The following is a 286518-nucleotide window of genomic DNA, read 5'->3' as shown; positions in this document are numbered from 1 at the left end:
GTATCAGATTAACAGTACAAGTTTCCCCACTCTAAGCCACTATCAATGTGATTCAGCCCTGGGCCTGGAGGGACGCTCCCGCCCCCAATAGGGGATAGAAGTTAATTCAGTCTCCATGGCCTCTTCCTTTTTAGCCTCCCTGCCAAAATAACCCACTCGAGTGCAGGGCCGTCCTTAGGATTTCTGGTGCCCTAGGCAAGATTATTAAACTGGTGCCCCTGTGCCTGATCTGCTCTTAGCAACACAAATATAAGCATACAGTATTGGAAAACTTGCCACATTCACGTTATTAAAACCAGTTTAACTTAATTAAGCACACTGTAATGCTGATGCACTAGCACTAAAGAAGTATCCCTATAGAAAAAAATCTGATTTGACAGAATGATGCAAATAATATAATTTTTTTAATTTGTCAAAATTTTATTGGAAATTTATATGAAGAGGTATTGAAACAAAGATTTGTTTTTAATTAAAAGCAATCTTTCTGGCTTTTTTGGCTGCAAAATCAGTTTAACAAGCTGGGTTTCCAAACCGTGGGAAAGTATAACCCTAGTTTTACTGCTAGGTAAAGCACAAAGTGACCAAAATGAAGTCAGCACAGAATCATCTCATCTAGATTAAGGTAGCACAGAAATGTTACAGAAGTCCTATTGTGCCTTATTTTTGTTTGGAAAGACATTGGCAATAGCAGCACATTCACATGATAAAATACATGATCAATCACTGTCTCTAAAGTTCCATCAAAAACTGACATTTTCACAGCTCTAGCATGATCTGCTGTACAGAGTCTTCACAAGGAAGTGTCTCTGGCCTTTTTAACTCATATTAACTATGTATTTACTTTATGAAAGTTGGAGAAAACATTGTGAAAATGTAAAACATTGGCTGCCCAACTTCTGGGCTGGCAAAAGCTATACTGACTCACAGGAAAAAAAAAAAAGCAGAAGAATCTTAGTACAACATATGGTCAGTCTATACCAGGGGTCGGCAACCTTTCAGAAGTGGTGTGCCAAGTTCACTGTAATTTAAAAGGTTTCTCGTGCCAGTAATACATTTTAATGTTTGTAGAAGGTCTCTCTCTATGTCTATATTATATAAATAAACTATTATTATCTGAGGTCCTGCTCAGGCCACTGCCAGCTGAGTAAATGAAACCCCAGACTGGCAGCAGGCTGAGCGGGACTGGTGACTGGAACCCTAGACAAGGATCCCAGGCCCTGCTCAGCCCGCTGCTGGTCTGGGGTTCTGACCACCAACTCCTGCCACCCAGGATCCTGGCTGCCAACCCCCCTCAGCCTGCTACCAGCCTGGGATTCCGCTCACCCAGGCTGGCAGGAGGCAGAGTGGGGCCAGCGGCTGGGCTCCTGACTGGCAAGGGGCCGGCAGCCAGAACCCCGGAGTAGCAGTAGGCTGAGTGCTGCCGGCACCCCAGACTGGCAGCAGACTGAGCCACTCAACCCCCCAGCCCGCTGCCGGCTGAATGAATGGAACCCCAGGCTGACAGCAGGTTGAGTGGTTCAGCTGGCCTGCTCAGCCCTCTGCCAGTCTGGGGTTCCTTGGGGGTCCCCAGGCCAGCAGCAGGTGCTGAGTGGGGCCGGCGGCTGGTATCCCAGCTGCCAATAGGGCAGCAGCCGGAACCCCAGAGCAGTGATGGGCTGAGCTGCTCAGCCTGCCACTGCGTACCATCAAAAATCAGCTCACCTGCCACCTTTGGCACGTGTGCCGTAGGGTGCCGACCCCTGCTTTATACACTAGTAAGGAGATGAGCATATTACAGTTGTTGGAGGGCTCTTATCAGGAGTAACAGGCTATAGGAAAGTCAGTCAACATTTTTTGTTTCTCTGATTAAAACTGGCCCACTCCCTGCCTCAAACCAAACCTGTCACTAATAATTGTCAACAACTTAATTTTCTGTTTTTGGCTAAGATATTAATTTTAAAAAATATTGAAATTGGATTCAGGATTGTTAGCAAGAATTTTTGGCAAACAAAGTTGTTAAATGACAATCTAAATGGCAACACAGTACTGCTTTCATGCTTGGCTCACCCCCCAGCCTGCTGGTCCAACAGCTGCAGTAGACCCCAAAATCCACCTCTTGGGGTGCAAAGTGGCAACAGCAGCAGCAAACCCTCAGGTCCAATCACATGCCAATGGGCACCACCACCAGCCTTACGGACCATGGTGAAGTTAGCACAGCATCTGATCTCAGGGACAGGTCACCCATGGAGCCACAGCAGCTCATCCTGCCCAGTGCAGCTCCCCCCGGATGAGATGGATTGCTGGCAGCTGCCAGCCCGGGGGAAAGGCGCTCCCCAGCTAGGGTGACCAGATCCAGATGTCCTGATTTTATAGGGCCAGTCCCGATATTTGGGGCTTTGTCTTATATAGGCACCAATTACCCCCACCTAGAGTGACCAGACAGCAAGTGTGAAAAATCAGGACAGGGGGTGGGGGTGGGGGGTAAAAGGAGCCTATATAAGAAAAAGCCCCCAAAATTGGGACTGGCCCTATAAAATAGGGATATCTGCTCACCCTACCCCAACCCCCTGTCCTGATTTTTCACACATCTGGCTAACCCCAGCCCAGCCCTGTGTGACATTCCAATCCTGGCCGAGGAAGTGAGTTACTTTCACTTTCATTCCTCAGCAGGCAGGCAGCCAGCCTCCTCCCCCCACCTACCCCCCAGCACCTCACCCAACCCAGCCCTGACGGAGGGGAGGGAGGAGAGAGAGAGGGATGCTCCTGGGGAGGAGGGAGAAAGGAGGGGGTGCTCCATGGGGCAGCGGGGGAGAAGAATGGATGTTATGGGGGACAAGGATACTGGTTCCAGAGCCGCAGAGCCTGCCTCACCTCACCTCAGCCAGGGGGAAAGAGTCACACTCACAGGTGAGCTCCTTCCCCAACTCCAACCCCCTCCCCTTCCCAGAGACCCCAGCAGCCAATCCCCTCCCTCAGACTGTGCTGCGTTCGGCTCTCTCTAGGACCCAGCAGCCTGCTCTTACATGCTCCACTGCTTCCTGTCTGTCCCGGCTCCTGGCAGAGTGGTGCCCCCAGACCTAGTGGTGCCCTAGGCGGCTGCCTATTCTGCCTATGCCTAAGGATGGCCCTGCACGAGTGCTATTTAGAGTCAGTTGTGGTGGGCTGGTGGTTTTACTAGAGCTTTGCAATTCTGCAGCACAGCCCCTCCAAGGTTCTGAAAGCACCGTCCAGGCATGAACTAGGTCTCAGAGCACCGAGGCTGCTATTATCGCCATGTGGAAACTGAGGTACGAAAAGGCAAAGTGTCGTGTGGAAGTTCACACAGTGACAGAGCTGAAAATAGAATCCGGTTCTGCCCTCTTCTAATCTTGAGATAAAACTGCCTCACACACATTGACATGAAACCTGATGTGTAAGGAGCTTGACTGAGTCTACCAACTCATTTCTCACAGCCCAGTCATCACATGGCAAAACACTTTGGTCACCTCTCACAGGGGCAGGATTTGAACTGTTCACCTGGAGATGAAAGGCTCTGTAGCCCATTACCAGTCCCCTGTTGCTCTCCTAGGGCAGGTCTACACTAAGGGCGGGGGTCGAACTAGGGTACGCAAGTTCAGCTATGTGAATAGCCTAGCTGAACTCGAAGTACCCTAGTTCGAACTACTTACCCGTCCAGACGCCGCGGGATCGAAGTCCGCGGCTCCAAGGTCGACTCCACCATCGCCGTTTGCAGTGGTGGAGTACCGGAGTCGACTGGAGCGCGCGGGGAGTTCGAACTATCGCGTCCAGATTAGACGCGATAGTTCGAACTCCGAGAAGTCGAACTCACCGCGTCGACCCGGCAGGTAAGTGTAGACTAGCCCCTAGACAGAACTCCTAAATCTGAAACACTTGTAATTGCATATGGCATTTTGTATTTATTCATGCGTATTTATATCCTGCTCTGTTAACAGTTCACTTCTTTCCCCGTAGGAGGCTGCACAGGACAAAGCATCCACTTACACGCACAAAACACACATCCGAGAACCGATGGCTGTTGAAAGTGTGACGTCTACGGGGGATCGGTAATTCCACAGGAAATGGAGGAGAATCCACAGTTACATTTGAAAATGTAAAAGTCTAGAAAGAAAGTCACCGTCTCAAGATGCAGGTAGGAGATATTCAGTTGGGTAAGGCAGAAGAGATTGTGAGAGTAGACATGGTTTTGTGTCACCAAATGGGCCAAGAACATGTCACAATTCCCACTGAAGTCCATGGTGCATGACTAAAAGTGGCTGCATCAGTCCCCTAAATAGTAAAATATAACCCCACTCTTGGAGCCCAAAGCCTCCCAGCCGCTCTGTTGTTATGACAATGTGTGAACTATGGCTCAACTTGCCATATCAGTGAAGTTATTGATGATGAAGTTGTACACAACTCTGCTTTTGTTATTTATTTCTAGCACAGTAGCCCCCGAGCCCCCGAAAACGCAGATTGGCTTGCCTTGTGCTAGGCATTGTACAAACACACACTCCAAAAACAGTCCCTGCCCCAAAGAGCTCCTAGTCTAGGATTCTGACAATAATACAACAGCCAAATGGTGGGGAGATGGACGGACAAGGGAACAATAGAGATGGGGTTTTGTATAAGCAGCCTAACCAAACACCAGGAGGAGTGATTTGTAAGTGTTTGTGCAAGGGCAGGTTTCCATTGTTCCCAACTCCACTACTAACTATCCGGTTTCTTCCTTCCAGCTCCAGATGGAGGATATGGATCTCCAGAGGGCCATAGCCAATGCTCAGCCACAGCTGGTGGAGTCCCTGAGTCATGCCCCTGAGTGGCTGCTTATGAAAGCCAAATGTTTCCTTCCTCACATGGACCTGAGTCACGTGGATGGGATCACTGACTGCAAAGAAAAGGTCTTGTGGCTCCTTGACACTCTTGAGAATGCAGGACCGATCATTTGGAAGCAGTTTATCCAGTGCGTCTGCATGGAATGCAGCCTGCCCATGGACCTGGAGATACAACTCATGAGTGCCTCAGGAGAAGGTAAAGGAGAAAGAGCTGGGGGGTTGATCAGCAGCAATTCACACTGAAACCGTCCCCACCGGCTTCTTCCCAAACAAGAAGCCAGAACCTTGATCCCTAGCATCTCCACTCTTAGGTCTAGGCTTCGACAGAGCAATGGCAGGAGTGAATTTTGCAGGATGGGAGTGGATGTTTTAGGATGGAAATACAGTAAATGGATCAGTTTGGACTGCGTCCACTTTGCTCATTCTGATCCTGCAAGATACTGAGCGCTCTCAGTTCCTGTTGACCTAACTGGGAGTTGAGGTGTGCAATACCTTCCAGGATCGGGGCCTGTCTCTGCATGATCAGAACATCCAGTTCCCAAATTAGCAATGTCCTCAGAGGCAAAATCTCTTTGGAAGGACTCAGGGCATTGACTAGTCCAAACTGGCCCTGTGGTATGACGATGTATTCTGCCCCATCAGGATCCTGAGAGCTTTGATGAGAGGACAGAGAGTGATAATGATACAGTGTATACATCTGTCATTTTATTTAACATGCATAATTATATTAATATTGTTGTTTAAATCATTATAATTGAACGTCCCACCCACTGGAACAATTTATCCCACAGACTTTACGACTTTATAGCCCTTCAAAAGTTATGAGGTGGTTTCCTCCCTTTGAAAACATCAAAAGAAATTTCTTCCCAGTCTGATCCATACAGGAGAATATGGGAGATGCTCCGCGTAAGCTGTCGTCATTGACAAGGAATAACGCCACACAGAGCGTTATAGACACCAAACTCTTATTTAATAGTTCCTGACACATTTGGTGAAATCTTGAGCCCCATTGACTTCAGTAGATCTAGGATTTCACCGAGGGGATCTTCTCTATTTAGCTGTTGGATATCCTCAGCCCTCAGCTTCCTGCTTAGCAGGAGGTTATGCAAATAACTGACAGCTCATCTAAGCAGACAGATCATGCAAGCAGTCTTGTTATTGCACATTAACCATGTTTGCCTCCATGAATAGCCAAGTGCTCCAGGAGCAACCCATCCAGAAAAAGAAAGGGGAACAAGGTTAAATCTAGCTACAAGCTAAAAATAAGAATTGACTTGTACTTCCTTCCAGAGTTCAAGCTACAACAAGTTTTAGCCTGAGAGTTCAGTGTTGTTGTTTTTTTAAAGTTTCCTAGATTGTAAAATCTCTAGATCAGGAGTTGTGGCTTTATGTGTTTATTTCACATAGGGTGGCCAGCGGTCCTGATTTTAAAGGGACAGTCCCGATATTCAGGAGTCTGTCTTATATAGGTACCTATTACCTGCCATCCCCTGTCCCGATTTTTCACACTTGCTGTCTGGTCACCCTAATTTCACAGTGCCTAATACAATTATCTTGATGGGCGCCTCTGAGCACTACTGTAATACAAATATTAAGTAATCATTTAAAATAGTCATTGTTCATGGTTTTTGGTACCAGACAAGTACAACGGAGAGACCTTCTACATGCATCTCCCTGCTTCCTGCTTTCAGCTGGGCCCTGGAAATGGAAATACCAAAATACTGTACTGATCTGATTGTACTTCCAGCTCGAGCAGAATAGCAAATGCTGGAAATGAGTCTGTTCTTGGGAGTCTAATGCTTTTTAGACCAAAGATTCTCTGATAAATGCTGAGCTTTATCCAGACCAAAGCTCCAAACCTTTGGAGATTCATTCATCACTAGTGATACAGTGATCACCATTTACCCTGAACTGGGTCTGTGATTCTGCAGAAGTTTCCCCAGCTCCTCTCCTTGCCACAGAACTTTGCTCCAACGTCTTTTTCATTTCAAAAGAAAAATGTTCTGGTTGTGAAGAGAAACTTCCGAACGGAAGCCACGTACAAACCAGTGTAGTGATGTCTGTCTGAATCTGCAGGCAGGCAGCCTAAAGCAACAGCTGTGAAATAAAACACCTGTTTATTTCTTTGGGGTGTTTACTCTGGCACCTAAGAAGTTCCATATTGTTAACTATTTAGCTGCTGATAGCTTAGCACTTGTGCTTATCTCACAAGCCAAAAACATTTCCCACACATTCCTGGATAACAAAAATCTGAACTATTCTCCTGAAACCTCTGCCCTTTCCTTGACAACTATGATGCATGAATGTATCATCAATACAAAAATCCATGGCAAACTGAAACTTTAGCATCAGCCCGGCATCTCCAGGCTGCCCCACTGGAGTGGTGCTGAAACCGGGTGATTCATGAGTAACCAGGTTACCTGACGGATGAGCGTGTGGGTCAAATTTAGGCTGAGGCAGGTCTAGCACTGCAAATGTTGTGAGTCCCATCATGAGGCAGAGCAAACTGCATGGTGTAAAAGTTGAAGCTTCACACCTCTCTGGGGACAAAAGATTAACTGAGAGTCAGGACACATCTGAGGTAGGACACGGTGCCCCCGTGCCTGTTTGCAATACAGCAGATTGTCAGACGCTGGACCGGGGTTTCCTTTGCAGCACGGTGTGTGTGTGTTTGCATGTCGCATACCTTTGGTTTTGTCAGGCTGGTAATGCCGCAGACAGGTGAGCCTAACTCATTTGGAGCACGTTAGAGGGAGGCACTGGCAAGATCCTAATTTTATTTTAAATTAATAATTGTAGGTAATTTAAACCAGAAACAAGAAGCCTTTGCAGAAGCAAGTACTCAGTCTCCTTCTCCACCTACAGGTAAGCCCAGTGCCTATGGCACGAATGCAAGGGGATAACAATCTAGGAGCTTCCCGGCCCTCTGACAGGTAGCCGTCTTGGGGGCAGGGTTGCCAATTGTGGCAGGATGTATTCCTGGAGGTTTCATCACATGACATAATCTTTAATTCCTGGAGAGTCCAGGACAACCCCGGAGGGTTGGCAACCCTACTTGGGGCTGGAGCCAAAGACCAGGACATTGCAATAATCGGAACCACCATAGAGTAGGCCACAAACTGAGCCCAGACGGAAACGTCCCATGAGGGAACCCGCTTGTACTGTGTTCTCTTATTCTCTACACGCCTCAGGTATTTGCCAAGGTTTTGATTTCCCTCTGCATGTTTCAGAAAAGCCCAATAAGCCCTAAATTCGCCAACGCTCTACTGATTTGTTCTTCCAGTCTAGAGGAGCTCCTAGCCCCAGGGCATTATAACATGACCCCCTCTGGCTAATTCGCTGCGTTTGAATGACTGGCCTCACGGCGGGTTAGTTTGAGGAAACGCATTTGGTTTTATGTTGACTTAGTGATGCTTAGTGCCTGGTTTCCTGGCTATGGATTGTGGTCCAAAGGTCAGTCCAAGGCCTTTCATCCAACATACCAGGAAAGGCTCAGACTCCTCCATGCACCCCGGTTGCACATGACCCCACCATGGGGTTTGTGGAAGTCGTTTAATGGCCAGCAGTGTGCCAAGCTTTGTGTTACTATTGGATGGGTGTTATGAAGAAACTCAGTCTCTCATTCGAACGGTGTCTGGTTTCTAAAATCAAAACACCGGCACATCTCCCCACCCACCCGCATGAAGAGAATTGCAGCAGGTAGAGAGAGGCTGTGGTGAGTATTGCTGCAGCACTATCACTTCCTGAGCTGAGAGGCAATTGTTCCACAGGCCGGCATCAGTAGAAGAAGCCTGCTGGATGTGGGTTAGCTTTCATCTAGAAAGCTCGAACCTTACTGCTGCATCCGTCCCAAAGGTGCACACAAGTAGAAATAAAAACGCTGAAACGAAGCCTTTGTATTCTGTGCTCTGCATCTTGAAGAAATCTGCAGACGTAGAGCTGAATTTTTGAAACCTAGGGTGCTGATGAGTGTCTGAGAACAGTGCAAGCTGATCGCTGTGCAGGGCTCTGCACTTGGCCAGGGGCGGGCAGGCTAAGTCAGTGGCCAAGTGTGATTTTCATGTGTGATTTTGCGTGGTAGAGAAATAATTGATCAGAAGTCCACCGCGCTCTGCATTTTGCCTAGGAAGTTCCCATTAGTGTTGTTAAGTGCTGAGGAGAGTTGTTAGGGCTGCTAACTTGTTACGGCTACTCAGTGCTGCTGTTCTCGGCGCTGTGATGCCAGCTGCACTAGCAGTTAATGCTGCTTACCCCTTCAGGAGACCTCGGTGTTATTTGGAAAGAAAGACCACAGGCTTTAGTGGCGGAGGCACTTGGCCAGGTTTATTGTCGACAAAGCGCAGTCCTAGTGCCCTGGCTCCATGGTTACGTGTGCACACACACACGTATGCCCACGACAATGGTACGAGGCAAATCAGCACACCAGGATGCTGTCTCCTAGGCTCCTTTTATACATGGATACAAACAAGTTACAAATTACACTCCAGATCAGGGGTCGGCAACCTTTCGGAAGCGGTGTGCCAAGCCTTCATTTATTCACTCTAATGTAAGGTTTTGTGTGCCATGTTATACCAATATAATAAAAACCAGCAGGATCTTATTAAGAGGGATAAGGCAAAGATGCCACGTTTATTGTAAATACCATAACAAAACAAAAGACAATGTTTTCCTACTTATTTCTATTACTACTTATTCCTTACACACACACACACACACACACACACACACACACATTCATCCACACAATCATTCATTCAGGTTCTGTATAGATGTTATAGTTACCAGCCTAGATGTTGCTCATGCCAAGTTACTGGCCAGGTATCTTGGTCATGAGGATGGAGCCGAGTCTGTGTCAGATGCATCTGATGCTCCTGGAGGCTGGCAGCAGAACCATAGACTCAAAGTCCTCAGTCTTTAGAGTCCAGTTTTATAGGAATTTATTCCTATGTCAGTTTATGAGAGTTGCTTCATTTTGCTGTTGCTAAATCAATCAGCAGGTGGCTGGCTCCATGTTATTAGATGTTTTGTTTTTCCTTCCTTTGAGGTGTGGTGGGTGGATTCCAGTTTGCCCTCCGGGGGTCATCTGGTTGATCCCACTTGACACCTTCTTCAGCCGACACTGAATTCTTCAGGCTGGTGACTCCCTAACCATTCAGTCACATCCATTCTCTATCTTAATCACATCTATTTCACTGTCTCTTTACTTTTTGGGGTGTTAACAATTTATGTGAGACTCCCTGTCTTTTAACAATCAAAGATAAAGTGAGATGAAAACTTACAGAGGGTGGGGGTCTCTATCTATACACTATAACAACTACTGTTTTGGCTTACTTAAGAATTAATTAATGTTTAGCAAGTTTTATACAAAGTATTTCTTTGAGCTTAACAAGTTTTATACCAAGTATCTCTTTGAGCAGGCTTCACACAGACACAGCTGGTGGCTTGCAGGTTAGAGGCTAAATGTTGGGAATCACAAATTTACTTCTAACATAAACCTTAAGTTATAAAGTATCAATTAACAATAAATCAATAAATCATTTCTCATATAAACCATGTTTAATATAAACCTTCTTTAATATCCCTACAGCCAGTCATACATTTAAAGGTTTTTAGAAGGTCTCTTTCTATAAGTCTATAATATATAACTAAACTATTCTTGTATGTAAAGTAAATAAGGTTTTTAAAATGTTTACGAAGCTTCATTTACAATTAAATTAAAATGCAGAGCCCTCTGGACCCAGGCAGTGTGAGTGCCAATGAAAATCAGCGTGTGTGCTGCCTTTGGCACGTGTGCCATAGATTGCCTACCCCTGCTCCAGATGTTAGTTACCACCCTTGTACCTGCTAGTTAGAACATCCTCATCCGTTATCCTTTCATCCCCTCCTTATCTTACGATATGTTCTTGTACCATCCCTTAAGAATGTGTTTACACAGTTACTTGAGAGATCTGTGTGCTTTTGTACAGTCCTGGCCAGTCAGGAATGTGCTTACTTGGTTCGCTGACACCTGGCGCTTTGCTGTTCTGCCAAAGCCAGGCCTACTGCGGTTCAGAGCCTTTGGTTCAGACAGTGATTTATGCTTAGGGTGCCAGCCAGGTGTACGTGGGTCTGTGACTTTAGAGACAAGCTAAGGTTTGGTCTATACTTAAAAGTTAGGTTGACACAGCTACACTGGACATGCGTGTGAAAAACCCACACCGTTGAGCAGCACAGTTTTGCCGATCTGTTCCCCAGTATACTGCTACGTTGGGGAAGAGGTGTTCCTACACTGATGGGAAAAACCCTTCCATCAACATAGGCTGCATCTGCACTCTGGACTACACTACATTACCCAGCTATGTGGGTAGAGTCGCTGTAGTGTAGACATACCCTAAGAACTGGAAAATTAGGTCAACCCAGCTATGTAGCTCAGGGGTGTGAACAATTCACACGGAAGAAGTTTTCTGTCCACTTAGCTACCACCTCTCGGAGAGGTGGGTTTACTCCAGCGACGGACGAGCTCCTGCACCTGTGCCGTTGCAGTGTTTCTAGTGTAGACAGAGCCTGAGATTCAAATTCATAGGAACACATAGCTCCTGCAGGGTGCCAGGCAGAATGTGGCTCTGAGTCACTGTTGCCAGTGGCCCTGATATCCTGTAATTTGTGCATGCGCAACACATCCCCATGTTTTGCACTTGAGGGTTTACGCACACAACTACATAGCCATGCAATGTTTGTATCCCCAGAACTGTGCATGCATGTGGAGTTGGCACTTGCATAAAGTCGGCCCGCATTTGTGTGTGTACAAACATGACTGCAAATCGGGACCGATATGCCTAAATTACAGTGTGGTTATGGAAATGTTAAGGACACTGTGGGCTGTTTTCTGTGGTGCAATGTGCAGCTGTAATCTGTGGCAGCTTTTGGATCTGTTATCTCCGTCTTGAATCTGCAAGAATCGCTCTCTTTACGTATTCAAAACCACATCCTACCCAACCCACCTCTCACTACTTCCTTATATAATGTACAGTTGAGAGGATTTTTACCAGACTACCCTCCCTATATCTCTGCATCCACTTCTTTCTCTTCTCTGTATACCCACAAAACCTCAATATGGCAAAGTCCTGGCCCTTTAAAATTTCATCTTCCCAGCTCAGCTCTGTTTAGACTGTAAGCTCTGGGGGGCAGGGACTGCCTCTTAGTATATATGTGTGCACCACCTTGCACTATGGGGGGCCTGATCCCAATTGGGGCTCCTAGAATATAAATAACTAATAGCAATGAGCGATATCCTTTATCAGTAATGTTAGGAGCGAGGTGAAACCTTGTTATGGAGTGAGTTAAAACCTCACTGAGCTCGATAGGTGTGAACACAGCTTTCAGTTAACATAACTGTAAGGATAAACCCCAAGCTAAACCATCAGAAGTATGTGAACTCACCCCGGAGCTTTCGCTGAGTATTGTTTTGAGTAGGTGTGTGCAGGGAGGGAAGGCAGAACACAGAGAAACTGAAAACAGACAAAAATTGTAAGAGAGAGATGGACAGCTGGAAGGAGCAGCTGAAAGTGCAGCGTCTGACCTCGGAAGAAATCTAAGGAAAGGCTTTTGGGTCAGGGTGCAGATTGAGAGAGCTGTAACCATGTTCCATTGTAACAGGCCAGATTCCATAACCTCCGCTACCCAGTTCTGTCAGGGGCTGGGGAATTGCGCACACACATCACAAGAGGCTAGGCGACATCCCCAGGTTGGGGGGGGGTGGGTGGAGGGAGACTCATTCTGCCTGATTTCAAACACCCATGAATGTCATTGGTTGGGAAGTTTGGCTCAGTCTTCATTAGGTTTCTGTCCTGCTTAGGAAAAAGGGTTTTAAACAAAGAGCCGGAGGGAGGAAAATTCAGATGCAAAATTGAATCCGGCCCCTGCTGTGCCTGGACGTACTATGGTGATGGACACTTGAAAACGCTACTGTAACTAGACAGCTCATAAGGGGGACTCCTCTCTCCCTGATCCAGAGCAAGGCTGCCTTGTTAAAGGTGAATGGCCTTTGTGGGGAGGCTGGAATATGCACTTAGATTGCACGAAAAAAATTAACACCTCTAATGAGCCCAAGAAAGAGCTTAGGAGGCTTGCAAGACCTCCCAGTGCATGAGGCTCCCGCATTCCCAATTCCAAGCCACAGCGTCCTTGGAACTCTGGTGGGTTACCGCTTCCTGGCTCAGTGTTACCTGTGCAGTGAGTTCTCTTCCCTCATCCAACGCCCCAGTACTCAGGTAGAAATCCATTCGCATGCCTCTGTGTGCGGCAAACTGCCTCTGCCGCTCTGCTCCGATCGGGACCAGTGTAAGATGATCAATCCCCAATTAGCCGGGCAGCCCTCCAGAGAATCAGACCAAACATGTTGCCTTTTTAACCTGGATATAAATTACAATTAGGACTTTTGAGGCACTTTAACCAAGCAAACTGGTTTGTTAGGCAGCTGGTGCACTGTGGGCACTACTTATGATGCTGACTGGTATTGGCTTCACTCTAGCTGGCAATGATATAACGAGATCCAATGGCTGGAAATTGAAGCTAGATAAATTCAGACAATCAATAAGGAGCAATGAGCACTACTAACCATCTCAACAATTGGATTCTCAATCACTGGCAATTTTGAAATCAAGACTGGATGTTTTTCTAAAACACTTGTTGTAGTGCAAACGGGAATTAATTCAGGGAAGTTCCTGCTTCCTACTGTACAGGGGCCAGACTAGATGATCACAATGGATCCTTCTGGCCTTGGAATCTAGGAATGTGTATTGGTAGACTCAGTGCACTTTGCAACAGTCCCTCAGAGAATGGTCTGGTTAATGCGTTGGTGAGCAATATGTCTTAGCACCAGGCTGCTTAACAAATGGTGAAAGGATCCATTGAAAACATCTGACAACCATTTTCTAATTCCGAACGCTTTTTTTTTTATAAATACCCATTTTAATTTAAAGTGTTGCCAATGAAGATATTCAAAGCCATGAACAGCCTCTAATGTTACACTGACATTTTTATGCATCCAGTCAACTATGGGCTCAAAGTGACAGAATTTACACCCTCTCCCTGATACATGAAGCACAAATGAGTGTTACCCCCACAAATCAGGTGATGCTGACATTCTGTTATCCATCCCCATATACGACTGCACTGCACGCATGCTTTTCCCCAGCAGTTGCAGGGTTTTGATTGGTAGTAGTTGGCGGGATGCTATACCATGTGATCTCAAGCTCACAATGCTACATTAATATGTTTGCTGCTTTTCAACTTTCAGGACCTGGAAGACGTCGTCATGGAAGCAATTCTCATCCCGATGGTAAAAAGTCTAAACAGCAACGATTAGGTATGTGGATTTCTCAAACGATGCATGAGCATGTTCATCTGTGGGGAAATGCCAAGTTATTGACTTTGTATGTGTCATACACAGTATCGACCCAAGTGCCCGTTATTTTTCTTGCATGCTAGTAAATAAATCAAAAGCACCAAGAAATCATCTTGCCTCATTATGGGAAGCCTGTATTGAGACGCTGCATTATCTCATGTGCAACTGATCTTAAAAACCACAAAGACAATGGGTGTTTGCAAAAAACTGGCTCAGAGGTGCAATAAAAACCCTTCTGGAAAAAGATGGATTAAAATAATCTAAAATAAAAACCCTTTGAAGGAATTACATGACCAGAAGGTCTCTCACAGTTTGTTATTCATGACAGATTTTTATTTTTATTTTTTTTTGGATGGGGAACCAGTTCAGGAAACATGCAAGTTTATTACAAAACTCCAGTAAGCCTCCAGAGCTAGTGTTGCACATTTGAAAATGCACTTGTATGATTTCAAAACCCAGAGGAATTGAGGAAGAATTTAATTTCCACAAACTGGAGGTGAGACAGAATAACAGCAACATTGGCCATATGGCCCAAGCCAACACCCACAAAATATGAATGGCCAAATTATAGATGACTTACATCTATAGGAATACACAATAGGAAGCAACGGAGGGGCTGGAGAGAGCAGGGTTGTTGGGAGCTAGCTAGCATTCCCAGTAGGTACTAGTGTGTTCTCAGAGGGGGCATGTCTCAGGAGGTCAGGAACAAGGCCTTGGTCCCATCACATTGTGAACTCGGAGAGTTGTTTGGAAACCGAAATGAGTGCAAAGCAAAATGGTGGATTTAGACAACTCTCAGCTTGGAGAGGGCTGGACTCTGATCCCAGCTCAGGATCTAAATTCATGGCTATAATGAAAGACTGTATCATAATGCACATGCACAAGGTGGGTATGAGTTAAGGTTGCACAGGCAACCCTAATTCTGGCATTGCCTAACTTTTGGGTGCTTGACTTTGCATCCTTCACATTCTTTTAACTTGGTTATTTTTAAATATAATTTCTAGGGTTTTTAAAAAACATAATAATCGAAAAAAATAAAACCCAGCAAAATTCTATCACGTGGAACCATATTGATTCTCTATTTGGGTCAGCAGCCTGGCTGGGATTTTTAGATCCACAGCACAGTCCTCTACCACTCAAACTAATGGAGTAGCTGGTAGCAGAAGAAGGCTGTTATCTTTTATGTGGCCCTGCCCCTAGAAGGGGGTGGGGACACACATTTTACCTGTATGTTTCACAACTATTTGCTAGACAGCAAGGCAATGTTGAGACTCAGGACTCATGGATTCAATTCCAGGTTCTGGAGGCAAGTAAGCTCTAGTTATGGACTCTTCTGCCCCCCCCCCCGCCCCATTTCTCCCTGTCTCCTTCTGCTCCCTCTCCAGCCCCTCCCGCTCCCACCACCTGGTTATTAACACCCCAGCTCCTGCCCCCAACTCCTTCCTCTGCTCCCCTGCTCCTGCACCTGTTTTGTCCCACCCCTGCAGCTATCCTGACCCCTCCACAGCTCCGACTCCTACCTCATCTTCTGCCCCTCTCTACTCCTGCCTCTTTCCTCCCCTTCTGGCTCTAGCTCGTATCCTTCCCCCACCTCTCTGCATTTGAGCCAGGTTGTGTCTTCCTTCTCCTCCATGCTACCTGGGCACGAGCAAGGGTAGCTCTGAGAACACAGGAGAGGCAGAGTCTCCCTGCTCTCAATTCCAGTGCCTGGCACTACATCAGCTGCCAGGGAAGTCCCAGCTCATCCCTTGCAGCCTTGGCTGGAGCGTGCTCGGTTGCTCTGAGGGAATGGCGCACGTGCAGGCTGGTCACAGACAGGAGCTGTGAGGGGACGGAGCATCCTCAGTGCAGATGTAACCTCCAGAGAATTTAGCTGCCAAACGCTAACAAAGTCCTACTAAGCATGTGGGAACTGAGATTTTTTCAGAGGCTAATAACTTGGACAAATTTTCACAGGCACAGCAAAAAGCCACCTAAAAATCAAATGTCAAGTCCCCCTGCTCCAAAGCATGGCTATATTACAGCTTCTCAGTGATGCGGTTGTAAGAATTTTTTTTTTAAACAGACATGGTTGAGCCATTTTAGCTGAATTTTTTTCAAAAAATTCAGCCTGAGGCAGATACCCAGCATGGGAAATTTTGGCCTGAATTCCAGTGCCTGGCACTACATATGCTGCCAGGAGGAGCAATGTCAAGGGAAGTCCCAGTTGGCAAAGTTAAAAGCAACTGAAAACAGGGTCTTATAATGGGAAGTGTCAGGCAACCTTAGCTATAGGCATCAATACCTACATTATCTATAATAAAAAAGAGAAATACATCCAGATGCCGTCTGTAAGGGACTCTGCCCTCCTGAGGGAGGGAACGCCCGTTAGGTTCCAGTCATTGCCCTTTATCTGTCCCTCTGTCTCCTGCATTCTTGGCAGCCTAACAAAACACCCTAGGATCTTGTTTGGAAAAAAAAGTAGTCCACAGTCTCTGGGAGGGAGCTCAACAGTGAACACTTTTCCTCAGAGTTAATCACTGTGTTACTGGGCTGAGCGCAATGCAGAAAATGGATGAGATTACTCAGAAGACGACAGGGATATTTTGTGTATTTCTGAACCAGCCACTGGGGTCCTAATGGGGACCTTTTCTAACCCTTGGCTAATTTCCATAGATTTTAAGGCCAGACAGAACCTTTATGATCATCTAGTCTGACCTCCCGCACAACACAGGGCAGACAGCCACGCCCAGTAATTTCTGCATGAAGCCCGTAACGTCTGTTTGAGCTATGAGCTTGTCTTAGGGCTGGTCTACACTACGGGGGGGAATTGATCTAAGATACGCAACTTTAGCTACGTGAATAACGTAGCTGAAGTCGAAGTATCTTAAATCGAATTACCTACCATCCTCACTGCGCGGGATCAATGTCCGTGGCTCCCCATGTTGACTCCGCTACTGCCATTCGGGTTGGTGGAGTTCCGGAGTCGACAGGAGCTCATTCGGGGATCGATATATCGCGTCTAGATGAGACGCGATATATCGATCCCCACGAAATCGATTGCTACCCGCTGATACAGCGGGTAGTGAAGACATACCCTTACTCCCTATATTGTGTGAGGGAGAAGTATGAATCCACAAAACCAGGTCCATGAGGCAGAAGATGGAAGATACGCTACTTGGGCAAATAACACTATGTAATTGTGTATGCACGTGGCTTGTTATTGCAAGGTCGTACAAGAGTGCTGCTTTGTTTACTAATTACTTGGTGTAGGGTTGCTGGGCTGGGTATACTGCTCTGCAATTGTAGGGCTGTGGTATTGAGTTATTGTTTTAAATGCATGTTTTGAAGCATAGATTTTTTTTTTTAAAATGACAAAGGTAAAGAATCACATGGACTTTGTAAATAGATCGGGGCCGGGGTGGGGCGGGGGGAAGTACTTTAGACCATGAACCTCCCAATACAATCAGGGTTTATTTCAGTGGTTAAGCAACAGGCCAGATCCTATATGAACTGGCACAGTACCGTGGTCTCACTGTGTTTATTATGGTGAAGATCACTTTTCATGAAGTTGATCTAGCTGTTTCCCATTACCACTCTCACACACACACTCTCTCTCTCTCTCATTCTCTGTCTCTCAGACTCAGCTGAAAGGTACCGGCATCTCATCATTGCTTCAGTGTCCCAAAGATATGGAAATGAGAGAGCAGCAGGAGCAGCTGTTCTGGGACAAGCACAGCCACCAGCTTTCAGCCAAGCCTTCGTCAACCTAGTCATCCGGCAGAGTAAAGCTTCCAGACTAAAGGAGAGAGCAGATAAACCCAGAGAGGACTCGGCAGGCATGCAGGAAGCAGAGGAATGTGTGGACACGGCTGTGAAAGTCTCAGACCTGTTTGAAAGTGTCATTAGCTCGGGTACCACCAGGGTTATCCTTTTGTTTGGCAAACCGGGGATGGGAAAGACCATGCTGATGCATCGGCTTTGCCAGAAGTGGGCAGAAGGAGCTTTGCCTCAATTTCTGTTTACTTTTCTCTTTGAGTTTAGGCAGCTGAATCTGATCAGCAGAAAGCTGACGTTAAAGGAGCTTTTGTTTGATTTGGTCCTTCAGCCAGAAGATAGCCCTGATGCAGTATTTCAGCACCTCCTGGAGAATGCCCAGCGCATGTTGTTCATCTTTGATGGGCTGGATGAATTTGTGGGGAACATAGACCAGCCATCCTCGCCTTATGTAAGCCCTGCCCTCCACAGGCCTATGTCCATATCTGAGCTGTTTGCCAATTTCTGCTTTGGAAGACTTCTCCCTGGGTGCACGGTGCTGGTCACCAGTCGGCCTAAGAAATTACCTGACTTTCTGTTAAGCAGAGCAGATCTGCTGGCAGAAATTTGGGGATTTGACCATGAGAAAGTTGAAGAGTATGCCAGCCACTATTTCCACCAACATTCCTTCAAAGAGCAGGCCATCGCTCACCTGAAAAACAACAGCAAGCTTCTGAGCATGTGCTTGATCCCTGCCTTGTGCTGCATTGTCTGCGTCTGTTTGGAATATTTGCTGAGGAAGCGTTTGTCAAAGGTGGAGCTTCCTCAGACCATGACCCAATTTTATATCAAAATGCTCCTCATCTTTATAAGTAAACAGCAGACAGAGGGCACTGTGAGTGAAGACACGCAGCTGAATCACCACAGGACAGCCATTTTGGGCCTGTGTGACCTTGCATTGAAAGGCCTGGAAGAGAAGAAGCTAGTGTTTTACGTTAATGATATCCCAGAGCATGTGAAAGAGTTCGCTTCCCTACACGGGTTGCTGACTGTCTTTGAGGTGAAGAGGAGTGACAGCCTCCCAGAGGCCGGCCACGCCTTTGTGCACCTGAGTCTTCAGGAGTTCTTTGCTGCGCTGAACTTGATGATAAATAATGCAGTCAACGGAAACGACCTGAAGAAAAAGTTCTCTTTGAAGTCAAAGTGGACTTTAAAAAATGAAGCCAAGACCGAATTCATGGAGAATTTTCACATCTTTCTCTCAGGCCTCTCGTCAAAGGAGTGTAGGACGTTCCTCACCCAGCTAGCTGAACGAAATCAGGTGTGGGTGCGGGACAAGCAAGCCGCCATTTTGCAGTCATTGAAGAAGCTGGCAGCTACTAATCTAACGGGGCCCAAGATAATTGAGCTGTGCCATTGTACTTACGAAACACAAGACCTTGAATTAGCCCAGCATGTCGGAAGCCAGTTAAATTTCAAGTATGAATTTAGAAACTTTAGATTGACACCTCTAGATGTTTCAGCTTTGGTTTTCATCATTAACTGTGGCCGGGATTTGACTCACTTGGATTTTGCAGGCTGTCCCATGGAATTAGATTGTTTGGAGGTTCTAGCGAGCTGTAAAAATATAGAGCATCTGAGGTAAGAAATGCATGAAAGACGTGCATTTGGATTGAGATTTTGATGGGATTTCTATGCCCATTTACCATTAAAATGAATGGGAAATGGGATCTAAATTACCTGTCATTGGAGGGCTCAGATATCTAGCCGTGAAGTCCCAAGCATTTCACCTCTGGGTTGCTGGTTCACAGCCAGCCAGCACTGATAGCGACTGAAATTGCTGTGGGCAGGTTCAGCAGAGAGATCAGAGACGGAGAGTGAACTACCATCTCATCGCTAAAGCTGGTACTCGACAGCCTCCATTTCGGGGGTTGGGGGAGGGGGGCAAAATAGGCATTTCAATCTCCAGAGCTGTCAATTTGATACTTTTTATGAGTGCTAAATTCACTTTAAAGATTGCGTGCATTCCAGGGCACCGTGTGCTACTAATTTACCATAGTGTAAATGGTATATTTCTCCAATAACAGTTTTAAAGCATTCGGACAAAATTCATGCCTGGTATAACTCCATTGACTTCAGTAGTTTACATGCAGGAACCATTAGGCCTTTCCAGTTCATAAGAGTTTTCCTCTGGTCACCGATATAACGTGAGTAGAAAATGTCCTTAAGTAAGGAATTACTTATCTTTATCATAGCGCTAGCAGAATGCTCCGTCATACTGTCTCCACCGTTTAGCAACAGCTACTGCATGAAGTGTCTTAGTAACCAAGCCAATAAAGGCTTTCCCCCTTTGTGCATTTGATTATGTTGAAATGGTATTTAAAGAACTAATATGTTTAGAAATAAAAATGATGCAATAAGGTGGCTGGATCATAGATAATGTTAGAAAAAATAAAGAGTTCTGTTTTGTTCTATCGTGTTTTAGCCCACTTTTTTATTGTTTTAGCTTTAGGAGCAGGAAATATGGTGACGAATTTGCAGCTGCTCTTTCCAAAAGCTTACCGAAGATCAAGAGTCTGAAGAAACTAGAGTAAGCATTTAATATTAGGGTCAACCCATCTTACTTTGCTCTAGTGCTGAATAGGAATAGGGAATGGGTTCCCCTTTGGATTTTGTACCACCATCTTATGTCATATGTATTTTAAATCTTTTGCTCTGGGTGATGTTGTCTAAAATATAATCTGTTGCGTTGTTTAGTGCAACACAAAAATACATGAAAAATGTGATTGTATATGGTACCTTTTGTGCGTTGCTACCAAATGCCAGGAGATAGCTGCAAAAGATTTGCATCACCTTATACTGCTGTAAAGAGCCTTTATATGTATTAGAGCGGATTGAAACACTTTTTTTCTTTCACTTTTTGGACAAAAGCTTTTTGGTTTTCAGGCTTTCAAAAATCTTTTTTTTTTTTTGAGGAAAACAGAGACACTTTCTGCAAAAAATTGAGTTAAGTTGAAAATCCAATTATTTCGCCAAAAAAAAAAAAAAAGCTTCTATGGAAATTTTTTGACCAACCCTAATATCTGTACAGCATAGGAAGAATGGTCTATAGAGGTAGGTTTGGTGATCTGTGGATTATTTGTCTAGGGTTATCTGTAGGGTTCCGTTGTTGAAGCTGATTGTGGTGTCCAGGAGTTTGATGCTAGTGTGGGAGTGTTCCCCAGAGAGAGTTTAATGGGTGGGTAGTAGTTGGAGTTGTGGTGGAAATCTATAAGAGAGTTTAAGCCGTCTGCCCAGAGGATGAAAATATTATCCATATATCTCAGATGTATCACTGATTTCATGGTGCATTTGTCTCCATGGACCTGTAGTAGTCAAATCCTTGTTACCTATTTCTCAATGAGTTATTTTAGCCCCAAGATCTGCCTAGCACTCCTAACTACCTAAAATAAACCCCTACATTTTTGATAGACCAAGTCCAATACAAGAAGTTTGCACACTTAGACCTGATCTACACCTAAAACTTAGGTTGACCTAGCAACATCACTCAGAAGTGTGAAAAATTCACACCCCTGAGAGATATAGTCAAGCTAACCTTAGCCCCAGTGTAGACTCTGCTAGATTGACAGAAGAATTCTTCCATCAATCTAGCTACCTCCTCTAGAGAGGGCAGATTTATTATGTGATGGAAAAACCCCTTCCATCATCACAGCAAGAGTCTATGCTACAGAGGTCAACCCTGGCCTCATTTTATGTCTGTATACACCTAGAACTCCAAAGGCAGTCTACCATTAACTGTGGTAGACATGTGCAGTTCTGCAGTCTTCGTTAATAACAGTAACTTGTTCAGTTTAAAAGCTACTTTACAACAATCTTGGTTGGAACCTGTTCCAAAACAAAGACACATGCTGTAATTCTGTGACAACACCCACAAGCATGTATACTTCCATACTAATTAGGTACTCAGTTTCAGGAAGCGACCAATTGACTGATTTGGGTTGTCTTGCATAACAGGCCGGGACTGACCACCATGGTGCCTCCTGCTGGTCATTCTGGGAATTAGCTCTGTCTTTTCGCAGGGCGCCCTCCTCCGGTGGTGTCTCGCCTGCGTAATTTCTGCACCGGACCCGCGTCACCTCAAGGACCGGCGGCGTCCTCTTCAGGACACGGGCCTCCAGCCCCACATGCACCATTCTGTTCTCCTTCCCTTCCGGGGGAACAGCAGTCCTCTGTCCAGCCACTCACCTCTGTGGCCAACTGCAGCCCAAGGTTCTAGCCAATTACCTCAGTGGCAAACTGCAGCCCTTCACTGGCCACTCCCCTCAGTGGCAAGTGGGGGCGAGGGAGACCTGGGCCTGCCCACTACTCCAGGTTCTGACCCAGGGACCCTCTAGGCGGCAGCCACACGCATCTCCTTCAACCCCTGCCCTCTGTTTCCCTGGGCCACTTCCCCGTTGCCCTAGCACCTTCTCTGCCCCGTATCAAGGCATTAGTCTTTCAGCCTGTCAGGCTGGAGCTCCCTCTGCTCCCCGACCTGGCTCAGCACTGCTCTGTCCAGGGTGCTGGCAGTTTCCTCAGCCCTTCAGGGACCCAGTCCTTTCTCCCTGGGCTCCAAAGAGAGAACTGCCCCACTGCCGTGTATCTCTCTTTATATGGGGCCTGCTCTGCCCTGATTGGCTGCTCATTGCAGCCCCTCTCTGATTGGCTGTCTGCTGCGCAGCCTCCCCAGGGCTGCTTTTAACCCTTTCTCCACCAGTGTGGGGCAGACACCCCATCACATCTCCCAAAGAAAGTCTCTGTGTTACTTATCACTAGGTCTTTGCTCAGACATCACCTTTCAGCTCAGTAATTGTCCACAGCAGGACTTGACACATGAACACAGATTGAGTGAAGGATGGATACAACTATAGTCTTTTCTCGGTGTGCTAACAGGCAACCTGAACTGCTGGAAAATAGAAAGAGACATTATCTGTCTGAGATAGTTATTTGGTGCCACCAGGAGGACTCCGAGATTGCTGGCCCAGGAACTCAGTCTTCTCTCTTCCAGGTGCCTTCGGCTTTTGAGAAGTGATGTGCTGAAGGACACCAGTAATTTTATCCTATTTCTGCTGGCTGGTCCAACTTGGTTCCTCTTTTTGGAGGTTCTGGTATGTCGACTCATACTTCTTCTGAAGATTCAAAATGTCCAACCAAAAGGAGAGTCATCCTTTCTAAACATCCCATCAGGGAACAAGGCATCAGCTTTTGAGTTCTTGCAAATGAGACTAGGATTTTCCTGACTCACTGTGGAATACATCTTGTCACACCAGCTAGTGTAAGACAAGTTAGACCATAACTGTTGTACAACCATCTTTGGACACATCTTGAACACTGTCTGGTCCGGTCAGCAGCTTACCTCTGCAAGTCCCTTTCTGTGGACCCCTTTGTGGTGCATCCCGTGGCCAATTTTGCAGTTATTGCTTGTTCAATTTGCATTTTCTCCATCAACATCCTGCTAGCTGCTGAACTGGTCAATTTAAAGTTCATAGAATTTATATAAAGTCTCTTTGTAATCTTTGGTGCTCTTTAAACTTGTTTTAACAGTCATTATACCATGCAAAGTCCCTTCAAGAACTGTTGTTCTCCAGACGGCCAGAACAGCTGTATAAATAGTCCACGCCCGTTCTTCTTGTTTCAACAACCACGGTAGGACCTTGGTATGCATGACTGAGCTGAACGGTTACATTTGTGATTATTCCACTCTGGCCAAGTGTCCTTATACACACACACACTATGTGGTTTCAATGCATTTGGTTTACTGCCTCTTCAGCACTAACTTGATAGCATAAGCCTGCGTGATTGTAAACATTCGCCTTACTCCTTCTCTTGATCACGTAAACTAAAATAAATCAGTATGAATGCCCTGTCGTTCTTTCCTGACAGGATTGCACCGCAGGCAAACCCTGGCACTAAAGGTTACAATAAGTAATACAGTTGACTTCCCTTTTACACAGTTTAATTATAACATTAGATTCCATCAAGTTCCCCATTTTTTATGACTGGGCTCTCAGCAACATCTCCCCAGTCACTTTCTTCAGGATCCCTTTTAGTAGCTCTGTCATTCTTTCCCTTACCTCCCTGAGCTGAGGTCTGGGCTACCATCCGAATCTGAGGGGAGAAACTACATGCCAGGCAGATTTTATTTCAAGTTTATTTAGACTTAATGAAGTAGAACCCCAGCAAGGGAATTTGGTTTTTACCTTTTGGACTGTGTTTAGTTTTTAAGGGGCCCTGTGAGAAGGGAAACCGAGGCAGGGCGCTGCAGAGCCATGCTTTGCCTGCAAGGGGCATTGGGGTAGCACCTGGATCAGGACCCCATTGTGCTAGAGTTTTAGCTGAGTGGACGGAGAGGAAGGATGGGATCTTAGAAATGTTATGCAGGAAGAAGTGGTGAGATTTAGGCTGTGTCTACACTACCACTTATGTCGGCAAAACTTATGTTGCTCAGGGGTGTGAATATTCCACCCCCCTGAGGGACTTAAGTTACACTGGCATAAGCGTAGTGTGCATAGTGCTGTGTTGGCGGGAGAAGTTCTGCCGCTCCCGGGGCTGGTTTTTCTAAGTCGACAGAGCTTTCTCCAATTGGCATAGAACGTCTTCACACGTGCTGCAGCGGTGCAATGGTACCGGCATTGGCGGTGCGTGACTCCTCCATGTGGGGAGGCTGTGAGCACCCAGACAGTGACCCTGCATTGAGACCCGCCCATGCTCAGACTCCTCTCCTGGAAGCTCTGCCCATGCTCCAACTCCAGCCCCCCGAGTCCCCCTCCACGAGCCCCCCTCACCATTTGCCTCTTCGCCTCATCCACGAGCCCCCCCACCCGCCTGCTGCTCACTCCTCTTTTCTCCTGCCCCTGGCCCTCCTGCCTGCCGCTTGTGCTGCTTTGCTGCCTCCCTCAGGTCCCCCCTCCCGCCTGCCGGTCGGACACTCACATGCATGCGCCTCTTCGCACCCTCCCCCGGCCCCACTCACCCGTCAGCCAGCCAGCTGCTCGCGCATGACTCTTCGCCTCCTGCCATGAGGCTCCCATGCGGGCGGAGCGGGGACAGGAAGAGGACGAGTGGGACCAGGGCCTCGGGGCAGAATGTGTGGGGGCCACAGCCAGGGTGCCCACCCTTTTGGCGGCAGCACGCTCCGAAGGTGGCAGGCAGGCTGTTTGGGGCGGCTTAGCCTCCCCTGGCCTCTTATAGCCACCGCCTGTGTGTACCTGTACATCCGTACCCGCTGTACGTGTAGACAGGCCTTTCGGGGTGGCTGGGTGTGAGGACCGAGGGAGAGGGCCAAGTCGAAGACCATGCGTAGGTTATGGGTAAGGCGGCGATTCTCTCACAGATTCTGTGGCTTTCCACAACCTCCGTCACTTCCGAAGTGGCTGGTGTGGCTGACTGCAGCACTGCCCGAGCAGCCAACCCTGAGGCCAGCTGCTCGGGCGGCCCCTAGGGCAGCTGGCTCTGGGGACCGCGCAAGTAGCAGCCAGTGCGGCTGGCTCCAGGGAGTGCCCAAGCAGCAGTCCTGTGGGCACCCTTCGAACCGCCCAAGCAACAATGGTCCCAAGGTGGCTGGAGCAGCATCCCCAGAGGCTGTCTGGAGAGCGGTCCCCAGGGAGCAGCATCCGGGGGCAGTCAACCCCCAGCACTGAAGCGGGCCCCCCGAAGCAGCAGGGCCCCCGAAATCAAGATTTAGTCAGGGGTATTTTTAGTAAAAGTCATGAATAGGTCACGGGCCATGAATTTTTATTTATTGCCGGTGACCTGTCCATGACTTTTACCAAAAATGCCTGTGAGTAAATCTTAGCCTTAGTTATGGGGCTGAGTGACGCTGAGGTGCTGTCCATGGTGATGGAGAAAGAAGGGAGTGGGCAGGGCTTCGGGTGCGAAAGATGAAGAGCTCCATTTTGGCTGTGTTGAGCTTTTGTTTGGAAGCAGTTTGGGGAGTATTTTCCTCTCTACTTCCTGCAGCTTTCCCCTGCATATTAAGAGACTGAAACGAGGGGAAATGGAATGTCAGGAACTCAAATTCCTGCAAGCTGCGATGGATGGTTTGAGCATGGGCCTGCTAAACCCAGGGTTGTGAGTTCAGTCCTTGAGGGGGCCACTTAGAGATCTGGGGCAAAATCAGTACTTGGTCCTGCTAGTGAAGGCAGGGGGCTGGACTCAGTGACCCTTCGGGGTCCCTTCCAGTTCTAGGAGATAGGATACACAGCAAAGTGATGGAGCTGGAGCCCAGTTCTGCCCTTTGTCCCCAGGGGCATAACTTCCATTGACTGAGAGCAGAATCAGGTCACACGCCTCTGCATCTTCCTCCTGGTCACATGCTGGACGTGGAACCCAGGGATGTCCCAGACACTGTTTCTGCCACGAGTCTGGTGGATTTGTACTGATGCAACATTTTCGATTTGCTTTGTGTTTTTCAGGTTAACTGGTGGCAGTATCACTGCCCTGGGGCTAACTGGCCTGGCACAAGTCTTTCCAAACTGCCTTCAACTTGAAGAAATAAAGTAAGTGACCCGCGTTATTGGGGGCGAGCGATGCTTTTAAAATCAGCTGAGAATTATTTGTGGGGGAATATTAACCAGGCAAACTGATTTGCAGCTTGCAGGACAATCGACTGAGGGATCAAGACATGGGGAAAGTGATTGAAATGCTTTCAAGAGTGGAAAAGTTAAAGATGATTGAGTAAGTAAGAGATTTAATGACTTAAGCCCATTTAAAATATCAGCTCTGAAGATCAAATCATCCCATCAAAGGGTCTAGTAGTTTAGGGTCAACATCAGGTCAGGGAGCAATGCCGGCAGTCCCTGGGGTCAGTCAGGCGCACAAATTTTTCACAGTGAGGTGGGCAGTCCAACTTGCAGCTCTTGGGCTGGATCTGGCCTGTGGAATGATTTTGTTCAGCCCCCAAAGGTATCTGCCCCCATCCCTAGCAGACCTGCTCCACAAAATGGTGTCCTCTGCACAGTGGGACTTTACCATTACAATACGTGCGAGGTCATGCCGCACGGAGGACGCCATTTTGTAGAGCACATATTCCTGGGTATAGCCTGCGGAGGTGCCCCAAAACTAGCATCTGGCCCACAGCCCTGAAAAGCTTGGACCACAGATCATCAAATTCCACCCAAATACCCTTACATCATGGAGCCTAATGACTTCAGTTAAACCAAAGCCTTTTAGTCCTCAGGAGACTAAACTGTTGTGTGCAACTGGGGAACAGGAAAGGCCGAGATGCAGTCAATGCCTGAGGCCCCTTCCATTAATTATTAGAACAAACTACCAAAGGAAACAGTGAATTCTTCACCTCTTGAGGTCTCTAGATCAAAACTGGTTATCTTCCTAGATCTGCTTTAGCCAAACACAAACACAAGCTACTGGGCTCAAAATGGAAGTATGAATGGAGGATGAAACTTGATGGGAATAATAGTCCCTCCTGGTTTTAATCTCTAGGAGGTTATGTACAATTAGATTTCATTAAAAAAGAAAATAATCCCCAGCCTCAAGGTTTTACTAAGCCTAATGTGAATAGAAATGTTTTCTTGGGATGTGCTTGTGTATGCAAATATAGGGGGGAAAGAAGGATTGGAGTCAAACATGCCTCTGGCAGGCTGGAAAGTGGAAACCCTAACACAGCAGCATTGGTCTCATAATGCACAGGAGCCTTCAGCGAAACAGGTTTGCAACTGAAAAAAGAAGAGAGTGAAATTTACCAAATACACCAATCTAATTTTAGGGGCTGTTCCTTCAAACTCTTACACCTGTGCATAACTTTACTCATGAGCAATTCCATTGATGTCAGGTGGAGTCAATTTATGCCCATGCAGAAGTGTTTGCAGGATCAGGCTGAGTGAAGTCCAAAACTTAAATAAACAGAAATTATATTTTTTAAAAACCCTTTGATTTTTACTAGTAACAGGTTAGATTTTTTTTAAGCATAAGATTTTTATCTTGACTGTATTCCTTTAAAGTGCTGTACTTTACATCTGTTATTTTGCTGCAGCAAACTATGAAAAATGTATCAAATATTTTATCATAAATCCCTGTGCTATTGCAGTTGTATCACCTATGTTATTAATAAGTGTTTTGTTCAGCAGAAAAAGGTGAAGAACCATTTTACTATCCAATAGCTCTATCAAGTGTCCCTGATTCTGAACTCAGGGGCAGCAGTTGCATTTGAAAGAGTCCATAAAATAGAATTGAATTGTGAACAGACAGAAATGTCTGTTGGCTGAAAACAAACAGGTATAGTTTTAAATAGTCAACAAATCCATTAGGTAGGGGTGTTTGTGTGTGTGTGTGTGTTGAGAAGCAGTGGTTGTGTATTAAATAAAAGAGACTTACTATCAAATACAAGCAGCTGATATTGTGATGCTCTGACTGTTATCCACAGTTTAAGCCATAATGATATTTCGGTGAAGTCTGTTCTTACTTTGGCGAAGGGAGCCACGACTTGTCCAAATGTTACTGAACTACATATAAGGTACTGGTAATACATGCTATGGAAATATATACTGTATTTCTCTAACTGTTGACTGTAAAAATTGCCTTCTCTTTTCAGTAGAATTGTTCCGTAATAAAGATTGGTGCAAATTGAGTTCAATTCTCTCCTCTTATTGACAAGTTGAAACATGGAGTTTGATTCAGTTACATTATGCAGTATGGAATTATTAAGGCATTGATTCATTTCACACATTGATTTTTCAATGTAAAATGTCTATGTAACATAATTTAAACTCTGTTTTTAAAACATGCACTGTCTACCCGGTGAGATTCCTTGTTAGTGCAAATGAGTTATAAACCAGCGAAAATTACTGGAAAAGCAACATTTTGCGTTGCTGTGCACTTGCTTTGTCTTTGAACAATGGTTTTGATATTATCATATGTCCAAGATATTGGGTAAAGTGGAGACTTAAATTACAGCTCTTACAACTAGTTTATTCCATGGGTAAACTCCAGGAGCCAGATTAATCCCTAGTATAGCTCTAATGAAGCCCTGTTGGACACAATTTGCTTTTTTCCAAGTTTCTCCACGCAATACACACGTGATACTGGAATCACTGCTGACCCTTCTTACAACTTATCTTGCAGAAGAGCATTTTTACTGAACAGTGTTATTTTGCTCCATGCCACAGCTAGAGCAAAGGGCCAAATCGCTGCAGTAAATTGTAGCATTTTGGATCAATCAGTGGAATGAGCTCCTGGTTTCAGGAGAGTTGTATCTAGAGAAGGGGAACCCCAAGAAGCAGTTTGCTCAAGCTTCTGGCCAGCCTTGCTGAGACCAATGATTCTTTTCACTAACATCCACTGCAATATTCCCTTTTGCTTCATAAGCTTAAGAGCAGCACATTTCTAAGGCTTGATTCAGCCCCACTGAAGTCAGTGGGAGCTTTGCTGTCCATTTTAAGGAGAGCAGGATCAGGCCCCTATTGAGCATTTCTGCATAAGAAGTTTAATCCTTTAGGATTTAAGCTAATAGTGTGTTGTATTTTGCTTGCAGGAAGGACACCGTCATGATATATTTTTCTGGCCAGCCCAGAAGAGTCCTCAGGTGAGAAATTGATCTTGGAGTTGTGAGTATTTAAGGGAATTCTGATTCAAACAATAGTCATTTCTACCATGGACACCCAATGACAGAGGGGTGCCCGCCCCCAAAATGCAGGACAAATATTTGACAACCTGCCCTGGCCGGCGGAGCAGCAGGGTTCAGGCAGGCAAGCTTCCTGCATGCCGTGGTCAGTGGCTCCACACCGCTCCCGGAAGTGGCCGGCTGCTAGCATGTCTCTGCATGCCCCTGGTTAGAGAGGTGGCTCTGTGTGCTGCCTTCCGGGCAGTGCATGGAGACCTGCTGTCCCCCCAAGGGACGCGCAGAGACGTGCCAGCAGCAGGGCTAAGGCAGCTCCCTGCCCGCTCTGCCTCCCTCCTTCCCTCTATGCTGCTCCCGGAAGTGGCTGGCATGTCCCTGTGGCCCCTGGGGGGGTGTCTCCGTGCGCTTCCCCCACGCTGAGCGCCAATTCTGCAGCTCCCATTGGCCAGAAACTGCGCTGTGGGAGCTGCACTGCCCGAGGTAAGCGCTGCCCCCTGCCCCAGCCCAGAGCCCACACCCAGCACCCAAACTCCCTCCCAGAGCCTGCACCCCACACCCTCTTCTGCATCCCAACCTCCTGCCCCAATCAAGGTACCTCACTTTATTGTCATTTAATTCCCGTTACTTATAATATAGGAGGAGGATGAGAAAAAAAGAATGAAAAACGGGGGGAGATAAGAGAGAATGTTCTTTTTCTTGGCTGGGGGGACCTGGAAATGAAGCTGTGCAGAGAACCCCACAAACTCTAAATCTGCCACTGAGAAATGTGACATAATTCCCCTGCACCCCTTGCAGTCATTTACACCTGTTAAAAGGGAATGTAAAACTATTAATCCAGAATGGGAGCATTTTGCATGGGAGTAAATGACAGTAGAGGTTGCAAGGCAATTCTGAATCATGGCCATGTCGATTTTTTCTTTAGGAGGTGGGGCATAAATTGGGTACAACACTTCTTGCACCTCTTTTGGTTGCCTCTGTTCATGCCTCTGCATATGTGTGGGGACAGTATGGATTTAGCCCTAGGTAAGTAAATACCAAGCGAAATAGGGGTCCTTGTTTTTCTCTTAGAGGATCAGTCTGAAAATGCCCCAGCCGGAAAGCACCTTTCATCACATGCTGTGCTACGTAGTTGAATGTTTTCATTTGCAATGAGCAGTCCTTAGCCTCCTGACTCCCACTCAGCTGCACTAGGGCAATGAAGAGGCGGCTCCAGGCATCAGCGCACCAAGTGCATGCCTGGGGCGGCAAGCCACGGGGAGCAGCCTGCCGATCACCGGGAGGGCGGCAGTCAGGCTGCCTTCGGCAGAATGCCTGCGGGAGGTCCGCCGGTCCCGTGGTTTCGGTGGCAATTCGGCGGTGGGGACACCAAAGGCGCAGGACTGGTGGACCTCCCGCAGGCATGCCGCCGAGTCCGCGTTACCGGCGGGCCTCCGGCAGGCATGCCGCCGAGTCCGCGTTACCGGCGGGCCTCCGGCAGGCATGCCGCCGAGTCCGCGTTACCGGCGGGCCTCCGGCAGGCATGCCGCCGAGTCCGCGTTACCGGCGGGCCTCCGCGCGGGCCTCCGCAGGCATGCCGCCGAGTCCGCGTTACCGGCGGGCCTCCGGCAGGCATGCCGCCGAGTCCGCGTTACCGGCGGGCCTCCCGCAGGCATGCCGCCGAGTCCGCGTTACCGGCGGACCTCCCGCAGGCATGCCGCCGAGTCCGCGTTACCGGCGGACCTCCCGCAGGCATGCCGCCGAATCCGCGTTACCGGCGGACCTCCGGCAGGCATGCCGCCGAATCCGCGTTACCGGCGGACCTCCGGCAGGCATGCCGCCGAATCCGCGTTACCGGCGGACCTCCGGCAGGCATGCCGCCGAATCCGCGTTACCGGCGGACCTCCGGCAGGCATGCCGCCGAATCCGCGTTACCGGCGGACCTCCGGCAGGCATGCCATGGAAAGCAGCCTGACTGCCGTGCTTGGGGCAGCAAACTACATAGAGCCGTCCCTGCGGCAATGCTGGGCCAGAGAACTGAATCCTGGAAAGAGACTCAAGCTACATCTGTACTGCAGCTGGGGTAGACATGCCTGCACTAGCTTTGATCCTGCTAGCATGCTAAAAATAGCAACGTAGCCATGATGGGGTGGGCGGTGAGAAGCGTGGGCTAAGTATAAGGCTATCTGAGACCCTAGGTGTGCACTCAGAGCGGCTAGCCCGTCCCACCGCCCATGTCACTGCAGCCACACTGCTGTTTGCGCACTAGCTTGATCAAAGCTAGCACAAGTTCGCCTCCCCAAGCTGGGAATTACACCCCCTGCTGCTGTGCTAAATGTACCCCCAGTGACTTCTTCCAACAAAGCTTTATTCCTTCCCTGTGCATACTGTATCCCACAATGGAGCTGGAAAATATTCAACAGCGCAAATGTCTCATGATGGAGTTTCAAAGGCCAGTAAATATTTCGTTTCTTTGCAGATCATCGAGTTTGAGAAGGGAACATAAAAAGGAAAATGCTGCTCAAATAAGAAATTTGAAGTTACGGTAAAAGAAATATACTTAAATTTCTATGGGTGAATAGAGATCTTCACATGACAGGTTCCACAGATGGGCAGAGTAACGTCCGCCTTAGCCATTAAAGGCAGATGATATTACTATTTAAGAATTGTTAGAAACAGAGCTGGATAAATGGTTAGAAATTGAAAGTATCCCAGCCTGTCCAAGTGAGGGCGCCAAGTTACGGTGAGTTGGGCTCAGCAGACATGGTTTGACAACATTCAGTTGTGACATCACATGTTGTCATGGGGAAGTCTGCATCACTATCAGGGACAGGGTACCACAGCAGGGGGACCAAGGGTCTGACCTGCCATGGTCATTCCTATTAAATCCAGCACGTTTCACCAGCACTAAGTTCAGGGGACAGCGGTGTTACAAAACCACACTGATTGGCCAGCTGATGGCAAGCTCGTACTGGATCAGGGAGCCAAAACTGGAGTATGTGGCGGTAAGAGACAGCACTTTATTCCAAGCGTCTCTGCTGGTTCCCTAGCACAGTTGTGTCACAGCGCCACCAACTAGCAAGTTAGACGGCAGGAAGTGAGCATATGTGTGAATCTGGGCTCCTGGGTTCTATCCCCTGCTCTGCAGTTGACTCCCTGAGTGACTTTGGCAAAATCATTTACCTCCCTGTGCCTCTTTTTCCTCATTTGTAACATGGGGATGATCATTCTTAGTAACATCATAGCGGTGGGGGTGCGACTGAACGATAGAATAACATTTTGCTCTCCCATAGCACTTTGCCTTCAAAGATTCCCAAGTACTTTACAGAAGGATTATGACCATTTTATAGGGAGAAAAACAACTGATCTCCTTTCTCCCACTCCTGTACCCCATCCATGAAGCCCCTCTGCCTGTCTACACTATTCCTGATGTGAATTCCCCCTGGATCTAATTCCTAGAAGGGCCCATTGGGAGCTGAAATCAGTTCCCTGTTCTGTTTGTCTTTCTGGTCGTTTAATCCAACCTTTCTGTTCTTAGAAATGTATTTAAATGTCTATGGGTTGATTGAGGCCCTCAGCTGAGAGATTTCACTCATGGGCAAAGTAATAGTCATATGAATGATGATGAGACTGACCTCCTTTGAGATCTATGGATGAAAAGTGCTTGGTATTCTAATTGTTATTAAACATTACCTGCAGGTGGGTTTATTGTTTTATTCTTCTTTAGGGACTGTTGGAGATAGAGCTGGGTAAATGGTTAAAATACAAAAATCCCGGCCTGCCTAAACCAGTGACCCGAAGTTACTGTGAGCTGGGCTGAGCAGACATGGTTTTACAGTGTTCTGTTGTGATGTCATGTTGTCGTGGGGAAGTTTGTATCGTGATGTCATCGTGCTATGACACTAGCTCAGCAGAGCCTGCCCTTGCGGCAGGAGAGGGCTAGGCGCGCATTGGGAAACAGCCAGCCGCTTCCCCTCACCTCCATATGGCGACATGAGATGGACTCAGAGAGCAGTAGGGTGATTGTGGCTGGTGGTGGATGATAAAGGTACACAGAATAATGGACGGGATAGAGAACATAGATCAGGCACTTAAGTTCACCCTCTCATATTCCAAGGACAAGGGGATATTGAGTGAAGTTGAAAGAGAGAAAATTTAGAACTGCTGAAAGGAAATACTTTTTCTCACAACTTACACATAGCCTACTGTTCCGTGCCTCGGTTTCCCCATTTGTAAAACGGGAAGGGTAATGATTACCCACATCACGGGGGGAACTGTGTGACTTCGTTATATAATAGTAGTTTGAACTCACATAGCATTTTTCCTGTAAGGATCACAAAGATTTGTACAAAAGTATTCTCATTATGTAGAGAAACTGAGGCACAGAGAGGTCAAGTGACTTGCCCATGGTCAAATAGCTGTCGGTGGCAGAGCTAAGAATAAAACCCAACTCTCCTGATTCACAAGCCGGTAGCCAATTCCCTGGTCTCCTCTGCCTCTTTATATTAATTCAAAAGGGGGAATTCTCGATGGATCTAGAGAGGAATAGATGCTAGAAGTGCCTGTTGACAGTTGATATCAGCCTCTTGTTCTGTCTCTACTCAGCTCATTTAATCTCATCTTCCTGTTGCTAGAAATATGTCTAAGTTTCCATGGGTTAATTGAGATCTTCAGAGAACAGGTTCCACACAAAGGCAAAGCAGCCATCAGATTAATCATTCCATTCAGAGGGTTTGCTTGTTGTTTTATTATTCTTTAAGACCTACTAGAGATGGAGCTGGGTGAGTAGTTAAAATATAGTAGCTGTCGAAATCAGTGGCTCCCAGTTACTGTGAGCTGGGCTCAGCTGATGTGGTTGTACAACATTCCATTGTGCTGTCATGTTGTCACGGGGAAGTTTGCATCACAATGTTGTCGTGCCATGACACCAGCCCAGCGGAGCCTGCATTTATGGCAGGAGAGGGCTGTGCGCATTGGGAAGCAACTGACTTTCTTCCCCTCGCTTCCACGTGACGATGGGAGTCGGACTCTTAGAGCGCTGGGATCACCATGACTGGCATAAGATGATAAAGAGGATAATGGATGACATGTGTAGAGAAGGTAGCTTGGGGATTATTATCTGCCCCTTCTCACAATACAGGAACAAGGGGACGTTCCATGAAATTGAATGGCAGCAAATTTTAACCTGATGAAAAGAAAGACTCAGCATAGAGTTAGCCTGTGGAATTCCCTGCCACTATATACAACTGAGGGGACAAGAGCTTAGCAGGAGTAAAAATGGACTGGATATTTATAAGGATAATGAGAGCATCCAGATTTCCAACAGTAAGGATATTTTTAAACAAGCATTGTGGGAGAAAAACCCTCCTGCATTGGAGCAAAAGCCAGCCTCTAACTGCAGGGGTTATGAAGAAAATGTCCCTAGGAGTTGGCTATTGCATAATGACCGACTTCACAGTTTCTTGCCACTTTCTCTGTAGGAGCAGGTGCTGGCCACTCTCAGAGACAGGGTACCACAGTAGGTGGACCATGGGTCTGACCTGCTATGTTCATTCCTATTAAATCCAGCACGTTTCACCAGAAATATGTCTAAGTTTCCATGGGTTGATTGAGATCCTCAGAGAACAGGTTCCACACAAAGGCAAGCAGCCATCACATTAATCATTCCATTCAGATAGGGCAGGGGTCGGCAGCCTTTCAGAAGTGCTGTGCTGAGTCTTCATTTATTCACTCTAATTTAAGGTTTCGCGTTCCAGTCATACTTTTTAACGTTTTTAGAAGGTCTCTTTCTGTAAGTCTGTATTATATAACTAAACTATTGTTGTATGTAAAGTAAATATGGTTTTTAAAATGTTTAAAAAGCTTCATTTAAAATTAAATTAAAATGCAGAGCCCCCCGTACCAGTGGCCAGGACCCGGGCAGTGTGAGTGCCACTGAAAATCAGCTCGCGTGCCGCCTTCGGCACATGTGACATAGGTTGCCTACCCCTGAGATAGGGTGACCAGATGTCCTGATTTTATAGGGGCTTTTTCTTATAGAGGCACCTATCACCCCACACCCCCGTCCTAATTTTTCACACTTGCTATCTGGTCACCCTACATTCAGAGGGTTTGTTTGTTCTTTTATTATTGTTTAAGACCTATTAGAGATGGAGCTGGGTGAGTAGTTAAAATATAAAAATCCCAGGCTGTCCAAACCAGTGGTCCCCAGTTACTGTGAGCTGGGCTCAGCTGATGTGGTTTTATAACATTCCATTGTGCTGTCATGTTGTCACGGGGAAGTTTGTATCACAATGTTGTCGTGCCATGACACCAGCCCAGCAGAGCCTGCACTTGTGGCAGGCGAGGGCTGTGAGCACTGAGAAGCAGCCAGCCTGCTTCTTTCACCTCCAAGGGATGGTGGGCGTTGGAGTCCCAGAACCGTGGGGTCATTGGGCTGGTATCAGGTGATAAAGATACACAAAATAACAGTATAGAGAAGACTGATCGGGCACTTCCTCTATTCAATCCATCACTGCAATATCTGAGTGTTGCTAGCAGTCACTCTCTCTTATCATCAGTGTTGTTATAATTAAGTATTTATATTCTGGTAGCCCTCAAAACTCTAATTAGGATGAGGGCCCCATGTTCTGGGCACCATAAACCTCCCTAGAAGAGACAATCCCTGCCAAGAAGCAATCACACTCTAGAGACCTAAACTACTGCTGCTGTGTCTACTGGAAACAAAGATTATGTTCCAGAAAACATTTTGTTTTGATCAAAGAATCTAATCTGAGCTCTTTTAATGCTTCCTCCCTCTCAACGTGGCTTTTAAAGTAAACAGCTACCTACTCTTTCCAAGGCCTCCTCTGGGATTCAGAAAGAAAAGTCACTTTTCTCCTAATACAAGGACACAGGCATTTCGAATGAAGTTGAAATGAAGCAAATTTAAACCTGATAAAAGTGAAGACCTTTTCTCACAACCTACAATTACTGTCACTCTGTGCCTCACTTTCCCTGCTCATAAGATGGGAATGATAATGCTTACCTTCCTTGTAGGGAGGATGGTGAGGCTTTACTATGCAATAAAACTTTGCACTCTCATAGCACTTGTCAATGAAGGCTCTCAGAGCTCCTTATAAAGTATTATCCTCATTTTACAACTAGAGAAACTGAGGCACAAGAGGAGTGAAGTGGCTTGCCCAAGGTCACCCAGACCCATCACTGGAAGAGATGGGAACAGAATCCAGATCTGATGACTCCCAGTCTGCTGCCCCATCCACTGGCCCTCTCTGCATTTATCCCAGATGTGAATTCCCCCTAAATCCCCTTAGAACTGTTTGCACTCTGATATCAGCCTCCTGCTCGGTCTGTCTCTTCACCACTCATTTACTCTAATCTTCCTCTTCATAGGTTACAGGATTGCAGCCTCAATTCACAACATGCAGGGGAGATCGCTGCTCTTCTCAGGGGCTCCGCCCACTTCTCGGAAGTGGAGTAAGTACATCAGGAAAGATCCTGTTTCCTCTAAGGGTCCCTTCTAATGTTGATCTTGCTGCAGGTGGGATGGAAGAGGGAGAAATCATGTCAAATCACCGATTTAATGCGGGTTCCTCACCCCAGTGGGGGGAGGGGGGCCATGTTGTTCTAGATTAGGCACACTGGGATTTTTGAAGAGATTCAGTGGGAGTTGGGAGTCTAACCCCCAGCTTCTGGCACTACGGGAATGTAACCAGAGACACCTCTTTTCAAACAGCATTGTTGGCCACGCTGTGCCCCGGAGGCAAAGGCATGTGCCAGGGGCTCTGGGGAACAGCGCTGCTCTGGAAGGCATTTACAGAGTCAGATTATCAGACCAGAAGGATCCATTGTGGTGCTCTGGTCTGACCATCTGTCTAACACAGGCCGTAGGATTTCTCTGCATTAATTCCTGTTTGAACTAGAGCACGTCTGTTAGATCCTTGAGGAGACCATGTCCTGGGACTCTTGGCACAGAGGGCAGATGTGCCTGTTGCGCTGCCTGTATGCCCCTCCAAGGCCGTCCACCTCTGCTAGATGGTCTGGAGAGGCAGGGCCCCCCTTTGGGGGGACTAGCAGCTACTACACCCCCCGCTTTTTTTCTGCACAGCTAGTGCCAGGCAGGGTCTGGCTGTACAGATTTCATTGTAACCTACTTGCAAGAGGAAATTCAGGGAACTCTAATGTCTCTGGCAAGGTGATTCTCCAGCCCAGCTCAGCACCACAGATTAGAGGGCCAGCTCTCCCATTGACTGGCTGGGATTAGGGTTAGAGGGGCTTTCTTACCCTGTGTTTTCCCTCTCCCATCAGGACTGCAGCCACCCATTGACATAGTTCTGTGGCTCGCATTCCCTCCCCAAGTGCTTGAATGGCGGGTTCTTGTTGGGCCTGGGGCACACACACAAGCCAAGTGAAGCAGAGTGGACTCACTGAGGGGACTTCATGTAGGAAGTAGAGCAGGGTGAAAGTTTTTGTCCAAAGCTATTTTGAGGGGTGTAACAGGGTGATGCTCACCTCCACCTCACCTCCTGCTGGCCTCCCGGGGAATTAGCTCACCAGCCTCCAGAGCGCCCTCTGCCAGCCAGTGTCTCACCTTTCACTGGCCCCCATGTTCCTGCCAGACCCCAGTGCCCCTTCTCCTGGGGATTTCCCCCTGGCAGTAACCCCACAGTATCTGGGTCTCTCCACCCTGGGGAACCCCCACCACCCACTATCCCAACCTCACCTCAGTATCTGCAGACTGCAGTGTACAAGCCACTCATCACAGGCAAGGTGGGTATGGACCAGCTGGCTTGGCCTACCCCTGGGCTGCCCTCTGCAACCCCCAGTACCCTTCTGGGCCTTCAACAAGGCCTGCAGCCTGGGGGGTTTCCAGGCCAGAGCTTCCCAGCTCCTCTGGACTTCCCCCAGCCCTGCTCCACTCTAGGTACCTTGTGAGCTCCTAAGCAGCCAGGCCCTTCCCTCTCTATAGGCAGAGACCAACTCTGCTCCTGGCCCACTGCCCTCTTATAAGGGTCAGCTGGGCCCTGATTGGGGCATGGCCACAGCTGAGCCTGCTTCCCCAATCAGCCTGGGAACTGCTTGCTCCCAGCCACACCCTTCCCAGGGCCGTTTTAAGCCCTTTGCGGCTGGAGTGGGTGACCACCCTGCTACAGGGGGGAAAACCGGTGGGCCAGCCTGTACTCCACCCTGGTCCCGAGGTCCGCCGGGGATATCAGCTGGCGGCTCCTTCATGGGGCCGTGAGCACGGGCGTGTACTTGGCGCGGTTCACCCCTGTCCCGGACACCTGCCCCTTCTGCGGCGTGAGGGAGACCCTGGCGCATGTTTACCTAGAGTGCGCCAGGTTGCAGCCCCTATACCGGCTCCTCACCGACATTCTGTTACGTTTCTGGCTGCACTTTTCCCCTCACCTCCTTATCCATGCACTCCCTATCCATGGCCCCACAAAGTCGCGGGACCTCCTGGTCAACCTCCTCCTCGCCCTGGCTAAAAAGGCCATCCACGCGACCAGGGAGAGGAGGTTGGCCGACGGAGACTCCTGTGACTGTGGGGCTTGTTTTCGGTCCCTCGTCCACTCACGTCTCCGGGCGGAGTTCCTCTGGGTGGCGTCTGCTGGCTCCCTTGACGCCTTCGAGGAGCAGTGGGCGCTGTCCGGGGTTCTCTGCTCGGTGTCCCCGTCAGGATCCCTTCTTATGACCCTTTGACCACACTCCTGTCCCTGTTCTTTTATTAGTTGTCCCCCGCAATTAGTGGGTTTCTGAGGCTCTGTGGTACCTCCCCTTAGGCTGGGGGGGGGGTTCCGTTAGCATGGGGCGGGCTTTGCCCGCCCTGTTTCCCGGAAACCCAATAGATACAGGGGGGAAAACCGGTGGGCCAGCCTGTACTCCACCCTGGTCCCGAGGCCCGCCGGGGATATCAGCTGGCAGCTCCTTCATGGGGCCGTGAGCACGGGCGTGTACTTGGCGCGGTTTACCCCTGTCCCGGACACCTGCCCCTTCTGCGGCGTGAGGGAGACCCTGGCGCACATTTACTTAGAGTGCGCCAGGCTGCAGCCCCTATACCGGCTCCTCACCAACATCCTGTTGCGTTTCTGGCTGCACTTTTCCCCCCACCTGCTTCTCCACACATTCCCTATCCGTGGCCCCACGAAGTCGCGGGACCTTCTGGTCAACCTCCTCCTCGCCCTGGCCAAAATGGCCATCTACGCGACCAGGGAGAGGAGGTTGGCCAATGGAGACTCCTGTGATGCATCCGGGCAGAGTTCCTCTGGGCGGCGTCCACTGGCTCCCTTGACACCTTCGGGGAGCAGTGGGTGCTGTCTGGGGTTCTCTGCTCGGTGTCCCCATCAGGCTCCCTTCTTTTGACCCTCTGACTGCACTCCTGTCCCTGTTCTTTTATTAGTTGTCCCCCGAAGCCAGTTGGGTTTTCAGGTCCTGTAGATCCTCCCCTTAGGCCGGGGGTGGGGGGATCCTTAAGCCTGCCTACTTCCCGGAACCCAATAGGTACAGGGGGGAAAATGCAGGTTCGGCAACAGTGAAATATTTTGAGACTTCATGTTGTTTTTGCCAAATTGTTTTAGTTAAAAAAAGCCAAACCTACAATTTTTTTTTTAAATCAAAACATTTTGTTTCAAAGTTTTCAAAACAAAACATTTTGAGTTCTTGGTTTGAAATGACTTTTTGTTTCAAAATGTCCTTTAATTTTATTTTAAAAACCCAGTCAAACTGAAATGTTTCCTTGGACCCAATTTACTGAAAATTAAAAGGGAACAAAAAAGGTTTTGGTTCAATCTGAAACTACTTTGTTTTAGGGTTGTTTTTTTTCCAGCATTGCCAGTAAACTGAAAAATCACTTTGCATAGTTCTGCTGGGGCCAAGCAGGGGTGTGGAGGAGCATGGGAGTAGGAGGATGAGATTCTGTGTGATTTACACTGTTCAGAATGAACCACTTTAATGGGAAAATCCCTCAGTTTATCAGGTAACCAACTTAGTGATGAAGGCTGCAGACTGCTGGCGGAGAGTCTCCCTGAGGCACGTATTTCCAAGCAGTTGGAGTAAGTATTGCTGTGCACCCCCCGAATTATTCTGTGATGAAGATGGTGGCTGTTGTACATAGACGCTGACAGGGTTCCACCATGAAGGAAGCTGACACCCTTCCTAGCCCTCACAGAGGAGTAATTGGTGGAATATTGAGTCAGGAGGAAGCCAGTCAAGCCTCTTGGAGTGAGATGTACCCCCGTACAGGGGAGCAGCCGAAGGCCCAGGGACCTCTGAAATCTTAGGTGGCTCACATGCTTCTAACACTGTGTTCAGAAGCGGAGTCTCATCCTTTCAGAATATAGAAGTTTAGCATCAAATGCCTTGTCCCCAAGAATACTGGCTCCAGCTGTTTTCAGCCCGACCACTTAAAAAAATTAAATGTTAGAATGTGCATGGAGCAGTATTCATCATGTCCCTCTAATGACTTCCTTCGTGGTCTGTTATTGCACACCCACTTTTCAATAGGTAATCATTTGCTTGTCTGGTTGTTTTCTTTCTCAGTGTCAGTAACAACCAGATATCTGTGGATGGTGTTTGCTGTCTGTTGAATGCTGTGAACATCTGCTTGAATGTGGTGGAGTTTGAAGCCAGGTATGCAAAGTCAGATCAGGAAATTGTACTCAACTGATCTCTCTCATCTGTCTAATCTGTCATCTAAAGGCACTTGTATGGCCCCCTTTAGCCTATCTAATTTATCTATGGGTACTTATATGGCCCTTGTGAGCACAGTATCTGAGTACCTCACAATCTGTATTTATCCTTGCAAGCACTGAAAATATGTGGCAGGGAATATTCTTATATTGGCAGGACATAGGCTAAATGACCATCCACTTCTAATGTATGTAGTTCTGTGTATTCCTTCATAGCTAAAAGCGGAACAGTTTAGCAGGAATAACCCTGCAGAATCAACAGCGTTTTTCAGGGTAAACTCTCAAAATCCATTGCGGAGAATCATAAAACCCCTTTTTTGCCTCTCTCATGCTATTGGCACCAGGGGATTTTAGAGAGAAATTTTCACTGGTTCAGCTGAACTGGCAGCAGCACTGATGGGTTCCCTCCCCAAACCCTGACTAAAATTCCCGACTGTAGACAAGACTCCGTGTTGTTAAGTGTAATAACTTCAACAGGACCTTTTCCTTGATAGTGTTCCTGAGCTATTCAGTTGATATTGCATAATTAGACTCAAGTATAGTCATGTGAGAGAGCTGGTTGTCTTGGGTAATATATTAATTGATCTTGGAACTGCTGTCTAATGGTAATATTTTAATTGACCTTTGATGTGATGACTAAGTCATTTTGAGAAACCACACAATGTTATCAAGAGTAAATAAAATATAAATTAGTGATAGTCAGTGAACCAAATGTGACACTGTTTGTCATCTCTTTCTTCCACAGCCTTCATCATCAGACTGCAATCCTGAAGTTTATAGGAGATAGAGAATTTGCCTCTACCCGTTCCAGGTACATCACATGGAAACAGTTCCCTTGTTCTGTGTATCAGTCCGTGCTGATCACAAGTCAGAGCATAGCTGAAATGTTAATTTCCCCCCACCCCATCTGTTCCTTACATTTTCCTGTTATTTACATGTTGGAATGAATCCAGACATATGATTTAGTTGATCACTAGGGTGCACTGTGTACCCTGACAATGTTGCCCCTCTGCTGCTCAACTCACTCTAATCTTGATGCTTTCTCTTAGCATCCTACCCAGTTTAGCCACTCTCACTCTGTTTCCCCACACCCTGATTATAATGTCTTACATCTTGACAGCACATTTCATCCCACAGGACCCCAAGCATAGTAGACTATGCTAAAATAAAAGGTCATCAATGTAGCAATTAACACCACACAACCGTGCTACACAACAGGAGGGCAGGTCGAATAGTTACAAAATCTGATTCACAGATATGTTCACAAAGAATGACACCAAGTTCAGCTTACGGTAAATTCTGGGGTCATCATATCCATAACTCACAAGTCAAGCTGACCAGAAAATGAGGTTTATGTTCTCAGGAAGTTTGGGCAAAAAAAATTCAAAATATTTTGATTCTGAAGTGCTGCCATTTGCCTCATGAGAGCTGTAGTTCAGGCACCTTATTCTCCTGTTCTCTATAAATTGCGCTCCCTGGTTGGACTACATCTCCCATGATGCACCAGGGTCTCCCTTTCTTAGTGAGGAGTTGCATGCCCATGTTGCATCATGGAAGATGCAGTCCAAATGGGAAGCCCAGCTCCTAGAGAAAAATGGGAACAAGAAATACCTGAACTGCAACTCCCATGATGCACCACAGTGGCATTTTAGAATCAAAATATTTCAGTTTTAGGGTGTCCTGTTTTTGACCAAAAAATGGAAATTTCTCCATGCAAGACAGACATTTTTCACAAAAATCTTTGTTCTGTCAAAACCCGTATTTCTGCCCAAAACCAGTTTAGATGGAAAAATTTCAAACAGCCCTTTTCACAAGTATTTTGTTAACCACTGAAAGGAAGAATTGGCTACTGCTAGACAAGTGCAGGGAAATGAGCTGGTCAGAGACAAGCTCTTTGAGGTAGATCATAGTGGCAAATCCATGGTGGCGTTACAAACAAGGGAAAGCAATGTATATTTCCAATAATTTGTCCTGCTTTTTGCGCTGGCTTCTCGTGGAGGTGAGTGCTCCCTGTGGAGTGGTTACTTATGTATGTCTCCTTGAGTTCTTCTCTTCACCTTGTCTTTTCAGAGGACAGTTTATGTTCAGATCTGATCATGTGTATTGTTACAGGGATACATCTCGTAGTGGGGACCAGTCCGGTGGAGGTGAGAGCCAGAAGTCTGTGGTCTCAAGGAAAATAAGGTACGTTGATGCTTTTCATGGGCATTCAGAGATCTTTGGTGTTTGCAGCTGAGAAAACCATTTCTGACGCAAGTTCAAATGGCGAGTAGCATTGACGAGGCTGTTGAAAGGAAGAGTCACTTCTCATTGTTTATCGTTATTATCTTTGTGTGGGGTGGGGGTAAAGTCTAGGACGCACGGCACTGGCGACTCTGTGGTTAGTGCTCGTGCAGTCCTGCAGAAGCCCACTTTGATGTCTAGTTATGAGGTCTCATTCACCAAATCAGCCTGTGGTTAGTATTTCAACCAGCAGGTCAGAGGTGGGAACTTGATTTGCTGAGCTGGTCAGTTACTCTTGTTCTGGGACATGCATTGCAAGAAGATCCTGGACTCAAACCCAAGTCCAGATTTAATTGAGACTATATAAACCTGTATAGGTCAGTGTGTGTTTGTATATCTTGCAGGCTGTCAAGAGGAAGGATGGGCATCTGGATATAGCTCTCAAGTAGGACTCATGATAGCTGGGTTCAAATCCCTGCCCTGCCACAGACTCCCTGCGTGACCTTGGACAAGTCACTTAGTTTTTCTGTGCCTTGATTCCTCATCTGTAAGAGGAGGCTAATCATCCTTCATTTATCCCACCCTTAGTCTGTTTAAATGTAAAGCTCCTTGGGACACTGAGGATCTCTTACCATGTGTATGCACTGTTCTGAGAACAATGGGGTTCATGGGCAGTTTCAGTGGGGAACCTCCATGTGCTATTGTAATACAAATAAATAATGATAAAGAACAGCCAGCCTCATCTCTTAGCAAATGATAATGCTCCGTGTCCATATAGCACTTTTACCCATAATTTTCATATACGTATTATTCCCATTTTACAGATGGAGAAACTGAGGCACAAAACAGTGATGTGACTTGGTCAAGGTCACACACCTCAGAATAGCACATCAGTCACCTGGCCCCTGCCATATCCATTGGTCAGTGCTGGGCTGCTATGCAGGGTTGTATTCAGAGGGCTGAGTTGAAATTCAGTGTAGCTCTTGCTGTTTTACCGTAATATTTTTCCCAAGCAGAGCTCAGTTTAAATCTGATTTTGAAAGTCTCTTGTAGAACAACTCACTCTTTCAGTCAGATGCAGTTTAAACCGCTGGGTTACAGCAGCATTGCCAACTCTCATGATTTTATCATTAGTTTCATGGGTTTCTTAAAACCCCCAGCTCCTGGATGTATGAAAAAGTACGTTTCTAATCCTCATGTTTGTAGAGAAAAACTGGAAAATGTGACCTGAGTATAAACAAAAGGCTCAAACACCAGAAGGCAATGAAAAGAACTTAAACATTATTCTTTTTTTAAAATCTCATGATTTTTAAGCCTATCTCATAATTTGGGGTGGGGGGGTTGCTTTCTTTCTTAGGCTGACAGACAGTGGTTTTCCCACCCGAGATCTGGACAAGTTGTGCACTATGTTGAAGAAATGTAGCAGTGTATCAGAGCTCGAGTGAGTCTTCTTATTTTTTAGAGCTAAGTTGTATTTTTGCGATTTGTTGGGATATTGTTTATAATAAATAGTTTAAAATGTTGGGCCTTATTTATAGGCCCCAGTTAGTTGTTCCGAGATCCATAATTTTAAGGCCAGAAGGGTGGTTGTCTACTCTAACCTCCTGCATAACACAGGGCAGAGAACTTTGCCCAGTAAGTTCTGCATCAAGCCCATTCACGTGTATTTGAGCGGGAACGTATCTACTAGAAAGACATCCAGTCTTGACTGAAACACTTGGAGTGACGGAAAATCCACCACATGCCTAGAGCAAATTGTTCCATTGGTTCATTTGCATGCATGCAAAATGAGCCTCTCTTTTGCACATTCACAATAGGGTGTGATGCTCACGTATAGATCGTCAACACAGCTTACCTAGGATCTTCAGCACGAAAGCACAGATCTCTACCGTGTAAACAAAAGGAGTCATTCCATTTGCTAGCAGCAGGAGGTGGTTCTTGGTTTTGTGGTCATAGACTTGCACAGATGTAGGATTTCAGAGATTCCTAGATTTTACAGCCAGAAAGGACCATTATGATAATTTAACATGACCTCCTGTATAACACAGGTGAGAGATTTCACCCAGTGGTTCTTGCGTTAAACCCAGCAATGGGTGGTCAAACTGTCTTTTAGTGTCCACTTTCCATAAGCGTTCAAGCGATCAAGTTGCTTGGTCAAAAGCATGTACAAAGCCAATTTTAATCCTGCGTGCTTCCGTGCTGGTCTGGGAAGTGGAGCATTTTCTATGATATGGGGCAGTGCTTGATGCAGCTTTCCCCAGGCCTCTTGCCAGAGCCCCGAGGAAGAGACTTCACTGAGTCAAGTGAGCATTTGTATGAAGCCTGCATATTTCCAGGGAAATGGCTGCCTGTACCTCAGAGACTCCTTTAATTGTGTTGCCTGAGGGACAGTGCCTGCATCAGCGGCAGTGCATTGTAATGGACATTTCAATCCCCTCTGCTAGGCCAAATCCAGCATAGCAACTCATTTAAGTGGCTTTCCTGGTAGGAGAAGGGATGGGAACTGATGCTTTCCCTATTGTGAAATGAAATATATATTTATATGGATGACTGGAGACTGAAGTCTTCTGTGCACTCACAGATCAGGTCTAACTTTAGTGGCAGCAGTGCAACCTTCCCAGCTAGCTGCCCTGCCAATGTGCCTCCTGCCTGACCCAGGAAAGAGGCATGCGGGGAGTTTATTCTCAGTAGTATGGAAAAACTTTTTTTTCTGTCAGAAAAGTCATTTTGCCAACCCTGAAATGCTTTGTGGAAATGCATCTCTTTGGAGGGAGATTCAGGCCAGGATGGAGTTGTTTTCTGGTGTGGGGAGGGGGGGGGGAGAACAAGAGAGATCTAGACTAGACTGGTTAGGGCACTTGGCTGGGACATGGGAGAGCCAGATTTGCGAGCCTGTTCCAAACATGGGCCTTCCATACCCTTGGCAAGTGCCTTAACTGCCAAGCTGTTCTGGGATGAGTCTCGGATTCTCTTTAATTTTTGGTCAAAATTTCGAAAGGTCTCATTGTCCTTCAGCATCGGAACGAAACCTGATCTTGAAACCTCAACAAGTTTTGCAACACAGAAAAGTTGCATTGTCTGGGACTCATTCATGCCTGGGTTCCTCTGCTGAACCTGGAAACACGAGGGCCAATTTGAGATCCTTCTGATGGATGTGGCTGTCTGACCTCTGGGGATGAGAAGTACTAGCTCGTTCCAGAGGCTACTGAACAGGCATCAGACGATGAGGAAGTTCTGGGCACGGTTCTCCTCTCGTTCACTCTGGCGTAACTGTTGACTTCAGTGGACTTACTCCTGTCAGTGGGAGGAAACTCGACTGGATTCGCATCAGAGTTGCAATGCTCCGGATCCCGTCAGTGGCCTTGTGCCCTCCAGGTTTTAGTCCTGAGGCCTGGGCTATGTACAAAGAAGGGTTGACTTAAGCCACTGTGTGTCAACTTATTTGACCAAAAACGGCAAGGAGGAGACTGGATGAGCTACCTGCGGCTTTGATTTGCATCCGAGGATGCCAGTGCTCTGCCCTTTGAGGACTGACATTAAGGGAGCAGACCATGTATATCATAAAATCACAGAATTGCAGGACTGGAGGGGATCTCGAGAGGTCATCTAGCCCAGACCCCTGCACTCATGGCAGGACCTTAAGTATTATCTCTAGACCATATTTATCTTCTCAATGAAAAATAAATATCTTCCTTTAAATCCTAGTTTGTCAAATAACTCTTTGGGAGACCAGGGCGTCGGGAAGCTGGTTGGACTCCTTCCGGAGCTGAAGGCAGTGAGTTCCCTGAAGTAAGTGATCATTCGTCATTATGTAGCTTGTTTAAAACGTTTGGCCTAATTCCCACCCTTGACTTACCTTGTGGATAGTTGTTTAAACCTGTGCAAAATAGGTGTGAAATGCTGGAATTTCCCACTCACACACCAGGGGATGGGCGTGTTTGACATCTAATTTGTGTACCACTCGCTTGGACTGAGTTACGTTTGCATAGATGGAAATGAGGACAGGCAGTGCACAGCAGCAGCGCGTCAGGCCCTTAGGGTATGCCCACGCTGCAGCCGCGAGCGTGTTTTTTAGCTCGCCTAGACACACACACACTAGCTTGGCTGGAGCTAGTGTGCTAAAAATAGCAATGCAAACAGGGGTAGTGTGGGTGATGGCTTGTGGTAGCCGTGCGGGCATATAGCCTGTGGTCCAGGTGGGCTTGTACCCAAGCGGCTAGCCCGAGCTGCCTCCTGTGCTTTCCCTGGCTACACCGCAGTTTTTAGTGTGCTAGCTTGAGCAGAGCTAGCACGTGTCTGTCTTTGCAAGCTGAGAAGCACGCTCCCAGCTGCTGGGAGACTGTAAGTTCTTCAGCGCAAGGACCATTTCTGATACTGTATAAATCATTAATGATAATGAGGATGAGGATCTAATCCTTTGAAAATAATGGTTTTATTTCATCTCTTCCTCTAGGCTGAGTGGCAATCAGATATCGCTGAGTGCTGTGTTTGGCTTAGCTCAGTGTTTATCGGCCCTGGACCACATTAAATCAATAGACATCAGGTATGTTTGGGGCTCTTGTTGCTGTGTTTTCCCATCAGCGCTGAAGCTCGAGACACGTGACCTTGCCTTGCAGTCCATGAAACGTGAGCACCCCTCTCCTGACTGCGTGTTCATGGTGTTCTCTTTTGGTTACAGCCTGGGAAACGCTCAGTCGGTCCACTTAACCTTCTGGGAAAGTGTCAGGTAAAGACCCTGTCCAAGCATTTCCCTGTGTGCCATTCCCATAGTATCGAGATGGCCATGTTGCAATAGGGTGGTTTCCGCGGGGTGTCAAAATCAGGGGTCCTTTTGGCTCTGAACGCTGGCTGGGAATAGTGGAGGCAGGGAGCAGCTGGGTGGTGTGGATGGGGGTGGGCAGCCGGGAGCATGCGGGATGGAGTGGCAGGGTCAGCAGTGGGTGATGGGGATGGGAGTTGACTTCCTCCTGGGCAGCCACCGGACCAAAGGCGCTGGATGGATGTAAGGCACCCCTGGGGTTGGAGGGGTGGCATGAGTCTTCGCTCCTGTGAACAGTGTGTGCTTCATTTTGCGGGGCCCGGGGAGGCTGGTGTGTGAGGCCACTGCACTGAGGCATGGAGAGTCAGCTACCCATAGACAACACAGCGTTTCGCACTCGGTGCAATTGAAATGGTAACAAAAACTCTGTCCCCAGGAACAGCAGTACCAGATCTGCAGGAAAGTTCCCGGCTCATCCACAACATTTAGAGAATGACCATTGCTTTCGGTATGGCAACTTTCTGTTCTGGCTCCCGTTTTTTCATTTAGAAACGTCAGAAGAGCCAAGCGTGGGTCATGATCGCTTTGGGAGTCCTTCATCTCCAAGTATCAGGGGGGTAGCCGTGTTAGTCTGGATCTGTAAAAGCAGCAAAGAGTCCTGTGGCACCTTATAGACTAACAGAAGTTTTGGAGCATGAGCTTTCGTGGGTGAATCCCCACTTCGTCAGATGCAAGTATTCACCCACGAAAGCTCATGCTCCAAAACTTCTGTTAGTCTGTAAGGTGCCACAGGACTCTTTGCTGCTTTTACTTCATCTCCAAGTGTTTTTCCTCAGAGGGTCTCTCCATGCACTGCCTAGTTCTCATCCTAAAGAGAGAGAGGGTGCTAGATTCTGCTTCCCATTGGAACAGCTGCCCTCTACCCCTCTGGTTGGTCAGTCACAGCTCTCAGAGCATCGGCAGAGGTGGAGAGAAAGGGTGGGGGAAGTATCGGGCCCACAGCTGTTCCAAATCTAACAGCATTCTTGGGGAGCTCTTTCTAAATGATTTGCTTTTGGGACATCACCTTCCCAGCCCCTCCACCACTGGAATGAAAAGAGATCTGGGTGCCTGAAATACTTGTCTATAGAGGCACATCCTCAGCTGATATAAATTGACATGACTCCACTGAAGTCAATGACAATTAACATCAACTGAGGATCTGGCCCATAGGGTATTATGCTACTCCTCCCTTGTACACACACAGAGAATCATCATTCACATGAGCTAGTCTGCTAAGAAAACAGTATAGCGTGCTATATAGAACGTGTCTTGGCTTGGTTGGAGCTGTTTTCCCATATCTCAGTTGACTGAGATACACAGGGCCCAATTCCCCACTGCTTTGCTCTCACGGAGTAATTTATACCTGCCAAAGTGAGAATCAGAATTCTCTACTCACACTAGTGTTCTACCCGCACTTTGCACTCCCTTTGCACAAGTGTAAATGACAGTTGAGTGTGAGGCAGTGGGGGATCAGGCCAGCTAAGGAGAAGGCCTTGGAAAGGCCCATCTGTAGGGAAAAGCAGATGCCTTCTTACAACACCGTTCCCTCGTTATGTAACCCTAATGCTCATTAAGGGAGCCCCATGCAGCGAGAGAGCAATATGCCCGGCCCTATTTCGAGGGAACTGAGAAGGCGTGTGACATTGGGAAAACAAGTGCTGATTCCCAAAGGAATTTATATTGCCAAGGAGGCAGCTCCATTCAGTCTCTTCACAAAGTGGTATGATCACGTGGGGCCAGATGCTCAGCTGTTGTGAATCAGCAGAGCTCCACCAAAGTCAGTTGAGCGACCCACATTTATACCACCTGGGGATCTGGCCCAGAAGGTTTAGAACAGCAAAACCATCACCTGAAGGCACTTGTGACGCAAGCAGGGTGGTAGTAGAAGGGCTGGGATTGGCTTTGAACCCCCGGCTAGCAGCTCGGCCTGAAACATGAGGCTTTAGGTCTAGATGGAGTTTCCCATCCCTGCTGTAGAAGGTAAATCTGAGGATCCTGAGTACATGGTTTGCTTCAGTCTTAGGGAATGCACCGTGAGTCCCGAGGACATGGACAGGCTCTGCCAGATCCTTGGAAAATGCGCTGGACTAACAGAACTTGAGTAAGTGCCGAGTGTTGTGTAAGTGTGTCTATACGTCAGGCTGTCTTGTGTGAAAGTGAAATCCACCTGTATAAAACCAATGGTGGCCCGCAGTAACTAGGCTTTGTGCAGATGGAGTGCATGGGGTGATGAAATCCATCCTCCCAACCCAGGGTCACTGAGCAAGACTGTGGAATGCCCTCCTCCCACCAGAACTGCTCTTCCAGCCTATGGGCTGGATATTGCCTTCAGCCCCCGGTGCTAGTTGCATGGAGTGTTTGGGGCCTCTGTCTCCATGTAAATGCAAATCTTACGACTCACCCACATTGCAGCCTTCAGCACGGAATCCCCTCCTAAGGCAGAAAAGAATTGTCTGACTGCTCCATCTGTGGTTCTTCCCCCTGCCCTCACACACAGTGCAGTGTTATGTCTTCAACTGGCTCTTTGCACCATAGGTGAATTTAATTCAGATATTAATATACAAGTATCTTCCCTCCGATATCCTGGACATGACCTCAGGAGAGTTACTCTGCTTTTACCCCAGTATATCTGAGAACAGAATTTGGCTTCCTGGAACTCTATAATTTGTGTGTAATTTCCCCAGGACACATGCAGTGCTGGCACACCCTTCTGTTCCCCTACCTATCCTAGATTCAGAGGTGGTTATGGTCATGTAGGACTATTCTGATCCAGTTCTAGATAGTCTGGCCTCCTGTGTAGAGACCCTTACCCAGTGATCTCTGCATCCAGCCCATAGAGATGTTTGTAAAACAAATGATCTAGAAGCTAGTGGTCTCTCATAACTTATCCAGTTGTTTTCATTTCTAAACAGTTTCTTTTGCTGTTCTTTTTGAACTCCCATATTCCAGTAAATGAAACTTAAACATTGGAAGTCAAGGATTTCTGAGCCGAGTGTGTATTTTTCAACAGGAATATATTGTTTTAATATCCACTAACTGTGAAGCTTGCTAATCATTTCTATTCTTGCAATGTGTTTTCTCCCTTGCTTTGCAGATTATCTAGAAATGCGCTGAGTGATCAAAGCATCGAAAGGCTGCTAATATCCCTACCACTTTTGCACAGTCTGAAGCTACTGAGGTAAAATTTGGGGCCATTGTTTTGATGGATGTCATGAAATATTCATTTTGAAAGCTGTAATGCTGCGGCATGTCCTACCAGCATTAATAAATCATCGCGTCTTTCTTCATTAACATAGGGAAAGGCAAACCAAGTCCAGAAATACTCAGAAACGCACTCACCCCAATTCCGCTCCTATTTCCACACCCAAACACAAACTAAACCTCTTTTAAGATACTGAGATGATTGGATGCCACTCTTGGTTTCTAGCTGCCACCAGATCCCCAAATCCTGAAATGCTACAAGAAAGACGGTTCTCATGCATTTACATCAGGAAGCAAAAATGATGGAGGTTCCACACTTATTTTTTTCATGATTTCCAGCCCGATGATTGCGGACTCAGGCCAGGTTTACACTAAGCCTTGGCTGATATAGCTATGCTGGCAGAACCCCCTAGTGCAGGGGTTCTCAGACCAACTTTTTTGGTGGCCGAAGAGTGTGGCCACCAACCCTCGCTGGTGGCCGCTCTGAACATTTTTCCAACCCCGAGCCCCACCACTCCGGGCTGAAGCCCAGAGCCGGAGCCCAGGGCCTAGAGCCGAAAGCCTCTGAGGACACACACTGGTCCCATGTGTCTGCAGAGGTGCTGTCCAGAACCCGCCGGAGGCTGTGTGGTGCAGGCTGCTGATCCCCTGCTGGCAGTGCCAGCAAACACCGAGGCAGCCAGGAGCAACACCTGGGCGCTGCAGGGAGGGGGCGCTGCTCCCCCACCCCATCTCCACCCAGGAGGCTGTTGTGACTGCAGAAAAATCCCCTGGCATTTGAGAAACGCTGCCCAAGTGTAGACACAATGAAAGCTGTCAGAAGAAGTTCTTCCTCCAGCATAACTACACCACCTCCCCGAATGATATTAGCTGAGCTGACAGAAGCACTTTTCTGTCGGCAGACTTGTGTTGGGATTTTTGTCGGGATAGTAGTGACCGTTTTGGGGGTGCAGGGTTTTGGGTTTTTTTCCCCATGCTCCAGCAAAACTCTGTTGCATAGACTGGGCCTCATAAGTTTTGGCTTGATCCAAAGCCCATTCGTGTCACTGGGAGTCTTGCCATTGGCTTTGCATCAGGCTCCTGGGTGCTTATCCAAAAAGCACACAAACTTTGAACCTTTATGGGTTAGCCGACCACGAAATGGCTAAGAGAAGAATCAAGGTCTAGGAGGTCCTGAATTCTGACCCAAGCTTGGACATTGACTTGCCGTATAGCACTGGAGATCAGACACTTAGAAGTCACTTTCCAAGCGTGTAGGTGGGCATATCTGCAACTCGTTTGCACACAGAGCTGCTGCAGTTGTGTAGATATAAATGGCCACTTATCCATCTAATGGATCGCTTGCACGTGTAGCTACCTGATCTGCACACATGAAAATGGATTTGCGGGTGCAATAAAAAAAAATCACGCATGCAAACTAGCGGTATGTCTACACTACCTGCTGGATTGGCGGGCAGCAATCAATCCAGCGGGGATCGATTTTATCGTGTCTAGTCTAGACATGATAAATCGACCCCTGAGCCCTCTCCCATTGACTCCTGTACTCCAGCTCGGCAAGAGGCGCAGGCAGAGTCGACGGGTGAGCGGCAGCAGTTGACTCACCGTGGTGAAGACACCGCAGTGAGTAGATCTAAGTACGTCGACTTCAGCTACGTTATTCACGTAGCTAAGGTTGCGTAACTTAGATCGATCTCCCCCAGTGTAGACCAGGGCTAGGGAGCTGATTCACCACCGTGTTACTCCAGCTTTACATCAGTGAAGTTACAGCAGTATAATGGAGCTGATGCAGTGGAAAGTCTAGTTGTTCAAAGGCAAGCACAGTGTCGTACCTGCAGTTTTGGAAACCAGGCCCTCTCGTGTCTGTGTCTGTGTCTGAGTTTGTGGAAGTGACCGTCCAGTCCTACGTGAATGGAACCAACCTTCCTTGAAGATGAAGACTGATTCATTTTTTTTCCCTCCAGTATTAGGAATAACAAGTTTTCACCAAATTGCACTCTCTTATTGGCCAACTCTCTCAACCTGTGTGAGCGAATCAGAGAAGTAGAAGTCAGGTGAGGAACTGAGACCTCCTATTTCCCCAAAAACTCAGCCATCATTGAATTCCAACCAATGGAATTGAGTGCCTTGCCCTTTTCGAAGAATGTGGCTGTGGATGCAATGACTATTTTTGCTTGTGTTTGCTACAGGTCAAGTGAAAATGCTTTTTTGCATTTAGCGGGGAGGATAGAAAGCCAAGAAACATCCTGCAGGTCGGGCCTTACATTATTTATTTATGTTTGCTTCTAAAATGTTACCATTTGTTGAAATAATGTAATCCTTACTGATATTTTTAACGTCAGGAATAAGAATTATTCTCACTCCTTGCATGGGCAGCACCATGTATCTGTGCATGTCGTGCAAAAGTCCAGGATCCAGTCTCATGAGAAGAAAGGTGTATTTCTGGAACACCTTGTAATCTATCAGTTGGAGCAGGAGGCTAGTAGTCAGGACTCCTGGGTTCTATCTGCAGCTCTGCAAGTGACTCATGTGACCTTGGACAAGTCATTAGTAGCCAATTTTTCAAAAGTGGCCTCTCATTCTGGGTTCTCAGCTTGAAGAACCCTTGTGTGTGATGTTCAAAAGTGCCCTTAACTCCTGCTGAAATTAATTGGAGCAGGAGGTTCTTAGTACCTCTGAAAGTCAGGCTCAAGGTGTCTGAAAATGAGCACCCAAAAACCAGTGACCATCTTTGAAAATGTGGGTATTACGTCTCGGTAGCTGTTTCCCTGCCTGAAAGATGGGGATAATCATTACAGAGGTGTTGAGGCTTAATGAATATTTGCAAAGATCTTTAAAATCAATGGGAGGGCAACAGAGTCTCGTTCATTAATGCAGGCGTTGCCCTTAGACTGCTGTACAAGCAAGCGACTGGGAATCTGTAGCTTTCAGTGTGGAGGCTAAGGCAGTGCGAGGCAGTTTCTCGGGATCTATTTCAAATGCTGTTTCTATCTCCCTCGTCTGTCTTCAAACAGGCTAACTGACTGCAGCATCGGGCAGAACGAGGTTGAGGAACTCTGCCGAATCCTTGAACAATGTGGTCATCTTGCGGAACTGGAGTAAGTGGGCTTTGACTTTCCACTGTGGCCTTGAAAGGAAGGTGAACGGAGCCAGTGAGGGAAAGCTGGGTGGATAGAGATACGTGTCTTCATACACATGAGCTCTGTAGGCTCACTCTGTCTGTATATCCAGTATCTAACAGCATATAAACAAAGAGGGAAGTGAAAGGAACCCATGATACCTACTGAGGGGAGTTGATCTGTTAGAGAAGAGGTGCCTCCCCCGGTAAGAGTCCATTATGTAACAGAGTCACGGCGGGTCACAACCTAACTGCATGTGTGTGTGGCTGCCAGCAGAAGCTGGCCATTTGGGTTCTAGGTCTGTCGTTGGCGTTGCAGGAGGCGGGTAAGTGTAACGAGCTAGCAAACAGTCAGTAGCAAGTGTGGGATGCGATGTCCTCAAAAACGACACTTCGCGTGAGGATTTATTTTCCAAAGCGACTGCTGGAGTCTGCCGCGTGTGGAAACATCTGAGTGTGCGCATGAGTTTATTACTGGTGAAGGGTGCTGGGGCAGCCAGCCAGGAGACAGAACTCCTCAATATATTCTCAGAACAGGAATAGCACAGGCAGAAGCCGTGCGAGCTTTCCCTGCGCTGCCTCCTCTGTGGCCTAACCCAGACCCGGAGGGACCACTCACCTGGTCCCACCCATGCTCCCTCCATCTGTGGGGATCTGTGGAGCTCCCTGGTACACGGAGTCCCCAGGAGACAGCTTGATCCCACCAATTGGAACAAGGGGTTTCCACTCTGCTCTGGACTAATGTGCATCACTTAGAGCCTGACCCACTGCTCCTTGAAGTCACTGGGCGTCCTGCCATTGACTTCACTGGGCTTTGGATCCGGCCCTTACGGCCCAATCCTGTGAGGTGCTCAGCACCCTAAACATCTACCGCAATCAATGGGGCTGAGTTATTGGATCAGACCCCAATTGGTAAAAGGACTTGAATAGTTTTGTTATCCCGGGGCTCTCCCTGTGAGGTTTATGAGGTAGTTTTCTATGACAGCGTGTGTGTATAAAATCCCTTTGCTTTCCAATGCTCCAGTTGCCCAGGAGAACTGTAAACAAACTCAGCCTTTATTTGTTCAGCTGCATATGGCTAGCCAATGGCTACAGTTCTTGGCCCCTTCAATCGAGAATATACCATGAAATGCACCAAAGAAGGTGCAGCGTCGGACTTAGGATGGAGGCAGCTAGGCCTAGTGATTAGTGGGGGCTGGGGGAAAGGGCGGCAGGTCCCCACACTAGCCAGGGTTCAGAACCAGAAGGTCAGAAGCCAAGATCATGAACCACAAGTCAGACACCAGGAATCAGGCCGAATGAGGAAACCAGGTGGTCAGGATCAGGGGACACAAGCAGGTAGCACTGGATGAGGAGCCCAAAGCAGGATGGAGCCCAGTTGTAGGGACAACATCCAACCCTGTTCCTTCTTCTGCCTTAAATAGAGGAAGCAACCAATCAGGATCTCCGGTGTTGCCCCAGTCAGGCCCAGGGTGGAGTCTCCTATGTGAGCTGGGCCTCAAGGAGTCCCAGTCGCCAGTGGGTGGAGGGTTGGAGCAGGATGACCCCGAGCCACTCTGCGAGCCCGGGTTTAAAACCCACAGTTCATAACACATCTGGGTTCGGTTCCCTGCTCTGCCCCAGACTCCCTGTGTGACCTTGGGCCTCTCTGTGCTTCGGTTCCCCATCAGTACAATGGAGCTAACAGGACTGTCCTGCCTCACAGGGGTGCTGTGTGGAGAGAGATGTTAAAGATTGTGAAGTGCTTTGAGAACTATTGATATAAAGGGCTGTAGAACTAGGTAATATTATTGTTTGTAAATCGGCAGCTTGCTTTATGCATTGTAAGAAATACTTTCCACCATGTCAGCCTTTAGATTAATACACTGAACAAACTCCTCGAGCTTTTGTTGAAGACAATCTGTGCTGTGTAATGTGTCAAGAGGGTACCAGATTATTCTGCTCCATTAGCCAGAGACCTGGGTGACAGGACGGGAACTTCCTAGTAGATAATCCAAGTAATCGATTTTGTGGAACACTCACGTTCAAGTTTCCACCACGTGGTGCTGGGCAGGGCATTGGCCCGCGATGTTTGGCTGTGCAGTACCTGGGAACCTCGGCAAGGGAGGAGCGCTCTGGCTTGAATTTCACATGTGAATTTGGTTGGTTGTTTTTCACCTTGTTCTCTTCCCTTGCAGTCTCTCTGGGAATCAGCTCGGCAACGAAGGGCTGAGATGCCTCTTGGATCGCTTGCTCCAAGTGCACGTTTCCCGCTTGCTGAAGTAAGAAAGCGCCCTGGGAACCTGGGGACTCGCGCGGAGCACTGGTACCTGCTCTCGAGCTCGTCACCAAAAGCAGCAGAAGACAGGAGGGGCCTAGTGCGGAGGCATTCACCTCTTAAAAAATAGCAGCACGTGTGGGACTAGTGGCCACCCTTGTTGTCCTGGCTCATTGGAGAAGCCAAGGATTCAATGGGCTGTGGGTATTGGACTGCCCCCAGGGACTGTTCCTGGCGGTCCCTCCAGGTCAGGAGCGAGTCATGTGGACTCTGATCAAAAACCCAGTGAAATCAATGGGAGTCTCTCCACTGGCTTCAGTGGGAGTCGGATCAGGCCCTCGGTAGGGCTGTATTGTGAAGCTTTTATTATTAGTTATGGTAGTGCCTCGGGTCAGCCAAGTACGGGGGCCCCTTGTGCTAGATAGGCACTGTGCCGACGCAGAGCAGGAGACGGTCCTTGCCCCGAGGAGCTTAAATAGACAAGACAGACAAGGGGAAAGGTGGAACAGCAGCATGAGCAATGGGATGGCAGCAAATGTTAGTCAGCCATATCAGGGTAGATCCACAAGTCTGGGCGGGTTACTTAGAAGGGGATGTGTGAAGTGGACAGAAAAGGGAAGGGAATTGGGAGCGAGGGTGAGCGGAAGAAGGCAGGAGAAAAGAGGGTAAGAGGGACACGTGTGGAGTGAAAGTGATGGGAAGAGACACTGAGAGGAGGGAAGGGGAAGGGTTGGAGCAAACAGCCAATCTGCGCAGGGCAGAGAAAGTCCACAAAACAGGAGGAAGTTCTGTGAATGTCCAGAGATCGCAGTTTGACTGCAGCTGCCCCTGCGGGCTGGAGTCTCCGCCTGGCACCCGAGCTGTGCCCGTTCCGCAGATAAACAGAGAGCTCCAGTCTCCACCGGTTCATTCAGCAGATTTCTGCAGTGGGGCGAGTCTCTCGGCGAGAGCTGATATTTTAGTGACACTTCCCAGCAGGAAGTCCCATCTCCTAACATGGCTTGAGATGGTGGGGATGCTGCCCAACACGTGAATGCATGCGAAAGGCATGAGACTGTCACTGAAGTGCAGTTAGGCCAGTGCCGTGAAGGAGGGACTTTGCCATAATATCTTAGGCATAATCGGCGGTACACACAAGCATTGAAGGTGATACAGACCCTTTAGTCTCTCACAGATTTGAAAACTCTGAGTGTCTCTTTGCAAATATTCATTCTCCTCAAATGGCAGCACGAGACTCTTCAGCTGTGTCTACACAGCAAAGAAAAATCCCCGCCGGTCCATGCCAGTTGACTCGGGCTGCATAGACTTCCCGGCTTGGGCTAGAGGCTGAGATCTAGGACCCTGCCAGGTGGGAGGCTCCCAGAGCTTGGGCTCCAGCCCGAGCCTGGACGTCTACAGAGCAATGAAACAGCCCCACAGCCCAAATCCCCGCAAACCCAAGTTGGCTGGCACAGGGCAGCCATGGGTAGCTGGTTGTTGTATAGCCATGGTCTTACGCTGACCGCACCAAATTGCATCAAAATGTAACAGTAGCTGTAACTGAGATTTCTAATACTACATGAATCATCATGTTCTATCGTTGTAGCCTCAGCCATAACAAAATATCTCAGGATGGAGTTCTGCATCTAATTAACACCCTCGCCACATGCAGAAATGTAACAGAAGTTCAAGTCAGGTATGGTTTCTTGTCATTCATTCTTTTCTCTCACTTAATTATCCTAAAGTTTATATATTGACTGTAAGGGTCGAATTATCAGCCAACGTAACTTTTTGTGTGCAGGCACCCATTCCTACAAAATGTAAATTTGTGCATGCAAATGAATATTTGGATATGCAAATGAGGAAGTTAGCTGTGCCATTACCTTATTCTGTTGGTGCAAGTCCCTTCTTATATATGCAAATCTGGGCATTGTGTGTGCAAATATAGATGCAGGCAGGCCCTCTCAGAGGTCCAGAGAGGCCTGGGCCACTTCCAGCTTTTGAGGCCTCTTTCAACATGCCCTTGATCCAGCACCAGCCACTGGTAGTGGTTTGGTTATATAATCCGCTGATCTGAGAGGACGCGGTCTCATCTTGTGCCATCAGAGCCGATACGTTTTTATTAATATTTATGAACATTTCTAACTCTTTAATATGACAAAATCTATATCCGTTAATAAAAAAAATATGTCTTTTACCAAAGCATATCTTTTATTTGCTTAAATTTGCAGCTCTAAGCTGAGAGAGTGTGTCACATTTTGGTCCGATAGGGATGTGCATTAAAACAAGTCGTGAAATTTATCAAATGCCAAAAAATTAACGAGTGTCTAAATTTGAGGCCCCCTTTGAGCTTGAGGCCCAGGCCAAATGGTCCTTCTCCCCCGGATGCATGTACATTTTCTGATGGGCACTAGCCTGCCTCCGCTCTCTGAAAATTCAGCTCCGAATTTTCAAAAGACCTACATTTTAGAATTCTCTAAATTCTGTGTGACGTTGCCAAAAATAATCCTTGATTTACTGAATTTGGGTTCTTTGTTTAATCTCTTTCATGCCTGACAAAAGTATAGTCCACGGGCAATATCGATTCTGCTCAATGTTAAAATCTGCTAAGCAGGTTCTTGCTTTATTGTTTAGTTGCTGTTTAGTTTTCATTTTAGAGGCTTTGAACCCAGTGAATCCCTAGGACAGTTGCATGCAAACACATGCTAAATGCAAACACATATCAGGTACACAATTGCAGGCATATTTTGCACAGGCAGTTGTGCACCTAAACTAAAAGTCTGGCCCCTTGGAGACGTGTCCAAAGCGCAGTGTATCCTAAACTCATGTGGTCTTGTCTGTGCAGTTTGTGCTCCAAGGCAACATCACTCATCAAGTTCACAAGAGAAGATGAACCAAGGAAGATTTTGAGGTAATTGTATGAGTATTTTGTGTGTGTTTCAATCTCCTTTAAAAAGTTAGAGTCTTCCCCTCTTTAGAGAGAAGAATGAAAAACATCTCTCTGCCTTCTAGATCCTAAGGAATTGCATAATATAATATCTGTAGCAAATGGCATATTCATCGATTCCAAGGCTGGAAGGAAGCATTATGGACATCTAGTCTGACTTCCTGTATAAAACAAGCCACGGAACTTCCCCCAAATAATTCTTAGAGCAGAGCTTTTAGAAGAACATGCTATCTAGTTTGAACAATTGTCAGTGATGGAGAATCCACCATGACCCTTGGAAAATTAAAAATCATTAAAAATTTATGCTTTATTTCCAGCCTGAATTTGTCTAGTTTCAACTTCCAGCCATTGGATCATGCTACACCTTTCTCTGCTACACTGAAGAGCCCATTTTTAAATATTTGTTTCCCATGTAGATACTTATAGACTGTAATCAAGTCACCCCTTAACCTTCTCTTTGATAAGCTAAATAGATTGAGCTCCTGGAGTCTATCAATATACGGCATGTTTTCTAATCCTTTAATCATTCTCATGGCTCTTCTCTGAGCCCTCTCCAATTTATGAACATCCTTCTTGAACTGTGGACCCCAGAACTGGACACTGTATTCCCGCAGTGGTCACACCAGTGCCAAATAAACTCTCTACTCCTACTTGAGATTCCCTTGTTTATGCATCCCAGGATCGCATTAGCTCTTTGGCCACATCATCACACTGGGAGCTCATGTTCAGCTAATTAGTCACCAGGACACCCAAACTTCTTTAGTCACTGCTTCCCAGAATGGAGTCCCCCGGCCTGTAAGTGTTGCCTAGGTTTTTTCCTAGATGGATACATTTACATTTAGCCATTTTAAGATGCAGATTGTTTGCTTGCGCACAGTTTACCAAGTGACCCAAATCTCTCTGAATCAGTGACCTGTCCTCTCTGTTTACCACTCTCCCAATTTTTGTGGCATCTGCAAACTTTATCAGTGATGATTTTATGTTTTCTTCTAAGTCATTGATAGAAATGTTACATAGTGTAGGATCAAGAACCAATACCTGCAGGACCCCACTGGAAACACACTCACTCAATGACGATTCCCCATTTACAGTTGCATTTTGAGAACTGTCAGTTAGCCAGTTTTTAATCCATTTAATGTGTGCCATGTTCATTTTATACTGTTCTAGTTTTTTTATCAAAATGTCATACAGTATCAATTCAAACACCTTACAGAAGTCTATATTATGTCAACACTATTACCTTTATCAGCCAAACTTGTAATCTCATCAAAAAAAAATCAAGTTAGTTTGACAGGATCTATTTTCCATAAACCATGTTGATTTGCATTAATTACATTTCCCTCCTTTAATTCTTTATTAATCGAGTCCCATATCAGCTGCTCTATTATCTTGCCTGGGATTGATGTCAGGCCTGTAATTACCCTGGTCATCCCATTTATCCTTTTAAAAAATTGGTCCATCAGGTATTTCCTCCTGGTTTCCTTGCAATAATAGTCCCTTCATATGAGAAAGAGAAAATCTACACACACTCCCTGTGTAGCTCTGATATCTTGTAATCCTTTATCCCACCAGTCTCTGCTAAATGTACCTGGATCCCTTGTTCATCTCTTAACTCTTAATCATCAGTAGTTATCCATCCCTGTGCTTCAGTTACAGAAGAGTATTTTGTGGAAGGTAGAGTGAAAGAACCCTCATAATAGGCTGCATCATAGGATAGCACCGAAGAAACTTAAGATTTTACCAAAAATCTTTTTCGCAGCATTTTAGTACTTAGATATTGTCTGTCCCTCCTCTTTTCTCAAAAGATGCGGCGATGCCTGCCATTTCTGGATCAAAGGGATTAATGACTGAGAAGGAACTAATACAATTTTCTCCCCCGTTCTTTTAGACTAACGGAGTGCAACTTTCAACCAGAACACCTGCCAAAGCTGTTCTCTCTACTGCAAAAGTGCACCAACCTGACGGAGTACATGTGAGTTAGATACTGCGGAGAATCTGGCATAGACTGAACTTTGCTTAACAATATTTTGTTAAAACAATGAGGAGTCCTTGTGGCACCTTAGAGACTAACACATTTATTTGGGTCTAAGCTTTCGTGGGCTAGAACCCACTTCATCAGATGCATGGGAGTGGAAAATACAGGAGCAGGTATAAATACATGAAAAGATTGGAGTTGCCTTCCCAAGTGTGAGGTCAGTCTAACGAGACAATTCAATTAATAGCAGGATACCAAGGGAGGAAAAATCACTTTTGTATTGGTAATGAGAGTGGCCCATTTCAAATAGTTGACAAGAAGGTGTGAGTAACAGTAGGGGGAAATTAGTATGGGGAAAATTAGGTTTAGGTTTTGTAATGACCCAACCACTCCCAGTTTTTATTCAGGCCTAATCTGATGGTGTCCAGTTTGCAACTTAATTCCAGTTTTGCAGTTTCACATTGAAGCCTGTTTTTCAAGTTTTTTTGTTGAAGAATTGCCACTTTTAGGTCTGAAATCTTTCTTCACAATGATCTATGATTCTAGATCAACAAACAACAACATGACAACCAGGGCGGTGGAAGATCTATTGCAGGCAGTGAGGAAAAGTCTGGGAACGCTGAGAATAAGGTACAGAGTGGTTCTAGTGCTCTGTGAGTCAAACCCACTTTGGTTCTGATAAGCTAGGATCCAGTTCTGCTGAAAATAACATCTAGGTATGGAAGGCAGAGAGGCTGGGATTTAGTTGCTGTCTGAGTCAGCAGTGATTGAACGTTTGTCTGCACACGGAAGATATCGTGAGATAAGCGAGGCTGTGAATTTAAAGCACAGTAGTTGTTCTACTGTGGAATAGTTATTCTGGGCTATTTCCCTCTGTAGACAAACCCTTCGTGTCCAGCATGGCACAAGGGGGCGCTGTACCATTATTTTTAGATACATGTAAAACCGTTACCGTAATCACTTGTGATCATTAAAGAACCCCTGGTACTTTTCGTAAGAGCACAGATGCTAACCCCCAGTGCCTGGGAAAAAATTCCTACAGGATAATTAAGCTGTGTCTGGCCAAACCATCCCTAACACAGTGTTGTTGTAGCCATATTGGTCCCAGGATATCAGAAAGACAAGGTGGGGGAGGTGATATCTTTTATTGGACCAGCTTCTGTTGGTGAAAGAGACAAGCTTTGGAGTTTACACAGAGCTCTTCTTCAGGGCTGGGAATGGTACTCAGGGGTGTCACAGCTCAACTTAAGGTGGAACAGATTGCTTAGCATAAATAACTAACGCATATCTCAAGGGACCATTCGAGGTGACGTGACCTGTTAAACACCTCTCCAGTCATAGCGGGAAAGGGGGAAAGAACCTGTCCCTGCAACATTTCATTTGAATAATTCATTCTTTACTTCCTGTCCCAAACTCTTTTACGTGGTTCCTGTTGCCATCTTCTACCCTGTGGTGGCGAGTAAGGACTTGCGCCATATCCTGTCTTCTCATTACAGCTGGTGGGAAAACCTGAGAAATATTGGGGGCAAAAAGAGAAAAAAATGAGGTTCTCATCCTCTTGTTTCCAGTTTGTACCGTGCTTCCTCCCCCGAGGTAGCCCCTCTGTGTACGGTGAGCTGAGAACCCAGGGCTGTACAGACACACATGGGGACGTAGCATCGAGATGGGAGTAGTTTAGATAAACGATGCTTATGAAATAAAGCAAAGCTGCCTGTGTTTTGCGTTGCAGCATTGAAGAGCAATGGGTGCGGAATGAAAGTATCGCTAGCCTTCTGCAGATGGCTGTCCGCCCCCACGGGAATGTTACGGAGATCACGTAAGTGGAGCCTGGGCAGCTGCTTGTCACAGATCCAGGGCCTGTAATCCCCCCTCAACAGTCCAGGAAAGACACCTGCTCTCCAGGCTTCTGACTTCCCAGCTGTCACCTCTCTTGGGTGGGGACATCTCTCCCTTCTACCCAGGCTATTTCCAGGCTGCCCAGATCCCTGGTTATACTGTGAACTCACCAGCAGAGTCAGGCCGCCTGAGCAGGCCTGCTTGCTTTCTCTGCAGAAACGAATAACAATAGTGTAACAGCCTTCAGTTAAGCTACAGCTCTTCTTATGCAAGTTAATGTATTTGTACGGTAAAAGCATGTCCAAGAGAACATATTGAAACAAGAAAAGAACCTGCATGCCTGCTAATAAGCTTAACAGAGACCACCCCAGCTCCAGCATGGGCTCTGGCAGATGTTTAGTCCTTCAAACCCCACCTGGATGTCTCTTCCAGAGTCATAAATTCATAATAGCCTTAGCTCATAACAGCCTAGGACACTCAGGACAAGTTTAGTCCATCCAGGGGTCTCTGAAGTTCCTAACATTTCCATTAGTCACGTCTCTAGAAAAGTTGCGTACAAGCCTACAGGAACACATAGACAATTGCATTTTTATACAATGGACCCCACAAACTCAATTCAGTAAGATTTAACTGAATTCCATAAGGTTTCTCCGGGATCTTTCAGGAAATTGCCATCTGTCACACTGCTGTTTTCAATTCCTTTTCTAAAAATAAAAGCCTGTGTTTGGAAACCAGCCTTGGACGAACGCTGTCAAGTCCTTAGGCATATAGATGGTTTCCATTCATTCAACAAGTAAACTCTGATTGCCTGCACTCTTCTGCTTTGTCCAGGGGTGAAAGTAATACTAAATTCTTACTGGTAAGGGGGCCTGGCTCCGGGCCGCTGGAAGGGGTGGGGCCTCGGGCGGAAGGGGCGGGGCTGGGGATCAGCCTCCCCTGTGCTGCCCGGGGCTCCAGCAGTGATTTAAAAGGTCCCAGGGCTCCGGCTGCCGCCGCAGTAACAGCAGCTGGGAGGCCTGGGCCCTTTTAAATCGCTGGCCCCGGGGTAGCTGCCCCTTTTGCCCCCCTCCCCCGCCATCGGCGGACCGGGAGGGGCAAAAGGGGCAATGATGTTAAAGCACTGCCGCAACAGCGCTTTAACATCAGCTGCGTATGGGCCAGTATCGGCTTCTTACCGGTACGCCGTACCAGCCCACCTTCACCCCTGGCTCTGTCCCAGCTTGTGGAAAGGAACCTTTGCTACAGGGCATTTGGAACAGTTTGTTTCGTGCATCCAGCAAGGTCTGGGTCTGTGGTGTATTGTCATCTCCATCTTCTCCTAGGATATCGAAAGACAAAGGTCTCCTTCGAGTGGGCGTGGGGTTCCCCCGTCGGATGGAGAAGATGGAGTCTGTGGTTAGCAGGTGAGGAGGTGCTTTCCATTGCGGGTTGCTCCCCCTGACTGACCATCCAATAAAAGAACTCACTAGCATTCCCATTGTACCCTGAATAAGTAGAAGCCTCGAATACATTAAGACTCAGGCCAGCTTGACACTTTCTTTTGCAAGGGTGTGCATGGAAGGGATAGTGCAAGGAACTTTCATGCTCTGGCCAGGCAAGTCAGCCCTTGTGCCTGGGAAAATGAAGGGACTTCCAGCTACGGGAACCCAGAGGTGGGGAAGGGCCATTTCCCCCCCCCCCCCCGACTCTACACCAGACTTTGGAGTGGGCAAGGCACATCAAGGAGGAGCTTGGGTTTGTGCAGCTCCTGTCTGCTCCCAAGCCCAGCCATATAGCACAGAAAGGCCATTGGGATGCTGCAGGCTGCAAGGCCCTGTGTACGCATGAGCTGGGTTGATTGTCATTGACGTTAATCGGTCATGTTTGTGCATGTCTGCACCCTGCAGGTTGAATCAGTACGGCCTGGAAGCGAAGCACGTTCACTTTCTCCAGAAATGCACGCAGCTTCAGGAACTGAGGTGAGCTCTCAAAGCGGTGTAGCAATTTATCTGAAACTGGGACTGGGGAATTGGAAAATCATGTAGAGAAGCAATGGTAGTCAATAGTCAGTTCTCCCCTGATATATGCTCCCTGTCCAACCTCACTGAAGCCAACGGGAGCTCCAGGGCGTGAACTTCGGGGCAGAATTTAGCCCTAAGTGACCCCAGCGAAGGAGGTGACACAACAGAAGGCCTGTCTCTAACTGCCAGCCATTTCCTGGTTGGCTCTTTGGGCGAGGAGTAGCTCTTTAGTGGTTGGGGCTTGAAATATCTTGACTGAGCTGTCTCGTGCAAGAAAACCTGGGGTGGTCAAACCTAGAGAGACTTAGGATATAGCTGAGCTGAGCTATTTGATGAACCCAAGCTCCTCCCTCTGTCTGTGTTACGCTGGAGGCCAGACTAGATGATCTGACGGTGCCCTCTGGCTTTAAAAGTCCATGAACTATGAAAGCTTGGGGAACAGAGCCTGGGAATGCAGGGATCATATGGCCTGGCATCACAATGCGATTATGTTGCTATAACAACAAGGGGGCAAATGTGGCTTATTCCGTATCCCTTGAAGTGCTTCTTAATGGACTGGTGATCTGGATGTGGGTCAGAATCCAGGCTGCCCTTGATCAGTTAACTCACGCAGAGCAACTGCAAGCGTCCCGCTGTGCCAAGGCAGTGGTGGGTTGTTCAGAGGTTTGTGTGTCACTGAGAGGATGTGCTTTTTCATCTTTGCAGCTGGTCTCATCTTGATCTCAACAATGCTGAAGAGGCGATGCTAGCCAGCGCGCTTCTGACTCTTCCAACGCTGAGGAAGTTTGAGTACGTAATTATCTAAAAAGCTTGTTACTGTTGAATGTTCACCTGGATACCTTTCTGCTTCGTGAACTATGGCTCATTCCAAACAGATACCCTTACTGCCCTCACTCGCCCTTTCCCCAGCCCACCACCCCCAGGAAACTCTCTCCTTCTGATGCAATCTGTGTCGCCGGCTAAATCCAAACCTGTATTTTCACGATTTTTCTAAGCTTTGGGAGCAGCCTGGATCAAAGCTCTTTTCTGAAGTGCAGAAGAGTTCAGACCTGAAGCAGCATCACAACTCCATAGCTGCCCCGTGACTTTGTAACGGACCAAACCGCAGCCCCATTGGGTGGGAAAATTGGAATTCGGACGTGAACATTGCAACTTTTGCATGTTAACATGGCATATGTTCTAGAATGTTCTTCTGTGAATTGTTGGAAAGGGACACTTGAGCATTTAGCCATGGTGCAAGACTTCAGAGAAATTATCACTTCCTGCCCCCTTTCTTTAAGTAAAAACATATAAAGACAGAGGGCCTGATTCTCATGTACACTGTGGCCATTTTATCCTCCTCCAGTCATGTAAAGGAAGCTTAAGGGTGTAAATATAACCTATTCTCACTTTAAGGCCCCTTTATACTCCCAGAGTGGTGTCAAGTGGCCGTAGCTAAATGAGAATCAGGCCCATAGACTGTATCTTTGCACAATACAGTCTTTTGGGACTCATTCTCTGTGGTTGTTGGCAAAACCTGCAGAGAGTCCGAATCGGCACAGATCAGCACCCAACATTTTGGACTCTCCAGTTCTCTTGAATCTGTAAAATGGGGCTGGAAATCACAAAACCATACTCTTCTCATGTGTTTTGGCTCCTCGTGCCAAAAGCTTAGCCCTGAGGGGTCCTTACTTTTAGGCAGACCCCTAGTTCTGAAAAGATTCAAGATTAACAGGGGGAGAAACAAGTACAGAGCTGTCGTGTTTGGGTATAAATCCAAGATCCCATGCCCATGTATGGTTTTTAAAGACCCTTTGGCATTTTTTGCAAAAGTATGAGTACCAGCCCTGGGACCCTGGCCATTTACTAATTACATTGTGGTGATCTGATTTCCCCTCTATGGTTCTAAGCATTTTAGTATGTGGGTACCAATTGGTGTTAACACTTCCCAACTTCCCGGTTGTGTTTTATGCTGATAAAAAGCTTCTGCATTCCACCCCAGAAGCAGCTGCCCATCAGTGGTGAGGGAAGTGATTACTATATCACCTGTCTTGTTGGACTGCTTGAATGTAAGTCATTCTCATTCGGTGCTGTTACTGGTTTTTCAGGCTGACGTCCAGCAGTGTTACGCCAAGCGGAATGGGACACCTGGTTGCAGGGTTGCAGCAATGCCATGCTATTGAAGAACTTAAGTAAGTTTATTGTCCTGGTGCTATGTAGACCTTGTTAGGCCAGTCTATATTTTATGATTAAACTGCAGTTACTTACAAGCTGTGTGTCACGGATGAGTGTGTAACGACACAGATGGCTGGTAGACATCAGCTGGGGGAGAAGTATGAATTCCTTAGTATTTGCAACTAAGGATGGGCAGACCAGGATTAGTAATGTGAGATTAGGGCAGGGAGAGCAGGGTTCTGTGTACAAGCCAAGGGCTTTGGGATCCTCAGTACCACTGCAGTATACGTGCACACCCATGTCCCGCTGCAGAAAGGCAGTGATTTCAGGAACCACATTGCAGTGTTAGAAGATAGACCACATCCAGGAAGGTAGCACCTTCTAGTGGCAGCAGATGGCATTTACAGAAGCACTTTTACGCCTTGCTTTACAACCACCCACGGTACACCTCCGACGTCTCTTGTTTTGGGGTGCCAGCAATAGCAAGGCACCCAGGCCACGAGCTAGCACTAGACCAAGACAGAATGGTGCTGAGAAATGCCAAGAGAAGAACTGAGTTTTTGGTTCTGCGACTGAGCTGAAAAAATCCAGAAAAAAATTGTTTCTGGTCAAACAAAACATCTTAGTCAGACAAAAAACAAAAAACTAATTAGTCAGTTTTTTTGGGAGGTGGGTGGGGTGTTTTTATCCTTTTTTGGTTTTGTTTTTTTTAATTTCTAAACGAAACATTCTTTTGAAATGAAAAGTCAGACTGTTTCCTTTTGAAAAAGTAGAAATGAAAAGTTTTGACTTTTTCTGGCTAAAACTCTTTGCTGAATTTGACCCAAATTCATAAATAGTTCAGTCGACCCAAAACCACATTTTTTGAGGAATAAACTATTGCAAAGAATTTTGCTCAGCTCTAGTCATGAGTGTTGCAACCTAAAGATCGTAAAATAAATTATTTTATCATTCATATCACTGTGGAGGCATCACCCTTAGAAAACAGCATCCTTGCCCCAAAGATCTTAGAGGCGAAAAGTAGCAGAATTATTAGTGTCTTGAGCCTGCTTATTTTATGTGGTTCTTATAAAGAACCCTGAAAAATCAACATCTTTTATAATGAGAGCAGGTAAAGGAAAATCAAAAGAATTTCTAAAACATTTTAATTCCGATGGTTTTTAGAAGGACTGACTTATTTTAGTTTCCTAATTTTCCACAGATCTTTGTTTTATTTTTTTGTATTCATTTTTCTACATTTAATACACGGATTTTCTGACATCCATGTCACACAATCAGACATAAAACCCGGTGTTGTGACCATCAGTGAAACAGCAGGATGTGCAATTTAAAAGAAGATGTTTTAGCAATTATTGGAAATCTCACTGGGTTTTTTTAAATTGTATTGTTATTAACGTATGTTAACTTTCCATACAGGTATTAATAAATCTTATTTATAACTTGTATTTGTTTCCTGCAAAAGAGACCTGGTTGTGATTGGCCAGCCTTTAATCATTATCAGTGTATTTTGTTCATATTCCCAAAATAGTAACCACCTGTTACAAAAGCTATGTGACCCCTGATATAAGGATGTCTGTTATTTTTCCATGATCAAATTTTTATTTGCTTTAAAAACTGGTAATATCCTCAAATGAACATTTTCATTTTGGGGAGGGGGTGGGAATCCCACCCTGGGACTAAGCCATCCAGTCAAAATTGGGAATGCAAAAAACAGAACAACCTGTTGAAGAGCAGTAAACTTTCCCATCATAAATTTCCATTGAGAAATGAATGTATTGGCGGGTGGGGGGATCTCAAAACGCTTTCACAATATCTTTGGTTTTGAAGCAAAAATGAAGAATTCTTACGTCTGAAACATTTCTACCCATCTCTGTTAATAATGACCCTGCAATTCTTAGCCTTTGTAATTGCTTGAGGTCTCAGAGAGGCAGCTCTTCCTTTCTCCAGGTCTCCTGGGGATGATTTTGGCTGAAGGGAATGAAGAACTTGTCTCTCATGCTGTGTGTGTGTTTTATGCACCTTTGGCCTCATCCCAGGCCAATGGAAGTCAATGGCAAAACTCCCATTGACTTCAGTGGGGTAGGGTGTTTGAAACACCAGAAAAGAGTATTTCCCATTGCAGTCTCCTCAGCAGCCCCACATTGTGCAGGATACAGAGCTGCAAAACATTTACACGACAGTTAAGGGGCTTCCCTTTCCTAAGCATGTGGGATCAACATAACGACACGGCTGCCATAGTGAGTTCTGACGCTAGCCTCCGTCAACCTCCCATTGCGTCGACAGCTCCTCCCTAGCAAATTGGTCACAATCTGTGAACTATCCACTTAGATCTGTGCACACTCATTCCTGTGTCCATTTGCCTCTTAGCCTCGGCTCCCTGGGACTTGATGACACGGCCATTCTCATGCTGGTGCCAGGACTTCACAAAATGCCTTTGCTGAAAAGACTCCTGTAAGTATGTCTGTGCAGGCCTTCATGTACTGTAGCGTTAGTGGGGCCATACAGACACTAGCGAGAGAAGGAAATTTTGTGATTCATTCCCTGAGCTTCCCACAGAGATGCCCAGCTTAGCTACTGCGTAGTCTCTGGAGAGCAGATTTAGCCCTAAGGAATCTGCGCACGTTCTATGCACTGTGCTAGAATCAAGAAGGAAAATTTCCATCATGAGTATGTCTGACCTCCTTGTAGACAGGCCTCCTATCATAGCAGCAAGGCAAGCTGGGCCTGTGTACGTGGCACTGGTTGGGGTCTCAGGAGATGGAGGTTCATTTTTCCAGCACTGCCACACACCCTGTGTGACCTTGAGGAGGCCTGTGCCTCAGTTTCACCTCTATGTAATAGGGGCAATAACCCCCTCCCTACTTCACAGGTTTGTTTCGAGGATAAGTTTGTGAATGTCTGAGTCACTCGGGTACTGCAGTCTGAATCCTTCCGGTGCTGTCAAACATTGCTTTGGTCCTAACCAAGATTCTGCCACAAGTCTATCCTGGGATAATGCAGTGAGGGGGTCAGATAAATTCTAACATAAAGAGATCACTATCTTAGCAAAAAGGTGCTGCACTGTTTTACAATTCTGCAGTGACGCTATCAGCAGCGGCAGTATTTGTGACATTATTCTGCTGTTTTTGGTAGTCCCTACTTTTATTGACTAAGTAACGGTGAAGTAGCATTTAAAAAAATATTTAAAATTAGAAGTGTCCATCCTCCTCTTTGCAACAAATACACTGAGAAGAGGAAACATTCAGGGGCAGATTTGCAAAGCTGAGCACAACAGAGGCACCCGTAAAAATTCACATGCACCCAGTGAGCCCACAAAAACTCCTGTGTAAGTCCAGTTAAGAGGCAAACATGTAGCCAAGATCATAATGTCCTGCTTTGCGGGAGCACAGAGGGGTCTTTCACTTGCACAGCCATCAGAATCTCCAGTAGTGATAGCGTTAGTTACGTTACAGGAGACCACAGAGTTGATCATTTCACTATTAAGTATACTGTTCAGTGGTTATTCTGGATACATGCAGCTGTTTCAGAGGTTGATGGTAGCATATTTTTTCAAGCAGGGCGATGCATTGCATAGATTTATTTTTTCTTTTTGAATTCCAACACCAGTGCACCACTTTCATTCCATTTGTGTCTCTGTTCTTGAAGCTTTAAGTGGGACTCAGATGGCCCATAGGCCTTCTGCTGGCCCTCTGCACAGAGGTGAAATTCATCCTCTATCCATAAAGCCATGCCACCGGATAACAGTCTGATGTGTGGTATTTTGTGAATATTCTTTCCAGCTTGAACAATAACAATATTGGTAGTGAAGGCTGCTCCCACCTGGCCGAAGCTCTGAAGAATGCTCCTCATATGGAAGAAATCAAGTGGGTTCCTCCTTTCTTGTAATCTCTCTGCCAGTGATGGGGATGGATTATAGAGCTCCAGCCAGGGGGTGTTCTGAGGTGCAGTTATATGAAAGAAGCAAGTTTTACGGGGATTGCTAATGCTCAAGTTTCTGGGCTACTTGAATTAGAGATGGGATCAAACCAAAACTTCAGGTGCACAATCTGAGCGAGTTTTGGTCTGATCCGAGCTGAGCAGCTGGCACATGTAACAGCATATAATGGGTTCAACCGTAACTCCATGTTTGAACGCCCGCTGTCAAAATTTGGATCAGGAGCTGTGTGTTGTAGCTGTCTCTGAGAACGGGTCCCAGTGCTCCCAAGATTTGGAAATGTTTGAATCTAGATCCAGTTTCAGGCCCTTTTTCTTTTGTTAGTTTTCTTCATTGCAACCAAGCCCTGTCTCTTCTCTAACACAAGCCACAGTGAAAACAAACCCCTTTTTGACTTTTGAAGTTCATTCAGCTGTGAATAGTGAAGCAATTTTGGTTCCCTCCAACAGATCAGGGCTGTTAAACAAGACATTGTGCTCAGTGGGAAACTCATTATTTTCTTTCATAATGTGGCTTTTTTTCCCCTCTTTAAAGTTTAAGCCATAACAAGATTGAACATGCTGGTCTGGAAAAAATAGCCATGCTCCTGCCGGAAATGCAAAATCTAAAGAGAGTCGAGTGAGTCGCTTTATATTTCGGGTTGAATAATGGGATTTTTTTAGAGTTAGAGCCAAGGTTGGGGGGAATATTCATGTCTGATTTTATTTGACCTGCATAGAAGTTACTGGGAAGGCTCCCATATTGACTGCAATTGGCTTTGTGACTGAAGGTTGCTGCCATGTCCTGGCCGGGCAGTAATCTCAATGCAATTTGTAGTGGACAAGTGTCTGCATAGCAAAAAGCAGCACAAGTCTCTCCCGTTATTGGAGACCTGGAAGCCAACGGTTGAATATGCCACAGGGAGTGAATGCCCTGGTGTGTTGGCCTGATAGGATAGTTGTACACTTCCCTAGCCCATGCATTACCTGTTCTGTAGCTAGATGGAGGGTTTTAGCTTCTAGGACTTTCAAAGCAGCACGTCCCATCACCGCTACATTTATTTCCTAACATAGTGGGGAGGGGGGACGGAGAAATTTCTCTTCCTGGCCAGTTTCAGCTGGTAAGAAAAGTCACCCCAAATCTTAGGCCATGAAGGGGACACCCACTGAGAGAAAAAGCAGCCATGCCAGTGCTCTGATGGTCTAACCTAATGCACTAGAAGCCGTTCTCTTCCAAACTATTTGATGGAGAGACCTGTGTGTCTCTTGACAAGCTTTGGATTGGCATCTCCGGGCCTGCTTCAGTGGTAGCTCGTTATTGCGATGCCCTGTGCTCCCTGTCACGCCACTCAGCCATGAAACAATCTGCAGCGAAAGCGCCATTCATGCCATGGCTTAATTTGTATCTGGTATATCCTGGCTCCTTTCAGCCATTGACAGACTCTGCCTGTTTCCATGTGTATTTTAGCCTGTCGTCGAACAACATTGGCCCAGCTGGAGGGGAGATGCTCGCGGAGGCTCTGGCTCGCTGCAGGCATGTCGAGGAGTTACTGTGAGTCCCACATTCACACTGGCTGGTACAAAGTTCGGAGGCTTCTCGTCTGGTCTCCCCAGGGGAATCAGTGGGCTGCACAAGTACAGACACTATTCATGGAGTAGAGCCCAAGCCTGTGCCTTGTACAGAATAACAGCTGGGATTTCAGAAACACGGGGCCTAGAGTGTGCCACGCATCTGCCCGGTGTGTGTGTTATCTATGAAATAGATATGAAAGCTGTATAATTAGTACTAAATTAAAAATGGAGGTTGGGGCTGATTTGAGACTTTGTTAGCCGAGGACCATGGCTGAATTTATTACCGTTCATCTAACTCCCTATTAGTTTGCAGAAGAGAAGTGTCAATATCCTATGAAATAATAAAAATCTTTAACCAGAGTGGGGGAAATTATTTCTGTTGCAGTTAAAATGTATAACCCACCCAGTTAGCCGCCAGATGATAGGATATTGGACTAGGCCCATGCATCAAAGAATATAATTACAGCATAAGGCCCCAGTTGTACAGTGCAGTCAGCTCACTCAACAGGATGCCACATGAGTGCTGGTGGCATAACACACCTGGGTTGCATCCCCATAAGTGGTTAGTGCACACCGAGGAAAGCAGCCTACTACTACTGGGAGCTGATGGAGTTTCTCCTTCAGCTCAAGTAGCAGAAGGCTGTTCTGTATTGCTGAAGATCCTGACTGAGTTCCTACCCTGTGGTCTGGATTGAAGGAATGGGGCCTAATCTCTATGGCGATAAAGGGGAAATAACAAGTATTTGAATGATTTAATTAACCTACTGGTTGTCTGAGTTAGTAGTAATCGCAGCGGTATCAGGAAGTATAACCACAGGGTAATTACACCATGCTTTAATTGACTATTTAATGACTGGATTATGAAGCATAACTATTATTTCTTTCTGTAAGTATATTCAGTCTCCAAAGGGTTAAGTAAGGACATTTATGTTCTACCCTCAGCATGTGCAGCTCCTCTTAACATTAATAGGAGACGCCCAGACATGAGTTGGAGTGAGGAATTAGGTCGGTTAGTTCATCATAAATAATGTTTCATATTGTTTTCAGATTAGCCAGGAACCATGTCGGAGACAAGACGGCAGCGAGACTCTCCCTCTCTCTGCCTAGCATGTGCCACTTGAAGATCCTTCAGTAAGTGCTTGCTTCCACTTCTTTACTCACATTCCAAGAGGCAGGACACCCTGGAAATCCTGGGACTGATAAAAAAAAAGACTGAAAATGGAAGCAGGAGAACAATGAATTGGTTCCATGGTTAAACAAATCTAAAATGCATGAAGTGAACAAAGACTTGCCAAGACCAGGTTTCATTACCTACCTGCTTCCAATGCTTCCTAACATAGTTTGACTGCTATTTATTGCCATGTGTCTTTACGGTAGTGTCATCCCATCATAAAATCTTTTCCTCATTCCCACTAAGCTCTTGGCCTCGGTAAATACTTGTGGCAATCAGATTAGTTAGGAAATGAATAAAAAACTTCCTTTAATCAGTTCCGAATATGTTACATATTAATGCTGTTGGGTGTCCTCTTGCTCTCATATGACGAGAGGGTAAATAGGCGCATCCGTCTGGCCCATCATTATTTTCTCACTTCTTATTTGTCTTTTCTCTAAACTGAGTAGTGCTAAGTTTTTAATCCTCAGGTCGCAGTCTTGCCAAGCCTCTAATCAATAGAACATTGCCCTGCTCTGCCACAGCAGCAAAACAGTTAAACAACCCTAATTTTTCTCTCTACTATCTTAGAGCAAACTTCCCCATGCCATGGGTACAGGTCAAATACCCTGTGCCAAGCAGCTTTTAATTTCCTGGGGGCATTGCTTCTTATGGTGACTGGTCGATCTTTGTCCATCATTTATTAATGCAGAGCTAAATCTCCCTGTTTAACTACAGCTGCTTTGTGAATAAGCGTCGCATGTGAAAAGCAAGGGGAGGTTACGTGTGAAATTCTAGCCCCGTTTAAGTCAATCGGGAGTTTTGTTTTGACTTTAGCGGGGTCAAGATTTCCCCCTCCAGATGCACTGAGGTGAACGAAGGTACATTGGGGTGGCTACTTGGAGTACAAAGTGCTGTCCACATTCCAATCACTGGTTTGTCGCTGTTCTCAAGGTCTCATAAAGAAGGGTGCAAATGTAACAAATAGTGATTCTGTTTGAATCCTGGGTGTCAGTTCCAGAAGAGCAGCTGTTCCTTTGACAGGAAGTCGCATATACAAGGATTTGTTAGTTTTCTTCTGAAAAGTTTGCATCTGAATTTCTTCTCTCACCAGTCTGCAGTCCAATAACATTGGTTCACTTGGAGGAATGCCGCTGGCCAGAGGCCTGGTGGAATGCCAGCAGCTAGAAGAGATAAGGTAGGTGGAATGAATAGGGATGTTGGAAGAAGTAGGACTTGGTGTACCTCTGCCTGTCAGTCTGGATTATATATTGGCTTCTATGTAAAATTAAGTGTACAAACAATAGTACCTAGTTACATGTGGAATTTACAGCTATGTAGGGTGAGAGCCTGGCCTCACTGAAATCAATGGCAAAACTCCACTTGCGTTCACTGAGGCCTGGATTCCACCCATAGAGTTTAAATCCTCTGTGCAAATGCACAGAGCCTGTAGGTCAATCCTGCTTCATGCACTGACTTACAGAGCGGGTTCAGGGAGACCTTCCCCGCATAGTCCCTCTTTGCGACACTGGTATCAGGATATTGCTCCCTTAGCGTCACCATCCGCCCGCCAGCCTAGGCCCAAATGTGGGATGCCGTGTGTGACAGGAGGTAGCACGTAAAATAATCAGACAGCTTTGGGATGCCTCTCTTTCAATATAAAGGACCCCTTCTGTAACCGCTAGGTAACAACTCTTTACATCTGAAGTAAATAATTTTCCGAAATAAAACTGACGGGGACATGAAATTATACTGCCCTGATGCCATGCACTTGCTTCTTTCGTCAGCAACCTCTTTAGGTTAAATGACAGCAGGGTGCCACCTGCTGGTAAGTGTGAGAATGCACTTGCCTTCTGCCCCAGGATACACTTCCAGCTGTCAGCCATGTCTTTACACTTCCAAAGAGTTGAGATAACCTTTGGTTCAGCCCCGGAGACACCAACTAGAGACCGTCCGATGAGTTACTCTCTCCCACTGCAAACAAGTGGGCAGAGTGATCCAGGGTGTGTTTTACAAAGCAACATCTCTCTATCTTAGATGCTGACATGGCCCATCTCTCAGTCTTTAATGCATTTACCCTTACAACACTCTGGAGGCAGGGCAGTGCTATTGTCCCCATTGTACAGATGGGGAACTGAGGCACAGGGAGGTTAAGTGACTTGCTCAAGGTCACACAGGAAGTCTGTGTCAGAGCCAGGAATTGAACCTGGGGTTCCCAAGTCCCAAGCTAGCCACTGACCATCCTTCCTTTTCTCAAGCCCTCGCCTCAGCGCTGCTGAGGGCTAAGGAAAGGGGTTGTTTTTTGCCAGCGTTAGCAGCCCAGTGTCTCTTCTCTGATCACAGCTTCTCACAGCCACTCAGTTCATTCTGACTGTCCTTGCAGTTTGTCAGAGAACAGCTTTGGAGAAGGCGCCATCCGCACCCTGTCAGAGGGGCTTCCACGATTCACCCGGCTCAGGAAGATTGAGTAAGTCGAATTGCATGAGGCACAGTGGATCTGTGATTCTCCGGACAAGATTGCAGCGGTGACCCAGCCAACAGGGCTTGATTCCCCACTGGTGTTGACTTCAGTGCACCTATGCCCATTGACGCCCACTGGCCCAGGGGGTGTGGTCTGTGGCTGTGCTAATTGGCCTCAGGCAGCCCCATGGATTGATGAGAGGGCACCATGGCGGAATACAGGCACTTCCCCTGCCGCGCTCAGACCCAAAGAGCGGGGCCTCTAACAGCTGTGCAGACACTCAGGATGGAGCTCGGTTTCTGAAGCCATGGGGTGGGGTAGGTTTCACAGCCCTCACCGCAGTGTCTACACAGCTGTTTTCAGTGCAGCAGCAAGATCCAGAGTCTGTAGAGCTGAGCTCCGAGACACGCTGCCACGGGTTGTAAAACGTGGCATAGACGTTCCCAAGGGGATTCCAGACGCGCGAATGGAGTCCCTGACATTTCCTGCAATAAACTGCCTGCCGGCCATGTGGACTAACAATTCCATTTGTGTTTCCAAATCCTGCTTCCCTTTAGACTGAAACTCTGTGGAATCAGCGATGGCGTTTCCAGACATCTTGCCCTCGGCTTCAGTCGTTGTCCTGTCATTGAAGAGATCATGTGAGTGCAGAGCATGGGTATATATCTCGCCTCGAGGCCCGAATATCCATTTCACACTAGTTAGCACCTGCCTGTCTTCTGGTTACTGTGCACGCTCATTCCTGCTTAGCTCTCGCGGTGTCTTATTGAAATTGCGGGTCAGTGGAATCTTCCTCTTTAACATACGCCCCTTACTGCCGGCATCATGGCATCTCGTGTGAGAACAAGAGAAGCAAGTTACTGGCCTTGATTCTCTGCTGCCCTGGCCCATTGTAAAGTGGGTATGAAAAGCTACCAGATCAGAACGGGAGCACAGTGTACATTAAGACAATTTCCTAAGCGTCTAGCAGGGCTTTGCAGCTGACTCTCTACATTCACAATCACTCAGGTGATATGTATTGAACTGGTTAGTGTGTATGTGTGTCACTGCCTTCCATTGGATGGAATCAGAACTGCTCGGCTATGTGTCATAGCTCCTATACTGCTAGCGGGTAAGGAAGAGTCTCCTTTAGCTGCAGTGTTATCCGTTTCTGCTTTTGGAGCAGGCAGTCCTGAGTTCTAATCCGTCTGTCACCAGGAAGCTCTGAGTGGCCATGGGGTGCAACAGAATGACACGTGTGAATTCCCTAAGTGGCCAGGAAATTGTTACACTATAAGGCCCGATCCTGCAAAATGTCCCTATTTTATAATAAATGGTGTAATCACACCAAAGCCACAACTCTGCCCTGCTGCCAGCCCTGCTTCTTCCCACCCCAGGAGGGAATTGCCATTGCAACCCAGAGCAGGCAGGGGCACATGGACTATAAAGCGCCAGTGTCGCCATAGCCTCAGCCTCTCCCTTCCAGTCAGGACAAAAACTCTGTTGGTAACAAACCCGAAAGCAAAAACTCTCATCCTCTGAAAGGGCAAATGAAACCCTGTTATACAGAGCTCAGAATAAAGGGCAGGTAGGAGAACGTAACGGGCGCTGTTGTGGGTCCCATTAGCTACAGCCTGCTGTGACCGTTGAACCCCAGGAACAGAGCAAGGAGCTGCCTGGCTGTAATGTTCCGAGCTCCCCAGGCCAGCTGGCCCACAGAACGAGCAGCCCCCACTCAGTTCTGTGGAGTCCTGTCTTGCATAGACCAGTATTGTACCCGTGAGGTAGTTTCTCAAGGGGAAGAGTAGAAAGCAGGGGGAATAAAGCTTCCCTAGGCTGCGACAGGGGAAAGTTTCCCCCTAGGCTCAGGGCAAACTAAACTCTTTCCCTTGCTAAAATCTTGTGGTTCACTGTATGACTTTGGCTCGCCGAAATCGTTGTGCTGGTGTGTGATGGAGACTGCACCAAAGCGCTGCTGCTGCATCTCGGGGGGCTTACGCTTTCATTTGCCTCAGGTGACCAACCAGCTGGTGTTTCTGGTTTTATTTAGATTGTCGTGGAACAGCCTCGGTGATGAAGGTGCCTTGGAGCTGGCCACGGTTCTCCCGAGAATGGCAAGGCTGAGGATGCTAGAGTGAGTGTGATGTGGCAATATCAAATATTGCCCCAGGGGAATTTCCAGATATGGAATCACAGCCCTCATTAAATAGGAGACATTTGTTAAAGGAAATAGCTATAAACTGTAGACATGAGAAACAGGCTTCCACACAGCTTGAGTTCTTGCTTAGTCTGCTTTGTTTACCAGGGACCAAACTATGCCTGGAATGCTACACAGTGCAGAGAGACAGCTAATAGTTCAGTAATGCACTGCAAGTAAACATGTAATTATATTCACTAAAGAAATATCTGTTGACTACCAGGTGAGATTCAAAGTTACGATGAAAGGAGAGAGAGAGAGAGAGAGAGGATTTGGCTCAACAAGGTTGAGGTTCAAAACTCTTGAGGTTTTTCACCATAAAATGGATGTAGTTAAACTTACTTTTCATTATTAAATGTTTGTTTCATTTTCCCACATCATTCATCTGGGGCCAAGGAAGGCAGATTAGTCGGTTTCTAAGGCCTTGGCTACACTTGCAAGTTAGAGTGCATTAAATCAGCCCCAGGCACCCTAACTCCTGAGGTGTCCATGCTGGCAAGACACTTAGAGTGCCTGGACTCTGCGGCTGGAGCACTCCTGGTTAATCCACTTCCATGAGAAGCAGAGAGCTTGCTGCGCCCCGGCTGAAACAGCCAGGTGTCAGTGCGGATGAAGCATTCCATTACTGCGCTGTGATTGGCCTCCAGAAACGTCCCATAATCCCCTGAAGTCAAGTGGCCACTCTGGTCGTTGTTTTGAACTCAGCTGCAGGCATGCAGAGATCCCCTTTCAAAGCTCCGTTTCTGACAGCCAGCGTGTGTATCTGCCGGGACACAAAGCAACCCATTATCGTGGAATGCTCCTGCTGCAGAGGCAGGCATTTGTGTGTGTGTGTGTGAGAGAGAGGGAGGTGGGGGGTGGGGGCTGATGTCGGGGTTTCCCCCCTGCCGCTGTCTGAACTTACAAGACAGCATGCTGACACACTCTGCCCCCCAAAACACACTCTCTCTCCTCCCACCTACACACAACACGCTCCCTGTCACACTCCACCCCCCCACATTTGGAAAGCACGCTGCAGCCACTTGCACACTGGGATGGCTACCACAATGCACTGCTCTCTGTGGCATCGCAAGAGCTGCTAATGTGGCCATGCCACTGCGCTTGCAGGGAGAGTGTGAACACACGGCAGCGCTTTCCCTGCTGCGGTCTGCGAGGGCGGTGAGCTCCATCTGCAAGTGTAACCATAGCCTTAGGCTGTTACATGCTCAATTTCCCTGGCTGTGACTCAGGGGTTGTCTTCACAGCACAGTTAACTGGAATTAGAGCTTGAGTGTTACCCCTTAACTCAACTCCCATCCACACCCAAAATTCTCTAGCTCAAGTCAAGTGGCGCTTTAAGCTAGCGATGCAGTGGGGATGCCACCACACCAGCTATCAGCAGCTAATCCACTCACTGGGTGCTGCTAATCCAGTCGCTCTGTGTAACTCCCAGTGTTTTGATACGTGGACGCTATCACTCAAGTTAGGCTAGTCTGAGTCCAGTAACTCCAGCGAGAGCAGCCACACTTCAAAATGGAGCGTACGTCCCTCGAGCCAGCTGCTGCAGTAGAGACAAGCCCGCAGGCACTAGCAAGAATGCCATGTTTGCAACCAGGGGGTCCATTCCTGACAGCCCTTGGCACTGATCCTTGAGTGGGATCCCCTGAGGTTCTGCATAAATGCAGGGGTCCATGCTAGCAAATCTCAGGCCATGGTGAACAGCTGCGGTGCACTTTGCTTTTGCAAACAGGGAAAGGAGGAAGGAGAACTTCTGAACCTGACCTGTGTTGTGGGGCATTGCGGCCTGCAGTACATAGCAGAAGCTTAGCCGATCTTTCCCTAGCCTGTACTGAAAACCATTTGCACATTCTCTTTCCCTTTCTGAAAGTCTGGACAATAACCGCATTGCAGCCCGGGGTGCCAAGAAGCTAGCGGAGGAGCTCGCCAGGTGTGGTGGAATCCAAGTCATACGGTGAGCACGCGGCTCAGGTGGCGCCAGGGGCTGAGGGCAGTAGCACTTCTGTAAGGGTGATGGCGCCCCGCTGGCCAGTCAGCATTGGGTTCGCTGGAGTGGATTAGGACACTAAATTGGGCCCAGACCTAAAAACATTGTGGGCTTCCCAGACCGACTTTTCCCCGCAGAGTAGCTCGCCCTCCTCAGAAACAGTCATAGCAATAAGTGATGGAGAGACTTGGTAGTTCCCAGCTAGAGAGACCTGGCGGGTGAGGTAATAACTTTTATTGCAACTTCTGCTGGGCCAGACCTGAAGAAGAGCTCTGTGTGGCTCGGAAGCTTGTTTCTCTCACCAACAGAAGTCGGTTCAGTAAGACATCACCTCACCCACCTTATCTCTAATATCCTGGGACCGAGACAGCTACAACACCACTGCCTAGGTCCCATCTAGCCCATCCTTTTACCCAGTGTGAATGCTCCTTATCGTGCATTTGCTGTTGCTCTGGTTTTCCATGGGACTCCCACCACTCCCCTGGGGAGGCTATTAGACAGCTTCAGACATCTCACTGTCAGGAAGCGGATCCTGGTGTTGCATTTTCCCTTCCATTTTTCTACATTGTGTTACACCTGGTTGTACTCCCTTGTGTTCTCCCCCAAACAACCTTCCCTCTTGGTGACTACATCCTTCCCGTGCTTGGAGACTCCTTTGTTTCCCCCAGCGTGAGTCATTGCATAGCCAAGCTGTACGTATCGAACTCCCTTTAACCACTTCCCTAGTCCCTCCAGCCCTGTGGTCATTCTTGTTGCTGTTCTTGGAACTCCCTCCAATTTGACAATATCCACCTGGGAACGGGGCCCCCAGAATGGAGCACGGTATTCCAAGTGCAGTCACAGCAGAGCTGGATAGAGGGAGACTCCCCCTCCCTGTCTTGTGAGGTGATGTCTTTGCACAAGCTGGTGCAAACGGCATTGGTCTCTTTTGCTGCTGTGTCGTGCTGGGCACTCCTGCATAACTTGCTGTTCCCTGCTACACCTAGGAATGACCACATCCCGGCTTTCTCCCTCTTGTTACATTTTGGAATATTGTTCTGTGGGTTTATTAGGCCAGCTCTTCCTCCCATTTCTGATACCACAATAAGCCCTCGTCTTTTGAATCTGAAATCTCTCCCCCAAGATAAACAACTCATCCCCCACCAGCTGGCAGGTAGCAAGCCACTGTGCTGCCCAACGCCACCTGCAGCTCTGCCTCTGAAGCAGTGCTACACCCAAGCCCCTCTCACCACTGGGCCTGCGTGCCAATGGTGCAGGCCTCCCTCGCCAATCAGCCCCTGTGGATTAGGAGCAGACAGTTATGAACTGCACCCCAGGAGGAAGGCTCTCTGGGGATATTTCTAACCACTAATAACCCATGCAATGTCGTTTTAGGCTTTGGAGCAATCCAGTACCCAAGAACATTGAAGAAAGTCTTACGAAGCAAGATGCAAGATTGCACTTCTCATTTTTTTAATAAAAGGAAGAACATTCAATGAATAAGAGCTGATTTGGTAGGGTAGGTAAGCCAGGTACCACTACTGCTATCCTGGTGAATTGCACTGAAAAGGAGCCTTGAGAAATAGAGAGAGCAGAATTCTAAAAATAAATATTGTAAGCATGTGGCATTCTAGCCCTGCTCTTAGAACACAGAGGTTTTCTTTATCTTTAACCCTATTATCTATTATCAGAGGGGTAGCCATGTTAGTCTGGATCTGTAAAAGCAGCAAAGAATCCTGTGGCACCTTATAGACTAACAGACATTTTGGAGCATGAGCTTTCGTGGGTGAATACAAGTGCATCCGACGAAGTGGGTATTCACCCATGAAAGCTCATGCTCCAAAACGTCTGTTAGTCTATAAGGTGCCACAGGATTCTTTGCTGCTCTGACTATTATATAAACCTCAAACTAAGCTTCCTCCTGAGTTTGGTTATTCTAAGGTTACTCCCTGCAAGACCTCTCTGTTCCTGGCCTTAGTTCCCTTCTACCTCAAAGAGTGATTTAATCTTTTAGACTCCTGGGTTAAAGCCAGTAAGATCCACTGGATCTGGCAGTCAGGATGAGTCAGAAGAATAGCTCTGTATCGTTACACAGGACAATAACACCTCATACCAGGGTGAGTCAGAACTCTGCATCTCGGTGTGGGGAGCTAGAACCTAACACCCTATTGCAAATACTCTCCAATGTGGTGTTTGAATATGGTGTATGTTTCCCTCAGACCAGTATCATTTCTAAGGCTGGGCAAAATATTCACAACAAACCGGTGACTGCTTGGCATTTTGTTTTGATTCTGCGCACTACTGTGTGAACGTCAGCTTATTGTCAGCAAACAAAGATCAATCTTCACATTTTGATCGCGTAAAGATCAAGTTTCAATGAGAAAATAGCCGTTTCATAATGAGCAAAGTCTGAAGGCTGCAAAATGGCATAGGACAAAATTGTAAATACAGCGTGAGAGGTATTTCAGGGTGGGGGCAGGAGAAAGATATTCCCTATTTTCATACTGCTTTGACTGTTTCACTGGGCTTGCTAAATGCTAAATGGGGCCCTATATTTGAAATTGCACTAACCTGTTTGAGGTGAATGTGTGGTCTTTGATGAAATGCTGCAATTGCTACAGGGGCCCAATCCTGTGATCTGATCTGTGTGAGCATGTAATCAAAGGGTCTGCCTATGCATATCCCATTGCAGGATAGGAGCCATGCTGAGCACCTTATTTATACCCATTCATTGCAATGTGGGTAACTTGTACGTTTAGTACTGTAAATATTTAATCTCTGAAATGGGTTTATTTATCTACTTGTTTACAGCAGTGGTTTGGATTGGGAGCTACAGTCTGTGGTATTAAAAGAAGTATTTTTTAGCAAGAACAAGTGCTGATAAGCGAAGGGCTCATGTACTGCTGGGTCCCACTATTCCATGATAATTATTTTTATTGAAAGATCAGTGTTAAGTTTCCCAAGGTACATATCTGGTTTTGATTTATATGACTCTTTTGGTTGCAGAGTGGTTATACTCTGAAAAGATGGGGCAGGGGAGCCCAAAGTCACCAGTGAGCTTCCATATTTAGGTCCAAATTCAGTAAGGCACTTGAGCACGTGTGACTTGAGCTTGCGGTCAAAGTTAAGCCCGTGCTTTGGTGGCTCTGGGTTGTAGTTCCTTTCCATGTTTCCAGATGTCATTTGCTTAGTTTACAAGTGAAAATAGGATTTTTCTAACTGCCAGCCTAGCAAACTGCAGCTGGGTGGCTCCGGGGACTTGCTGTGGCTACTGAAACCCAAGAGGCGTCTGTGAGTTTGAATTCTTCCCTTAGCAGGTTTCTGAGAACATGTGTGGGACACATTCATTGTTCTCTGCCTTCATGATCTCCTCCCAGAAGTGTAGGCGATCAGATTAGCTGATTCTAATGGTCCCTTCTGGCCTGAAAATCTGTGACACTCAGGCTGGGAACCTAAAAGTCGAGTTGGTTTCTTCCAGCATTGGCCGTGTTGGTGCACTGAATTGTGATCATAGTTTTGTCACCTTCAAAAACAGCTATTGCAGAAGTTCTGTGCTTTTATCACCCACTCAGTAAAACAAAAATTCTAAAAACAAATTGTAGCACTTGTAAAACCAGGGTTTTTTTGCCTGTTTTATCATTGTATTGATAACACTGTAACTTCTCCATCTGGACATAGTGAGATCCTAGTCCAGTTCATTTTCCTCTTTCATTGGTTGGAAACATTCACCGTTGTACATATTTTTATGCATTTTAATGAGTGCCTAGGTGTGATTATGGAATAAATAAGAGTGCCTGGGATTCTGAAACTGTGTGACTTACTTTCGTGTTCTGTTTCTAGTCCGTTTCACTTTCTGGTGCTTAGGCATTAATGCACAAGAGCTTCACAGGGGTCAAAACATTGTGAAGGCAAATGTTATTATTAATCATGTTTGTGATGATAGCGCCAAGAGAGAAACCGAGAATGGGGTCCCATTGTGCTAGGCTAGTTCCGTACAAACACGGTGCATGGTGAGCAGTCCCTAAAAACAGGCTGTAAACAGTCTCTGCCCCAGAGAACTTACAATCTAATTAAGTAAATGCAGTATTGCCCTATAAGTCACGAGTCAGATCCAGAAACATCAAGAGATTGGCTCAAAAATCCCGAGTTTTTTTTTTTTAAAATAATTTTGAGGTTTTTATTTACCATCTGCTTTTTAACTTTTAGGGAGCACCAGGTCACAGTTTCAATCTTTTTTCCCCAACAGTGAAAGATAGACAAGTACTATTTTTTTTTTTTACACAAAAGCTGAGATTGTCAGATATTCACATAATTCTGTGAGATGGGAACCACACCAAATAGTGTGAGACTCAGGTTAAAATTGTGAGAGTTGGCAACACTGCCAATGTTTAAAAAATTAAAACAAAGAGTTTGTGGGGAAAAAATCTGTTCATGTGAGGGATTATCCTGCTTCCCTCTCTTAAATCTAATTGTGAGGTTTAACCTGAAGAAGAGCTCTGTCAGCTCGAAAGATTGTCTCTTTCGCCAAGAGAGTCCAATAAACCGACCATGTCTCGCTAATATCCTGGGACCGACGCAGCTACAACAACACTGCATACTTGTTACGCCATCCTTTTCAGAATTCAAGACCCAACTTCCAAACACATGCGCAGCACCGTCCTTCATACAAAAGCTCATTCTGGCAGCAAAAGAAAAAAACATCATGTATACACAAAAGCAAAGACAGACCTGAAACCAAACCCCATCCCTTCCAAACCATGAGGTGTCAGTATAACCTAAGAGATGGGGGAAAATCTGTTACTATTCTAGAATATATATATAGGGCCAGGCACTGTAGTTTGAACACACACATTCCGACCTCACCTGTCTAAAGTCAAGGCATGTGGACTCTGCAGTGGACTGCACCAAATTGCTGCTCAGGACCTCTCCCGTCTGTGGAGCTCTTGAAATTCCATGGCAGCTTCATCTGAATTTTTAAAATTCAGGTTCGTATTGAATTAAATACGAAAAAAAAATCCAATCAGCTCCCGCTTATTTTTTATATTAAGTGCCATTTATTTTGTGCTGCTCCCCATATAAATAGGAATTTACATGTGGAGAAGATCTCTGGTGGGGGGGGTTTTGCGATTCATTTTTTTCTTCCAGTTTTACATAACGAGTCAATTGCTGGAAGCTGCAGTTCGACAATTTCAGCCTTGAAATAATAGACAGTTTCTTAGCACTGAGGGTGATTAAACATTAGAACAGCTTCCCAGGGGAGTGATGGACTCACCATTGCTTGGCATCTTTAAAATGAGATTGGGTATCTTTCTAAAAGATACGCTTTAATCCAGCTTCTGGGAGATGTTCTCCAGCTTGTGCATTGGGGCGGGGGGAGGGGTTGGATGGTTGTGGGGGTCCTTTTTGGCCTTAGAATCTGTGAATCCATGAGTTCCCTCTATTCATTCCCTTCATGTCCTCATGGGAGGACAGGATTGCTTGCATTGCCCTCAGTATGCTTATAACTCTCGCAGCTCTGCATTAAAACAATGGCTGTAATCAAATCTCATGCTTCAGGGCTTCAGCCAGTCAGGTGCAGGGGTCAGGAAGGGTTTTCCCTCCCAATGCACAGTTGGTCAGATACGTTCTTCTTTTTTAGGGGGTGGGAGGGAGGTTGGGTTTTTGTTTTGTTTGTTAGTTTGCGTGGCTCTGAAGCAGCAGAGCTTAGCCACAGCTGGAGACGAGTACAGAGAATACTCTCTTAGGGCTTGTCTGTTCGGGCCCCGGACTACAGGAGGAGGTGAATTGCAGTGCTCACTAAAGTGCTGCGCTGTAACTGCCCTGTGTAGACACTGCAGGTGTGAGTGCAATGTCCTGTTTGAAACAGGACTGTGTTCGTGCCAACGAGGCACCTTTGAGTTCATAGTTCAAATTGCAGGGGCCATGTAGATAAGCCCTTAGATGCCTGGCTGGTGAATCTTACATGCTCAGTGTCATCCTGATCACCAGATCTGGGGTCAGGAAGGAACTTTCCCTGAGGTCAGCTTGGCGGGGGGGGGGGGGGAGGTTGCCTTGCTCTGTAGCACGGGTGGGGGTGTCTCATCTGCAAGGATCATTTGAGCACGTCTCACCGAATCAATTCCTTGCCATCACAGGGTGCCTCCAGCACTGTGGGTGAGATGTAATGGCCTGTGATATGCCAGACTGTGTCATCCATCTGACAATATGTAGCCACTTCATAGAAGCCTTCAGGGGGAAGCTGGCGAGGAGGCAGTTTAGGGGTGTGGCACTCGGGGAGACATGGGAAGTGGTTTGGGATTGCAGGAGGAGCACCGTAGCTGGCTGCATCTGCTCAAATGTTCAGTGGTGAAATCGTTCACGGGGTTAAGCATTTAGATGGTCACCGTTCGTTTTCAGTGTTTTCACCCCGCTGAGATGGAGGTGGGCAGTACACTCATCTCAGAGCTATTGTTTCAGGAGTTCTGCCTCTCAGGAAGACAGCACAGAACTTGGCTCACAGTGGGAGGTGGTTTTTTTTTTTTCCTGAGATTAGAACATTTAAGAATAAAAAACCAGAAGCTGAGATTGTGGAACGTAGCCCTGTGGCAAGGACTGGCGTCTGCGGGAAATTCCTTAGCTCTGAAATACACAGAGCCATGACTAGCTAACCTCTTTCACGTGATTGACATAAGGACAGTCACAGGGATCTCGGGACAAGACTAGTACGTGGGTGTCAGGACTTTTCTCTTGCTACTGACCTTTGTGACCTGAATACGCAGGAACGGGGAAAATATTTGCTATGGGGAATAGAAGGTTTCAGCTCCCTGGGAAGCAAATTTTCAAATGGGCTGTGTCATGGGGTGATTGGCTCTCTAAGTGGGACGAGGCCAGTGCACCTGTGACTCATAAGCTGCCTCCCGCCTGGGCTAAGAGAAGATACCTGAGCCACAGAAGAGGGGAGAAGCGGCAGCAGGAGCAGGCCAGAGTTGCTTGGGGGGAATGAGCTATGTGCGAGCTGAAGGAAAGCAGTAAGTGGGAGCTGCTGGTGATGAGCTCCAAGGACTGGCCAGAGTTGGGGAACCCTGTTGAGTTACAGGAGAGCTTGGGCAGAAGCCTCTGGGCAAAGGACAAGAACTAGCTTGGTTGGAGCAAGCCAGGCCCAGAAGCAAGAGGTGGATGCCAGGAATGGAGGTAGGACTTGCAGCCGAGGAAACCTGGGGAGTGGAACGCTGCAGGGAGCCCTCTGACAGAGGGCCTGAGGCCAGTGGGGAGAGCCCAGGAATAAGGGGTTGGTCCTGGAGGGAGGTTCCCTGAATGGGGCTAGGACCCATGGATGAGGAGGGCTGGAGAGTGGAATGCTGTGGGGACCCTTCTTGTGGCCCTGGGAGACCTGACTTGGGGCTACCAGGGAAAGCTTGTGAGACAGCAGCTCTTGGAAATCACAGGCCTGGAGAGTGGGGCCTTGGGACAGGGGCTAAGGGACGGACAGGGAGCTAATGATTCTCAGGCAGTTGCCCTGGGAACGATTGAAGAGCTGCTCTGCTGTAACCTTGCGGGATGTGGGGAGACTGGCTGGCTTCTGCGGCTCTCTGGATTACTGTACAGGGACAGGACTAAACCATGCCCAGGCCTGGGTCTTGGAACTAGACACTGAGGCCTGCCATTTTAAAGGTGTTTAGGTATTGCTGCCCTCAGCAGTGCAATGCCTAGCTGATTTAGGAGCCTACGTCTCACTTGCAAGAGGGATTTAGGTATCTAGGATCCTGGTGGTGGGATTTTGGTGCCAGAATTTTCGAATTGTGCCAGAATGTCCCGGATTGCCGCTACGGGCAGCCCACGGGAGGTTCTGGTACTATCCCTGATGAGAGAGATCTGTGGACGTGCGTTTTGGGCACTTTTTCCAGGACTCGCATACTGCTCTTGAAAATGGGATTTAGGCTCCTAAATCAGGGGTTGCGATGCTGAGTGCAGAAATACCGTTGTTCTTTTAAAGAGTGAGTCAGAGAGACTTTCTGTATGACTATGTCTCTGCAGGGGTGAGTGCCGGGGAGACGGGCATACAGCCGTTTGCCACACGGGGGTGCTCTAGGCAGAGGCTGCTCAGTGACAGGCTCCCACCGACTTGCCAGCTCCTTTGACAATCCCAGCCCACGGCACTGTTCTGTTCGGCAGCTGCAAGACTATCAGGCTAATGGAAGATACAGCGCTGGCGTTAGCCGAGGCAGCAGGAGCTTTGAGATACGAGGGGGGTGTCCACATTGCAATTAAATCCCGGGCTGGCCTTTGCCAGCTAACTTGGGCTGGGGCTAAGGGGCTGTTCAATTGGGGTGGAGCCGTTTGGGCTGCGGCCCAGGTTCTAGGACCCTGCGGGGATGGAGAGCAGCCTGACTGCAACTAAACAGACCCTTCGTCCAAGCCCCACAAGCCTGGGTCTGCTGGCACAGGCCAGCCCCGGGGGTCTAATTGCAGTGTAGCCATGCCTGGAGCTTGCCGTGTTGGTTCTGTGCAGTGTCGCCTGGCGCTTCGAGGGGGGTGTCATTAATCAGAGTCCTCAACAGTCAGGGTACGTCTGAAAAATTTCAGTGCACCAGTGCACTGATCCTTTATCAGCGGGATCAACGGGCGGAAGGGACCTACGGAGGTCATCTAATCCCTCCCTCCCCATGCTGAGGCAGGGCCAAGTGCACCTAGATGATCGCTGATGGGTGTGTGTCCAATCTGTTCTAAGTAACTTCTGATGATGGGGGTTCCCGGTAACCTGTTACACGTGCTCTTACGAAGAGAAGCTATTTTCCCATTTCGTATTGCACGTTACTAGAATACCAGACATTTCACATGTGCCCACGTTGTGTTTGAATCGCTTTAAGGACACGACACAAACGAACCTACATTTTGCTGCCCGTGATGTTGACATCAGTAGTTCAGTTAACGCTGGCGGTTTACTCATCCCTTCTAGGCTACTCACTCAGACAAGATTAGCATCTGCTGACGCGGTGGTTTAAGAAGCAATCGCTTTCTGCCTCTGTCACATCTGTCCCCCTTATCTCTCGCCACATGCGAAGAATCTTCTCAAGGGATTGCAGCCCTCGGCTGGTCACAACCTCGTTATTCTCAATGGTGTCTAAATAGAGTGAGCGACCAGGAGTTTAGACAGGACGGTCTTGTGGTTAAAGCACTAGACTGGGACACAGGAAACCTGGGCTCACTTCTCAGCACCGCCACAGACTTGCTGAGTGACCATGGGCAAGTCACTAAATCCCGTCATTAAAATTGTAAATGCTTTGGGGCGGGAACTGTCCATTTTACGGCACCTGGAACTGCAGGGCCCTGGCCATTTGCTAAGATCTCTAAGTTCGGCTGTATCACATACAATAATAACACACCCCTTTCACTTCTAGTGTTTCCTCCACCCTCCTCTCCTTGCTGTCCCTTTTGTCTCCTACCATCCCCAACCCTGTGCCAATGGCAGCTTTGTCACCGACTGCAACAGAGCCAGGATTTCAACTTCTGTTTGTTCCCTGTAGTGTATCTACTTGTACCTGGAGAATGAAAGCACCTAATAATAATCGGAAGGATGAAATAATGCCCCCGTGGGACCCAACTGCTGGTTCAGAAATACCCAAAATATCCTTGACTTCTCAGTAATCTCTGAGCAGTCTGGTCTATTCTCTGTGTACAACTCAGCCTGGTAACCTAGTGATTAACTGAGGATAGAAGCTCATTGCCGAGATGCCTCCCAGAGACTGCAGAAATGTAGGACTGGAGGTGACCTTGACAGGTCATCTAGTCCCTTGCCCTGCACTGAGACTGGTCTAAGTATTATCTAGACCCTCCCTGAGAGGCGTTTGTCTAACCTGCTCTTAAAAATCCCCAATGAGGGAGATTCCCCAACCTCCCTAGGCAATTTATTCCAGTGCTTAACCACCCTAACAGGAACCTTTTCCTAATGTGCAACCTAAACTGCCCTTACTGCAATTTAAACTCATTACTTCTTAACCTCTCCTCAGAGGTTAAGGAGAACAGTTTACCACCCTCCAATTTACAACCACCTTTTACATATGTGACCCTTCTGCCAGGTGGAGCCGGCAGCAACCAGGGCCGGGTTTAATATCTAGGGGTTCCTTTCCATTGATACAACACAAAACTGTCTCAAGCCCCCACCCAGGAACCTGGGAAATGTACACCCCACCCCGGGCGCCTCTGAGGGTACGTCCATACTACCCGCCTGGGTCGGCGGGTAGCGATCGACTTCTCGGAGTTCGATATATCGCGTCTCATCTAGGCGCGATATATCGAACTCCGAACGTGCTCCCGTCGACTCCAGAACTCCACCACTGCGAACGGCGGTGGCGGAGTCGACGGGGGAGCCGTGGACTTCGATCCCGCGCCGTCAGGACAGGTAAGTAGTTCGAACTAAGGTAGTTTGAGTTCAGCTACGCTATTCACGTAGCTGAACTTGCGTACCTTAGTTCGAACCCCCCCTCCCAGTGTAGACCAGGCCTAAGAGGCAATACTTCCCCACTCACAAGCACAGAGTCTGAGTGTAGAAAAGAAACTTTTAATGAAAGGAGGGAAGCCCCCAGCATTAATTGGGGAAAATGCCACAAGCAGGATTCATAATCATAAAACTGTCAGCAGGACGCCCACCCCAGAGTGCGTGGGGCAGAGCCTTCCGCCTCACGTTCTTGAGTCCTACAACCAAAAGTTCCTTTTTCTGTGCCCTGTTGCTCCCTCACCACACCCCACTCACAGTGGCTGTTCTTGGTCAGAGAGGACCCAGGTTCAGAGGCGCATCCGTGTGAGTTCACCTCCCACCAGGGAAGAAGGCACCTGGCTTGCGCCACCATCTGAGCACTTGCTTTGCCTGGCTGCCCTGCCAGCTGCTGCTCCTCGCTGCCTCACCAGCCACTCGTTATGCTCACCGCCTCGCCAGCCACTCATTCACCAGTTGACTGTCAGTCAACTTCTGCTGCCACCTGCCTCTCCGCTGTGACCTCTTCACATGAGTCTCTTAGTAATGTTTAGCTCTTTGCAGGCTGGGCAGAAACACAGTCCCACCACAACTGATTTCAGCTCTGACTGAACATTTAAAATAGCCAAAGGCTCCTAATGAAGTCTATTTAGCACTTTCTTTTAACAGTGGGGAGAAGCAGGTTAAACCAGACCGGGGACTTCTGGGGAGAGGCCACACAACCTGGCTGGAACCCCTGTCCCCTGCCCCTCTTACTTTTACAGGGGTCTGGCATTTGAGCCCCTGGCTTGGTAAGTTCCTTTCAGCTGAGGGTGACCCCACAAAGCTCAGCACAGTTGTGCTCTCCTTTAGTCATACAATGAAGATGATAAAATTTCACTACCCTGCATTCAATACTAACGTGATTTGTAGCCCGATACCAGCCAAAGCTGATCACTTGGGGCTACACAACTCCTGTCTGCTAGATACCTACACAGAGCAGGTGTTCATGTAAATTCAGTTTGCTCCTGAAGTCTTCCCCCCTCCTGAACTAGCTGTCAGGGGATAGTTCATTCAGACCCTGCTTACACATACTTGAACACTTACCTTGTCTCCCCTCAGTCTTCTTTTCTCCAGACTAAACAAACCCATTTTTTCAATCATTCCTCGTAGGTTATATTTGCTAAAATGTTACTCGTTTTTGTTGCTCTTCTCTGGACTTTTTCTAATTTGTCCACATCTTTCCCAAAGTGTGGTGCCCAGAACTGGACACACTGCTCCAGGTGAGGCGTTATCAGTGCTGAATAGAGTAGATGATTTCTCTTGTATCTTGCTTACAACACTCCTGCTAATACATCCCTGAATGATGTTCAGGAGGCGTGGGGGGAGGGTTGGGTTTTTTGGTGGGTTTTTTTTCCCCCAACGGTATTACATTGTTGACTCCAGCTTAGTTTGTGGTCCACTATAGCCTCCAGATCCCTTTCTGCAGTACTCTTTCCTAGGCAGGCATTTCCTATTTTTCAGAGTAGCCGCTGTGTTAGTCTGTATCCGCAAAAAGAACAGGAGTGCTTGTGGCACCTTAGAGACCAACAAATTTATTTGAGCATAAGCTTTCGTGGGCTACAGCATCCGATGAAGTGGGCTGTAGCCCACGAAAGCTTATGCTCAAATAAATGTGTTAATTTCCCATTTTGTATTTGTGCAATGGATTGTTCCTTCCTCGGCGTAATACTTTGCAGCTGTCCTTGTGTTCATCCTATTTATTTCACTGCATTTCTCCAGTTTGTGCAGATCATTTTGAATTCTAATCCTGTCCTCCAAAGTGCTTTCCACCCCTCCCAGCTTGGTGTTGTCCACAAACATTTTAAGTGTACTCTCTATGCCGTAATCCAAATCATTTATGATGATATTGAACAGAACCGGAACTGATCCCTGCAGGACTCCACTTGATACGTCCTTCCAGCTGGACTGTGCACCATTGAGACCTGCTTTGAGTATGCTTTTCCAAACCGTTATACACCCACCATATAGTAGGTTCATCTAGGCTATATTTCTCGTTTGTTTATGAAAAGGTCATGTGAGACATTACCAAAAGCCTTACTAAAGTCGAGATATATCACATCTACTGCTTTCCCCCATCCACAAGGCTTGTTACCCTATCAAAGAAGGGTATTAGATTGGTTTGACGTGATTTGTTCTTGACACACCCATGTTGACTGTTACTTATCACCTTAATTTCTTCTAGGTGCTTGCAACTTGATTGTTTATTTGCGCCATTGTCTTTCTGGGTACTGAAATGAAGCTGTCTGGTCTATAATTCCCTGGGTTGTCCTTATTCCCCTTTTTATGGCTAGGTACTATATTTTCCCTTTTCCAGTCCTCTGGGAACTCTCCTGTTCACCACGCGTTCTCAAAGATAATCGCTAATGGCTGAGAGATCTCTTCAGACAGTTCCTGAAGTATTTAGGATGTGTTTCTTCAGGCCCTGCCAACTTGAAGACATCTAACTTGTCTAAGGTTTCAGAGTGGTAGTTGTGTTAGTTTGTATCAGGAAAAACAACAAGGATTCCTTGTGGCACCTTAGAGACTAACACATTTATTTGGGCATAAACTTTTGTGGGCTAAAACCCACTTCATCAGATGCATGGAGTGGAAAATACAGAAAGCAGCATATATATTATAGCACATGAAAAGACAGGAGTTGCCTTACCAAGTGGCGAGTCAGTGCTAACGAGGCCAATTTAATCAAGGTGGAGGTTGCCCATTTATGCCCCTAGCTAATTTAATCTCGTGTTTTGCCTCGGCCTTTCTAAATTTGTCCCTACACGCTTGGAGTTTCTTTTTATATTCATCCTTCATAATTTGATTATTTTTTTTTGAATGACTCTTTTTTGAGTTTCAGGTCCCTGAAGATCTCCTGGCTAAGCCAGGGCGATCTCTTGCCAGACTTTCCTGTGCATTGGACTAGTTTGCTCTTGTGTCTTTAATAACAGCTCTTTAAAAATCCACCAACTCTCTTGAACTCTTTTTTCCCCCCTTACACTTGCTTCCCATGGGATTTTACCTACCAATTCACTGACTTGGCTAACCTCTGCCTTCTTGAAGCTCTTTATTCTGTCTTTATTCTGATGTTTTCCCTCCTCCCATTCTTCAGTATCATGAGTTCTATCAACCTGAAGCAAATACTCACCAGCAACCGCCCACCATACAACATAAACACTAACCCAGGAACCTATCCTTGCAATAAAGCCCGATGCCAGCTCTGTCCACATATCCATTCAAGTGACACCATCACAGGACCTAATCACATCAGACACTCCATCAGGCACCTGCACATCTACCAACGTGATATATGCCATCATGTGCCAGCAATGCCCCTCTGCCATGTACATTGGCCAAGAATAAATGGACACAAATCTGACATCAGGAATCATAACATTCATAAACCAGTGGGAGAACACTTCAACCTCTCTAACCACTCAGTGACAGACTTGCAACAAAAACTTCAAAAACAGACTCCAAAGAGAAACTGCTGAACTTGAATTAATATGCAAACTAGATACAATTAACTGTGGCCTAAACAAAGACTGGGAATGGTTGGGTCATTACACCAATTGAATCTATTTCCCTATGTTAAGTTCTCCCCATCTTAATTATCACTTCAAAAAGTTTTCCTCCTGCTAACGATAGCTCATCTCAATTGATTAGACTCTGCCTGTTGGTATGCATACTTCCACCTTTTCATGTTCTCTGTATGTATATGTTTTTATCATTTTGTGATCACTTTTACCCAAGCTGCCTTCCGCATTCCCGTTCTCAGCCAGCTCCTCGCTGTTTGTCAGAATCAAATCGAGAGCAGCAGCCTCTCTTCTAGTTGCTTTCTCCATTTCCTGCAATAAGAAGTTGTAGATTACTTTTTTTTATTTATTGCAAATGACAGCCCATGGTGTTTCGTTAGACAGGCTGCCAGGAATGCAGAAGACAGAGGGACAGATAACAGGTAATGATTGGTGTTGTCAGTAGCTACCGGTGGTGCTCTGCTCTTGTTTGATGATGATAACAGTCGGCGGCTGCGTGTGTGTTCCCTCTGTGTGGTGCCCCAGCTCTGTGCAGATAACTGACACAGCAAACCCCGAGAGAACCCCCAAAGACCACAGACTCTAGTGAGGTACGAAGGAACCCGAGCCAGGTTTATTGTCAAACGAAGCACAGTAATAGTTTCCCGTAGACTCTACAAGACCTACTACGAATTTGTGTCCCCTGGCAATGGACCGGCTCAGTCAGTGGCGGGACTTTCCATTGCCCCCTAGGCCAGACCAAGATGCGCACTCCGGGACCTATTTTTATACAGTTACAGGGCAGATTACTCATCCCTACTGACGTATTGAGGTACAGCCCCTTGGCTCGTTAGGGGCTGTCTCCCCCTTTGATCATGTTGTTTCAAACAGATCTATCCATCATGCTGTCCTTCTGACCCTGTCTTTGAGATGCACCTGCCTGTTCCTTGTTATCTCTGTGGAGTGTCCTCGTACCAGGATGTCCAGGTGCCATCTTGGCACAAGTTCCTCTTATTAGCACTTATGTGTGGATGCATCTGCTTCTAGCAGCCCCCTTCTCGCCAACTTCTGTGAGTGGGGCCTGCCTCTGGCTCACAGCCCAGCTTTGGCTTAGCAATGCCTGGAAGTACTTTGGTTCAGGCTTCAGGCTTCAGACACAAGAATTTATGTTTTAGGGCCTCATCTTACTACAATTGGAATCCACAGCGTGTCCTCCCTTGGGAGGGCAGAGTCCTTTCTACTCAGATACCATCAGTATCTTTCTCATTATAGCTGTTGCAGGTAGTTAAGGTTAAGGTTGCCTGACATGTCCCATTATAACACCCTATTTTCAGTGTGAATGGTGAAAGTTTGGCAAAGTTAAAAGAACTGAAACTTCCTTTGCTCGTTGTCTTCCTCAGGCTGAATGTTTTTGTACAGGGAGCAAACGTCAGTAAAGCTGGTTGGTGCCATTCTTGATTGGCTAAGCTTCCAAAGCTAAATGACCAACATAGTGGGTGCTAATTAGCATCTCTACTTGCTGTCACAGCAGGGAGACCAAGGACTGGCTTGAGCCCTGGAGTGCAAATGACCCTCCTTTCCTAAGATCCCTTCTGCTCAGTAATGAGGCACAACTGTGTGGGTGGGTGGGCGAGGAGAGAAACTTGCACAGTGCTGACTGCCCTGGTTCTGCGAATACAGACGTTTTCACTCTGCTCTGAGGTTGTCCACCCAGCACCTCCCATTAGCCTTAAATTCCCTTCTGATTTTTTTTAAAGGGGGAGGGGAGGTTTTAATGCCGAGATCCAGGTGTTTATCAGATCTGAACTTGAGAGCGCCATGAATTGGCTCTACCTCACCGATGTCCAGTTCTTCATCTCTCACGACGCCTTAGAGACTCGTGGGAGAGCTAAGGCAGCTGAGCGTTTATGTCAGTTTTCCACTTACAGACACAAGCCTGTTACACCAGCTGCATGTATTTGATGTCACTTGGAGTCGGATTTGCTGCTCTGGAAGCGTGATCTATTCAGGGTTATTTGTAGGAGTCGGAAGGAAAATGACTGCGGCGCCTCTTAAATCTTGGTACACTTTCCCAGTTGGAAGTGGAACTTCCTGACTTCTTCAACAGCCTTTGTGATATGGAGACATGAGTGGGGATGCCCAACAGAGGGCACTGTGGCCTTTCCAGCCCAGAGGCTGAACCGAAGGGATGTCACAATCTAGACGAAGCCTCCCTTGTGTCCTTTCCATGAGCAGCCCCGATTATTCCAGTGAGCAAACGGAGGGCGGGGAGAGGACATAACTGAGGAGAACATTTCACACTGGAGGGAGCCTCTGGGAAGAGGGCTGCTAATCATCAAAGTGACACAGTCAAGGGGAGGAAGAGACTACAGCAAAACAAGGTGTCCAATATACTTGAGATGTTAAGTGTGAGGAGGAAGGTCCCTCCCAGGGGACCAACCCCTGTCTAATGTCTCTCTCCTGGCGCTCGCTGGTGCTTTGGAGATGGGACACACCTGGCCCCTCCAGTCAACACTCTCCCTTCCGGGCAATTTTTAATGAGCAGCCCTGGGACAGGTGCTACCCTCATATATTTGTCCTTCAAGATTAATGCGACATCTTCGCTACAGGCCTCTGCCAACACAGCTGTGTCAGTCAGGGGTGTGAAGAGGTGTGAGTCCCTGATTGATGTAGCTGCACTGGCAGAAGCCTTTGGTATAGATGCAGTTACACTGGGCAAACTTCACTTTTATCAGCATAGCTTCTTCCTCAGGGTGTGTGTGTGTGAGAGAGAGAGAGAGTATGTGAGTGTTAGTGGTGCAGAGGGAGTGGGAATAAATTCTACTGATACAAGCGTAACTTTATGTCCATACGTTGTATCCATGCTAGGCGTGCTTTGCTAGTGCAACATACCAGTATTCCCTAGTGCTCCTAGTGTAGACGTGGCCTAAACTGTCATGCTGCATCCTGTTTGTGAAGTGTATTGCTCAGTGCTTCCCGAGCTAACGTGGCTGATATACACAGAGAACAGCCTACTACTGCTACCAGCGAATAGTTACTCCCTTTAGCTCCAGGGTAGAGGGCTGTGTTGTGCTATGATGCTGAAGATCCTGGGCATGACCCAGGAAGGAGGTGTGACAGAGTCAGGCCAGATGGCTACAGGAGAGTGGTGGAAGGTAGATACATTAGCCCCAGATTAGGCAGGCCCCTTTTCCCTGGGTAAGATAACAGGGACTATTCCAGAACAGTCAGGAACCTGCTAGAACCAATTAAGGCAAGCAGGCTAATTAGCACATGGAGCCAATTAGGAAGCTACTAGAACCAATTAGGGCAGGTAGGCTAATCAGGGCCCCTGGTTAAAAAAGGCCTCCCTTCAGTTAATGAGGGACACACAAGGAGCTGAGAGTGAGAGGGTGTGCTGCTGGAGGACTGAGGAGTACAAACGCTATCTGGCATCAGGAGGAAGGTCCTACGGTGAGGATAAAGAAGGGGCTGGGGAGGAGATGTAGTTGTCACACAGCTGTTCCAGGAGACATTGTAGACAGCTGCGATCCACAGGGCCCTGGGCTGGAACCCGGATTAGTGGGCAGGCCTGGGTTCCCCCCCATCCGCCCCCCCAACCCACTATTTGACACAGGAGGAGTTGAGCTGGACTGAGAGTCATATCAGAGGGGAAGGTCTCTGGCCTGACCCCAACCCACTAGGTGGGACAACCGAGACTGTGGGGATCGTTCTCCTCCCTTTCCCCCATGCAGGCCAGTGATGAGCTTAGCCGAGTGAATGGCAGGTTTGAGCCAGTGGCAAAAGTGGCCAAACTGAGGGCTGCTGTGAACCTCTGAGTGAGCAAATCCGCCAATAAGCACAGGACCCACCAAGGCAGAGGAGGCACTTTGTCACAGAGGTCATTACAATGATATTTGTAGAAGACCTTTTCTGTGGAGGATCCCCACACGTGTCCACCTTGGGCTTCCACCATCCAGCATTCGGGTGACCTTCCTCTAGTGCCCATCAACAGCGTCTCTAAACTGGCAAAAGAGTTGCTGCAGTGCACTCAGATGCACCCCTTCTCCGTCAGGGCCTTCCCCCAGCTCCTGCCAGAGGAGTGCTGTGTGTAGACTGTGTTTCTGTGCAGAATTCCAGTGAGCGTCCTTGTGTGTGCTGTGTCATTTTGTCCAGCCATTGTAGGGCCTGCAGCCTGCTATAGCAGATGGAGCTGTTATTCCTGGCAATTGAAATCAGTGTGGAGAGAGAGAGAAAGAGACAGCAGCAATGTTTCCGGCTCTGCTGGGAATGAGCAGCTTCTCCTTCAGTTAAGTGCCTGTTAAAGAGATCTCCAGATCAGGGCAGAAATGCGGCAGCCGTTGATGGATGATGTGGCTCTTCTGAAGGACTGGGGAAAGTTGTCTCCTGAACACGAATGGGAAAAGCCACCCGCCTTGCCTGCCAGGGTCAGCACCGCTAATAAAGATGGGGAGGGAAGAAGGAAGGCAGGAAGAAGAATGACTGGGTTGAATAGCAGGTAAACCTTGGTAACAACAGATACGTCTTCATGATGTGCAACCTGTTTGGCCATGGGGCGCTTCTTATCTCCATGTATCTTTAGAATGAGTTTGGGTTATGGGAATCTACTGGATGGGTCCCTTCCAGGTTCTTCCCCAGGACTTCGACGCCTAACTCAAAACCTGGGAACGCAGCCTCCAACATTGGCGGTGACCTAGCCAGGAGCTGCCTGCGCAGTTCAGTTCCAACCCACGCACTGGCCCAAACTCCTCACACTCTGATCTGGCTCCAGAGGTCTCCGCATGGCCTCATCTCCAAGTCAAAAGAGAGCCAGCCCCTAAAAGGTTACATGCAGACAGACATTTAGCCGTGCTGAATGTGTCCAGTAAACCTGCCTGCTCTTTACCTGAAGACCGAGTAGCTATGTGGAACTTAAATGGTTCTTTGGAACACATGAATGGCAGTGGTACAGTGCTTCCTGGTTGGGTGATAGAATGTCCAGGAGGGGAGTAATTGCTGTGTGGAGAGGGGGATTATGAGCAGGAGCACAGAGTTCTGACCACCTCATGAGTGAGGAGTCCCACCCTGCCAGCAGCTAACTGCATCTCCAGCTCAAGAGCCAGTTTCATCTGAGCTGTGTAATATTGCAGAGTGCTCTGCAAACCTCCCACCATCTGAACACGGACTTTTATTGGCCAAAACCAGAGAAACCTTGGTCTGTGGGAATTGCAGGATCAGACACGATCCTTGGCAATTGCTAAACAAAAGAGGGAGAGGGAATCTTAATGCACTGAGGGCCAAATCCAGATCTTGGTTACACAGGGGTAAATCTGGAGTAAGTACACCAGAGTCAAGGAAGGAAGGACTGAATATGGGTGACACGGCTGAGGAGACTGAATGGGAGGGCGAGCTTTGCTCCCAAATAGAGCTTCACAGAGAGGATTGGGCCCATTGGGGCAAAGATCCTGAGTCACCCCATAGCACTGAACCGTCGGAGGGGAGAGGTTCTGGAGCACCCTTCCAATGGAGGTAGTGAGGCAAACCACCTCACTAGCTGTAAGCTGGAGCGTGATACAGGTACGGATGGGATGATATGGCTGGGTTGCCTGCAATAGCAGTGGACTGGACTTGATCCCTCAGGCCCCTTCCATCCAGTCCTGCGTGCCTGTGTACCTTGCCAACCCCTAGAACATCGTCTTTGCTGCCATTGTTCTTCACCTGCCGAAGGTCCTGCCCCCCCATGGGGGTGGCACCAGCAACCCTCCGTTAGCACCATGTGGGGAAGGAGACGTCTGAGATCTATTGCGGGGAGGCCTCATTGACATGAGAACCCCTCTGAACATCTCCAGACCTGTTCCCACAGAGCCCCTTTTCTCCCTTCCCATACCAGGCCTAACTAACCCCAGGACTCATCAACTCCAGCGGCAGCGCCCTCTTGAACGGCAGCTTGGGACTTTCGTGACCTGGTGACAAAGGCCTCTGAACTCAGCGCTCTGTCTGCTTCTCCCTCCTCCTCCGCTTTGAAACATTAAACGACATTGGCAAAGGGCACTGCAAAGTCCCGGACGCCCCAGCGAGCCCTCCTAGGCTTGGCTGCGCTACGCCGTTGCGTTACGGGCTGCCCCGTTTGCGCGGCTCCTGGGCCGCGTGAACCCAGGCGCTGGATGGTGGGTGGACACGACGCACCGTATAACAGCACTCGTCAAAGTGCCAAAGTTTTCCAATCCAGGCAAAAGAATGATTTGTATTCCAGCCTGGGAAACGGGATATGCAGCTCACCCCCACCCAGCCCATTCCTAGGCAGACCCTTCTGGCTCTCTTTATCCCATATGATCCAGAGCCAGACTCTTAGTACCTCTGCCGGAATGAGCATCTCCAGTTTCCCCAGGGCCTTGGCTAGAGTTGCCACTTGGCGGCAGCTGTTCAAGGCTTTAGTGGCATTTGCCCTTCTTGTCACATCGCAATTGCTGACTTCCCTCAAGTGTCCTTGCAGAGGCAGCATTAGACTTGGTTTCCTGATCCTCAGCTGCCTTTTCACTGCCGCCTCCGCTCAGATGGTTCCTTTGCCATCTGTTTAATCCAGCGTCCTTCCCACTCCTACTGTCTGCCATACAAGGGGAAGCAGAGTTCAGGAGCATGGAGGGCGGCTTCACACACTCACTTACGCTGGTATAAATCTCAATGAAGTTACTCTGGATTTACACCAGTGCAGCTAGAGCAGAATCTGGCCCTACAACTCCCTTCCCTCTTTGGCTCAGGCACACATTCTCCAGCACCCAGGGACAAGTGAGGGCATCCTGAGCTGTCTTGCTCGCATTGAAGTCAATGGAAAACATCCCAGTGATTTCAAAGGGAGCAGAACTGGGCCCAGAGGAAGTGAGTGGCTGGGGACTAGGGTGACCACATGTCCCAATTTTAGAGGGACAGTCCTGATTTTTGGGTCTTTTTCTTATATAGGCTCCTATTACCACTCACACCTGTCCCGATTTTTCAACTTGCTGTCTGGTCACCCTACTGGGACAGAGGCCAGGTCCTCAAAGGCATTTAGGCTCCTAACTCCCATTGAAATAAAGGAGCCTAAACCCCTTTGTGACTCTAGTGCACAAGTACTGCTAGCGGCTCCACTGCATGGCCCCATCCTGCATGCCACAAGCCCTGACGGTGGACACCCACCCACAGTGCATGTGCAGCCGCTGCTCCGAGTCTGGGGTGGAGGGGGGCAGGGCCATGGGGGAGCAGCTGCTCTCCTTGGCATGCTCTCCTCTGAGCCTGGCACATGTCTGAATGGAGTTAACGTAGCTCCAAGTGGCATTAACACTCCCTGCCTGCCTGTGCCTCCTCACCCCCGGGAGAAGGGAGGTTTGCACAAGCAGCTGGCCTCTGCAAGCGCCTTCAGGCAGGGGCCAGCTGCCATATGTGTCCTGGGACAGCCTTTGCCATGGAGGTAGGGTGACCAGATGTCCCCATTTTATAGGGACAGTCCTGATTTTGGGGTCTTTTTTCTTATATAGGCTCCTATTACCCCCCCACCTCCCTGTCCCGATTTTTCACATTTGCTGTCTGGTCACCCTATATGGAGGGGCTGGCTCTTGCTGGGATTTTGGTGTCTTTTCGAGGTGGAATCCCTGCTCTGGGCAAGGGTCAGAAGCCAAGCCCCTTTCTAGGGGTCAGGGAGTCGTGTGGGTGGGGGCGTACTCTTCCAAGCGCCGCCCACCCAAATAAGCTCCACCCTTGTGAGTCAACAGAATGAAATGCCACATGCAGTAGATTGTGCAGCTATTTAAAATCGGCTCGTGCGTGTTCTCTGGGCTCCTTGAACTCGGCTTCCCTTCAATGGGGATCGATTATGCCATGAGCTTGGCTCTGTCTTGAAAGGGGGGGGATACAAGTGGTGGAATTGCCCAAATGCTCGCTGGAGTGAGACGTCTCGTACTGTAAACTGAGCAGATCGGTGACCTTCCCTCTCCTTTATGAGAGAGTTAACAATCCTGACGTTTAACTTCTCACCGGGCATCTGTGTTAACCCCTCACTGAGCTGAATGGGGTAGTTCGTATCGCCGAGCTATTGTTCCCGCCAGGCTCGTTGCAGGTAGACATTTCTGCATCGGTTACACTCCGTTCACATTTTTGAAATTTTCTTCACAACCATAACAGCTAGAGACTAAATTTTTTGAATGAAAGCTGAGATTCTGGCGAACAAGAGAGCAGGTTCAGAGAGGAGGTGCTGGCTGCTTCCAAGTCTTGCTCTCCAAAACCTCTCCCCCTGGGAAAGCATCCTCAGGATCACCATGTGGTGACTAAATTTCATGGTGTTTCCCGGGGAAGAGTAGGAGAAGCCCCTGGTCTTGGAGAATATCCTATTACTCTGCACATTCAGGGCAATCTCACTTCCTGTTTGGCAGAGGAACCAGTTGAGGGCTGGACTTAACTAATTGACCTTGTTGTTAAAGCCCTGGACTAGGAATCAGGCGATCATAGAATATCAGGGTTGGAAGGGACCTCAGGAGGTCATCTAGTCCAACCCCCTGCTCAAAGCAGGACCAATTCCCAATTAAATCATCCCAGACAGGGCTTCGTCAAGCCGGGCCTTAAAAACCTCTAAGGAAGGAGATTCCACCACCTCCCTAGGGAACCCATTCCAGTGCTTCACCACCCTCCTAGTGAAAAAGCTTTTTCTAATATCCAACCTGAGACTATTGCTCCTTGTTCTGTCATCTGCCACCACTGAGAACAGCCTAGATCCTTCCTCTTTGGAAATCCCGCTTCAGGTAGTTGAAGGCTGCTATCAAATCCCCCCTCACTCTCCTTTTCTGCAGACTAAATAATCCCCATTCCATTAGCCTCTCCTCATAAGTCATGTAGGTTCAGTTCCCAGTTCTGCCACTGATTCCCTGTGTGACCTTGGACAAGTCACTTAACCTCTGTGCCTCAGTTTCCTGTCTGTAAAATGGGAATAATTATCTTGTCTATTTATGTTGTAAGGTCTTTGGGACAGGGACTGTTTCTTACTGTTTTTGTACAACATGGCCCTGATCTCAGCTGGCGCCCCATAGGCATTGTTGGACTACCGATGATGATGAGATGAGAAGCGTAACTGGATTGTCCATCACTCAGAAACTGCTGTGTAGCCAAACCAAGTCAGACTTTGAAATGGATAGCCCCTCCCTTTTGCACCTTATCAAAACGAATAGATGAGAAATGCTGTTAGGCACCCAAATGCAATCAGGGATTCAAAGTTGGTTCCAAAGGAACAATTTAAGTGAAAAATCTATAGGTTGTTTATTTAAAACAAACACACCCTTCATTTAAAAAAAAATCAGTTGACTAGATTTTTCTTTAGGCCTGGGTCTATCCTGAAAACTTACGTTGGCATCGCAACATCTGTCAGGGATGTGACAAATCCACATCCCAGAATGATGTCGCTCTGCCGACCTGACCCCTGATCCTGTGCTAGGTTGACAGAAGGATTAAGTACAGCAATGAGAGAACCCCTCCTGTCCTTATAGTGAGAGTCTCCACTGAACCGGTACAGCAGTAGCTGCGCTGCTGTAGCGTTTTAAATGGAGACGTACCCTTAGACTACGCAACAGACCTACGTTGGTCTAACTACGTCGCTCAGGCGGGTGAAAAATCTACACCACTGAGCGATATAGTGATACTGACCTAACCCCCCACGTAGACAGCGCTATGTCAGTGGGAGAACTTCTCCCGTCAACAGAGCTCCCGCCACTCGGGCAGGTGGATTAACTATGCCGACGGAAGAAGCTCTCCTGTCAACATAATGGAGTCTCCACTGACACACCATGTCGCTGTACGTGAAGACAAGCCCGAAAACTCTTACAGTTGTAACAATTCTAGTGTCAGGAAAAAGGGGAAAGAGACCCTTTAAAATCTTTTACAAAGCACCTAGCGAATGGCGTATGCAAACAAAGAGGAATAATTTAAATAAAAAACCTCCAACGAGATTTGATTCCAATTTTATTACCCCTTCTCTGCATCAAAAAATATCCTTCTGGGGTTGAGAATCTGAGAAGCCAAGTTTCAGTCCCAAGGAGATAATTGGCCATAAAACACTGAAAATATAGGTTTAGAATAGGAAGTCTGACAGCTCCTTAAGTCCAGCAGAGTGAATTATAGGCATAATATTAGAAAGCCAAGTCTCCCTAGATAGTCATGCGTATCTGTGTCATGATCGCTTGCAGATATTCCCAATAGCTTCCACGGGCTGCCAAATCTTGTTTTTAAGGATAATTATTGTCTCTGTTTGGGTAGCTTTGGTTCTAGCAGATGCTGGAAGTGAGTTAGAGAATGCAACTGTTCTTTAGGTGATCTCTGGTGAGCTCCTAGAACATAAACCAATCTAGGCATAAACACTCTGGCTTTAATCCAGCAAAGCACTGAAGCACGTGGTTAATTTTAGGCACCATGTGACTTTAATGGGACACTACTCCCATGCTTAAGTGCTTTGCTGGATCGTACAAACCACTAATTAGGAGCAAATTCTACCCTCAGATAAGTGCATGCTGCTCGCGTCACTTGTGCACTCATCCGAGTGCAGTATTTGGTCCTGAGAAAATCGACAGCCAGGCCTGACTTTCATATACTTTAAGGCCAGAAGATCATTGGGTGGAGGGATACTTCAGTGATTTGAGCATTGGCTTGCTAAACGCAGGGTTGTGAGTTCAATCCTTCAGGGGGCCACTTAGGGATCAGGGGCAAAAATCAGTATTTGGTCCTGCTAGTGAAGGCAGGGGGCTTGACTCAATGACCTTTTAGGGTCCCTTCCAGCTCTATGAGACAGGTATCTCCACATATTTTATTATCTAGTCTGATTTCCTGCATAACAAAAACCCTAGAATTGCCTCCAGGGAATTACCTGGCTATACCTTGAAAGACAGCACTGATCATGCAGAAATTGTTTTAACATGTAGCTAATCTAGCCATCGGATGGACGCCTTCCAAAGGATCTCCTGTATGGAGAACTTGGAGATGCTCAAGTTCACTGAGCCGGACCGGGACACGGGTTCAGGGACATTTGCAAGAAGGACCTGAAAACTTTCAGCATCCACAATGCAAGCTGGGAAGATGCTGCTAACAACGGGCCACACTGGAGACCTGCACTGTGCCAGGAGAGCTGGTTGAGAGACGGGTAAGTGTAGAGAGCAAAGAGGAAAGTGAAGCAGGCCTCAAACCCTAGTAGTGCTCCTCTGGCCCTGCACCTAGTTCCTGCAAAAATTGTGGCAAGGACTGTGGCTTGAGAACTGGCCTCTTCAGCCAGTCATGATGCAGCAGCATCACACAGGTTAACTGATCTGCTTTGGGGCTTACCCCATTGTCTGTTGAATAGGATAGTTGCCATGTAGTTCAGACAGCAGCAAGCATCTGCTGTATTTCTCAGTGTCACATAAACCAATAGGACGGCAAACAACTCTCTAGGGTGTTTTGTGTATGGGTAAACATAACATGTCGTCATTGCCTAAGGAGACCACTGGTTGAGATCATGTCAAATCCTGCAGTGGAGGAGGAACACACCCTGGCTTGTCTAGGTCACTTTGGCCAGAATCCTATCCCAGGTCTACACTACAGATCTATATCGATCTAACTACATCATGCAGAGGTGTAGCTCAGTGGTTTGAGCATTGGCCTGCTAAACCCACTGTTGTGAATTCAATCCTTGAGGGGGTCATTTAGGGATCTGGGGCAAAAATCTGTCTGGGGATTGGTCCTGCTTTGAGCAGGGGGTTGGACTAGATGACCTCCTGAGGTCCTGTCACACCCTGATATTCTATGATATAACAAAAAGGTGTGAAAAATCCACACTCCTGATTGATGTGGTTATACCAACTTAACTCCCCTGTGTAGACAGCGCTGTGTTGATGGGAGAGCTTCTTACACCAGCATAGGTACTACCTCTCAGGGAGGTGGATTAACCATGGGAAGCTCTCCTGTCGGCGTAGGAGTGTCTTCACTTAAGTCTTACAGTAAATGTTTACGCTGCGGCGTTTTAATTGTAAACCTGCCCCTAGGCAGAGTGAACAGAATACGCACCCAATGTGATAGTAAGGAGCTGCCTCATAAACCCAGAGAAGGCAGGAAAATCAAAGTCAAGCTGCAACCTTGTACTGCATCTTCCAGTTCCCATTTACTTTTGTGGCTCTCCCTTAATGCATCTTGTCTGGTGTTAGACAGTCAGTTCTTCAGCCCCAGAAATGGGTCTCTCTCTCTCTCTCTCTCTCTCTCCTAAGATCTGTAAAGTGCCCTGTACGCTGTGTGCTCTGAATAAATAATAGCTGAATAATAATGGTCCTTTAAAAACTGTAGACAGTAGAGGAAAAATAAGAACCTACCTTCCTAACCTTATTTGAAACACTCAGGACAAAAAGGAAAAAATGGCAATTTATTTTGCTGAAAGGCAGGGGCTGACCTTCCAAAGTGGGCATGATTGGCCTGTGACTCACTCCGTCATGCTAATATACAGTGTGCAAAGTGATCCATTGTCCTATGATTGATTCCCTGCTAGAGGACCCTGGTGGTGATTGTATTAGATGTCATCATATGGGAAGAGATTTTCAGAAGAGCTCACCACCCACAGTAGGGGCTGTGGATTTTCAGAGGAGCACAGTGTGTTGAGTGCACACTGGGTGCTGAGTGTGTTTGTTTAATTGGGCCCTTTTTTTAGGTGCTTAAAAGGAAGCTGTGCTTTTTTGGAAAATCTAGATCACTTGATGATCACCTGTTCTGAAGCACCTAGCATTGGCCACTGTCAGGAGACAGGATAGTGGGCTAGCTGGTCCATTGGTCTGACCCATGATGGCTGTTCTTACGTATGGAAGAATCCAGGGGTAGTTAAGGCTGGTGCTTTCATTGTCCTCTGCAGACACAGAATCCCACCTTGCTCCTGTTAAAATTGATGAGAGTTTTGCCATCGACTTCAGTGCAAGCAGGACATTTGCATGTATGTGGCCATTTGCAGGTGGTGACAGTAATTTAAAGAGACAATGTCCCTGGTGGCAATGGAACAGCTCAGATTGTGTTTGGGTTTTTTGACTTGCATTACTTATGGGAGGAGGCTGAAGGTTCCAAATACCTGGAACCATAGTTGAGGTAGTTGCTGCCTTCCACCCACGAGGAGGTGGTATTTTAGTGGTGCACTCTGTGTGTTGTTTGAAAGGTGCGTTTTCATCAAAAGAGCTGTGTGAGCAGGAAGGATTCTTAGTACCCAGGATATTGTAATGGCTTTGATGCTGATGTTCTGTGTGATCTGGGGACTTCTATACTGACACACAACCCCCCAGTGAGGAACATGCTTGAGAGGTGTGGCCTGTACTGGAGTCCAGAACCCTTAGAAGATGGATGCTTCATCCTATAATTGTGCATTTAGGGTGCAATTAACCCACGAGCCAAGGCCCAATGCAAGGGCCTGTGATGCCCTATTGCTGGGGAAAACAGCTACACGAGGAGAGCCTTTGGCCCACCTAGGAGGCTGACTCCATGTTGATTGTGCACATGCCGGCAAAGAGGGGAGTGTCGGGGGTGGTCCGGAGAACTGGGTCCTTACATTTGATATAGATCTAGTGGCTGGGAAGCCGTGGTCAGGTGGAACAAAGAGGAAGCAGCTGCTTTTCCAGCTCATAACGTTATGGGTTGGAGCTGAAACCTTGCTCAACCTGATGAGTGAACGTGCCCTTCATTTGAGAGAGTTGTAAGAGACTATCAAGGGGCCACACCTCAAATAAAGCCTATTACGGTCTGCCCAGCAGCAAGCACCATGTGGGTGGTGGGGGGGTCCACAGAGTATTGTGACCTGGTGGGAACATAGGTGTGTGAGAGAACAGCCAAGAACAGAGAGGCAGAGGCAAAAAGCAAGAAAGTCAGTGGTAGCTGTTGAGCCCAGTGTCCTGGGAAAAGCTAGAGAGACAGCATTTGGGTCTGTTGGCGAAAGTGGCTTGCGGCTGTAAGGTAAGAAACTGCTCCTTTGGTTTGTGGGTCCTGCGGCATTTGGAGAAGCAGGACTTTGTACATTGCTTGTAAATAAACAAGCTTGCCTGAAAGAGAATACTGGACGCCATGCATTACTGCTTCCAACTGGAACGTCCTCTGGGCCAGGGCCGGCTCCAGACCCCAGCGCGCCAAGCGCGCGCTTGGGGCGGCTTTTTGTCGGCAGGGTGGCAGGCGGCTCCGGCGGACCTTCTGCAGTCATGCCTGCGGATGCTCCACCGGAGCCGCGGGACCAGTGCACCTTCCGCAGACACGTCTGCAAGAGGTCCCCCGGAGCCGCGGGACCGGCGACCGGCAGCGCGCCCCCTGCTGCATGCCACCGTGCTTGGGGCGGCCAAATTCCTAGAGCCGCCCCTGCTCTGGGCCCCAAAAACTGAGTAGCCACTCAGGTCGAAAAAGGGCAAAAGTACTAATGAGCTCACAGGAGAGAGGCACAACAAGAACCAATGGCTGAGAGCTGGAGCGGGACAAATTCAGACGCGTCATAATACAGGTTTTTAACCGTGAGGATGACTAATCATTGGAACAAACTGCCCAGGAAAGTGGTGGATTCCCCATCTCTTTTAACATCAAGACTGGATGCCTTTCTAGAAGATGCATTTAGCCAAATGCAAGTTATGGGGCTAAATCGAGGGGTAACTAGGTGAAATGTGTTGGGCTGTGATATGCAGGAGGGCAGGCTAGGTTATCTAGTGATCTCCCTTGTGGCCTTAACCACTATGAATCTGGGTAGGGGGGAGGAAAAGCTGAAGTAGCAATCGCAGAATGGCTGCTTTGCAGCCCATGCCCTTCCCTATGGGGGAGGGGATGTTTCTGACCACTCCCCAGTCCTTCATTTGGTTCTTCCCGCCCAACCAGTTTTGTGCCAATGTGGGTAAATTTCACCTTTTAAAGATTTTGCTTTTAAAATGTTCCAGGGCCTGATCCTGCCATCCATCAATGCCCACAAGACTCATTGAGCCCAGCAGGGGATCCTGCACAGAGGCTGGTGGCCGCATTAACCCTCTGTATCGCTGTAAGGAGAAAACTGCTTCCTTGCTCTTCAGCTGCCATGGAATCCTCATATGACTGACCAGCCTGATTCCAATTACGCTGCGAAAGGTCATGTCCCGGCACTGCAACATTTCACAGACAATATCTTAATTACAGATGGGTAAATAGTGAGGGAAATTATCCACTAGGATTTCAGCAATTTCTCAAGAGGACTTTGCAAAGAGGACATCCGAATCTGAGTCTATAATCGGTACGTATCACACGGCATCACCTCCCAGGAGTGCAGTAAGCACCATGACGACGTCTGTCACCTCTCGTTTGTTCTCCTGCGGGAAGAAGCATGTGCAGTGGGGTGTTTTGTTTTGGAAGGTTTTTTCAAGTGCTTAATTTGTAATGAAAGGTGCCGGAGCTCAAGCAATTTATTACTTTCATAACTGATGCAGCGAGCCAAGAGGTGCCGGGGCTGTCAGCTGCCCAAGTGGAGAGGTGCTGGGCCTCACTGGCACAAATTAAGCACTGTTTTTGGTTCTGTTGCTGCATAGTAAATGTTTTGGAGAAGGCAGAAGGGGGGGGAGGCTGGTGTTTGTCCTGCTTTCAACAGTCCAGAAGGGGAGGGGGTGAACCATCCCCTGGAGCAAGTCAAGTCCATGGAAGGTGAATTCTGGGCCAGCAGCTGAGATTTGTTTGACACCAACAGGAAACGTGTTTCAAGGCAAAACAACTCTCATGTTAGGCTGAAGTGGTTTATAAAGGCTAGATCATCCAATGGCACCAATCCCACGTGACCCAAGGGACCAATCAGGTCGCTCGAATAGCAGCGGTTCAAAGGAATCCTCCCAGTTCACCAGGAATTTGGGACAGGAGACGCCTCCGGGGGCTGGTTTCAGCTGGCGGAGGAGCCGCGCGCTGGTCAAACGCGTCGCTCCGTGTGACCCAGTCAAAGCGAAAGGGCCCGATCCTGCAATCGGATCCACGCGCGGGTGGGGGGGCTTCTTCCAGCCATACGGAGCTTTCGGGACGCTGTCCCCCCGCGGGGCTCTGGGTGCAGGATCGGGCCCTCCATTGACCGTGTGGTTTGTTTAAAAAACGTTCCCCCAGGTGAGAGACACGGAAGGCTTCGCCCGCCTGCCCCAGCTGAGCGGGTTTCAAAGCAGCGCCTCAGGAGCCGGATTATTTTTAAAAATACCATTTGCGTGGCACGTTTGCGAGCGTCTCTTGCACGGTCGCTTGCGGGGTATTTATTTACTTCGGGGGGGGCAGCCCCCTTGACAAAGCTATTTAAAGTATTTCTTGCCCTCTAGACCCAGGCGGGAGCCTAAATTGGAAAGACCCCGCAACCCTGGGAAACCGGGCGGGGGGCGGGGGATTTCTGTGTGGATTAAAGAAGCAGTTTCTGAAAATCGACCTGCCGGGGGGCTGCCTCCTGCTGTCGGTACGTTTCAGGCCGGAGTGGCCGGGACATGGGAAGGTGGGGCGGGGGAGGTATTTCTCCACCGGGGAAGCTGCCAGGCAGTCCCGGTGCAGAGGGCAGGGGAAGTGGCTTCAGGGGGGCGCCCCGCTGGCTCTGCGCGGGGGCGGAGTGCCGGGGGCTGGGCGCTGCGCGCTTTGCTCTGATCCCACCCCTCGCTCTCCCAGTTACTAAGCGCCGCTGCCGGGTGCAGCTGGTCCCGCAGCTCGCTCGCTGCCGGGGCAGCTCGGCTGCAGGGGTGCGCGGGCGGGCGGCAGACCCAGCGCTGCTGCCGCTGCCGGAGAAGCGGACCCGGGCGCTGCCCCGAGAGCGCCCCCCGGGACCGGGGCACTGCGCGCCGCGGAGCCCGGCGGGTGCGGGCAGGCGGCCGCGCCCAGAGGAGCCGCTGCCTGGCCGGGAGGGGAGGAGGAGGCGATGCCTGCCCGCTGATCCCCGAGCCGGCGGGGAAGGAGCTCCCCGCGGCGGCCCCAGCAGCTCGGTGAGGGGCCCGGGGCCCCAGCTCCCGGAGGGCGGCGGCGCAGCTGTGAGTAGCGGGCGGGCTGGGCTGGGCTCGGGCGGGGACTGGAGCCGCTTCCAGGGAGGGAGCGGAGCGCGGCCAGCTCCGGGGGGGGCCTGGGGGTCTGTGGCCCCGCAGCCAGCGGGCCGGGGGCCCCTCTCCGGGCCGGGGGCCCCTCTGCGGGCTGCTGCACTGCAAGTTTCCTGGCAGCGGCGCCGGGCGGGTCACGGGGTGGGGCTGGCGCTTGGCCTTACTTCTGCACTAGTTGCAATGCAGGAAACGGGTCGCCTCCGGGGAGCGTTCCCGGCCCACGGGGCTGGCTGTGCCCGTCCGCCCCCCGGACCCCGACCCCACGCGAGCCCGGAGGAGGAGCGCTCTGCGGAGCCCGTTCCGATCCGCACCCTGTGCAGGCCGTTGCTGGCAAAGGGCAGCCTGCCAGAAGCGGTTTGCAACACGATCAACGGCAGGCGGTTACCAGCGGCTGGGTCAATTTAACCCCCGATCCCGCTCAAGTCAGATGCTAAAGGTAGAGCCCATGGCCCCTGTTGTTCCAGCCCTGCTCTTTGGGAGGGGCTGCCTTGCCCAGAGTCCACCTCGTGGCACACGCCTTGCACCCGGGATCCTACCCCGCGGAGCAGTAACTAGGGGGGAAATCCCTACTGGTGTGGCTTTTAGAGCTGTGATTTTTTTCTTTCTTTTAGCTCACGCCAGCTAAAAATATTAAACAAAATCCAAGTCTTCAGTGCCTGGCAGGGAGAATCCATTACAGCACATGGACTCTGGATCTGCCTGCAGTGTGGAAGGGAAAACACTGTATTTCTCTCCAGAACTGTGTGTTCTCTGCCACTGGAGGGGAGAGAAAGAAAAGGCTCTGTTAATGTTGGTAGGGGCCCACATCCATCCACCCTTAATGTTCAAAATACCACCCAGACATGAGAATGAACCCGATTCTCTGCCGCCGCTCTGGGACCTTCAGGGGTTTGTTTAGAGCGGATGGTACACGTGTCTTGTGGCACATGTTAAAGCCAGTTCCTCTCTCCCCATGTGCCACAAATCCTGCTTGCAGCTTACTCAGTACTACTCGTTTGCTCCCACTCTGCCTGTCTCGCCTATTAAGATAGTGCCACTCTTCAGGGCACTGTGTGTTCGGAGCAAGCACGCTGAGGCCCTGATCTGGCTTGGACCCTCTTGGCTCTACCACATGGTTATGGCAGCCCCTCTGACTTTGACAGGACTGCTGTTGTGAGGAGGGTGACCAGATGTCCTGATTTTTATAGGGACAGTCCCGATATTTGGGGTTTTTTCTTATATAGGTGCCAATAACCCCCCCGCCCCCATCCCGATTTTTTACACTTGCTGTCTGGTCACCCTAGTTGTGAGTGTCGCGATTTAGGATTTAGCCTGGAGTCACAGAAGCCCAAAATTTTACCTTGCAGAAGAGATCAGTGACCCACTTTGCATTCTGATGGTTAACATCCAGTGGCCCTGGACCCGGGTGCTGGATATCTTTCTGGTAGCTCAGTGGTACAGGGCCCCCCTCGGGTCTGCCCCACTTGCTGTGGGTTGGGAGTCAGAGTGAACGGCAGCCAGCTGGTGAGCTGAAGGGCAAAGGTGCTTGTTTGTCCGCAGTTTGCGATGTGCATCCACTTTTGTACATCTTCGCTGTTGGCTATTGTTCTCCTCAACGCTGTTTGCTTTGTAGCAGCTGGGTGTGCTGGAGCCCTGGTGGGTGATTCACTATTTTGTGTAGGAGGTGGTGGGAAGGGCTCCCTTTCTGTGTAAGAACAGCTTCCAGGGTGTTAGTGACAGCTCTGATGGCTGGCTGGGTTGACGAAGTCCATCATTCGAATTTGAGCAAATAACTCAGCTACCCAACAAGTAGTGCGCTCCACTGCTCCATCTAGTTGTGGGATCTACCGAATGCCCCCCCATTGCCAAACTTGGGGCATGTCTACACTACCGGCCGGATCGATCGGGGATCGATTTATCGCGTCTAGATGCGATAAATCGATCCCCGATCGCTCTGCCGTCGACTCCGGAACTCTACCGCGGCGGGAGGCGGAAGCGGAGTCGACGGGGGAGCGGCAGCAGTTGACTCGCTGCTGTCCTCACGGCCAGGCAAATCAACCTAAGATATGCTGACTTCAGCTATGCTATTCATGTAGCTGAAGTTGCGAAACTTAGGTCGACCCCCTCCCCCCCCCCCCCAGTGTAGACCTAGCCTAAGATCCTGATCCTGTAGCACTTCCTCATGTGAGTAACTCTTGCGCACCTAGCCCTGTTGAAGTCCAGGGACTGCATGGAGCAATCCAGATTAATGTACTGGCATGCCCACCTTTATGGTCACTAGGGAAACTGGTGACGTGGTGGGGAATTTGTGGCAAAGAAGGCCTGAGGGCCAGATTCTGATCTTTGCTACACCTCTGTAAGGGTCTGATCCACTTCCCATTGAAGTCAATGGAAAGATTAATCTCAGTGGCCTGTGGATCCAGCCCTAAATCAGGAGTAATTTCACTGACTGGACCGAAGTTGCTCCTGAATGATGCTGGAGGAACTGGGGTGAGATTCTGGCCTTTCGTGGAGACGTATCCCTAGAGTTCACCTCTGAACCTTGGTGGTACTGCAGAGTTCTGTTCAGGGGCGGCCCTAGACTAGCTGCCAGCAACTGGCACCCCAGGCGAACTATGCACCCCCCCGACCCCAAGGACAAATCTAGGCTGAGGTTTTTGGTAAACTGGGAAACATTTTGCCCCTTTTTTCCTTTTAATGTTTTTAAGCCTTTTTTTTTTTTTTTTTAAAACAGAGGCTTAATTATTTGGTTTGTCTGTCTGTCCAACTAATATTTCTGAGATCAGATAAAATAGAGAGACAAAATTTTCAGACTAGATTTGTACATGACAGCTAGATGATAGTTCAGTCCGGTTTCAAATAAAAATGCATTAAAAATGTTAATTATAATTTTTATTATTACAAATCCAAAATCATCCATTACACTATCCTGCTTTAACTGCCATTACCACCACATCCAATATAGAAAGAAATAAGAAAACTCTTCAATGAACTTTAACCTATATTTACAGAACACTTGGAATAAAAACACTCTGTGCTCTTAAAACATGATTTTTCTTGCTTTAAGTTTTGAAAATTCAGTCACTAGTTCTTTTAGATCCAGTTTTCCAGCTATTTCATGCTCTATTGACATTGTGGCAAGTCCAACAAGTCTCTCTTGCACCATTGTTGAACGCAGATATGTTTTTATCAATTTTAACTTTGAGAAGCTACGTTCCCCACTAGCTACGGAAACTGGCAAAGTTAAAAGAATGCGTAGAGCTATTTTTGGAAAACTGTCTGTGCGTTTATTTTCACAAACAAACTTTAATACTTCTTCAGGAGTGGAATGTTTCTTAAATCATCTTGAAAAAGCCTGAAGCTCACTACACAAAGCTGTAGCATCAATGTCTTTTGAATTTTCATGAGTCAATGCTGACTCCAGTTTTATACAAAATTCTCTTATCTGTTTTGCTGTTTTCTTTTGCAAGCTGTGGATATCATATAGAAAGCCAGATATCGACTCTAGCTGCTGCATCTGTTGAAATCTTTCGTTAACCCAGTGAATAGCAGTATCAAGGACTGTGAAATAGAAATTCACTTTGAACCTTTGTTTTGGGTTCTGAATGGGTGTGTCTCGTTCTTCATATGAAAACTGCTGTTTCTTTTGCCGAATGCGAACTGGCTCTGGTTCAAATTCTGTCAGAAAGTCTATTTCTTCAGCAAGCTCGAAGAATCTACCAGTGTTCTTTTGAAGCCTTCATCACTTCTGAATTCCTCCAGAATATTTTTAGTTTGCTGCAGTTTTTGAATAGCAGAATGTATGTTCAAGTTCTTTTTCTGAAGCTGCTTACTAGTGAGGTTAATCTCGAAAAGGATATTATACCACAAAATGAGTGAAATCACAAATTTGAACTTGGAAAGGTCATTTGCAGAAGCTTCTGCATCTGAACGTGCCGTATTGCCAGATGATCCAGTAAAGGTAGTATCATCAGAAATTTCAATTAGGGCATCATAAATGTTTCCAAGTTCATAGCAAAGAGGCTTCAAAGCATCAATGCAACTCTCCCATCTTGTCTGACTAAGTGGTTTCACAGTTAAAGAATTCACATGGCGAGTCAGAATCTCCCAATGGCGTGTTGAGCCTGAGAAAAACACATACACACGTTGCACCAGGTCAAAGGAACTGCTTGTCTTCAAACAGCATCTAGCAGCATCTTTGACAACCAAATTCAGAGAATGCGCACTGCAAGGAACGAAAAAGGCCCTAGGACTGATTTCCATGATTCTCCTTTGCACACCATTGTCTTTACCCTTCATATTACTCCCATTATAGCTTTGGCCATGTAAGTTTTCAACAGATAATGACATTGTTTCAGAATTTGAATCCAGATTTGAATCAGTTCATTCTGCATATTTTGTGCAATGAACCTGTGTTTCATGATCAGTTATTTTACGTAGATTCTCCTTCATGACTGGATCAAACAAAGCAAGCTAGTCAACAAATCTTAAAAAGTTTCCATTACTTGGAGTGTATAATTTTGTCATTTCTGCTGTGGCCGCAGAATGCTAAATTTTGCCCACCGAGAACTCTCACTAAAGTAAGCAGACGCTCTAATATTTGTTGCCAATATTCTTCTTTTTCCTTGATCACACGTAAATTTTCTTCATCGATAGTTTTTCCTTTTTTTCAACCGTAATTCAAGTTCTTTCCAATTTTGAAAAGATTCCAAATGTTCTGCACTTCTTTCATGTGAAGAGAGAACTGAAGAGACGTTTTTCCAGTTCTTCGAACCATTTTCAGTGAGTGATGTACCAATTGCTTGATTTCTAAACAACTTGCAGCAAAAGCAAAACACAGGGTCCTTCGACACTGAATATTGTAACGTTTCAGTGAATTTCTGCCCCATTAATGAGTTTTTCCTCTTGTAAGGCTGAGCAGAGAATTTTCTTTTATTTCCATCTTTAGGGAAGGGAAATTCATGAACTTGTTCTGGTCCATGTTCCATGAATATTTGCCGCACACTGTCATCACATCTGGGCTATGAAGCTGGGTTCCCATATTGTAACTTGTTTGTAACTTCCTCATCCTTTCTTCCTTCTACTTCATTTACTTCAATGTCTGCATATGTCTCTAAAGGTGAATACATTTTCTCCACCTCCATATCAGTCTGAAGCTGTGAGCTGCCTTCATCTAGAAGTAAGTTTCCATCATCTTGAGTTTCCAAACTGCTTCCATGCAGATGTGAGCTACCCTCCTCTCCAAGTAAAATTTCTTCATCTGGATGCTGTTTTGCTTGGTCCTTTTGTTTATGATACTCAGCTCCTGAGGGTTTTCTTTTTCCTCTTTCTGCCATGGGGCATTTGGGAATATTGTTATGTGCTCCCGACTGCAAGCATTATAGCGTTAAGGATGGCTGACACACCCACCACATGGTTGGCGATTTAAAACACATTTCAGCCATCCCAACACGTCTTTTCACTGCTTAAAGGTTCAATGCTTAGTAACATACACTCACTTACCTATTAACACAGTTAGTTACAGTGTTTACACAGAAACAAACTGACCTTTTTCGATGTTATAACCCAACACCGGTTGTTTGGAAAGTAATCCCCTTCCTCACAATTACCCGCTTGGAGTGTGACATCATCACTTTCATAGTCTATTAAGCGTTAATGCTGTTACTTTTCTCTTATGGACCTTATTTATTCCATGTGAACCAGTTATAACAAAGAAAAGTTCATAATTATACAGCGCAATAATAACGCTAAGGTTTAATAACGCTTAAAGATTCTCACATTTTGGATTTATAATGCTGAAAGACATTATTCTTTAATCTTTGGCACCAAGAAATATAATTTTCCACAGTATTCGCTCGATTCTTAACCATCTACCTGCGATGTGTGTTAAAATGACCATTTGACATGTATCTACTCCCTATATCTCCGCTCTACATGAATTTCCAGCTATACAACCTTGATGTATATTCAAGTTAGGTGTCATGAGCATTGCAGCTTTTGCCGCTGGTGCATGTGTTTCATTGTGGCTGAGTTATTGCTACAGTTAATCCCTCTGTTTAATAAATAGTTTAGTTGTAAAGATGGAACATCTTTTGATAAGAGAAGGTTACAAACGTTGTTTCGTTTAATAAAAATCAATTGTAAATGCTGTTTTGTGTTTAATTACATTCCAGTTACCATCTTAATGCAGCTTGATACAAATCATGAGTAAAAAGTTATCCAGTAAAAAAGCAATATGTCATTCACCATTTCCTGACATTTTTGTATATTTATTGTATATTTTTAGTATATCAAGCTATATAATTGCTTAAAGAAATGTATATAGTTAGTGTGCTCTCCTAGGTAGCGAGATGATGTACCAATCTCATGTAAAGGCTCTATTTTGCTGTAAATGTTTTAATGGTTATATCAACTAAGGGGAACACATCTTTCTTTAGAAAATAACTCAAGTACAAATGGAAGATTATTTAAATTGAGGCTTTCCACGTGACTTTTAAATCACTCCACCCCGTGCTCTGGTTGGCTGAAATCCAGCTAAAGCATCTACGCTGAGAAAGGCATCAAGTTTAAGTTAGTTTAGCTAGTTCGCATTCGCTAAACCTGAGCTAAACTTGGCCACTTTTCTGGGTCAAAACAAACCCTGAGGTGGTCACAGTCTGTGTGTGTTTGCCACCCTCCGTGGCTCTGGCTATAAGACAGCTGCTTTTTAATTTTTTTTGTTTGTTTTTTAAATATATGGGGAAACAAATGAATTGATGCCTCGTTTCCAGACCTTCCTCTCTGCAAACACACCCCAGTCAGATTATACCTGGGATTTATCCCAGGCCACGGGGACAATTTTGTGGAGGCCTTTTGCTTAAATTATCCCCAGTTTATCATTGCCTCTCAGGATTGGATCCTAACCCTGCAGTTGTTTAAGGGTCTGTACCGGCTCAGCATTCCCTATTGCTACCCCTGCTAGGTATGGAGGGTTTTTTACAATGCATTAAAATAACCTTCTGTGGAGCAGAGTGTGTCTAAAAACATTGTTTGACAAGGAAATTGCGACCTACAGTCTGAGTGGCTTTGTTGCAATGTGGTCTGCATTGTATGGGGAGAACAAGCTTCTTATCTGATCCCTCCTGCCTGTTGAAAGGAAAACAAGACAGCCTAATCTCCAGTGATGTTAAATTACATGTGTTGGCTTGGAGATGCAGCTTGTAATTTTAAAGGCCTTCGGATGTGGCTTTTCCTCCTACCCTCTGCTGCATCTCTCTTCTCTTCCCAGGTCCTGGTGAACATGTTGTGTCGCCCTAGAGCTGTTTGATTGCATGGCACTGTGAACTGACTGCTTGGTGCAGTAGCAGCCAGGGTGGATTAACAGTCCTACTTGTTTGCTGTGATAGCATTGTCCATGGGGCTTTGAAACTGGCATTTTTGTTGCTTTTAAGTGCACGGAGAGTGATGATACTAGTCTCCGAGCCAGTAATAACCTAGGGCTGGATCCTGCTCTGGTTAAACTCCGTGGCAGAGCTTCCATAGATGTCAGTGGAAGCAGGATCAAGCCCCCGCCCCTGACTGAAGTGCTAACCTCTGGTTTGAACTGACTGGATTCAGTGCCTAATTTGCAGGGGCGGCTCCAGGCACCAGCACGCCAAGCGCGTGCCTGGGGTGGCAAGCCGCGGGGGGCGCTCTGCCAGTCGCCACGAGGGCGGCAGGCAGGTTGCCTTCGGCAGCACGCCTGCAGAGGGTCTGCTGGTCCCATGGCTTCGGCGGACCTCCCGCAGGCGTGCTGCCGAATCTGCGGGACCGGGGACCTCCCGCAGGCGTGCTGCCGAATCCGCGGGACCGGGGACCTCCCGCAGGCGTGCTGCCGAATCCGCGGGACCGGGGACCTCCCGCAGGCGTGCTGCCGAATCCGCGGGACCGGGGACCTCCCGCAGGCGTGCTGCCGAATCCGCGGGACCGGGGACCTCCCGCAGGCATGCTGCCGAATCCGCGGGACCAGGGACCTCCCGCAGGCAAGCCGCCGAAGGCAGCCTGGCTGCCGTGCTTGGGGCGGCAAAATACCTAGAGCCGCCCCTGCTAATTTGGCTCTCGCTTGTGGTGTGAATTGGGAGTTATTCTGTTGAAGTCAGTGGAGTTCCGGGAGTGGAATACCAGTCTCAAGGAGAACGGAATCAAGCCTTCAGTCTGTTGTTCTCTTGAAACTGGGGTTGCCAGTTGTTGCAGTTTGTGAATGATTCCTTGAGGATCTCAGCTTTCATTGAAAAGAAAAAGAACATTTCTAGCCTGTGCCTTTGGTGGCAAAGAAAAGCTTGAAAAAGTGCATCCGAAATGCTCACAAAACAGAAGGGAAAGAGAAAGAACCTATTATTGTTTTAAGCAAATCTCTAGTTATTCATTCATTCATTCATTCATTTTCACTGAGGCGGGAAGGGGCATGACTCATGAGTTTTGAATGCGTTGAATTGGCCATGCTGTTTCCTTGCTGGCCATTCAGCTCTGCTATGGCTGGTGATACAGGTTTTGTCACAGGAGCAGAGTAAAATTTTCCAAAGCACCTAACTCAGGGGTTCTCAAACATTTGTAGCGGTGACACCTTTCACACAGCAAGCCTCTGAGTGCAACCCCCCTTATAAATTAAAACATTTTTTGTAATATTTAACACTATTGTAAATGCTGAAGGTGAAGCATGGTTTGGGGGGGAGGCTGTCAGCTCCCAATCTCCCCCAGGTAATAACCTTGCGACCCCCGAGGCATCATGACTCCTAGTTTGAGAACCCCTGACCTAAGTGAAAGGAGCCCAAATTCCAGTTTCAAAAGCATCTTAGTCACTTGGGCTCCTAAACCACTTAGGCGTATTTGAAAATGGTAATTAGCCGCCCAAATCACCCTCAGTCTCTGAGATTTGCTCTACCTGCAGTTTTCTACATTGCCTCCTGGGCCCAGATTAAACCCTGGTGTAAGCTCATCAGAGCCAGTGGCGTTACACCTCCGACTAAACTGGCCCAAGGTATCTCTCCCTACGCACTGAATTTCTGCCCCTGTATAACTGAGAGCCCACTTCCATGTGACAGGCTTATTTACGGAATGACTGTGCGAAGAAACCTGGCGTTTAGACTTGCTTGGTGTTACGGTGTGTGAGGAGGAGGATGACCGTGACCCTGTAGGTGCTAGACCTGGTTGAAGCTTTGGAATCTCCAACCTGCGGGAGATCCTGACATTTAGAAAGAGGTTTTGTTCCAAATGGGAATGAAACCCCACATTTCAAAAGGAGATTCTGAAACAATTCCCCAAAGGAAGAAGGGCAGGCTGATACCTGTACACACAGTTTTGCTCAAATGGACTTTGGGGTCCATTTGAGCAAAAGGGATATTTTTCTCTGAGGCCTGGTGTCCAGCTTCTGTTGTGGGTTGCTCTGTGTGTCAGTTCAGATGTGCTTTTTCACCTGCTGTATGCAATCTCTAATGCGGACCTCACCCCCTCCTGCACCCCAACCCCCTGCCCCAGCCCAGAGCCCGCACCCTGCACCCAAACTTCCTCCCAGATCCTGCACCCTGCACCCTCTTCTGCACCCCAACCCTCTGCCCCAGCCCAGAGCCCACACCCTGCACCCAAACTTCCTCCCAGAGCCTGCACCCCTCATCCCTCCTCCCACACCCCAACCCGCTGCCCCTGTCAAAGAACCTCACTTTATTTTCATTTACTTCTCATTGCTTATAATATAGGAAGAGAAGGAAGAGAAAAAAGAATGAAAAATGGAGGGGAGATAAGAGAGAATGTTCTTTTTCGCGCGCACGTGTGTGTGTGTGTGTGTGTGTGTGTGTGCGTGCGCGCGTGCTGAAAATGAAGTTGTGCACAGGGCCTGACTAGCTCTAAATCCACCACTGCACAACATGCTTCCTCATGTCATGCTCCCGCCTCCCCGCTCTGTTGTGTAAATTTCACTTGACTAAGGAACCAGGTTTTGACTGGCTGTATGTGACAAAATAGTTCTCGGGTCACCCCCGTGACGAAGCGAGGCTTTTCACCCTGTTATGTTGAATCTGAGTCTTACTGTCCTAAACCAATACTGTGACTACCTCAGTTTCCCTCTGTACGGCACCAATGCCTAGGTGGTGGGAATTGGGTGTGTGACTTTTGCCAAGGCCTTCAGGGCAGGTGAGGCTGCCCAGCTACCTGCATAGGTGATGGCCGATGCCCTTTGTAACCTGAGAACCAGGAGGGGGATGCGACCAGGTGATGCTTTGCCTGGGAAACAGGACAAAGACCGGAGGAGAAGCAATGGGTGTGTGGAGGCCAGGCAGCAGGGTCCAGGGCAGTCTGCTGTGGGAGACTGGAGTGGGGAGTCCAGGGCGTCCGGCCCGGGATTCCGCCAAGATGGATGTGGCTGAAAGTCACAGATTTCTGTGTTAACAAATTCTGTTCTACGCTGTGTACCTGTCAACAAATACATCTTCCATTTTGCAATGCTGGTTGAGCATCACTGCTGACTGCGGAATGGGTGCAGAGCCCTTTGGCTTCCCCAGGAGCCTCGCACGGGCGGATTCGCCGCAGGAAACTCACGGTGAGAACAGGGATTTTGCTGAATGCTCTGAGGTCAGACCCGGGAAAGCTGACGTTGTGTAAGCTTCTTGCCCTGGCGACACTGTGCTCAGAGAGAGGAGCCATGCTCCCCCAGAGTTCTGGCGGGCTTCATACGGAGCACTTCCAGAGCATCGGCCTGGTGACTCCATGAGAACCCCACGTGACACATCTGTGCTGTTGAGGACTGTTTGGAAGAAGCTGGGATATGCCACTTCCTCACCCAAAGCTGCTTTCTTCCCAAAAGGTTGTGGCCTATGTCACCAGCCCTTCTCCTTTCTGCAACACACACACCATGTAGGGTAAACAGAAGCGGCAAAGGGGAGTTTCAGAGAGCGAAGCTGCAGCTCCTGTGCGTTGAGGTGTTTTCTGTGAGGCTTGTGTGGCTGGGCTGTAAGCCTCTGGGCAGGGCAGGTGAGGCAGGTCTGTGTCACTGAGGGCTGTGTGGCTGGGACCCTTGGGTTTTGAAAAGAACCCATGTGTGAAGTCTGAGTGGTTAATCCCGTCCTCTTAATGAGGGAATAGAGCAGACAAGCAAGTCTTAGTATATAGATTGGTTGCCAGGTGAACAGGAGTGATAAACATTCAAGTTTCTGTGGGATTCCTGTTTTAGGTATGGCTCTATACCACATAATAAGAACATAAGAACGGCCGTACTGAGTCAAACCAAAGGTCCATCCAGCCCAGTACCCTGTCTACCAACAGTGGCCAGTACCAGGTGCCCCAGAGGGAGTGAACCTAACAGGTAATGATCAAGTGATCTGTCTCCTGGCATCCATCTCCATCCGCTGACAAACAGACAGAGGCTAGAGACACCATTCCTTACCCATCCTGGCTAATAGCCATTAATGGACTTAACCTCCATGAATTTCTCCAGTTCTCTTTTAAACACTGTTACAGTCCTAGCCTTCACAACCTTCTCAGGCAAGGAGTTCCACAGATTGACTGTGCGCTGTGTGAAGAAGAACTTCCTTTTATTTGTTTTAAACCTGCTGCCCATTAATTTCATTTGTTGACCCCTAGTTCTTGTATTATGGGAATAAGTAAATAACTTTTCCTTATCTACTTTCTCCACATCACTCATAATTTTATATACCTCTATCATATCCCCCCTTAGTCTCCTCTTTTCCAAGCTGAAAAGTCCTAGCCTCTTTAATCTTTCCTCATATGGGACCCTCTCTAAACCCCTAATCATTTTAGTTGCCCTTCTCTGAACCTTTTCTAGTGCCAGTATATCTTTTTTGAGATGAGGTGACCACATCTGTACGCAGTATTCAAGATGTGGGTGTACCATGGATTTATATAAGGGCAATAATATATTCTCTGTCTTATTCTCTATCCCCTTTTTAATGATTCCTAACATCCTGTTTGCTTTTTTGACCGCCTCTGCACACTGTGTGGACGTCTTCAGAGAACTATCCACGGTGACGCCAAGATCTTTTTCCTGATTTGTTGTAGCTAAAATAGCCCCCATCATATTGTATGTATAGTTGGGGTTATTTTTTCCAGTGTGCATTGCTTTACATTTATTCACATTAAATTTCATTTGCCATTTTGTTGCCCAATCACTTAATTTTGTGAGATCTTTTTGAAATTCTTCACAGTCTGCTTTGGTCTTAACTATCTTGAGCAGTTTAGTATCATCTGCAAACTTTGCCACCTCACTTTTTACCCCTTTCTCCAGATCATTTATGAATAAGTTGAATAGGATTGGTCCTAGGACTGACCCTTGGGGAACACCACTAGTTACCCCTCTCCATTCTGAGAATTTACTATTAATTCCTACCCTTTGTTCCCTGTCTTTTAACCAGTTCTCAATCCATGAAAGGACCTTCCCTTTTATCCCATGACAACTTAATTTACGTAAGAGCCTTTGGTGAGGGACCTTGTCAAAGGCTTTCTGGAAATCTAAGTACACTATGTCCACTGGATCCCCCTTGTCCACATGTTTGTTGACCCCTTCAAAGAACTCTAATAGATAATGAATGTGGATGATGAGAGAACAACTGCTGTGACCTGCCTTGAGTGTGCTATGTTTTCTGTTCTGCTGGAAGTGATTTCAGGTGTATGAAGTACAAGCTGCTGGACATATTAAAAGAGAAGATATATGGGCTGGAAGTACAAGATTCAACCTTGTGCAGTATCTGAGAAAACAAAGACTTCATGGACAACCAGATTTGGAAACTGCTGTAACAGATGCCACAAGGCGAAGGTTCGGTGAAAAAGGAACCAGAGAGAGAAGAAACCAAAGAAATGGACTGGAGATTTGTGACCAAGAGGGGAAAGAGAGCCAGGAGGCATTCAACCCAGGTAGAAGCGTCAAAACATTCTCAGATGCTCAGTAAGTCAACTCTGGAAGACCCTGTCTCTGGAGGACTAGAACAGAAAGCTACAGGGGACATATCTGATGGGCATCCTTGCTGTATGATGCAAGCAGCTGTGGCGAGGGTTCTTTAGCCGTCCTTAGAAAGCAAGCATTCCTCATCAGCCACTGCATATTAAGAAGAGAAGACAGACAGCAAAAGACACGAGGGCAATAGGACAGCATGCTGTCTCCCTCTAGCAAAAATACAAGATCTCACTGGGATGGGTTCCCCCCAGGGTGCCAATTGGAACTGGGTTACCACTGAGCCCACCTCACCCACCAGGCTGGGCTCCCTATACATTGTGCTGCTGAGGCAAGCTGGCCCAGCCCTCCCTCAGGCTTCAGACTGCACGTTCCCAGCGCACACACACAGGTAGGGACACCTCTTGCTGCAGCGTTACACACACAGGCTGAGATCAGCTCTGCATGGGAAGGCTCAGCTAAAGAACTGCCCAGGTACTCAAGTGCACCCCCCCCCTTCTAGAGGGTAAACCCAAAATTGTACCATCTTGCGCTGCACAGAGAACTGGAGAGCGCAAGCTTGTGAAATTCGCCCCCTCCCTCTGTGTGCAGAAAGATATGCAACAGCTTTCTGCTCCAAGTTATCATTTCCACACGCTGGTTAGAGACCAAACAAAATCAGGTTTATTAACTCTAAAAGGTAGATTTTAAGTGATTGACAGCAAACAGATCAAAGCAAATTACTTTAGTAAATAAACAAAACCGCAAACTGAGCTTAACACACTAGATAAGCAGGATATGAATTAGCAAATTCTCACCCTGAGCGATAAACAGGCTGGCAGATTCTTAAGGCACAAGTTGCCTCAGCTTTCCCAGGTTTTAATACACAGGCTAAAAATCCTTCCAGCCAGGGACCATCACTTCCCACAGTTCAGTCCTTGCCCTTCAGGTGTTTCCAGGTGTGTTGTTGCAGGGCGAGTGAGGTCCCGTCATGATGTCGTTGTCTCCCTTTTATATCTTCTTGCCACTTGCTGGAAAGCTCTCTTGCCGTGACCTGGGTCAAACAGTCTCCACTGAGTAGTGCTATCTCTGAGAGGTTTCTGTTGTACACAGTTCTTGGGGTAATGCTTGTGCTTGTGTGCATTTCCTCAATAAGCCATTACCGTTGTTGGCCTTTTTACTATTGTACCTGAAAGGCTGCTTGTGGGTGTTTTCAACCTCACAACATGTTTCAGTGACACATACATAGCCAACTTCATAACTTCACATACAACAATAGCACGTACAATCCAGTGGTTCTCAAATGTTTGTACTGGTGACCCCTATCACCCAGCAAGCCTATGTGTGCAACTCCCGTTATAAAGTAAAACACTTTTTAAAAAAAAATATTTAACACTATTATAAATGCTGGAGGCGAAGCGGGATTTGTGGGTAGAGGTGACAGCTCGCAATCCCCCACATAATAACCTCGGGCAGGGCCAATAGAGGGAGCGGGGGGGGGAAGCTGGTACAAATTACCGGGGCCCGGCAGTCCACATGGGGGCCTGGGGCCCGGCTTCCCCGGCCCTGTTTAGCCAGTCCGCCCTTGCCAGGGGGGCTCAAAAAAAAGTTTTCACCGGGGCCCGAACCTGCTCTCGGTGGCCCTGATCTTGTGACCCCCTGAGGGGTCACAACCCTCAGTTTGAGAACCCCTGGTCTAGCAGATCAAGACTTTTAGAATGACACTTCACAAGGCATACTTTGTACAAAACATATCCTAATTACATGACAGTAGTGAATATTGGGGTGCCAGGGTGTCACAGTCACCATAAGATTGGATAGGATTACAAAGTTATCTGGCAACTCTTCACCTGTGATAATACACACTGGAACTAATGACTCGACATCACATGAAACGACGCCAATTATAGAAGACTTCAGGGATCTTGGAAGGGAGCTGAAGAAGAGGAAGGTTCTAGTGGTATGCTTAGAGATCCTGCTGGAGCAATGATCATAATTAGATAGAAGGCAGAATATACTTGGGCAAACTTGGGCTGTGTGACTGTGGTGAGAGTGTCAGCTCTGGATCTGTGAAACATTGGTCCATGGTTCCATAGAGAAGGGATGCTCTATAAATGGGAAATCCTGCATCACATAGATGGGGGGCTAATCTTCTTGGTTGGAGATGAGCTGGAGCAGCCCGGAGGGCATTAAACAAACAATGCAACGGGAGGGTGCTATGAAGACAAATGCAGTACGAGCACAAACGCCATACGTCACGAACAAACTGAACCAAAGTGCCAAAGAAAGCGAAGAGAAGAGATTTTCCAATGCTAGGGGTGTGGATAATTAGTAAGAGGAATTGGAAATTCTCATTGATGAGAAGTCTGATGTAATTGGCATTAATGAAATCTGATGGGATGACTTGCATTATTGGAATGTTAAAATCACCGGTAATAACCTGTTTAGGAAAGAGAGAGTGGGTAAAAGATGTGGGAGGTGGCACTCGACATTAAAGGCACCTTTGTCTGCTTTACAATTATTGGTAACTCAGTGGCACAGGAATCAATGTGCTACCTAAGAAAGCCAAGGTGTGGGTACTGGTGGGTATATCAGAGGCCACCCAGTCAAACCAGAGCAAAGGATGAGTTAGCACCTGCATGTAACGTGTGGAAAGAAGAAATGTGGTGTTATGGGGACATCAGTTTGGGAGGCATATGCTGGATAAATCATACAGTGAGTAGTAAAAATATCATGAGAGTTTTAAAAAATTATAGATGATTTTCTAATACAAAAGGTCTTGCACTCAGCACATGGTAACTATTTTGAACTTCATTATGACAAATAAAGATGAATCAATCACTGGACTGGATTTTTGAAGTTGTCTAGGGACCACTGATGATGACCTGATACCCTCAATATGGGCAAACAGAGGACAGTGCCAATTAGTTATATAGGTACTTGGTGCCATGGGCACTGACTCCATGGGTGCTCCAGGGCTGGAACACCCACAGAAAATAAAAGGGTGCTCAGCACCCACTAGCCACAGCTGTTTGACATCAATGGCACTGCCAAACAGCTGTTTGGCGGCTTGGGAGAGGGTGGAGATCAACGGTGCATGATGAGATCCAGCCCGTACTGCTTTTAGGAGTGGCAGTTACCAAACTCCTCCAGAAATGAGGAGCCGAGGGTTGTTTCTTTAACGCTCTTAGCGCTCAAAATCAGCTGTTTGTTTCTTCAAATCAGCGCTGCAGGAAATCAGTCCTAATGAGGCCAGTGCAGGACACCGTGTCAGACTTCAGATACCCTGCTGCCGGAAAGTGCTCCGAGCAGGGTTAGACAACGTGGTGGTGAACCCCCTCCCCCCCGTCTCCGATAGCAATTCCATTATTGCCGTCACGGTGGAGCGGCACTGGCGGGAACATCCTCGTGTAGCTGCTTCCTTAGAAACACTGGGCTGTGCTCATCCCTGGAGTAAATATGTTGAACTCCATAGCATTACTCCAGACATAAATATGGCCCATTTGTGTTACTGATCTGCTCCTCCAGCTGCCAAAGGAACCAGGACTTTGTAAGTTCCTTAGAAATAAACAACCTTGCATCAAAGAGAATACCAGACTCCTTGCATTTCTGCTTCCAACTGGAATGTCCCCGGGGCCTGGAATTTGACTAGCCACTCAGGTAAAAAAGGGGGCAACGTTATTCTCATCGCTGATTATAGGGCAAGGCTGCTGCATCACTTCCTGGAGATGTTGTGTCACTTGTGTAACTAAGATCTGCCTGTTCCCCGAAGCGGTGCAGTGCTGGATCAAGTCTGACAGCTGTGTGGCGAGTGGAAATGTTGGACAGTTTTCTCTGCACACGCAGGGCTAGGAGGACGTGGGAGTTCTCGGGGTACCCGAGATATCTGGAGTGAATCGCTACCACCCACTTATCGTGTCAGAGATCCTAGCTCGACAAGCTCCTCTCTTTCTCAGCTCAGGCGAGCAAGTCACACCCCCCACTTCGTTACTCTCGAGTGCTCAGTCCTTCTTATGTGGGCACCTGCAGTGTCCACCTCTCCGCTGCCTCTGCGGAAGCAGTTCACCACAGCCCTTAGCACGAGGCACTTAGATGGGTCCGTAGTAAAACCAAACTGAAGTTTATTTAACAGAACATGAGAGAGCGAGCGAGCGATTCAAATAAAAGCAAGGATATGAGTTTGGAAAGTGAGGTGACAAGTAAAAAATACCCCATAAAAAGCAATCTATAGGCTGCGCTTATTAACGAGTTACTTTCCTGTCTAATAAGGTATTTTTCATCTAGTTCAATATTAGTCCCAGCTTTCTCAACTAGACAATCTTTTATGAGACACCCCTTCTGGTAGGACTTCTGCCACCGGACCCCTTGTTCCCTTCTGGTAGAGGGTCCCCTTGGTAATGGGTGACCACTTGTGCTCTTCCTTCATCTCTTCTACAGTTAGACTCTTCTCTCACCCCACAGGGTCCCCAATTCAGAGACTTTTCTTGGGGTTCTGTTGTGTCTGTAAATCCTCACGCCTACCCCTGGGTCCAGACAGTAAACGTGGGCTGTCGCCCCATTGTTCTCAGTGTCGATTGAGTTGGCCCTGAGACCCGCCTCGCCTCAGGTGCCAAGTTTAAATTCAACAGTTTTGAAACCCAGTATCCTGCCTATTACATAACTCTGTACTTACTTCCCATGCCAACATCCTGCAATAACCGTGACAATGGGCTAGTTCTTAGCATTTGGCAGGGACCACACCTGAGCCCCTTCAGTGAAATATTGAGAAGATGGTCAGACGGGTCATATATCTGCCTAGCTATGTCTGTAACACAGAGGAGGATGCCGAAGTGACCGGTAATGTATAAACACAGCTGATTGAAACAGTATCAGTTTGCAGGGCTTCATGGAATCCTTTACTCCTGATTCTACTCTCCTGGGTTTGTACTCTTTGATGCTGAACGGCAACCTGGACTTGATAACAAGTTTGCCAACTTTTTGGTGCACCTGACGCAGGCTTTGTCTTGGAAAAAAACCCCAAACCCAGTCAGGTTTGCCTAGTTTCAGGCTTGGTTACAGAGGAGACAAGCAGCTCTGTCTCCAGCTGGGTGAGGAGAATTCTGCAAGGCTGCTCTGGAGAGGAAGGGTGGTCCAGTGGTTAGAACAGTCGCCTAGACTTCCCATGTGACCTTGGGCAAGTCACTTAGTCTCTGTGTGCCTCAGCTCCCCATCTGTAAAATAAGAAATAATACCACTGCCCTGCCTCACTGGGTTGTTGTGAGGAGAAATGTGTTAACAGGTTGTGAGGTGCTCATGTTCTACAGTAATGAGGGTCTTGTAAGTACCTTAGATATAGATAGTTCCCTTCTAGCTCCCACTCCATCAGTGACCCTATGTCATATTTCCAAGCAATGAGCTTCATACTATCACAACCTTGCTTGGAAAACAGCCAGTCGAGCCAACAAGCGGAGAACAAGTACAGAACAGCCTGATCCAAGGACAGCTTCACAGGATGCTGTGGGCCAGGTTCTGCTCTTGTTCGCCCTGGTGTAGCATGTCTTCAGTGGAGGAACTCCAGATTTACACCACTATGGTGTAAATGGTACAGAGATCAGAATCCTGTTATCTGGCTTCTGGAGGAAGGAAGAAACACCTTTTTAAAAAAATATAACCGTTGTGGGTGGTAGTTTGTGGTTTTCTAAGCGCTCTTGTGAACCTCGGTTAACGCCTCTCATTGTTTGAAAACAACACTGCCTCCTTAAATGCATCACTACTTGGGCTGGAGAAGCCAGTTTTGCTTTCATTTACCGACTCATGGCTGCTTTGCCATCTGGGAGCAATGCATATGCCCTGACCGTAGCTGACTGTGCCAGATAGGGGATGTCTTCTCTCTTTCTGCTTTACATGCAGTTAGGAGCTGATTGCATCTCCTGTCTGTTAATTGGTTGGTGTAGTTGCTGTGGGAGACGCCGTGTAACAGGATTTTAGACACCACTTTAGGGTGCTACCGAGAGTGATGTTTGGTCCAGGGTTTGTCATTTTAACGTGCTTTTTAAACAATATGTTATGTAACCATACTGGGCATGTGACATTGTGGACTAGGCCCAGAGGCCCCCTGCTGGAAGCCTCAGCCCATCCCAGAAAGGAGCAGTAGCTCCAGGTGACCTAGAGAGACTGCGTGGGAAGCAGCCAATCCGGAAGAGGCTGCAGGAAGCAGCCAATCAGAGGGCTGCAGGCTCATCTAAAAGGAGCTGCAGTACCTAAGGACAGGCAGTTGCTGCCTGGAGTTGGAGGAGTGAGCCATGTGTTCCTGGTTGGCTGAAGGAATGGCAGGACCACAGACAGATCAGTTGCTGGCAGGGGAGCAAGAGGGAGCTCCTGACTTGGCTGCTGGGACTGAGTAAAAGATGTCAGCCCTAGGGTAAGGGTGAAGATTTGTGAAGGTGCTGGGGCTGCGGGGCATGGCTCAGAGAACTGTAGCAGCACAGTGACTAGTTAAAGGGGACTCAGCGACACGTGGCTGCTACTCAAGAATCCCTGGGCTGGGACCCAAAGTAGTGGGTGGGCCCAGGTCCCCTCCATTAGCCGCTAGGGAAGTGGCATCAGCTGCGAAGAAGGAGAACTTACGTAAGTCCAGGAAAGGGATTGAAGGCCTGGTAGAAGGTCAGCCACTGGGACATTGATACACCCAAAAAGGGATCAGATGTTTTACTGGCCCAGCTGGGACCAGAAAGGTCCAGAGCAGGCAGAGATAGTGTCTCCAGGGAGGAAGCCCTGGGGGTACAGCCCCATACCAGGGCCAGGATTATTTAAAGACTGAGCCCAGGGAGGGCAGCAGAGATACCAATGGAGGGGCACTGGGACAGGCCCCTGTTGGACTGTATACCCTAGCAGGGGTCTGTTTTGTTTCATGTACAGACTGCATGTGACTTGGCTGGAGGGCTGAGTCACTGAAAACCTGCCGAGAGGTCCCCGCAGACTGAGAGAGTGCAAGTGTGTGCCCTCGGCCAGGGGTCCCTCGCGAGAGGTGGGGGCCACCCGGTACAGGCAGATGCTCTGCTCCAGTGTGCTTCCTGTGGCCCACTCGGGCACGCAAAAGGAGCAGGAGCACCCTCTTGGTCTCCCGAACCATTGTGCAAAGTCAGGGCTGGGCAGACAATAAGGGGATTGATCGCCTCTGCCGTATTCTGCATACGCTGGTTTCAGGAAGGAATCCAGGACATCATGCCATGGACTAAATTTGGGCCCGTTACACCTGTGCAGCCCCACTGACGCTGCCGGAGGCAGAGCGAGGGCAGACCCTGACAGCCATTCTGGCACTTCAGGTGGGATTTGGTGGCTGTTGGCAGCATCAGGCCTCACCCGTTTTATTCTCTGTGCAGTGACAGAGGGGAGACTTTGGCTTTGCAGTTTGTTCTGGCTTTGCGGACGCTGACTGTTCAGGTCGGGCTGCCTTTGAACGGTGCCTAGTCTTTTCTTTTTTCAACCGCACAGCCAGCGTAGTGAAACCAGCAGCCCTGCTTTCTTCAGAGAAACAGCTGGCTTGCTTGGCTGTCAGCAGAGATAGGCAGAAACTAAGTGCAGAGGAAATCAGAGGTGCTGTTTGTACTTGGTTCTCGTGTCTAGGTCTCTTGCCTGTTGCTTTCTTCATGCCTGCAGATGCTCTCCCCGTTTTTTCCAAAGGGTGTTTTTTTTCATCACTTTTTTTTCACCATTTCCCTGTTTCTAACCCCCTTGGAAGCTTGACATTCCTCTAAAAGCAAACAAACAGCCTGCCCTGCTTATGCATATCTATCCAAGGTACTTCGATACTGAAGTGTGTGAGCACCTCATGATAGTACTGTGCGGGAGGGAAGTCCCTGCTTTAGATGTGGGGAACTGAGGCAGAGAGAGAGTAAGAGACTTGCCCAGGGTCACACAGGAAACCTGAGGCAGAGGCAAGGATTGAATTCTGGCCTGCTGAGTCCCGGGCTAGCGCTGTAACCACTGAACCATCTTTCTTCTCTGACTCATACTGGTGTAAATCAGAAGTAACTTCATCACAGTCTGAAGTTGCACCAGTGTGAAACGGAGGTGAGTACAGGAACATACTCAGTAAACTGGTGCTGACTTGCCTGGTCTCATTCTCCAAGATGAAGGAAGAGCCGGAAGGACACGAACAGCGCAGGGAAATGAAACGACGATATTATATTTTGAAAATAACGGTTTAATAATATCATCAAACCAGGGTCTCCTGGAGTCTCAGGCTAGTGCCCTAAGCTCCAGGACCGTCCTCCCTCTGTGGACAGATGTAGTGTGGTCTGGTGGTCAGAGTTGCCGGGCTCCCGAGTACAAATTCTACCTTGGACATTGCCTCACCATGCGGCACTAGGACAAGTCTCTTCATCTGGCTGTTTCAGCTTCCTCATCTGTAAATTTAGAAGTGAGTCGGAGCAGCAAGATCTGGGTTTCACACGCCTTAAAGTTCTGGGGCTTTGGATCCAGGGGTTTGGTCTGGCCCATTAGGAGGAGAGAGCGGGGCCAGCTGTGAAATTCCAATCCAGTCACTCCACTGCCAAAATCGGGGTGTGTTTGGCTCAGACCCATCTCTGAGTACAGTATTAATAATACTTCCCTACCACAGGTGCATGAAGTGGGGGTGGGGGGGTGAGGCTTAATTTATTAGTGCTTGTGAAGCACTGGGAACATTAAAAAGCATTTTGTAAGTGCTAAGTGGTGTTTATTGTACTAGCAGCAATTACATGTGTCATAGGAGCTCTGTTAGCATGACTAATAGTAAATAATATAATGCTTCACACTCCTAGAGCACTAGATCCTTCATTCAAGGATCTGGTGCCTTGCAAAATAAACAGGATTGTGCCACCGAAGGATGAGGCCCAGACCGATGTTTCCACTGACTTTAGGGAGTTGGATCAGGCCCTGGGAGACTTGCTGAAAGTTGTAAGCAAACAAGGCAGAGTTGGCAACTGAATCCAGGAGTCTTGTCTCTGAGTCCTCTGCTGTATCCATGTGAAAGCAAAGGAGCTGGTCGCAAATGGGCGGTGAGCATGTGTGTCTCATGCGTACAGGGGTGAAAGTAACTTACAGGACTTACCGGTACTGCCGGAGTCCTGAGGGGGGCGTGGCCTCATCCAGAAGGGGCGTGGCCTCTCAAGATTTAAAGGCCCTGGGGAACCAGCTGTGGCTGGGAGACCCAGAGCCTTTAAATCAACCAGGGGCTCCCAGCTGCAGCTGTGGCTGGGAGCCCCCCGGGCTCAGAGGCAAATTAAAGGGCCTGGGGCTCTGGCCGCCAGGGGGAACCCCGAGCTTTGCAGGGCTGGGGCAGGGATTTAAAGGGCCCAGAGCTCCTGCCGCTGAGGGAAGCCTGGAGCCCTTTAAATCCTGGCCCCAGCCTGGCCGCCAGAGCCGTGGCCGGGATTCAAAGGGCTCTGGGCTGCCCGCAGCAGCGGGGAGCTCTGAGCCCTTTAAATCTCAGCCGTGGAAGTCGATGCGGTCCAGCACGGCATACTGGCTCTTGCCGGTACGCCGTACCGGACCGCACCAGCTTACTTTCACCTCTGCATGCGTATGATTGTGAATGTTTCCGCTCCCCCATTTTTCATGGACCTTCCATTGTGCCAGTCACTCTCAGAAGCAGCCCCATATGCCCACTCCAGCTGCATGTCACATGTCCAGGCATGACTCCGTTTTCTACAGGAGGTTCCCAGGAAAGCTCAGATGTGGATTGGCGTCTGTCAAGGTCCATTGTTAGCCAAATACTCCCAATTATTTGAATAAGCCCTTCGTACTATGTTGACCAAATCTGCCTTAGTTGCTTTCTACAGCAAACACTTTAAATACAAGCATAGAGCCAATGCTCATAACTTCAGATATAAAAATGATACATGCCTACGAATAGGATGAATACATGCAGTAGAACATAACCTTTGCAGAGAGATGTTACATGGCATATCTAGCATAAAACATATTCCAGTTATGTCATATTCACTCTCATAAGCATAGTTCTATAAAGCATTATTGGGTGCAACGTCACAGAGAGCTCAGGGCCCCATAAGCTGTGCAGGAAGCAACCCCCCCTGGGTGGATGGAGCTATCTGACTTCCATCCCCTTTATGCTGCTGGGTGTTGTAAAGGGGTGGGAATGTGCCCCAGATTCAGGGCAATGGGATTGGGCATGAGAACGCCACTCGCCTGTTTGTTTGTGAAATGCGGTGTCACTGGCAAATCCAGTCGTGTCTCTGGGATTGCTCCAGAAAGCCTGTTTCCAACAGCAATTGTCCGCTGGTGGCAGGAAAATCAAACCCCCGAGGCTGAAAAGTCCTTGCAAAAATAAAAATGTAGATAAATCTGCAGCATGCGGAGCCAGCGAAAGAGATTTGGCACAGAGAATTTCCCAGGAATGTCAAGCCTTAAACAAATAAACTTACAGCCCGTGTAAACGCCCAGCTGACTAGCACGGCAGAAATGGAGGCTCTCAGGAGCCAGCTGGCTGCCTGCCATCACTTCGAGGAAGGGAAGTACCTCTGGGATGAGCTGGGAAGCGTCCATCCTTCCCTAGGAGGGTGCAGAAAGACAGCGGAGACAACATGGTTTGCGGAGGCCCGCTGAGGTTCACGTGTGGGCGCAATCAGGTTCCCATATCGAGGAAGCACCCTGGGATCTGTGTGACCAGCGGTCTGAAGAAGATCAAAGACAAACCACAAGCATCTGTAGGTATCTAGCCTGTGCCTTCCTAGAACAAGAGAATAATCACTTCTGGACTCCCCTGTGTGACTGCCTTGAACACCTAGGGGTCTCCCATCAAAGCACTGGCCAGGCACCTCCCCACTTGGTGAGAATCAAGATTGTGTGGCTGCAGCAGGCTTTATTTCTCCTGAAGCACCTGCCATTGTTCACCAGCAGAGACTTGTTAGTGGGACCAGCAATCTGTGCTTGTTTGGCAAGTCCTATACTCCGGCCTGACTGCAGGGATGGGAAGGCTAGTAAGGGCTGGGGCATAGAGTACAGAAGGCTTGATACAGACAAGCTCTGGGTCAGTCGAATCGCTGTGTCTGGGGATACATTTCTCCAGGGCAAAAAGGAAAGGTTAGACGTCATTATGAGTAGGCCACAGCAGAGAGTCTAAGCAATTGAAATTGCTAAATGTTAACAAGGCACTAAACACCGCTGGGTTACACTAAGGGAGGCAGCAGAAATAGGCAAGTTTTTAGTAACAGAGATTTTCTATGGTCCGTTGCTACAGGGGTTAGCCAATTGTTTTTTGTATTTATCATGGATGGCTCCAGGAAAGTGAGTGAGACACCTGTAGGGGTGATAAACCTGGTGGCTTGGCCATATTCCAGTGTGAATCTTACACAGTCTCCCTACAAAATAAATGCTGGGAGAAGTTTATTTTATGTGGCTACACTATTTTTTCTTCACTTGCTGTCCTGAAGAGTAGTGGTGTGTGTGTGTGTGTGTGTGTGTGTGTGTGTGTGTGTGTGTGTGTGTGTGTGTGTGTGTGTGTGTGTGTGTGTGTGATCCTAAAATTCTACCTGAGAAGAACGCTAAGGTTGCAAAGTCAAGTACTCAAAAGTTACGATCTGCCAGAATTGAGGGTGCTTGTGCCACCTTCATTTGGCCTCCTTGTGCGTATGCGTTATGATATAGTGTAATGACATGGTCACAGATCCGCCTCATTCAGTGCACAGACTCAACTGTGCTCGTTTAATGAGCAGCTATTCAGTATTTTTATTCTTATCATTCAGTGTGTGGCCTCAGGCCCTGTTTACTGCGCAACATCCAGGCCCTGTACTAAATCGCTAGTATGAGTGCATCCCAAACGTTAATGAATTATCTTCGCAACACATCTGTGAGGTAGGGATGGTTATACCTGTTTTAGAGAGAGGGAAACTGAGGCATGGGGAAATTAATGCCAAAAAATTGGCAAGCGTTCCCTAATTTTGTGTGCCTGGCTTGAGGCACCTGGGACCTGACTTCTTTTTTTCAGAGTACTTAACATTTTATATGGTCCTAGCACAACTCCCATTGGCATCAGTTACAGTTGTGAGCTCTCGGCACTTCTGCAATTAGGCCTCAGGTGTCTTACCTTGGTCATCCAGAAAATGAGCAATGCACAATTATTGGCCAGCTGTGACCCATTCTATTAACTGACATGCCCGGAGTCACACAGGAAGCCTGTGGCAGAGGCAGAGATAGAATCTAGTTCTCCAGTGGGGGCATTGAAGTACCTTAACCATGAGGCCATCGTTTAGTTTCCTGCTGTCCTCTGCCTCATGCACTACACACCTTCCAACGTCTGCATCAAATGGTTCAGGGGTCCCACAGACAACAGACTCCTTTACCGAGCAATCCTGATTCACCTCTAGAGATTCAGCCATCCTGTGCACCCCTTAACATTCTTTTGTGGTTTTTTTCACATAATATGTGACACTGTGAATGTGCAGAATTGACTCACTTCTAGACGGTAGCAAAATCTGTAGCATGAGCTACTTTGTAAGCTTATTAATGTATTCATTCTGTGGTATTAGAAACTGTTATGACTCAGCAGTATCTGCCTCATGATTACCGTTAACAAACATTATTGTGTTGATTATATTTCCTGTCATATAGATGCGTGTGCTCTCTCTCTCTCTCTCTCTCACACATAGATATAATAAATTAAATTAAATATTTTTTTTTATGGAGGCTTTGATGGTAGGTCTGACCTGGCCTCTGCCTCAGTCATTTTTCACTGCTCTGGTAGGAATTCCGTAGTTAAGGTTGTGTTATGATTCTTCACTCAAATCATGATAAAAGCCCCAAGGACCTAGAATCATAGGACTGGAAGGGGCCTCGAGAGCTCATCTAGTCCAGTCCCCTGCACTCACAGCAGGACTAAGTATTATCTAGACCAGGGATGGCCAACCTGAGCCTGAGAAGGAGCCAGAATTTACCAATGTACTTTGCCAAAGAGCCAGAGTAATACATCAGCAGCCCCCCATCAGCTCCCTAGCCCCCAGCGCCTCCCGTCTGCCGATCAGCACCTCCCCTTCCCTTCCCACACCCCCCGCTCAACTGTTTCGTGGCGTGCAGGAGGCTCTGGTGGGGAGCAGCGAGGGTACGGCAGGCTCAGTGAAGGGGATGGGAAGGGGTGGAGTGGGGGCAGGGCCAGTGGCAGAGCCGGGGTGAGCAGTGAGCACCCCCCCCCCCCGGCACATTGGAAAGTTGGCTCCTGTAACTCCAGCCTATACAAGGAGCCGCATATTAACTTCTGAAGAGCTGCGTGTGGCTCCGGAGCCCCAGGTTGGCCACCCCTGATCTAGACCATCCCTGACAGGTGTTTGTCCAACCTGCTCTTAAAAATCCCCAGTGATGGAGATTCCACCACCTCCCTAGGCAATTTATTCCAGCGCTTAACCACCCTGACAGTTAGGAAGTTTTTCCTAATGTCCAACCTAAACCACCCTTGCTGCAATTTAAGCCCATTGCTTCTTGTTCTATCCTCACAGGTTAAGAAAAACAATTTTTCTCCCTCCTCCTTGTAACAACCTTTTATGTACTTGAAAATGGTTATCACATCCCCTCTCAGTCTTCTCTTTTCCAGATTAAACAAACCCAATTTTTTCAGTCTTCCCTCACAGGTCATGTTTTCTAGGCCTTTAATTACTTCTGTTGCTCTTCTGTGGGCTTTCTCTAACTTGTCCACATGGTTATGCTTATAAGAAGCACACGGGGAAAAAAGGCAATACGCCTCATTTATTGAGAATATAGCAGTTAGTATATGACTCTCTCTCTCTCTCTCTCTCTCTCTCTCTCTGATGTTTATAGTTACCAGTCTTTGGCCAGCCACATCGGTCACAGAGAAGCAGCAAAGAATCCTGTGGCACCTTATAGACTAACAGATGTTTTGCAGCATGAGCTTTCGTGGGTGAATACCCACTTCTTCGGATGCAAGTAGTGGAAATTTCCAGGGGCAGGTGTGTATATATAAGCAAGCAAGAAGCAAGCTAGAGATAGCTTGGGTATTCACCCACGAAAGCTCATGCTGCAAAACATCTGTTAGTCTATAAGGTGCCACAGGATTCTTTGCTGCTTCTACAGAACCAGACTAACACGGCCACCCCTCTGATATCGGTCACAGAGGGGAGCCAGGCTCTGTCAGTCGCAATCCGATGCTCCTGGAGTTGTGTCAAGACAAACCCAAAGATTCATGGCAAAGCTCCCTGTTCTTATAGTCGTTTTTTCTCCATTGAAGTCTGTGGATTTTGCTGTGTCATTTATGACTGGTTACTCCTCAATTGGTGTTATCTTTTGATGTTAAGACTCCAAAGCACCTCCAAAGTCATCCTGCCCTGGTTTCGATTTCATCAATTGTCTTGTCTTTAGGGGTGCCAGCCTCCACCTCAGGGTCGTCAATCTGCCTTTCCTCAAATATAGATGCGCGTTGGTGGTTCTCTGACTTTAACAATGGCCTTCACACCTTATCTGTTTCTGATGCATACACTCCTCATTCACACAAACAGTCTTACAGAGACCTTCAAAGGTATACAAACAGCAGTGTTTTATGTTGAACAAAAAAGACATTGTAAATTAAACCTTACTAAATCTTGTTACCAAAATAGTTCACATTGGGGACCAGGCCTTCAACATGCCTCTAATCTCATTAACATAGACACAATACAAGATCCTGTCTCTTACTAACTAAACCTTAAAACAAAGAAATAGATATTTAACTAAAGGGCCTAATTTGTAATGCATATAGGAAACAAGACCCCATAGTCAACATTGTCATTTATCCTAAATCAGAGTGTGACCGTAATCAGCCATAAGGATTGTTCTGGTTTGTCTCTGCCTTAACATCAGTACAGACACTGGCAGTCTGTCAGATGTGTTTCTACCAATGTCCCAGAGGCAGGGGCGGCTCTAGGCAGGGCAAGCAGGCAGCGCCTGGGCCCTGGGCCTTCCCAGGGGGGGGGGGGGGGGGCTGCCCTGCCGCGGTCATGCCTGATGGGAGAGCGAGGACCACCGACGGGACGGGACGACGCCACGCGCGCATGACTGCATGCGGTCGCGGGCGTGCTGGGCTGCTGGACCCCTCGGCGCAGGCATGCAGCTCAGCCCGCCCGAGCCGGACCAGCGCGCGCAACTGCAGGAGGAGTCCAGCCAGAGCGCGCAGCCAGGACCTCCTCCCGCAGTCATGCCCGCAGTCCGCTGCTCCCCGCGCGGCTCGGCGCCCGGGGGCATCATTTTTGGGGGGCCAAAATTTGTAGAGCCGCCCCTGCCCAGAGGGTCATTCCTTTCTGCTATCCAAAAAGGGTGGCTGGCAGGATGATCAAATCATACATTAATACATTTAATACATACTACATTATTATAACCGTCGATCATTATAACCTCGAATACAAATGTAAAACCCTACTCCTACAACATCTTTCCTGAAATGTGACACCCAGAACTAGACACAATGCTCCAGTTGAAGCCTAATCAGCTCGGAGTAGAGCAGAAGAATTCTCATGTCTTGCTTACAACACTCCTGCTAATACAGCCCAGAATGGTGTTTGCCTCTCCCCTCCTCCCTCTCCCAACCCCCAATAGTGTTACACTGTTGGTGACCCCAGATCCCTTTCCGCAGTGCTCCTTCCTAGGCAGCCATGTCCCATTTTGTATGTGTGCAACTGATTGCTCCTTCCTAAGTGGAGGACTTTGCATTTGTCCTTATTGAATTTCATCCTGTTTTAGGTGTTTTTTGCAAAATGCTTTAATTATTTGCTCCATTATCCTTCCAGGTACTGAAGTTCAGATAACTGGTCTGTAATTTCCTGGGTTGTCCTTATTTCCCTTTTTATAGATGGGCACTATATTTTCCCTTTTCCAGTCCTCTGGAATCTCTCCCGTCTTCCATGACTTTTTGAAGATAATAGTTAATTGCTCAGATACCTCCTCAGTCAGCTCCTTGAGTATTCTAGGATGTATTTCATCAGGTCCCGGTGACGTGAAGACATCTAACTTGTCTAAGTAATTTTTAACTTGTTCTTTCCCTATTTTAGCCTCAGATCCTACCTCATTTTCACTGGCATTCATTATGTTAGATGTCTGATCGCTACTAACCTTCTTGGTAAAAACTGAAACAAAAATGTCATTTAGCACCTCTGCCATTTCCACACTTTCTGTTACTGTTCCCCTTCTCCCCCATTGAGGTCTACCCTGTCCTTGGTCGTTGTCTTGCTCCTAATATATTTGTAGAATGGTTTTTTTGTTATCTTTTCTGTCTCTAGCTAGTTTAATCTCGTTTTGTGCCTTGGCCGTTCTAGTTTTGTCCCTACGTACTTGTGGTGTTTGTTTTTCCTTTGTAGTTTGACCCAATTTCCTGGCTCATTGTTATACACAGATGCAAGGAGCTGGATTAGATGACCCAGTAGGTCTTTTCCATCTCTAACTTTGCTGATTCACGTATCTAACGTGCCTGCTCCCATGACCTCTCCTGGCAGGCAGTCCTGCTGGCTCGCTTCGCCCCTTATCTCCTTCCTATTCAGGATCCAACTTCCACAAAATTACTGGCCAGCCAAGTCTTTTTTGCTTCCTCGCTTTGTTTCCTTACGCGTCACTGAATGGAATGAGCCCCTGAACCATCACCTGTTCAAATTGTTTGTTCTGACGTGTCGGTGCTGGGCCTCACTTCCCACCACCCTCTGCCGGCTCGGTGTGTGCGTGGCGGTGGTGCTGGTTCACCCCAGTTTGCCATTTTCAAAAGCCATAGGCCTTGTCTACACTGGAGCACCCCTACTCAACCAGTGGTGCCCAGCCCATGTGCAGCGGTACTGGCCCCTAAGTGCAGGCAGGGGCTTGCGCTGTTGGGGCTAATTTGGCTTTACTTTGGCTGGCCGAGTGGGTGCAGACCCCTGCACGCTCTTGTTTTGGGGAGCAGCGGCACTGCTTGCTGAGCAGGGCCTAGTCCTAAGCGCATACCCGGCTTTACTCCCTGTGGCCCGTGCTGCCCACATCTCTGCAATCCTCCTCCTCTGAGGCCAAGTCTGGTTTTAGCTGCTGGCTGTGGCACTCGCCCTCCAGCAGAGGTGACCAGACCGCCCCACATCGGATTCAGTTTAGAGAGTTAAAAATACTGCCTGGGCAACCGAGCTGTAGTGTTGTTGAATGCAAACCGAACGGACATCTGAGTTACGTCATCGATGTGATTTTTCAAGTGTAGCTACAACTACATGTATCTACGTACTGGCCCTGTGCAAAGACGCACAGTGGAATACATGACGTAGCGATTGTACGTCCCACTAAGCACAGGAGAAGCCCCTGCCTTCCCTGTTAAGAAGGCCCCTGAAGGGCCCCAGCAGGTCCACCAGCCTCGGTGCTGGGCTGCTCAGCGCCTCCAGACAAATTTTGTACCATCGGGGATGCAGGCAGCACCTCAGAGCGCGCACAGCTGGGAACTGGAGGCGCCGAGGGTCTAGCTGACTCTTCCAGTCAGCATGGGATCCGGGGGCTTTTGCAAGGGGATGCTTGCTGGAGCCTGGGGTTGAAGATCTGTGTGCAGGTGTCTCGCTGTTTAATCTGAGTATCCCCAGTGTAAGGTAAACTGGGGGGAAAGAGACTTCCCTGGGCAATGGAGCAGAGACACCCACCCCCGATCATTACACTCTAGCCTTGTAGCCCCTACAGCTACTGTGCTGCTCCCTGTGGGGTGATGGGGGTGGCAGCTCTGGGTGCATGGTCTCCTTCCTCTTCCCTTTGGTGCCCCCACCTCACCCCCAGACCTTTCCATGGACTGGACCCTCTGCAGGTTTTCAAAAGGGCTCAGCATTGGCCTCACTCTGCTCCCATGGAGGTCAATGGGAGAGTGAGTGAGTTCAGCCAACACAGAGTGCTGCTGAAAATCCCACCCCATGCCATGCAGGGGCCGTGACCTCCCTATGCGGGTTCCACTCAGCCTGGCCCATAGTGCAGCAAATCCAGATGGGTTCCACTGGAGCCAGGTTCTTCCAGGACTGTGGAGAAGGGATGGGCATTGCACCTTGGTGCACAGAGATGAACCAGGCCTTCTTTCACCGCAGTCGGTCGCTAAACTCTCACTGAGGTCCTTGGGAGCAGGCTTGGGCTGCGGAACCGGTAAGAGAACTGGGCACTGTGCAAGAAGCTCTTTGACTGGTTCATAACTTTACAATAACAATAAACCCTTTTGCGTTCATGCGGTGCCTTGAACCTGCCCAGCTCAACGCTGTTTGAGTGCTTATTAAGCCTCAACACCCCAGGTACAGGATTAGTGTCCACGTTTTATTTCTAAGCCAATTTCTGTTCAGATTTGGCACAACTCACAGTCCCCGTTGCAGAGAATGTATCTGCCAAGCCTGACCAGCTAAATCCAAACTGTTCCAGAGTTATCCAAGCACAGAAAAGCACCTGAACGGTTTCCCAGGCCATTAAAATCACCTTCCCTCCCTACCCCCCATAATCAGCTCACTCAGATACTGCCAAATAGAATTGTAACCAACAAAAATCTCCTTTAAGATGAGAATGGCGCTTCAGTCCAAAGAGTAATATTTTTCTCCACAACACCTAAGAACCCGAATTGGAGGAAGGATGGTGGTGATGTTAGTGCACTGGGCTGAGACTTGAGACAGGGGGGTTCATTTTCTGGCTGTCATAGACTCCCTGTATGTTCACCTAATCTCTCTGTGCCTTTGTTCCCCACCTGGAAAGTGGGAATAATGATAATTAATACCTCCTTGTCTTGCAAATGTTCTTTAATGTCTCTGCTGCGCTTGGATTTGACAGAGAGAGGGGTAAATAAGTAAGTAGATGGAGAGAAAGTTCTTCCTGCACCTTAAATATAGTAAAAAGAACAAGGAGTACTTGTGGCATCTTAGAGACTAACACATTTATTTGGGCATAAGCTTTAGTGTCACTCCTGTGCTGCTTGGAAACAGGGCTATCGGAGGCTTTTGACCATCTCATTGTAAGCACCAGAATGGTTTGTGAAGTTTGGGACGTTGAAGTCTGTATCGCCTCTTGCCACGTTTCCCCTCCGTATTGTGTCTCGCTTACTGTGGGTCCAGATCCAGGCACCATTACTCATCGTCTGCTGCCCCGGTTTCTGCTGGGCACAGCCCAAGAGCTGCAAGAGAGCCAGTGGCAGCTCCCTGATTCTGAAAATTGTTCTGTGCCAGCCTGGCGCGGGTGTAGACTAGAGCAGCCTTCAGGGTGCTTTAATCTATGTTGATCTGCCACAAGCTTGGGCCTGTCAGAGTACAGCAAGCCACACTCCTCCTCCTGGGTGTTGTGAAAAGTGAAATAGACATCAGCTAGGCAACTACAGTGGCTCTGTACCTGGTGGGGAATCTCCAGCTGGGGAGATTCAGTGCCTTTCTGGCTCCTTTACTCCACCAGAGCAGCAGAAAGGGGGAGGATAATTAATAGAGAATCTGGATTGTATTATCCCCTCTATCTCCTCTTTCAGTTTGGATTTAGACTATAAGCTCATCAGGGCAGGGACAGCCCCTTTGTCTGTTTAGGGACAGCTCCTGATCTCTACTGAGGTCTCCTCTAATACAGATGCTACCTGGGTGCCCAGGTCGGGGTACAGTCTGCCATCAAACATGGGCTGTGTAGGGCGCACTGTTTGTTGCTTTACTCGGTGTTCTGTGCTCTGCTGCTAGCAGGAATTTTCCTTGGGGAAGGTTTAATTTTTGCAAATCCCACGTTGACGTTTGTGTGGAGACTCATTTTCTTTTCCGTTGTGTCAGGTTCCCTGGTGATAGGTTCCCTTATGCTTACTGGGCTGGCTAAATGAAGGGGCGGGTTGATGGCGCAGCGCTGCTGTGGTGAGAGGTATTTCTCCTCCTCTTTCCCTGACGAGGGAGGGGGTCTCTGAAACAGTCAGAGCTTCCCCAAGGAGGGCTGGGGCCGAGGAAGACCCTTCCATGCCATGAGAGACCAGAATAGAGTAGAAAGACAGTCTCCTCCCCTCCCCCAAAACAGCTCCAAAGAAGCTGTTAACAGCAGAAAAACAAACCCATCTAAGGCATTGGAATGAGAAGGCGGGTTGGGCGTTGCAATGGGTCAGCATGTGGCCAGATCCTCAGACCCTGCATCCAGAGAACTGGTCTCATTGGCCACCTGGGGATGTCCCCAGGGGTGGTTTAGGTTTGGCTTCACTATCTCCGACAGCACCTGCTCCTACTCAGGTCTCCTGGCTTCAGGGGAGTCCCCAGTTGCTGGGATGGGGCAGCTTTACTGCCCCTTTGCACCACTGCGAGGCACGAAGGTGGCTGGATGAGGGGCTTGGGGTGTCGGTTCGGAAAGATGGCGTCGTACATTTGAAAGACCCCCGGCCCCGATTCTCTCCCTGAGGCTTATCTTCCCTGGGGATTTTCCCCAGTACCAGTCATCCGTCTAGCTGCAGCAGTGCGATCTCCCTGCTACCTGCACCCAATGCCCCTTCCCCCAGGGCCGCCGAGAGTGGGTTCGGGCCCTGGTGAAAATTTTTTTTTCAGGCCCCCCAGCAAGGGCGGACCGGCTAAACAGGGCCGACGAAGCCGGGCCCCGGGCCCCCTTCCGAACCGCCAGGCCCCGGTAATTTGTACCAGCTTCCCCCCGACTCTCGTTGGCCCTGCCTTCCCCTAGACTCAAGCAAGTGTAAGCTCTGCTGGTGCTGGTTGTAGCTTTGCCTGTCGACCATAGAGGTTTGCCCAGATGCAGCTACATCCCTGGCTGGAATCGGGGAATTCAGCAGATTAGGCCAGGCCTTCCGCTGATGTAAACCAGGAGCAACTCTCTTGGTGTCCATGTAGTCACACCTGATGCAACTGAGAGGAGAATCAGGCCCTCTATAGGCAATTAGCCAACCTAGCTCTAGAATGATGATTCCATCTGGTGCCAAATTCTCCTTTCCAGTTACTGGTGGTGGGATAACTGAACAGAGAATCTGCCCTTCCCCCATGTTGAATTTAATGTTGATCATGGATTTCACAGACTTCAAGGCCAGAAGGTACCTTTATTGTAATCTAGTTTTACCTTCTGCATAACATAGGTCCTAGAATTTCCACCACTGATTCCTACATCAAGGCCAATAACTTGTGGTTGAGCTAGAGCGTAGCTCTTAGAAAGAGCCATCCAGTCTTGATTTAAAGACTCCCAAGTGATGGAGACTCTACCACATCCCTGGGTGAGCTGTTCCGGTAGTTAATTACCTTCACTGTCCGAAATGTGTCCTATTTCCACATCGATGCCCATCCTTTGGTTGGATATGAAATGGTGGCTATAACGGTAGAAGAGAAGAATGGTTCAGTATTTAGGACACTTGATTAGACCTTGGGAGATCTGCTCTTCACAGATTTCTGTGGGATCATGGGTAAGTCACGCAGCTGCTCTGTGCCTCAGTTTCCCCTCTGTACAGTGTAGGTAATAGCACTGCTCTGCCTCACGGGGGTGTTGTGAGGAGAAATACGTTAATGATTGTGGAGCGCTCAGATGCTCCAGTGTTGGGGGACCAGATAAGTACCTTGGATAGGCAGCGGCAGAACAGTTTCTGGAAAAATATTTGGTTCGTTCTGTGACAAACATAAGGCCAATAGTGCTCCCCGAACGATGTTTTGTGTTGCAGGTTATCTGTCCCCACAGCACTTTCATGAACAAATGCCTCTTTTCTGTACCGTTGCCTCTGTACTAGATGTTTGCCCAAAGCAGAGTTTGCTGTGGATGGAACCAGGAAACGTGCAGAGGAACAGTGCTGTGTCTATGATTAATACAGAGTGGATTTGGAAGGCTGCAAGGTTGTTATTAAAACCAGGTGTGGGCTGGTGAGCCCACCATGCTGTGTGAACAGGGATGAATGGAAAACATTTTGTTTTGTAAAATAATTCCAGGATTACAGTATTTGTTTACTCAGTAAATCAAAGCGGCTGATCCAGTGTTGCAGGGGGGTGGGAGGGAGGGAAAATTAGAGTCAGTAGCTAAATCTGTCTAGTGGGCTCTTCCATCTCTAAAAGATTTATTTTTAAAACTTCTTATGATGCAGTTTTGAGCACTGGGTATTTATCAGAGCGGGTAGAAAAATGCTATGTATTTTCTGTGAAAAGAAACTTTTTCATCTGGTTTGACTTTTTTGTGGAATTTTTGATGAAACTAAAACTGAAAAATGTTTGTTTTAAAAAACCCCACAATGTTTTTGGTTTTCAGTTTTATTCTCCGCAATTATTTTTTTTCTTTTTTCCCTGAAAGGAGGAAAAAAGGAAGAGAAGAGGTAGAAAAGGGGAAAAATTGTTTTTGATTTTTTTTTCTAATTAAAAAAAAATCGGAACACTTTCACTCAAATGAGAAATTCCTGTCATTGTCTGTTTTGGTTGACAATTTATTTTTCATCAAAATATTTTTTGAGGGGGGAAATATTCAGCTAGCTCAAGGGTGTGAATTTTTTTTTAAAATGTCAAAGTGGCTTAGGAGGCTAAATGCCATTTTCAAAAGAGAGGCCTGGAGAGTCGGTCATGTAAAATGCAGACAGGTGCCCAGTCGGGACTTTCAGAAGCTCCTAAGCAGGTTAGGTACCCAGCTCCCATTGAAATCAATGGGCCTTAGATTTGTAAGTCACTTTAGGCCAAGATTTTCAAAAGTGATTTTGGAAACCTTGTTGAGTGGGTGCCCAATTTCAGATGCCTTTTTGTTATAAAATTCTGAGCATCCGCCCTCTGAAAGTGTCTTAAGTTGGGAACCAATAACATGAGGCACCCAGATCACTAGTCACTTTTTGAAAATCTCAGTTTTAGCCACCTTTCACGCTGCTGTGTATGGCTGCATTGAAATGCCACTTTTACCAAATGCTGCTTTTACTTTTTGCAGCTGTGTTCAAGGGGTGTCGAGTCTCAAGGGAGGCCATGTACCTTTGTATAGCCATTCACACTAATGCTACCACCCTGAGCTAGAGGCATTGACGCCCACCGGGCACTGCTGGAAAGGACTACTCAAGATGCCGGGCAATGGAGACGCTTGCCCATGGTGAATCCATGGCAGAGATCCCTACGCCAGCTATAGCAACAGTACATAAAGTGGACTATTTTTGTTTCTTCCAGGAGTGGAATAATATCGTTTTCTGAAAGCTGTGCTAAACTATGGGGCAGTCGCTTTTTCTACCAGTGCTATCGTGGATCTTGAACTTAGAAGTTGCTGGGCAAAAAGTGACCTACAATTAGACTTGCATGCTAACATATTGTAATTACCTAAGACGTGAAGTGCTCAGTGGTTGTGCCCACGTATAAATAATTGACTGCAATGGCATTTCTCTTGATTTACACCAGTGCCACTGAAATCAGATATGCTTTCGTTCCACCCCAGGTGATTGCGATTGGTGCCGGAGTCCCTGGATAACATTTTTATGGCCTGTGTTATGCAGGAAGTCAGACTAGATGATCACAGTGGTCCTGTCTGACTTAAAAATCTTCCCCTAACGAGGCACTGGCTACAAGTTTATACCCCCAGATTTACCCTCCTTAAAGGAAGACCGATCCCATGTGCTGTCACTGAAGGGCGAATATACTAAATAGTGTATTATCATGCGGATGAAATAGAAATGATTCTATAGTCCTGGTGGAGGGAAATCTGTCTGTCTCCTTTCTTAATCCAGTTTTTAGCAGCACAAGATTTTCCACTGATAAACAGCAGCTCTTGGTAATCAAAGTGATTAGCTTTTTATTGTACATATTGGGAGGAGGGTGATAGAGGGGAGACTGGGAGGGGGGTAGGGTGTGGATATCTTAAGACAGAAAACTGCTCCCCCTTCAAAACAGAAAATAACCCAGACTGCATCTTGTCTCTTCTTATGTGCAGAGCCAGCTGAAAAAGTCAGTGGCAAGAGAACCAATTTATTAACCTGGTTCTCTTAGCTGATGTTGGGCTTCCTTGTGCATTTCCCCCTCTCTCTCCTCTCTAGTAAGAGATGAGAAATGTTTTCTCTGGGATACAAGGGGTCACTTTCTTGTGATTTCAGTGAGTGGGGCAGTAGCAGCCACATCAGTTGAACCAGCACCTGTGCATAGGATGCTGTGGGCATAATTCTCCATTGTGTTACTCCAGTTTTATGCCGATATAACTCCACTGATTTCAGTGGCATAAAACGAGGGATGTCGTGGTGAATCGGGCCTTTCGTTTTGTTTTGGAATAAGATTTTTTTCTCTTTATTCCTTAACACTGTGGTGGGCAGGGTGTGGTGGAATGGCCATCAGTAGAAACTGATCAAGTCTTGACAATAGGCTGTTGGAGATGGACTTGGGATCCTGCCCCAGTGATCTACTGGAAGTCTCTCCTGGCCCTAGGAAGGCTATGGTGTTTTTCATGCCCTTGGCATAGGGGAAGGGGAGAGTTGAAGTGTAGATGCAAAGTGGCACAGGGGAAGGAGATGTCTTCTGTAATCTTTATTTTGACACAGAGGTGATTAAGGGCTTGTCTACACTACAGGTTATGTCGGTATAACTTATGTCACTCAGGAGTGCAAATAAGCCACCCCTCTGAGCGGCGTAAGTTACACCGACCTAAGCACCGGTGTTGACAGCGCTATGTTGGTGGGAGAGCTTCTCCTGCCGACATAGCTACTGCCTCTTGTGGAGGTGGTTTTATTATACCGACAGGAGAGCTCTCTCCCGCTGGCATCGATGGGCCATGCAGCTGGAGTGTTTCTAGTATAGACTAGGCCTGAGAAGGTTCAGGACCATCTGTCACTGAGTTCTCCTTGTCTCTCAGAAGAGTGGGTGCCAACTCCTTAACTTCCCTTGAGAGTAAAGCATTTTCTGAGGTTACATTTATAATCCTCTCTTCCCATCTCTCCTTCAAGCCTTGTTGTGCCTCAGATGTGCAATTTATGAGCTCAAGAGTTGCTTAATTGCCTGATGCCTTGTCCAGCTGCTGCTCCTGCCACATGACTGAAGACAACAGACCAGATCCTCAGCTAGTGTAAATCTGCATAGCTCCAGTGAAGTCAATGGATTTATGCCAGTTTACACATGAGGATCTGCCCCCAGGATCATGGAGGAAGCGTGTGTGAAAGTGGGAGGCCGGGACTGGAAGATATTAACGAGAAACAAAGTGAGACAAAGCGGTTGCTGTTGTAACTCTATTAGAGCCAATGGAGTGATGATAGGGATGAAATTGGACCAGTGATTCAATTTTCCAAGATTCATTTACCGACATGGGAGCTATGGCTGTGCAGCTGGAATTGTTACTTATTGTAGGGTAGTGCCTGGAGGACCCGTCTGAGATCAATATCCCATGATGCTAGTGTCACAGTTCAGGGAAGCTGCACCTATATTCCCCCGCTATGGTCTAGGGAGGGCACCCACTCTAGGCTCCAGGCTCCCCAACCATCACCTCTCTTGTGTAGAGACCCATGACATTCTCCCTCCTGACTGGCATTTTTCCAGGCTGCACAGTTCTCTACCTGCACTGTCATATCCCCAGCAAGTCAGACTGCATAAGTAGGGCAGTTTTGTCTTCTCTTTGGAGGCTATCCACAGTGTAATTGCTCATAGTTAGTTTGACACACAGCTCTTTCTAAGCAAGCATGTTTATTCTTAAGGTAAAAGCACTAAGGAGATAACATATTAAAAGAATCTACATGGCTGATAAGAAGCTTGCCAGAGATCACCCCAGCTCCAGCCAGGGCTCTGGCAGGTGATCAGTCCTTCAAACCCCACCAAAGGTTTTTTTCCCTGTGGTTACAAGTTCATAACAGCTGTTAGCTCAGAACAAGCACCCCGGTGAATCTGAGAGTCACTTCTTTATACAGTTTGGGTCTTTGAGCGTCAGAGTCCACAACTAAGTAATCAGCCAGACAATGGTCCTCTCCTCAGGGCAAAGCTGCTAAAGCTTGGGTCTTTGCATAACCAGAGTGAGTAATTTGCATTCACCTCCCCCCAGGTATTTCACAGGAGAACCCCGCTTAAACTTTGTTTGTCTAGCACATTGTTTAAAAGAGTCCCTTGAGGCTGATACCACGTCCCAAGGTTTATGCTGGCCAGATCTCCCCCCTAGAAAAGTTACCTACAATCCCACAGTAATACATAGACTTTGCATTTCAATGCAGTGAACTGCTACGACCCTTAATCTTCATTCAGTAAGGATTGTCCAGGCTGTTGCCATCCCTGACCCAACGAGACATACAGGGAGCTCCAGGCACAGCTAGGAACTCAACCCCGATTTCTTCAATCTCAGTCCAAGGGCTTTACCGGGTCAAAAGTCCTCTTGCTCGGGCCAATGCTCACGCCTGGTGCTGCCTTCGCACGCCCGTCCTCCGCCTCCCGCTCTCCCCGAGGCGGGGAGCAATCTCAGCGGTGTGCGCTATGGTATTTTGGATCGCCAGGGAGAGTGGGGTCAGTGTGGGGGGCAGACTCGCCGCTCCCCCCGCGAGCAGTCCTTGAAACAAATGTGTCTCCTTGGGAATCCTCCAGGAAAATCGGAGCCAGTCAGTTCTCCAAAGGAAAATACCGAACTGATGAAGTTAACAGCCCCATGATAACCGCCTGCCTTTGATAGCAGAGGTATAAATTGAGACCAACCCACCTTCCTGGCGTCTCCTTGATTCATATTGAACCAGCTACCTTTTGGGGGCTATCTGGGCCAACAGAAATCCCGCTGCGTACCCTAGCCAGCTGTTGAAGGAGTGTACACACTCCAGTTCTGTCTACACTGCAGTGTAAACACCCGGGGTTGGCCTGCGTCAGCTGACGTGGGCTGCGGGGTTGTCAGGTTGCGGAGTAGGTGTGAGGAGCCCAGAGCTTGGCCTCGGCTGACACAGGCCAGTCGCGTCTGTTTAACTGCAGCAGAGACGTACCCTCGGAGGCCTCGGCCATAATGTTGCTGCTTGAAATCCACCCCAGGGCAGCCAGGATGTGTAAGAATTGTTCCTCTCTCGTCGGTGGGTAGCTGCTGTGAAATGCGTTGCTCTCAGGTCCGATCCTACTAGGAGTGGGCTATAAAGCAAAGTTCTGCTCTGCGTGCAAACGCTCAGGGCTTAAATTCTCATAGAGTATTTCCTGGACCACCCCCCTCCTCCCAACATGCTATTAAAAACCCCAGGGGGCTGGAAAATATTTACCGGTGCTCTGCTCCGGACAGCACCAGCTCAATTTAAGCCCTGCAAACAGTGCAGTAGGGCTCAGAGCCAGGAGCCTGGGCTGAGTCGCTCTCCAGGGCACATCTGGTAAACAGCCACTGCTGTCTGCGAGAGAGGCCAGGGATTGAAAGGGCCTGGAGGACTGAACTCCCACTCGCTCTTAGAAGTCACCCTTCTACATCCAGGGTTGAGGGATATTGATGAGGCCATGTGGGGTTGGTGTACCTGTTAAATCCAGCACTTCAGACCCCAGGGCTATGAACCAGTCACCTCCCCCCGGACTGAATGCACATGATAAAATGTTAGCGCTTGAGAGCCAGATCCTCAGCTGGGGTAGATCAGTGCAGCCTCCTTGGCTCGGCCTTGAGTGCTGGGTGAAGGAGAAGTGGGAGAGGTTAGTGTCGCTGTTTGTTGTCCAGCATCCACCACAAAGAGAAATTTCTGCCCTGCAGCTTGACAAGCTCTGTGGTTTAGTAGACAGGGCTCCGGGCTAGGACTTGAGAGACCTGGGCTGAGGTTCTGTTCCTGGCTCTGCCCCTGATGTGCCATGCGGCATTGGGCAAATCACTTCACATCTGCTTCCTCTCCCCTGTCTTGTCCGTTTGGCTTATAAGCCCTTCTGTACAATACACGCTAGTTCCTTGAGGCCTCCGGATGCAACTGGAATAGCAATGCTGCTACTGAAGCGCCTAAGGCCCCTACTAGAGGGATGACCGGGAGCGAACCCGAGGGATGTGCAATGGAAGGATAGTTGTGCCCATCTGTACTGAGAAAAGCTCCTCCGCGGAGTCACTTACTGCCTCTGCTTTCAGGAGCAATAGCTGAGGTATGGGCAGCGGGGCAGGGAAAATCTCCAGGATCGGGCTCCTGCCAGCACTGCAGGACTGTTTGCGCTTTCGGGAGGCAGAGGCAGACAGACGTGGTGGTATAAATAGAACAGGTCTGGCTATTTTAAGGCTTTGATTGCATGATGTGTGTATTTAAAAAAGAAAAAAAGAGGGGGCAATCCAGTGTTTTAACTGTAACTGGAAAAACAGGCTTCAGGGGACAGAGGCGACCGGAAGAGCCGACACTTGCAAATGTCAAGCCACCTTTTCCTGGGGCAGATACCCCCTTCTGGGATGGATGGGGCGAGAGGATTTTCTCCTCTTGTTCATTTAACTACATACACTCGCCTCGGAGACTTTCCGTGTCCTGGGTCCTTTTTGAAATCCCACATTTCTCCTTGAAATTGCAATCCGTTACGTCAGGGTAAACCAGACTAATCCGTGACACTGTTAAGTATCAGAGGGGGAGCCGTGTTAGTCTGGATCTGTAAAAGCAGCAAAGAATCCTGTGGCACCTTATAGACTAACAGACGTTTAGCAGCATGAGCTTTCGTGGGTGAATACCCATTTCGTTGGATGCACTGTTGTAAGTGAGATCAGAGTCAAGCCCTGGGAAGAGAAATAATGTCTGAGGTTTTGGAAGCATTGGGGTGTGTAAAGGGGAAATTAGGCTTCTCTCCTCTTACTTCCCGACTGGTAATTGGAATCCTCCCCCCGCCCATGTTGGACCTGACATGATGGCCCCTCCTCTGCTTGTCTGTACCTGTCAGTTAAATAAATGCAATTGATGCCTATCAAAGAGCTCAGATTTTTCCAGCAGGAGTTAAAATTAAGCCTATTGCAAGAGTGGCTTTTAAATGCTAGGCAGAAATCGTGGCATCCTGGACAATGAGGCTAGAGGAATTAGAAAACTTTGGGGGTTTTTTTTTCCAATGTAGAGTGAATTTCAGTCACCACAGCTGTGCGGATCTGCTTGTGGGTCGAGCAGACCTGTGCGCTGTGTATAAATGCCTGGGTATGGGTGGGCATATGCGATGTACATCACAAAGCATGTGCTTTGTGATCCTTGGGGTGATGTTCCATATGGTGCTTGGTGGGGAGGTTTTCCCCTGCTCTTTGTTCAGACCTCTTACCGCAGCTGGTGCGTTAGTGATCGTACGGGGACAGATCTACAGCTGGTGTAAACTGGTGCGGCTCCATTTACACCAGAATGGGATGCGGCCTGTTGTGGATAATGGCAAGTGTGCCTGGACAGATCTCGGTTGTAGTTGCAAGCCAGAGGCAATGGAACAGCTAGTGTGTGAATGTTCTAAGTTCAAACTCTTAGCTACACACCTGTATAGATAACAACTTCGATGTGCCTTTCCAACCTGCCTCATTTATTGTGTGTGACTGGGGAATCCTGCCAGAGGCAAGGTGGTAGGAGAACAATGAGTCATAATACTGAGCTCTTAGATCGTTCTTTTTATCCATAGATCTCAAAGAGTGGACATTATTCTTGCCTTTCAGTTAGGGAAACTGAGGCACAGAAGTGCAGTGAAGTAGCTCCCTGAAGGTGCAGGCTGGTCGCAGTGCCTGGAGCAGAGCCCAGGTGTCCTGCCTTCCAGTCCAGTGCCCTGTGCACTGACCCCTGTTGTCTTTGCTGAACCCGGGGCTTGATTCGGCTGGTTGAGACAATGCCGATTGCACATCTTTGGTTGGTTTTTTGTTTAACTGTCTGTGACCTGTAACCAGTGAAGGAGACCCCATCCCCATCTCTCCTCCAGAAATGAACAGTCGGCATTAGTATGCTCGCAGGTACAAAGATTCAACCATAAGCGAACAGAGCTAGGAGCAGGCATAAACCATTGACCTTTCATAGCGTAGGAGCACAGCTGGCACAACTGGAGAGAGCGGTAAATAAAGGAGGACGAAAATCACATTTTAATGCCCTGCCATATGGAAGCAGAGAGAGTTTAGCAGGTTAGGAGAAGGTGATATTTACGTTTTTGGAGTGGCGGTTCCATGAGCTGGTCTCAAAGACCAGGAGTATGGGAGGGATACTGGGTTAAAGACTTCCTCTTGCCTGAAGCTAGGAATGGATGGCAGGGGATGGGTCGCCTGGAACAAATAGAACAGGTAATCACCCTCTGAAGCACCTGGCATTGGCCACTGTCAGAGGACAGGATACTGGGCTAGATGGACCTTTGGTCTGACCCAGTGCGGCCGTTCTTATGTTCTCCCTTTCCTCCTACCCCAGGGATCACTTGTAGGCCTAGTCAGCAAAATGTTGTCCCCTCCCCACTGCCTGAAAAATTGAGACTCTTTGTCAAGAAACCAGAAAACCCAAAAGTTTGGGGGGGTTGAAATGTGACCCAAAAGGAGATGCTTTCTGCAAAAATGTTCATTTAGTTGAAAACCCAATTGTCTGTCAAAAAAAAGTTTAAGCGGAAGATTTCTGCCCCGTTTTAATCCTGTGCATCTTTATCAGCACCTGCAAATCTCTCCATTCTCCAGGTCGTGTCTCCTGCCCACCGTCCCTCTCTCTCTCCCTTCTTTGTGCCCATCAGTGCCGCTCTGTAACTGGGAAGTGGAGCTGCTCTTGCAGAAATCTGTCTATTTTTCTTCCGCTCAATGTCACCAGAGCTGGGGCTCAACCAAAACCCTGCACCTGAGCATCCCCAGTTTGGGGGAGGATTTAGATTCCGATCAACTCTTCAAAGCTGCCCCCTTGCACCCCCTGCGTATGAGCTCAGCCCAAGGAAACAGGACCAATCCCAGATATCACCACACAGCTGGTACGAGTGATTTCCATTCTCCTCCTGCCCTGGGCCCATTTCTCTACAGCGTGAAACACAGTCGTGAGCCTGTTCCCTCCCCAGCACAGCAGTGAGTGCCAGTGCCAGGCTTACAGTGGTGCCAGTGGCACCATGGAGCCGGGCCCATGCTCAGAAGGGGCCCTGGCCTGCTCTGCTTGCACTGCGCCCCGAGACCCTGCCAGCCCGCCGGCTCCCCCTTTCCTGCCCACCACTTGCTCCTCTCGGCCGGCCGAGGGCTCCTCCCCACCCGCCGGCTTCTCTCTGCCTCCTGGCCGGACCCCAGTGCACCTCCGGCTCCGGGCAGTCTCTGCTTCCCACCCCCCGGGGGGCCCCACCTGTCTCCCCACAGCTGAGCCGCCTGGCACTGGTGCAGAAGCCTGGCTAGTCCCAGACAGTTGTTTGGGGGGGCGGAGGGAACAGTGTGAGGGACTTGGCTGCGCCCCTCCAAGCAAGTGAAGGAGCCTGGGTGGGGCAGGCCCTGGCCTGCTGATCTCACCACTCCTGAGGGGCCGGAGTGATTCCCCGCCCCGAGATCAGCCCTGGCTGCGCTGGCAGCTCAGCTTGTCTATTACTACACAGTCACCTCCTAGCAGAGCCAGTGAGTGGGGCTGGGAGGCAGAGTGTAGGGGAGGGGGTCTCTGAGGGCCTGGGGGCATGCGCTGGGCTCTGAGGGGGCAGGGAAGATCTGTGGGTGTTGGTGCATTAGGGAGTGGAGTTCTGTGTGGGGTGCTGGGCATTTGTGGCAGGGTCTGGGTGGGGGCCCTGGGCATAGCGGGTCTGGGGGGGCTCTGGCCATAGGGAATCAGGGGGGTGTTCTGGTGTTGGATGGGGGCTGTGTGGCACGACATGGGCCTGCCCCCGAGGGGAAGGGACAGGCTGGCAGCACAGGGCCGGGTGGGCCATTGTGCATCTGGCAACTGCCAGTTTGTAAATAGTGCCCTCGCACTGGGCTGGGCAGAGCGTGGCCGCCCCTGCCCTGCCCCGTTGCTCCTGGCCGCCCCCTCGCTCTGGGGACCGACCCCCACCTGCCCTATGCTCCATTGCCCCCATGGAGGGCCCACAAATATGTTTGGCGCCGGGCCCACAAAAGGTTAATCCAGCCCCAGTGAGTGCTGCTGTGTGATAGACTCCTGCGCCTACCCAGTCCCAGCAGCAGTGTCTGAATGTAAGGCTGGTTACATGGGCTGCACTGAAACTGCCAAACAGAAGCCCTTTCGCTTGCCACAAACTCATGGAAAATACACACAGTTTAAATCTTATTTCCACCCTGGTGCCAAAAATCTACTGGAAGCTTAATTTAAAATGTACTTAGGAGCACTACACTGAAAAGGAAGGGCTGGAAAACTTCTTTCTCTTTCAAACTGAAATGAAACAGCAGAGACAGAGGGTGCGTGTTTTAATTTGCATTTTGGAGTTGAATGAACCCTTCTGGGTTGGATCATTAACGTAGTATCATCATCAGGTGTGTTGCTTCTCAGTGCCAGCTCTCCCTGAAGGTTAGCTGACAGGGGACATGGGACCATCCACTAGGACGGTGTGTATTTAAGACGGGCAGGGGCGGCTCCAGGCCCCAGCATGCCAAGCCCGTGCTTGGGGCGGCAAGCCACGGGGGGCGCTCTTCCAGTCCCCGGGAGGGCGGCAGGCAAGCTGCCTTCAGCGGCATGCCTGCGGAGAGTCCACTGGTCCCGCGGCTTTGGCGGAACCGCGGGACCAGCAGACCCGCCGCAGGCACGCCTGCGGGAGGTCCACCGGAGCCGCGGGACCAGCGACCGGCAGAGCGCCCCCTGCGGCATGCCGCCGTGCTTGGGGCGGCGAAATGTCTAGAGCTGCCCCTGAAGACAGGTATTGCATTCCGGGACTTCCACCTGGAAAAACCCCTTTGGCCTGATTCTCGCCCGTTTTGGCTCTTGTGTTACCATGATGTGAAATGCTGCCATATCAGAGGTAAAGGGCCCTGGGGCACTTAAACCGGCTTACAACTGAGCCTAATGGGCTGAGGTGTCACCGGAGGGGAGGGAAGTGTTCCCCTGTAAATCAGAAGGTTGGCCGCACCTAATCCCGGATGAACACCAGCCTGCGTTTGCTTTCTCTTGCTCCAGCCAGTAGCCCAGCTCCAGCCAGGTGAGGTGGCTTTAGTGGCGAGCGAGAAAGCCCTGCTGTTTAGAAACCCCCCCCACCCCCTCTCTCTCACACACACACACTTGAATCCAGCATTTGCTGCTACAAGCGGCTGGGTGTGGCAGTAAGTTTATCTTTGAATTAGGGGTCTGGTTATAAAAGCAGTTCACCATAGCTAACCCTCTGCTGTCTGAATGCTCCATAGGACCGTTGTCCCCGTTAGCAGTCAGTAGCTGCAGCGAGAGGCACTCGCTCCTGCAGGCTTTTCTCCTGTTGGTCTGAGACTGTTGCTAAGGCCCTGCCTTTGCTTCTCTGGGTATGTTTCCCACCATTCTTGTCCTGCAAGGTGGGGCATGGAACAGGGGCTGGTTATCTAGAATAGCAGACAAAAGCCTTAATCTTTAGGCAGGGGAGGGAGTAGAAAGTGGGGAACTCAGGTTCCACCAGCATCCTGGAGTTTCCTTTTCAAAGGCCTTAAACCAGCACTTCCTAAATCAATTGAAGACTCTTCTTGAGTTTCCCGGAAATGGTGCGAGTCCCAGGCTTTCTGTTTCTACCACCACATTAAGATCATGGTACATAAGAAGTTGAGTAATTACGTATGAAGCCTTCCTCCCTCTATGTAGCTGGTTCAAACCCAGCCTGGGTCAGTGCTGACCCAACAGCCTTATCGGTAGACAGATGTTCGAGGGTTATGGGCAGTGAGATGTGGCTCTCTGTCCAGTTCTTAGTGTGCAGGTCTCGATGTCGCCAAAAACAATGTTACATTTAACACAACTTGGCAGGTGTGTTGGCATTCTCAACAGAGAGGCTAATGGCTGAATGGGCATGAACAGGGCCCTACCAAACTCATGGTCCATTTTTGTAGATTTCATGGTCATAGCATTTTAAAAATATTGAATTTCACAGTTTCGGCTATTTAAATGTTAAATTTCACAGTGTTGTAATAAAAACGGCAAAGCATATGCAAAGCCCAGACTGAGCATTTCTCACACTGGGGGTCCCGACCCAAAGGGGTTCACAAGGCAGCGCCGCCGCCAGCAGCAGCAGTACAGAAGTAAGGGTGGCAATACTGTGACCCCTCCCCCCGATAAAAGCCTAGAGTGGTAAAAGTACACAAGGCCAGATTTCATGGGGGACACCAGATTTCATGATCCGTGACACGTTTTTCATGGCCATGAGTTTGGTACGGCCCTAGGCATGAACCAGTCATTTTACCCCCAGAGGTGCTGCTATTTCCTTTGTCCCTGCCTTGTGGATACACAGAGGAATTTCAGTTGTCCTGTCCATGCACAAAAATGGTACAGCTTTAACCATGCTATTGGAGTTTGTGGTAGGACCCGCCTAGTATGGGTGCAGTTTTATCTACCCCGGTGAACTCATTCCTATATGGAAGAGGGCATCGGCTACCCCAGTATAAGGCACCTTTATACTAATATAACTGTAGGCACGCTAGGGGGTGTTCCAGCTCAATCTCTGTTTTGGTAACAAGTCACATCCCTAACCAGAATGGCTATACCAATACAAAACCAGTGTGTCGACTGGGCCAAGGGCCGTCATTTTTCACTGGCAATAAAAACTCTTTCCTAAAAGCATGAACATCTGTACGTACAGTTTTTCGTGATTTACAGCCCTACTCAATGTTCCTAATTTTGAAAAACCAGATTTTACAGCTTTCAGAAAGTGTCAGCTCCTAGACTCATAGACTTTAAGGTCAGAAGGGACCATTGTGGTCATCTAGTCCAGGGGTCGGCAACCTTTCAGAAGTGATGTGCCGAGTCTTCATTCATTCACTCTAATTTAAGGTTTCATATGCCAGTCATACATTTTAAAGTTTTTAGAAGGTCTCTTTCTATAAGTCTATAATATATAACTAAACTATTGTTGTATGTAAAGGGAATAAGGTTTTTAAAATGTGTAAGAAGCTTAATTTAAAATTAAATTAAAATGCAGATCCCCTCGGACTGGTGGCCAGGTCCCGGGCAGTGTGAGTGCCACTGAAAATCAACTCACAAGCTGCCTTTGGCATGCGTGCCATAGGTTGCCTACTCCGATCTAGTCTGACCTCCTGCACGTTGCAGGCCACAGAATCTCACCCGCTCCTGAAATAGACCCCTAACCGAGTTACTGAAGTCCTCAGATCATGGTTTAAAGACTTCAAGTTACAGAGAAATTCACCATTTACGCTAGTTTAAACCTGCAAGTGACCCATGCCCCACACTGCAGAGGAAGATGGAAACCCCCCCCAGGGTCTCTGCCAATCTGACCCACAGGAAAATTCCTTCCCAACCCCAAATTTGGCAATCCATTAGACCCTGAGCATGTGGGCAAGAACTGCCAGGCTGATACCTGGGAAACAATTCTCTGAATTAACCAGATTTTTTTTTAAGTTAGATTTTGATGTATCACTGGTTTTCTTTCTTATATAATATTATATTATATTGTTAGTCCTTGGATTATTAAAATAGAATATTTAAAAATCTAGTTTACTGTTCATTTATTGTTGCATTTCTCTCAGCTTGGACAATGAGAATAAACTATTCTGTTTCACTGCTTAGTCTGTTTTTCAATCATTCACTTCTAGGCTCTCAGAAGAGCTGGTTAAATCTTGTGATCAACCTTTGAAGTTTTTTTGTTTTTGCTAAAATTTTACATTTTCCAAAAAGTGTTGGCCAGGAGAAATCTTTTAAAAATGGCCTAAGTCCCATTTCCAAAAGTGAAATTGGCTTTCAATGAGGCTTGAGCCCTGGTTTTTATAATTGAGTAGAGATTTTTGGCTGCCCAACAAGAGATACTTTAACACAGCCTGGCTTTTCAAAGGGTGGATGTTCAGCCCTTTCTGAAAATCAGGCTCCTTTTCAGGCCCTGCAGATTGGGCTCCCAAAATCTCCAGTCACTGTTTAAAATCTTGGTTCTTCAGTGCCTACGCCACTTTGGAGAATGTAACATCGACTCCTAAATCACTGAAGACTAGTCTAAACACAATACTGCTTTGGCTAGTTTTTGTTCGTACAGTCCCTGGTGTGGGTGCAGTTATACGGGTCTAAAGATGCCTTGTAGCAGTATAGTTCATTTCCCCTGCCCATACGGGAATAGTTACACTGACATAAAGCATCGTTTATATCTGTGGAGCTGCATCTACGCTGGCGGAAGCTGTACTGCTTTCACTGGAGCAGTAGAGTTAATGTAATGCAACAGCCCCAGCACCACCACCACTCCAGTGTGGGCAAGGCCTGAGACTCTGGAAAAATTTCTCCCCCTCTCTAGTGCTCATGCACGAGGCTGCAATGTCTACATTACAGAAGCTGCCAGGGAATGTTTTTGTTTAAAGCACTTTCAGTCTGATTTTAAAATCGATGTCGCGAAATAGCATCTGTTGGCCTTAAGCGTTGCTCTGACGTGGTTGAAATGTGGTGTAACAGTGTTCCATTGTCAGATACGCCAGGCTACAGGCAGCTTTTCTACCTCTGTTTGCCCAGCCTGCAGCGCCAGTTCCTGTCCTGCTCGTGGTGGGAGGCCTGCGTCCTCAGTTGGAAATTACCTCCTATGTTGATATGCCCCATGAATAGCTTACTTATTAGGTTAAATGTTAGAGCCTGACCTGAGCCTCTCTATATTTGTGTAAAGGGTGTAGCTGCTGACTCAGACACAGGACTTGCTGTGTGTTTTTTTTTTTCTAGGGTGTGGCCAAACCATCCTGTTCTAATTTAACTATTGGGTACTGGACATACGTTGGTTTATTTTTAAATGCCAGCACACACTTTGCGGCTCTGCAGCGTTGTGGCAAGAACTTAATAGAAGTGCTCGAGCAAGTCTCGTTTCTGTTCACTAGGATCTTCCCAGAATTGCACCTCTTTCCACCTCCTTCCCTCGATTATTATTGATGTTGGAGCCTTTCTGCTTCTTGTTTCAGATGACGCTGAAGCTAGACAAATGCAGACTAGGAACAAGGTGCACGTTTTTAACAGCGAGGGTAATTAACCATTGGATTAATTTACCAGGAGTTGTGGTGGATTCTCCATCTCTGGCAGTATTTCAATCAAGCTTGGATGCTTTTCTAAAAGAGATGTCTAGTCCAAACAGGAATTAATTCAGGGAAGCCCTATGGCCAGTATTACACATGAGGTCAGACTAGATGTTCACAATGGTCCCTTTCAGCCTGTTGACCTACAAATCATTTAGTCTGACCTTGTATAGAACACAGGCTATAGAACTTCAACCAGTAATTCCTGCAGTGGAGGGGGTTCTTTTTCCCTCGTGTGCGCGAACACTGAGCCCAAAACCATATGGTTGAGCAAGAGTCTCTCTTTGAGAAAGGCCTCCAAACTTGAGGAAAAACCAAGTGATGGAGTAATCACCATGCCCCATGGTGAGCTGTTCCAATGGTCAGTACATTCACTGTTACAAAAAAGAAAAATCTTCTTTTCAATTTTCTTACTTCAAGCTCTTGAGCTTTATTTCTTAATCTGCTGGTTATAATGTCTTCCGATATCGGGTATCTTCTCTCTGGTCACTTGGGCCTTCATGATGTAAACATGAGTAGAAGACACAGACAAAATAAAATGCTTGGAATAGATCAGGACAGGAAGCCATGTTCCAGGATGGAGCTAGTGTAAAAGGTTCAGACTCTGGATATTTTGGGTGCTCTGCTGCTGAAGCCTGAACTGACGTCGTGCTTGCTACAATAAGCCCACTGTTTGCTTTTCTGCCATGACTGACGCTTTCCTACATTCCCTTGTCTCCTGCAGATTGTCTGGAGTTTTTACTACCGGAGTCCATGGCGTATACATTAAGCCCCTCCCCCGCTGGGCCTATCGGGACCCAGTACTGTGTTTGCAAAGTCGAATTATCCGTGTGCGGCCAAAACCTTCTGGACAGGGATGTGACCTCCAAATCTGACCCGTTTTGTGTCTTATTCATAGAAGTCAATGGCAAATGGACAGAGGTAAGTCACAAAGTCCTCCTATTGTCTACCCTGTGCGCTTGGTGTGTACGTATCTTCATGGGTGTCAATAGCCCCACTGAAGCCAATGGAGCTACATGCGTGAGTGAAGTTATGCATGTCCTTAAATGTTTGCCCGATCAGGGCCTGAATGGACAGGAAATACAGAGTGGAGAAACTGAGGCACAGAAGGGTCAAGTGCCTCCATTTACAAATGTTCTCCAGACTGAATGGCTCGGTCAGTTAAACCCCACTATTTTCACAAACATATGCAATAAATGTCTATGTGGTGTAGTTTTGATTTCATCTGACTTCAGTAAAAGGGGGTAGGAAAATGAATGCTGTTTAGTGAGGGCTGGGTGAACAAGTGCAGGTAAAACAAGAAATCACCCGAACCTTCTCCCAATCAGAGCCACAGCTGCTTGTGCCATAGTTGGAACAAGTTAACACTAAAATATCTTCCGTGTTCCCCTGTGTCTGTCCCTGTAGCCTAGTCAAAATTTGCGGCAGAAGTACTGAAATACACAGACTCTTGTCTTAGTGCTTCCAGCTGGACAGGAAGCAGGAAGTAATGGGAATAGCATGAGCGCTTGTGCCCATGGGATATATAGCCCAGTTTTTAAGACACAACTGGGGGAGAGATTTTTCCAAGCTCTCTAAGCCCAGCAGGACACCTCGTTCCCATTAAAATGAAGCCAAGTTGTTTGGACAAGTGTCCACGTTTTTCCAGTGATCCCCTCAATTGTTTATGGTCTGTCGGTCTTTCATTTAGACACAGTCGCATGTGTCGGTGCCTTTTCATGTCTGATCAGTTTTACCTTTAAGAGGAATGATCAGCTAAGTGTGATCATCTCTGGTGGGTATTGGAAACTTCAGAACATTCCCAAGTTGGCCTGAAAGCCTCTGTATTAGGCATAAGTGATCGTCTCAGACCCACACTCGCGGGTCTATGTGAGTTCTCACTGTGATGCGTCTGGTTTCGCTGCCATTGAATTCATCTCGCAGACTTGTCCTCTCTTGTCATTTGGACAAAAATCTTAGAATTATGGTTACAAGGCTCAGAAATGTCAACCTCTGTCACAGTACAGTGAAGGCTTAAAATCATTCCTTAATATTCCAGAGCTGCCCGAGTCACAATCCACAGCCCTATGCAACGTGTAGCGGCTTGGGGCAATGCGGTCGTGATCCCTAATGGCTCGAGCCCAATCTGAGCACACTGCAATACTAACCTAATGTGGAGTCCCGGTGCCAAGGCCCTGGTTAGAATCCAGAGGTGCCATTCCAAGCTGGACCATGAGCTGTTTTTTGGAGCCCCAGCTAAGTGTGAAGCTGCTCTTTTGATTTGATTTAGCCAGTCATTGGGTCGGTATTAAATGTTACGTGATGGCGCAGGGTTGGCCTGGTATATTGGGTACTGCTGTTGATTTGCATTGTTCAGGGGGACTCTGGAGATGGGTTGTGTTTGAATACCTAGGGCCTCAGCCGAAGCCCAGGGAGGTCAATGGACTTGGGGTCAGGCCCTTAAGGAATTTCAGATCCATAGTTTGGGACAGCAGGTGGGGGCCACTGGGCAAGAAAAAGGAGAGGCACGAAAGTGATGAGGTTCAGTTCTGGGCTGTGGGAACTGCAGTGCAGTCAGTGACTCACTGGGAAAAGCCTCTGAACGGTTCATGAGTCTTGATCATGCTTGGCTGGATGAGAGGTATGCACCACACCTGTCACCTTTTATTGGAGGAGACACTGAGCAGAAGCTACATCTTAACACTATCATGGCTTGTTTCTTTGCCATCAGATCCAAACCCGAGGGCCACATCTGGGTGGGGAAATTGCTTTCAGGGCCATGAATGTAGGGCTGGGATGGGGGTTGGGTGCAGGAGGGGGTGCAGAGTATGGAAGGGGGCTCAGGGCAGGGGTTGGGGTGCAGAGTGTGGGAGGGGCTCAGGGCAGGGGTTGGGATGCAGGAGGGGTGTGGCAGGGGGCTCAAGGCAGGGAGGGCTCAGGGCAGGGATTGGGGTGCAGGAGGGGTGTTGGAGGGGCTCAGGGCAGGGATTGGGGTGCAGGAGGGGTGTTGGAGGGGCTCAGGGCAGGGGATTGGGGTGCAGGAGGGGTGTTGGTGGGGGCTAAGGGCAGGGGGTTGGGGTGCAGGAAGGGGTGTGGAAGGGGCTCAGCACAGGGGTTGGGGTGCAGGAGGGATGCAGTGTGCGGCAGGGGCTCAGCGCAGGGGGTTGGGGTGCAGGAAGGGGTGTGGAAGGGGGCTCAGCACAGGGGGTTGGGGTGCAGGAGGGATGCAGTGTGCGGCAGGGGGCTCAGGGCAGGGGATTGGGGTGCAGGAGGGATGCAGTGTGCGGCAGGGGGCTCAGGGCAGGGATTGGGGTGCAGGAAGGAGGGGCTCAGGGCAGGGATTGGGGTGCAGGAAGGGGTGTGGGAGGGGCTCAGCACAGGGGGTTGGGGTGCAGGAGGGATGCAGTGTGCGGCGGGGGCTCAGGGCAGGGGATTGGGGTGCAGGAAGGGGTGTGGGAGGGGGCTCAGCACAGGGGGTTGGGGTGCAGGAGGGATGCAGTGTGCGGCAGGGGGCTCAGGGCAGGGGGTTGGGGTGCAGGAGGGATGCAGTGTGCGGCAGGGGGCTCAGGGCAGGGGGTTGGGGTGCAGGAGGGATGCAGTGTGCGGCGGGGGCTCAGGGCAGGGGATTGGGGTGCAGGAAGGGGTGTGGGAGGGGGCTCAGCACAGGGGGTTGGGGTGCAGGAGGGATGCAGTGTGCGGCAGGGGGCTCAGGGCAGGGGGTTGGGGTGCAGGATGCAGGAGGGGTTCGGCGTGTGGCCTCTGGCCTGCCGCCACTTACCTTGAGTGGCTCAGGGGTGGCAGCTGCTCCCAGAAGTGGCCGGCACCATGTCCCTGTGGCCCCTGCGGGGTGGGGGTGGGGCAGAGGGCTCTGCGAGCTGCCCTTGCCTGCGGGTACCTCCCCCGAAGCTCCCATTGGCCGCAGTTCCCCGTTCCTGGCCAATGGGAGCTGCGGGGGTGGGGGTGGGAGGGGCAGTGCCTGCAGGCGAGGGCAGCGCGCGGAGCCCTCTTCCCCCCCTTACCCCAGGGGCCACAGGGACGTGGTGCCGGCCACTTCTGGGAGCAGCGCAGGGCCAGGGCAGGCAGGGAGCCTGCCTTAGCCCCACTGGGCCATGGGCTGGCAATCCCGCGGGCCGGATCCAAAACCCTGAAGGGCCGGATCCAGCCCGCGGGCCGTAGTTTGACCTCCCCTGTCCTGTAGCCTTATAGCTCGTGCCACCATGTCAACACTAACATCCTTGGGGAGAACAGAACTGAAACCAAGTTATTTCCCAGCAGTGGAGTTTGACAGGTCTAGGAAAGTTGAGAGGAAATATGAGAGAGTCAAATCTGATCCATTTGTGCTGGATGTTGTGCAGACCTGTAACAGGGGGATTGTGGCAGCAAAGAGCCTATCTTCTAAAGAAGGACAAGGTCAAAAGCCCAAGGGAGAGGAGGGGGAGGCTACCCTTAACCATTTTGAGAAGACAGGGTTGCATAGATTCGCAATTGTGTGTTTATTTGAAGACTTAGCCTGTTATCAGGAAGCCTGTGTCAGAAGGAGCACGTGGAGGAGGGGGAAACATAAGCCCTAAACCTAGAGGGAGAGAACTAGAATATCACTTCCACTCCTTTTAGCACATCCGGGAAAACACCAGGTGTGCTGCCCAGCCGCGATGAGCAGAGGTTAGCAGCTCTTGGGCAGTTCCTTTTGCAAATAATAATGTTGCCCATCAGCAAGGGCCAGCTGAGGTTCCTTAAAGAGAAACACGCTGCCCCCGCGCTTGTTGAAAATCAGCCTTGGCAGCATGATTCCTCCTGGTGGGTTGCTGAGGAGCAGAGAACTGCTTTCATTTACTCCCTTCGCCGCTCCTTAAATTGAGACTGGTCACCCTCCCCATGCCCATGGCAGGGCCTGCAAACCTGAGTTTGTTCTGGGAGAAGAGGAACTCCAGCACCCACCCAGCCCTGTGACAGTGGAACAAAGAAATCTAATTTGTTTCCCCCGTAAAAATGCAAAGCACAAAGAGCCGGTGCGTGGTCTTGTTTCAGGCACTCTGCCTCTGAAATATGAAGCTGCTCATGAAATTAATGGTGTGTGTGAATTGGATGAATTATTTGATGATTTAAGTCGGTTCTGGCCAGATACCAAGGATCTACCATCCGAAAAAAAAATAAAAAAGAAGCACCAGCCAAACATCTACTCTGCTGAAACCAGGCCTCAGACTGGAATGCAGCACGACGGCACATCGCTCATAGGAATAGTTACAGTCCCTTTGGGCACTGTTTGTGTTTGATAAGCAGGACGGACCTGGCCCAACTCGGGGGCTGGGGAGGGAGGATCTTACAACTTTCTAGGAGCTATGGGACCACTTGCGTAAGAGAGACAATACTGCAGGTCTCCTCATCTTTCATATGGAGACTACAGGCCCTAACATGTAAGGGTCCTTCCTGATCTGGGCAGCCTTCCTTGTGGATGGAGGCAGACCATTGCATGCTAGGAATTGTAATCTGCGTGGATTGAACCTTTGCATTTATAGATGAGAGCTACTGCAGGTTGGATTGCAGAATACCATGGACTTCACTGTTGATATGGAGTGTCTTATAGACTGGCTGTAGTTAGACAGCTCTCTGGTGAGATCACCAGAAAACCAACCCCAGTTTCTCTCTCTTCTATCCCCTGGAATTGAAGTGGACGTTCCCCTCTTTATATTAGAGGTTCCTGCAGTTCTTTAGAACCAAGAGTTCACTGCTTTCTAAAGGGCAGCCCTATTTAGAGAACACGTTGCTCTGAGGAATTACGGGCAGCCTGTCCTCTGGTCACAATGGCCGGGGAGGTTTGCATTTTAAATTAAAACCCAAGATTGTGCAGACAAAACGTGTTTGCTCAGTGTACAACATAAGCCGTGAAGAAGGCACGGGGCCAAGATGTTTGTGCAAGGAACTGCAGGTTTATTTTTATGATTCTAAGGGATGTAATGTGTTGGAAGGCTTTTCCTTATGTAACAAGTTGCTGAATGGAAAAAACATAAAAAGCACTGGGAGAATTGTGGAGCCATTCGCTTTCAACCTGTAGGTCATCGCTTTGAATTTGGCCCAGGCCAGTAGTGGTAGAAGATAATTAATAGCTATGGACTGGTACATAAGAACATATGAGAACATAAGAACGGCCGTACTGGGTCAGACCAAAGGTCCATCTAGCCCAGTATCCTGTGTACTGACAGTGGCCAATGCCAGGTGCCCCAGAGGGAATGAACCTAACAGGTAATGATCAAGTGATCTCTCTCCTGCCATCCATCTCTACCCTCTGACAAACAGAGGCTAGGGACACCATTCTTACCCATCCTGGCTAATAGCCACTAATGGACTTAACCACCATGAATTTATCCAGTTCTCTTTTAATGGAACAAATAGATTGTCCCTGGTAACAGGAGTCCCCACCAAAAAAGCACTGACAATTGGAACGAATTGGACTGACACCAGAAGGGTCTTGGCAAAGAAGCCGATGAATGAACTGGGTTACTGGGTTATAACCTGAACCAGCCTTAGCTCCTAGAGTTGGTCCCTCCAAGTCAGGGTTGAGGAACATTGATGGGGCACCCTGGGTGGGGTATGGGAATCTTTCACTGCCATGTTGTATCTGTTCTGTGAGGCTAAAGAAGATCTTAAGTCTCCAGGGCTCTGAATTCTCAGCACCTTTCAACAGTAGTAAAATGTCACTTAAATCGAAAGCTAAAACCCATCTCGGTCTTGGGTTGTTATTTTTTTTGTTTGCTGATGCTAATGCAGGGATCTGGGTTAGAGTCACAGGATTTCTAATCTTGTCATGCAGTGTCCCTTTAATCTGCCGTAATTCTAAAGTCCTCTTTTGCTATCAATAAGATTGTGTCAGATGGCTTCAACATCAGCTTTCTTTACAATGCAATCAAATGTGTGGTTTATTTTTTTGCATCTGCTCTGTTTAGCCCCTGTTACTTTGCAAAATACACTATAGAGATTTGGTCTTGAATGGGCAGTTTCTTAGACACTCTGCTTTTGTGGAGTCAGTGAAGGTTAGGTCAGCACATTGTTAGAACTTGGCTGCCGGTGGCTGGGCTGCCTCCAGCTGGAAAGGGGGAGTGGTCACTGCTCCTGAATGCTAAATGTTCCCGTTTAGAGAGCAGCTGGCTGGGATCCACAAATGGGGGCTGGGGCAGGAACTGGGCAGGGGCGGCTCCAGGCCCCAACACGCCAAGCGTGTGCTTGGGGCGGCATGCCGCGGGGGGCGATCTGCCGGTCGCCGGTAGGGTACGGTAGGCGGCTCCGGTGAGGTCCACCAAAGCCGCGGGACCAGCGGACCCTCTGCAGGCACGCCTGCGGGAGGTCCACCGGAGCCGCCTGCCACCCTCCTGGCAACTGGCAGAGCGCCCCCCGCGGCACGCTGCCCTGCTTGGGGCGGCGAAATGTCTAGAGCCACCCCTGGAACTGGGACTGGCCAATGTTACTCCCAGTAAGGTGCTGCTATGGCAACAGGAAGGTTTTGTCCTGATATTTTCAGGTTCGTCTGGATACAGGTTGGTCACTGGGCCGATGCAGCTTTGGGGACCCTCGGCATGTCATCATAGGATCTCATGCCCTGAAGCTGGGTTGAGGCAACATCACGTTGCAGTACCCCATACGGTGTCAACGTTACAGGATTGCAATGGAAGGACAAGTCGACGAGTATAGACTCTGTGTGTCTAATGGGGTTGAAGTGATTAACTCCCTTGTAGGAGCTGGCATAGGTGGATGAAAGCATAAAGTTAAAGCTCCTTCAGAATGTAGGTAAAATCCTTCAGTAGTGAGCCACTAACGATCAGTCCAGATGACAACAATGGAGGCTACAGTTAAGCGAAAGAAATATCCCCAGACTTGGTGCCTGCAGTGTCTTACATGCGGTGCCAGATAACGCCAACGAAGATTACGATTCAGTGTTGTTTCTAGCAGTCAGATTGGCTCTCAGGTGCAATGATTCTGTCTCACTAAGCTTAACAGGAGCTGAAAATTTGCCGTGAATCAGCCTTTGAAAAACAACAAGCCAAGGAGCTACATAAAAATTAGTCATGTCTTCATTAAACTTTCCACTGAACTGACGGCATGTTGCTGTGGCCGTAAGATGCAGTGAGGCACACTGACAAATGCCATTCCTGGTGTGCTCTGCAGAGAACGGCTGGCCGCTTTTGTACCACTCCTGCACAGGTCACCTCCGATTGATAGAGACCCAGTGACTCGCTCTGAGTCTCATCCTGCTGTTTCTATCCTGTCCCCTCTTTGCATTTCACAGCCTGGACTATCTGGTCATGTGCAGCAGCAGCAGGGCCGCCCAGAGGATTCAGAGGGCCTGGGGGCTTTGACGGTAATTTGGCGGCGGGGGGTCCTTCCGCTCTGGGACCTGCTGCCGAATTGCCGCCAAAGACCTGGCATTTCGGCGGCGGGTCCTGCTTCGGCGGTAATTCTGCGGCGGGGGGTCCTTCCGCCCCAGAGCGGAAAGACCCCCTGCCGCCAAATTGCTGCTGAAGTCCGCTCCGGGAGCCCTGGCCCCGCCAGAGTTTTCCGGGGCCCCCGCAGCGAGTGAAGGATCCCGCTCCAGGGGCCCCAAAAAACTCTCGTGGGAGCCTCTGCGGGGCCTGGGGCAAATTGCCCCACTTGCTCCCCCCCCGGGTGGCCCTGAGCAGCAGCAACATGGCCAGTGCTTATCTTCCACTGGAAGTGGCTCACAAGGTCTCTGCCCCACGGAGCTAGCAGACAAGACTGCCGGGGCCAGGTTTTCAAATGCTCAGCACCCACAGTTGGAGCCTATTTTTTCCGAAGCGCTCACCTGCTGAGCTGTTCCGAAGCTCCGGCTGTGTACTTGGGTGCTGAAAATGGCAGCTGAAGCTCTATTGAAAATCCAGGCCGACATATCCAGGTCAAACACCAGAAGGCATGGAGAGACATAGGACCAAATTCAGACCTGGTGTAAACAGGAGCAGCTCCTTGGCCCCTGTTCTGTGTTTCCCTCTCTCCCCTCAGGGTTAGAGATGAGGAGTTCTGGCTCTTCAGCCTCCATCCCTCCCCTTTTCTCTCTCGGGGGTGTTTGAGTGAGGCCCTGCAGGCTCTGGACTGGCCCTCCCTTCTAGCTGCATCACCCTGCCAGCACAAGCTTTCCTTAGGCCCCCTACCAGCGCTCCCCAGTCGTTGAGAACTATGGAACATCTCTAATAAATCTCCCTTCTGCTGCTATGGAGCTTTACATTTGTGTTCATCCTGGGCAGGCTCCGTTACTTGGGGAACTTTTCCTCGTTTTGTGCTTGTAAGTCAAGATGCCCCACTTGGCCCACGCAGAAATCTTTATTTAGTCCAGTGCTCTTTCTGGGACAGATTAAAAATATCAAACTTCTCTTCCTTGTTTGGACCCAAATGACTCTTTCCATTGCTTGAACTCTCTTTGCAGGATTAAAAGAATTCCAGGCAGGTTATGGAAAAGAGAGGAGAGAGGTGGTTTTCTCCTGCGTACTGGCTGAAATGTGAGAAGGGGGTTGTACTCGGTAATGGGTCATTGGCAGGTTTGAAGGGTACCTTTGTGACACCAACAATCAAACTGTGCCGAAGGACCAGAAGGTGGCCCACCTGCATTCTGTCGCGCATTGCAGCGTGACAGACAGATTATAATATTGTCAACTCTAGACCTGTTCTAAGAGAAGCTTTCCGCCTGTGAGTGCGGTGAAGCCGGCTTTTTCAAAGCGCGTGGAAATACCGTGCCGCAGTCGGCAGGGATGAGAGCAGAAGTGATCTCATGACACCCAGGTCCTTGCAGCAGCCCCTAGGTTAAGGGGAAGTCTCTTTGTATTTGTTGAAAGGGGCTGTGAGCAGGGTCTCAGGGGAACCAAGTGAGGTCGCTCAATTATGGTGCACTGCAAAGAATGGGGAAAAAAATCCCAAAAACTGGTGGATATTCCAATACTTTGATTTACTGAGCCAGCACAAAACAGGCTCCAGAATACCTCACTCGTTGCACAGAAGCCAACAACACCGTTCCCTTAAAGCCACCCAGCCTTAGGCCCCCACCCAGACACCCAAGTCAAATCTGATGAGGATTACTGAAAATCTTATTCATCATATAGAAAAGTTCTACCAATCCCAAAGGATTGGACACATTACCTCCCAGGTTAATGAATACTTCAGCTCTTACCCAAATACGCGCTTACAGCCAGTTCTCATTAACTAAACTAAAATGTATTAAAGAAAAGAGAGGGAGTATTGGTTAAAGGATCAGTATACATACAGACATGAGTACAGTTCTTGAGATTGAATTCATAGTAGAGATGGCGAGCGTTGTCGTTGCAAAGAGTTCTTTCAGAATTCGTTCATAGGTTATAGTTCAATCTTCATATTCAGGGTGTTCCAGTTTAGGACTGGGATCCAAGCCGCATGACTTAAGCCTCTCTTGCATGAAGTATCAAGCAGGTCTGAGATCCAAAGGATTGGGACCCAAAGGTCTTTTATACAATACCAGGTCTTCTTGTGACAGCTCAGAGTCTTTTGGCGAACAATAAGCAATTATAGGGACTTTTGAAGTAGATCCATTTCTTAAGTATCACCGGTAATTATCCACACAGATTGACATAAGGCAGTTGCCCGTTTTCCATCGTTCTCGGGTGATTTGCTATACATTTCAAAGAGAGAGGAACACAGCCATATCCTATGTTTACAGTTCATTTAAATGTTAATATTCCTTTTTGATCTCTGAATCAACAGCTATAGTGACAATCAGGAACTGTCTGTTTACATGGCTAACATATGAGCACACACATACAATTGGTATCACCTCCAATTTCTAACAATTTAGGTTTGCATTTCAAAGTTCATCTAGCCTATCTACCATGGAGTGGCCCTAATTACCACTCCCTTGTCTCTAATGGTTGACTCTGTGTCATTCATCCTGCAGGATGCTTAACCCTTTCTGGCCATACATCACACTTTGTATAAGATTTGTTGCATTGATATAACAGTGGTAGCAACAATAATCTGCATGGTCATATTTTAATTGGATTACATCACAGGGGCCTACTTTTGTAACACAGACGAATAGGCAGCCTGGTCCAGTTGAAAGATGTTCTGCAAAATCTGGAGCAACTGGGAGGTGTGATCAGAGGTGTTTGGTGCCAGAGATAATTTCTATAATTAAAGGGATCAATAACCCTGTACAGTTTGGTTTTGGGGCAGTTCCCTACCCCCCAGAGGGCCCTTCTGTAATAGCAAGACTCAAATAACTAACCCTTTGGGATCAGCTTAACCCAAAAGCAGATGAAGATCCCCTTCCTTGAGCCCCTGGCTTTTCTTTCCAGCATTACTCCCCATTAGAAACAGAACCATATGATGTGAATCAAACTGGAATTAACTCAGGGAAGGGGCATGGCCTATGCTTATGCAGGAAATCAGACTAAGTGATCACAATAGCTTTATAATCCATTCATCTTGCTGCAGCTTCTCCATAAATTTCACCGTGTTGGTCCCTGCTCACTTTTTGTTCTTCAGCACGGTTTATCTCTTCCCCCCTCTGCCAACAACCGGGCTATTTTCTCAGAGCGAGGCCAGCCCGAGGGCACAGCTCTGTTCCCCTGACCCTCTTCCAGAGTGGTGCTAATGTAGAGTTTAAATAACAGTGCTTTGAGGGTAGTAATTTCAACCGTCTCCCAAACTGAAGCGCTAATAAGGGTCTTTGGCATCCTAATTAAGGCTGTAGCATTGCTTAGCGCAGTGGTAGGAATGGTTTGTTGTTGGCAGGGTTTTGCACGTCAGGAGAAGTGATTTGTGGACTGGTACCCTGTGCTGGGCTCCTCCACTCACTTTAAAACCCTGGCTCGGGTCCTCCGACTGCAGACAGGGTTACTCAGCTCTGCTGCTCCAGGTCTATTGCATGGAGCGAAGCAACGAGGCAAAATGAGCTCTCTGTGATGGGGTCCACAGGGATTCTGTCTAATCATGTTACTGAGGCGCCAGTGAAAATCTTATTTAAAAAACAATAAATCAGATGCTAGCAGAAAAACAGGCCCCTCTGGCGTCAGGGTTTTGCTGATGCAATTTGGAATAATACAGAATTCTTGCCTGGAATAGGGGCCAGATTCCAGGTGGGTTTTTGGCCCCCTTAAACCACCAAAACAGCCTGAAGGGGAAGGGGAATACACCCTATGAATCCAGTGCACTGGCTCTTCCTCAGCCCTGCTCCCAGCAGAGGGAGCATTTGGGGGCCGAGACGGGAGCGTGGCTGGACTGTGCTGTGCTCGGGCTAGTCTCACCTGGCTGATGGGGTCCCGAAGAGGCAATTGCAGCTTGATCATAAATGTGAGTAGCCATGTGGCTGCTGTGATTTATGGGGGGGTTCTGGCAGATCCCAGCTGCCCGAAATGTTACAGAGAGTATGAAGGTGACTTCAATCCATTTTTGAGCCACCTTCTGCCGCGTTCCTGTGCAGGGACAGAGGAACAGAGAATCGGGGCCTCGGTCTTTTAGATACGAGATGAAACCGAGGGAGTGGATGTAAAAATGGTAGGAGATCTTTCTATCAGAGACAGGGTTCTGACATGCTCTAGCCCAATACCAAATTGAGTAATTCTGCCTACTCAATATCCTGCCCCAAGAGATCAAAACCTAACAGGTAAAAACACTGTGGGATTGGCTTAAAAATAATAACTTCTGGTTTCTGACCCTTTAGGGAGCTGTCACTTCACATTTTCAAGCCTTTCTCCATAATCACGAGGGCTGGAAACTTACGTTTTTAATTTTAAATGCAAGCTGAGATTCCTGTGCAATCTCCTGATTCCAGCAGCTGGGGGTCTAAGAAACCCACCTGATATCATGAGAAGTTCTTCTTCACACAGCACACAGTCCACTTGTGGAACTACTTGCCTGAGGAGGTTGTGAAGGCTAGGACTATAATAGCGTTTAAAAGAGAACTGGATAAATTCATGGTGGTTAAGTCCATTAATGGCTATTAGCCAGGATGGGTAAGAATGGTGTCCCTAGCCTCTGTTCGTCAGAGGGTAGAGATGGATGGCAGGAGAGAGATCACTTGATCATTACCTGTTAGGTTCATTCCCTCAGGGGCACCTGGCATTGGCCACTGTCGGTAGACAGGATACTGGGCTCGATGGACCTTTGGTCTGACCAAGTATGGCTGTTCTTATGACTTGCGATAAAAATCACAGCAGCTGGCATCGCTGTAAATCCTATTTCCTGCAGGACCAGCTGGCTCCATAGCTTCATTTCCTGTCCCTCACTGTGTAGTGTTGCTCTGAGCTGTTAAAACAGCTGCTGTGTTGTATCCAAGAGGTGGATGCATTTCAGTGGTGAGGGAAAGGATTTCTGTATGGCTGCATGTGGTTGGTGGAGTGGCCTGTCTTAGGGGTTTGTGCTGCCGTCCATCACCATAGTATCTGAGCGCCTTCCTTGTGGGTCAATAGCAGTCGGGAAGTCCCTAATGTATTTCATGGGGTTTCTGGCACACCTCCCTTTTTAGGGCAAAACCTCTGCTTGTTTTTTTTAGATTTTATTACTATCCTCTGTATGTTGGTTGGTAGAGTTTTAATGGGTAGAAATCTGGGGTCCTTTAGTATGGAGCAAACCTATTAATATTTAGCATGACAGCAGCATCCAGAGTTCTGAATCAGAAGCAGGGCCCCATTGTGCTGGATAATGCTACTCACATATTGCTGATCATTTGATTTTCATCTTCCCAGCGGGTGCAGCAGGGAGCTATTTTGAGATAATATTAGTTTACGCCACATGTTTTCCTGGCAATTAAGATGGAATAAGTTACTGCCTTATATAGACCAACTATCCCTGTATTTTTAGCAAAATTATCATATTTCCATTCTGTCCCTCCACCAAAAAAAATAAAATCTCTCCTACACTGAATATGTTTCGGTGGAAGTAAAAGTTGTGTCCTTGTTTCTGCTCCTGTCACATATCTATTTATAGCTTTACAACGTTTGCAGGCATTCTGTCTACATCCATTACCGTTGATGAAGCCAGTAGTCTTCATGGTCCATATGGATGAGTGTTTGTGGCAGGTGCTCTTTAGCAGCAGGAAGTGTTTGCCTAGTGGTTAGAGCAAGGGGCTGCGAGTCAGGAGAACGTAGGTGTCCCGTTCCAGGCTGTACAGCTTACTCAGTGTGGACATTGGGGGTGTCACTCAACCTCTCTCTGGTGTCTGTTTCCCAGCTTGCAGAATGGGGATGATGCTGGTCTAATTAACAGGGAGGCAAAATTCCTCCCTTTTTGTGCAGTTCCTTGGGGCCCTCGGTGGGCAAAGGGTTGGTAAGCGCCCTAGAAACGTGGAGGAGGGAGTGGTGAGTGGTAGCGGCTTCCTTAACAACCAAGGATGCGAAGACAAGTTGTGGGCGATGCTGGAGTTGAAATGAGGAAGGAAACGGATCCCCTTGTTGGAATAGTGTTAAGGGAGGAAGATCGGAATTTCCCTTGTCAGCTTGAATGGCACCATTTTTTGCCTGTTGTATGGAAGGATGGTCTAGTGCAGGGTGGCCAACCTGAGCCTGAGAAGGAGCCAGAATTTACCAATGTACATTGCCAGAGAGCCACGGTAATACGTCAGCAGCCCCCCATCAGCTCCCCCACCCTGCTCCCAGCACCTCCCACCCACTGGCAGCCCTGCCTATCAGTCTCTCCCTCCCCACACCTCCTGATCAGCTGTTTGTGGCGTGCAGGAGGCTGGGTGGGGGAGGAGCGAGGGCTCAGGGGAAGGGGTAGGGGGCCTTGGGGAAGCGGCGGAGTGGGGACAGGGCCAGGGGTTGAGCAGTGAGCAGCCCCCGGCACATTGGAAAGTTGGTAGCTGTAGCTCCAGCCCCGGAGTCGGTGCCTGTACAAGGAGCCTCATGTTAACTTCTGAAGAGCCGCGTGTGGCTCCAGAGCCCTAGGTTGGCCACCCCTGGCCTAGTGGTTAGGGTGCTAGCCTGGCACTTGGGCGACCTGAGTTCAATTCCTTGTGTGACCACCTTGGGCTTGTCTGTACGTGGAAGTTAGTGCTCATTCAGGCAGGCTGTGACGTGAAAGCACAATAGCTGTCGCTAAGTAACTGTATGTGGACACTCTTCTTCTGGAACAAGCGTGTCGTGTTCCTGCTTCGCTTACCCCTCGTTAAACAGGAACAAGGCCCTCTTCTTCTGGAATAAAAGTGTCCACACGCACAGGGGCAGCTAATCAGGAACTCTGTAGCCGAGCCCCTCGTGTGTACACTGAGGCTAATGGCGCTGCCCTGCTTCACGCAGGAGAGATGGTGAGTGCTCAGCTACTGTGGCAACGGGGCTGTATCAGTACAATTGGGATGGCTGGAACTGGACCTACGAAGGTGGCTTGTTCTTGCGTTTTGGGCCGTGACCCCCAGGTGAACATCGCCAATTGCCTTAGGGGAAGGGGACAGTTTAGTTAACCCCATCCTGTTCCCTCTGCCTCGGTAACCCAGAGCATCCCATAAACCCGTGCGCTGTTTCCTTAGCTGCCTCCTTTAGCAGCGCCATGTGACCTGGTGCAAAGAATTATGGGAGGACTGCGCTAGAGGTCGGCAGGTGGCTGATGTCTGAATGTTGGGGTGGCAGTTTGAAGGAAGAGTTCGCCCGTCTTGGTCGTGTCGGGCTGCTGTGAAGTGACACTGATTGACTGGTGAACAGAGAGCAGAAGGGCTCAGGGCAGTTAACGGGCGGCCGCTGAATTCATCAGACTCTGGCCAACCGATGGTATCGTGCCTCAGAAATCCAGGCCCTGAACGCCAGCCCCAGCTGTGCAATTGCAAACAGTGCTCCCTTTCAGAGGCAGCGGGCGTTGCTGTGTGGAGCACAGCTCCAGGGAGAGCCCATCGACCAGGGCTCAAAGCAGCACCATTTTCCAGCACCTGCAGCCAAGAACAACATGTCCGGACTGGAGTCCCTGTGGGCCAGGAAGCTTTTGGCACAAACCCTGGTGCTATTAATCTGTCTGAGGCTTGGTGCTTGGAAACTGAGTCTCGTGAGGCAGAGCTTCTCTAGTCCCTTAAACGTAGCCTTATGTGCTTTGTAATAGCTCCAGCAGCTTTGAGACATGAAACAGAAAAAGACCTGTTAGAGCATCTTACCCAGCCAGCTGTGTCAGGGCAGGATGGTTCCATGCGCCGCGTATTTTGCAGCACTTTACCCAGTTCATCCTTAAGTGCCTTAGTGAGGGTCTGCTTCCCTTGTGAGTCTATCCCACAGCCTCGTAGATCTGATAACAAGTCTCTTTAATCAGCCTAGATTCCCCCTTTTGAAATTCATCCCAGTATCCCTTGCTGAATGTCCTTGTACCACTCTCATTCCTCTGCTTCCTGTGCGCTTACGTCCTGGAAACCTTTGTAGGTGGCTATCAGGTTATACACCCTTCACATCCCACTTAGCAGCTGCCTAGCCAAGCTAGACTTACAGAGCTCTTTGTATTTTCACTCATTAATCTCCCTCGTTAGCTTCTCTGAAGCATTTTTGAGCCTCTTCTCTGAACTTCTTCTAGTTTGTCTCTATCATCAGAGCTTGTTTTGTGGCTAAGGGGCTAGACAGGGACTAGAGATTAGGGTTCAATCCCTCACTTCGCCACAAACTTCCAGGGTGTTTTTGGCCAAGTCACTTCAATCTCTCTGTGCCTCGTTTCCCCCGTTGTAGAAATGTGTTTTTCTCAGTCCGTGCCTGGTGAGAGTATCAGCTTTTTAGAGCAGGGTCGTTCTCACTATGTTTATATAGTGCCTGGCCCAGTGGGGCTGCAGGATCAGTCAAGGTCTCTAGGTCTCATTGCAGCAGAGAGAATGTTTCTGATCACAAAGTCCCGAGATTAGAGTTCAGTATCCCATGGGATAGGGTCTCTCGTGCTCCATTGCTGCTTCCTGTGTTTCTCCCTCCCATTGTCAGTGTGTTCAGGTTATTTCTTCCTGCGTGTATTTCTGCATTGAGAGGACCTTGTAGAAAACCAGACCCAGCACGATCCCCTGCATCACCTCCCTGTGCTCCTTCCCCCAACTCAGTATGTTGTTGTTTGACTGCAATCCTTCAATTGATTGCCAGTCCTTGTGACTGGGCTCAAACGCACACCGGCTGGAACCAAGTTCAAACTCACCTCAACCGTTGTGTGTGGTGTTTTGGGGCATGCACGGGCACAGGAGAATTAGCCGGTGATGCCAAGCTGCTGTCACTCTTCATTCCCAGCCATTCTGGTAGGGTGAGTTCCACTGCAGCTAAGCTCGTTAATGAAAACAAAACGTACAGTAGCTTGTTCAGCAGCTAGTTGAGCGGATGCCAGTGTTGGTCCGAGTTTCCAAGCAGGCGGGAATGGTTACATGCTGTTACAGGCAAGGGGACAGCCTCGTGAGATGGGCCCGTGTTTCGGGTACTCTCTTCTCCCCACCCGATTCAAGCCCTTTGAGCTCTCCATGGGGAGTGCTCTCCCGAGACTTTGGGCAGAGTTGGTCATCCCCCTCCAGGGACTCAAGGCTGGAATACGCCCATGAGTGGCAAGACAGCCTGGCCTCTTGGCCAGCGAGAACACCTGGCACTGGGAACCCAGAAAGGGCCCAAGTGCCCAGTCGATGCTTATGCTGCTTCCCAGTGACCCTTTTCAAACAGTGCGAACTTGCAAGGGGGAAAATGGCCAGTCGGTCCAAAAAGAAAAATGAAAAAAGCCCCGTGTGTGAGCCCTAGAGAAGGTGAACTGGGGTCCAGGGAGAACCAAGGGGCCCTTTCATATTCAATAAGCCCTGTTCAGCTAGGAGATGGGGAGAAGGGACCGAGGCCAAGTGGCTGGCGGTTGGGCTTATGGGACGAGGAGGACTTAGAGTTTGGCTTCACTGGCAACTTCACAGCGAAACAAACATCAGCCTGAGCTTTCTCCCCACACTTGGTTGGTCTAGGGGGTTGTCTGCCTGCCCTCCGCTGGCCCAGTCCCTAGTTCTCTCTGCCCCAGATCATGGACACTCCAGCCACTCGGCGAACAGAGTCAGCCTGCCAGCCCGGGTCACCAGTAAGGAGACTAAGCAGAAGAACTTTAGCCTGGTTGCTAGAAGCTGCCTCCCCATTAAGAGATCTAGAATTTGTCCCCGTCTTATTCCATTACTTAAAGCCCTTGGTTGTAGCCACCCTTCTGGTTGCTTGAGAGCAGGGCGGGGTTATGCCGTGCCTGCCTGTCTCCGGAGCGCGCTGAGCCCAGGATGCTCAAAGCTTGGCTTGTGACCAGCCGTTTCCTATGCTCAGGCTGTGCCTTTGAATGTCAGCTCAGGCCCTTTCTTTCTGCTGCTGTTGTACATGTTCCTTAGAAACAGGCAGATGTAAAAAGCTTGCATGATGGGAGAGGAATTCCGACTTGGGCGTGCATGTAATCCAGAGTTTAGCACAGAGGTGACAGTAATTCTAGTGCGATGTAATTGCACAGATCAACAAAAAAGATACCGTGCTCTTTCCTTCAAAAAGAGACCCGTCTCCCCTCCTTTCTGCTGCAGGAGCACCTAGCGCACCAGTCTCTGTGTTAATAATATGCCGGCTTAGTAGCAAGTTATACACATTTCTTACACACCCGGCACCTTTGTATCCAGGTGATGGGTGTTACGGCCAACATCGTCCAAGTTGGCACCCAAAATAAGAGGCAGCTTCTTAGCACTTCTGAAAATCAGGCCACTTATTTTGGGTGCCCAAATACAGATCTAGGTGCCCGTCTGTAACAACTAGACCACATCTAGCTTTGCTGTGAAAGGCAGGGTTATGTCCCGGCAGGTTGCGCTGGGGCTGCTCCCGACCTCAGCCTGTTATGAAGCTAACAATACATTGGAAGCCGCTCTGGGCCAAGCCCTGGCTAGCGCACTGTTGAGGGTGGACCAGGGTGGGTTTCTAGAGGGCTGTTGAGAATGTCCCTTCCAGAATCTAGGTCCGATCTGCTGCAGGCGCTGTGTTGGGCGCAGCACTCACCCCCGGACGGGGGTAAAGGCTGGGGCCTCATCTGCCAGGTACATCCTAACGTTCCACAGATACCCAAGTCATGCGGGGATGCCAAAGAGCAGCTGTGGCAGAGAACCAGCAGCAGGGAGGTTATGGAAAATCGGTTTCCTTTCAAAGATTTTCAGTTTGAAATACATCAAGGCGTGGACGTGAAATCCAAACAACACAGCATAACGCAGAAGGCTACCAGCCAGAAAGTGGCACCTGCTGCTGTAATATGTAGCTACATCTACCCAGACCACCCCCGCCACCTTCCAAAGGATCCCTCGTTCACCCTACCCCAGATTCTATTGTTAAGAGGGGGCTATTTTGGACAGCAAACCTCGGTGGTGGCACTTGAGAATATCAGCATTCCCAGCCATCTCCTGCTAACATATTGTCCTTCATTGTGCTGGGCTAAATCCATGGAAATTGAGTGTAATGAGTTTTTCTGGCAGCCTTGGAGAATAGAAGTCAGAGGAAATATGGAGGGCTCTGCACCCCTCGCTCTGAGTTTGGAAGAACCTGTTGCTTGTTTGTGGTGTCGCTCCTTGGCAGAGACTTTCTGGCTCATAGGTTGGAGCTTCAGTAGCTTGGGCCCGACTTGAAAACATCTAGGATATATGAGAGCATCTCTGACCACTTACACGTGCTGATGCTCTGCTTCCAGGCGCAGCTGAGGTAATCGTACGGGCGGGTTAAGTGCACAATTGCACACCCACTTGGGGTGAAATTCCTCGGGTGAGGAAGCCCAGTGAAAGGCCCTCCGCGCAGTTTAAGCCCTTAGAGAAGGGGGCCTGGCTGAGCACATGTGCTGTGGAGACCCCTGCATCTGCTGTTATGGACGGGATCTCTGTGCCAGCGCAAAGGGCATAGGTGGGGGAGGACCGGGTTCCAGGAGGCGCGAGATGTACATTGATCCCGGGGCCCTAGTGGAATGTGCAAATAGGGCCTGTCCCAAAGCCCTCTGAAGTCAACGCAGAGACTCTTGCAGGCTTCAGTGAGCTTTGGCTCAAGCCTGTAGCATGGAGCAGAGGCCCTGTGGAGGAGCTGCACTGCAGCCCTGTGCTTTGGCCCCAGGACCAGAGCAGGATTTCATCATTTCTGCACTTCACCCTCATGAACCTCAGTTCTCCAGTGTAATGAGTCCTGTCTCTCGTGTGCTGAGTACTACAGTCCCGGCCCAGGGACTTGCGATGTATATCCTGAATGCTGTGTATTTATTTTGAACATTGGTTAATAATTGCTGCGGGGTTTCTGAATGGCAGGGGAGCAGGTGCAAGGGCTTGTCTACACAGAGAAGCTAATTTGGATGACTAGGGTGTGAATTTAAAGTGGAATCGCTATTCCTGATTAACAAAGTGGATTAAGCTTTCAGAGTTAGGCACTTTTATTCCGGAATAACAGCATCCACACAAGAAGTTAATTAGGAATCGTTAGGAATAACTCCCCGTGTAGACAAGCCCTATGTGAGTGATGGGGTGGATACAGCTTGTACATATCTGGTAGACCTGTTGATCACTTGCTCAAACTCCTTCTCTAATTGCAGATCGACAGGACAGAGACAGCCGTGAATAACCTCAACCCAGCCTTCTCCAAGAAGTTCACCGTCGATTACCACTTTGAAGAAGTGCAGAAGCTGAAGTTTGCTCTCTTTGACCAGGACAAGTCGAGCATGCAGCTGTATGAGCATGACTTCCTGGGAGAATTCTCCTGCACCCTGGGCACGGTGAGGCTACAGCAATGCTGCACCCCGGCAGCTAGCAGACACTTGTGTGCCTCCCTCAGTCAGAAGGATCCGTTACACCAAAACTCACAACCGTGTTTAGGTTACTCCCAGTCCCAAAGCAGCAGTCGCTTACCACAGGTCAATTGCAGCTTAGATCTCACACAAAAGCCAATGCTTGCAGCCGGTCCTATAATAAACCAGCTTAAGATTTATTAACTAGGGAAAGGAAATAAGACCGTTATTTACAAGGTTTAAGCAAGTAAACACACACCCACAAATGAGTTCGTCTTAAGTTCTAAAAGGTAATAGAAGCTTCTATAATAAGCAAGTTCTGTGTCCCTTAGGGTTAACCCAGGCTAAACACTGGGGATTTCTTGCTTCTGCCTAGAAAACCTTGCCCTCGAGAGCCCAAGCAGCAGAGAGAGAGTTTCTTCTTATTAGGGATTTTTATTGCCTTTCTCTGACCAGCCTTCCCAGCTGTTGGAAGGGAATTCACTTGCGTGTTTCCTCTTCCTGGGGAGCATGAGAGAGCAATCAAGTCTTTTGTCCTCTTTGATGTTCCACAATAGTTCACCTGGCATTGATGGACCTTCTCTGTTGGGCAGGAAGTAACACCTTCTGCTGGAAGGTGGCATTTCACGCTAGTTAACATCTTTCTTTCACTCGATGATTTACACCATTACAAAGGACTGCCGTGCAAACTCTTAAATATTCCTTTTATAACGTGGGCTACAGATGTTATAAGTGAGATTATGAAATGCTTGTAAATTGCTGCATGCCTTAAAGTCTAATCACTAAACACATTCTTATAATTCTAATACCTATTTTAAGGATACTAACACACAGGTGAGCCAGACTGGTCCCCGCTATGTATTTGTCAGAGTTCAGTTGAGATCTAAGGGCCTTGGCGTGATCTGGCACCTCATCTGCCAGCGTCACAACCTCCACATCCACCTGCTATAGCCTAGATTGTAAGCTCTTTGATGGCAAGACTGCCTTTTCCATAAGGCCAGGTCTACACAAGAGAAAGGTTGTTGGAATAACTCTACTGGCAAGCCCTGCTAGCTTAGAAACAGTTTATACCAGCAAAAAAGTGCATGTGCCGGTATAGTTTATACCGGTTCGGCAAGTGAAATAAGTTACATGGGCAAAACCACATTGATGGTGGTATAACTGCAGCTACACTGCTGGAAAAACCTTACAGAAATATTGCAAAAAATCGCACCCCGGCCACGTAGCTACATCGGCAAGGGTTTCTAGAGTCGGCCTGGCCTACGCATATAGCAATGAGCACAGTGGGGCCTTCATCCCCGATTGGCGTTTGTAGGGACTACCACAATACAAATCATTCCGCTTGAAGGGTGACATCAGACCAGTCGCTTTCCCTTTGTTCATAGTCACTTTCACTTCCGAGTGCTGTTTTCCTGCCCCCCAGCAATGTTTCAATACCCCCTCCAAAAAAAAAAAAAAAAGCCACCCTGTTTTGCTTAGATTCCCCTGAAAACTTTTCTGTTCAGTTCTGTCAAAGCCTCTTATAAAGAAAAAACTCCCGACATATTCAGCACAAAGTAGTCTGAGCTCCGGCTGATGTTCTGATTAACTAAGGTCAGTGATTCTCAAGTTTTTTTCCCCAATGGGGCCCAATGTTACAGTGAAAACTTTCTGGATCGCCCTTCCCTCCAGCCATAAAGAGAGGGTTGCAACAAGGCCGTGAGCTCCTGGCCATACCCAGTTAACTTGTTTGTGTGTGTTCTACACCTGGTGGATTAATGCTGGAATCCAGCCCCTGACTGGGGTGTCTTGCTGAAGCACAATTGCTTTGTGGCTCTTGATGGTCTCGCAGTGGACAACAGGTTGTTGCTGTGATGATCTGGCAGCCCAGAATAACCATGGGGACAAGTTGGAGTGGCAACACTTGCTTTGGTGTAACTGACTAGACAAGATGCAGTGCAGTGGAGTGTCAGGCTCAGGGACTCAGCTGAGAGGGGTGGTGGCTTCTTTCACTGGATTTTGATCACTGCTTTTTGCCCTTGTAGGGTTTTATTAAATCTGCCCAGTTTTGAGGTCCGGGCAGCTATTAGAAGGGACAGGAAGCTGCCTTAGGTACAGATAACCTGGCTCTGAAGAGCTACTAGAAAAAGCATTTGACTTCCCCTTTTAATTTCCCTTTTGCATCAGAGCTCTGTCAGATTAGCTTGGAGTGTTTTGTTGCACCTCATTAATTCCGCGGCTGGATTTAAAGGGAAGACTGTTTCATTCCATGACCCCAACCACCTCTGCAGCCATGCGAACTAAAACTATGAGGCATGATCAAATCTCATGCTTCAAGGCACAAGCCGACCACCTGCCACGGTCAGGAAGCAACTTTTAACCCCGATGTGCAGTGTTGCATAAATGCCTAGTTTCACTGAGGTTTTTTTTTTTTTTGCCTGTCTCTGAAGCAATCGCTTCTGGCCAGTGCTGGAGCGAAGATATCAGACTAGATGGAATGATGGCCTGGTCCTGTAAGGAAAATCCTGTAGTCCTTGATGCGATGAGACCTGGCTGTGACTTAGGTTATGTTTACACTTCAAACTGCATCAGCGCGGCTGCAGCGCTTCAGTGTCAACATTCACTATAGCGACGGCAGGGGTTCTTCCATCACAGCAGTGAATCCACCTCCCCAGGAGGCGGTCGCTAGGTTAATGGAAGAATTCTGGCATTGACCTAATGCTGTCTGCTTGCTGCATAGCTGCGACTCTGAGGGGTGTGGATTTTTCACACCGCTAGGGGATGTAGCTATGCCGATGTAAATGTTCTGGGTAGACCAGCCCTTACTGTTGCGTCTGACGAAGTGGGTATTCACCCATGAAAGCTCATGCTCCAATACGTCTGTTAGTCCATAAGGTGCCACAGGACTCTCTGTCGCTTTTTACAGATCCAGACTAACACGGCTCCCCCTCTGATACTTGTTGCCTTTAATGTCTCCTTCCTCGATTAGAGGAGAGGTCTGTCTTCCGGAGGGGGGTGAGCTCTACTGAGAATCCATGATTAAAATCCAGTTAGACCTATGCCACCATCTCTTATCTCACCTGGGTGGAAACTGCTCTGGCCTAGGATCGGAGCTGGAAATTGCAGGAAAGCACTTTAACTAAGTGAATTTTTCCCTCTGATGCTGCTGCTAGTGCTCAAATTACACATGATGCCGTATTGCAGCTAAGTAGATTGCAGAGGGTTATTTCAGCTTCCGAATGGCTGTTTTCAGGCTGCTTAGGAAGAGAACTGGGAATTATCCAATATATCTCCACTTCGTAGTATGGTCAGCGCTGCTCCTCGTTTGGGATCTGCTGAGGCAAAATGCAGAGTGCCCCTGAAAACGACAGGAGTTTGGGACTGCCCAGTATTCTGCGGGATTGGGTCCTTAGATAGTGAGGAAATCAGTCATCAGTGGAAGAGCAAACTGGCAGAGAAAGGAATGTTACTGTCATGCTTCTAAGAAGTTATTTAAAACAAGGAGCAGGAGTTCAAAAAGTAAGTCTGTATCCTACGCTGGTGCAAACCACTGGAGCTCCATTGACTTCAATAGAACTGTGCCCACTTATGCTGGCTAAGGATACGGCCCGTAGTTTGAATTGAGTACAGTGTTCTTTCACTCGGCCTAAAGTGTTGGGTAGTGCTGCTGTGCACCATTTAACCAGTGCCACATTCCACCGTAGAGACAGCTGCATTTTGAGTGGGGTGAGCTTTTTTCCTGAATATATCGTTTAAGAACCCAGTCCTGTGAGCTGCCGAGCACACGCCATTAGACTTTAGGAGGGGCCAACGGTGTTTTGCAGAAAGCAGGAGCAAGAGCTCTGGGAAGGAAGAACTTGATGCAAATGTGCATTGGTCAGGATGGTGACATTAATCAAGGACTGTGTCTCTGTGGCCCTTTTAAGATACGTTTTGCAAAGGTGCGACTGTGAACATGTCACCGGAATTAGCTAATTTAGGCTGTGATCAGTTCCTCCTCACTTTGTTTTTGATCATTTAGACCATTACATCTCTGGTTTTTTGTGGCTTCCTTAGATTGTCTCAAGCAAGAAGATAACAAGAATGCTACTTCTGGGAAATGGGAAGCCAGCTGGAAAGGGGATGATAACGGTACAGTTACTGATTTATTATATATATTGTGTGGGACTATAGATAATAGACACAGTGCGGTCCGCTTGATGGTGCGCTGGATTGGGACCCCGTAAACCTGACTTCTATTTTCTGCAAGTCGCTTCACCTTTCTGAGCTTCCATTTCCTCTCGTAGCTTTTGTCTATTTAGGCTGTAAGCGTTCTGGGGTCGGGACTGCCTCTTGCTGCGTTTTTGTAAAGTGTTTAGTACAATGGGCCCCTTCTCTTAGTTGGGTCCTGGGGCACTGAAATAATAAAATCTAAATCTCTGGGTACGTACGAAGTAATATGCTTTTCTTGTTAGGCACATGGTCTCTCTCCAAGCCTCCCTGAGACAGACTGAGATAAAGGGGTTGATTATATTGTGGTGCTGATAATCAGTGGGTTTATTTGTAGTAAGAGGACAGGACTTACAACTTAGCAACAGGTCTCTTAGCAACAGCATCTCTCGCCTGATGCACAGTTCCCCCCAGGTGGTGGCTTTCCCATTGTTGGTATATGTAGCAATCCTTTCTTTACATGAAGAGGGTAGATTTAGGACTGGTTTTTGACCATTGACTCTTCTAAATGTTAGATCTGAGCTCTGTCAGATTTTCAGCTGGGTGACAACAGTCCAGCTGACGAGCTTTTCCTTCTATGTTATGTGAGGTGGTTAAAGGGTATTGAAATTAAGACTGGTTTTAAACAGTGCTACAGAATGGCTAAGCGTGGCTGCTGCAGTGTGTCCGTATTGCTGTTCACTGTAGAAACTGGTAAGATGGTAACAGATTTTTGCTAACATTAAAAGAACATAAGAACGGCCATACTGGGTCAGACAGTGGTCCATCTAGCCCAATCTCCTGTCTTCTGACAGTGGCCAATGCCAGGTGCTTCAGAGGGGACAAAGAGGACAGGTGATCACCAAGAGATCCACCCCCTGTTTGTCCAGTTGCAACATCTGGAGTCAGAGGCTTAGAAGCACCCAGAGCATGGGGCTGTATCCCTGACCATCTTGGCTAATAGCCGTTGATGTACCTATTCTCCATGATCTTATCTAGTTCTTTTTTAATCTAGTTATAGTTTTGGCCTTCACAACATCCTCTGGCAAAGAGTTCCTCAGACTGTGCATTGTGTGAAGAAATACTTCCTTTTGTTTGTTTGAAACTGCTGCCTATTAATTTAATTGGGTGACTCCTGGTTCTTCTGTTATATGAAGGAGTAAATAACACTTCCTTATTCACTTTCTCCACACCAGTCACGATTATAGAGACCCCTTTCATAGTCCCCCTTCCTCGTCTCTTTTCTAAGGTGAACAGTCCCAGTCTTTTTAATCTCTGCTCGTATGGAACAGCTTCCATACCCTTCATCAGCTTTGTTGCCCTTCTCTGTACCTTTTTCATTTCTAATACATCTTTTTTGAGATAGGGTGACCAGAACTGCAGGCAGTATTCAAGGTGGGTGGGCGTACCATGGATTTCTATAGTGGCGTTCTCATGTTTACGGTCCTATCCCTTTCCTAATGGTTCTTAACAGTGATGAATTTTTTGATTGCTGCTGCACATTAAGCTGATGTTTTCAGAGAACAATCCACAATGACTCAAAGATCTTTCTTGAGTGGTAACCGCTAACTCAGACCCCATCGTTTTGTATGTATAATTGCGATTACGTTTTCAAATACGTGTTGCTTTGCATTAACTACACTGAATTTTATCTGCCATTTTGTTGCCCGGTTTCCCACGTTTGTGAGATCCCTTTGTAACTCTTCACAGCCTGCATTGGACTTAACTATCTCGAGTACGTCTGTATCATCTGCAGACTTTGCCACCTCCCCATTTGTCTTTTTCCAGATCATTTGTGAATATGTTGAACAGCACCGATCCCAGTGTAAATCCTTGGGGGGGCACCACTATTTACCTCTCTCCAGTCTGAAAACTGACCCTTTATTTCTACCCTTCGTCTCCTGTCTTTTAACCAGTTACTGATCCAATAGAAAACCATCCCTCTTATCCCATGACTGCTTAGTTTGCTTAAGAGACCTTTGCTGAGGGACCTTGTCAAAGGCTTTCTGAAAGTTTAAGTACACTATATCCACTGCATCACCCTTGTCAGCATGTTTGTTGACCCCCTCAAAGAATTGTAATAAATAGGTGAGGCATGATTTTCCTTTACAAAAGCCGTGTTGACTCTTCCCCACGTGCCTGATAATTCTTTTCTTTACTATAGTTTCAAGCAGTTTGCCTGGTACTGAAGTTGCCAGGATCGCTTCTGGGGCCTTTTTAAAAAATCTTAAAAAGGCGAAAGAAAATGCAATGGGAAAATGAATGAGCAGTACGTAATTCATTTGTCTTTCCTGATTAAGTCTCTCTCCACCCTGCGCTTGGCACTTACTTTGGAAGAATTGAGCCAGATTAAAGGGTCATTTGTCAAGTTTAAAAAAACACATTTGTTTCAAAAAATAATTCCTTATGTCGTGCTAATACCTTGGATTACTAAAACTGAAAGGGTTTTAAATGTCTAATTCACTCTGTACAATTTATGTAATTTACTATTTTGCATTTAAATCCGGTTGGGTGGTGAAAATAAACTAGTTTAAACTTAACTTTTGCTTCTAGTCAGTTTCTTTTTCTGGTTCTCATACATAATGCTGCAGTGTTTAAACAGTGTTGCAGTGTTAGCATGGCAAACACTGGAATGCAATAATCTTCCACATAAACAGTAACATGAAAACACCCTACTGTTTTTGGCTCTTGTAAACATTAGGTTGCACAAAACATAAAGTTTGCACCTGTGGTGTCCCTTTAACTTTCTAAAGAAAGTATTGTTTCTGTAAAAGTGGCGAATGCATTAGGAGTACCTAAGACCATTATAGGAGATGTTAATGTCAAATGCTGGTCATGTCTCTTCGGATTTTCCCTCTTAATATAAACTCCCCCACCACCATGTTTGTGGGGATTGAATTTGGGATCTTCAGCACAATCAGCACAGGCGTCTTCCATTTGAACTAAAGACTTGTCTACACTAGAAGCGCTACATCGGTGCAGCTGCACTGCTGTAGTACATCTGGTGAAGACGCTCTGTGCCAACGGGAGAGGTGGCATAATAAACCCATCCCCACGAGAGGCCGTACCTATGTCTGCGAGAGAAGTTCTCCTGCCAACATAGCGGTGTCCACACTGGCGCTTAGGTTGGTGTAATTTACGTCAGTCGGGGGGGGGTGGCTTATTCACACCCCCGAGCGACGTACGTTATGCTGAAGTATGTGGTGATGTAGACCTGGCCTAAAGGATTAAGTCTGCTAGCAATAGTAGGCTCTTATCCTCTGGGCCAGCTGCGAAGAGGTGACACAGAACCCTGAGCCAGCATGTTACCTGAGCAGTAGGTAGTTGCTTAGCGACTAGGCGCTGTCTACCTGGCTTTTACACTAGCACGAGTTATATCCCAGGTATCTCGGAATATGGTTGTTTCTTCTACCAGGTTTTGAGTCCCATATTTCTGGGTGTTCCTAAGGAGATGGAGAGCAGTTGTCTTTAATGGAAGATAGAGCAGGGCTAGGTTAGTGTCGGTGCTGAGGCAGCGGGCTGTTCCTTTAATTCTCGGAGCTCTTGGTTGCTGTCTGGGAGCTCTTTCTGCTTCAGTCCTGCCAGCCCTCCTGCTGCTCCTCCGGTTCTGTGTGCGTCCGAGGGTCCCCTGCCGAGTCTGAATCTCCACATTCCTTTCTGCCCGACTAGACTAGCGGCCTTGCTGGCTGCTTCATTATGCAAATTGACCCCATGCGACTGCACTGTGCTGTGGAGGGCTTTCGTCTCCCTTCCCGATCAGCAGCTTGAAAGGAATTATTGAATGAGTCGGAAGAGATCTTCATGTGTGCGCAGCCAGTCGCCAGTCCAGGAGTGGGGGTAGGGGTTGGGGTGGGTAAGTAAGGTGGCTATAGAAGGTCCACTCAGTTATCTTGAGTGCTTCAAATGTTCAAAGCGCTGGCCCAAACGTTACACGTCCCCTGTCTCAAGAGTAGTTATTTTCCCTATGTTACGAAGGGGGAACTGAGGAACATGGAGTTTAAGGACAAGGTTTACAGAAGCATCAGAATCCCTGTTAATTCTCACACATCCTGAGCCATTCTCCACTCAGGAACGCACCAGCATCCTCATAATACTTGTGCCGCTGCAAGGAACGGGAATGTGTGCCCCTAAATCACGTAGGTGCTTTTGAAATGTCCACCCCCAGTGACTTGACCAATGTCCCGAGGCTTGTCGGCATCAGAGCTGGGAACTCTAGGTGTCATGAGTGGAACTGGCTGAAACTTGGGATTTTTGGTTCCTAGGATATTTCAAAATTTGACTTAGTTCTGATGTGGAGCTGCGGATCCTGTAATCCCATGTTCCCCAGGACCCCACTAGGAAGCCGGGCAGGGTTCTCTCAGAGCCCTGCCTGGGACTTGGCAAAAGTCCATCGAACCTGAACCATTCTTGCAAAACATTTCAGGTTTTGACAAACCAGCATTATCCAATGAAACTGTCGGCGGGAAAATTCCCGGCCAGCTCTGCTCGCAAGTGATCTGGTTGGTTGAGTGCAACTCTTCACTCGTTCTGTTTCCGGTGTAATCGTTCACGGGAATTAGGCTTTTTTAACTTTGCTTTCTGCAAGCGGTTGAGAGTGGGCACTTCAGGTTTGCTTTCCACGAGCTTTGGTGCCAGCAATACCCAGTGGAGACACTCAGGGAAGGCAGACCCAAAGGGAACGCAAATACGACTGGAGTGATTGATTCCAACGTTCTAACAAATATTAGTCGGAAAATGTTCATCCCAGTCCAGTGTTCACACAAGCCTACTGCTAAGTGTATAGCAATTGAAATCACCTTCTAAATGGCTAGACCGAAGGGCCACTGAAAAGGATCTGGCCCTTGAGGTTTTTGTCGAGGGGAAGGAATTTAATGCCTAAATCATGTTTAGAGTAAATAGAGAAATTCAGATGATTAAAGAAGCTGCTTTAAAAAATAAATGGCCCCATGCCAAGTGTCCCATGTGTGATAAGGTTGTCCTTGGAAACCAAAGATTTGAGTGGCTGTTGCAAATTGTGCATTGACAAAGGCTCTTCCCTTGTGTTCCGGGTGTGGAAGAATTTCCAATGTGTGTGGATGATGTTGAGAATCAAAAGGAAGCTAACGGAGGTATTGTGCGTGAATCTGATGGGAAACCTTCTAGCAGAGTGTGTTGGAAGGAGATTTATTTTAATGTTGTGTTTAAGAGGAGAGTGCCTGCAGAATGTGTCTGCTGCTCTCTATTGTTCTGGTAGGTCTAATTCAGAGTAATGGGCAGAGGTTCACATCCCTGAGCACCAGAGCTGGGATTTTTTTTCAAGTACAGGCGAGTCTCATCTTACACGCATTTAACATGCGCAAATTCAGCTTTGCGCGGTTGGCAAAAAACAAAAACAAAAAAGAGAAAAATTAACAATTTAAATACTGTACCTGTAGTGCGGGCGATTCCGTCCACCATTACACTCAATGTAATTTTGACTATACACGATTTTTGCTTTACGCGCTGACAGCGGAACGTAACCCCAGCATAAGATGAGACTTGCCTGTATCCAAAGAGAGCCAGCCCCATCCAGCAAGGGTCAGGTTTACACCAAGAACAGGCATCACAAAAAGCACTGGTTTTGGAAAAGGCCAAGACTGACCTGCCATGGAGACTGGAATGCCTTAGAGTTCTGGGTCCCGTCTGCTGCCAATGCTGGGTACCTCTCAGGAGCGACCAGAGAACTGGATCTCTAGGAGAGTCCATCCTGTGCTTTCGCCAGCTCAAAACTCACATACATTATTGTTTTTTAAAAGAACGAGAACTAGAGGCCAGTCTGGCATGTGGCAAACAGACCCCCCCAGCTGGGATGATGTTACAGCAGCCAGTAGCCTCTGCACTGTATCGTGCAGCAGATCCCTTCTCCCAGATGACTGCAAGCAAGTTAGACTAACCCGTGTCACCAGTCCGGTTCAGGCTGGGTTTATTACCTGTGCTTTTCCTTACTGAATGAGACTCTCCAGTCCTTGACTTTGCGTTGATCTGGAATAAGTTCAGGGCACACTCCCTGTAGCTCAGCTCAGAGAAATACAGAGCTGCGTTTGCATGCTGATCTGTCCTTTTGATTTATTCTTGCTGGTTTTGGGAAGAGCATCTCTGGCTGACACGTCCCTGTATCTTGTGCCTCGTGGATTGTCTCAAACTGGGCCTAATACATTGTAGCATACTGCCAAATATGGGACTGAAATACTCTGACTGGTACCTCTGGATTGTCAAGAAGGGATATGATCTAGCCTAGCAGAATGGGCAGCAGGCTTCTGTTTTCCTTCATTGGTCATTATCAAGGGAAAATATACATCAGCTGCAACATAGACATAAAGGATTGTTTAGCCCTTTCACTGTCGCTCTGTCAGCCTCTTTGCCCTCTGATTTCACTAGAAAGTTGTGCGCAGGAGCAGATTGGCTTGTTTAGTCGTGGGCGTCTTTCTACAAGTGCCGGAGCCAGGGGACTTGCAAGGGAATGTGCATATATTGTGATTTTGAGAATCCCAAGGAATCCCAGGAATCATGAGAGATGCAAGGTATTACTGTCTCTGTTCGGATATCTGGGATTCCCAGCTGTTCATATGGGTTGTGCATGCGTTGAAATAGTCTCGAATCCTGCAAACAGGACAGAGAGACTTTCGGTATCTCATGCATCTTGGGCCTGTCGGCCTCTGTGTGTTAGGACATCCCTGGCCTATTCACCGGTGTGGCTGAGATTTGCTGTAGCCGGTGCATTGGGCAGCAGTGGTACGTTGAACTGGGATACATACTCTACCTATTGTGTTTGGATCTAGATATCATATCCACTTAGCTCCTCCTTTCAAGAGTGCTTTCCTCTAACCTACTGCTGTGCAAACATTTTTGGACTAATAGTTTTATTTGCTGAAAAAATGCAGTCTTGGTCAACCGGAAATTATTTGCAAACTTGGCCTGATTAGTTTTGAAGTTGTTCGGGGACAGCTTCAGGAGTGTGAGCGTCCCTGTCCCTTTAGCTAGGGCACTCGCTTGGGATGTGGGAGACCTAGTTTGAATCCCTGGGGACTTGAACTCAGCTCTCCCCTCTCCCAGTTGAGCAGCCTAACCGTCAGGCTGTCGGCCATTCGGGGATGGGTTGATCTCCGTCTCCGCTGTTCAAGCTGTTCCACTTTGCATAAATAAATAAATATTCATTGGGCCAAAGAGCAAGCATCTCTCTAGCCTGGTGATTAAGGTGCTCAGCTTACCAAGGGTCGTGGTGGATTCTCCATCGCTGGCCATTTTAAATCAGGATTGGATGTTTTTCTAGATCTGCTCTAGGCATTATCTGGGGGCAGGTCTCTGGCCTGTGTCACACAGGTTAGACTGGATGGTCACAGTGGTCCTTCTGGCCTTGGACTCCATGACCCTGGGAGGCAGGAGATATGGATTCAGATCTCTGCCCCGGAACCTGTTGCAGTTTGAGTTGTCACTGCTGACGTGCTAATATTTGGTGTCTTGGGCACCGCCAAACAGCTGATGGGCTTTCAGCACTTCCCTTGCTGTGCCTCATTTCCCTTGCCTGTAAAAGGGGCTTAATAAGACTAATGCACCTTTGTAAAGTGCTGCGGGGTCCCGGATGAAAGCACCACCCCGTCGATGCAATGGCTGCTCACTCCTGTATCAGTGAAACAATGTACTAATCAGCAAATTACTGATATTAACCCCCCACCCCCGCCCCTCTGACCTATTTATAAATATTACAAAGGCCCAGCACCGTGTCTGGGGCTGCCGGGAGGGGTTTACGATCCAGGCTGTTCCCTAGTCCAATATTGGTTGGTCTCATCTTTTGATGTAGGGGCCTCATGCCTCTCTGGAGGCTGGCGTGGCTGGACCGTCGGCAGTGCCAGGGGCTGGGGGTGTCAGCGTTGCTGCAGCCGAGGCACACGAAGCCCCAGAACGGAGAACGAAAGCCACCTAGGTGGGTCATTGCTCCTGGGGGCCGAGGTGGGGAGGAGAAACTTTCTGCCCAGCCATAGCAAGTGGAGTTGGTGGCGGGAGGGGTGCCTCATGCTCTGTTCCAAGCGTCTGCATGGAGCCAGGATCTCCTCCATCACGTACCGCTCCTGGGGAGTCCTCCTCCTCCCGTTCACAGCAGGATGTGGTGGCTATTGTGCTCGGAGTGAGGCCTGAGCAGGGAAAGCGCCAGGTTTTCCATCCAAGGCCCCTGAATCGCTTGCTTTGCACCTGTGAGTTATTCACCCCTCTCTGTGCCCCCTTTCCTTGCCCTTCTGTGACACGGCTCACAAGGAAGACCACAGCTCCCATCCCGGTAACCCCCTTAGCTTAGCCTGCATGGAAGGGACTTTTTCTAAGTGCTTTGCGACAGCTTTGCAGGTTTTCCTGGTAAGTGAAGGCTCCCCCGAGACGTGCTGCTGCTTCGGAGCCCCCCAGTGGGATGTGCAGTGCCCAGGTCACTTGAGCTGCTGCTCGTGAGTCCTTAGAACCGTTCAGAACTGGGATGAAGCAAACGTCTCTGACCCTCCCACTCTCCGGAGTGAGCCACTTTGCCATCGACACACTCCCCACTGGTGCTGGGTCACCTGCTCTCTCCTCCCACTCTCTGTTAATGAGCCAATGACCTCCCTGTCCCCAACATTTTGTCAATTGCTTTTTCTTGGGGTGCTAAGTCTTTTCAACCAGAGCGTCCCTCCTTTGAGTACAGAGGCCAAATTTCCAAGGGCCCTTCTTTGCAAAACTTAGAGGTGGGCCCCCGTGTGCCTACAGAATGGACGGTCATGGGAAAGGGGTAAATTCTCCACTAAGCTCTGTACAACGCTTGAAGCTTGTGCGAAGAGTTTCATATCACATTCAGGGCGTGGACGCTACATCCAGCTGAAAGACCATCTGAATTTGTTTGTAGGTAGAGTGGAAGGGGGGTTAATTATGTGGGAGGTTTTCCCCCAAGCACGGGCAGGGAAGAGGCGTAAAATAATTTCAGTCACCAAACTCACTTCTGCAGCTTCACTTATTATCCGAAGAGATAAGGCTGCCTGGTAACAGAACCTCTCTGCTGCAAAGGTGTGTGCTTCCGAAGCACGAGCCGTCGCTTGTTGGGTTGTTAATAGCTGCGGTGCTTTGAGTCAGACTTGGCATGGGCCCAGAGCGAGCGCAAAATGGAAGGGGAACGAGGAGACAACAAGCAAAAGACACAGCGCGATTAAACGGTACAGTGGGCTCGGGAGCAGCTGCCAGTCCCGCCCTGCTGCAGAGTCTGTGTGCGCACGGTGTAGGGTCATTCCTGGGGCTTGGCCTTATCAGCAAAGGAACGAACGCTGTACAGCCGAAATTCCAGCCCCAGCCTTGGCTTTGTGTTCCTCCTGTAGGGCCTTCCGTGCTAGACTCTCTTTAATCTTCTGCCCACTGTCGTCATCCCCACATTAGAGAGGGGAAGCAACTTACCTAAGTCACACAACACATCTGTCACCAAGCCAGGACTTGCACCCAGGTCCCCTGACTCTCAGCCTGATGGCTTAGCCATTAAGGCATGCGGTCTCTTCTTAAAGCCCTCTCTTTAGCCCTCATCAGCTTTCCAGGCGCCTTACTCATAGGAATGACCCACCCCGCTCCTAGCTCTGGGCCTTGGACATTGCCTGTATAGGGCAGAGAGTGACGTATTTGGTCCTGAGAAGGGTGAAAGACGGTAATGAGAGAGCAGCCTTGTGCTTAGCATCTCCTCCCTGGAGCTGCAGGCAGCCTGTTGCAATGCACTAACCAACAGCGTCTCGGTGTCCCTCTGATGGCTCTGATCAGACTCTGCTGTCACTTCAGACATACAGGCGTGGTTCTAGAGCCATTAATGCTTTTAAATCCAGAAGTCCCGGGTTCAGTCCTTGCAACTGACCCATCCACGGGTGTCCTTACACTGCGAAACATGCCAGCACTGACCGTTCTGTCCATTCTCCTGAAGCATCCGGTCTCCTGTGTGCTTCTGCCGTGAAATCTCCACTTCTGTGCTGAGCCGTATAGTGCCCTTGAACCACACACAACATGTTTTGGTATTAGGAAGTTCAGCACATACCATAATACAGTCAGCATCTCCCTAAGCATGCGTGTTGTCTCTGTCTCCTAGAGCAGAGGGCTATACTTAAAGTGCTTTGTTCTAATAGTTATTCACAGGCCATAAATGGTGCTCTGTCCCAGCTGTCTGAAGAGACATGACGGGCTATAACTCTCTACTGCCTCTGCATTTTTCTTAAGCAGTAAGAGTCCTCTTGATTGCTCCTTCTGATGAAAATTGTCCCTTGATTTCTCAAGTTTCGTAATGACCTAGATGTGATTATGCTTCCTCCTAAATACTTGTGCAGGGATCTTGCATCGGGGAATGCTCTGAAATATTATCGTACTAATACAAATCAAAATGTGTGTATTTCTACCCTTCTGAGTTCTCTGGAGCCTGATTGTCTTCAGTTGCTGTTTCATAGCCCTGTGCTCTGCTGCCGAACCGCCACAGTGACGCCTGGAGTTTGTCATGCCTGGTAATACCCACAGAACGTTGGAGGTAGCGGTAGGCAGCAGGGTGCAGTGGAAGAGGATGGGTTGGGAGGGGGACAGCTCTTAGAGGAGGATGAAGCTTTTTCTAAAAAACAGCAGATAATCACTGGCAACATAAATGACTATATTTTTTTGTTGTAAAATGTTCCCTTCCTTAAATACCAAGAAACACATTAGAACATATTCCAGACAAAACCAGCCCACTGGTGTTTGGCCGTGAAAGGCGTTTTTCAGTTTATAGGAGGGTGAAAGATGCCTCTTGAACTCATTATGTGCTGGGCTACATTCATGCCTGGTATAACTTAGAGTAGCAACAATGGATGGTTTTGGCCCTGGGGGCCAGGTCCTCAGCTGGTGAAAATTGGTGTCCACTGACTTACGCTAGTGACAGGTCAGCCCCGTTATCTGTGAGAGCCTCGTAAACTGAAAGCCAGTGAGGAATCTGATTGATCTGGCTGGGAGCAGGAATATCTGTTATTGGACCAGCTTCTGTTGGTGAGAGAGACGAGCTTTTGAGTTTACACAGAGCTCTTCTTCGGGTCTCTCTCGCCCACAGAAGTTGATCCTGGTGTAGAGGGTGGGCCCGGGTCCCCCTACAAGTCACTACTGGAGTGGCCCATTTAGAGGCAGCTGGAAGCAGACGTTGATGTTACCCTGGAAGGGGGGGAAAACTTTAATGTGACTTTGCCAGAGGGCTAAGCCATGAAGAGAAAAGAGCTGCAGCTCCTGGTGCAGGAGAAGCCACGGAGTAAGTGAGGGGAATGACGGGCTGAGTACCCGCAGGAAGTGGCATCAGACCAGGTGGCAGAGCTCGTTCCCTAGATGAGCCACAAGGAGGCGCCGTTGAGCAGTTAGCAGAGGTGATCCCCTCACAATATCCCAAATTAAAAAAAACCATTGAGGGCCAAAGAGGTGCAAACATGGTTAAACAACAGAGCAAAAGAGGCGGTTAGACAGCCTTTAAAAATTGAAAGTCAAATTCTAAACTGAGGAAAACAGAAAGGAACATGAACTCTGGCAGCTCAAAGGTTAGAGTAGAACTAGGCAGGCCAAAAAAGACTTTGAAGAGCAACTAGCAAAAGACACAAAAACTAACAGCAAACTTTTTTTTTAAGTACATCAGAAGCAGGAAGTCTGCCAAATGATCAGTGGGGCCACTGGACAGTCTAGGTGCTAAAGGAGCCCTCACGGAAGATGAGACCATTGCGGAGAAGCTAAATGAATTCTTCCCATTGGTCTGTAGAGGATGTGAGGGAGATTCCCATGCCTGAGCCATTCTTTTTAGGTGATAAACCTGAGGCACTGTCTCAGATTGAGATGTCAGTGGAGGAGGTTTTGGAACAAATGGATAAATTAAGCATTAGTAAGTCACCAGGACCTGATGGTTGTCACTCAAAAGTTCTGAAGTAACTCACATATGAAATTACAGAACGACTAACTGTGTTAGCCTCTGTACAGATGACTGGAGGATAGCTAATGTGACGATTTTTTAAAAAGGCTGCAGAGGCAATCCTGGCGATTACTTCGGCACCAGGGGAAATGGTTGAAACTATAGTAAAGAACAGAATTGTGAGACACATAGACTAACGTGATATGTTGGGGAAGAGTCAACGTGACTTTTGTAAAGGGAAATCATGCCTCACCAATCTATTAAAATTGTTTGGGGGAGGAGGGGGCAACAAACGTGGACTAGGTGATCCAGTTTACATAGTGTACTTGGACTTTCAGAAAGCCTCAACCTATTCATAAATGATCTGGAAGAAATGATCTTATGTGAACAGTGAGAGGGCAGAGTTTGCAGATGATACAAAATAACTCCTGATAGCTAAGTTCAAAACAGACTGCAAAGAGTTACACAGGAATCTTGCAAAACTGAGTGACTGGGCAACAAAATGGCAGATGAAATTAAATGTTGATCAATGAAAAGTAATGAACATTGGAAAACATAATCCAAACTATACACACAAAATGATGGGGTCTAAATTAGCTCCTGCCACTCAGGAAAGAAAGCTTGGCGTCATCGTGGACAGTTTTCTGAAAACATCAGCTTAATGAGCAGCAGCAGGCAAAAAAGCAAACAGAATGTTAAGAACCATTAGGAAAGGGATACATAAGAAGACAGAAAATATCATAATGCCACTGTATAAATCCCTGGTACGCCCACACCCTGAATACTGCCTGTGGTTCTGGTCACCCCATCTAAAAAAAGATAGATTAGAATTGGAAAAGGTACAGAGAAGGGCAATAAAAATGCTTATGGGTATGGAACAGCTTCTGTATGAGGAGAGATTAAAAAGACTGGGACTGTTCAGATTAGAAAAGAGATGACTGGTGGGAGGGGATATGATAGAGGTCTCTAAAATCATGACTGGTGTGAAGAATGTGAATAAGGAAATGTTACTTACCTCTTCACATAACACAAGAACCAGGGGTCACCCAATGAAATTAATAGGTAACAGGTTTAAAACAAACAAAGGGGAGTACTTCTTCACGCAACACACAGTCAACCCGTGGAATTAGTTGTCAGGGGATGTTGTGAAGGCCAAAATTACAGCTGGATTCATCAAAGAATCTGATAAATTCAGGAAGGATAGGTCCATCGATGGCTATTAGCCAAGATGGGCAGGGACTCAACTCTATGCTCTGGGTGTCGCTAAGCCTCAGACTTCCAAAAGCTGGGAGTGGATGACAGGGGATGATGGATCTGTTGGATGACAGGATACTGGGCTGGATGGACCATTGGTCTGACCCAGTATGTCCATTCTTATGTTCTTATGATGATGATAACCAGCTCCACTTGGGTCAAGCCCAACAGATGCTCCATGACTTATTTTGGGAAGCAAAGGTTGTTGGAGGAAAAAAGCTATTTTCAATGTCACTTTTCCAAGGCTAGGGCAGGAGGCGAATTGAGGGGGGGAATGCAACACATTGCATAGATGCCAGCCATATTATTCCCATGGAATTATTTTTCGTTCTACCAGTTTGATTTCACAGAAGCTTTTTGGGTGAAATCTAAATGGGGCAAAAGAGAAAATGGCCCAACCTGCATTTGCAAATGGGCGCAATGTTTGCGTTATGGATGTTGTACTGAAGCGTGACATGGGAAGACTAGAGAACAGAGGGAGTCCGCCATCTGGTCAGATCTTCTGTGGAGTGGGAAAGCAGGAGGCAGGAAATAAGCATTAGGTGGATGGACTGAGCTAACTCAGCAGCTGTGCAACAAAGAACCAGTATGTCTAGGTTATAGGGGTAAAGGAGACTAGATTTCAAAGACACCGAGCGGTACTAATGAGGACTAGTGGAGGGGAAGAAAAGTACCTTGATGGTTCCTTCTGAATCCTAGTAGCAACACGTGGAGCCCCATCCTGCAACTGGGTCTGTCTGAGTTCAGTGGGGCTGCATATGGGCAAATGGCTGCGGACGTTTGTATCCAATTGCAGGATCAGGGCCACAGATGGTTTAATTATGGGTCATGTGTCTAAATCAACCTTGTAAATTTCTCCGTTCAGTGACGAGCGTGATGATGTTTTTTATAAACTCAGTAGTCTTTTTTTTTGTTTTTTCATTAACAATTATAGTAAAAGGCCAGGGGGGAATAGCCTTGTGTCTGGACTGGTAAAATTACCTACAGTTTGACAACGGTGGTATTAGTCCTAACTCTTGCTGTATTTTTAGGTTATGTAATGAGTTTATTTGAGAACAGGTCTTGTGCAGCTTGTAGTGACACATCTCATTTTAAATAGTGAACGATTAAACAAACTACGTGCTCTCTCGTACTTTGGGCTTTGGAATCTCTTGTGCAGTTAATCAGTGAATTTAATTTTCATTCTAAAAATGAATAAAACTTTCTCTTGTCTTTCAGATAGCTGCCCAAGAGCTGTCAGATAACAGAGTGATCACTCTGAGCATGGCTGGCAGAAAACTGGATAAAAAGGTGTGTGGGTGTTTTATTCTCAACATGCAAACGTTAAACCTCTTTATCAGCTATGGGATCCTGAAAATCATTACTTGTAAAAGTATCAGTGACTCATGAGAACCTAAAAAATGGATAGAGCATTGGACTGGGACACAATAGACCTGTGGTCCTATTCCATCTCTATCATTGGCCTGCTGGGTACTGGGGCAAGGCATTTTGTCTCCCTGTGCCTCAGTTTCCCCATCTGTAAAATGGGGATATGGATTTCCTTTGTAAATTGCTTTGAGATCTGTTGTGGAGTGGAGCTGGGACCCTGGGATCAGTCCAGGGACTGGACTGAGACTGGACTAGATGACCTCTCGAGCTCCCTTCCAGTCCTATGATTCGCTCATGTCTTGTTGCTGCTGCCGCTTTCCTTCCTCTTTCCATCAGCTTTGTTGAGTGTTTTGTCTTTTGAGGCTATAAAGCATCAAACTTGTTTTCACTCACCACTCAGGGTCAGAGTCTGATCCCTTTACTCACTGAGTAGTGCCTTACTCCACAAGTGATGCCATTGATGGGAGGTGGACTGCTCAGGGATTAAATTGTGGGTCTTGGCTGTAACTAACGGTGCCAATATGGTTCCCTGTGCCCGGTGTGAGTGCACCTAAGAATAATCTCTCTGCATACATAGAGAGTGTGTGTCTATAAACTGGCAGGAAACAAGCGGCTCTTTATCGGGGGGATCTGAAAATAGAGTGAAAGTTAACAACAAACAGCATTGGCTGGAGCAGAGTCAGCATGTCTCTGATTATTACATGATCTGTCTGTCAAGGCTGATGTGGTTTGCTCTAGGGAAACCATAAAGGGTTTGCTCTGTTCACTCCTTATTGCTGTGTATATCTTTTCATTCCGGGACGTTTTTCTAAACCTGAACTCAGCTACAGGGTTTTCCGTTGCATGCGGGATGCATATTCTCTATAGAACCCACTCAGCATGTTGCTGTTAGAACTGTGAATGTGAAATTGTGCATGGAAAAACTCTAGACTTGTGCAGTTTTTCTACTGGAACAATTTACCGTGCTGGAGATAGGCATTTAGGATGTTGCAGGGTCCATTTGTACTTGGTTAATGTGGTTGCATTTGTTGAATTTATGCATTTCTCTGGGCTTCTGGGTAAAATAGTTACCTGCAGGCTTGTTTGGCTGCCAGAATTTAATGTAGCGCTTCATAAATATACCTCTGCCTTGTAAGTCTTCAGGGTTGCACGGAATTTTAGCTTCACGGTTCCCAATAAAGATTGTGAGCTCTTTCATAAAGACAGACCCTCTCCCTGTGCTTTGAAAATGTGGGGCTTGGAGACCTTCTTCCGATAGCCAGTGTTACTCGTTGTTTGAGTGGCGTCTCTAACAATGTCAGGGCTAGTCTACACTTACAGCACTGTAGCACTTCATGTAGACGCTACCTACGCCAACAGGAGAGCTTCTCCCATCAGCGTAGGTACTCCACCTCCTGTACTAGGGTCTGGTCTAAACAGAGTTGTTGAACTGAAGGTGGGACTTTAAACCAGTTTAATTAAAGAGATGCAACATGGTGTGTGGACACTCTTAGGCCTGATCTACACTGGGGTGGGGGGGAGGAATCGATCTAAGATACGCAACTTCAGCTACGAGAATAGCATAGCTGAAGTTGACGTATCTTAGATCGACTTAGAATCACTTACTTTGTGTCCTCACGGTGCGGGATCAACGGCCGCCGCTCCCCTGTTGACTTTGCTTCTGCCTCTCACCCAGCTGGAGTTCAGCAGTCAACGGGAGAGTGATCGGGGATCGATTTATTGCGTCTACACTACACATGATAAATCGATCCCCGATACATCGATCGCTACCCGCCGATCCGGTGGGTAGTGTAGACGTACCCTTAAATTGATTTACACCTGTCTATTGTCAGTTTAGCTGCCTCCCAGGGACAACCTAAATTGCTAGAAATTTGAAAGTGCTACAAATGTGTCCACACTTCTGTAGACAAGCCCTAAGAGTTTAGGGTGTGCATTTCAAGAGGGCTTTGCTGTAACAATGCACCCATCACATCACTGGAGTTTTATCACTGACTTCAAATAGGAGCAGCGTCAGACTAACGCCAAGAGCTTTTGAAAACCACACCCTTAATACTTACAATGTGCAGGTCAAAATAAATACAAGACCAGTCTCTTTTCTATCTGTGCTCCCATTCTAGGTGCTTATTACTAATCCTATCAGTTAATCTTGTAAAACTTGCTAGGGGATGTTTAATAACCATGTATTGTCACTTTAATTCTGTGTTATATTCTTCCCCGCCTCAGCAGAAGACAACTAGGACTATGAAGTCCTCTAACTTATAGTGAAGAGGGTCATTTTCCTTTTGCAGGGTGTCCCGTGATTGAGCATCGTACAGTTGAATGGAAATAATTGTCTAACCCATGTTGCATTTTTCCACAGGACCTGTTTGGAAAGTCCGACCCATTTCTAGAGTTTTATAAACCAGGCGACGATGGGAAATGGATGCTGGTCCACAGAACGGAGGTGAGTGGTAGTGACTAGTATTTGAGGTTTTAGGTTAGCCACTTGGTACCTTTTTGTCCTTAACCTTTTTTCTGATAGTATCCCTGATCAGAGGGGAGAGGACAGGTGGACCTTGTTGAAAGTCCATTTCTTTGCCTACCCATGTCCAGCTGAGACTGTTTGACTTGGAAAGTGGGAGAGTTGGTGGTGGTCAGAGTTCAAGCAAATAAGCTAAACAAATAATTGAGGTTTTTAAGAGCAGGTTGGACAATCACCTGTCAGGGATGGTCTAGATAATATTTAGTCCTGCCATAAGTGCAGGGGACTGGACTCGATGACCTCTCAAAGTCCCTTCCAGTCCTGCTATTCTATGATTCTATAATCAATGTATTTTTAGGGCTTCTGGGGTTTGGGGGTGAAGGTTATTTTTAACCATTTTTTACTTCTGTGTAGATGTCCAAAGACTGGGTTTTCTTCAAGGCTTTCTCTTTGTATGGACTGTAACTGGTAATATGCACTGTACATTACTCATTACAATAGCTTTTACTGTAATGAATAATCTCTTTGTAATGTTCCCGAACATGCTTTAATTTAATACTGTTCCAAATCGTACTATGTTAAAGTGCACTAGAGAACATTGGCTGTGCACTAGCAGGGTCTACACAGTCCAATTAATGCACAACATGTTGGTGCATTTTAGAAATCCCACCCCTGTAGTCCACGTTACTGCTTCTTGTGGACAGGCCCTTAGATACAAGTCACCATTTCCAGGGTTTTCTCGGTGTTCATTGGAAATACAGATTCCATTTGTTTTTAAGGGGCGGGGTGTGTGTTCCATTGGTATTTATCAGTTAAAGCTAAACATCAGAAACCCTAATCATGTAAGTGTTGTAGCTATGCACAGCACTTTGCATAGAAGAGATTCCACCTGGCCCAAAGAGCCTATGACTTGAATTCCACCAAACCAAGCACAGGGTAACAATCTACAGATAGGAGGGTGTGGAGGCCTGGTTAGAGAGGAGACCAACTTAGGCTTCATGTAAGAAACGTGTTTTAAGGAGGTGGAGAGGATGCACTGCAGTCAGGGGCAGTCTGAATGAATCCAAGCGAGGGTGGGGAAGAAGGAAGGATCGGTAAAGTGAATGGATTGGGAGGGGACGGTGGCGTAGGACTGCAGGAGAGCAGAGCTGGAAGAGAGGTCAAGAGTGTAGAGCCATGGAGGAGAGGGGGGTTGAACCCGAGGTAAAAACAAAGAGCCCAGGCAAGGACTCAAGGAGGGATGATGTAGCTGGAGCAGCAAAAGAAGGAGCAACAGCAGGATTTTGGATAAACTGGAGAGGGGAGAGGCAGGCTGGTCACATTGATCTTGGTGAGAGGTGATCAAGACAGATCAAGGGTCGCAGCAATAGGTAAGGGACCCATTTAATTTAGCCTTAAAATGTGCTAATTGAGGAGGCATTGGGTCAGATCCTCAGCTGGCATGAAAGAGCACAGCTTCAGTGGAGCGACACCACTGCACACCGGCTTAGCATCTGGCCCATTGTCTCGAGTCTAGAGCACTGGACTAAGGAGACGGGTTTGTATTTTTGACTTTGCCACTGCCTCTGTCTGATCCTGGGCAGTTCACTCCCCTTTCTGTGCCTCGGTTTCCCCATGTGTAAAATGGGGATCATGCTTCCTTGCCTTCAAGCAGCCTTAGGACGTGCTTGGACGTCGTCAGCTTGTGTTTAAAAAAAAAAAAAGGCACTGTACAGGTACAAAATGCTTTGGGTTAAATCCTCAGCTGGTGTAAATCGGCAGAGTTTGAATAGCATCAGGGGAGCTATGCTGACCTTACACCATCTGTCACCGTTGGGAATATTTCCTGTTCATTGACGTGAAGGTTCTTTGGTTGTACCGGCTGTGGGTGAGGGCCGGGGTTTCTGCATGTAAAGGACAAGCAGCAGCAAGGCTGTGGGAGGAGAGCGTGTGTTCGTACGTTCCCCTGTGTGCCCCGAACGTGGCTGCAGACCCTCCATGGCTTGGAACCTAATGAGAGGGCCACAGATGAAAGCTCTGGCTGGCTCCTAGGCGTGGGGAATTGAGGCTGTTTTCCAAGCCCGTGGGCACCTGTACGCTACAGCTGTGCTGAAGCTCTGTCCTCACTGACAAATGATGCTGAGAGGATGTTTGCTGAGGTGCCATAGCCCTTCCTCTCAGCTTGACTCTTGGAACCACGGTGCTAAACAGTGAAGTGAGAGAGACACAGGAGGAAACAACAAGGATCTTCTCGTTTTAAAGTTAGACTTAATGCGTGCTTTTCCCCACCCCCAGAGCTCATGTCAAAGGTAATGGCTGCTGTGTACGCATGGCTCTTGCCACTTAGCCAAGAAGGGAAGTGGGGCAGTTCACTGACAGCTTCGCTGTGACGATAGTCCCGAAAGACGGGACTGGACACAGTTTCTCTCAGCTCTTGAGGATTTAATTGAGGATCTATTATTGCAGGTTAGTTCTTTCAGGGAACGTCACCGCTTGGCTTTCTGTCCTTGTGGGGAAATGGTCAGCGAGGCCCTGATTCAGCAAAGCATTTAAGCAGGTGCTTACGCCTCATTGAGTTCAGTGGGGGAATCGAGTGGCATAGTGTGACATACCAGGGTACAGTCCAGACTAATCCCCACAACCGTGGGTGCCTTACAATGCCTTGCTGAAGTAGCTCCCACCTGGGCCACTCACAAACAGCCTCCCAGCCTGCAAACCCCACCCCGTGTGACTGCAGCCTGCCAGCCACGCTTGGGTTACACTCTGGCTCTCACCAGCCTTGGTTATACGGCAGGGTGACCCCTACACACCCCCAGTCTTAGATTTCCCCCCAGAGATGTATGTCCTGTACTGCCCAACACCCTCCTGGACAATACAAGTTATATTAAGTCCTTAAGTTATATTCCTTTAAGAGAATAACATGCACACAATTTGTCCGCCTCAGTGACGTTTCCTGGACACTTCAGTTTAAACCCACTATATTGGATAAAATAATAAAACCAGTTTATCAGCTACAAAGAACTAAATTTTAAGTGAGTACAAGTAATGAGGCATAAATGTCCTAAATGGTTTCAAGAATAATAAAGATAAGACGTTTACTAATACCTAACTTAACAAACTATATCAGATTCAAGCAAAGTTTCTTACCACATGCTTCCGGCAGTCTTGCTGACCAAACCCTGTCACTCAGGATCCCTTCCCCCAGAGTAGCTTCCTTTGGTGCTTTCAGTGCCGTGAATACGATGGGCTGGGAGAGAAAGAGGGCTGTATTGAGGTGTTTTTCCCTCCTTTTTCTAGTTTCAATCTCTCTCTTGAAAAACATTTCCAGCTGGGCACCGGAAGACAAAGAGTCTAAGTGGAAGGATGTTCCCTGCTGCTTTTTTCCCCTCACCCGTTCGAGCTTTCTTTGTGTCCCTTCCTGCTTGATGGCTCTGTTTACTGCTTAAGTGCAAATTAAGTAGAGCACATGTTCCTTTGTTTGGGACAGAGCTGTTTGCCAGTCGGTTTGGGCAGGGCGGTGGGGTTTGGCACACGTGTTAAGATCACCATAGATTAACTTCACATACAGTGTTGCCACACATATGTTGTCAGGACGATACTGAGCAGCAAATTATGAGTTTTCAAACGATACGTCACAAGGCATACCTTGTACAAAAACGATTACAATTGCCTGCAGGATGTGAACTCAGGGTTACAATCTGCCACACACGGCCACTGCTGTATAATTTAGCTCTTCTGGAATAGCTCCCTGTGTGGATGCCCTGTTTGTCATGAACTGTGGGCTGGAGTTCCCTCAGTTGATCCTTGGGCTGGCTCAGTCCTCGGGCCAGTAAATGAGCCCAGCTGGGCTGCAGCAGCATCACCTCATTGGCCGGGCTGCCTGATTGGCATCAAGGTGCCCACAAGTCTGCCCTGGAGTTCAGCAGTAGCAGCAGGTCACTGGCTGCTCTACACTTCCGCTCACAGCTGTGATTGCTCCTGCTCCAGCCTTGTTCCCAGTCTTGTTCCTGCCCTGCTCCAGTCCCCACCAGTTCCTGACTCTGGCCCTGACCCTGGGCTCTGACTCTCCTGGTGCCTGGCCATGCTCTGATCCGTGACACTCTTTCAGAATAATTAGCAGAGTCATTATTGCTAGAATAGTGTGTCTGCACAGGAAGCTATTCTGTAATGGCTCATTATGCAATAGCTTTGCCTATATTTGGCCTGTATGTGTAGGGGCTTTGAAAACTTAGTATATTGATCCCCAATGTGGAAAGAGCATCTTACAACAATTTTTAACCATCTGAGTAATTCAGTTGTCCCTACACTACATCACACAACTCCTCAAAACTTAATAATGACAGTGGAAATAGAATTCAGCTCCCACAAAAGCACCCAGCCATTTGAGCTAAAGGGGAATCTCCACTATTTTCTGTATATGGCCTATGACACGCAGTTGTGCTGTCCTAATTCCAATCATTCTAATTCCGATGCTGCAGACATACACTAGCCAGTTTGTTGAAATATTATTGTGTATTTGGGTGTAATGGGTCACTTTTTTGTACGACTCCATAATATCAAATGCATAATTAAGAGGACAAAATGGACTAGTCTGAAAAGCATTAATTATTCTAGGCTATCATTCACTTTTCAGAACTTGGGTTCACAACTTTGATATTCTTCTTCTGAGGGGTAGGAATCTAGTTAATATTCTAGATTTGTTGCTAGCGAAAGGGGAGGGAAATACTGTTTATACGAAAAATACATGGTATGAGTGAGGGAAAAGGTGGAAGAATCTGAAACAGGCCTTGCTCCATACTTTTACTCTGTGATTTGTGCTGGTCTTTTGAGAGCTGTTTGGATTTTTTTTTTAATTAAAAAAAGGAATACAAACATTTTCCAATTTTTTGACCACTTGTAGTCATCCCCTTACCTTGACTTCAACCAGAGCAGCAGATATTTGGTGTTTCTCAAAAATGTCTCAAGTTGGGCACTCAAAGTCAGAGGCTGCTTTTGAAAATGTTGGCCAAGGCACCGAAACTCAAGGGCAGAATAATCAGTACGGTTCCTGTGACTGCTTAAGCCCAGGGTAAACGGAGAATTTCAAACCCAGGGCCGTCAATTCAGACCTAAGATGAACTGAAAATTAGAGCTGGTTGGGAATTTTGGAACAATTTGCTGACACAATGCACCTCTCTTACAAAACTGAAATTTTCCATGGGAAAACCTGATTTCCATTTGCTGGCTCCCGTTTTAGTGAGTCCCATTTGACGCGTCGTTGGCCACGTGGCAGTGTTTATTCATTATCTGCTGCAAACTTCATTGGGAAACCTGAGACTAAATGAATACATGGGTTGCGAAGCATAGTGCCGTACATGGCAGCAGAATCTATTGAAGCTTTATTTTCTTTAAGCGGCTAGGGGAAAAAATTCTGCACATTTTGCGAGGCTTAATTAATGTCCCACTTAACAGCCCTGAAAATAAACTGCTGCTCTCAAAGGAATTCCAAATGACAGAAACATCTAGATTCTTTTTGCGGGGGGGTACCAGAAATAAAGCGATTGCCGGTTCCTTTGGGCTGCGGCTTTTGGTATGTTCCTGGCTATTAGTCTGAGCCCATTGCTGTTTATTAACAGAGGTGCCTGCTGTGGTAGGATAATGCTGTCGTTAGTATGTTTTAAAAGAAGGTGTGAATCTCCAGGTGGGTGCCATGTGGTGAAATAAGCATTGATCCTTTCATAGACACCCACCTCAAAGACCTGGCGTCTGGCAGCATACGGGCACCATACAGTGTGTATTCTTAATGTGTGTGGGTTCCCCCCTGGTCTTTCCAACCCGATGTAGGAGGTGTTTACAAATCCTTCATTAAACTGTGCTCTTAATGTCAGGTTTTTTTCCTGTTCCCGAACGAGGGACTGTCTGCATCACCCATCATGGCAAAATAAAAGCCAGTCCTTGGTTCCTGTTGCTAGTTGCTGACAAAGCTCACCCTATCCTGCAGGAGCAATGCTAATCCTGATTGTAACTAAACCAAAATGCTCTGGTTGCAGTAGAAGCCACTTGATGGCTTTGGAGAAAGCAAAACTTCCATGTATAAATAGGCAATTACCTACCACATGTATTTAGCATCAGGGGGTAGCCATGTTAGTCTGTATCCACAAAAACAATGAGGAGTCTGGTGGCACCTTAAAGACTAACAATGTATTTAGCATTAAGTATTTAGACTAACTAGTATTTATAGCAGACTAAATAGTGTTTAGTGTTTAGTTTTAGACTAACAATGTATTTAGCGTTCACCTTTCTGCATGGCCGAAAACCTGCTGTGCGTGTATCCTTAAGGAATGGGAGGTGTATTAAATGAAGCCTTTTAGGAGCGTTAGCGCTAACATCTTTCCCATTTTTTCTAAACTAAAATAATTTTAGTGTGGTACTTTACGAGTGAGTAGGCATAATATCGTATTAACAGCAGAGAATAGGGTTTCGGTCTGGACAGCATGCACCACTGGCCGCTCTGGACAGCATTGACTCACCGCTGCCCAGCATTCCAGACAGATGCACTCTGGAGGTAGACAGGAAAGCTTTTCCACACTTTTTCGATTACAGCTCATCAGCACAGTTGACAATGCTGTCATCTGAGGTGACCACTGAGCAGCATCAAGCACAATGAAAATGCAGAACCAGAGACAACCGAAAAGAGCCGGAGCATGGACCGCTAACAGAATAAATGGATCTGATCGATGCCGAAAAGATAGAAAAAAAATAGAAAAAGAAGAAATGAAAAGTAAATGAAAAAGTATTTGAAAGAATTGAAAGGCTATGAGGAGCCAAAGGCCACAGCACAGGGAAGCTGCAGTGCAGAAAGAAAGTTAAGGAGAAGCAAAAGTGCAGAAGAAAAAAATAAAAGAAGCAAAACATGAGGTAGGAAGAGCTGCATGCACAAGCCCTGTATGCGAAGCAGATACCTGTTTAGAGGGGGCTGATTCACAAGTACCATGTCCTGACTGCCATGTCTGAGTGGGAGTTGTAAGGGAAGATGAAGAGGAAGAAGAGAGAGAAGGGAAGAAGAAGAAGAAAGAGAAGAGCACTAGAAGACAGCAGGCACAGCAGACCTTTCACTCCCAGCAGAGAATTACCCTCATCAGCCTTTTATCACCCTGCTCCTGGCCCCCTGCTCTGAAGCTGCTCTGGTGAGTGTGCTGAAGGCAATCAGGTTTTTGATGATTGATTTTTTAAGAGCACTTTTGCCCAGAGGACTTAGTTTAATGATTGATGCAGACAGATTTTTTAGGAAAAGATTGTTTGAGTATAGTTACTTAGAAAAGTAGACAGGGACATCTCCCAAATGAAAAAAACTCCATCTTCCAGAAGGAGGCTCCGAAGGAGGACAATCCTTGTTCCGCCCAAGTTAGGCACTGCACCGCCCACCACATGCATGCAGCAACTACATCACCATTCATGGCAAGTATCAGGTCATGCCATGTATGTAGCTGCGCGCGTACAAGCATAGCTGTGCGCATTCAAGTATTTCTGCCATATCTCTGTTATCCTCAGCAAAATCTCAGCGTGTTCTCATCAAGTTAGTTATCTGGTTTAAATTGTAAGAGGGGTGGCAAGTTTTTGGGTTTTTTCTGGAATGCAGCAGGAAAAAAAACTTTGCCAAAAAACAGGGCGCTGCACGAGGGCGGGGAGCTGGGAGGATGATCTTTTCTGTTGATCTTCGAGCTTGCTCAGCTTGGAGGAGGCCGGGGTTGGGGGGAGGGGGGGTGGGGGGGAGGGGGCGTACAAGGGCGTTAGGGGGGAGAGGTGGGGGGGCGAGGCCACATTGGATTGGCCATGGACACCTGGAGGTAAATCTGATGCGCCTGACCTGTGTCTGAGCTCTCCTGATGCCTGACCTGTGTGCATGCCTGAGATCTGTAGAGATGCAAGCAGTCACTATTAAGATGAACTGTGATGGTGTGTTAAAAATTCATGTTAGGTGAATAGTGTGCCAGTGTGAAAGAAATAAAATTCTGTAAAATATTGTTCTGTCAAATCTAAATTTTTCATCTGCATCTCCTCTCCTCCAAGGCAAAGGCTCCTACAGATTCCTCCAGGAGGAAAAGAAGAAGCGAGAGAAGGGAGGAAGAGGAAGTATGTTGGAATGATTGAGATTACAATGGATGATGAAATGAATGTGAGTGTGAGGGAAGGAGGGGTTTGGAAGAACAGGAAAGGACAGGAGGGATGGGTGTGAGGCAGGAGGGATGGGAGTGAGAGAGAGGAGGAGAGAGGGGGAGACGAGCAGAGGTGTGGCAGGGGCGGCAGGAAGATCAGCGGCGGCGGGGAAAACTGGGCTGCTGGCTGAGATGGCTGGAATGCTCCCTGCGCCTGTGGGTGTTCAGAACTGCTCAGGATCACAGAGTGCCGCGCAGCCCCGCAGCAAAGCACCTGCCCTCGCTGCAGCCCTCCCTCACCACCCCCCCTCACCGTGTCTCCGCGCCTCCTCACCCAGACCCCCCCCAGCCCCCCCCCCGCCAGCCTCCACCCGAGGACAGCCCCCCTGACAGCTTTTTTTTGCATTTCCTCATCCCTCTTTTTCCTCCTCCCCTTCTCCCCTCTTTTCTCTCTCCAACTTTCCTTTATACTTTCCTAATATGCTTATAATGAATTAATAAAGTTTTTTTTTTTTAAATGAGAAGACTTTAAAGGGGGAAGGGCTAAGGGGGGGGGGAGTTGAGATCAAGGGAGGGGGCATCAATTCAGGGGGCAGTCACACATCAACAAACACCATTGATGAAGCTCTGGCTTTTCTGAAGCTGCTCTGCTTTCCGCTTGTGCCCTGTGTGTCTCTCCTGTCCCTGGTGTCTGGCTCTGCCAGAATCAGCTGCCAGGTGCCCAGCCTCAGGCCTCCCTCCCACCCCACCCCACCCCCCCTACCTCACAGAGATTACAGAGAATACAGCAAAACAAAAACATAGGACATTGGCAATTGAGGGGACTGAGGTTTGTTGCGTGTGCGCCGAGTCAGTACAGCGCAAGCCGCACCCCCAACACCACCATGCACCCATTCCACACTTCTGCACTTGCTCAGCCTCTACAATCCAGGATGCTGTCCCTGCTGCCAGGCTATGGTCAGCATTCATGAGCCATGGCATCAAGGGGGTAGGCTGGGTCCCCAACATCCCCAACTTCTATTTCACAAGACTCAACTGTTATTTTCTGGTGCTGCAGCTGCAGCTACAGAGTGAGAGTGCTTGATGACGCGCCGCGCCATGAACCTCCTGGCCATCCCTCCTGGATGTCATGGATGTTTGTGAAACCATCCACCCCTTGCAGCACCATTGAAAAGTACCCCTTCGGTTTTACGCGGTGTGCCCCTGTGGCTGCGGTGCCCCATGATAAGGTGATCCATTGGCCGCCATAGCCATCTCAATCCCATTGCAGCAAGCCCACCCAAAAGCCCTCCACCGCTTTGCACACGCACCCCCTTGTCACAACCTAGTGCAGCAGAGCTTAGTGATTGCTTTGATTGCTTGCCACACAGCAGCCCTCCAACTCCATGATTGATCCCGACTGAGTAGCTGATTGGGCGTACAAGCTTGGTGCTGCAGCCCACGCTTCTATCGCTCACTACTGTGAGGGCTGCTCTCATCTTGCTATTAGGGCGTTGGGGGGCGGGGGGCAGGGGCAAGTCACAAAGTTCATGAAACGTGCCCACGCATGCATAAAAGCGCAGCCACTGGGAATCGTCCCACACCTGCAACACACAATGTCCCACCAGTCAGTGCTTGTTGTCGGCCCAATCAGTGGATCAGTGATAGGATCTCCCCCATTACCATCAGGATCTCCAAAGCGCGCGGCCCGGGCGTTTGATTCTGCCTCTGTGTCCCCACGTCACATCACTCGTCATCGCCGCTGCCGTGATCCCTACTTCCTCCTCTCGGTTCGCTGCCTGGTCACAGCATACTGCTGCAGTCAGTTCGTGAAGGTGTTTAAACCATATTGCGGTATGGAGCAGAGCAGTCCATGCTTGCCTGTGCTATGCTTGCTGCCTGCACCACCAAGCAAGAAGCGGGGCGCGAAAGCTGTCAGGCCGGGAGGGAGGGAGGAGGGAGGGCTGAGGCTGACCACAGAGCCACCCGCTGAAATGATTTTTGCCCCATCAGATCTCAACCGGAAATGCCAGGGGAGGGGGGGGGGGAGGACTAACTATGCTACGATAGACAGGATAGCCACCCACAGTGCAACGCCCAGAAAATCGCGCTTAGCTCAGACCATGGACACACACCACACCGATTTAATAGTGTGGCGCGGCACTGATTTTTATAAAATCTGTTTTACAAAACCGGTTTATGCAAATTCGGAATAGTCCCGTAGTGTAGACGTACCCTGAGAGAAACACATGGAAAAATACAGTCTTAATCTTATCTGCTAGCTTTTCAAAGGCGAGGCTGAAGGCAAGTTTTCTTTGCTTGTGAAGCCTACTGTTTAGTGTGTGTTATGCTTCACAGCGATTGGCTGTTCTCGAGGGTAGGACAAGAAGTAATCAGTGTAGTTTGCAGCAAGGGCGATTTAGTTTGAGTATTTCAAACTTTTTAGCCCTAGGGACAGTTAAGCACTGGGACAGGTTACCAAGGGAGGTTGTGGAATCCCCATCTTTGCACGTTTTTAAGAACAGGTTGGACAAACATCTGTCCAAGATGGTCTAGATTTATTTGTTCCTATCTCAGCACAGGGGGCTGGACTCCTCCCTACACTTCTATGATTCACCCCTCAATGCTTGTTCTATATGAGTGTCCTAAGGCTCCAAGTTGGTTCTTTAGCCCCTGCTATAGATGCTCATGCTCTTAACTCTGGAAGTCCCAGCGTCAACCATGGGGGAGGACTAAGATGCTAGACCAGAGGTGGGCAAACTATGGCCCGTGGGACTGTCTGGCCCGGCCCCTGAGCTCCTAGCTAGGGAGGCTAGCGCCTGCCCCCTCTCCTGCTACCTCCCGCCACCCCCCCGCCGCAGCCTCAGCTCACCACACTGCCTGCACTCTGGGCAGCATGGCTGCGAACTCCTGCTGGGCAGCGTGTCTGGCTCCGGCCAGTAAGGGGGCAGGGGGTGGGGGTGGGGTTGGATAAGGGGCAGCGGGTCCCAGGGGGCAGTCAGGGGACAGGGAGCAGGAGGTGGTTGGATGGGGCGGAGGTTCGGGGGGGGGGCAGTCAGAGGACGGGGAACAGGGGGGTTGGATAGGCGTGGGAGTCCCGGGGGCCTGTCGGAGGTTGGGGGTGGTGGATAGGGTCGGGGCAGTCAGGGGACAGGGAGGGGGGATTAGATAGGGGGTGGGGTCCCGGGAGGCAGTTAGGGGCAGGGGTCCAGAGAGGGGACGGTCAAGGGACAAGGAGCAGGGGGGGTTGGATGGGTCAGGGGTTCTGAGGGGGGCAGTCGGGAAAGTGGGAGGGGGCAGATGCCAGGCTGTTTGGGGAGGCACAGCCTTCCTTACCTGGCCCTCAATACAGTTTGGCAACCCCGATGTGGCCCTTGGTCCAAAAAGTTTGCCCACCCCTGTGCTAGACTTTAGTTTGCCTGGGTTTAGACTTTGATGAAATGCTACAAAATTGTGTCCTGACCAACAGGAAAGGTTTCCAAGCAAGAAACTGCCATTTCTGAGACCACTTAAGCTGAATTTCAACAAAGGAGTGACAATGCGGACCAGACCAATGGTTCAGTGCTCAGTGTCAGTGACAACCACCATGACTGGGTGATGGTACTCCCATATAATGTGGTGGAGCACCTCTGACGTCAGCAGAGCTATGCCAACCTTATGCCAGTTCTTATCTGTCGAAAGTTACTGAAAACACATATCCAGCCTTTACTTTGTGTTCAACGCTTCACTTCCACTGGCTCCTTCTAATCAAACCATTTTCCTTCCTTCCCAAACTGCAGGTGATTAAGTACACTTTGGATCCCGTGTGGAAGCCGTTCACTGTGCCTTTAGTGTCACTCTGTGATGGAGATGTAGAAAAGCTGATCAAGGTAACTGTTAATATAGGGCTGGTCTCCACTTACCGGAGAATTGACGTGCAGTGATCGATTCACTGGGGGCTGACTTAGTGGGTCTAGTGAAGACCCGCTAAATCAACTGTCGATCACTCTCCCGTCGACTCCAGTACTCCACTGGAACGAGAAGCATACGGTAAGTCAACGGGAGAGTTTCTCCCGTCAACCCAGCGCGGTGTAGATACTGCAATAAGTCAACCTAAGGTACGTGGACTTTATTAACATTATTAACTAGAGTTGCGTAACTTTATTAGCTAGAGTTGTGTAACTTAGGTCGACTTAGCCCCGTAGTGTAGACTTGTCCATAGAGTGACCCTTACGTTGCTCTGGCTCCTTGTTGCATTATGGTACTCGGCCTCTGACAGTGTGGCGGATGGCGGGGGAGGAAGGGTGAAGATGGCGTCGACGCTGAAACTAACACAGATCCAGAACCACTGAGGAGGAGTTCATATGCTACCAAGAAGCAAGGCCACATTTCTATGATAAATCCAGGGTGACTGGTCTCTTTTTCTCCTGAAGTCACATCAGCTGTCTGCAGCGGCTGAGCAAATGTTTCCTGGCAAACTGCAAAGAAATTCCAGCCCGTGGCATCACATTTGCTAGCCACATGGGTCATGAGCAGGCTTGGAGCCTTTAGAGCCACCACACACACCTGCAAGTGGAGCTCATGGAGTAACTGCTAGCAGGTAGTAGGAGGAGGTTGTGGTTCATAGTGGAGCAGCGTTAGAGGGGGATGTGATGCTTTGCCAGTGGGTTTCACAGCGATTTGCTGGCAGCAGAAGATGGTGAAGATCTGGAGGGGAATGTGCTGAGATCTAGCAAGTCTCTACTGAGCATGTGCAAAGTCTGATTTTTATTGTTTTTCAAGGGCTTATAACTTGGCCAACCTATAACTTGGCCGAGGCAGATTTTCACAGGGGCAGCTAATGGCATTTACCTGACACAAAAGCCACCCTCCCTGGTCAATTTCAAGCCCCTGGTCCAAAGCAAAGACAAGGTCACCAAAATTTAACATAGGTAGAACCCAGCATGTTCTCCAACCTTGTTTCTGGAAACAGTTGAACCATTTTGTTTGAAAATTTTCAGAAAAATTCAGCCCAAGGCAGACAGACACCTAGTCTTAAAAGTTTCAGTCCAAGTGGTTAAAGTTTGGCAAAGTTAACAGCAACTGGATATAGGGATTTATAATGAGAAGTGTTGGATGATCTTAATAACAGGTGACACGCTACCAATCCTGCTATAATAAAGAGCCCTTATAATCAGCACAAGGGGCGAGCGACCGTGTCAGACTGTTTCATTACCACACACTCAGGAGACACTTAGATCTAGAAAAGACGATGAGATGTTTCAATCTGTACTAAGTAGCAACTGCCTGTCATGGTTTTAAAAAATAGAATATTTTAACTATGACATCAAATAAGGAGATGTCATTAGTGACAGTGCATATAATGCCCTACTACAGTTTGACAGGTCGTGAAATAATGTAAAATCAATAAAAATGAAAATAAAAAGCTTTTACAACATTTCTGAAACGGAATCTTTGGACATTTCAAGTCTGGAGCAGTGCTAGTGGACTGGTTCCTGGTGGTGGTGTCATCCTCACATCATCGAAATCTGTTCTGAGTAGGTTAGACCACATGCTGATGGTTAAAGCGCTGTAGGCTGGCCTACACTAGCGCTCATTCTGTTCCTACTGCTAGTAGGAAATTTCTAGTAATAGGCCCAGCCCGGTGCTTAATTTATAATGGAAGAAGTGCCGAGGCTCAAGCAATTTTTTTACTTTCATAGCTGATGCGGCGAGTCCAGAGGTTCCAGGGCTATGAACTGCCAAGTCTGGAGGTGCCGGGGCTCAGCCCTGGCACAAATTAAGTACTGATCCCGGCCCCGGAGGAGGGAGCGTCTAAAGTCATTCTCTGGAGATCCCTGCCTTCATGGTCAAGGCAGCGTTGTTGCTGACAGGATCCAAAGAGCCATGCTCTGCCCTCATTGGCTGGCAGAAAGGCTATTATGAGCCAGGGCCTTCGGGAGGCAGTGTCGGGGTAGTGGGGAAAGCAAGAGAGAGGATAAATCTGAAGGGTTGAGCAACGTGACTCATCTAACCACGAGCAAGACCCGCACCTCTGCTGTGCATGAGAACGATCGCTTCCCCTCCTCTTCCCCAGGTCATGTGTTACGATTACGACAGTGATGGGGGACACGACTTCATTGGGGAGTTCGAGACCTCTGTAGCCAAGATGTGTGAAGCCCAAGATACCTTGCCGGTAAGTGTGGAAACACCGCCGGGTTTTAGAACAATGGTTTGGGGAGAAGGAACCCAGGGTCCCCTTGGCTAAGGGTTTCAAAAGTGGCTGTTACCATGCTTTAAAACAATGCTAAAGCACCTCCCTACTCTGAAAATCAGGCCCTTTTAAGGTGTCTGGGCGCCCAGAATCACCAGTCATTTCTGAAAGTCTTGGCCACTGTTGGCTCCTCTTTTTCTAACATTCTCCTGTTCTCGTTTCTGAACCTGTTGCTGGTGGAAGTGCTCTTTGGCTAACTGGGGTCGCTGCCACTTGGGGGTTGAGCTTTGTGTCCAGCCCTGGTGACGTGATGATGCTACTCCATTTCACACTGCAGCTGTGTGGCAGCATGGCACTGCAACGTTTCTCCAGCCCGACTGAGATTTGGGGGTCTTGTTTTAGATATGGACCTGTCCTGGGGAAAAAATTGGGCTGCATAAAATCCAGTCGGTTCAAGGTAATAAAGGCATATAATAGAGCCCCATTTCCTTCAGCGGGTTCTGGGTTGTTATTATTTATTTGTATTGTAATCACACCAAGATTAGGCCTCATTGTGTGGGCCATGTCCATGCACATCGGGTACGTCCACACTTCCAGCTCCAGGAGACATACCCGCGCTAGCTCTGATTGAGCTAATGCACTAAAAATAGCAGGGTAGCCATGGCAGTGGGAGCCACCCCGAGTGGGACCCTAGTCAAGAACCTAGGTGTGTAGTCAGCCAGCTAGCCACTCACACCACCGCGGCGACGCCGCTATTGTTCAGAGCTAGCGGAGCTATATCGACCTGAGCTGGCCATTGCACCTCCGGTGCCAGTGTCGATATATACAGAGTGAGAGGCAGTGCCCGCCCCAAAGAACTCACCATCTAAATAGACCAGACAGACAGGGTGGGAGAAGATAAGAATTATCCCATATGAGGAACGGAGAAGGACAGTGACCCCACCCAGGGAGTCTGTCAGAGCTTCGAATCAAACCGCTTTCCCCTGATTCCCAACCCACTGCATTAGCTACAAAACCCACATTCCCTTCAGTAACCTTACTACGAAACACCTCCTTGAGGGCCATCCCCCTTCCGCGTGCTGTGCAGGCCTTAATCAGCTCCCCTACAAACTCCTCTGGGATGTGGGTGAGCGTCATGATCCCTGTCTTACAGATGGGGAAACCGAGGCACAGAGGTGTATTGACTTGTGCAGACCCAGTGAAGGCTTCAGAGTTGGCTGCCCAACAGAGAAGCGCAGCTCTCGGGCCGTGATCTCACGTGAATTGGGCGGGTGTTGGTGTGCTGAGATTCCTGTGCGTCCTGCGTGTTCCGGTTGTATTGCTCTGCCGGCGTTTCCTCATTTTGATTCTCTTGGGGCTTTTTGAAGGGGTCTGATTCTCACTCCTTTAATTTTGTCCTTGCTTTAATATAACTTGCACTGCCACTGGGAGACTGAATCAGAGCGGAGACTGTAATTCACGTACATGCTAACACCCAGCGAGCATCCATCTCCTTTGACAGCTAGACCTGAACATACAGAATAGCGCAAGCCCAGACCTCCCATTGACCTGCCTGCTGCTGCTGTCGAGTTCTCACTGGGACTAGCCTCATAAATGTCATATTTTTGTCCCTCTTCACAGCAGTAGGGAATAGTCTGAGGGCTGGAAAGAATCGATGCTTGGACCATTCACTTGCATCTGCATCAAATCCCAGAAGGTGCTTTGCTGCACATATAAGTGCGTGTTTTAGCGAAGACGCCCCATTCCATCACTGCAGTGCTGCAGGGTAATGAGAAGGGTATTTCCACCTGGTGCTTAAAAGCTTCTCTCAGACAGGCATCCCTACTGTCCTTTGTCTGGGGTCTGGCATCTAAGTACAATTTTAGAGACAGCCATTAAAGGAGGGTGTCATAGGTTTCACCCCCACTCTGAACTTTAGGGTACAGATGTGGAGACCTGCATGAGAACCCCTAAGCTTAATTACTAACTTAGATCTGGTTGCTGCCACCACCCAAATAGTTTAAAACAGCTGTTTATGAGTCATTTGGGAAACTCTGTCTCCCCCCCGACCCCACAAAAAAATCTCTCCCTCCCAAGTACTGTAACCCTTCCCTGGGTAACCTTGAGAGACTTCTCCACCAATTTCCTGGTGAACACTGATCCAAACTCCTTGCATCTTAAAACAAGGAAAAAATCAATCAGATTCTTAAAAAGAAGACTTTTAATTAAAGACAAGGGGTAAAAGAAATACCTCTGCGAGATTAGCATGAAAGCTATTCTCAGACAACAGATTCAAAACACAGAGGACGTTCCCCTGGGCAAAAACCTTAGTTACACAAAAGAAAACCCAATTTGATTATCCCTCTAATGCAAAAAGACAAAGTCACAAAAGGAAACAAACCTAAGCTAATTCATTCCTTCTCTAATACTCACTACCCTGAGAGGAGGCTGATTCCTGGATCTTTTCTCTCCAGCACACAACTTAATGAACAGACAAAGGAAAAACTTCCCCTCCTTCCTCTTAAAACATCTTCTCCATCCATTGGTTCCTCTGGTCAGGTGTCAGCTAGGCTAGGTGACCTTCTTAACCCTTTGCTGTCTGTTTATGACAGAGGGCACTCTCCTAGCTCCACATATGTGTAAAGGCAGACTGCCCCTGTGCTGTTGAAGTGTCCTGGCTTGGGCAGACATACACACATCCTAGCTCTGCTCGAGCGATTGCACTAAAATCAGCAGCGTGGCACAGGCTCACCTCCTGCGTACATCTCCAGCCGCTCCCCTGAGTGCATATTCAGGCCTTTGGCGCTGTGGCCACACTGCTATTTGTAGGCGCTACCTTGAGCAGAGCTAGTCTGCGTACGTCTCCCTAAGATGGGAATTACAGCTCCCCGCTACTGTGTAGATGCAGCCTAGGTCTGCTCACTGCAGTGCATACGGGATCGGCGTGTTCTAACCACCCCCCGAATGCTAAGGTGCAGTGGTCCCCAACCTTTTCGTGGCCAGTAGCGCATTCATGTTTTCAGAAGAGTGTGGCGGGCGCCAACAATTACTCACATACAGGGCCGGCTCCAGGCACTAGTGGAGCAAGCACGTGCTTGGGGCAGCACATGCTACGGGGCGGCATTCTGTCCATTCTGCAGAGTCGGAGCGTTTGGGGTTTTTTTGTTTTGGTTTGGTTTTGGTTTTTTGGTGCCAGTTCTGGGCAGTGCAGAGAAAAGCTGGAGAGAAGCTGGGAGGACAGAGAACACCGGCGCCTGCAGCCTGCAGCCCCGGAGTTCTCTGTCCCCGGCAGGTGCAGGGCCGTGGCTTCTCTCCGGCTTAAGCCGTGGCCCTGCGCCTGCCAGGGACCGAGAACACCGGCGCCCGCAGTCTGCAGCCCTGGAGAAGCCGGAGAGAAGCCGTGGCCCCGCGCCTGCCAGGGACAGAGAACACCGGCGCCCACAGCCTGCAGCCCCGGAGTTCTCTGTCCCCGGCAGGCGTGGGGCTGCAGCTCCTCTCCCCTGCTGGGCACTAGACGGGCGCACATAAATGCCCTGGCGGGTGCCATGGCACCCGCGGGCACCACGCTGGGGACCACTGCTAAGGTGTCTCCTGCAGCTTAAATGTCCAGGCCTCTCCCCCATCCTCCGGCCACATTCTCTCTCCAAACCAAGGCAGCTTTTAAGGTTCTTTCTCATTAAAATAACTGGAAACTATTGAGTTACTCATTTCCTGCCCTGGGATTTCTTCCCAGGGAATGTGCTGGAACTTGACCTACATGACAACACAAGATTCCTGACATACTTGGCCAAATATTCCCTTATTTATAAAAGCTGTGAGAGCCACAGTGCTTTGGGCAGCTGGATTTTGGTCCCACTTGCAGATGAGTCGAGGTCTGATTTGCTGGCTGTCTGGAATGGTGCCTGTCGATAATGTGGATTCTCTCTGACCTAGTCACACTCCTTTCCTCTGTCTCTCTCCCTTTGCTTAGTCCTTCTCCCTGAAGGGTGGCCTCTCACTCCTGCCCATGCCTACATCTACAGATAGCCCCTGTAACCTGCGCAGTTTGACGTGCTCCTGTTAGTTGGCTCTGTGCTGCCGCTTGTAGAGATGACCCGATGCTGGAGAGAAGAAGGATGTTCTTGTGGTTAAAGTTGGGCCTCAAGAGATCTGGGTTGGATTTCTGGCTCTGCTACAGATTCCCTGCGTTAGCTTGGACAAGTCATTTAATCTCTCTGTGCCTCCATACCCCATCTGTACAATGGGAATAATAACACTCCTGTCCCATAGATTGCTAGGCATGTAGGTTAGGGACTGTCTTTTACTTACATGCATGTACACCGCCTCGGAGAATAACATCTTGATCTTGGCGAGAGCCCCTAGGTGCTACACAATAACTGTTCAAGAAGACAGTGTAACAGGTAGATACTGACATTCCCAGATCTCCTGCGTATGTCACACCTTTATTGTACATATGCCTTGGAAGAGGGGAGGTTTATGGAGAAAGGAGGTGGCTGGGGCACGTCTCTGTAACAGCTTATAAATAGAACAAGTACACACATTGGTTTACCCAGTGACTAATCAACCTCTGCCTTCCCGCAGCCTGGACTCTCGTCTGTTTCCCGCTTTCTGCTCTGTCTAGTACCCAGTGCTCCTAATGCAATTACTTGCTGTGGATAACCCAGGCAGCCTCTTTATTGCAGACCCCAGGAGCTGAAGCTGTCAGCAGTGTCTCTTTGCTCCTTTCGGGTGACTATACACCAGCACTCCAAGGGCACCTATTTGGCAACATTATCCAGACTCAGTTTCCCACTCGATCTTGACTCCCCTTAACATGCCTGTGTTTGCTAAAGCCGAGCCAAGGGGCTGGGTTTATACTTTCTCTGTTCAGCTTTGCCCTGTGTTGGAAATCTGTTGGTTTATAGAGAGCTATGATCTTAAGCACACAAGGGAGTCGCTATGGGCTAGATTTTCAAGGGCTCAGTACCCACAGCTGGTCAGCGTCTCTTTCAGAAGATCTCAGTGTTGTGATCAGAGCCACCTTTTCAAAACCCAACATTGCTGAGCTTTTTTTCAGAATCTGACTACTGATTTCGATGCCCAAAGGGGAGCTGAGCCTTCTCTGAAAATCTGGTCCCAGGGGGACCATTAAGGGGAGAGGTATCTACCCCCCGACAAATATTATCGTGTCAGATAAAGAATGGCCTGCTCAGCAGATAATGAGTTAGTGATTTCGGTGATTCAGTGCAGGGCCGCCCAGAGGATTCAGGGGGCCCGGGACAAAGCCGGGGAGCTGCGGCGCTTGTACTCACCCGGCTTTGTGGTGGTCCGGGTCTTCAGTGGCATTTCAGCGGCGGGGGGCCCTGCAGTCACTCCACGTCTTCAGCAGCACTGAAGGGCCCCCTGCTGCCGAAGACCTGTACCGCCATTGGGCCAGGGCTCATGGGGCCCGTGCGGGGCTCGAGGCCTGGGGCAAATTGCCCCACTTGCCCCCCCCCCCCACCCCGGGCAGCCCTGATTCAGTGACTACAATGGATCTGGTATAACTAGATTTCAGTCAGAGGTAAGATAGACCCCCTAATGGGTCCTTGGGTGTGTCCCATAGTGGATAGAGACGGGGGACTGGGGGTTTTAGGAGATTTTGATTCTCCTGCCAGTGGTAAGTCACTTCCCAGCTCACCCATCGGTAAAATGGGGATGATCCGTGCATATGCTCGTTCTAGTTTGAAATGGACAAACGATGCCAGTTGGCTACTATTGCAAAGGCCAACACAGCAATGGCAGGGGACGGACCAAGGACTGGGTTGAGACTTCAAGTAAAGGCGCAGTGGCCTAGCACAGAAAATCAGTGCTGGGACCCAGATTTACTTGTACGTAACACGGACGCGCTGGCGTCCCACCATATTGTGTGTAGCTCCTCAGGCCTGGGCTCAGGTATTTGCATGTCGCCTGCTTTGCCTGCAGTAAAGCACCAGGGATATTTCAGGGGGTATGTCACTGTTTAGGGGAAAAGGCAAATTCCAACCTGACAGTGGACCCCCAGGCAAGCACCGGGAGGCTGGTTGCCTGCAGCATGAGGCGGTTCAACATCTAAAGCACATCCGCATGCTGTTCACATACAGAACCCTGCAGCTAGGCACAGGAAATAAAAACACTAATAAAAACTGGCCGGCTAAACATGTTTATGTTGCTGAACATAAACCTGCTGCAGCTGCTCTTCAGTATAACGCTGCCTGCAGTTCTGGTCCCGGTATCTGGGGAAGGAAGTAGGAGAAACTAAAGGACACTAAAAATGAGGCAAGGCTGGAGGACAAGACCTTGAAGCCGAGGGAGCTAAGCTGATGTAATCTGGGGAAGAGAAGGACATGATTGGCCCTACAAAGTAACAAGCTCGCTGCTGAAAGGGAATTATCCCGTCTCCAAAGAGAGCAGAGATGAGGAACCAGTGACCCAATGCTGAGGAAGGAAATGAGTGTTGGTCATTACAGCTAAGTTCTTACCTGTTAGACCCACTGGGCACTTTAACGGGCTCTCTGGGAAGGGGATTGAGGCACCATCTCTGCTGGGACTGAGGCTCGGGTTAGGCTTGGTGGCAGGATTTCCCCCACTCCATTCCCAAACGCAGGCAGTCTCGGTATGAGCCAAGTGACCATGGCCGACCCTGGGTCTGATTCTGTGACCAGGTTCTGTGCTCACTCTAGCCGGGGGTTGGTTTGTGACCAAGGTCGCGTGGGCCACCGGATGAAGGGAGCTGCAGCTGAGCAATGGTGGTTAACCGAGATAGCGTTCTGCACGACACCCAGGAGCTGCGTGTGCCTGCAGGCCACTGAACCGTCTCCCTATGTGCCTGTCTGGGGGATGGGAAGCCATTCTGGGAATCCCTGGGTCAGTGGCACTATGGCCCTCCTTGGCTCTGCCATCACATGTGAACTGTTGGTGATGCCACTGAGCCTGCTATGTGCTGATATTCAGACTGGACATGACCCCGACCTCTAAAAATTCTCATGATGGGCCTGCACAGCCCTACCTGGGGAAGGACTCTGACTCTGAGGTGACCAGCTCTCTGTGGAGAAAGAAGGGGTTCAGGACTATTTAGAAAAGCTGGACGAGCACAAGTCCATGGGGCCGGATGCGCTGCGTCTGAGGGTGCTAAAGGAGTTGGCGGATGTGATTGCAGAGCCATTGGCCATTATCTTTGAAAAATCATGGCGATCAGGGGAGGTCCCGGATGACTGGGAAAAGGCTAATGTAGTGCCCCTCTTTAAAAAAGGGAAGAAGGAGGATCCGGGGAACTACAGGCCAGTCAACCTTACCTTAGTCCCTGGAAAAATCATGGAGCAGGTCTTCAAGGAATCAATTCTGAAGCACTTAGAGGAGAGGAAGATGATCAGGAACAGTCAGCATGGATTCACCAAGGGCAAGTCATGCCTGACCAACCTGATTGCCTTCTGTGATGAGATAACTGGCTCTGTGGATGAGGGGAAAGCAGTGGACATGTTATTCCTTGACTTTAGCAAAGCTTTTGATACGGTCTCCCACAGTATTCTGGCCAGCAAGTTAAAGAAGTGTGAGCTGGATGAATGGACTATAAGGTAGATAGAAAACTGGTTAGATCATCGGGCTCAATGGGTAGTGATCAATGGCTCCATGTCTAGTTGGCAGCCGGTATCAAGTGGAGTGCCCCAAGGGTTGGTCCTAGAGTCGGTCCTGGGGCAGTTTTGTTCAATATCTTCATTAACGATCTGGAGGATGGTGTGGACTGCACCCTTAGTAAGTTTGCAGATGACACTAAACTGGGAGGAGTGGTTGATACGCTGGAGGGTAAGGATAGGATACAGAGGGACCTAGACAAATTATAGGATTGGGCCAAAAGAAATCTGATGAGGTTCAACAAGGACAAGTGCAGAGTCCTGCACTTAGGACGGCAGAATCCCATGCACTGCTACAGACTAGGGACCGAATGGCTGGGCAGCAGTTCTGCAGAAAAGGACCTAGGGGTTACGGTGGACGAAAAGCTGAATATGAGTCAACAGTGTGCCCTTGTTGCCAAGAAGGCTAATGGCATTTTGGGCTGTATAAGTAAGGGCATTATCATTCCCCTCTACTCTGCACTGGTGAGGCCTCATTTGGAGTACTGTGTCCAGTTTTGGGCCCCACACTACAAGAAGGATGTGGATAAATTGGAGAGAGTCCAGCGGAGGGCAACAAAAATGATTAGGGGGACTGGGGCACATGACTTATGAGGAGAGGCTGAGGGAACTGAGATTGTTTAGTCTGCAGAAGAGGAGAATGAGAGGGGATTTGATAGCTGCTTTAAACTACCTGAAGGGGGGTTCCAAAGAGGATTGAGCTCGGCTGTTCTCAGTGGTGGCAGATGACAGGACAAGGAGCAATGGTCTCAAGTTGCAGTGGGGGAGGTCTAGGTTGGATATTAGGAAACACTGTTTCACAAGGAGGGTGGTGAAGAACTGCAATGGGTTACCTAGGGAGGTGATGGAATCTCCATCCTTAGAGGTGTTTAAGGTCAGGCTTGACAAAGCCCTGGCTGGGATGATTTAGTTGGGGATTGGTCCTGCTTTGAGCAGGGAGTTGGACTAGGTGACCTCCTGAGGTCCCTCCCAACCCTGATATTCTATGATTCTGCCTGGGGTGGAGTTTTATTCTCCTGGCTTGTCCCTTATTTCACAACAAAACCTCAGCATTGATGTTAGCGCAGCCCACTCAGCCTAGCACAGAATACTTGGATATATAGCAAGGGAACCTCAAGTAGGAGTAGGGAGATGTTATCACCTTTATATATAGCATCTGGGAGCCCACTTCTGGAATGCCATGTCCACGTCTGGTGTCCACGCTTTCCAAAAAGCCTGCGAAAATTGGGGGAAAGGGCTCAGGAAAGACCTACAAGAACATTTCATGGTCTGGGAAACATGCTTCACAATGCGAGATTTACGAACCTCAATCTAGCCAAGAAAAGGTTTACAGGTGGCTTGACCGTGGTCTGTAAATACTGCACGGGGAAGAGATTTCTGTTTGTAGGCAGCTATTTAGCAAGGGGAAAAAAAACATCATGAGATTCAGGGGTTGGAGGCTGAAGCAATGCAATTTCACATGAGAAAGAAGGCACACGTTTTTAAGTGAGGGTGACCAATCATTATAACTACTGAAGGGAAAACTGGGTGCATCTCTGCTTCTGAAGGAGGCTCTCCCCATCCAGTTACTGCTGAAATCGCTGCTGGATTGAATTGGTTTCTGAAGAGCATGTGTGTTCCTTTGCCATGGAACAGATTGTTGAAGTCCCAAGGAAGGATGCCCTGTTTCCCCACTTGCAATGGCTTTCTCTCACCCTCCCATCCCCTTTAGATAACCCAAGGTGAGTGCTATATTGGGGACAGAAATTAGTGGGTGTGAGCACCTCCATAAATCACTCACAAGGGTTCTCCAGGTAGGTACTCAAAAAGTAGATACGCCATTATCCCTCCACTGTCAAACAGAGAGAACGCATAAGGTTCATTCGTGGCTGTTAAACACTCTGAAATCCCTGGGCAGAAGGTGCTGCAGTGGGGTAAAATGTTAGTTATTGTTTTAAAGATGAAAAATGATGAAAAATGAAGACTAATTTAATATTAACCGTTAATTATTATGAGATGGTTTTGGTTATTGCAGCAGCTGGCTTACACTGGGAGACTCAGCTGTCGGCTGAGAAGTCCTTAGGTAACCGTTCAGCTAGCGTGCCTGTGAACTGCGGACTTCCGGGTAGCTATCCCACACCAAATGGGATGGCCAGCCCTTGTCGGAACGTGGCTTTCACACGGTGTGCTGTGTGTCTTGTTTGTTACAGCTAGAATTAGAATGCATTAACCCCAAGAAACAAAAGAAGAAAAAGAATTACAAGAACTCCGGCGTCATCGTTGTGAAATCCTGCAAAGTAAGTGCAAAGCGTTTTAAAAACCCTGCCTCTCGGGGGTCGGGGGCAGGGGTAGGGGGGAGGTGTAGATATCGTAGGTAAGTTCAGGAGCAAAATCCCCTGGAAAAACTGGGATGGACCTACCGGTGCAAATTCATTAGTAAAGCGACGCTCCTCTGCTCTCCCAGCAAGAAGTAAAAAATCATGGCACCGCCACGCTGGGTCTGGTACGCAATCGTGATGTTGCAGCAGCGCAGTATGAAGGATTCTGTAGAATTAGGCAGAGCGTGGATTATCAAAGGTTTCTGTGGAGCAGGACAGCATGACTGGACATGTTTGTGCGTCCTGTTCTGGCTCTGCCCATCGCTTTCACCTCTGGTGGCAGGCCACCCCCTGCTTATGGTAATAACCTACCTGAGAAGGAGCAGAGGTCTCTGGTCGGTTTAATTTTTGGAATTCGCACAGAAGCGGGTGAGTAACAAGCTAGTAAGAAGGGAGATGTGGAATTGGGAGTTGTGCAATGACTGGCTTGGCTGTGACTTGTTTTAGGATGCAAGGACGTGCGCAGTATCCTGAGTGGCCATCAATAAAACATAATCCTCCCCCGATAATTCGTAAGGCTTGAGGGGGATAAAGCCAGGATTTCACACCACATCTTGAGCTCAGGAGGTGCCCAGTTCAAGATGGCGGTCATCACGCTGACACAGGGGCCACCTTTCAGCGGCGCTACATTCACTTTTGATATAGAAACGAAAGGCTGCCTGGGGAAATCCAGACGTTCCTCCACGTTTGCTTCATCCCGCGAGTCGAGTTTGAGAGAATAGGGGGCAAAATGTCACCTGCTCAACAGTTACACAACTTTTTTTTAAGCCTTCCGGGACTTTCGTGATGATGAAGGGGGCTGAAATGCAGCTTTGAACGTCTTTCTTTCCTCTTTCTTTCAGATAACCAGGGATTACTCCTTCCTGGACTACATCCTTGGGGGCTGCCAGTTAATGTTTACTGTAAGTATTTTTTGCTGCTCTTTGTCCATTAATTGGGGGGAGGGATAGCTCAGTGGTTTGAGCATTGGCCCGCTAAACCCAGGGTTGTGAGTTCAATCCTTGAGGGGGCCACTTAGGGATCTGGGGCAAAAATTGGTCCTGCTAGTGAAGGCAGGGGGCTGGACTCAATGACTTTTCAAGGTTCCTTCCAGCTCTAGGAGACTGGTATATCTCCAATTATTACCTAACTGTAATGAATGAAAAATGTAATTGGTTGGGAGCTCTGGGCTGGAGTCTGTGCATTAACAGAAGCATTGGGCAAACATTTTTAAAGGTCATTGGAAGCTCGCTGGTTTAGCCAGGGACATTGGCCTGGCCTGCTTTCCTGCAGCAGCCTAGATACCTTGTCCTTTATAGTAGCTAAGAAGCCTTGTCTTCACCCTAAGCTTTGTCTGTACTAGGATTTTAGCCACCAGGAGAGCTACACGGCTGTATCTGCACCAACGGAACCCCCCTAGTGGAAACACAACTTACCCTAGTGCGTTGTGATTTTTTTCGCCAATGCAACTTCTTCCCATTTCTAGCAAGGGTGAGTTGCACCAGCATAAATAGTGACTGGTTTGCCCCAGTGAGACCACATCAGATGCTGATTTTGGACTCCCAGCCTTTCAGTGCTTCCTCCAGGCTCACTCAGGCATGAAGAATGGCAGGATTTGCTAAATCGTTTGTTGACCACAACTGGCACAAATTGTACATAATTATCACACATGCACATACCCAATCATAGTGACTATACATGCTTCTTAGGTCAATAGTTATCCAAGCATTTCTGTTGCTGGATCCATGGTCACATTTTTCTGGGTTATGTGACCCAAGCAGGGCCGACGAGAGGCGGGGAAGCCTGTATAAATTACCGGGGCCCAGTGGTCCAGAAGGGAGCTCGGGGCCCAGCTTCCCCGGCTTCGTTGGCCTTGTTTAGCCCGTCCGCCCTTGTTGGGGGGCCTGAAAAAAAATTTTCACCGGGGCCCGAACCTGCTCTCGGCGGCCCTGGACCCAAGCAATCCTCTCAGAAAGTCTCCCTGACAGCTGGAATTTCTACACCTCATACCTCTGACTCCTGTTCGTTTGCAGGTGTGTGTCTCTGATACTCTCAGGAGTGTATCTATTGGTCAGAATGTCTCACAGGTATTGTCCATGGTCCAAGAACCCAGCCCCTTCCCAGTACAGCCAGTATGGAGTAGCCTTTTTTTCTGCTTCCTCTTCAAGAGGTGCTGCACCTCCTCTCTCCATCTCGTTTGGGGCCTGCGTGTTTGGATAAGCTCAGCTATGTTTTGTTTGGCTCAATTTCTTGGTAGGCTGTTAACTCTCCAGCATGTGACAAACCTTCATCGATGCCCCGGGCAAATGTACTGTAGTTCAGGTTTGAACAGCTTGGAACCCAGTAAGAAATTAGAATACATACGATCTTTCTTATGTGTCTGTTTCCTGGAATTCTCCGCTATGATACTTCATGGAGTGTGCGGAGGGGGATGGGGACGGACTTTTTTTTACCAGAACCACGGAGCAGTTTTCAAGATGAACGAAGATCAAACTTCCCCCAGATCCTTCACTCAAACTACCAAACCTTTTTTGAGGTTTGAAAAAGATCCATTAACTTCCCCCCATTATTTTTCACATTGGCCGCTGCCTCTGCTCTTCCTGGTTCTGGCTCGAAGTGGAAGTGCGGATAGCTCATTGACCTGCTAAACCCAGGGTTGTGAGTTCAGTCCTTGAGGGGGCCATTTAGGGATCTGGGGCAAAAATCTGTTTGGGGTTGGTCCTGCTTTGAGCAGGGGGTTGGACTAGATGACCTTCTGAGGTCCCTTCCAGCCCTGATCTTCTATGAAAATACTACAAATGACCCTGTTCTTGGAGTCTTTTGTTCCTGAAGATGAGCCAGGAAGCCTTGGGAGTCTCATGTGGGAGAGACAGCTCCAGCTAACTCCTGCAGACCTGAGAAGTTCAAAGATGCCTCCAAGTTCTTCGGGGCTTTATTCTAACCCAGCTGAATCTCCAGATCGTCTTCTGAGGCTCGCGGTCACTGGTTGGGTCTATAGTCATTTTGCCTTGAAGAGCTGATCAGATTATTGAGTGGAATTCACTCGTTGGGCACGTTGCTGACATATGTGTTGCACGTAATGGGAGAATTTTGGTGTTTCCATTTGCATTTCTAGCCCCTCTTGTTTGATCCAGAGTGCGTGTGATTTGTCGGGAGCAACTCGAGAGGAAATGACAGCCCTCGAGTTTAACTGCTTAATAAAATGGATGGATTTTTCCCTCAGCCCTTTTAATTTCTGAAAATTCCTTTTTTTAGTACAGTATCTAGAGATTTGTGTGTGCATGCAGCATGTCAATTTTTATTTGTTGTCTAAAAAGACATAGGAGGCGAAGGGGGAAGAGGTGGGGGGGCGGGGAGAGGAAGAGTTACCATAGAAACAGAAACGAATGCCAGAGCTTTTTATACACAGCTCAACTGTTGTATTAAGGTCTTAGAGCAGAAGAGTGAACAAAAGGGAAAATGACTAAGTTTGCTGGTAACATCAAACTCCTGTGTACATCAGCATGAAAAGCTGAAATCCACCCTATAGTTTAACGATCTACCGGTAATTGGCCAGCTTTGTTGTTCGGTTTTCGTCAAAGGGAATGTTTCTTTGATTAGCGTTTCAGTCGGGGAGGGTAGTTCATTTATTATCCTGCAGGCACAATACTGACTTGGGTTACCAGCAGCACCTGCGGGGTGTGGACTTGAGGAGCCGCTGCAGAGAGAGGGCCCCCAGAATTATGACAGGCCGCCTGTCGACAAGGGCCTGGTGCCACCCTGAAGGTCGTGTGGTGTCACGGGACACCATGAAAAACTGAAAGAAGCAAGAGAAGGGCAGGAAATGGAGTTCTACAAATGGCACTTCCTGGACCATCCAGTGGCTTTATGCTTCAGGGAATTCACAACTTTAGACAAACTCTCATCGGCTTTCACCCACTTGGTTCCCCATTCATCTTCCACTGTTGTGATGCTGCGGGCATTGATGGTGTCTGTATATACACCAGAGGAGAGAGAGGACGGGGACTGGGAGCCAGGAGACACAAGTGTCCTTCCCTTGTCCTGGTGTGCGGCCAGGGGAGAATCACTTCCCCGACCCGAGACTGTTTCCCCTCCTGCCCTTTGTTTCGATTGTGAGCTCTTCTGGGTGTCTCGCGGGGTGTCTGTACAGTGCCTAGCGCAACAAGGGCTGACCGCAGCCGGGGCCTCTGCCTTCTAAGCTGGCACAGATACACATATACGTGTCAGGGTGGAACAACAGAGCCGTGAATGTGACACCTTAATGTTAACACTGGGATCGTTCTGTCTGCAAGTGCCCTGACAGGCAGTGGGATACTGCACAGGAGGGCTCGGCATTGAAAACCTGCATAGGCTAGTTTCTGTGTCTAATAAACATCTTTTGCAGGAAATGTGAGGGAAACCAGTGGAAAGCACAGAGCCCCCCTTCCCCCCCCCCATTTCCATTTCTTTGTCTAGAGCGTTAATTTGCTTCCGACTTAAGGATCAGCAAACCATTTTGGATAAAATCAGAGCTGACCGGACCCCAGCTGAAAGATGAGGTTAACGTTGCTGTGCTTATCCGTGCGTCCTGGCTTTCCTTGTTTGCATCCCGAACCAAAATACTGGAGTAACAAGAGGCAGTTCCCACAGGCCCTCAGCTACCTCTGCTGGGCACGACCTAGAAAGCATTTCCGTCCTATCGGGGACCTGGAAGTGCTGGTGCCAAGTGACCCCTAGAAAGAAAAGAGAAGGAGAAATGAACTTCCATGAGCCAAGCTGATCCCTGGTGTAAGCTGGCATCAGTGGAGTTACCCAGGGGTGAATTTGCTTCATTAACTGGGATGGGCCTAACTCAGAGCTGATGTCACAGGTGATGACTGGGAAGTTTGTATGATTTTAGCTCAGTCACCAGGGAAGTGGCGGGGTGGGGGGGTGGATTTTAGTAGGAATTGCACTTTCCTGGGTTGCTTTTCCTGCTAATGCCCTGCCTTTCCGTCCCCCACTGGCCCCAGCTCACCTCTGTAGTCGCTTTATTAATGCAGAGTGCATGTTAAATGGCATCCTTCTGCTTCGTAATGGGGCCGGATGCACTCTGCTCAGCCCTGGCCAGAGGGAGAACTAGGGGCAGGACAAAGGAGAGGCGGCTGTTGGTGTGTAAGTTTACACTCAGGCTCAGCGGCAGCTCCAGGCACCAGCGCTCGAAGCACGTGCCAGGGGCGGGAAGCCGCAGGGGGCGCCCTGCCGGTCCCTGCGAGGGCGGCAGTCAGGCAGCCTTCGGTGGCTTGCCTGTGAGAGGTCCGCCGGTCCCGCAGATTCGGCGGCAGTTTGGCGGCGGGTACGCTGAAGCAGCGGGATCGGGGACCTACCGCAGGCAAGGCGCCGAATCTGCGGGATCGGGGACCTCCTGCAGGCAAGCCGCTGAAGGCAGCCTGCCTGCCATGCTTGGGGCGGCCAAAAAGCTAGAGCCGCCCCTGCTCAGGCTCTTTGATTTGCCAGTTGCTCTGTCACTTATGTCCCCTGTGGATCTGGCCCAATCGTTTGAGGTTTGCTCACCCACCAATGGGATTTCTCCTCCTTCTCTGAACATGCAGAGTAAAATTCAGCTCTGGGATAACGCCACTGAATTTGCCTCATGGAGTTTCTTCCTGGGCTTAGTGGACAAGGTGGAAGCACTGAGGACCACTTCTGCTATTTTAGTCCTTCTGGTTCAGGCCGTAAATAGGAAGCGTAGAGGCACATGGAGAAGCACAGCCTAGAAATTTTCAAAAGTGGCCACTGACTTGAGAGGACTTTATTTTTTGGAACCTGATTTAATCTGCTTTATCCGGGGCCTGATTTTTAACAGATCTTCTGAGGACCTTGAATGAAAATTATCTTCAGCATGTGCCGCTGGTGCTCAGCACCTCTGGGAATTAGTCTCATGGTCCTCTAATGGGACACCCAAAAATGACTGTTATGCCCAAAACAGCGTCCGCTTTTGAAAAATGTGGACCCGATCCTCAGAAGGCGTAAAACCTAGACCGAATAGACTCTGGTTTTAATCAACCAAGCTTTGTAGGAAAGCCGGTGTAAAAGAATTGAACTTCTAGAAACTTTCAAAAATTTTGGCATGGGGTGAGGTTGGTTTACGTTTTGTCCAAACTGCTTTGCTGATCCCAAGTGAAAATGAAGTAAATATGAGTCAACAGTGTAACGCTGTTGCAAAAAAGCGATTGTTCCGGGATGTATTAGCAGGAGTATTGTAAGCAAGACACGAGAAGTAATTCTTCTGCTCTACTCCGAGCTGATTAGGGCTCAGCTGGAGTATTGTGTCCAGTTCTGGGTGCCACATTTCAGGAAGGATGTGGAGAAATTGGAGAGAATCCAGAGAAGAGCAACAAAAATGATTAAAGGTCTAGAAAATATGAACTATGAGGGAAGATTGAAAAAATTTGTTTAGTCTGGAAAAGAGAAGACTGAGAGGGGACATGATAACAGTTTTCAAGTATGTAAAAGGTTGTTACAAGGAAGAGGGAGAAAAATTGTTTTTCTTAACCTGTGAGGATAGGACAAGAAGCAATGGGCTTAAGTTGCAGCAAGGGCGGTTTAGGTTGGACATTAGGAAAAACTTCCTAACTGTCAGGGTGGTTAAGCACTGGAATAAATTGCCTAGGGAGGTGGTGGAATCTCCATCATTGGGGATTTTTAAGAGCAGGTTAGACAAACACCTGTCAGGGATGGTCTAGATAATACTTAGTCCTGCCACGAGTGCAGGGGACTGGACTAGATGACCTCTTAAGGTCCCTTCCAGTCCTATGATTCTATGACTCATCATGAAAGGGGTGGTGGGGAGACAGTGAAGTTTTCTGTCTGGTCCATAGACCTGTTAGCTGGATTTATCGTGGAGATTTCTACAGGTCTGTGCTTCTGTCTTCATATTCAGGTCGGAATTGATTTCACAGCATCCAATGGGAATCCGCGGGACCCCTCCTCGTTGCACTATATCAATCCCATGGGAACAAATGAATACTTGTCAGCTATTTGGGCAGTCGGACAGATCATTCAGGACTATGACTCGTAAGTACTGCCTCATCCATTTGGATCACAGGTGCTTGGCTCAGAGTGTTCCCTTCCCTCGGTAGGGTATTGGTCGGGTACATTCCATCCATTGCTAGTGCACATGGTCTAGTAGGGTGGGGCACTTGACTCTGCACTTTGCTTGCTGCGAGACCTTGGGCAAGTCACTTCCCCTGTGTGCCTCGGTTTCCCCATCTGTAAAATGGGTTTAGATACCCACTTAGGTGACGCTCTGAGATCTGTGGATGAAAACTGACCTAAATTCAGGTTGTTGTTTCATCCATGTATTGCCTAATAAATACAGAAGAGAATCTCTCTTTTCTTCTTCTTTTGGGGAGAGGGGAATTCAAGCATAAATGGGGTGTTGAAAATAATCCCATCGCCCTCACACCATCAAAGACCAAGCATTCCCCTCTCAGGGGTATGTCTGCACTGCACTCTTAGCCCAGCTCTGTGGGACCCGGACTTGTGGACTTCGTGTTTCCAACCCTATGCTTGAGCATTGTAAATCTGGGCTTATAGTTGCTGGACCTGGGTGTCAGAATGGTGCTAACGTGTCCACACTGCACTGCGCAGGCCACCTGACTCGGGTGTGCCCCTTGAGCCGCATCCACACTGCAAGCTGACGGACTCAGGCTCTGACTCACCCCCTTAGCAGAGTCCTAGCACCCAGCTCCTGAGTGCTTACTCACCCGAGTCAGACTGATTTGTGTGTGGACAGAAGTGGGGCTTGGGCTCAAATCTGAGTCAGATCCTGGGCTTAGCATCCAGTGTAGACATACCCTTAGGGCTTGTCTACGTGGTGGGGTAATGCTGGCTTTGGGGATATGATTTCTAAAATATACGAATGTGTTGCATATTAATTGGTCCCTGCTGATGCAGTGTTAAAGTGCACTAGGGAACCTTGAGTGAGCACCAGCAGAGTCTACACGAGCCAACATACAATGCATTAGTGCACTTTAGAAATCACACCCCCGTAGCGTGCACTGCTGCTCCATGTAGACAAGCCCTTACAGTGTGTGTGGGCTGTCGATATGAAAAGCAGATGCCCCCAGCCTAGTATCTTTTACCATAACAGCTGTGCTAATGTGTGCCTGTGTCCCTCGACTAACCTGTTGGCTGCTCCTATAGTGTAGCATAAAATCAATAAATCAAACAACCATAGGAACGTCAGCGTTCTAATCCTGGATAATCTATTATGGCCTGATCCTGGGGGCAGGGTTGTCAGCTCTCCTGATTACAATAGGGAACTTTGCAATGGCACAGCTGGTGCTCTTCTTAAACCCCAAACTCTGGCAGTCCTGCAATGGCATGAGAATCGCAGCCATGACTTAAAAAGAGAAGAAATTTCTGGCTCTTGTGATTGCAGAGCAAAACTTGAAAACGTGACCCCTAGAAGGCTGAAAAACCCAAAGGCTAATAAAGCCCCCACATCTATTGCCCTAAGACTCATGAGGTATTAAAAAGATAATCTCACGATTTGGGGTCTGCTTGGGAATGACTGTGGGAAGGTGCCACAGATCTGCAGCGCTCACTGTATTCAGTGACTGCTTCAGGTGCTGGGTACCTTCCAGACTCATAAGACCTTTCATGAATAAAGAAGTGTTATTGTATGTTTGGGATGGGGGTGCAAATTCAGTAACACTTCCTCTTTTGTTTTGGGTTTTTTTAAGAGACAAAATGTTTCCTGCTCTGGGATTTGGTGCCCAGTTACCGCCAGACTGGAAGGTAAAGTACTCTGCTTGCCATATGCTCTGCATGTTTAAAATGTGTGCATCCACTTGAGCAGGAGTGAAGCTGTCTGTGGTTTCCTGAGGGTTCAGAACGGAATGGCTGCCTGTTGCATCTGCAAGAGCTTTTTATGCAGGGGATGGGCTGGGGGGAGGGGATATAGAAGGGCTCTGGTTTTCAGGCTTTGGAGAAGGAAACATGATTGTATATGTGCGTGAAGGGGGGGGAGGGGAGGGAGGCTGGCAGCCAATTTCTCCCTCCCTTTCAAGCTGGCATTAAAGCAGCCGCATTGGCATTAATTGGCATAGTCAGCCACTGAGTCACTCTCCTGGCAGGAGGCAGGAATGATTCGGGGAAAGTGGCAGGGCCCACTTGGTAAGTGTGTCAGACAGACACAGAGGAGAAAATAAAAGGGGCTGGAAATGGAATGTCCGTTGTGTAACGTTTTACACGTAGAGTGTGGAAATGGACCCAGCCAGAGAGGCATAGGTTTAAAATCTTTACACCTTAAGGGTTGTATCTTGTACAGTCTGCGTTCTCAGGTCCCTTCCAGTGCTGGCTCTTAGCGAATCTCCCGAAAGCCATGTTGATCTTTGTTGGGAGTAGGCACTCAGATGGTTAAAGCAGACGTGGTCCTGCAAATGCACATGCCAAAAAAAAAAATCTCCGCTAGCATATGGTGCGGTGCTCGGAGCATCGTTACACAGCCAGCCCAGTCAGCGTTTCCACGGTAAACACGCAGTTCTGTTTATTTGCTGTAACGTCCTGCAGAGACTTTGGAGCAGCTGGCAGAATTAAGATCCCAAAGAATTCACAAGAGCCAGTGCATGCTATAGGAGAAGGCATTTTGGAGTGTATGTGATCCTTCTGCTGAGTTTCTGGCTCTGTCTAAATACTGGGCCGCGTTTGGAACTCCTCCAGTGTCTATGAATGAATGTAGCCTGTGGAATCTTGTTGTGTTAAGACCTGTAGTAAATTAGCACACAAGAAGTCTCCCTGTGTTTTTGAACAGCACGGGCTGAACGCTGAACCTGTCAGCGTCTCCCCATCACAGTTATTTGTGTTCATTGCATTGTCCTGTTCTTGCGTACATGCAATATTGGTCTCTGTACAGGGACAAAACTCTGACTGGGACCCAGCTTGGTTCTGGCAGGATTCTAGACCAAAGTGAACTACCGCATCTCTGCTTTTGGCTGCGGGAGGGCACGGGGCACTCAGACTTCAAAACCTGGTCTTGTCCAGTGGGAGAGCGATTTATTGGTAACCTGTTGTGACCCTGTTCTGCCTTTCTGAGGCCTTTACGGCAGAAGATTTCAGTACGCATCTCTCCCCTTTTGCAGTGAAATTGTTATTTCTCCAGCCCCATAAATATGTGTGGTGCTTCAGACAGAACAATGTGGACCCTGCCATAAGGAAAGTAGTCTACAGCTCCAATCCCATGAGTCGCTGGGTGCCTCTGGTGACATCAGTAGGAGTTGAGGATGTTCAGCACCACCGATTGGGTCCGTAGGTGACGTGAGGTCAGGCTGTTTAAAAGTGGTTACGCCGGAAGTTCATTATCGTGAACAGGCTGTGACCCGAAGCTGGCCTTCTGATGGCAGCACTGTTTCCACACATGGCTTCAGAGGCATGTCTATGCGGGGCGTTACAATGGTGAAACAAACTTCAGCTTGTGTCCCATGATAGAGCGGTGCTCTCTGTGTCTGTAGTGGGTGGATTGCTACTGCCTGCTAACTAACCCCCCTCGCTCGGAAATGTTCTGCTTCTGGACAGCGGAGACATCCCAGCAGTGCCCATCATGGCACGTCTAGTGAGCAGGAGGTTCCACCAGCCCCGGCACTCTTTGTACTGCAAGCGAGACTCTCCCATTTCCGGACACGGTGCCTGCTTTGGGGCCTTGTAGTCTTTCTGCTGACTTCAGTGGGCCTTGGGTTGACTCCTGCACTGAGGCAGCAAAACATGTGAGTAGTAGGAAAACTCAACAGTGGGGTTTGTGAGCTGTAGAAGGGACGATCTGGAGGCTCCATACTGGAGCACTTCAAACTGCGCAGGCTGAATCTTTGGAGAATACGCTGTAGGCACGGGCTAGATGGCCTAACAGGTCTTTTCCCATCTCTGATTTTCTGCCCTATTGAGCTGTGCGCTTCATAACCCAAGGCGAGGATGCTAAATGTTGAGCAAGGCCTATGTAACCTGGTTTTCACGGTGTTCAAACAGTCTTTAAAATGCACCAATCTAGGACATAAATTAACCTCCCATCCAGTCTCTGGGGCTGGCCAGACATCCCTTCCCGCGGGAAAAGTGTTGCTAGCCCGGAGGCCAGTGAGGCTGAGTCAGGGCCCTCGGCCTTTCTCTCTCCCCAGCTCCAGCAGCCGAGAGTCGGGGAGCTTACAAAGCTTTTGTCAGATGCCTGGCAGAGACTGAGATTGGAGCCGTCATTTCGCTTCTCCGTGTGGGAAATCACAATTGTCCTGTGGAAAAGTTTGGCTTTTCAGAAAGGGCCTTTACTGAAAATCATACAGTCAGCTCTACCCATCTCCTTTCCATTGACACGCATGAAATGCCCTGGGCTGCGTCCCGCAGGGCTTATAAAGGGAGGTTGTTTTAGATGTTTGTTTTCTCCTGCTCGCCTTGCATTGCAATATCAGGAGCAGAGGAAACTCCCTAAAACTGGAGAGGCCACGGGCGCCCGAACCGTGGCCCCACCCTGGCACCTCCCCCCACACCCTCACCCTCATGCTGCCTCTTACCCCGAGGCCCCGCTCCTGTGCCACCTCTTCCCCCCAAGGCCCTGCCCCGCTGCTCGCTACTCTCCACCCCTCCCCCCGTCACTCGCCCTTACAGCCGGTAAAAAGCCCTCCCGCTTTTAAAAGTGATGCGGTCGTGGCACCCTGCCCCCCCCATTCCAGCACCTCTGATTGCAACCCACCTTAGCTTTAAAGACAGGCCTTTACCTGAGCTGATACCGCTGAGTGATTTTTTTTCCATCTCTGTTTGAAAACTACCCAGCTGGGGAGCGTCTGGATTTCTACCCTCAGTGTTGATTGGATGGCGCTTTACAGATGAATAAAAAAGAAAGCCCTGCCCTGAAAAATGTATAGTCCAGTGGCTCATTCCTGCCAGTAGTAATTCCTCCACAGAGTGCCATAGCAGTCAATAGGATTGCATGTCGGAGTCATGGTTTGTAGGACTACAGAGACAGAGTTGTCATGGCCTAGTGGCAAGAGCGCCGGACTGAGACTCGGGAAAAGAAGGGGTTCTGTTCCTGACTCTGCCACTGATGTGCAGTGTGACCCTGAGCAAGTCACTTCACCCTGCCTGTACATCTATTCCCCTCCTACACTTGTCTGTTTAGACTGGAAACTCTTCAGGGCAATGAGGGTCTCTTGCAATGTATTTGTACAGTACCTAGTGCAATAAGGTCCCAGTCTTAGGTAGGGCCTCTAGGTGCTACTATCATCCTAAATTAGACCCTGGTGTCACAGGAGATGATAATAGAGACCGGAGGGTGGGAGGCAAAGGTTCCACCCATGAGTTCCAGTGATGCGCATGTCCTTAGGTTATCTTATATTGTCACTTTGCACGTCTGTTGGCTGAAAAATAGCTTTAATCTTCAAAATGACATTTCGCTGCTACTCTGCACTGTGCTTTAAAAACTGCTCTGAAATGGCCCCAGTGTTTTCATCACTAACTGGATCCCGGAATGGCATGCAGCAGCCAGAAGCGGCACCAGGGTTTTTGCTGCCCTAGGCAGGCAGCACTCCTCCTCTGAGCATTCGGCGGCGGGGGGTCCTTCCGCTCCACATCTACAGGTCACTTCGGCGGCGGGTCCCGGAGCAAGTGAAGGACCCGCCGCCGAATTTCCGCCGAAGACCTAGAGCGGAAGGACCGCCCCCCTGCTGAATTTCCGCCGAGGGCGGCAAAACGCAGCCCCCCAAATCCTGCCGCCCTAGGCGACCGCCTAGTGGAAGCGCCGGCCCTGGCAGCAGCTCTGTTAGCTGCTTTTTTTACTGTGCCTGAGCTCGCTGCGCGCTCTTCCTGCCCGCATCGTTCTGCCCTAGCCCATCGGGGTTTTACGCTGGGCGGGCTTCGTTCACGCAGCCTTTGGGATCTTTGGAATACTCACTGCAGGGGAGGGGAGGTGTGAGAGAGCGTATTCCTTCACTCTCACACTTCCCTGGTCCTTCTCGCATGAACAGAGAGCAACAAGACTCGAAGTCCGAAGGTGCAAACAAGTCGATGTTTATTGGGGTGAACTTCCAGCAAGCTTCAATTCAAGTTCCTTTTCCTTTTTTCGAATCCCTGTTTGCCCCTAATTTATATGGTAATATTCTCAGCTATACCTTAACCAATCATTCTACTAAAATTTACTTAACCAATCCTAACGTATTGTAACATGATTAGCTAACCAATTATATCCCACCACCTTAATTAGTTTACACCCAGCAAAAATGAATTATACAGCAGACAGAAACAAACACAGAACCAGACAGAGACCATGCAAATAAACATACAAAACAATACAGAAGTGAGGATTTCACAACTACATCTATACAGACATAAGGGTTCTCCAGCTGTGTCTATTGATAAGTGAGTTCTTACCAGACAGAAAACTATCAAACTAAATTTCCTTTTACATGTTTTAGGCTCTTCCCTTTCTCTGGAGGTGATAGATCGAATCACCTTCCTAACAGCCCCAGATTGCCTTATTTCAATATGACTAGTTTGGAATGTGAGGATGTGACTATACATTTCCCAGTTTATAGCTGGCCTCTGCTGCTTAGCTGAAGAACCAGGCCTCAGACTGTCACAGTAAGAGAAGGCCATTACAAAGACAGACAGTGATTTTTGATTCTTTCTTTTATACCTCTATAACTAGCTAAGTCAGTGGTCCCCAACTTTTTTGTGACCAGTAGCACATTCATGTTTTCAGAAAAGTGTGGCAGGCACCAACAATTTTTGAGGGCTTATTTTGTATGTGTACATTAAATAATACGAAAAACATCATATTTAATATTACATAATATATGAATCCATAAGATAAAAAGGGTAATTTTACATGTAGAAGGTATTAATTAAATTATTCGGCAATGACTCTTTCACCTTACCATGTGAATTTGCTCTTTTTTATCTACCTGTAAGAAAAATTAAGGAGTTTTTACAAAATAAATATCAGAAACAGTTTTCATCTTATTTATTTTAAAAAAGTAAAACATTGTTGAACTGCTGGTCCAAATATATTTATTATTCTTACTTTAACATAGAATGAAGCCTGCAGCCCTGGAGTTCTCTATCCCTGGCAGGCACAGGGCTGCGGCTTCTCTCCCGTGCTGGGCACTAGGTGGGCACACACAAATGCCCTGGCGGGCGCCATGGCACCCACAGACACCGCGTTGGGGACCACTGAGCTAAGAGATAAGAATACACCTGAATTCTTAAAGTATAGGCCTTTGCAGAAAGGCCTGAATATCTGTATCCTAACAGGAGGGTTTTTCCTAAGCAAATGGAGTTATGGGCTGAAGAGATCACAGTGCCAGCTCTGAAGATCCAAGTTTTCTGTCCCCGGATTGCAGGGCGGGGGGTGTTGTAAGTGGAACAGCCACCATCTTGGCAGACATACTGGGGACCTCATAAACTGCAACAGCTTGAGATAAGGAGCCAGGCTCTGTAGCTGGGGGCTGTATCAGGCTCCCACCTAGGGTGACCAGACAGCAAGTGTGAAAAATCAGGACAGGGAGTGGGGGATAAGAAAAAGAAAAGAAAAAGACCCCAAAATCCTATCCCTATAAAATTGGCCACCCTACTCCCACCCTCGGGGCATTGGGCCCAGTGGGATGCATAACGCCTTGACCAGTGGACTGCACCATTTCCCCCCACACTGGTGGGACAAAGTGCCCCAAGGCTGTTGTAGGGGAGTCATAGGGTTGCCACCCTCACTTCTGTGCTGCCTTCAGAGCTGGACTCTGAAGGCAGCAACCGCAGAGCTTCCTGCGCCGCAGGAGGTTCCCAGAGGTGGAGGTGGGTCCGATCTCCACATACCCCGCCCCGCAGAGCAGCTGTGCAGGAGATGGACAAGTCCTGTCCCCCACCTGCCCGGCTAGAGCTAGGAACCCCCTTTGCTGGGATGCCCCTAGGAACAAGGAGACATCAGATTTCACAGGGAAGGGTTTATTTCGCTGTCCGTGACGCGTTTTTCACAGCTGTGAAATTGGTAGGACCCTAGTGATAGGGTAATTCTGGCCATTCGGTCCCTAGCCTCTCTTCTGAGTGTCAGTGAGGGGGGCAGTTCTGATGGTTATACAGCATGGACAGGTGGCTACTAGGACCTAGAGTGAGACCATTAACCCTTTTGACATGCACCATCAAACAGCCATCAGTGGGCCACTTGGGGGTTCGTCTTCACTGCAGTTAAAAACCACGGCTGGACCATTTTCTCCCTTATGCTTTTTTCAGTATGGGATTACCTAGGGAGGTGGGGGAATCTCCTTCCTTAGAGGTGTTTAAGGTCAGGCTTGACAAAGCCCTGGCTGGGATGATTTAGTTGGGAATTGGTCCTGCTTTGAGCAGGGGGTTGGACTAGATGACCTCCTGAGGTCCCTTCCAACTCTGATATTCTATGATTCTATGAACTTGATGCAGTTTCTCTTCTGTTGATTATTCAGCCACAAAGTCCCATGGAGATAAAATGGTTGGTTGCTTCAGTGACTTAGTTACTTACAAAAATGCACCTACCGTGTTCTCTCTCTAAGTGCATGTACAAAAAAATACTGCCACACCATACGCCCATCACAAGAAACTCAGGGCACTTTCCTTTCAAATCATCCCCTCTGGAAAAAAGCCTGAGTACCATAGAGAGGCCTTGCAACTTGCCCCAAATGGCCTTGTCTTCCCTAGGGGAAAAAAGAGTGTTTGTAGGGTGTTAGATACTGGGCTGAAATGCTAGTGTGGACAAGGCTGTGGAGTTCTAAGCCCTGATAGCTGGTCAAGGACCCTCTACGACACACTAGCCTTTCCACACCATGTCTAAACATGTTGTTCCTAGAGTAGACATGGCCGATGTCAGTCAGCTCTGGGTGGGGGCCGAAGGGAGAAGCAAATTCCAGTGTGGAGGGAACCTCACTGGGCATGTCTACACTACACAATTAAGTCAAGTCGATGTACTGCCACCGCAGTCATTAAAGCGATGCTTCATGTCCACACTGTGCCGCTTCTGTGGGCGGTATGTGTCCTCACCAGGAGCGCTTCCGCCGACTTAACTGGGTGGGGCATGGTGGGGCATTGACAGATGGAACCCCCCCCCAGCCCCGCTCTGCCCTGGGGTTGAGACCTGGAGCCATTTGCCCCATATAAGTCAGTTGCTACAGCCACCCTCTCCCCCACCAAAATCAGTTCATACCCTCCTTACCTTGGTGTGGGGCCTGCTGCTGTCCTGATCCTAGTGCTCTGCTGCAGGAAGGCCTTGGTCAGCTCAGGCTGTAGCTGTGAACAGGCGACGTAAGTAACGCAGTGTCTACACAGACACGGCATCGCCCTAACTACATTGACCTAAGCGCTGTGTCTCTCGTGGAGGTGGAGTTAGTAAGTCGATGTAGTGGGCGACTTGCACTGGTGGGAGCTACATTGTAATGTGGACGCTTACACCGTTACCTAACTCTGTAGTGTAGACCAGGCCATTGCTAGGCTCTGTTCCCCTTCCCTCCCTGCCCCCTCCAGCCATACAGCTAAAGCAACTCAGCTGAGATGCACAGGGCCCCAACCGTGAACATCAGCAGCTGGTGTTCACTCTGACAACAAATGGGTAGCTTGTGCTATGGAGAGCGCCAGGGTGCCCTGCTCCGTGCATGCTCTGGCTGGCTGCTGGTCTCGCTGAAGTTACCCAATAATCTTCAGCTGCCAAACTGGGATCTGCCGTTCTGCACTGGTGCAGCTCCTCCAGTAAGGACAACGGTGGGAGTGGCATGGCAGGCAGGGCGGGGGTGTGCTGTCCGACATTGCTCTGTTGCCAGTGGAGCCGAGAGAGGAAGGCTTGGTAAGGAAACGCTCTCCGAAGAACGGTTTGGGTATGTTGCTGGAAGTGTTTGAGTGACATGACGTTGACTTACCCTATGCTCCAACCTCCTTTGTCTCTTCTTTCTCCGTCACCTCTCTGTGTGAGGTTTTTGACCACGCTGGGTCTGATTCTGTGGCCTGCATGCAGGCAGACTGCCGTTTGACTGCCTGCAGATCTGGTTCTCAGTGTACACCTTGGAGATGATTCATCTCCCCCTAACCAGTCCATGTCACTCCTGTCTGTCATGTCACCAGTTTCAATGGGACAAATCTCCGTAAACAACTTGCAGTGAATAATTCTCCCACCGGTTGTTATGACTGACAGAAACCAGACATTGAAAACATAATGGGAGTGAAGAGACTATGGAAGCTCCAGATGCATCATGTGCTGGTTTCTCTCTGAATATTGCCACACGGCTCAAACTGCTGAGATGTAATCTGGGCAGGGGCCAAGTCTTCAGAGCTGCTTGTAAAACCCCTAGCCCAGCACTGGCACTGACTTAATAATAATTTCACAGTCCGGATTCCAGTCCTCTTCACATTCAGAAAGGAGAATTCCAGAAGCTCAAGCCTTTAATGAATATATGGAAACGAAGGGCCCTTAATTCCCACTGACTCGATGTAAAACTGTGGCCCTGTTGATAATGATGCTGTGGGTATTGAACCCTGGACCTTTGACACCAGAAAATAGACCATTCAGTCCCAATCTGCAGCCTTTGTGCTATTTTATCGCTGGGTCTTTGGCCCCAGCTCTGGCAAATGAGCCTTATTCGTCTCTTCCAGCGCTCCTTGCTTATTTCAGACTTGGGTCTGCAGCCCTCTGCCACTTCAGGTGTGGACTCCCACATGTAACTTGCGCTGCCCAGATTTTCCTGATAGTCAAAACCAAAATGCCCATTACTCACTGAGACCACAGTCTGGTTTTAAGACAGGTTCTCTAATAGGAGTTCCCCCCCTCCCCCCCTCCCCCCCCCCTAATTGTCGCTCTGTCAATTTTTACATAGGACCCCTCCCACGTGTAATAAAATGTACATGCAGCAGGTTAAAAGTTGACCACAGAGGAGTGTGGCTCCCCTACTGTGAGGACCAGAATAGAAATGGGGAAGATCATTAAAGAGAAGAGTCATATAAATCATGCTTTGTTCCCGTGATGTGCTTGTTGCCATGGCTGCCAAATGCTCTCAAAGAACCAATATGAATGCGATATTTTGCACACAAATGGAAATGTCAAAGAACATCTTGAAATCCTAGCGTCTCCAGAAGGAGAACCTCAAGCCGTCTCGCTCTCGGAGATGGGAGAAGGAAGCAGGTGGGTTTAGACTTCAGTGGGAAGACACAGAGGGTATATGGCATTGGCTGGATTTTTGCTCAAAATCCCATCCCCCAACCCCATGCCACTTAATGCCTTGCGTGAGATCTGGGTTCCCGGGTAGACTCTGGAATCCAACCTGATTTAATTTCTGAGCTGGTAGATGAAGGCTCCCAAAGCAAATGTTGTTGTTTGTTTTATTATTCTTTGTATTACAGTGGCACCCAGGGCCTCCATCAGATTTTGGAGGCTTTGTACTAAAAAGCAGTGTACCTAGACCAGACGACAGAAGTATGATCCCCATTTTACAGCTAGGGAAACTGAGACATAGAGACCAGGGACTTGCCCAAGGTCCCAGTCGAGCTAGAAATTGAACCCAGGTCTCCTGAGTCCTAGTCCTGGGCCTTATCCACTGGCCATCTTTCCTGGTTGTGTTCCTCTGGCCGCTCTAAAAGCAGCACTTATAGGCACCATCTGCCTGAAGACAGTGCTTTTGCTGGAGACATCCTGAATGAACTAGAATGGCCGTGTCCACCTCTAGCCCTGAGTTGTGAGAAGGAGGGTTTCTAGTCGTGTTAGGAGGGAGGGGGTTATAGGAGCACCTTGACTTCTTCTCTTCCAACCCTGGTGCCAGCTGAGTCAACCCAGTGGTTTGGGAGCAATGCCCTGTGCCGCTCGCTAGGAGAGACCGGTTCCATTTCTAGCATACTCCTCATCTGGGAGAGCTGCAGCATGTGGGGCCGGGGGGAAGGGTCAGGGCCTTCTAGCCAGCCGAGGAGTCTGATCCAAAGCCCGTTGACGTCAATGGGATGCTTTCCACTCACTTCAACCGGCACTGAATGAGCCCAAAGGAACTGTTGTTGATTGGCTCCGCAAAGGGCTACGCCGTCCGTTCTCCTCAGCTGGGAAGCCCGACGCCCTTAAAGATAGGAGGGGGGTTACACTGGGAAATATCAGGGGGCTGGAGAAGTGGAAAGGGTCCTGAGTGCACAATGCTGCCGTTGTAACGTCGTCACCTTGCAGTCTGCTCTCTGGTGCACAGGCCTGGTGTGTAATGTCTGCGGAACGCTGCCAGCCAAGGGAACGCCGCATTACAGAGCCCGGTCACTGAAGATTTGGCACATGCTTCGGTCACCAGGTCAGGGGTTGTGCATATGAATGGCAGCATTATTCATTGCCCTAAACGAGCATGAAGTGCCTCAGAGAGGAAATGGTAACGTTACCTTGCGCAACAGCTAATCAGCTTTAAACGCAGAAAAGAGTTCTAGGAGGTTTTTTCCACGGAATCTTACAAAAAAAGGAAGTCGTCTTATTCTCTAGATAGCATGTATTTTAAGTGGAAATGGGGGACATGCTGAAGCAGAGAGATCTGTATTTCCCTGGCAGTCTGGGAGGTTTTTGTATCCTATACAGGGATAGTTAACGCTAACTTCCCTTGAAACCTAAGGTTCATTTCACTGGCTTTATTAATATTCGTGGACTGCAGCACCCTCTGTCTGAGGATATCAAGGCACTTTGCATACATTAATTAACCCTCAAAACCCGTAAGAGATGGGGGATTTATTATCCCCAGTGTCGCTGGTAAACTGAGGCTGCATCTTCATATTTGGGCACTTGAGATTAGTGGCCTAAATAACTGGCCTAATTGTCAGAAGTGTTGAAAAAGGGAGTTGGGGGTGCTCAGCACTGCTGCTAGTCAGACTAGTTATTTAGGTGCCTGCATTTACTCCTCTGAGTTTGACTGTTAAGCCCTAAGTGAATTGCTCACCCACAGCAAATCACTGGCAGAGCTCGTTACGAGAACCCGAGTTGTAGCCCAGCCCGTGTGCTTGAACCAATGCATCACACGCTCCGGTAGCAGTTAGGCTAAAGAAAATGGTGCATCTCTCTGTTGCTGATCTGTGTAATCTGAGAGTCTCTGTAGTATCCATAGTGTCCAATCTGCATAGTGAGATTGTTAGTGGGTCTCAAGGAGTCACTCCTCTCTTCTGATTTCTTTAGGCCTCGTCAGAGAACAGTACATGCTGATTAATTCAAAGCATCTGCTACTGCAGGGGTTCCCAGCCTCTTTCATAGCATCACTTCCCACTCAGTCCCTCACCCCGGGGTCTTTCCCTCTGGGCCTTAGAATCCTTTGCACGGATCACCAGGGCATTTCAGTGGAGTTGTTCCAGGAAACAGGGCAGTGGTTTCTGGCAATCACCAGTCCAGAGCTGCTGAGCAAATCTTCTACGCTGGAATGGCAGAGATGGGCACTGAGACCTGGCTCCGTCTGCGTTTCATTGTTCCTGTCACTCTGGGATACATCGTGCTCTCACTTACGCTTGTGCACTCCCCGGGGAGCCCGCTTCCTGAGTCATTCATTCATACGGCATGAGCAGAATTATTAGGAGCAATAAAAGCAAGCGCCTCTTAATGTAATTGATGCTGAGAGAAGCTTCCTGAGGAGAGCTTTGCAATTAGCATTGCTATTAATTTTGCAAATGGCCGGGCTGAGCCGCCACATAACTGATAGGAAACGCCAGGCGCGCTTCAGTTGCCAGCGTCCCAAGGAATCCCCATTCGGAAGCATCTCCCCTTTTCCGGAGAGGTGGATAATTCCTCCCACATGGTGTCAGTTGCCTGAAGACCTTGAGTGTCTCTTGCTGCTGCCTAGGAAGGTGGGCTTCCTTAACTATTTTCCTTGACGGTTGGGAAAGCCAGTCCCAGCAATTCCAGGGGGTTACCTCTGTCACCTGCTCTGCAGTGCCAGCTTGCAAAGGGATGGGGAACAGGGACTGTGTCTACAGCTAGGACGTTGTGTCATGTGGTTAACGTTGTTTGAGCCTTTTGTGACTTTACATGGAATTAAAGTCACTTCTTCTAGCGAGTGTGATTCTTGGTGGGGTATGTGAGAGATGTGCCAGCGGATTGGCCCGACTCCGCGGCTCCGCCCACATCCTCAAAGGTTATGTAGGTGTCTAGCTCCCACTGAGATCAATAGGGGCTAGGCGCCTAAACACCTTTTGAGGATCTGGGCCCTTCTCCCTGTGCTCATCCTCCAGGTAGGCAAAGGGAAGCAACGTGGACAAACCCAGTTTCTTCCTATTCACTAAGGAATTAGTGATGGGAATCCCAGTTTCACAGGAAGCTGAGTGGAGATTTAGTCAAAAGGCCTTAAGGCAAAAGGAACTATCCCCGCCCCCCAAAGCTACTGAAGTCTGCGTGTGTTAATTTTCACTTTTCCTACGCTTGGCATAGCTGGGGGCATAGGAAATGTTGCAGACCCAGCATGGGGAATTAATAAATCGGTGACACTGCCAAAACAAAGCAAGACTCCCTTTGGGGAGTGCAGGGGAGTTCTGCCCATCAGACCCAAAAACCGCCTTACGTTCTTTTGCCAAGCCTATTGCCAGAAACCCCACTCTGTGCTTAGTTCCCATGTCAATTTGGGTTGTTTTGTTTTTTTTCCCCCCAGGTATCGCACGAATTTGCCATTAACTTCAACCCCACCAACCCATTCTGTTCTGGTAAGTACATACGTGGGCCCAGACCTTTCCGGCATGGGGACCTGTATCTGCTGACTACTAGGACTTGTTACCTCCCCTGTGGTGTCTTCCAAAGAGCAGTGGAGCAGGTCCTAACTAAGTCTTCAGAAGAACCTGTGTTGGAGCAGTGCAGCGTCCTGGAGGCTCATAGGACAAAGAGCACTGCGTGCCTCCTGTACTTTTACAAGTCCTCTTGAAGTTGAAATTTGGTTACAGTGACTTTCACAGATCCCATGATAGATTTAAAGCCAGAAGGGACCATTATGATCCTCCAGTCTGACCTCCTGCATAACACAGGTCTTAGCAAAAACTAGGACAATCTCAAGTGAGCTCTCTCAGCCCCTTGTACTTGCTGAGAACACCTCTAGTATTTGTGCTGTACCTATTTCACTAGGTCACTATCCCATTGTCCTGATTTGTCAGAGAGCTTTCTATGGTACTGTTCTTTATTTGTATTACGGTAGCATTCACAGACCAGGGGCCCGATGTCCTAGGCACTTGTACCAACATATGGAGTTTGCCATCTAAATAATATAGACCAAAGGCAGGTCTACACTTAAAACGCTGCGTCGGCACAGCTGCAGCACTTATGTGAAGACGCTCTTGCCCTGATGGGAGAGCTTCTCCTGCCAGCGTAATTAATCCACCTCCCCGAGAGGCGGTAGCTATGTCGATGGGAGAAGCTCTGCCATCAAAGTAGCGCTGTCTACACGGAGGGTTAGGTCGGTGTAACTGCGTTGCTCACGGGTGTGGATTTTTTACACCCTTGGGCAATGTTGTTATACCGATACAGATCTGCAGTGTAGACCTGGTCTACTAAATTGGATTAAAGTAACCTAATATCCAGGTTCCACTTAACCCTTTACGGGGTTAGCCCGTCTGTCTCCACAGTGCACTTGCTCAGCTTTGTAATCATGGGTCAGTTTTACTTCTGTTATTGTAGATGGGGGAAACCGAGGCAAAGTGACTTGGCCGACAGTCACCTGGAACTAGAACTCTGTCTCCTCCCTGAGGCCGTGCCTACAGGCGGGCATGCTGGCAGGGGTGGGGGGATGGAGATAACGACCTGACAAGCCTGATAGTCCTGATTCTGCTGGCGGGAGAGAGGAAAGATGGTCCAGTGATTAGGGGCACCAGTCTAGCACTTATGAGACCCAGGTTCAATTCCCATCTCTGCCACAGACTGCCCTGGGCAAGTCACTTAATCTTTCTGTTCCCTCAGTTTCCCAACTGATAATGGGATAGTCTGATAACAGCACCACCCTACCTCCTGGAGATATATAGTGAGTCTGTGGTGCTCAGATGTTCTGGTAATGGGGGACAGATAAACACCTTCAACAGATGTTGCTGGACAGTGACATTAATAATTGTAAATCTGCAGAACCACAGTGCCAGTATCCTCCATAAACCTCCTGTGCTAGTGTAGCCTTTTATCACACTGTGAAACCAGTACTAAATGTTTAGATTAAATAGGAATACACTTCTCTGATTGGTAAACAGAGCAATGCAAGATATTATGCACTATTTGCATGTCTGTGCATATGCATAGAGTACTAGTTGAAGTACTATTTGACATACATGCTTGAGTGGCACGAGTCCTTATTACCTCTTGGTAATGACATAATAAATCTTAGGTTGCCACATCGTGCCCTATCTTCTATTCATGATAAATTGCCTTAAATCAAAAGGCGGGGGGTGAATTTCCCTGGAAATGGGGCATCTGAAGATAGCACAGATCTGATTGGGCGTGGGTGGTGGTGATTGCATTGTTCTGGAGTGCCATTCACAGTTGAACATTCCTCTCTGCAAGAAAAAGCTGGCTGGGAATGTTTCAGCAGAAACCAGGAAATAGTTTCAATTGTCATCAGTAGGCTTCAGATTCAACATCCATCTGAGAGGAATCTCTGGATCTAACGTCCTTGCTACACTCCGGGCTATATGTGCAGACTCGGACAGCACTGCATCGGGTCATGTTCAGACAGTTCTCTTTCTATTCAGAAGTGGATATCAAACTCGTTCTGTGGAAAGAGCCAAATTTTGTCAGATTATGCCGTTATACTACCCTTGAAGCACAGCGGAGTTAACAATGGGATGCTTTCACAAATATCAAAGGGACGAATCTGACGCTAAACCTTTCATTCGTAAAATGAGAGAAAATAGTGCCGGGCCTCTTAGAACTACTGCAGTATTTCTGCTCTGTGTTTGCTCATTTTTGTATGGAATTACCCAGTTTACATATACAATCACAGTAATTCTGTGCATAAATTAGGTGCACAATTGAATACCAAAGTTATAAAAAAGGGTTTAGTGTCACGATTAGGGTTAAATGTTAACACCCCCACTGAAATGAACAGGGCAGTTCAGACCTCTCAGAGCTATTGTTGCAGACTTAGACAGGTACCACAGCATCCATTCTGCTCTGTGCACACTTGGAAGGTTTTCTTGGCAGTCATAGCAACATATTTGGTAAATTGAAAGCTTGCCGAAATTTACTTCAAACTGCAGTGGGCTCGGGGGTCTCCCCCCGCTGTATTACAGGTGGGATTTTCAAGAGCGTCTAAGTGACTGAGGAGCACAAGTCCCTTTGGCTTTCATGAGAGCTGAGCACCTGAGTCACTTAGGTGCTGTTGAAAATCCCATCCTAAAATAGACACTTAGACCCAGATCCTGCAACTTCTTGCATGCAGGCAGATTGCTGTGCTTAAAGGGGAGCCCTGTCGACGCCAATAATTCTCCAGGCAAGGCACAGCAGCCCTCATGCACGCAGGTTGTTGCAGATTAGGGGTCCTACTGGTAACTGAAATTATGTACTACAATAATTTATCACTTGGAATCAGCTATATTCAAACATAAGAACGGCCCTACTGGGTCAGACCAAAGGTCCATCTAGCCCGGTATCCTGTCTACCGACAGTGGCCAATGCCACGTGCCCCAGAGGGAATGAACAGAACAGGTAATCACCAAGTGATCCAACCCACCCACCCCCGCTGCCCCGCTGCCCCGCCCCGTTCTTTGGAGCCAAAGCTTTAACCCATCAGTAAGATGGGGAGAGAAAATGATTAGTTCCAGTTGATATTTATTCTGTCTTCAAAATCTGTGTGTGTGTGTGTGTGTGTGTGTGTGTTCGTGTTCGTGTTCAGAGGCAGATAGATGTAACATTTGCATGAGTGTACTTTAAAAGAGAGGTGAAGGGATGGAAAAGAATGGAGCTGAGAGTTCAGGACACAGTTGGAAATTGAACCTCTCAGTGCGGCCACCTTCACGTCTTGCATCTGTGCAAAGACTTTGGCGGAGGCTGGTCTCCTAGGTGATCAGAGCACAGATGACCCTCGAGGGAATCGGCGTCACACTGTTCCGGTCAGGCTGGAAGGCGGTGCCGTCAGCTAGTGGTCTGAAGCTACAGGCATGAAATAGCCTTTTTGTGTGTCTTTACTCCTAGATATTTCCATTTGAGCAATATAACAGTCGCTTGTCCAAGGAGCTTGGATTCCTGCTTCCCGCCCAGCCACAGAGTTGGCTGTCGCACGTTAGCAGAGCATAGAGTTTAAAGCCACATTCTGTCCTCTGATGTGAGTAGGTGGCTCCCTTTTGAAATTCCAGCTCCCTTTGCACCCATGTTGCAGAGCAAACTTTGGCCTCGTTATTTCATAAGTGAGGAACTTTTTTTAAAAAACATTTTTCTCGGCTAAGTAAGGCAACAAGAGAGAACACAGTAACCCAAGCCACTTGCATAACCCGAGCTTGTAAATTTGCTGGCAACTGTAGAAGTGCCCTGCAAGCTGGTGGGAGAGTTCAGACAACGGACGTGGTAGGGATAGACCAATGTAATCCTTATCATACGATCACCCATGGCAAACAGTGAGTAAGGAGTCCGCTCCAGGGATGGATTCTTTCCTTGCCTAGCCTGAGCTGAGAGTCCTGTATCCCTAGTCTAACGTGCTGACCAGCATGTACACACCTGAGCAGAGCTATCAGTAATGAAAGCAAAAGAGCCTCCTTTAACTCACAGATCAGAGCCAGGCTGTTCCTGTGACTGTGGCTTCTCTCCACCGCTTTCCCGCTTTATGGCTGTCTCAGTTCCTTCTTAGGCATGGTGAGATTCTTTCAGGGCATTTATTTGTGCTCCCGCTCAGGCTTGGTATGTTGGTATGTTCACATGGCTTGGTAGGTTTCCAAAAACAAGCCCTATCTGAATTCAAGCGTTAGAAGCTCTCTCTCTTAACCACAAGGGTTCAGGGGTCTGCTGGAAACGGTCTGTTAACACCAAAGACATTTGAAGCCTTGTTTTCTGAAGTTCTGAGCATCCACAACCCCAGAGGAAGTCAACAGGTGGTTTCAAGAAACTCTGGTGTTAGACTGTGGCTGTATTGCCCAGTGGTTAGGGCACTGGACTAGAACCCAGGAAACCTAGTGTCTACTTCTGATTCGGCCACTGACCTCGAATAACTTCACCTCTGTGTGTCTGTTTCCCTTACCACTTGTTACCTGTCTGTTTGAATGGTAGGGTACGGCGCTGTTCGTATGATCTCTCTCAGAAGTAGGCTCAGATCTCTGGTGGGGCTACAAGATGCTACTGGAAGATGAGTAGCAAAGTGAAATTTAGCTTCAGTGATCTCAGGCTTCTGCCCATTGTATCTGAAATCCATTTTGATGTGTACGGAGAAGGTTACTGCAGGGAGCCGGCTGGGAGGCTGTCTAGTTAATGTCTGGTTTGTCTGGTTCTCTTTAAGGAGTGGAAGGCATTGTCCAAGCATACTCAGCCTGTCTGCCTCACATACGCTTCTACGGACCAACCAACTTCTCTCCCATTGTCAATCACGTGGCTCGGTTTGCTGCCCAGGCTACGCAGCAGGAGTTTGCAGCAGTAAGTTAACAAGTGTCTGTCCTTTTATCTGTATCGCTGCCTTGGCTTGGAATTTCAAAGCAAGACTCATTAAGCTTACCATCTTGTTATCTCCTAGAGGGCACAGGATCAGAGAAGTGCAAGATAAAAAAGACCTATTAGATAACTTAATCCGTTCCTTGCATACACAGGCTGTGGTCCCTTGGTAGCGGGTGCATCAATGTCAGTGATACATACCATGCTTGATCTTAGCCAACAGGCCAGTAACTAGCTCTGTTTAAAAGCTGATGGGATGTCTCGCTGTTAAAGGCATGGAACAGCTGTATTTAGGGAAGAAGTAATTTCAGGTATGTTTTAATAAGACCTGCTGCTGTAGGTTCATGACAAAGGCAGATACAGTGATACAATGACAAAGGCAAGATACAATGGAATTCGGAGACTACTAGGAGTTTGAGACTCTGTTCAGGGACTTGTAGCCTCTGTTACTGCAACAGTTGAGCATCTTGTAGGCACCACGGAATTAACCTCTATGCCCCTGGGTGGTAAGGAAGTGTTGTTCTCTCCATAATACAGATGGGGAACTGAGGCACAAGGACATTAAGCAACTCACCCAGACACACAGGAAATCAGTGGCAAAGCCAAGAATTGAACACAGAATTGAACTCCTGAGTCCCAGTTTAGTAACTCAGGGGCCATCCTTCTTCCTCTTGGGCCATGTGTGTTTTCAGGCGAGTGAAGAGATGCAGTTTATCCTAGGTACTTATCTCACTGTCGTAGTGCCTGAGAACCTCTCAACAGCCCTGTGAGGTAGGACAGCGCTTTTATCCCCATTGCCAGACGGAGGCCTGAGACACAGAGAGGCCGAGTGTCTCGTCCAAGGTCTGTACCAGAGCAGGGAACTCAGCCTGAGTCTCCCAAATCCCAAGCTGGCACTGCAGCCACTGGGCCAGGCATCTGATCGACTGGTTTTTTCCAGTGCCCATAACACACTGGCAAACAAATGTGTGATTTATTTATTGACATAATAGTTTGAGTCATTTCCTAGGTTAAACTCCGTGGGTGAGGTTTGGAAAAGCATTCCGTGTCAGTGTTAATTTTGCTCCCATTAAAAGTTAGTGGGAGTCAATGGGAAATGTGTTAATTGCTACAGCTTACGGACGAGGAATATGTATTGCCCACGGATAGGCTACACCGTAAGAATGATTCATCTAAAATAAGGAACTCTACTTTTTCCCTATGCCCCTCATTTGAATAGGTGTTATTCAAACACAAGTGCTCCAGTAGCACTGTGATGAGCATAATAGGCAGGAGAGGAGGAGACGATTGGCCCGTGGATTAGACTGCAGGGTGGGAGGGCTAATGCTGTTTAATACAGAGCCCGTCTTTCCAGGTGTAGAACGTCAAGGGGTAGCCATGTTAGTCCGTATCCACAAAAACAACAAGGAATCTGGGGGCACCTTGAGGTTTTTTACCCACGAAAGCTTATGCCCAAATAAATCTGTTAGTCTTTAAGGTGCCACCGGACTCCTTGTTGTTCAGGTGTAGAACAGTGTTTCGTGTCTGGGAGCTGGGCTTTTGGGCGCCTGTGTTTTGTTCAGTGGTTTTGGAAACAAAAGCGTTTTGTATGCTGTGGTCAAACTGGCAGCACTGCAGCTTACCCAGGAAGAATGAGTCAAGCGATGGACCACCTGGGTTCTTGCGGGGCGTGGGGAGGGGTGAGGCAGCCTGGCGTGGGGTAAGTCCACCAGCTTTCTGCCTTTGGAGCTCCGTGAGTTCATTCCTGGTGGGGGCACAAAGTGATAGTAGTCTGGATCCCCTCCGTAACGGGTGGCTGGCCCCACTACAGATTGTCCCATGGCACTGCATAGCATGCGTAGCACCTTGTGCTTCAGGAGAGCTCCCGGGACTGCAGAGACAGAACCACGATGTGTTACTGTGAGGGAGTGGACTGGAGGACAGGCCTGAGGTGCAGTGGCAGCACTGTGAGAAACCTGTACAATAGCTTTGGAGGATGGGGTCATAATTCAAAATGATCTGGACAAATTGGAGAAATGGTCTGAGGTAAACCGGATGAAGTTTAACAAAGACAAATGCAAAGTGCTCCACTTAGGAAGGAACAATCAGTTTCACACATACAGAATGGGAAGAGACTGTCTAGGAAGGAGTACGGCAGAAAGGGATCTAGGGGTTATAGTGTACAAGCTAAATATGAGTCAACAGTGTGATGCTCTTGCAAAAAAAGCAAACGTGATTCTGGGATGCATTAACAGGTGTGTTGTGAGCAAGACACGAGAAGTCATTCTTCCGCTCTACTCTGCGCTGGTTAGGCCTCAGCTGGAGTATTGTGTCCAGTTCTGGGCACCGCATTTCAAGAAAGATGTGGAGAAATTGGAGAGGGTCCAGAGAAGAGCAACAAGAATGATTAAAGGTCCTGAGAACATGACCTATGAAGGAAAGCTGAAAGAATTGGGTTTGTTTAGTCTGGAAAAGAGAAGACTGAGAGGGGACATGATAGCAGTTTTTCAGGTATCTAAAAGGGTGTCATAAGGAGGAGGGAGAAAACTTGTTCACCTTAGCCTCTAAGGATAGAACAGGAAGCAATGAGCCTAAACTGCAGCAAGGGAGGTTTAAGTTGGATATTAGGGAGAAGGGATAGCTCAGTGGTTTGAGCATTGGCCTGCTAAACCCAGGGTGGTGAGTTCAATCCTTGAGAGGACCATTTAGGGATTGGGGGCAAAAATCTGGGGATTGGTCCTGCTTTGAGCAGGGGATTGGACTAGATGACCTTCTGAGGTCCCTTCCAACCCTGATAGTCTATGATTAGGAAAAAGTTCCTAACTGTCAGGGTGGTTAAACACTGGAATAAATTGCCTAGGGAGGTTGTGGAATCTCCATCTCTGGAGATATTTAAGAGTAGGTTAGATAAATGTCTATCCGGGATGGCCTAGACAGTATTTGGTCCTGCCATGAGGGCAGGGGGCTCGATGATCTCTCAAGGTCCCTTCCAGTCCTTGAATCTATGAGTACAGGTCTGGGCCTGCAAGAGACCAACTCTCATTGGCTTTAACAGGAAGGGCCAGTGCTCACAGCTGATCTGGTTCAGGCATTGGCTCTAACAAGTGTCTTCAGTTGTTTGTTTTCCATGAGCTCCAAATCCTACAATGTCCTTTTGAAGCACTCTGGCTTTGCATAGAGTTGAGCTGTTTCTTTTCATGAGGCCTAGAACGATCCCCAGTTAATTCCACACAATATGTGAGTTGTCGAGCGACGCACCATTGAGAGAGATTAGTGCACGTCATTAGTGCAAGGCCTGCAAGGTATCTTTTGTTGCTTTTAAAACAAAAATGTCTCCTGCTTCTGTCTTACACTGGTCTGACCTCTCCTGTCCTGTAGCTGACTGGAGTACTAGTAAGATCATGATGTAACAATTGGAACCTGAGCAATTGGACAGAGAAGAAATTCTTATTCAGATGGGTTTTTAAACTCTTTGGTTTATTTAGCTCCAACACAAAACACAGTTAGGAGGGAAATCTTTGTTAAAGATTCAGCATTCTCACCCTTCCAGTTAAGGGCAGAGAAGGCTCCCACTCCAGTTCTCTGCGTCTTCCAGGGAAGACTTGTTATACCAAAGGTGAAAAGCAATCAACAAAGAAACCTTTAGTTTTATAACACAGTGCAGGTCTTCAGATGTCATAAAGAAGCCACAAAGTGGTAACAACCTGTTTATTTCCTTTGCAAGGAAATGCCACTGAACAGTACACTCAATATGTACAGATCGCTGCTCAATAGCCGAGACGTTTTTGTCTCTAACCCTGCTGATGTTGACGTGGTCTGTGATCGAACGTGAGCCTTGAGCTGAGGGACAATTAAAAACAAAATCCCTGTAAAGTCAGAAAAATATTTGACATCTTTATTTACAGTTTTTTAAGTCATGTGGGCAAACGGCCGATTCTGTGCCAGCAACCCAGTTCCAAAATGATGCTTCAAGTCACTCTCTAATCCCGGAAGTCCTGATTAATTAGCCCATCAGACTGTTTACACACACATGCCAAAAAGCTGCTTGTTATCTCTGAGGATGGCCCTCCTGAATCTGCTCTGCTTCATTAGCACGTGAGTTTCTGTCTCGTTCTGAAGAGACTGTACCAGGATGTTAGCAGTGGTTTGTGAGGGCAGGTTTTGCAGGTTACTTTCTGTTTAAGCTGGTAGGAAGGAAGGGCTGGGAGGAATGTGGTAATTTAAAGAGACTCATGCAGCTGAAATAAAATCCTGACCTAAAAGGGAGGGAATCACAGGGCTGCAAGCGGATGGGTGTGAACCAGTTTCTAATGCATTGGAATCCCACAGTTGTTATCAGACTGAACTATCCTGTGCACCAAGAACAACTTTGGAGCTCCTAGGTGGTTCAGGTCAATCTAGCCTGATATCCTGTAGTGGGCCTGTCCCACAAGACCAGGCTGAGTTCCTTCCTGCTTACGCAGCAGGGATTACGTTTGCTACCCTAAGTGAGAGCAGGATACCGTGTTAGTGGTGACAGATCTGCCATCCATTTTGTTCTCCCAGGTCAGAGCCAGTGGCCAGCGTGAGTGATGCTGTCTTACTGTCTGGGCCCATGGAAACAGCTCCGTTCCAGCGACACGGTGCCCCAGTCCCGAATGCCAACTGGCTGCATAATTATCCTGTCTCCAGCCATTTTTCAAGCTGTCTGTGGTGATAACTCTGCTGTTCGTCCTTTTAAACTCGGGCCCTGGGTTTCAAGCTTGTGAGAGACCAACTCGCACGTTAGCCCATGCAGAACCAAGAGAGAGCTAGAGGTGCAGCGTCTCCGAGTGGGCCCATACGCCCCCTGAGCCCCACGTGGTGCAGCTGGTTGGGGGCGGGGCCCTTGGCAGAGTATGGGCGCGAGTGTGAACGTGGAAAGGAAATGGTCTTTGGCGCGTCGTTGGCTGAGTGCTGCCGTCGGGGCGGTTGCAGGCGTGTCAACAACCAGACGAGTTTAATTTGCTTAACGATAATGAAGATATTCCCAGGTCACTGGGCTTAGATAGCAGAATCCATTGTCCCTTAGCCTAGTGACCTCTAGGGGGCAGGGTTCTGGGCCCCAGAGACTCTTAAAGGGCCAGCGCAGCAGGACCGGGAAGTTTTCAATTCCCTGTCCTCAGGGCGACAGAAGCATAGCTGCTGCGCTGTCCCCTCCCGCGCAAAGCACCCGGATGGGGCAGTGGGCATGACCAGCTGCCCCTGCCAGACTCAGGCGGGGCTAGAGAGCTGAAAGAGGGATGCTGAGCCACTGGCAGAAGGGGGCGGGTGTTTGTCTGAGGTCCTGGGATCTTCACCTTCTGGGCCCAAGGAATGGAATTGCTGGGCTCTGGGGCTCTTCACCCCCTCCCCCAGCTGAGACAAAGGCAGCATGAGAGCGATGGTCTGTTCTGAGCTGGGGATGGATTGTCATGGGTGAGAGGGTCGGCTTGCTGTGTGCCGCCCCTTTAAATGTAAGAAGTTGGCTTGCCTGTCGGCTAGGGTTGGACCCCTCTGACGGAGAGCTGCAAAATCCTGGGGTCATCTGGACCCGTCGGGAGCCCAGGGCAGAGGTGGGGAGGAGCTGCTTTCCTCACAGCCCTCCAATCCCGTTGCTGATTCCACCTCCGCTGTGCCCCCTCCTTCGCCCCACGGGCCCTCCTATCCCTGGAACTGGGAGGCAGGACAAGCAGTGGGGAGGAAGCAGCCCCCTCCACTCCAACAGCACCAGTCCCCCTTTTGTCCAGGTCCCCTTAGCACCTTTGTGTTACCACCACCACCCTCCCCCAATCCACAGAGAGACCAAAAACTCTTCCTGTGGGACACGGTGGTTGGAAGGACGATATTGGTGGTTACTAGTTTTGTCGTCCTGGGCGACAGTGCCATGATGCGGGGACTCAAGAGGGAGGGTCTGAGTGTGAGATACAAGCACTCTGCTTTCTCTCTCCTGGAGAGTGCCTGGGGGGTGGTGTTTTGGCTGGAAGCGTCATGCTCTGTCATGTTTCCTCGGTGCATGCGCGCACAGACACATGCAATCGGCCGTGTTCCATCTGTAAAGATCCCTGTGTAAGAACACCGGACTACCTCTCTGTTCACCGCCCCTCATGATCAGGGTCACCTGCCTGTGAGAGAGGCCCTATTGGGAGAATGATACGTAAGCCAAAGTTTTCAGAAGTGGCCACTGATCTGGTGTGCCCAACTTGAGACAAAGGTGCCTTGAGCTGGATGTGCAAAAATGGAGGAACACGAGATCAACAGCGCCTTTTGGAAAACGTTTGCCGTCATTTATATGCTGTATAATCTGGAGCTGGAGTGGAAGGACCAGCCCAGTGATTGGGACACTGGCCTGGGACATGGGAGCCCCAGATTCAAGTCGCTGCTCCGCCATGGGCTTCCTGTGTGACCTTGGGCAAGGCACTTAGTTTCTGTGCCTCAGTTCCCCATCTGTAAAATCGGGTCCTAGAGAGGAGTGGGGTACCTCTGGGATAAAACCACCTATTGAAACATTAGGAAAATGATGTCCTATGACCAAGCTGGTCACAGGACACACAGACATGTAATCTGAAATTGTTGGCCAGGGAACATGGGGGAGGCAGCTGGTATAGCACTGATGAAGAGAGGGTATGATAAGAAATGCTACACATATTTGCAATGTACTGTTCAGTTGCTAGATATCTGTGTAGCAGAGTTCCAGACTCTGCATGGTCTCTGGTAAACAAAGGGGACAAAGTTGAAAGTCAAGCTGAGTGGAAGCCAGTTTGTACCTGTAGCTGGAGCCGATTTCTTTTATCGGGAAGCATTTACTGAGAAAGACTGTGATGCCACAGATCACAGCACATCCCCTGTTCCTGGTCTTTAATTAAAAGACACAACTTCACTTGTTTTCTTTCCAAAGGAGCTGTAACAGCTTTCCCCATCTGCTTTCGGATCGTAATAGCTTTCTGCACTTCCATTTCCGTCCTCCATCCCTTTTAAAAACGTCAGCAGTAAATTGCTTTTCTAGGAGACATCTCTTGCGTCGGCGGTAGTTACATACTTATTTTGTTGTTGGCAAGTCTGAATTTGGTTTCATTCACTATGGATTCCGATCACTCTTTATTTTCAATTTTTGTTTTATATGTCAGAATTCAAGAGGTGGTGGGGAGAAGGCTCCAGACCTAGGAATGAATAGAGAAGCATTAATCATATGTAAATTGCACCCCTCGGTGGCACTAATATTGTAATCAAAGGAGCTTTTAAATAATACTAAGGTAATAGGTCTACCGTAGGCAAGTCTGAACCGGATTTTTCTTTTTTAAGATGCGCAATGAATAACTGATAAGAATTTGATTCCCCCATGACCTGCCCTCTTTCATCCCAGCTTGAATACCTAGAGCGAAGAATGTCAGTAATGTCATCTTTAATAATAGCCTCCTGACAAAGAGGCGTCGGCTGAGAAGATGGCAGCAGCTTCTTTTCAGGGAGAGAGGCCCCTTTTATTTTTAGCAATGAAAGCGGCCACAGATGGGTGGGTTTGTTGTAAAAGCACAAGGGGCCCCGTGAGCCAGGTAAAAACAAGGGCTGAATAGCTGGGGCCCAAACATTTGGAGACCCTGGGCTCTGAGGGTCAAAGGGTTTCTGCTGGAGAAAACCAAACCTAGATCTTGGTGTTCCCAAGCATGGGCAGATTTTGGATCCAGATCTAGAATTTCCTGACCAGGAACGGAACATTGCAGCTCCGTCCCATCTCTGTGATCTTCACCAGCAGCTGCTGACCACCCCAGCGGGGTTGGTACTCGATGCATGGCTCTCCATGGCCGCGTTAGGCCTGCAGCAGAGACGTGTGGAGGGCACTTATACACCGCAGATAAAGGTGTGATTGCAGCGTGGGGAGAGGTACCAGCTTTAGCTAGTGAAGACATGACGGTGCAGGCTGCCTGCCCCAGTAAAAGCCTGCTGGGGACACTGGGTACCTGGTTGTGTTGCCAACTTCTACCAAGTCTTCCCTGCTATCATTACCTGCACCAACTAGATGCAAGCTGGCCCAGGTCTGCCTACCCACGCTGCAGTCACACCTTCATGGGCCGTGATGACGTACTCAGAGTGGTAGAAATGAGTGCAGTTGAAGCCAGTGGGGCAGCGTCAGTTTGCACCAGGGAATTTGGCCCTCTGGTTGCAAATGGCTCCTGATGAGGATGGAGATTTGGAGAAGTCACATGGTCACCTTTGAACATTAAAAAAATGCTGCTCGTGTGTCTTTGATCCACCCCCCTCCACCACCACCATCGTCATTGTTCAGTCTCTAAGGCTAAAATCCAACTGTAGTCATGGCCACGCTGACTTGAAGAGAGAAAAGGAGTTATAAGAAATGAGGCAACATTAGCAAGTGGGGTGACTTGTTTGGCTGGAACTCTATGGCTAGAGAAAATTGATTTGCACATGAGGAGGGGATCTAGAATATAGTTCTCCCATCAGTGTGTGTGATAGGGCTTGGGAGGTGACAGAGATAAGTTCCATTGTGGGTAACCTCCCTGCCATATCGGGGGGCAGATGGGGAATAGACTTTTACTAGGATAATTGGCAAATGAACAGAGAGCAGCTGGCTAGCTCTGCCTCCGGTTTTATCGGCATGGTTTGCTTAGTGATTCAAACCTTTGCTTCTCAGGCCGTGGGTTTCAAGAACCATAAGCTGCATGCAGGTGTGGGGAGTGGGGTCGTGAGCCAGCATCCATTTCTCATCTCAGGTTTTCGGCTGAATCGAGTTTGCCTGGTCCCTTTCCAGCCGTGCAGCCTGCCCCGGGGAAGCACCCCTGGCGCCATTGTCAGTTCAAGTTACACCTCCTTGAGGTGCTGTAGAAACCGCAATAAATGATACGAGCGTGGAGCAGAGTAGGGGCCGTTGGCAAGCAGCCAGGGGTCATTGTGTGAAATAAGTGGTGGCAAATGGCAAAGGAAGGATAAGTTGAAAACGTTAATGCAGATATTCTAGGCATGCTGGTAAATATCCAGCCTTGGGGATAGGCGGATGCAGCTCTGTTGATTTCTATCTGCCCAGCAATCTAATTGGATGTCTAGGCGTTTAGGATTTGTGAACATCGCCATGGTATCTGGGAGCCTGCCCTGTCCCCGGGTCTGAATCCGCCCCGTTCTCGTTCAGCTTCCCTCCGAGAAGTGTGCCATTTCCTAGCACTAAAAAACCAACCCTGCTTATACCTTTTCCATGGCAACCCAGATCACAAACAATGGAGCTCACCAGCTTTTAAGGGGTGGAAGCAGAAAACAATGTGTGTGTGAGAGAGAGGGAGAGACTGCATGCACCTGACTTGACACGAAAAGGATTAACAAGCACTGGGAAATGAAAATTACCTTTCAAAGAGAATCTTCGGTTTCCAAATAGGCTCCTCTTTCACTAGCATGCTGGATATGTTGGATAATCCCTAGCAGGCTTGAATCTAATTGCTGACTTAACTAGCAGAAATAATTGGTGGTCACATTTTATAGGCAATACAGCCCATACGTGACTTTAATATCAAGTAACTTAAAAAACGGATGGAAACAATAAATGATATTGGAAGAGCAGCCTGACTGTATGCTAACAACCCATGCTGAATACTAAAAAAGGAGGCATAAGGCCCTAGAAGGCACCTTACTATGGAGTTCTCTGACCTTTCTTCCTCACCCGCAGATTTGCCCAGAAGCCAGCAAGTCGTGAGCTGCTATCACTGCACAGGCCGTCCAGTTATTAAAAGACAACCTGGTTCTGAACTTGCATCTGCCCAGCACATGGAAAAGCCCAGTCTGTCCCCAGCACCCCAGGATCTGCTTCTCTGTACTTAAGATTTCCCCTCTTTATCTTACAAGCATGAAACCCCTGCCTCAGCACCCACCCCTCCATGTCTTCCTTTGTAAATCCCCAAAGATAGTGGAGGGAAAGAGACGTGAAGCTGAAAAGCTGGCCCCGTTCATTGGTCTCGAAGGCCCCAGAATCTGCACCTCTGTACATCCCTGGTTCTCCATCCTGCTCCAAATCCTGTGTGAAAAGATTCCCATGCCTCAGATTCTTTGTCTCTCTCTGTTATTGGCTTTGTGACAGGGTGATTCCTTCAGCATGTGATCGTTTTGCACCTGACTCCAGGAGTTCATGGTCCTGCCTTATTTATTCCTGCAAAGCAGCTTGGCGTACGCTTTGTATGTACGACAGTCTCCAGGGTGAAACCACTCATGGTCACCTGGATTTGCGGCCAGCTGCAGCCACACCAGGGAACATCTCCAATATCATGAGCTTTCCCATCTCCGCTGTGAACTCACTGGGTGTTACGCAGCCTGCTGAGAAAAGGGCTCCTAGCCACGTGCATGAACCACGTGGCTGCTTCATGCTGTAATGTAATGGGAAGGGACGCTGTTCCTCCTGTAACCGAAGGCTGAACTCCAGTGCTGAAGGCCGTCTGGGGCGGCCAGCCCTGTGTTACATGGTCGCCTAGTATCATGGGGGAGAAGGAAGTTCCTTTGGTAGCTGTTAGTGAGTTTCTTTACATGTAGGAAGTGGCGGAGCAGAGAAACGTGCCCATGCTCATCCTCGTGTGGAATTAGATGGCCTTGGTCCATATTCTAGTGAACAGGGTCCCCATCACCACCAGAGCTGGCACGAACTGACCCCTTTCGGGGCAGACTCGGCGGAGTGCCCGAGGGCTGAATGGGGCATGGAGACTGGCCTAGTGACTACACCCCTAGACCGGGACGCTGGAGAGTTGGGGGACCTATTCCTGGCTCTGCCACTGACCTGGGGCAAGTCACGTCCCCGCTCCATGCCTCAGTTTCCCTGTCTATAAAATGGGGGAAATGATACTGGGCTCCTTCATGAAATGCTTTGAGATCGACAGAGGCCAGGCATTATGTAAGGCTGGAGTGGGGCTCTTATTTTGGAGGTGAGAATGGTTTTGCGTCAGAAGGCTGAGGTGCATTGCGAAGGCCATTCGGTGACGCGTGTCCTGCCACTGCCCTGTACTGCACCTGTGCTCTGGGCGAAGAGGGGACAGTAGTTTGCAGGGTTGTCAACCCAGCACATTTGGCCAGCCCTCACTTCACTCTTACTGAATGTCATTGCTTCATTGCATTTCACTGCTGCCTCATTAGGGGGCTTGGCATTGTTAACACCTGGGTTTTTAAGCACACTCATAATTGGAGCTTATCCATGCTCACCTGCGTTCAGTGCAAGGCTAAGTAAATAACGTAGGGCTCAGGGTAGCAGAAGCCATGCTGTGGGGCATGGACTAGCTGTAAGTATTTGCAGCTCATTCCTTAGAGAGCCTGATTCCGATGCATGGATTCTTTGCCCCCTCCCTCCACTCTCAGTTATCTGATTCCAAGTTCCAGCCCTGATCTCTCTCACTATCTCTGCCCCAATATTCAGGTGCTTGCAATTTCTGCTATGTACTTCCAGTGGGAGAATCCCCGGGGTTATGCTGCGAGTGGGGTGCCATTAAAAACAGGGGAAATGTTTCCCCCACACACACTCATCCCTTTGAGGTTCAGCTACTGGCCACTGAGAAAATTGTTGGCAACTTTATGGTGAAACCGAGGCAGGGCCAGCCGGGTAAAGGCTGAAAGTAAGGTAGCCCATAGGAAAAAAAAGTTAGGAAGAGGCCAGATGAAAAGAAGAGATGTGAGAAGACAAATCGCCGTGAAAAGCAGCTTGGATCACAGAGCTCTTTTTCAAGAGGTGACACAAGGAAATGGCTTTAGGAATAGCTGTGCTCACAGAAAGTCACGAATTGTTTTGTGACGGCCTTATTATCTCCAATCCCCGGGGAATGGGGCAACACTTTTGGGTGTTGTACAAGCACTGAGGAAGACACAGCCTCTGCCCCAAAGTGCTTAGGCGTTAGCGACAGGCAATGTGTGCGCAGCAGGAGGAGGGATACGACGCAAAGGTAGAGTAAGCAGGAACATGGCCAGCACGCAATGGGTTAATTCCATATCCTTCCCCGTCTTCATTATATAGACACTGTTGCCAGCTCATGTGATTTCTTTATTATCAGGGATCTTGTGATATTTGGTGTCTTTTTAATTAAGTCCCCAGTGCCCAGAGTTAGGTGATTATTGGAGACTATCAGCTTTCATTTAAAGAAAAAAAACGTCTCTGGCTGTCATTGTTCTGGAGAAAAGGCTGGAAATATGACCCCCTAAAGGTTCGAAAACCAGAGGGCAAATAACTAGAATCTCAGATGCATTATTTAAAAAAACAAAAGAAAACCCACTTGTGATTTTTAAGCCAGTCTCATGATTGTGGGGGCCACGGCTTGTGATTGTGGAGTGCTTGGGTCTGCCCAGGGTGGGCTTGTTTCCCAAATGTTAGTTTGGGGGGGTCGGTGTTTGTGAGAGAGGGGGAGAGGTGCTTGGAGTGAGAGAGGGAAGTGGGGAAAGGGAAACGGAAGCGAACTCTTCATTACAGAGTTAGCCTAGCTCACGGGAGCTGCACAGAGTGACTGCATTACTACGCGGGGGTCGTATTAGCAGCTGACTCAAGCTGTAGTCTGTGCCCCGGACGGGTCAGCCGACTCGAGGTGAAAGCACCACCGCACTTTGTGTGTGGGCAGGACTCGAGTTGGGGGCAAGACTGGAGTTAGAACGCAAGTTACCTCAGCAGTGTAGACGAGCCCTGAAGGCGAGGAGACGGTGAACTATTTTGGGGGGCGGTGGCTGTCTCTCGCTGTGTGCCTGTGCAGCTGTCTCTAGGCCCTACAGGACTATAAATAAATAACATGACGAGGAGAGGGGTGAGAACCAGGCTGAGACGCACGATGGGCTGGGAAGGTGAGGCCAGGCAGCTGTGGGGCTGCTGCTTGTCGGGTGCTCCAGCCTCTTTGGTGTGGGGGAGAATAGGCGTGGGGGAGAAATTTAGCCTTTCTCCCACTCGGTGAAGCGAGCGATGCTAAGCCTCTGACCCAGCCTCCTCACGGGGTCCCTGTTGTTCTGAGCAGCCAGCCTCGGAGTCCCTCTCATGAGCTGTTGGGCGAAAGGAAGCCCTCAGGTTGCTCACTCCCCAGTGTCATAAAGCCACGTGAGAGCTCTAGTGGGGTGGGCACATGATGCTACAAACTACGCACGTTGCACTGGAAAAACCGGCTGGGGATTACGCGCTAAGGGCCAGGTCTTGTCCCTGCTAAGTGACCGCATTGCAGGTACCGAGTGATCAGTCGTGGGTGGCATGAGGGAAGGAGAAAGGGCGCAGGACGAGCTCTCTTCCCGCTCAGCAGACGACGTAGTTCAGTGGTGCCTCCCCGGGGCTCTCTGTGGAGCATAGCTCTGCGGGAGATTTCTCACGGGGCTCCTGATCTGATGTAGGACGGATGTGAAGTGCCCCAGCTGGAGATACCGCTCCTAGATAAAGGGCCGTCCCTCTATTTTGTGGTGTACTCGGCTAGGGGTTCTGGTTCTGATCTCTGGCCACCTCTGGGCGCAGAGTGGGGGGTTCTGGGCTCCTCCAGTTATTGGCACACATGCAGAAGCTTGTTCCTCCTGTGTGTGACGTATGGAGGGATAGGAAACGCAAACTCCAGCGTTGTGTCTGCAGAGCCGGCAGCTCCCGTCTGCTGGTCCTACCCTCATTCGCTGGCACATACTGCGCGGGAGGGCAACAAGGGGCGTCTGAGGCTGCTGGGACAGCTATCAGGGTGGGGCGACAGGAGGAAAACAAGTCCCGAGTGGGGTAGGGATCAAACACCCCGGCGACGGTGTGTCTGGGCGAGGAGAGAGAGGGCCTGGAGCGGGGTCGCTGAAGTTCTGTGTTGGGAGTGGGAGGGGCTGCGGGGAGAGCTGCTCCCCCAGAGGTTGATCTAAACCTGATGTAGCAGGTGGGTTTCAATGGAGCCTACAATTGTCTGCGTAGAACATACTTGCTTTGTGCAGTGACTGGAGCGTGATGGAGCCTGTGCTTCTCCCCCGACAGCTCCCCCATGCACGCACACAAGTGGCACATTGCCCCAGACGCTTCACCCCGCTGCTATGGCGTCGGCTGCCAGAGTTGGGTCTGTTCGGGCCAGGGCGGGCTTTGCGGGATTTGATAGGAGCCTAGCCCCTTGTGCTGACAGGAGGCAGGGAGTCCTGGGAGTGTGCAATGGGAACCCAGAGCCTCAGATGGGGGGAGGGAAGGGAAGTGGGTCACTTGGACCCTCAAACAGTAGAAGCAAATGTGCCGTCAGGACGGGCATTGAATGCCACCGAGTGACATTTCATCAGCCTGCCGTATGGGTGTAAGGGTTCTCAGCCAGCACTGGTCTGAGAGTCCAGCAGGCAGCCATTGGCAGTGGCGTCAGGAGGCAGTGGGAATAAAGTACCTGGCAAGATATGCAGTGCCAAGGGCAGGAGGAAAATGCTCTCTCAACCCTTGGTTGAATGCAGGGGGAAGAATTTTTGTGTCTATTCATGTGGATACCAGTCACGGGGCCAGATTCCCACAGGTGCCGATTGGTACCTATTGGGGTTTACAGAACCATTTAAGCAGGATAGGCACTTAATTCCTATTGATTTCAAGGTGAGTTAGGTACCTAACCTGCTTTAGATGGTATTATAGATTCCTATCTGCATCTATAGGCCCCTAAACGCCTTTGGAAATTTGTCCCCGGTCACACTGATGGAATTACTGATGCCTTTTCATCTGGGGTGATTGCTTTTGCAAGACTGTTCACAGGAAAATAATCCTGCAAGTTTTCATTTGATTGCACATTAGGGGAAGGTTTGTGTGGCCATCCTGAAATCTCTGAGTTCCTGTTTGTCACAGTTGGCCATCGGATCAGGATTTGGAAACAGCATGATGACTGAGGTGGCCTGCGTTGCAGTGCTCGATGAGCCTGGGGCCAGGGGATTTCGACAAAATTTCTGGGAGTTTGGCACCCATTTTCATTGAATATCAGTGGGAATTGCGTGCCCTGCTCCTTAAAGCCCCTTTGAAAACCCCAGTCTGAGTGCCTAAGTAATCTTTGTGTAACAGCTCCTCTAATGACCTGCTGCACTGGGCTATGTCATGGTAGTATGGCACAATAAAAGGTAGGCTCTTCGGAAAATGTTCCTGGTTAATGGAATGTGAAAAAAAAAATAGAAGCATATTTACAGCTGGATTTTTGTAGCCTCAGGGCCCGATTCTCTCTTGGTGGTGTAAATCAGGAGTAGCACACACAGGAGTAACTTCAAGTAACACTGAAGTCGGTGGAGTTATCATAGAATCATAGAATCTCAGGGTTGGAAGGGACCTCAGGAGGTCATCTAGTCCAACCCCCTGCTCAAAGCAGGACCAAACCCAACTAAATCATCCCAGCCAGGGCTTTGTCGAGCCTGATCTTAAAAACCTCTAAGGAAGGAGATTCCACCACCTCCCTAGGTAACCCATTCCAGTTCTTCACCACCCTACTAGTGAAGAAGTTTTTCCTAATGTCCAACCTAAACCTCCCCCTCTGCAACTTGAGACCATTACTCCTTGTTCTGTCATCTTCTACCACTGAGAACAGTCTAGATCCATCCTCTTTGGAACCCCCTTTCAGGTAGCTGAAGGCTGCTATCAAATCCCACCTCATTCTTCTCTTCTGCAGACAAAACAATCCCAGTTCCCTCAGCCTCTCCTCATAAGTCATGTGCTCCAGCCCCCTAATCATTTTTGTTGCCCTCCGCTGGACTCTCTCCAATTTATCCACATCCTTCTTGTAGTGTGGGGCCCAAAACTGGACACAGTACTCCAAATGAGGCCTCACCAGTGCTGAATAGAGGGGAATGATCACATCCCTCGATCTGCTGGAAATGCCCCTACTTATATAACCCAAAATGCCATTAGCCTTCTTGGCAACAAGGGCACACTGTTGACTCATATTCAGCTTTTCGTCCACCGTAACCCCTAGGTCCTTTTCTGCAGAACTGCTGCCCAGCCATTCGGTCCCTAGTTTGTAACAGTGCATGGGATTCTTCCGTCTTAAGTGCAGGACTCTGCACTTGTCCTTGTTGAACCTCCTCATATTTCTTTTGGCCCAATCCTCTAATTTGATTTATGCCGATGTGAAAGAAGACGGAGGCCCATGGGTGGTGGGTCTCCTGTTAGGGGTAGAGCTTGAGAAAAGGATACGAGTATTAAGCAATTTCCATTGACCCAGGCTGAAAAGTTAAAGGGATAAAGGCAGTGAGGAGATGAGAATTTCATTTCGGTCCAGCAAGGAGATCGATAGCTATGACGTCCCAGGATCTGTTGCTCTCCACCAGCTCTGATCATGTGTCCTTGCCAGATTGCTCAGCCGTAATCCCGAGGATGATCTTAGCAGATATCCCTTAGTTCACTTCGCCTTTGAAATAGCCTGTCGATATAACGTTTGATAAGCTTTACTCCCTCCTCCTCTCCTGCATGCCTTTTAGTGCTCGTCTCTGATCCCATTGCCGATTTCACAGAGAGAAAGAACAAAGGGAAACAGATTTTTTTTTAACATGCATTGAGGCAAATTCTGCCCTGTTTTATGACTGAAGCGGGTAGAATTGTATGGGGAGGAAATCAGCACCAAGTCCAACCCGGGGCGTTTTGTACATTTACTCCTTGCTCATAGGAATTGCCAAACCAGATCAAACCCAGTGTCCCATCTCTGACAGTAGCCGGTGTCAGCAGCTGCAGAGGAAGGTGTAAAAACCTCATTGTTAGAAATTGTCTCAAGCCCAGAAGCACGAGGTTAATATCCCTTCCAAAATTTTTGTTGCCATGAATTCTGATAACATTCTTGATATCCAGACAAATATCCCTTTAAAAAACTTGTTACGTTCTCTGCAGCTGCAGATGTGTCCGTGTGTGTGTATTTATAACTACACAGCTGTCAGATTCATGGTTCCCTTGTGTTAGCTGGTGCCCTCTGATCCCTAATCACGTTGCAAAATCCACATTGCAAACTGGATCTTTTCAGTAGAGTGTAAAATAATCCAGGCTTTTTCTATTGCCAGATTGGCTTTATTTTAAGTGTTTGGAGGCGGAGGGTTGGTTTCCTAAATCTCCCTGATAATACAGCATTACCAACCTCAAGGATTCAGAAATCACAAGTGATTTAAATAATCAGACGATTGCAGAAAAAAGAGGTTCTTTTTCATTGTTTCAGTTTTTTGAGCCTTTATGGCTCATCTTTTCAAGCTCTTCTCAGCAGCCAGGAGGACTAGAAACATCCTGTATTCTTTTGTAGATGAAAGGTGAGATTCTTCACAAAATTCCCTGACTCCAGAAGCTGTGGCTTTAAGGAAAACACTTGGTACAACAGAACGCATGAAAAATGCAGTTTTGGGAGGACTGAAACTATTCACGAATTTGGGTCGAATCTGGTGAATCATTTCAGCCACACAAAAAAGAAGAAAAACCTGAAAACAAACATTTCAAAAGGGTTGAAACGGTTGGTTTTAGACTTTTGTTTCGACTGACATTTTCAAAACGAAATGCTGGCTTGAAATGACATTGTTAGAACAAAACGTTGATTTGAACATATATTGCAAATGTGATGTTCGACCCCAATGAATATATATTTTTTTAAATTTCTGTTCACAAGAAAACATATTTTTCTGGTTTGGCTGAAAATCAATGATTCACTCAGGTCTGGTGGCCAGCAGCAGCTGCTCCAGAGGAAGGAGTAAGAACCTCCCAGTAGGCACATGTGGGGTAATCTGCTCATAATGAAATATACTTCCTAGCCTCCATTGGGTAGGGGTTAGTTTATGCCCTGAAGCATGAGGGTTTATGTCCATTTCAAAACACTTGTTATTAAAAAAAAAATAGCATTATTGTAAGGCTGAATTTTCTTGTTTTTGACATAAACTTCGAGTCCTTTTTTGGATCCTCTTAAACTCTTAGGCTACGTCTACACTGCACTAAAAACCCCACAGTACCGAGTCTCAGAGCCCAGGTCAATTGAGTGGAACTCGCAGGGCTCCGGCTGCAGGGCTAAAAATAGTAGTGTTGACGCTCGGGCTGGAGCCCACTCCCTGGGACCCGCCCTCCTCGCAGGGTTTTGGAGCCCAGGCCTGAATATTTACATCACAATTTTGAGCCCTGGGAGCCCGAGTCAGCTGACCTGGGCCAACTACGGCTATGCCGTGGGTGGGTCTTTTATTGCTGTGTAGCTGTATCCTTAGCATTAGTGATATTTTGTTAGCAATGAGTTTGCGGCTGATCAGTGGTTTTCTTAAACTGGGGCTGGAACCAGGGGGCCCATTTTTAAGAAGTCAGGATGGGCCACTTATTCACCTGCTCCACGTACTTCCTTTCATCGTAGCTGTTCTGAGTGCCCGGGGCCCCACCCCACTTTTCCTAAGACCCCGCCCCCCTCCAAAGTTCCCCCAGGCGGGGAGGTGCTCAGATCTGGGTGGCTTGATCCAAGCCCAGGTCTGATCAACACAGAGCAAGTCAGCTGTGAATATCACACACCGATGCATTGTATTCATTTCGATGGAATAGATGAGCCAAGGGCGTCAGCATAGCCCAGTCGCCGGCCAGCGTTAAATAAAAGACGGGGAAAACAGTGAATCAGGCTTCCCTTTGAACAGCATTTCTTGTTCCCTTTCCCTGTAGCTAGAGAGAGTTTGAAAAGGAACCTCCACCCCCTTTTTGACACACTCTTCGATGGTATCAAAGATAGTAACAACTGTCCTTTTGGGGCAAAGAGAAATTGGTTGAGGTGGGCTGGAGCTGCTGTTAAATTCAGTTTTCGAAGGAAAAGCTCCCTTGTTTGACAGTGTCTGGATGGTAAGGACGGTCAGCCCAGGTGGTGGTTGGATTCAGCTGAAACCGGTAAGAGGAAGCAGTGTCTTCTGGCTCCCGTTCTCTGGCCCGGTCTGCTCAGGACACCTCTCAGGATCAGGGTGAAGAAGGCCTGAGGTGCCAAGAAATGGTGGGGGTGGAGCCATGATGCTGCCACAGTCTGTCTTTTCTTCCCAAGAGTCCCCCCCACCCAAAAGTCTCTTTCCCACAAAGGGAATGGTGGGTGGAATAGCCCACCCCCTCATAATTTTGTCCACCAATTTAGGCCTAATATCCAACCCACCAGTTTTGGGTTCATTAACTTCCGGCTCTATGTCATCTGTTTTTAAGAAGCATCATTTCAACAGTCCTTGGATTGTATCAACGTGGCCTTTTTGGTTTAGACTAAAATAGTTTCTCTCTGGTTCTCTTGCGCCTGTTTAGAACAAGCTTTATTATGTGTTACTGTGACAGATTCTTACAGCTGAACTCACAGTCCGGGTAGGCCCAGTTATCACAACAGACCCTCCTTGGAGCCCCAATCCCTGGAAAGGGCACCAGTGCCCAGCCAGCTAATGACTGGATGTTTCTGTAGAAGAGGATGGAAGAACAAAAGCAGGATTTCAATGGTGCTTACAAATAACTTCAGACAAAACCATTAACTTTCCACACCAGCTTAGGATCTCAAAGGGACGTGAGATAAAAAAGCCTGTGAGCGGAGTGTGTGGAGTTCATTATAATTATGGGCATGTTTGAATCTGTGTGGTTATATTCAGTGGTGTTTTTGCATGGAATTAAATCTTTTGCTATTAAATGTTCTCTATTAGTGAACACGCAAGACATGTCAGCTGCAAGATGCATCAGCTCAAGTGATTCAGGCTGTGAATAGGACAGCTGGTTCTCTGGTGATTAGGGTGACCTCTGAGCATTTAATGTTGACCCTCAAAACATCTCGCTCCCCCCTCAGATACGTTTCCTCCAGATCTTGCAGCGTTGGTGGAGAAGAGACAGTCCTTGGTTGTAATGAATGTAAAAAGGATGCTGAATCAAGGCTGCTGGACACAGTCAGATCTTTTGGTTCTCTCTGGCTCTCATACTTCCAAGGGGACTAACACGACCAATGCTGACTTCTGTCACCAACAGGGCCTCCCTAAGTCCAGGCCTGGAGTGAGTCCTCGTGGAAGGGACTGCTGAGTGCACTCTAGGACCTGCATGTCCTGTCGTTGCATACAGATCCGTGCAGGCCATCCGATAGGTGTTATGGAGTTGTGACCCCTGCAAAATATTTCAAAAACGATGGCACTTCCCTTTGACCAGCCCAGGAGCCACTCGGACGTAGGAGAACCTCCGAGGGAGGGAACAGCATGAAAGGGTGCCGTCAATTCCGACAAAGATCAGAATGCAGCAGCTGATTTAATAACACTGGTCATCAGGAGCACGTCACTCCGTTAATCTCTTTGCTTCACAGGCTACCCTCCAGACACAGAGTCAGATTCAGGGTGTCACTCCAGATCTTCAAAGCCCTCTGTTGCATTGGCTCAGAGTTCTGGACCTTACTGCTTCCCCAGCAAAGAGCTAAAGCTCACTGCTTCAACTCAGCTTTCCTGTGATAGGGGAGTGATGGGAGGGGAAGGCAGATAGGGAGAGGCATGTTCCAAATCCAACTGAAGATGGCGCAGAATTTTTTTCACCCTACCTATAGTTGTGGGGGACGTCTGAGATTTTGCATCTCCACCGTGACAACTGCAAAGTTTTGACTAGTGGATCACCTCTTGGTGATGGACAGTCTGACTGAATTCAAGCTGCCTCCCCTTGGAGAGCATTGGGTATCTCTCACTCCATCTTCGTGAACAGGACTGCTCAGATCCATGGCAATACCAAATTCCATGGATACAGCATCCGAGAGGCTCTGGGGAACTTTTGTCTAAGTCTCACTAGGTTTTGTTGATGGAGTTTTGGGATGTACCTGTCAGATGGACCTTTGTAAAAGCCATTGGGGAGAGCTTGGTTCTGATACTGATGAGGCTATTTAATGCTTCTCTTTTTTAAGGCAAGATGCCACTTATCCCATAAGCGGTTAGTCTTGACACTAACCAATATCTACCATGTCTTGAACCTCCCTCTGTGGGGAAGGTTATTGAGAAGATCAATAGTAGCAGGTCTAGACTGGCAGAATTCTCCCGGTTTCCTTATTCCTTGTAAATCTAGTCTCTCTCTAGCATGGAGACTGCACCGGACTTTTGGTTCCCCTGTAGGGCAACCAGACAGCAAGAGTGAAAAATCGGGACAGGGAGTGGGAGGTAATAGGAGCCTATATGAGAAAAAGATCCCCAAATCAGGTCTGTCCCTATAAAATCAGGACATCTGGTCACCCTATTCCCCTGTCAGTCAACAAAGATCAGCTATCTATGTTCTCAGACTGTTCAGTAGTTCTTGATATGCTTGACCATGAGGACATAAGTGGATGGGCTTGCTTTTGAGTAGAATCTGCTCATGCCTCTCAGCACCCCTGAGAGAGAATCACTGATCTCCTCTGAGGGCTGTCTTGTGGGGTTCCCTCACCCGTCCCATCTGATGGGCGCCAGGCTGCTGGGGAAGACTGATGGTTAGATATTTGGGCTGCAGCAGCATCTGTTTGCTGATGATCCCCAACTTCCTTTGTCACAGAAGCTGGATTCTACACTCTACAGGAACTCCTCACTTAACGTTGCAGTTCTGTTCCTGAAAAATGCGACTTTAAGCGAAACCATGTTAAGCGAATCCAATTTCCCTTTTTTCACACACACACACACACACACACACACACACACACACACACACACACACACAGAGAGTCAGGGCCGGCTTTAGGCCTATTCCACCAATTCCCCCGAATCGGGCCCCGCGCCTAGTGAGAATCCCTTCCCTGGCTAGAGGCGCCTTTTTAATTTTTACACACCTGGCGGCGCTCCGGGTCTTCGGCGGCATTTTGGCGGCGGGTCCTTCGCTTGCTCTGGGTCTTCGGCAACACTTCAGCGGTGGGTCCTTCAGTGCTGCCGAAGACCTGGAGCGAGTGGACGACCTGCCACCGAAGTGCCGCCGAAGACTCAGAGCACCGCCCGGTGAGTACAAGCCCCATGTGTTTTTTTTTTAAGTCATCCCTGCCAGGGCCCCGCCAAAACTGTTGGAATTGGGCCCCGCACTTCCTAAAGTCGGCCCTGCATGCAGTATAAGTTTAAACAAACAATTTAATACTGGTACACAGTGATGATGATTGTGAAGCTTGGTTGAGGTGGAGGAGTCAGAGGGTGGGCTATTTCCCAGGGAATGCCTTACTGCTAAATGATGAACTAGCAATTGACTGAGCCCTCAAGGGTTAACTCTCACAACGCTCTACAAGTAGGGGCGGCTCTAGCTTTTCTGCCGCCCCAAGCACGGCAGGCAGGCTGCCTTCAGCGGCGCACCTGTGGGAGGTTCCCGGTCCCATGCCTTCGGCAGTGTGCCTGCGGGAGGTCCCCCGTCCTGCGGATTTGGCGGTGCACCTGCGGGAGGTCCCCGGTCCCATGCCTTCGGCAGCGTGCCTGCGGGAGGTCCCCTGTCCTGCGGATTTGGCGGTGCACCTGCGGGAGGTCCCTGGTCCCATGCCTTCGGCAGTGTGCCTGCGGGAGGTCCCCCGTCCTGCGGATTTGGCGGTGCACCTGTGGGAGGTCCCCGGTCCCATGCCTTCAGCAGCGTGCCTGCGGGAGGTCCCCTGTCCTGCGGATTTGGCGGTGCACCTGCGGGAGGTCCCTGGTCCCATGCCTTCGGCAGCGTGCCTGCGGGAGGTCCCCTGTCCTGCGGATTTGGCGGTGCACCTGCGGGAGGTCCCCGGTCCCATGCCTTCGGCAGCGTGCCTGCGGGAGGTCCCCTGTCCTGCGGATTTGGCGGTGCACCTGCGGGAGGTCCCTGGTCCCATGCCTTCGGCAGTGTGCCTGCGGGAGGTCCCCCATCCTGCGGATTTGGCGGTGCACCTGCGGGAGGTCCCCGGTCCCATGCCTTCGGCAGTGTGCCTGCGGGAGGTCCCCTGTCCTGCGGATTTGGCGGTGCACCTGCGGGAGGTCCCCGGTCCCATGCCTTCAGCAGCGTGCCTGCGGGAGGTCCCCTGTCCTGCGGATTTGGCGGTGCACCTGCGGGAGGTCCCTGGTCCCATGCCTTCGGCAGTGTGCCTGCGGGAGGTCCCCCATCCTGCGGATTTGGCGGTGCACCTGCGGGAGGTCCCCGGTCCCATGCCTTCGGCAGTGTGCCTGCGGGAGGTCTCCAGTCTTACGGATTTGGCAGCACGCCTGCGGGAGGTCCCCGGTCCCATGCCTTCAGCAGTGTGTCTGTGGGAGGTCCCCCGTCCTGCGGATTTGGCGGTGCACCTGCGGGAGGTCCCTGGTCCCATGCCTTCGGCAGCGTGCCTGCGGGAGGTCCCCCATCCTGCGGATTTGGCGGCGCACCTGCGGGAGGTCCGCCAGTCCCGCGGCTTCGGTGTACCGGCCGCTGAATTGCCACCAAATCCGCGAGACTGCCGCCCTCGCGGGGACCGGTATGGCGCCCCCCATGGCTTGCTGCCCCAGTCACGCGCTTGGAGTGCTGATGCCTGGAGCCGCCGCTGTGTACAAGGCAGCAGGAAAGGAGGGAGGGAAGACAGAGACACACACCCAGTGTGTGAGAGAAAAAATGTGCATTTCCCCTTTAAGTAGCTGACCCTAGACTCAGGTACACTGCCTTGTTAATGAAATCAGCTTGCTGAGACCTGAGCGGGCAGCTACTGCCTAGAAGCTCCCTCCCTCCATCATGTGTCCCCCCTGCTCTATGGAAGATGGGGTAGGCAGGGTGCAGGAGCAGAGGGGAGACGGACACCCTGACATTAGCCCCCCCTTTTCCCCTCTCTCCCCGTACAGCAAGCAGGAGTCTCTGGGAGCAGCTCCAAGGCGGAGGGCAGGAGCAGCACATGGCAGTGGGGGGAGGGACAGCTGCTGCACAGGGAACTTAGGGGAGTGCGGAGCTGATAGGGGAGCTGCCGGTCTACCCTGGTTCCAACCACCCACCAGCTAGCTTCAGCGGGCTGCTCTTCCTGCAAGCAGTGGACAAAACAGGTGGCTGCCAAACGACTTAGAAGGGAGCATTTCACAACTTTAAACAAGCAAGTTCCCTAATTGATCAGCAACTTAACATCGAAACAACGTTAACCGGGATGACTTTAAGTGAGGAGTTCCTGTACATATGAGCAAAGATAGCACCAGTAATTATACTAAGAAATACAGGTGCTACCAACCCTCATGCTTCAGGGCATAATCCAATCACCGGGTGGGGTCAGGAAGAAATTTCCCCTTCCTGGGAAAGCATTGCAAAATTAAGCATATCACTGTGAGTTTGTGCCTTCCACCTAACACATGGATTTGGGTGTTACTAATGAACTAGACTGTATGGGTCCCATTGGTTTGATCTAATTGTTGGTCTGGGTGGGTCCATGTCAGTAACCCTTTTCTAAGCTCAAGTGAACTGTTTTTTTACTTATATGGGGTTTGTTTCTCATGAAGAGAGTGAGTCGGGTCTGAAATACAGTCAAACCCTGGCACATGGGCTCAGTCCTCTGTGTTTTACTGGCAATTTAGGGTGTACCAGAAGCAGCCGAATGATAACTGACTTGAATGGGATTTCTCCATTTCTGCACCAAAGTTTTGTCTTAACTAGAAGTGACACAGAGAGCAGGGCCTCTGTCTCAAGCTGTTACATCTCTGCTGGCAGCGCTGGAGGTTGACAGGAGAGAAATCACGGCTCTTGCTCTGTCAGGTAATCTCTTCCGGCCTGCTTACCTCTGGCGTAGGAAGGGGGGAAGAGCTCAAATGCTTGTGCATCACTGAGTCATCTTGCACCACTTGGAATGACGTTGTCATGGAAATGTCATAAGCAAATTCACATCCACCTGGTGTCTGACCTCGTTGCAATTGCACAGCCATTTTCACTGGTGTGTGTGTGTGTAACACACACACACACACACACACACAATCTCACTCGCCACAGAACTGCATGAAATAGTTCTAAGCTGGATCTGACTCACCCTAGAACTGCATGAAATAGTCCTGGTGCTGAATATAGCGAGCGATGTCTGTAAGTCCAGAGGAATAGTCACCAAGGACGTGGGACTAGGCTTATTTCCGATATATCTGACTTCCTGGAGTTCACACGGAGGATGATGTTGGCCCAAGGAGTAGAGGCCTAGACTGTGCAGCTATAAAGATCTCTTCTCTTTAGAGCATACAATGAAGGGTGCTTTAAGCTGTGTGGCACCTAAAAATCTTAGCTGAAAAGCAAGGGAGATGTACCGGATCTTCCTGAGCTCTGTACTGCTTTGCTCCCAGGGCAGAGGCAGGCTCTGTGCTGGAGTTTATCTCTCCAGCAGCCAAGGGTTAAAACTGCAAAAGCAGGGGATAGAAGAGTAAAACCCCTTCACCCGCCCCCCTTTCTCCTGCCCAAACTGGCTGCGCCCCTGGAATTTGCAGGACCATCTGTTGCACCTTCCGAATGAGCAGCTTCGGGTGCTCCTCGCTGCAGGTTTTGCACATGTAAAGGCAGGCTTTGGGGGTGCACTTTGGATGGGCTCACTTGAAAATGTTGGCCCCCAACAGTCTAGAATCCTGTGATTTTAAAAATGAAGGTGGTTGGAAATGTTTGAAGTGGGTTAAAATTCATGGCTGCCAGAGAGCAGCTGGTGACCCCTTTAACTCTTAAAATGCTGGGCTCTGAGTCGAAGGGAGAGGTGGTGCTCACGTTGAGGCAGTCTCATTAGCCAGTAGGATGAGTGTCTTGGCGGCACATTGTACACCAATGGGAAAACCCATGCCAGGAATCTTTACACCTGCATCTGAGCAGGGATTGGGTGAATCCCTAGGCTGCTTAATAGCAGTCTATTTGGAGGCAAAAGTCCCACTTGGGTTTGACCCAGTAACGTTGCAGGGAGCATTCTCGCTCCACAATTGTGGATATTTCCCCAGATCTGACAAAAAGTCCGTGTATTTCTTATCCCTCTTCCCGGTGAGGTGCACTAGCTAGTCAACAGCCTTTCTATGGGCAGTTAGCAGGGGACCGAACGGGAATTTAGATCTCACTTCCCTCTTTTGTTTTACTTCCTGCCATATAAGCAGCACTACTGTAGGCACAGCCCTGGACACACCTGGGTGGCTTTGAATAGAATTCGAACCATGTGGGTTTTTTTCTTTTAGAAGCAATGGAATGACCCAGTGGGAGTGGGGAAAGTTGACCATAAAACTGAAAGTTTTCTTGAGAGCTGAAGTGATACTCAGGCCATTCGCTGGCTTTCTGCTCATGGTGACTTTGCCCTTGGTGACTAGAATGGATGGCATTTGCGTAGCCCAGTCAATGGCATAGCAAGCTGGGGAGAGGTGGACTGTCTAGCACAGTGGATCGGTAATGGGCTATGGAGAAGAGCAGCGTGTAAATTACCAGGTTTGGTTCGTCTGGGGTTTGGCTCATGTTGCTTCTCACACCTCTTGAGCAAAGTTGAATCTTGAACTTCCTGTGATGGAGGCAAAATTTGCCCTGAAATGGGGCAAGTTTTGTTAATAACCATCTCTAGCTCTTCTCATTAGTACAGCTCAAAGCACTTTATACAGGAGGCCAGGATCACTGTCCCCGTTTTACAGATGGGAAAACTGAGGCACAGAGACTGAGACACCCAGCAGGCTAGTGGCAGAGCTGTGACTAGAACTCAAGTATCCTGAGTCTCAGTCTAGTGCAGTATCCACTATGCCACACTGTCTCCCTCAAAGCAATTGAACACTGCAGATCCCAGGGGCTTGTAAGAGTTGGTTTCACCCAGTGGCTCCACTAATGGTTCTGCTACAGGTCTCTAATATTTATCAAATGTCCATTTAACAAAGATTAAACGGCCACAGCTCTCACCTGTTTGTCTTAACGGGACAAACACAGGCACTGAGCAATACAAGAGGAAGGGAAGAGGGTGAGAGTGAATAAAGATCACGAGAATTGTACTAAGTTTCATAGGAGACTCGGGACCAGTTGTGCAAAGGTGCATTTGGAACGCTAGGAAAACAGACCAGCTTCTAGGCGGGTGACAGCTGGGAACCAGATAGTTCTTAGAAGCCGGGAGATGGGTGCGGTAGAGGGCACTAACCCAGGGTGGCTTCAGTCTCAGGGCCTTCTTCCAGGTGAGTCAGCCATTGTCAGTGGAGATGTGGGTAGGCTGGGAGCAAATGTCCAGAGAGTCAGTGAGGAAACCGTAAGGGAGGTGGCTGGGTGGGCGACCAGTGACCAGGAGGGATGTTGGCTTGAGGCGCTTCCTGAGGGAAGGGTGGTTGCAGGAGTGTAAGGCAACTCGGAGGAGACCGAGTCTCCTGGCAAATGAGGGGAGAAGGTCTGAGGAGGTGAGTAAGGGGCCTACAGGCCCTCGGAGCAGTGGGTTGATGGAGGATGGGTGTAGCTGGATGGGATGGTGGATCGTGAGGAGACACTGGCCCAAATTTTCTGAAATAGGAGCCTAAATTTAGGTTGCAAAGTTTATGTCCAGGCACCTATGGGTGGGGTTTTCAAAGTGATATAGGAGCGCAAGTCCCATTGAAAGTGAATCTCATTGAGAATCAGTGGCGCTTATGCTCCTAAATCACTTAGGCGTTTGACATGCCCGTATCATACGGGAAAGGCATCTGCAATCTCTCACACTGCAGTCGCCCAGTCACATGGGCTGGGGCTGTGTTCCTCTCCCCATCAGGCACGTCTTTGCGGGGAGAGTGCACGGGGCTGGGAGAAGCCTGGAGCCCATAACCTACCCGCAGCGCCGCCTCTGATTTCACTCTCGGCTCTGTCCCCCCAGCAATACTTCATCCTCCTGATCATCACGGACGGCGTCATCAGCGACATGGACGAGACGAGACACGCCGTGGTGCAGGCCTCCAAGCTGCCCATGTCCATCATCATCGTGGGGGTGGGCAACGCGGACTTTGCAGCCATGGAGTTCCTGGATGGGGATAACCGCGTGCTCCGGTCGTACACCGGCGAGGAAGCCATGCGGGACATTGTGCAGTTTGTTCCCTTCCGCGAGTTCCGCAGCGTAAGTGCAGGAGGCTTTGCTGTGCCCGCCAGACCCGGGCCGTTTCCAGCAGGGTGTAAGTCAGCCCCAGAGACCCATCCCAGGGGGATCCTGCCCCCGAGCTGGCGTGCTCTGTTTATTTCCCTGGTTAAAGAAGAGGGGAGAGGCTCATACGTTTAGTGCTGTAGCATTCTAGGTCCTTAGGCTGTGTGGTGCAGCTGGTGGCTCTCAGAGGCCTCCTGCTAGACTGGGGGTCCTACCCAGTTCTCACGTGGTGCATTGCTGCAGATGAGACGTGAACCCAGGGGACGTTACTGGCATTTTCCAGGCTGCCAGCAAAATCAAAGCGCAGATAAGCGTGAGTCTGGGCAGCAAGGCCTGGCACTTGCATCTGTTTTGCAGGCCGGAGCAAAGAGAGCGTAAGTGACGCTGCCCAAAGCTCACAAAGCAGGCAGGTGGCAGCGCTGGGGTTATAACCCAGAATCCCTGACTCCCAGTCCTGGGCCATAACCACTAGGCAATTCTGCCTCTGCAGGGAAGCTTTTCAGACTCCATAGTGGCTAACGTGACGTTCCTGCTGTCCAGCGAGCAATCCCGTACAATAGCACTGTGAGGCTAGTCCCAGTGTCCGGGCCGTCATCCCTTCTCCCTTCAGAGCAGCTGCTGCTGGCCCAGGCTGTGTGAGAGCTATTAGCGAGTGTATCCTGCCTACGCAGTCACTGCAGGGTAACCGTCTGACTCAATGCTCTAAGTGCTTTGGGATGCCGGGAGAAAGAGAGGCAGGATACCAAGGCACATTCTCTAACATATCAGCCCCGCTGGCCTCCATTGTAGTGGTGAGTGGGCGTGATCTAAAGCCACCGTGGCAACAGTCACCTTCTCTACCAGCACCTGGGCTTGCATGAAAACCTGGTAACCGCAGGTGGCCTACACCCACCCTGGTAATTGTACACGGGCCTTAATACCAGCCCAGGGACCCGCTGCGGCAGCTGCTGGGCACAAGAAATCATTTGGCCTGTTTGTTCTTTTTTTATACAGGCACCTAAAGAAACTTTGGCCAAAGCGGTGTTGGCAGAACTCCCCCAGCAAGTCGTTCAGTATTTCAAGCATCAAAATCTGCCTCCCCTCAGCTCGGAGCCAGCGTAGCGCTGGGAGCATCGGTGTTGTCTGCATGTTGCCGGTTTCCGGAGGGTGCATGTTTCACATGCTTTTAAACCTTTGTACTCTTTTAATTTAATTAGTTTATTTTATTAAAAACTCTCTGACCCGGAGAAGCAGCTGAATTGGCTTTGTACGTTCCCGGGCCAGCGTAACAGTCACGGGCAGAACGGAGACCTCTCCTGCCTCCCTCCAGTCACTCTTAAGTATTGAAGGTACTTTGTATAATTTCAGTGGAACGGGATGAAAATTTTTACAGATCAGAACTTGCTTTTTTCCAAACAACAGAATGCTTAATATATTACCACCCACTCCTGTGTATAGATCATGTATCTGTGCTGTACCCATACCCCGCTCATGCTCTATGGTCATTTTTATACTGTGTACATGTTATATTTGTTATACTCAGGTTAATAAAGAAACTCAGATATTTAAAAGCCAGGCCTGGGTCCATTGTTTGGGTCCAATGCAGAAAGCCCTCGTAGTGCCCTGCACAGCATTTAATGCTGGCTCCCTTGCTCTGCCGGGGTAATCGGGCAAACATCTTACTCCTTGGCATAGGCGCCAACTTTCTCCGGTGCCGGTGGGTGCCCGCCCCAACTCCACCCTGGCCCCGCCCCCATTCCAGCCCCACCCCCCCAAGTCCCCACTCTAACTCCGCCCCCTCCCTGCCCCTATTGGATCCCTTCCACAAATCCCCGCCCCAGCCCGCCTCCTCCCCCAGCCCCGGAGCACCCACGGAGCCGGTGCCTATGCTCCTTGGGCAAGAACGTTCCCTGGTTGGGTCTCACCCTTGCCTGTATCTTCAATGGTTGAATGGGGCCCTGATTCAGCAAAGCACAGAAGCAAGCGCTGAATCCCTTTGACTTCAGTGGCTCTGAAGCATGTGATTAAAATGAAGCACAAGTGTGGAGGTGTTTTGCTGAATACGGGTGGACTTGAGCAGATGCTTAATTTTCATCATGTGATTAACTTCGTGGCTGGGTCTTCTGTCTGACCTAGACTGATGCTCAAGGGGGCCCCATCTCTTGCTTGGACAGCACCAAGCACAATGGGGTCCCTGACTAGACTAATAATAGTGACCGTGTCGGAGCATCGTGCACACATTTCATGGATCCACCCTCACAACACCCCTGCGAGGTAAGACAGCGTTGTAAAGAGGGGAAACTGAGGCACGTCACGGTGAAGTGATTTGCCCCATGGTCACCCAGGGAGCCTGTGGAAGAGCCAGGAAGTTGCCCCTAGATCTTCTGCGTCTCAATCCAGTGCCTTAACCACCTGGCCGTGCTACCGCTATGGATGTGCTCTAGCATGTAGACATTGAAATTCAGTAAGAAAGAGAAGCAGAAGTACCCTGAACAAAAGTGACCCCCGCTCTTGCCTTCTCAGGGTGCAGCCGTTGGCCCTGCATTATTTTTCCCTTCATCTCTTTTGCCCCTGAGGGCCGGGAGCTTTGAGCAGGGCCCGCGTGGCTGTGGAATCCCTTCCTGCCAGACCTGAGGATGTGTCCGACCGCTTTCAGAGCGCCGTGCAAAACCCGTCGGTTGTGCAGGTCGCCCCGACTGACTTCAGCAGAACAGCCCACCCGTTTCTCATGGAGCTCTCCAGAATTCCTCACTGTAGGTAACAGCCGCTGAAACCCAGAACGGCCGTGCAAAGTGGCCTTTATGGACACATCCTGCTGGTGCGTAATGCCCCAGTCTCCCTGCCATGCGTATGGCAGCGGCACAGATAGATCCGTCCTGCCAGGTGTGCGTCTTGCACTTGGCCTAACTCAACTGCGAGAGGTCTGACCTTGGAAACCAGCGGGTCACTGCACGTCTCCTCGCACAGCAGCAGGCTGAGGTTTCTACAGGGACGTCTCGCGTGGCTCTGGTTCGCGTTGTGCTGTAAAGCCTTGATTCCGTGCCGTACCCTCACGTCTGTCATCAGAGTAACTGGAGGGGCCCTGCGCCTTTCCGCCGTATCCAGGCCACTCCACGGGGAAGCGTCTGATATCAAACCACTTCCTATAGTAGAGTTAGGCCGAAAGGTCTCGCAGAGGCAATAACGCCACCGATGGTGCAACACGGAGCGTCGCCCTGGCTTATTTGGCAGCTTTTTCGTGTCTGGGGCCAAAAGTGTGTCGGTCTCCCCCAGGAGCCGTTCTTCATTCCCAGTGCGGTGGAGCAGAAGGTGGGTCCGTGAGAGGACGTCTCCGGAGAGTTCGTAAACCTTGCTGCCTCTCAGTGACTGTCTGTTCGGAAGCTTTCAGACTGCTCAGGAACTGACCCAGGAGTCAGGCCACCCAGCCCCGAAGGGCACAGCTTGTGGGCTGAGCGCACACAGCTACCGTCTGCCTACCCCGCTCATTGCACGCCTGGTATCTACCTAGGGTGACCAGACAGCAAGTGTGAAAAATCGAGACGGGGGTGGGGGGAAATAGGAGCCTATATAAGAAAAAGACCCAAAAATCAGGACTGTCCCTATAAAATCGGGACATGTGGTCACCCTATATCTACCCTCTTGCTCAAAGTCCCGCTGGGGGGAATGGCCTTTCCTGCTCCGCGCACCGTAGCAAGCCAGGGTCCATTTTTACTGTAGCCAGGCAGTTGTCTTTAAGCGGAGTAAATCATCACACAGCCGGCAACAACCGCAGCTGTGCTCTTAAGACCAAAGCGTAGCATCAGCTTAAACCAGGGAAACCCAGTGAGTGGCAAACGCGCTCCCCTGGCTTTACTGGCCAGCCAGCAACCCCTGACTGACAGGTTCTTTGCCCTATTGTCAGCGGTCTCGTCCCGCCCTCAGGAACCTAAAGGATCTGGAGGGGGCGGCGGCAGCTTCCTTTGGGCAAAGCAGCAGCCAGAGCACGTGGGGCTGTGGCGTGCCACGCCCCGGCAGTGACGAAGGTTGTCCGTGGCAGGGGAGAAAGGAGGGCCGGGGGCCAGTTGGCTCCGGCCCTTCACGATCTGCTTTGTTTCATTGTCCCCAGGTTCCTGGTGCCGAGCCCTGGATCCTGCTCTGGTGAGTTTCATCCAAAGTTAATTGCAGATGGTTACCTGGCTGATGAGGCCAACACCCATAGCATTTCCATCCAGTGTCCCCCTCGGCAAGATCCTTTCATTGCCTGCACCTATGGGGTGGCTACCGAGGTTTCCTTGTGCTAAGGAGCAGGCACTTGCTGTATGCAGGTGGGTAGAGAGGAAGGATGGTCCAGTGGGTCAGACACTAAACTAGGCATTGGAAGATTTGCTCTGCCAGACTTCCTGTGTGACCTTGGGCAAGTCACTTCGTCCCTCAGTGCCTCCGTTCCCATCTGCACAATGGGGATGATAGCACTGCCCTGCCTCACAGGGGTGTGAGGAGAAATGCATTGTAGCTGGAGAGGTGCTCAGATGGGACGGTAAGGGGG

At 48.5% G+C, this 286518-nt stretch overlaps 2 protein-coding genes, 1 long non-coding RNA gene and 1 other non-coding gene across 11 annotated transcripts; 3 read left to right on the top strand and 1 right to left on the bottom strand.

Annotated features, from left to right (window-relative positions):
- The first annotated feature begins 3951 nt into the window (after positions 1-3951).
- On the top strand, positions 3952-82679 carry NLRC5 (NLR family CARD domain containing 5). 2 transcript variants are annotated; one of them, XM_039503659.1, is made up of 47 exons: positions 3952-4129; positions 4713-5007; positions 7611-7676; positions 14089-14157; positions 17817-19572; positions 20438-20521; positions 26385-26468; positions 26563-26646; positions 28352-28441; positions 29459-29509; positions 32001-32066; positions 36914-36997; positions 40489-40572; positions 41060-41149; positions 41954-42019; positions 43321-43392; positions 44789-44872; positions 47137-47220; positions 47885-47974; positions 48110-48157; positions 48627-48698; positions 50250-50333; positions 51327-51410; positions 53395-53484; positions 53620-53682; positions 54445-54528; positions 56726-56809; positions 58391-58480; positions 59630-59695; positions 61620-61703; positions 62253-62336; positions 63436-63522; positions 64865-64945; positions 65429-65500; positions 66248-66331; positions 67630-67713; positions 70064-70147; positions 71476-71559; positions 72165-72248; positions 73077-73160; positions 74228-74311; positions 75445-75528; positions 76714-76797; positions 77349-77432; positions 78821-78904; positions 80835-80918; positions 82326-82679. In XM_039503659.1, the coding sequence occupies exons 1-47, from the start codon at positions 4124-4126 to the stop codon at positions 82405-82407; spliced, it is 5568 nt and encodes a 1855-aa protein (XP_039359593.1). In that variant the 5' UTR covers positions 3952-4123; the 3' UTR covers positions 82408-82679. The 2 variants fall into 2 exon arrangements, with proteins under 2 accessions (XP_039359593.1, XP_039359594.1); XM_039503660.1 differs by lacking the exon at positions 48627-48698.
- Positions 82680-110875: 28196 nt separating this feature from the next.
- On the top strand, positions 110876-283559 carry CPNE2 (copine 2). 7 transcript variants are annotated; one of them, XM_039503319.1, is made up of 16 exons: positions 110876-110984; positions 162367-162563; positions 182121-182300; positions 186348-186422; positions 200854-200925; positions 203363-203446; positions 215337-215426; positions 217613-217711; positions 227526-227612; positions 228536-228595; positions 234574-234707; positions 236381-236435; positions 249254-249305; positions 254054-254187; positions 281754-281990; positions 283008-283559. In XM_039503319.1, the coding sequence occupies exons 2-16, from the start codon at positions 162396-162398 to the stop codon at positions 283113-283115; spliced, it is 1635 nt and encodes a 544-aa protein (XP_039359253.1). In that variant the 5' UTR covers positions 110876-110984; positions 162367-162395; the 3' UTR covers positions 283116-283559. The 7 variants fall into 7 exon arrangements, 6 of the variants coding, with proteins under 6 accessions (XP_039359253.1, XP_039359251.1, XP_039359252.1 ...); XM_039503317.1 differs by lacking the exon at positions 110876-110984 and adding an exon at positions 111208-111318; XM_039503318.1 differs by lacking the exon at positions 110876-110984 and adding an exon at positions 111582-111832.
- LOC120384503 lies at positions 145939-165453 on the bottom strand. Its single transcript, XR_005588917.1, has 3 exons — positions 165400-165453; positions 154687-154802; positions 145939-146037 (listed from the first exon to the last, which is right to left on the bottom strand). It is a non-coding gene; the product is annotated as an uncharacterized LOC120384503 (long non-coding RNA).
- Positions 267641-267782, top strand: LOC120384881. Its single transcript, XR_005589155.1, has one exon. It is a non-coding gene; the product is annotated as a small nucleolar RNA SNORA57 (small nucleolar RNA).
- Positions 283560-286518: the final 2959 nt, after the last annotated feature.

This window comes from Mauremys reevesii, linkage group 16 (assembly GCF_016161935.1).
Source record: "Mauremys reevesii isolate NIE-2019 linkage group 16, ASM1616193v1, whole genome shotgun sequence".
Classification (NCBI taxonomy): Eukaryota; Metazoa; Chordata; order Testudines; family Geoemydidae; genus Mauremys; species Mauremys reevesii.
The sequence above is the reverse complement of the archived record's forward strand: the minus strand, read 5'-3'. Positions and strand labels throughout refer to the sequence as shown.

What these genes read in the sequence shown, in the direction of transcription:
- NLRC5 (XM_039503659.1), top strand. An exon ending in CACGTTTCCCGCTTGCTGAA is followed by an intron (nt 56,810 to 58,390) that starts GTAAGAAAGCGC and finishes CTATCGTTGTAG; the next exon opens with CCTCAGCCATAACAAAATAT. An exon ending in GGTGGAATCCAAGTCATACG is followed by an intron (nt 80,919 to 82,325) that starts GTGAGCACGCGG and finishes ATGTCGTTTTAG; the next exon opens with GCTTTGGAGCAATCCAGTAC.
- CPNE2 (XM_039503319.1), top strand. Translation starts at nt 162,396, where the DNA reads ATGGCGTATACATTAAGCCCCTCCCCCGCTGGGCCTATCGGGACCCAG. An exon ending in ATCATTCAGGACTATGACTC is followed by an intron (nt 234,708 to 236,380) that starts GTAAGTACTGCC and finishes GGTTTTTTTAAG; the next exon opens with AGACAAAATGTTTCCTGCTC. An exon ending in CCTTCCGCGAGTTCCGCAGC is followed by an intron (nt 281,991 to 283,007) that starts GTAAGTGCAGGA and finishes TTTTTTATACAG; the next exon opens with GCACCTAAAGAAACTTTGGC.